This window comes from Perognathus longimembris, chromosome 13, assembly GCF_023159225.1.
Source record: "Perognathus longimembris pacificus isolate PPM17 chromosome 13, ASM2315922v1, whole genome shotgun sequence".
NCBI lineage: Eukaryota > Metazoa > Chordata > Mammalia > Rodentia > Heteromyidae > Perognathus > Perognathus longimembris.
The window spans coordinates 36280324-36524116 of record NC_063173.1 but is presented as its reverse complement, the minus strand read 5'-3'; the positions used below and the strand labels follow the sequence as shown (position 1 = coordinate 36524116).

General features: G+C 40.9%; 5 protein-coding genes, 1 long non-coding RNA gene and 2 pseudogenes across 11 annotated transcripts; 2 read left to right on the top strand and 6 right to left on the bottom strand.

Annotated features, from left to right (window-relative positions):
- Positions 1-5178: 5178 nt before the first annotated feature.
- LOC125362119 lies at positions 5179-5559 on the bottom strand (annotated as a pseudogene).
- Positions 5560-16571: 11012 nt separating this feature from the next.
- Positions 16572-89656, top strand: Cstf3 (cleavage stimulation factor subunit 3). Of its 2 annotated transcripts, XM_048359585.1 has the most exons (21): positions 16572-16820; positions 32501-32602; positions 32725-32820; positions 64016-64048; positions 65154-65251; positions 66196-66262; positions 66341-66375; positions 66460-66586; positions 70490-70567; positions 71063-71225; positions 73863-73972; positions 74790-74906; positions 76913-76987; positions 78122-78265; positions 78391-78493; positions 82156-82225; positions 83276-83471; positions 87115-87268; positions 88189-88283; positions 88421-88481; positions 88955-89656. In XM_048359585.1, the coding sequence occupies exons 1-21, from the start codon at positions 16794-16796 to the stop codon at positions 89155-89157; spliced, it is 2154 nt and encodes a 717-aa protein (XP_048215542.1). In that variant the 5' UTR covers positions 16572-16793; the 3' UTR covers positions 89158-89656. The 2 variants fall into 2 exon arrangements, 1 of the variants encoding a protein (XP_048215542.1); XR_007212921.1 differs by lacking the exon at positions 87115-87268 and having other exon boundaries at positions 88955-89033.
- Positions 16747-17289, bottom strand: LOC125361254. Its single transcript, XR_007212922.1, has 2 exons — positions 17025-17289; positions 16747-16895 (listed from the first exon to the last, which is right to left on the bottom strand). It is a non-coding gene; the product is annotated as an uncharacterized LOC125361254 (long non-coding RNA).
- An 8452-nt stretch (positions 89657-98108) lies between the features above and the next one.
- Positions 98109-127674, bottom strand: Tcp11l1 (t-complex 11 like 1). Of its 4 annotated transcripts, none has more exons than XM_048360472.1 (10): positions 127469-127674; positions 123586-123767; positions 117518-117650; positions 115811-115931; positions 112576-112796; positions 110662-110798; positions 106727-106923; positions 102768-102949; positions 100631-100803; positions 98109-99185 (listed from the first exon to the last, which is right to left on the bottom strand). In XM_048360472.1, the coding sequence occupies exons 2-10, from the start codon at positions 123746-123748 to the stop codon at positions 98986-98988; spliced, it is 1527 nt and encodes a 508-aa protein (XP_048216429.1). In that variant the 5' UTR covers positions 123749-123767; positions 127469-127674; the 3' UTR covers positions 98109-98985. The 4 variants fall into 4 exon arrangements, with proteins under 4 accessions (XP_048216429.1, XP_048216430.1, XP_048216431.1 ...); XM_048360473.1 differs by having other exon boundaries at positions 123586-123762; XM_048360474.1 differs by lacking the exon at positions 127469-127674 and adding an exon at positions 126853-127249 and having other exon boundaries at positions 123586-123762.
- A 6647-nt stretch (positions 127675-134321) lies between these two features.
- Depdc7 (DEP domain containing 7) lies at positions 134322-153810 on the bottom strand. Its single transcript, XM_048360314.1, has 9 exons — positions 153665-153810; positions 142998-143388; positions 140451-140578; positions 139272-139458; positions 137116-137327; positions 135980-136122; positions 135683-135808; positions 135505-135583; positions 134322-134629 (listed from the first exon to the last, which is right to left on the bottom strand). Exons 1-9 carry the CDS (start codon positions 153735-153737, stop codon positions 134415-134417), a joined length of 1554 nt encoding a protein of 517 aa, XP_048216271.1. The 5' UTR covers positions 153738-153810; the 3' UTR covers positions 134322-134414.
- Positions 153811-159515: 5705 nt separating this feature from the next.
- Positions 159516-159829, bottom strand: LOC125361736 (annotated as a pseudogene).
- A 12822-nt stretch (positions 159830-172651) lies between these two features.
- Positions 172652-241159, bottom strand: Qser1 (glutamine and serine rich 1). Of its 2 annotated transcripts, none has more exons than XM_048361194.1 (13): positions 240672-241159; positions 230176-230288; positions 229797-229958; positions 222126-225803; positions 197840-198168; positions 193683-193799; positions 192880-193013; positions 190473-190693; positions 184832-184969; positions 182815-182912; positions 178650-178802; positions 177187-177282; positions 172652-176077 (listed from the first exon to the last, which is right to left on the bottom strand). In XM_048361194.1, exons 1-13 carry the CDS (start codon positions 240863-240865, stop codon positions 175937-175939), a joined length of 5574 nt encoding a protein of 1857 aa, XP_048217151.1. In that variant the 5' UTR covers positions 240866-241159; the 3' UTR covers positions 172652-175936. The 2 variants fall into 2 exon arrangements, with proteins under 2 accessions (XP_048217151.1, XP_048217152.1); XM_048361195.1 differs by lacking the exon at positions 240672-241159 and adding an exon at positions 239976-240622.
- Positions 226530-229065, top strand: LOC125361879 (cyclin-dependent kinases regulatory subunit 1-like). The gene is made up of 2 exons (XM_048360486.1): positions 226530-226584; positions 228785-229065. The coding sequence occupies exons 1-2, from the start codon at positions 226530-226532 to the stop codon at positions 229063-229065; spliced, it is 336 nt and encodes a 111-aa protein (XP_048216443.1).
- Positions 241160-243793: the final 2634 nt, after the last annotated feature.

Here is a 243793-nt window from a genome sequence, read left to right as displayed (position 1 = left end):
GATAAATTCTTATATCCAATTAACATAAAAAAGCCACAAGTGGAGCTATGCTCAAGTGGTGGAGTGCCATCCTTGAGTGAAAAAGCTATATAAGAGCTAGAGGGCTGGGAATATGACCTAGTGGCAAGAGTACTTGCCTGGTATACATGAAGCCCTAGGTTCGGTTCCCCAGCACCACATATATAGAAAATGGCCAGAAGTGGTGCTGTGGCTCAAGTGGCAGAGTGCTAGCCTTGAGCAAAAAGAAGCCAGGGACAATGCTCAGGCCCTGAGTCCAAGCCCCAGGACTGGCAAAAAAAAAAAAAAAAAAAAGAGCTGGAGGCCCTGAGTTCAAGCTGCAGTACTGGCAGACACAGAGGAAGGAAGGAAGGAAGGGAGGGAGGGAGGGAGGGAGGGAGGGAGGGAGGGAGGGAGGAAGGAAGGAAGGAAGGAAGGAAGGAAGGAAGGAAGGAAGGAAGGAAGGAAGGAAAGGAAAGGAAGGAAAAGGATAATGAAATCTGGAAATTGTTTTGAGATGGGGAAGAGGTTAGCTAAAAGGTATTTTGCTTTATCAGTGATGCTTAATTTTTTGTTGGTGATGGGGCTTGAACTCTTGAATTCTTTAACTCAAGGCTAGCACTCTACCACTTGAGCCACAGCACCACTTCTGTTTTTTTCTGGCAGTTAATTGGAGATAAGGGTCTCATGGACTTTCCTGCCCAAGCTGGCTTTGAACTGCAATCCTTAGATCTCAGCCTCCTGAGTAGCTAGGGTTACAGGTATGAGCCACCATCGCCCAGGAGTGATGCTTAACTTATTCCGCTTTTTCAGATTTTAAACAAATTACCAAAACTAGTTTTCATTGTTGGAGACACATCAATAATTGTTCATGATGGTGAATAATATGGAATGCTTATTTTTCTGATGATAGTTCAGCAGTTTATTTCCATAATTATTGTAATAAAATTCTCATGTAAATCATTTTTAAAATAGTTCTTTAACCATAGAGTAAATATATTTTGACTATCCTTTTAAATTCAGATGAACATTTTCAATTGTCAGTAAGAAAGCAACATTTTTACCAAGTTTATTTAACCATTAGGAGTAAATTGTGCTTGTCTGCCCCCTGGAGGATTCATGGAACCACTACAAGCAGCAGAGTACATTTTTTAAAATGTATAGCAAGGTGCTTGTGGCTCATGCCTGTAATCCTAGCTTTTCAGGAGGCTGAGATCTAAGGGTCATGGTTCAAAGCCAGCCTGGAGAAGGAAAATCCTTGAGACTTTTATTTCCAGTTAACCACCAGAAAGCAAGAAGTGGCACTGTGGCTCAAAGTGGTAGAGCACTAGCCTTGAGCTCAGGGACAGTGCTCCATGACCCACAATAACAAAAAGTAATAATAATAAAATGAGAGATTAAAAATTAATATTGTATATATTTGCTTTTTTTGTTGTTGCTGGTCGTGAGGCTTGAACTCAGGGCCTGGGCATGGTCCCTGAACTCTTTTGCCCAAGACTAGCGACCGTACCAGTCTAAGCCATAGCAATGCTTCTGGCTTTCTGGTGGTTAATTCGACATGAGAGTCTCACACAGACTATTCTTCATGGGCTGCCTTTGAACTTCCATCCTCAGATCTCAGCCTCCTGAGTAGCTGGGATTACAGGCATGATCTACTGGCACCTGGCTTACATTTTCTTTTTTCTTTTTTTTTTTTTTTTTTTTTTTTTGGCCAGTCCTGGGTCTTGGACTCAGGGCCTGAGCACTGTCCCTGGCTTCTTCTTGCTCAAGGCTAGCACTCTGCCACTTGAGCCACAGCGCCCCTTCTGGCCGTTTTCTGTATATGTGGTGCTGGGGAATGGAACCCAGGGCCTCATGTATACAAGGCAAGCACTCTTGCCACTAGGCCATATCCCCAGCCCCACATTTTCATTTTTTAATACAATCCGTACTTCACTAAAAATAACTTTTGCTTTTAAGACGTTTCATACCTAAAGTAAGAAAATATATAAAACAAATGAGTGTAAACAGTAAACCAATTTAATTGTTCAACTTCAAAAAAATTAAGTGTAGGGCACCTCATGGGGAAAGGGAAAAAAGAAAGAGGGAAAGCTGCACACTGGTGGCACAAACCTATAATCCTAACTACTCAGGAAGCTAAGAACTGAGGATCATGATTTGAAACTAACACCACCAAGCCAGAATTGAAGCTGTGGTAAGTGGTAGCGTGCCAGCTCTGAGCAGAAAAGCTAAGGGACTCTGCCCAGGCCCTGAGTCCATGCCCAGCACTAAATGAATAAAATTTCAAAGGAAAAAATAATTTTAAAGGAATGTGGCTACTATGGAAATTGCCTTCAGATTCTTTCCATTTTTGTTTTGTTTTGTCTCTTGTTTTATGGCATTGGGGTTGAATTCAGCGCCCCCAAATCACTAGGCAGGTGCTCTACCATTTAAGTTATACCCCAGTTCTTTAGCTATTTTTCCAAATATGTGAATAATTTTGAAATATATTGCAACTATATAAAAAAACAACCTAAAAAACTTCAATGACTGGGGCACGAGTGGCTCATGTCTGTAATCCTAGCTAGTTGCTAGATTGATTGAGCCATTGGCTTCTTGAACTCCGAGTCTCATGCTTGCTCTGCAAGAGCTCTATCATTTGAGCCACATCCCCAGCCATTTTTCATTTACTTCTTGGATAGGGTTTCAGTCCCCAGCACTCAAAAAAAAATTAGTAAAGAGGGAAATTTCTTTCTATGTGACATCTAAAATTATTTCAGGGTGTATACATTCAAAATATTTCATATTCTTCTCTAGTCATTTTGTGTGTCTCTGCTGCTGCTGGGACTAAGTCATTGGGTAAGATGGAGTCTCATGAACTTTTATGCCTGGGCTGGCCTCTAGCCTGGACCCTTTCCTCCAAGTAGCTAGGGTTACAGGCTTAAGCCACTACACCTAGCTGTGCAATGAATATCTTGAGTCTAATGTGTCTATGAACTTCTGCTCTAGAGAAACTTTAGACTTCCTTAATTATGTGTTTAATAATAGTGCTAATGAAATTTGAAAGACTTTTCTTTATGTTTTCCAAAGATTCTAGCTCTGGCTTCTTTAACTTGCTTTGGGCACTAACATTAAACTTAGGGCTTCCTACATGCAAAGCAAATTACTATTGAGCTACATACTAGCTCAACATGGTTCTTTTCTTAATTTGAGTGAATTTCAGTTTACAGGTTGAAAAGGTTTAGATAAACCTCCTAACATACTCACATTGTGATTTCTTGAACTCACCTCTGATGATCTTGCCATCTAACATCCCTTGTTCATTTTTATAGCCTTTTGTTACCACCAATAACAGGGATAGTGTTTATGCAATGAGGTCACTCATTGTGATGTCACTTTTCTGCTTTTTTTATTGGCTAGTCCTGGGGCTTGAACTCAGGGCCTGGGCACTGTCCTTGAACTTCTTATACTGAAGGCTAGCACTCTATCACTTGAGCCACAGAGCCACTTCTAGCCTTTTTCAGTTTATGTAGTATTGAGGAATCCAGTATTTAGTAATGAGGACCCAGGGCTTCATGGATACTAGGCAAGCAATTCTACCACTGAGCCCTGCATTCCATTCTTTTAAGTAACAGTTCTATCATTCTAGAACATTACATCTAGAAACCATTTAAAGTGGCACAGATCCTCAAATCATGTGGTCTTAATGTTCCCTTGACCCCTCCTTTGGTTTTGTTTCATTTTTTGCCACCAGTTCTGGGGCTAGAACTCAGGGCATACATGCTGTCCCTAAGTTATTTTGCTCAAGGCTAGTCCTCTACCACTTGAGCCACAGCACCACTTCTGGGTTTATCCTGGTTAATTGATTCAAAAATCCAAAAAGAAAGATTAGAAGTATGGTTCAAGTATTGAGCATTTTCTTAGTAAGCTGAAGCCCTGAGTTCAATCCTTAGTACTAAAACTTTCCCCAAAATAAAAACTAGCAAATAGGTGTAAGTCAATGATAAAATTAGAAAATGATACTATGATAACATTTAATTGGATTAGTAAATCAAATATTATCAAAACTCATTGGGTGAAGGGCTGATACAGTAGTTGACATTGTGGTGCCAAAGAACATTATACCTATTACTTTATGGTTTAAAGAGAAAAGAATAGTACAATTGTTGGAATCAACTAGAGATGTAGCTTAGGCGTAGTGCTCTGTCTAGGGCTAGGTACAGGTTTGTTTTCTCTGCAGGAAAGTAGTGTGTGTGTGTGTGTGTGTGTGTGTGTGTGTGTGTGTACAGGGGGTTTGAACTCAGGACCAAAGCTCTTTCCTTTAGCTTGTTCACTGAAGGCTGGTGCTCTACCACTGGAGCCACAGGTCCAGTTCTAGCCTTTTGGTGATTTACTGCCAGGGATGGGTTCAAACCCAGATTCTCAGATCTCAACTTACTTAATAGCCAGGAAGACAGGCTTGAGTCACCAACATCTAGCAGACAGTGCAAATTTATTTGAAAGTGAAAGGAAAACAGTGAAAGATTCATCAAAAGATGAGTCCAGCCCAGCGCCAGTGGCTCACATCTGTAATCTGTAGCTGCTCAGAGGCTGAGATGTGATGATCATGGCTCAAAGCCAGCCCAGGTAAGAAAGTCCATGAGATTCTTATCTCCAATTAACCACCAGAAAAATGGAAGCAATGCTGTGTCTCAAAGCAGTAAAGCACTAGCCTTGAGCAAAAAGAAGCTCAAGGATAGCACCCAGGCCCCAAGTTCAAGCCCCAGGACTAGTAAAAACAAAAACAAAACCAAGATGAGTCCAATGGAGTCCTCTTTGAGAACCTCTTTTTTAATGTTATCAGATTAAATTATAAGATTAAGAGATAATAGAGGGGCTGTGTAAGATCTTCCTTCACCTTTAAAATACAGGAGTTTATCTAAATCTGGGCTACCTTTGGTTTTGTTGCTGTTGTTTTGTTTGTTTTTGCCACTCACGGGGCTTGAACTCTGGGCCTGGGCACTGTCCCTGAGCTCTTCAGCACAAGGCTAGCTCTCTAGCATTTGAGCCACAGCACCACTTCTGGTTGTTTTTTGTTTTGTTTTGTTTGGTGTTTTGTCGTTGTTGTTTTGTTTTGTTTTTGCCAGTCCTGAGGTTTGGGACTCAGGGCATGAGCACTGTCCCTGGCTTCTTCTTTTTTATTTATTTATTTATTTATTTTTATACATAAAAAGGCTTTATTTGCAGGGAAGCAGGAATTTAATTACTCAAACAGGCCAAATCCCATGTCATCATTTGACTCCTCGGATTCTTCTCATCTTTCTTCTCTTCTGCTGCAGCAGGGGCAGAACCAGCAGCAGGAGCTGCAGAGCCAGGTGCAGCAGAAGCAACTACAGCCCACCAGCAGACATACTGGCAAGCTTGCCAACACCTTGGGCGATGACATCTTCAATGTTCTTCCCATCCAGCTCACTAATTACCTTGTTAAAGCCGGTTATCGTCTGCCTCCATGCCCACACTGTCCAGGATCTTCTTAATGTCTTTGGCACTAGGGGAGGAGTTGCCCCAAAGGGCGGCCAGAAGGTAGGAGGCGTTTTAACGCATGTTGGTGGCGACCCGCAGGCCTCAGCAGCATCAGGAAGCGAAAGGAAGATGCCCGCTCCAGGGGCAGGGGTTAACTAAAGGGGGGAATAAAGAGTTAAAGTAAACCCCATTTTCAAGCAGCCCCCGTTTTGTTGTCTGTTTAAACTATGAGCAAACCCAGGGCAAGCTTATTAGGGCCCAGCCGGTCAAGAACTCTGTTGTGCCAAGTTGCAAGACCACCCCCAAGAAGACCACCGAGATTCAGACACTCCGAAATGCAAAAGCAAGGCACAGGACAAGACAAATGAACAGTGCTGTTTTCTTACCTTCGGAGTCTGGGATCTTGGGGTCTCTGGGACTATCCCGGACGAAACCCCAAATGTTGTGCCAAGTTGCAAGACCACCCCCAAGAAGACCACCGAGATTCAGACACTCCGAAATGCAAAAGCAAGGCAAGGGTTTATTTAACGAGCTGCCAACTCGGGCCTCGTCCTACCCACCGACACAGCGGAGGTTAGGAGGGAGCCCCGAGCTGTGATTACACAGGGCTTATAAAGGCAAAGAACAAGGTTACAACAATCAGCTGTGCAAGCAAGATTAGAACACAGGTACAAATCTGATTGGCTCAGGGTTCGATTCTAAAATGGGGTTCACGTGGTGGGGCCTGACTTCAAAGTCTGGCACCTCATTTCCCCCTTTTTCTTTTTGGTACCTTGGGAGCCAATCATGGCTCCATTCTGTCCATTTCAATGGCTTGCATGTCTAGGGGATGATATAGAGGTAAGGCATGGGCCAGTAGGGCCAAAAGTAGTATCCAAAAATAACTCTGGTCCCTCGGTTTTAAAGGGGGGCTGATGGGTGAAGATCATCCATCTTCTGTAATTTCTTCAGGCTGACTCAGGGGCGTTGACCTTACCTAGCCAGGAACCTATAACCTTAGTCTACTTTACCAAGGGACTGCAGGATTCACCTCACTTTGGAGTGAGCTGCCAAAATAACATTAACACTAGCCAGGGTAGTAAGGAAAGAAGGCAAAAAGAAAACTATAACAATATTCAGTCTAACTTTCTTTTCTTGAGGCAAAGGCGAAGCGGCTGAGTTGGGTGCTTGGAGACCTCCCATGTTCCACCACGGTAGTTGTCATCCAGGGCAAAGGGGTCAGCTGGCCTGGTGTGGAAGCAATGAACCCAAGTGGCGATGCCGTCTAGGGTTCCTTCCACCGTGGTTCTTAGGATTTCAGTCCCCTGGTCTGAATAAATGGGGGGTAGGGACAGAAGCAGAATCATATCTTTTAGAGTCCAATTCATTTTCTCTACCTGTCCTGCACTCTGGGGTCTATAAGCACAATGCAATTTCCAATCCGTCCCCAGTGCTGTGGCTATTCCCTGACTTACTTTTGAGACGAAAGCCTGTCCGTTGTCTGACCCAATGGTGGATGGGAAGCCATACCTGGGTAGGATTTCTTCCAGGATCTTCTTAGCCACTACATTCGCAGTCTCATGCTTTGTTGGATAGGCTTCAACCCATCCTGAAAAGGTGTCTACAAAAACTAGCAAATATTTGTAATTTCTGTGAAATCTACTTCCCAATACACACCTGGCCTATTCCCACAGAGGCGAGCTCCTTTAGTAATCTGTTGATTGGGGGCATTGGCAAGCTGACAGGCCTTTAACAGCTCTCAATAAGGACACAATCTCAGGTCTACAAGCTTTCTTTACTAAACAGATGTATGAGCTTAAAATTCTCACTGCCAGTCAGGGCTTTGAGTAAATGCGGGGGGGTGAGATTTTAATCTATCCTCTCATTTGACAAACTTACCCTTACTAACCACAATCACAGATGACTGGTAAATTCCTGCCCAGTAGACAGACATGGGCATTGGAAAGGCATGCTTATGAACTATTCTTCTAGGACTTCCCGGCTTTAACTTTTGAAAGGCCAACAGTAGTGACTCTAGGATCTGACACCATCTCTGACATCCAAGCAGTGGCTTACTGCCTCTGGATGCTCCATCACTTTTGTCCCAGGAGGAGTGACTTTCGACTTGGACTCAGGGCCTGAGTGCTGTCCCTCAGCTCTCCAGCTCAAGACTAGCACCGTACCACTTTTGAGCTCCACACCACTCCGTTCCCAGCACTCTGCTGGCTGATTAGAGACAAGTCTCTCACAGGGACCTTTCTTTGCCCGGGCTGGCTTCGAACCGCAGATTCAGATCAGTGAGTCTTATAAGGGGCCACTTTACTCCAATTATAAGCAACAAGGTGGTCCACACAGAAGTAGTTTTTAAGCATGCTCTCTTACCTGGAACTTATTAAGGGTCAGTATTAGATCTTGACAAACTTGTAGAAATCACCTGTGCTTCTCTGTGGGCCTGCTGGAAACTGTTACAAAAAACCTACAAAGAAGCTGGAATGGCAATTAAACATTTTGGTAGCCATAATTCTCCTTTTCTCACTTTGCAATAATTATTTAGGACAATTTTACTTCCAAATTTCTTCCAAAAGGCTACAAAAACAAAACAATTAATACAAAAGGAGGAAAACACACAGGCCTAAGAAAAGCTACGAGTTGGAGATCTCCCAAGCTGGCCCACAACCTCCTACAAGGGTGCAGAAGGAATGGACCCGAGTTGGCCCACAACCTCCTGCAAGAAGGAGTGGACCCGAGTTGGCCCACAACCTCCTGCAAGGGTGCAGAAGGAGTGGACCCGAGTTACGCGTTGGAGATCTCCCAAGTTGGCCCACAACCTCCTGCCAGGGTACAGGAGGAGTGGACCCAAGTTGGTCCACAACCTCCTGCCATATAAGCAGAAGGAGCAGACCCAAGTACAAGGTGGGCGGGTTGAGTCTCGTTTAGGAGGCCCTCCTGGTCAGTTCCGGCCAAAAACCAAACTGACTCGTGCCCTACAAGTATAAGCAAAAGCAAAACAGACAAGCAGACAAATTACAGGACAAGACAAATGAATAGCGCTGTTTTCTTACCTTCGGAGTCTGGGATCTCGGGGTCTCTGGGGCTATCCCGGACGAGCCCCCAAATGTTGTGCCAAGTTGCAAGACCACCCCCAAGAAGACCACCGAGATTCAGACACTCCGAAATGCAAAAGCAAGGCACAGGACAAGACAAATGAACAGTGCTGTTTTCTTACCTTCGGAGTCTGGGATCTTGGGGTCTCTGGGACTATCCCGGACGAAACCCCAAATGTTGTGCCAAGTTGCAAGACCACCCCCAAGAAGACCACCGAGATTCAGACACTCCGAAATGCAAAAGCAAGGCAAGGGTTTATTTAACGAGCTGCCAACTCGGGCCTCGTCCTACCCACCGACACAGCGGAGGTTAGGAGGGAGCCCCGAGCTGTGATTACACAGGGCTTATAAAGGCAAAGAACAAGGTTACAACAATCAGCTGTGCAAGCAAGATTAGAACACAGGTACAAATCTGATTGGCTCAGGGTTCGATTCTAAAATGGGGTTCACGTGGTGGGGCCTGACTTCAAAGTCTGGCACCTCACTCTAACCGCCTGGGAATGCTTAACTCTAACCGTCCCCAGAATGTCTTGAGCCCTGAGCCAATCAGATTTGTACCCCTGTCCTAATCTTGCTTGCTTGAACACCTGATTACTGTAACTTTGTTTTTTGCCTTTATAAGCCCTGTGCAATCACAGCTCGGGGCTTCCTCCTAACCTGCGCTGTGTTGGTGGGTAGGACTAGGCCCGGGCCGCGGCCCACTTGAATAAAGCCTTGCCTTGCTTTTGCATTTCGGAATGTCTGAGTCTCGGTGGCTTCCTTGGTGGTCTTCTTGGTGGTCGTTTTGCAACTTGGCCTAACATTAACCACCTGGCTTCTTTTTGCTCAAGGCTAGCACTCTGGCTCTTAAGCCACAGAGCCACTTCTGGCTTTTTCTATATATGTGGTGCTAGGGAATCGAACCCAGTCCCCTACTTCTGGTTTTTGACTGGCTAATTGGAGATAAGAGTCTCACAGACTTTCCTGCTGGGGCTGGCTTTGAACCGCCATCCTCAGATCTCAGCCTCCTAAATAGCTAGAATTACAGGAGTGAGCTACCAGCAGCTGGCTTCTGTCCTACCTTTTGAATTGTTAAAAATCTAGGAACTTATATGTCTACCTGACCTAGGGAAGGGAAAGAAAAACACGGTGTAAGATAGCACAAGAAATGTACATACTGCCCTACTATATAACTGTACCCCTTTTGCACAACCCCTTGTCAAAAAAATTTTGTTTAATAAATAAATAAATTTTAAAAAAATCTAGGAACGTGGGCTGGGAATATGGCCTACTGGTAAAGTGCTTACCTCATATACATGAAGCCCTGGGTTTGATTCCTCAGCACCGCATATATAGGAAAAGCCAGAAGTGGCGCTGTGGCTCAAGTGGTAGAGTGCCAGTCTTGAGAAAAAAAAAAAATCTAGAAACTTTTCATAAGTGGAAACATGGGGAAAAAGCATATCTGGCAAAAGGAAGTCTTGCTTGCATCCAAACCATAGTCTAAGAATCAAGAGTTACTAGACTGACCTGACTTTGTGTATTCACATAGTTCAGAAAGTATGAATGGTACAGATAATAACCACAATTTTGAATCTGTAACTACTATTTTTGGCTTGGGAAACAAACGATTTCTTTCTCTTTGTAGTTTCTTCCACCTTTAACCTGTTATACTAAAATAAGTGCTTGGTAAAACTTTCACCTGTGAAACTTCCATTTTTGTGAGTCAACCTGAAAAGCTTTTCATGAGTAGATCTCCAGGACTTGAGATTTTTTGAGGAGAACTTGGGAAGCTAAGGAAAGCCCTCATCCATCCATCTTCCAGTGACAACACCAAAACCATAATTTAATTAAAAGATAGAAAAAAAGATGAACCTTTGCTAAACAATACTCAGAGTAAATGTCTACAACACAGAGAAACCAAAACATAATAGAAAAGTGGGTAAAACATAAGAACAGACTGTTCAGACTAAAAGAAACAAAATAACTCAAAGTTTCATAAAAGTACATAGCTTGTGGGGCTGGGGATATGGCCTAGGGGCAAGAGTGCTTGTTATATATATATGAAGCCATGGGTTCAATTCCCCAGCACCACATATACAGAAAGCTGCCAGAAGTGGCGCTGTGACTCAAGTGGCAGAGTGCTAGCCCTGAGCAAAAAGAAGCCAGGGACAGTGCTCAGGCCCTGAGTTCAAGCCCCAGGACTGGCAAAAAAAAAAAAAAATACATAGCTTGTAATAAAAAGGAATGTAAATAAAACTCCACAGGGATCCCACTTTTAACCTAGGAGATAGAAATTCAAATTTGAAAAATATATTCTATTAGGAAACTATCAGAAAACTGACTTAAAAGTGAAAAAATGATACAATATTGAAAATTCCTTGGAAGGTAACTGTATAAGATTTAATGCAATGACACATGTAATTTGATTCAGCAGTCCTATCTAGGAATGTATCCTAAAATACATGCCCACAAATATAAAACAACAGATGTACAAGATTATTTACTGAAACATTATTTGTACAGCTGTCAAAGAAAAAAGTCAAAACACTGTGGGGTACTTAAAATGGAGTCAGGAGGCTATTGTTAATCAGATTTCAAATGTGTCCACAGCTAGAACTTTTGAACTAGGCTGCAGAAATTCCCAAGCCCCAGATGTGAGCTGACCTTTGGACTGAGTCCCACAAACAGTTTCCTGAATCTTAATCTTTGCTGCTCTTCCATAGGACAAACAAACTCCTTCCTTCTAACTACCCAGGGACTGAAACTGCACCCAATCTTTATCTTAAAGGCAGTTTAACTTTTGTCCATACCAATCATAATTGCTGAATAACAAGTGATTTCGTGTCCAGCCCCCTTGTGGTTTAAAGCTGTAAATAAAGCCACCATTTTGTCAAATACTGGAATACATTTTCATGATTCCTTGAATCAATTTTCTTAATTCGTACTCCCAATTAGCTCCAAATAAATGCAGTTTTCTTTGGTTTTGCCTAGGTTAATTTTATCTTCAGTGAACATAGCAAAAGCCTAGAAATCACAAATATCTACCTGTAGGTTTAGGTAAACTTATACTACATCCACACAGTATATTATGATGCAACTGTTTAAAATGTTTATGAAAATTAGGCCAGAGTTTTAGTGGTAGAGTGCTTGTCTAGCATGCATGAACCCTGGGTTTGATTCCTCAGTACCACAGAAAAAGGTGAAAGTGGTGCTGTAGTTCAAGTGGTAGAGCACTAGCCTTGAGACAAAGAAACTAAAGGACAGTGCCCAGGCCCTGAGTTCAAGCCCCAATACTGGCAAAAAAGAAAATTAGGCCAGGCATCAGTGGCTTATGCTTGTAATTCTGCCTACTCAGGTGGCTGAAATCTAGGGGTGACGTTGTCCACAAAGAAATGTACTCATTACATGACTTGTGTAACTGTAGTCCCTCTGAACATTGCCTTTATAATAACTTTTTTTTTTTTTTGCCAGTCCTGTGTGTTGAACTCAGGGCCTGAGCACTGTCCCTGGCTTCGTTTTGCTCAAGGCTAGCACTCTACCACTTGAGCCACAGCGCCTCTTCTGGCCATTTTCTACATATGTGGTGCTGGGGAATCGAACCTAGGGCTTCATGTATACGAGGCAAGCACTCTTGCCACTAGGCCATATTCCCAGCCCTATAATAACATTTTTTAGTGTCACAAAGACAAAGAAAAAAAGAAGCTGGGATCTAAGAATCATGGTTTGAAGTCAGCCCCATCAGGGAAGTCCATGAGACATTTATCTCCAATTAACCACCAATAAAAGTGGAAGTGAGTTGTGTCTCAAGTGGTAGAGCACTACCTGAAACAAAAAATATATATATATATATAAATTTTGGTTTTTATCATTTAATTCCCTACTTTATGATAGGAAATGCTCTACCTGATATAAAGCAGAAAAAAGAAAATGTAGAATTGAATCGAATTTTTTTTTAATAATTGCCATTGTTTGTTTGGCTTTGACTCAGTGTCATGCTATTTTGGCTATGTTGCCTAGGCTGTCTTTGGACTTGTAATCCTTCTGCCTCAGTTACCTGAATAGCTCTGTTATGAATATGCACTCCAAGAGTCACTCAAGTCAGAAGATAGACACAAAAATAAAGAATTGTCTCAGCAAGGCAAAATTTACTTCTGCACAGAAGGGTGCACCATCAACCAATAATCTAGCAAACAAGCACACAGAAAAAGCAGTTTGCTCCAAAATTTATTCCCTGATGCAGTAGGCCCTGCCCCTCTGCTCAGATTGGTTGAGCTCAGGTTCACAATCTGCTTACCATTGGCTAGTTTGAATAGGGTGAAATGTTTTTATATAAGGTGATTTGGAAATAAGATTAACAGTACACAAATAATCTCAAAATATACTCACACCCTCTGATATATTTTAAAGAGTCTGGGCATGTCTTAATTCCATCTTGAGAAGAAACCAGTTTAAGACAAAACCTTTTACAAAAAGAAAAAGAAAAAAACACTTTATGGGTTGGCAATGTGGCTTAGTGGTAGAGCGCTATCCTAGCATGCAGGAAGCCCTGGATTTGATTCCTCAGCACCACATACACAGAAAAAGCAGAAAGTGGTGCTGTGGCATAAGAGAGAGTGCTAGCCTTGAGGAAAAAGAAGCCAAGGATAGAGCTCAGGCACTGAGTCCAAGCCCCAGGACTGGCAAACAACAATAACAAAACAAAACAAAAACACTTTACAAATCCTTTCTTACCCCAAACCAGCTCCTGCTTTCTTTAACTAGAGCCAAGCCACCAGGCCAAATAAGGAACTTTTAAGCAATACACTTTGTTGGAAAAAGACAGTTTTTATAATGTGATAGAAGGCTCAAAGTAAGTTCACCAGCAATAAAGACCCACCCATGTGCTCCAGGGCAGATGCAGACTTTGCTCTAATAAACCATCTATCATTCTCCAAGTGTACTGACAGAGGTCTCTAATACTTCATGACACAGAGGTCTCTAATACTTCATGACGTTGTAGAGAGGAAAAGCTCTTGTAGGATGATTGTCTAATACTGAAAAGTCCAAACATACAACCAAAGCATGGCTAACCAGTCTTCTAAGGAGCCATTTTCCTTTCAGTATCAGAAACATTTATTTATATAAGATTTCATTTTGGGGTTTTATTTATTACAGGGCTGCTATTTTCATAATGTACATGAACAGAAATATTAAAAAAATTTTGTTTATTTACTTACTTATTGGCAGTTCTGGGGCTTGGACTCAAGGCCTGAGCATTTTACCTGGCTTCTTTTTGCTCAAGGCTACCACTCTACTCTACTCTACCACTGAAGCCATAGCGCCCACTTCTGACTTTTTTTTTCTGTGTATGCGGTGCTAAGGAATCGAACCCAGGGATTCATGCATACCACTAAGTCAGATTCCCAGCCAGTAAATTGTTTTTGATTAGTTGTCAATATCTGTAAAGGAATTGAAAGACAGGATTGCGGGGCTGGGAATATGGCCTAGTGGCAAGTGTGCTTGTCTCCTACACATGATGCTCTGGGTTCGATTCCCCAGCACCACATATATGGAAAACGGCCAGAAGGGGCGCTGTGGCTCAGGTGGTCTGCAGAGTGCTGGCCTTGAGCGGGAAGAAGCCAGGGACAGTGCTCAGGCCGAGTCCAAGGCCCAGGACTGGCCAAAAAAAAAAAAAAGAAAGTCAGGATTGCATTTAAGAGCTAAAACATTTAGGCAATAATTGAATAAGAGAATCCTAGCATTCTAACATTAATGGCAATTTGCCTTTGCTATTTATTTTCCATAGTAAAGACCTAGCTTGAATGTAACTTTTGTATAGTGTTAAGTATGAAAAACACAGTGCATCTGCACAGGCAGTCACAAGTTATGATATACTAAATAATTGGGAAGTGGACTGTGGCACAAGTGGCAGAGCACTAGCCTGAGCACAGAGATTCAGGGACAGCTCCCAGGTCCTGAGTTCAAGTTCCAGGACCTGCAAGAAAAAAAAACAACTTATGCCAGGTGCTGGTGGTTCACGTCTGTAATCTTAGCTACTCAGGAGGCTGAGATCTGAGAATTGCAGTTCAAAGCCAGCCTGGGCAGGAAAAGTTCATGGTTCTGTCCAATTAACTTCTAGAAGACCAGAAGTGGAGGCTGTGGCTCCAAGTGGTATAGAGCATTAGCCTTAAGCCAAAGTACTCAAGGACATGCACCGATGCCGAGTTCAAGCCCCATAACCGACTAAATAAATAAACAAATGTTTGTTTTGATGAAGAGAACTTTTCATTCCTTTCAACTTTCTGACAGAGAAATTGCCACGATCCCTCTGTTTTTTCAACATTTCCTATGACTTTTTTTTTGAGTGGGAATAAAAAGCTGTTAAATTGTTCGACCTACTTTGTAATCAAACAAGCTAAGCTGTGTAATGGAGTTTGTTATATATACATATATATCACATTCTTTAAGTATTTTATATAATTATGTATATGTAAAATACAGGCATATGTATATGTACAATGCACATTCTTTATGTATTTTATTTAGTGTTTTCTCAGTCACAGTTTCCTCTGCAGTCTAACATGCTCTGCAACCTTTGAACCACTTTGGTAGCTCATGTTTTACCCAGCACTCTAATTGTAATACATAGTAGTTAGTGGACAATGTCAAATAAAAGAGCAAGCAGTTGAGGTGGTGGGGCTGAGCTAGTGTTCAGTGCATAGTTGTGCAAAAACAAAGATGGAGTGAGCTGTCTTCTGTTAATTTAAAACAGTGTTTTGAACTTCACATACAGAAAACATTTTTTTTTACTTTTTACATATATATTTTTTATTATCAAACTGAATTACAGAGAGGTTACAGTTTCATATATTAGACATTGGATACACTCTGCCACTTGAGCCACAGCGCCACTTCTGGCCATTTTCTGTATATGTGGTGCTGGGGAATCGAACCCAGGGCCTCATGTATACAAGGCAAGCACTCTTGCCACTAGGCCATATCCCCAGCCCCAGAAAACATTTTAATAGGGCTGGGAATATGGCCTAGTGATAGAGTGCTTGCCTTGCATACATGAAGCCCTGGGTTTGATTCCTCAGCACGTATGTATAGTAAAAAGCACATGTATAGTAAAAGGCCAGGAGTGGCACTATGGCTCAAGTGGTAGAGTGCTAGCCTTGAGCAAAAAGAGCTCAAGGACAGCTCCCAAGCCCTGAGTTCAAGCCCCAGGATTGGCAAAAAAAAAAAAAAAAAAAAAAAAAAAAAAGACTAAGGCATCTATGAGAACTGTTGAATAGTTTATTTTGAGGTGTGGGACATTATAGGCAAGGAGGATCGAATAAGACAATAATAATCTTTAAATTGAAAAGTTTTAAAAGAGGCTAGTTATTTTTTGAACACTTTATTGTATCGAAATAAATATTCAGATCACAAGTCTCATTTCAAAGCCGGGAAACTGAGGCACAGAGAAGGCAAACTGCCCAAGTTATCTGGTGAAAAACAAATCTAAATTCAAACCCCCACCGGCTCCCAGACTCATTTGCAGACAAGAAATCATGGTGAGACGCTAAGCTAAAAACACGATCTTAAAGCTTCCACATACACAATAAGAGACGGTGGCAACAAAAATTAAAATGTGCTTCATTTGTTCAAGTCTCTGGTCTACAGGAAACTTGGTCAGTCTCTTCATCTGCCAACACAGGAGCCATTCAACACTTCGCGTAGTTCCTTAACATGCTAAATTGGAGGGAACTGAACTGATGGGCGCTCAGGCTTCACCCCGCAGAAACCAAGCTCTGCAACTCGTTAATTAAATTCCCAGAAGCGCGCGAGCTAGCAAAGCCCGTCGTTTTCCCGCTTCCCAGCGTCCCAGCCCCACGCCGTCAGCACCACTAGCCCGGGGCCGTGACGTCAACACACGCCTTGAGTCCGCCCCCTCCCCCTCCCCCCTGGGAATCTTTCTACGTTTGCGCGCCCAGACTAACCGGCGAATTGAGCTCTTAGCCCCGCCCCCTGCCCCGGAAGTTAATGCAAAAAATCACACCTTTTCCTCAACCGGCTGGGGCGCAGCCATTTTAATTCATAGCTTGAGTGGGCGGTGGCGACTCGTGGTGGCGGTCTGGAGCCAGCCAGGCAGAGTGAGAGAGAGAAAGACGAGAGACCGAGAGAGAGAAAGAGAGGCTTTATTGGTTTTTGGAGGGGGCTAGTTTTAGTGTAGTTTTTTCTTTTCTAGCTTCCCACCCGCCGGCGGTGCTCACGTTGTGGTCATTGGAGGCCATGTCAGGAGACGGCGCTGCGGAGCAGGTGAGGGAGAGGAGCGAGCCTCGTGGCGACCTCTTCTTTCCGTGTCTGTGGGTCCGTGGACGCCGGCCGTGTTCGCTGGAGGAAGGGGGGGGGGTGACTCAGAAGGACGGGGTGCAGAAGTCGGGAGTGGAGGCGCGGGGGAGGGGATGGAGAACAGGGTGTGAAGTGAAAACGGAAAAAAAGTTGGCGTCTCACTTGACTTACACAATGGCTGGGGTCGCCTCGGCCCTAGGACGTGCTTGGCAGTTCTGTGATCCGGCTGCCTCTTCTGTGAACTCAAGTCTTAGTGTTTGGTGGTTGAGAATTATTTGAACGTGTAATTGTCGTTTTCGCGAAAAACAACTTGACTGGGTTGCTTCTCTTTCTCCTCCCGTACGCGCGCGCGCACCCACACACACACTCGACCCAGAAATAGAGCAGTTAACTAGCCGGAGAAATCATTCAAGACGAAACTTAAAGACAGAGACGGGAGAAAGGCAGTCGAGCATGATTATACCAAGGCTTGGATGGGGGACAATTTTTCTGTATTTTTTCTCACTTTTCTTTCTAGAGCAGCATTCAGGTTTTTTTTTTTTGTTTCTTTTTTTTTTTTTAAATTTTGGAGAGTACTGTGCATTTTAGATGAGAGAGGTAGTTGGTTTTGTAACTCAAAAGAGAAAGATGTCTTTACATGTGGTTTTCTTTCTATAGTCATGCTGTTTTGGTAAATACGGTTTTTAAAATGGAGTCTAGCTTGCCTGCAAAATCTTGTTTTCCTGAGATTTCCCATTGCCATAGCAACAAAAATGCACTTCAGGTTTCGTGTTTTGGTTTTTTTCCCCTAAGTTCTCAGATAACGAGGAAACTGCTATGGAAGTTGCTAGAGATGAGGAACAGTGGGAAGTAACTAAGTTTCATTATGAGCAAAAACATACTTAAGCTTTTGCTTGAGGATTGGTTTCAGTCCTTAAGTTTTCCCAGAGTTTACATGTACCCAATTTTTCGATGCTCAAGTATACAAAGTCATTGTATCTAAACTTAAGTCATTGCACACACCTTTCCTTCTTCTCTCCTTCCTTCCTCCCCACTTCCCCTCCTCCTCCTCCTCCTCCTGCTCTTCCTCCTCCTTCCTCCTTCCTCCTGCTGTGCTGGGGCTTGAACTCCTGGCCTGAGCACTGTCCCTGAGTAGCTAGCTCAAGGCTAGCACCCTATCACTTGAGTCACAGCGCTGCTTCCAGGATTTTCTGTTTATACATTTGGTACTGAGGAATTGAACCCAGAGCTTCATGCATGCTAGGCAAACATTCTACCACTAAGCCACATTCCCAGCCTGTTGTTGTTGTTATTATTATTATTCCACTTTTATTTGTATGCCTGTACTGAGGTTTGAACTTGGCATTAGACTCTTAGCATTTTTTCGCTCAAGGCCACATCTCCAGCTTTTTTTCTGGTTGGAGAAGAGGGTCTCCAATTGGTCTGCTTGAACTGGCTGTACCACTTGAGCTACACCTCCACTTTGATTTTTTTTGGTAGTTAAAGGAATCTCAGATCTCAGCCTTCTGAGTAGCTATGATTACCAGAGTGATCCACCCGTGACCAATAACCGTGACCATCCCTTTTCTGAACTATTATTTGGCCCTGTGAGAGTAAAGGAATGGTTGCAGAGGCTTCATTGAATGTTCTGAGAATCGTTGTTAATTTTTAAATTTGTCTGCATTCTAAGGATATAGAAATGTCATTACCTTGAACTTTTGTGTGTTTGTGCTTGTGGCTCGGCTTGAACTTGGACTCTCCAGCTCTTTTATTTATCTGGTTAACTCTTGAGCCAGACCTCCAGCTTTTTACGAGTTAATAGATGAGAGGGTTTATCTGCCTCTAGGACCTGGGTCCTCATAGCTCTCCAGAGGAGCTAGGCAGGAGCTACCAGTGCCCCATCTTTTTATTTAAAAGAAAAAAACAAAAACACCTCATAGTCTTGTGCTTCTTAGGCAGATCCTCTAAGGATTAGCCATACCTGCAGCCCCCTTTTTACATTGGTTTTTGAAATAGGCTCCCCATTTCTACCTAGGAATGTTTCAATCTATTTTAGGCTTCACATTGTATTTGGGATGCTACTTCGTCCAGGCTTTTTCCATTGTGATGGGGTCTTGTGTATCTGGGTGCTGAAGTCAGTATCCAGCCCAAAATTATAGTGCCCTGGTACTATGATTGTGCTATTCTCAGCCTCTCACCAAGCTAGGATGGCAGTCATGGGCCAACATGCCCAGTCATTAGGTTGACCTCATTTTTTTTTTTTTTTTGCCAGTCCTGGGGCTTGAACTCAAGGCCTGAGCACTGTCCCTGGCTTCTTTTTGCTCAAAGCTATCACTCTACCACTTGGGCCACAGTGCCACTTGGCTTTTTCTCTATATGTGATGCTGAGGAATCAAACCCAGGGCTTCATGTATACGAGGCAAGTACCCTATCACTAGGCCATATTCCCAGCCAGACCTCAAAATTTTATCTTTCATTTTCAGCCTTTCAAGTAGCTAAGACTATGGACTGGAGCCACTGATGTCCAACTTGATTTATTGCTTTATAATAAGCCAGAATCTGATTAAGGTTTCCATATTGAATACTTTTTATTTGATTGTATCTTATAAGTAATCTCAGTTGCATCCCTTTCCCCCCAGGGAAATAGTCTGTCTCCAAAATCTAGAATAGTTACAGAGTTTAACACTTTTCTAGGTTTGTGTAATTTTTCCTTTGTGTTTGGTTTAAGTGGAGTGTCTAGTGATGCCATTTAACTTGCCCCTTCAAACACTTCATATTTTCAGAAGTGTTTATAGTTAGGTCTTGATAATATTCAGAGTAAGTGCTTTTGTAGAATCTTTTTTTTTTTCCAGTCCTGGGGCTTGAACTCAGGGCCTGAGCACTGCCCCTGGCTTCTTTTTGCTCAAGGCTAGCACTCTACCGCTTGAGCCACAGCACCCCTTCTGTATTTTTCTGTATATGTGGTACTGGGGAATTGAACCCAGGGCTTCATGTATGCCAGGCAAACTACCACTAAGCCACATTCCCAACCCAATGTTGTTACTTTTTATTCTTATTTTTTCCAGTAGTGAGGTTTGAACCTAGTTCTACACACTTTGCTTTACTTGAACCACACCTCCTCTCCAGCTTTTTGTTAGTTAATTGATGACAGGTCTCTTGGATTCGTCTGCCAAATTGGCATTCTGCAAACAAGTCAAATCAGATTCTAAGATCCCAGCCTCCTGAATAGCCAGATTACAAGTGTGATCTACCAGTATTTCTTGACATCTTATTACCTACCAACAACAAATTTTCACATAAACTTTCTCCTTTTCCCCTCCCCCGCTACAGTACTAGGGTTTGAACTCAGGGTTTCTCACTTGGTAGTCTGGCACTCTACCATTGAGCCCTTCCTTTTGCTATTTATTTTCAAGGTAGGGTCTCTTGAACTTTTCTGCCTGGGCTAACCTTCAACTTGAAATCCATCTACTCTGCCTCTGAGAAGCAAGGATTTACAGGCCTAGGCTACTGATACCCAGCTTCCCCTTCAAACCTTCAAAAAGCTATGGTATGGTGTATGGCACACTGTAAAGCTTTGGTTTGTAGCCAATCTTTTCTCCCTATCTTCACTTGATTGTTTTGTAAATATTCTTTAAGTTACATTGAATACTGTATTTTTTAACTGAAGTAGTAATTAATGGCACCTTAAAGAAGGATAAGATTTTTGTGTATGTGATATGAATTAATTTGATTTAAAATGAAATAGGGGCTGGCAATATGGCCTAGTGGCAAGAGTGCTTGTCTCTGTATACATGAAGCCCTAGGTTTGATTCCTCAGCATCACATATATAGAAAATGGACAGAAGTGGCACTGTGGCTCAAGTGGCAGAGTGCTAGCCTTCAGCAAAAGGAAGCCAGGGACAGTGCTCAGGCCCTGAGTTCAAGGCCCAGGACTGGCAAAAAGAAAAGAAAAAAAACAGCTGTTCTTTGGAAGTGGGTACTAAGGCTTGAAGGTCAGGGCTTTACACTGTCTTTTATGTATGGGACAATGACCAATGAAAATCAGAAGGAAAGGAGTACCTGAAGTGGCCTGAAATTACAAATGAGAAACTAAGGTCTGGGTATAGTGGCACAGGGCTATAATCTCAGTAACGTGTGAGGGCATGGGGATCATGAGTTAGAGTTCAACCTGGACTACTTGGTGAGACTAATATAGAGTAAGGGAAGCATCAAAGTTGCTTTTTCTTTGAACTTGGGGTATCCAGCTTGCCTGTCTAGTCCCCTACCACCTGAGCCACACCTCCAGTCTTGCCTTTTGCTGGTTATTTTTGAGATAAGATCTTGTGAACTGTTCTTCCCAAGCTGTATTCTAATTACATTTCTTACACTAGGATTGCTGGTGTGAGTTAGGTGCCCTGCTTAAGCTCCAGGCCTCGAGACTTCTCTTGGCTTTTTCCTTCGCGTCTGTGCTGGATTACTTTTGTCACACCTTGACTTCCAGCTTTTTTGCTGATTAATTGGGGATTCGTCTGAGGATTTGTTTGCTACTGCTGGGTTCAGATCACGTAATGCTAGAAATTAAAGGCATGACCCACTGGTACCTGATTCAGTCTTTCTTTTTTTCTTTCAAAAACAGTCTTAATCATGGATTTGCTTTGGAAAAAGGACAAGGAATGAATGGATTGGTGGACAAAGAATGCTGCCAATATACATGGTTTAGGTATCTTTTAGCTTTTTAATAATAGCTTGGGAACTTTACTAAGCCTGATAATATATTAAATTTGTTAGTAAAAGTATATGTGGGTGGTATTTTTGTGTGTGTATTTGTTTTTGCCAGTCCTTGGGCTTGGAACTCAGGGCCTGAGCACTGTCCTTGGCTTCTTTTTGCTCAAAGCTAGCACTCTGCCACTTGAGCCACAGCACCACTTCTGGCCATTTTCTGTATATGTGGTGCTGGGGAATCGAACCCAGGGCCTCATGTATATGAGACAAGCACTCTTGCCACTAGGCCATATCCCCAGCCCTGGATACATTTCTTGTACTGTTACCTCCTCCCTCATTCTCCTCTTGAGCCACGGTGCCACTTCTGGCTTTTTCTGTTTATGTGGTGCTGAGGAGTTGAACCCTGGCTTGGTGCATGCTAGGCAAGCCCTCTACCACTAAGCCACATTCCCAGCCCATGGGTTTTTTGTTTTTTTTGTACTAAGGTTTGTGATTTTTTTTTTTTTTTGGAGAAGTAATTGTAAAGTCAGTGCTGAAGTTTATACTCTTAACAAGGAAGTGTTCAGGGACAGTCTTCTGAAGCTCCTTTGTTTACTAGTTTGCCAATATAATTATGATAAAATTAAGTGCACATAGACAGCTCCCCTTATTTTTCCCAAACACACACTTCTGGTTTCAATGTCAAATGGTAGCTGTTTTGTTGGTTGTTGTTTTTTAATTGTATACATGCATATATTTTCTTCTTGGTTGAAGGTTTGGTGTCTTTTTTTTAAAGCTTTAACCTTATATACTACTCTACTAGCATGTAAGTTAATGTTTCTCTGTCTCTGTCTCTCTCTTTTTCAGTCCTGGGCCTTGAACTCAGGGCCTGGGCTCTGTCCCTGAGCCTCTCTGTGCTCAAGGCTAGTGCTCTACCAAAAAAGTATTCAGGTTTTGCTTGTGCGTGTACACGTGCATGTGTGCGAGCTTATCCTGGGTCTTGAACTCAGCTTGGACACCATTCCTGAGCAGCTTTTGCTCAAGGCTAGAACTCTGCCACTTGAGCCACAACTCTACTTCTGGCTTTTTTAGTTTGTTGAAAATAAGTCTCACAGGCCTTCTTTGAATCATGATCCTCTAGCACCCAGCTTTATTTAGCTGTTTTGGGACAAGCATTTTACCATGTAGTCCAAGAAGGCTAAAACTCACCATGTAGCCCTGGTTTGCTTGGATTGCAGGCATTTGTCACCACTCTTGGTTCTGTATTTCATTTTTGAGACAATATGTAGTCAGAATAGGAAGGCCAGGATTATAACCAAATGGCCCTTGTTTTTGGGTCTCACAGACTTTCCTGCCTAGGTTGGCTTAAAACCTGAAGTCCTCAAATCAGCCTCCTGAGTAGCTAGGATTACAGGTATGAGCCATGGTTGCCTGGCTTTCTGTGATGTGTGTAATGAGGAAAGAAAGTTTAAAATGTCCAATGTTGAAACTAAAAATCTTGTTTATTTTGTTGGGTAAGCATTAGTACTTAAAAACAGTTCAAAGGTAACAGCATTGCCAACAATTTTAAAATCAAGATGTTTGTTACAACGATGGAGTCTAGAAGAAGCAGCAAGTAGAGCTGGGAATATAGCCTAGTGGCAAGAGAGTGCTTGCCTTGTACACATGAAGCCCTGGGTTCAATTCCCCAGCACCACATATATAGAAAACGACCAGAAGTGGTGCTGTGGCTCAAGAGGTAGAGTGCTACCCTTGAGCAAAAAGAAGCCAGGGACAGTGCTCAGGCCCTGAGTTCAAGGCCCAGGACTGGCAAAAAAAAAAGAAGAAGAAGAAGAGGAACTTTGATTCAGCAGCAAGTAGATATGTTGGGCAGTATATTTTGGGGGCACAGTTATTTTTGTGTTTTTAATGAAAATCTACTTGTAAATAACCTTTCCTTTTTCCCCCTTCTATTTTTGTTTTTGTTTGGTTTTTTGCTGGTTCTGGGGCTTAAACTCCAGTCTAGACACACTGTCTAAGCTCCTTTGGCTGAAAGCTAGCTCTCTACTTGAGCCACATCAACCACTTCCAACTTTTTCTGAGATTAATTGGAGATATGAATCTCATGGTCTTTCTTGCCCAGGCTAGTCTTGAACTGCAGTCCTCAGATCTTAGCCTTCTGAGTAGCTAGGATTACAGGCATTAGCCACTGACACTTAGCTCCCCTCCTTTTTTAAGTAATACTTAGTGCAATAGTGTGTTTTTGTTGTTTTTATTTTTTGCCAGTCCTGGGGCTTGACTCAGGGCCTGGGCACTGTCTCTGAGCTTCTTTTGCTCAAGGCCAGCACTCTACCACTTGAGCCCCAGCACCACTTCCAGCTTTTTCTGTTCATGTGGTGGTACTGAAGAATGAACCCAGCACTTCATGTATACTAGGCAAGCACTCCATCACCATGCCACATTCCCAGCCTGTAGTAGAATAGTTTTGACCAGGCTAATTAATTTGATATTTGTTAATATTTCTTAGGAAAACTGGACTTTCAAGAATACTCGGCAGTGATTGTTCCAAAGATCAATGGATCTGAACTTAGTATTGGTTTTTCATAGAGGTACAATAGAAAAAGCTGTTGTGAAAGTTTACATTTCTTCAACATTAGGTTGTTTCAGAATGAGGTTGAATACAAGAATTACATCACAGACAACTTTCAGAATGGCAAAATTAGTATTCAGATGTTTGTGCCTATTCACTAGACTGTTTCCAAAACCACTGTCATAGTTCTAAGTCTGTATTTCTTACTAATCATGACCAAGTGTGCATTTCAATCATTTTGTTTAGTTATATTACTGTATGAGAGTGATCTGAAAAAGAGATTTGAGGTTTTGTTGTTTTTTTATTCTGTGTCAGTACAGGGGCTTCACCTGACACTGTTCCTTAGCTGTTTTGTTTAAGGCTGGTGCAGTAACAGTTGAGTAAGCCACAGCTCCTCTTCTGGCTTTTTGGTGGTTAATTGGTTAATTGGAGTATCATAGACTTTCCTGTCTGGGCTGTCTTCAAACTGTACTCAAGTCTCACCCTCTTGAGTAGCTAGGATTATGGACTTGAGCTACCAGTGCCCAGTTCAGGGGCCGGGAATGTGAGTTAGCAGTAAGTAGAGTGCTTACATGAAGTCCTGGGTTCGATTCCTCAGCACCACATAAACAGAAAAGGCTGGAAGTGGTGCTGTGGCTCAAGTGGTAGAGTGCTAGCCTTGAACAAAAGGAAGCCGCAGACAGTGCTCAGGCCCTGAGTTCAAGCCCCAGGACTAGCAAAAAGGAAGAAGGAAACATGCAAGCAAATAGAGTTCAGTTGCATTGGTAAAGGAACAGAACTGAGCTGGCTTTTTTTTTTTTTTTGGCCAGTCCTGGGCCTTGGACTCAGGGTCTGAGCACTGTCCCTGGCTTCTTCCCGCTCAAGGCTAGCACTCTGCCACCTGAGCCACAGCACCCCTTCTGGCCGTTTTCCATATATGTGGTGCTGGGGAATCGAACCGAGAGCTTCATGTGTAGGAGGCAAGCACTCTTGCCACTAGGCCATATTCCCAGCCCTTATTTTGTTTTTTGAGATAACATCTCACTATGTAATTTAGCCTGATGTTCAATTTAAGATTCTCTTGCCTCAGTATCCTGTTTATTAGGATTGTAGGTGTTTGCCACCATACCTGGCTTATTTTTTTCCATTTTAAAAAAATTAAGTAGTTGTCCAGAGGTTTCAATTTCATAAGTTAGATTATCTAAGTACAGCGCATCTTGATAATTTCACCCCTTCCATCCTTCTCCCCCAATTTCTCCCTTTCATCCTTACCCTCAAGTTATGTGGTTCAATTTTTACATAGTGTACATAGAATGTAATGACTGCATTTGCTCACACTTCTTCCCTCCATTAGCTATCTATTGCTTTTAGAAAAAAAGTATACAAATGTAACTACATTACTCAGCAACATAGTTACAATAAAATAACCCATATTCTGTGTAATTGTATGTTCTAGACCTTTACATGACTGGTGGCAAAGTAGGCTTGTTTTATGCCAGAATTGCCTCAAACATGTGAACAATGTCTTGAGTTGCTATGGTGGCCAAGATAATATCAAGCTATAATATGGTAGAATTTTCCATCTCCATTAGTCTTTTTTTTCCCCCTTTTTTTGCCAGTCCTGGGGCTTGGACTCAGGGCCTGAGTACTGTCCCTAGTTGCTTTTTGCTCAAGGCTAGCAAGCACTCTGCCACTTGAGCCACAGTGCCACTTCTGGCCGTTTTGTGTATATGTGGTGCTGGAGAATTGGACCCAGGGCTTCATGTATGCAAGGCAAGCACTCTTGCCACTAGGCCATATCCCCAGTCCCCTCCATTAGTCTTATTAGGATCATCATAGTGCATGACATTGACTGAAATGTAATTATGATTATTTCTCAAATTGGAGTCAGTCCATAGCCCATTGCATCCAAAACAATATATTGCAAGAAATTGAAAGAAGCAAATACGTTTTGTTTTGCTAAACACTAAAAAGATCACCAAAATAAAAGAGTAGTCTGGAGGTATATATAGTTCAGTGGTAGAGTGCTTTGCATGAAGAATGTCCTGGGTTCCACCCCAGCACTACAAAAGATTAGTACTGGGGTTCCAACTTGGAGCCTCAAATTCTTGCTTGATATATATATATATATATTTTTTTTTTTTTGGCTCAAGACTGAAATGCTTCAACTTGAGCCACACTTCCATTTCCAACTTTGTGTTGGTTAATTGGAAGTCAGAGTCCCAGATTTGTTTGTCCACACTGGCTTTGAACCTCCATCCTCTGATCTCAGCCTCCTGAGTAGCTAGGATTACAACAAGCAGGAGCCATCAGCCCTCAGCTGTTGTTTTGTTTTGTTGTTGTTGTTTGTGCTGGGCTTAGGGCTTGAATTCAGGCCCTGGGCATGGTCCCTGAGCTTCTTTTGCTTAAAGCTAGCACTCTACCATTTGAGCCAAAACTCCACTTCCAGCTTTTTCCTGATTAATGTTGTAGATATGTTCCTCATGGACTTTTCTGCGAAAGACAATCTTCAGATCCCAAGCTCCTGAATAGCTAGGATTACAGGTACATGTTAGGAAATAGTACAAGCACCTAATCTCCTTGCAGATACTAGGAACCTTTTATTTTCCTTTACATTGTAGCAATATAATCATAACCAACCAGGCTAGAATATAAAAATGCTGCCCTCAACATTGGCCACCTGTTGACTCATAATTGTGACAATGAAAGGCTTTTTTTTTGTCGGTAGTGGGGCTTGAACTCTGCCAGGGCATTGTCCCTATCACTTGGAGCCACAACACCACTTACAGTTTTCTGGTGGTTAATGGACTTTCCTGCTAGGGCTGGCTTTGAACTGTGATCCTCAAGATTTCAGTCTGCTGAGTAGCCAGGATTACGGGAGGGAACCAAGGGCACCTGAAGCAACTTTGTAAAAAATTGGTTGAGATAAAGGTCCCAGGACCTTTTTCCTGGGCTGTTCTTAAACCATAATCCTTCAGATCTCAGCCTCTGGAATAGCTAGGACCCCAGGTATGAGCCACAGTGCCTAGCTCCTAACTGGTCCCCCAAGTTATTTACAATCTTTATGCAGTTACAATATAGTTGCTACTTTTTGTCTTGTTTTGTTTTTTGCTCTCACTTCTGTGTGTGCTGGTACTGGAGTTTGAACTCAGGAGGGCCTGGAGCTCTCTCTTGATTTTTGCCCAAGGCAAGCTACTTAAGCCACACCTTGCTGGTTATTTGGAGATGAGTCTCATTGACTTTTCTGCCCAGACTGGTTCAAACTTTGATCCTCATTCAGGTCTCAGCCTTCTGAGTAACTAGGCTTGCAGGCTTAAGCCCCCTAGAGCCTGCCTCCTTGCTGTGTTTCTGTGTGCATCTTTAGGCACATGTACAGTAGGGTAAGTTGCTAGAAGTGGAATTCAGAATCAGACATCTTTATTAAAGTTTGATCCATATTGCTGTTACTCCAACCCCAATAATGTGCATTTCTGTGTCTGCATACCCCTGCCAGTGTAGTCAGTTGCAAAACATTTCATATGCCTTATGGGTTTCATTTGTATTTCTTTTGAGGGTTACTGGTTCTTTTGTGGGGGAGGTTAGATTTTTCTTTTTTCTTTCTTTTTTTTTTTTTGGCCAGTCCTGGGCCTTGGACTCAGGGCCTGAGCACTGTCCCTGGCTTCCTTTTTGCTCAAGGCTAGCACTCTGCCACTTGAGCCACTGCTCCACTTCTGGCCATTTTCTGTATATGTGGTGCTGGGGAATCGAACCCAGGGCCTCATGTATACGAGGCAAGCTCTCTCGCCACTAGGCCATATCCCCAGCCCGAGGTTAGATTTTTCGAGTCTTTTTTTTTCTTTCTCAAGGCTGGTTTGAGGTTTACTGGTTCTTTTGTGGGGGAGGTTACAGATTTTTCAAGTTTTTTTTTTCTTTCTCAAGGCTGGTGCTTTACCACTTGAATCACAACTTCAGTTCCAGATTTTTTTGTGTGATTAATTGGAGCTAAAAATCTCATGAACTTTCCTGCCCAGGCTGGCTTTGAGCTGTGATTCTCAGGTCACAGCCTTCTAAGTAGCTAGAATTACAGGCATGAACCATCATCGATCGTCTGGCAACTTTTTAAAAAAAGCATACAATAATTATGTGAGGGAGTTTCCTTGCAGCATTTCCAAGCAATAATGCAATGTATCCCAGTTAATTTCACCCCTTATAAATACAGAATATTTTCATTATTTTGTTTCTATATAGGCGAACAGTCTACTTTGACCATATTCTTCATCATTCTTCTTGCTCAGCCCCTCCCTGCTGCTGCTTGTATTTTCTGTGAACTATTTCTATACTTGGTCTTTTTTTCCCCTTGTGCTGAAGATAAATCTAGGGCCACCTCCATGCTAGGCAGTGCTCTGCCACAGAGCTGTATATACTTTTGGCTCCTTTTGTCCATTTTCTTTCTTTCTGCCAGTCCTGGGGCTTGGGACTCAGGGCCTGAGCTCTGTCCCTGGCTTCTTTTTGCTCAAGGCTAGCACTCCACCTCTTGAGCCACAGCACCACTTTTGGCTCTTTCTGTGTATGTGGTGCTGAGGAATCAAACCCAGGGCTTTATGCATGCTAGGCAAGCACTCTACCACTGAGCCACATTCCTGGCCCTCCATTTTCTTTCTTTCTTTCTTTCTTTTTTTTTTTTTTTTTGCCATTGCTGGGGCTTGGACTCAGCCTGAGCACTGTCCCTGTCTTTTTGCTCAAGGCTAGCGCTCTACCTCTTGAGCTACAGTGCCACTTCTGGCTTTTTCTGTTTATGTGGTGCTGAGGAATCAAACCCCGGGCTTCATGCATGCTAGGCAAGCACTCTATGGCTAAGCTACATTCCCAGCCCTCCATTTTCTTTTTGAGTAATTGTTTCTTTTACTTTATTGATAGGACTTTGTGTACTAGTACATTTGGTATTTTTTTACGTGACAGAAGTCATGCCCTAGCCTTTTTTGTTCTGGTTTTTTACTTTTTCAGGTTACATTCTGTGTGCGCATGCTCACGCCTGTGCGCTCCTGCATACGTACGTATACCTACATAAATGCATGTGTGCTGGTCCTCGGGCTTGAACTCACCGCCTGGGCAATGTTCCTGAGCTCCTTTGCCTCAAAGCTAGCACTTTACCACTTTGAGCTACAGTGCCACTTCCGGCCTTTTCTGACTAGTTTTTATGGGCAATAAGAGTCTCAGGACTTTCCTGCCTAGATTGGCTTTGAACCGTGATCCTCAGATCTCAGCCTTCTGAGTAGCTAGGATTACAGGCATGAGCTACCAGCACCCAGTTCTCCCTGAGCTTTTTAAAAGCTCAAGGCTATCTCCACTTTGGCCTTTTTTTTTTTTTTCTTTTGGCCAGTCCTGGGGCTTGAACTCCGGGCCTGAGCACTGTCTCTTCTTTTTGCTCAAGGCACTCTACCACTTGCCACAGGGCCACTTACGGCCTTTTCTGTTTATGTGGTACTAAGGAGTCAACCCAGGGCTTCATGCATGCTAGGCAAGCACTCTACTGCTAAACCACACTCCCAGCCCTTTGAGCATTTTTTTTTAATGGTGTTTACTTGGAGATAGAAGTCTTTCAGACTTTCTTGCCTGGTCTGGCTTCAAACTGCATTATTCACATCTTAACCTTAAGATTACAGGTGTGAGCCACTAAGTGCCTGGAAGGTGGTAACTTTCTTTTTTTTTTTTTTTTTTTTTTTTTTTTTTTCGGCCAGTCCTGGGCCTTGGACTCAGGGCCTGAGCACTGTCCCTGGCTTCTTCCCGCTCAAGGTTAGCACTCCGCCACTTGAGCCACAGCGCCGCTTCTGGCCATTTTCTGTATATGTGGTGCTGGGGAATCGAACCTAGGGCCTCGTGTATCCGAGGCAGGCACTCTTGCCACTAGGCTATATCCCCAGCCCCTGGAAGGTGGTAACTTTCAAGTCATTGATCTGTCGAATTTATTTTGGTAGATCGGATAAAACATGAATATGACATTTTTTAATAAGTGGACTTTTATCTTTTAAACAGAGAACTTAAAAATCCCATCATTCTTACATGGATGGGTACCTTTATTATTTGTTGGTTTTGTTATTTTGTGTGGATCCCAGGGCTTAAACTGAGGGCCCTGGCACTGTCTTTGAGCTATTTTGCTCTAAGCAAGCACTCTACCACTTGAACCACAACTCCACTTCTGGCTTTTTGGTGATTAATTAGCATTAAAGTCTCAGGCAGAGAAGGACTTTCTTTCCTGCTCATCTGCGTTTAAATATCCATCCTCAGGTCTCAGCCTCCTGAATAGCTATGATTACAGGCACCAGGCCATTATATAGTATAGTCTTTTAAGGCATGTTTTTCTTTGTAAAGAAACATATACATAACAATGGTTTAAGAAAAGTTATTCCAAAGAAAAGTTTTCTTCCACGTAATTTTTTCCCTCTGATCATAAGACTGTGTATATGTGTGCATGAGTGTGTGTGCACGCACACTTGCCTGCATGTGTACTGGTCCTGGGGCTTGAAATCAGGGTCTGCGTGCTGTCCCTTAGCTTTTTTGCTCAAGGCTACTGGAGATAAAAGTCAGGGATTTTTCTGCCTGTGCTGGCTTCGACTCTTGATTCTCAGATCCTAGCTTCCTGAATAGCTAGGTTTAGATTTTAGCCACTGGGCTCCACCTAATCTGGTATTTTGACAGAATTGTTCCATGAGATAATAATTTTACTTTAAATGGGTAAAGGAGGTGAAAAGTGGTGGGTGGCATACATCTGAAATCCCAGTACTCAGGAGGCTGAGGCAGAAGGATTGAAGTTCCATACTAGCCTGGGCTATGTAGCAAGTATGACTGTGCCACTAAAATAAATAATAAGTAAAAGAAAGGAGATGATAGATGATAGAGGCAATTAAACCTTTTTTTATCCTTGAATATTGTCCTTGTTTATTGCCATATAGGTTTCAGGATGTACTGGGGGGAAAAGAAGACCCCCCCCAAAAAAAACCCTTTGAATTAATATCTACTTGACTGACTTGGTCACTCACTTTTTTCCTGGTACACAGAAGTTTTCTGAACTTCCTTATTTGCCAATACTGAACTGAAGTTGTCAGTCATCTCTTTTGCTCATGGCTAGTTCTATAACTTGAGTCACACTTCCAGTTCCAAACAATTTTGTGATACACTTCTTAGAGTGTAAAGAAAATTTTTTTTAGTGGTATGCTGGGTTGAAACTCAGGATTTATTCATTTATTTATTTGTTTATTTATTTGCCAGTCTTGGGGCTTGAACTCAGGGCCTGGTCACTGTCCCTGGCTTCTTTTTAGCTCAAGACTAACACTCTACCACTTGAGCCACAGTGCCACTTCTGGCCTTTTCTGTATGTGATGCTGAGGAATGGAAACCAGGGCTTCATGCATGCTAGGCAAGCACTCTACCACTAGGCCACATTACCAGCCCCTCCCTGAACTGATTTTGCTCAAAGCTAGCACCCCACCACTTGAGCCAAAGCACCAAGACCAGCCTTTTCTGTTTATGTGATACTGAGAATAGAACCCAGGGCTAATATACTAGGCAAACATTCTACCACTAAGCCACATTCCCAGCCCAACTCAGAATCTTAAATCACCTGCCAAACACTTTTTTGCTGAGAACTCCCAGTTGCAAGAAACATTTCTGTACTAAAAATAAAATGATCACCAGGTGCTGGTAGCTCACATCTGTAATCCTAGCTAGGCAAAAGGCTGAGATATCAGAATCTCAGTTCAAAGCCAGCCCAGGTAGGAAAGTCCCTGATGCTCTTATCTCCAGTTAACCGCTGAGAAGCCAGAAGCTGTGGATCCTGTGGATCTTGCTCTAACCACGAGCAAGAAAATAACAGGGAAGTGCTCAGGTTCTGAGTTCAAGTCCCAGTTCTGTCACAAAACAGGTAATAGCTGCAAGACCCTGCCTCCAAAAAGGAAAGAAGTCTTAAGACATTATTTGTCTCTTACCCTTTCGTAAGAAAGAGTATATGTATATATGTGAGTACATATATGCATACACAGAGAAAATACTTGTATATCATGTATATGACATGAGATAGCAGCAGATTGAATAGAGGCAGATGTGAAAATCCACCTGCCTTTTAAAAAGTTAGACATAAAGCAGATTTGCACATATTTTTCTTAATGAACATTTTAAGAAAGTAAGTCATCTTGAGACCATACAGTTAGAAAACTGACGCAATGCGTTAATATGAAAGTAGCATTTAAATATTATAAAGACCTTTCTATTGAAGAAAATATTTGATTATTTGATCTTATGTAAGTAGCTACTGATAAAATGTACAGTTCATAGGTTCCAAGAAATGTACATTTTAATGCTTTGGATTGTGACATTGGATCTAATGACCAATATCTTGCTCTTGATAAGTAAGGCATTCAGTTTTTAAAACAGTAACTTCAGTTTGTTATTTTTCTTCCTCCCTCAGGCAGCTGAATATGTACCAGAGAAGGTGAAGAAAGCCGAAAAGAAATTAGAAGAGAATCCATATGACCTTGATGCTTGGAGCATTCTCATTCGAGAGGCACAGGTTTAGTGATATAGGATTACATTTCCTTCTCTATGGGTCCAATCACACTACTTGATTCTGCAGTAAATAATACTTTCATAGTCCTAACATTGTAAATGCTGTTTATTGGTTTTCAATTTTAGAATCAACCTATAGACAAAGCACGGAAGACTTATGAACGCCTTGTTGCCCAGTTCCCCAGTTCTGGCAGATTCTGGAAACTGTACATTGAAGCAGAGGTTAATATTTTATTTTATTTTATTTTTTCTTATATAGCATCTGATGGGAATTGCAACATACACTCTAGTGATAGAAAACAAGTTAGTAGCATAGTACAATCAGGACAAGGAGGATTTAAATGTCTCTTGCCTTTATTGTAAAATAGGTATGAAGGAGTAATTAAAGTGAATTTTTGAAATTTGGGTCTTTTACAAGCTGATGATTGTTGCATTTTGGAGTTGCAACAACATTAAACAGTTTCAATGGTATTGGAGTGCTTTAGCCTTTTATTTACTTGTCGTGTCAATTTATTGCCTCCTGTGTCATTTATTTAGAACTCATTTTCTTATAAACTAATTGATGGGATTATGAAAATGTAGAAATGTTAACTTAGTATAAAGTATTTTGAATGTCTTGAATGTCTGGTGAAATGGAACGTTTTAAGAGAATAATTCAAATTTTAACTATGAAAAGTGTGTTTTATCAGTGTAAGTACTTTAATAATTTATAGAAATTCTTTTTCTTTAAGATAAAAGTTTACATTATGCAGGCATAAGCTAATGTGACTCCAAATCTTCAATTATAATTTATATCGTAAAACCTTTGTTTTCTTATTATCTGTCTTGAAATTTGAAGTTAGGCATGTTTATTTTAAAAAGTAAGGACCCCATTCTTAGGATTCGAGGAAAAACATTTCTAAAGATTGGAACTAGCAGTCAATAATAATAACAATAAAGTGTTAATGTGTTGATAATTGGCACTATGTAATCAATCTCAGGCTATTTAAATTACAGGATAGAGGGTAAGATGGAAATAATTGATACCCATATTAAACTAAAAGTGCTAACTTTCTTTTTACTTCTATTTCTCAATGCAGTACTTTTTAATATTTTGCGGTATAAATTCTTAGCATAATTAAGTACACTGCAGCCTATATACAACATTGTCCACTGTAGTAGAAATTTGACATGTTTTGGACTGGTTTTATCAGTGTAATTACTGTCTTGGACCTCTTCCAGTGGCTTTCACCATCAACAGTACTAAACAGACTTTGAAGCACAATGTCAGCTGTGATGTGTCCTCAGAATGGACTTAGTTAACAGTATATATAAATAGAGGCTACAGCGTACTCATGAATTTGTGCTGTAGTTAGATTTTATTACTTTGTGGGGAGGGGAGTTACTGACAGTTGTAGGAACATTGTGTGTCCTTTATTTTTGTATGTGTGGTTGTGTATGTGGTCTGTGTGTGTTGAGTGTGTATAAGTGAGATTTTATATGGAGTCTGCTAGTTTGGGCCGTGACCATGTCTTTAAGGTTTCATCCCTTATCCTCTGGAACCTATTCTTTCCTTTATATATTTATCACCAAAGTAGATGGGCATGACACTCATCAGATGAGGCCTCCTGAAGTATGCTGAAGCACGCTGAAGGCAGTGCTGCTTTATATTACTCGTTACAGTAAGGAACCTGAATCACCTGCACCTGGTCTGCATTCTGACTTCACAAACACATGCGCTTTTTAAGTTCATTAGAAACAAACATGACGGAAACAGAATAATTGTTTTTAGATAATGAAGTATTTTCTGAGATTTTAATTTCTTTGTTTTTTCAACATTCAGCTATTATCAATATATACATTTTATTAAAATTGGCATCTTATAAACACAGTGAGTTTGTTTCCTCCATTTCCTTACACGATAAAAACTTCATTCTAAAAATTGAATCCTCAATACTACTACCCCCAAAGAAACATTATTTCAAGAGAGAAAGTTGTTTAGATACTAGGCTTGTTTTATTTAACAGAACTACTAGCAGTTGCTTGGTTTATTTAGTTGGTAATATTTGCAGTTATTTCACAATCATACACTCACAAAATACATTTTGTATGTATGAAATACACATATATATGTTCAAATCTGAGAAGAAATGGTATGTTTAAATCTTTATATTTCTTGTTTAGAATCTAAGATACTAGATTGAATACTGGTTTCACAAATGCGTCCCTGAGCTACCTCCTCTTCTCTCTGCTGGTTTGCTCTTCATTTTCACATTTTACTTTTTGTTAAGCCTATGAGTAGCTAAAATTTTCTTTACTCATGTCACTCAGAGTGACCATTATTTTTGGTGAGGACACATAACCTATTTATAATACTTTTTAAATATCTGAATTGATGCTAAGAATGTCTACATTAAAAGTGATACTAAGTGTTTACATAATATCCTGTATTCACTCTCAAGAAAATAAAGTTCTGTTAATACATTATTGTAACTCACTCAGTACTTTATGGTGGGGAAATTGTGATGTTTTGTTCATTTATATTCAGCTAAATTAATGTGTATAACTCTTAAAATACACGTCTGTTCTAATAGAAAATACATCTTTTAATAAGAAAAAGTTATCTGCCTTCCTAGGGAAACTGCTTGCAAATCCTGCTTAAATACAAATGGGAAAAGAGAAATCGTTTTTTTAGACTACTTTTCAATTTGAAATATCAATTGAAAATGAACTTGGCATAATTTAGGAAGTCTTTTCTACAACTGAGAGTTAGCTTGTAATTAATTATCTATGTAAAATACACATTTGAAGTTATCAAGCACTGACTGCTCACTTTTTCCCCCTGCGGTATAGAAACTGCTGGGAAACTCTAGTGAATGGGTATATAGGATCAATTGGTCTAATTTTGAGATTTAGACCAACTTACTTTAGTATTATAATATTGAGCCATATTTTCCTCAATTCTTTGAAATGTAATATTTTCCTCTTGCATCCCCAAACCACTGCTTCACATGATATAATAATATCACAGGAACAAAGCAATGGGTATGACTTAACTCATAAGGAATTATTATCAAGTCTTGAATCTAAATGTGATATGAAAGTATCTTTGTTGCATCCTACTTTTATGGGAACATTTAAAATACATTCTAGTTATTATGTACAAAAGTCTTAGTTTAAGTATTTTTTAGATTAAGAAATTAAGTTTTTAAACATTATGGAGATGATTCATCCTCAATTATCCTCAGTTCTTACAGAACGACTTTTTATAGTGATCTAAAGGACTCCCTAAGTCACCACAAAGTTAAGATGTATAGTTTTGCTCTATTCCCTTGAATCTTGTTCCCTGTAGTTTGTTGCTGTAGCTTTTCATATAATTAATGTGACAGCATGTAAGCTACAATATTTTTCTTGTTAGAAGTGATTTGTTTTGAATTAAGCCAAGTTCATAAATAATTTCCAAATGAATAATGATTTTTATTGGTAGCTGAAGGAGAAATGAAGAAGGTAATGCTCCTGTTTAATAGCAACAATGTATCCCTTTTGTGAAAGCTGTAATTCTTTAATAAAAGTATGTAGAGAAATGATTGCTTTTTAATTTTTTTATAATTTTAATGTGAATTCTTTTCTCTATACTTGTTTTTCTTTCCTTGTAAATAATAGGTTGTGGCATATAAATTTCATTTTTTTTCCAAATAACCTTTCTTCTTGGAAAATGAAAATGAACTCAGGATGGAACATGAGTGGCCTAACTTGAAATAAACTTCTCTACTCTTGATACTGTTTTAATTCCTTTAATAATAGTTTACTGTATTTTGATGTTTTGTATATATGTGATTTTAAAATGTAGACTAAATGATGACATATAGATTATGGTCACTTCTATACTTCAGCTTGTAGCTCTGTCCTCTTTTTAAGAAAAAAAAAAAACCTGTACTCATAGATCTACACTTTTCCTGTTTGTAATAAATGTGGTCTATGTCTGTGTGATTATTCAGATCTTACTCTATGCTTTATTACAGTCTCAGCGTAAAACATTCATAGAGTAGAAATGTAAAACAATAGGAAATATTTGTAAACACAGTTGATGAACTAGCTATCAGAAGGTGTTTTGACTAATTGTAGCACTATAATATTTTCAGTTCACTATTTTAAATACTAAGCTTTGAACTGTGTTACTCTTGCCTTTATTGTAGCTACTATTGTAGTAGCAGGTGTTGTCACTAATACTAACATCTTTACATTTTCTTTTTCCTGTGGCTTTTTCTATGTATACAAGTCATCTTGTAACAAAACTGCCAAGGAACATCATCACTTAATGATTTTTAAATATAAACTTATGCTCACTTTTTATACTTCGTAGGCAAATTATTCTTTATGTGAAATTTAGGCAACTCAAGCAATATACTGTAGTAATTAACCTAATTTTATTTACATTTCTCAACTTTATGAAGCAAAATTATAATCACTGCTCTCACTAGTAAACATTATTCTCTGTAAAGACTTAGTTTTTAACCTAGCTTCCTATTGTCATCTGTATCTACATATATGGGAAAGGCATCTCTAAATAGATTTACAATTTATTATTTATTTTTGCCAGTCCTGGGGCTTAGACTTGGGGCCTGAGCACTGTCCTGGCTTCTTTTTGCTCAAGGCTAGCACTCTACGGCTTGAGCCACAGTGGCCACTTCTGGCCTTTTCTATATATGTGGTGCTGAGGAATCGAGCCCAGGGCTTCATGTATGCAAGGCCAACACTACTGCTAGGCCATATTCCCAGCCCAGAATTACGATTTTTTTAAAGCACATATTTTACATTTTTTGGATGTGTGGAATGAGTATGCCTAATTACTTTTTTAAATCCATGGATAAACACTTAAAACCTTCGTATTACAGAGCTAGAAACTTCCATTCTTGGAAATAGAATGAGTGGCAGCACGCTAACACCTTCAGTGAGTGCTCTGCATTGAGCTAAGGAGAAACAGGTGGCAAGTAATTTTCTCTTAAGACAACTGAGTGTGTAAGATTCAAGTGTTTTCTAATAGGCTCATTGTTATTTTTTCCAAGAGAGCTATTCTGTTTTTTCAGAATTCCCCCCCCCCCCCCACACACACACCTGTTTTCAAATGTGGGAATAGGGGAAGACAGGATTTCTCTATGTAGTCCCAGGATGGTCTCAAATGTGTGACCCTTCTGACAGCCTCCTGAATGCAGGTATTACAGGTGTTCAACAGACATGGGTCCACCATGCACAGTGTCTGTTAACTTCACCATTGCTATCTGTAAAGCATGTACTTTTTTTTCCCCTACTGTATGCCACTCTGAGGCTTGAGCTCAGGGCCTGGGCCCCTGTTCCTGAGTTTTTCTTCTCAAGGCTAGTGTTCTACCACTTGAGCCATAGCTCTGCTTCCAGCTTTTTTTCATAGTTAATTGGAGGTTTTTTGCTGGTCCTTGGGCTTGAACTCTCGGTCTGGGCACTGTCCCTGAGTGCCTTTTGCTTAAGGCTAGCACTCTTACTACTTGGGCCACAGTGCCACTTTCTGGATTGACTTGGAGATGAGAGTCATGGACTTTCCTGGCTGGCTTTAGACTAGATCTCAGCCTCTTGGGTAATGAGCTACCAGTGTCCTGGCTGTAATTCTTATTTTTTATTACTAAGTTGGTTTTGCTTGCAAATTTTTGCAGAAAACACAAGTGGTTATTACAGGGGTTAAATGGCCATTATAATATGTCAAAGTTTATGTATTTCCCTTCCCCTCATTCTGGAGTCCACAACCTTTGAACAAAAATGGCGAATGTTTGCTTTAAGTTAAACTTATTAAGAAACTCATCTGCTTTTCTAAGGCTCAAGGAAGCAGAATATGGGTAAGTTACCATTTGTATACCTAAGAGATCTCCAAAGAAAACATTCTGTTGGGAGACATTATGTGGTAGTTTAAAAACTTATCAAAGGCATTATTGACGTAAATTTTGGAATAATAAATTGAAATATCAAAATTCAAGGATAACATGTTTTAGATCTTTGTGAAAAATTTAGGTCTGTTTATGTGATGATACAGTCTTTTGCATATGACATTAGCCTTTTTACATGGGGATAACTTTTTTGATGCTGGTCCTGAAGCTTGAACTCAGTACCTCACAATTTCCCTTAAGCTTTAGTGCTCAAGGCTTGTGCTTTATCACTTGAGCCTTCCTTTCACTTCCAGCTTTTGGGTTTAAACTGATGTCCTCATATCTCTGCCTCCTGAGTAGTTAGAATTTCAGGCTACCAGCACCTGGCTGAGATAGCCCTTTCTTACTCCAGCATTCATTCTGGGTTTGAAGAATGTTCTTTATATGAAGTTATTTTTTTCACTCATCAACTCTGCATAAAAGTATTTGCTTTTCTTAATGACCATGTGCTTAATGACATTTCCAAGTATGTATACAAATTGTTCCAATTAAAGCATCCTATCACTTCCTCTTTCTCAATTTCAATAGGTTTCATTGTTTTATTTTCCATACTTGCAGTCAATTGCTTTGGCCCTATTCATTCATCCTCATTTACACTCCCTTGTTAGCCCGACCCCCTCTCACTCCAGCAGCTTTCTTTTTTTTTTTCTTTTTTTTTTGTGGCCAGTCCTGGGCTTGGACTCAGGGCCTGAGCACTGTCCCTGGCTTCTTTTTGCTCAAGGCTAGCACTCTGCCACTTGAGCCACAGCACCACTTCTGACTGTTTTCTGTTTATGTGGTGCTGGGGAATTGAACCCAGGGCTTCATGTATATTAGGCAAGCACTCTTGCCACTAGGCCATATCCCCAGCCCCTCCAGCAGCTTTATTTCACTGCCTTCCCAGAGCCACTGCTGATAGGAGGAGAAACTTAGTTGCTTTCATATATAGTTGCAATGCATTTCATAATTATCCTTTCCCCTTTTGTCCATATAAATACTAACATATAGGTATACATATGTATTTAACTGTTTAGTAGTAGTTGGGTTTGTAGAAACTTGGACTTGCTAGTCTGGTGCTCTTCCTCTTGAGACAATCTCCAGCCCTGGTTTTTGCTGGTTATTTTGTTGATATGTCTAGTAAGTTTACTTGCCCTGGCTGTTGACCATGATCCTGCAGATCTCGGCCTCCTGGTAAAAAGACTACGAGCCTATGCCTGTTTAATTAATGCTTTTTTTCTTTTGCTTTTACTGGGGCTTGAACTTGGAGACCGGGCACTGGCCTTGAGCTTTTTTGCTCAAGGCTAGCTTTCTACCACTTGACCCACAGCTGCTCTTCAGCTATTTAGTGATTAGTCTCAGAAACTTCCCTGCCTAGGCTGGCTTCAAACTCTGGTCCTCATCAGATCCCACCCTCCTGAGAAGCTAGAATTACCTGAGTGAGCTGTCCACATCTGGCTAAAGTAGATAAACCAAAGTAGATACTATTTCAACTTAAATTCCTAGCTGGAATCCATGGTGCATTCATGAGTAAATAAAAGTTATTCTTTAGAGTCACAACATACTTCACTTTTTATGGTTTTATTTAAAGCTTATACACTAGTGCATTAGAATTGCTAATGCAATTTCCCAAGGGATGGACACATGCTTTTGGGTTTTCCTGAAATTTTTTCTGGCATCCAGTTAAGTGAGTTAAGGCTATAATGGTCAATAATTAAATCCCTGTCAGTATATTTCATGTCTAGTAGAACATTCCATATAGTTGTTGAAATAGTGAAGTAATTTAGTCACTTTTGGGGTCTGCCATATGCTTGGAAATCATGTGACTTGTTTCTTAGATCCTTAATCTGATTTAGGGTTGTGCAATTTAGTTTTGACAATTACTCCTTGGATTTATGGCTGGTTTGGTTTTGCTTTGTTTTGGTTTGGTTTTTTGCCAGTCCTGGAGCTTGACCTCAGTGCCTGAGTACTGTCCCTGGCTGCTTTTTGCTCAAGGCTAGCACTCTACCTCTTGAGTCACACCACCGCTTCTGGCTTTTTCTGTTTAAGTGGTGCTGGGGAATCAAACCCAGGACTTTGTGCATGCTAGGCAAGCAATCTACCGCTAAGCCACATTCCCAGCCCCTTATTGCTGGTTTTGAAACCCAAACTTATAGCTTTATTAGCATATAAATATATAATGTCCCAAGTGTTAGAAGGTCATTTAAGCTGGAGATGGGCATAAAACATTGCTTGCTGTCTTGTTTTTGTAATAGTTACCTTGAATGTTCTGAAGACTTTAAGTCCTGATTCAGCTAGCACTTTTAGGGAAAGAATGAATGGCTTGTTCCTACAGAAGTTATTTTTCAATACTTGCAGATGCACCAGTCTTCATTTCTAAACTTTTCACTGGAGAGATGTACACTTTATCAACCATTTTTAACACTTCTATTTTTCAGGGCCAGGGTGTGGGTGCTGTCCCTGGACCCATTTTTTGGTTTTGTGTGTGTGTGAGAGAGAGTGAACTGGGAACTTGGAACCTTGGGCTCACCACTTTTTCATTCATTGCTGATACTCTGTTGCTGGAGCTAGCACCTCACCTGGCTTTTTGCTAGTTAATTGGAGGTAAGAGTCTTATATCTCAGCCATCTGAGTAGCTAGGATTACAGGCATGAGCCCCCACTGTACAGCTGATTTTGATGTTTGGACAAGTTGTCCTGTGTTGGTGTATATGGAAACTCAGGAACCAAAATTGATGCTTTTGTATGAAAGCATTTATATCTAACTTACAAACATTCTTTGGTATATGCTCAGTCATCTCCAGATTACTTAGAATATCTAATTCAGTACTGTGTAAATACTATGCTGTACAGTTTAGAGAATCATTACAAGAAAAATATGCAGTGCAGTTTTTTTCTCTGAATGTAGAACCCATAAATTTGGAAGGCCATATTTGCTTTCTTTGTTTTCTTTTTCTGAATTGTAAATGATTAGGTTGCTACATGATGACTTTTAATACTTCTGTGAATTTTCTAATAACATACTTGTGTGTAAGCATAGTTGAATGCTGTCAACAAGAGTTTTGCTCTTGTTAAAATGACCATTTAGCAAGGTTTTTTCCTGAATAGGTATCTAATCCAAGTACCTTGGGGGGGGGGGGTTGTTTTCTTTTTGCTTTTTTTGACAGTCCTGGGGCTTGGACTGAGGGCCTGAGTACTGTCCTTGGCTTCTTTTTGTTCAAGGCCACTTAAGCCATTTCTGGCTTTTTCTGTTTATGTGGTGCTGAGGAATTGAACTCAGGGCTTCATGCATGCAAGTCAAGTGCTCTTACTGCTAAGCCATATTTCCAGCCCTCTTGTAGTTTTTTTCCTGGGCTAGTACTGGGGTTTGAACTCAGTGCCTCACACTCTTGCTTTGCTTTTTGGCTGAAGTCTTTGGGATCTGCGTGCCCTGGCTGGCATGAAATTATTCCTTAGCTCCTACCTTAGCCCCTGGCCCTTTTTTCTTTGAAGCTCCTAACTGGTGTGGATAGTTAGAAGATTTTAGTGTCTTGTATCAACTTGTTCAAAGATAAAGTTAGCTTTCAAGTAATGCCTGTCTTGGTTTTTGTTTATTTGCTCTGGGATTTGAACTCAGGGTCTGGGCACTGTCCTTGAACCTCTCTGGGCTGAAGGCCTACCACTCTACCACTTGAGCCACATTGCTACTCCCAGCTTTCTCTGTTTATGTAATCGTGAGGAATCAAACCCAGGGCTCACGTATGCTAAGCAAGCACTCTACCACTAAGCCACATTCCCAGCCCCTGTCTTGTTTTTGTTTTGTTTTTTTCTGTTCTTTTGGCCAGTCCTGGGCCTTGGACTCAGGGCCTGAGCACTGTCCCTGGCTTCCTTTTTGCTCAAGGCTAGCACTCTGCCACTTGAGCCACTGCTCCACTTCTGGCCATTTTCTGTATATGTGGTGCTGGGGAATCGAACCCAAGGCCTCATGTATACGAGGCAAGCTCTCTTGCCACTAGGCCATATCCCCAGCCCCCCTGTCTTGTTTTTGAGACTATATACAGGCTGATCTCAAAACTTGCAATCTGGGCTGGGAATATGGCCTAGTGGCAAGAGTGCTTGCCTTGTATACATGAAGTCCAGGGTTCGGTTCCTCAGCACCACATATATAGAAAATGGCCAGAAGTGGCAGAGTGCTAGCCTTGAGCAAAAAGAAGCCAGGGACAGTGCTCAGGCCCTGAGTCCAAGGCCCAGAACTGGCAAAAGAAAAAAAACTTGGAATCTTCCTGCCTCTTAGAGCCAGTGTCAGTTTTATCAGAAGTCATAGGAAAAAAAGAAAAAATAGCTTCTAGCACTTGCTAGGTTTTAAAAACCTTATATTTTAATGAGAACTGCATGGAATAAATACATTGGCTTATGTTTTTTATCAAGTGGCAAATTATTTCATGTGAGAACTTACATTTTGAAAGCCTTTGGCATCCTTCAAAAAGAAAACAATTGATAAATGCTTGTATTAGCAAATGCCATTATATGGTTGGTTTTTTACCTTATGTTGAGACAGGATCTTGCTATGTAGTGCAAGCTGCCCAGGAAATGCTCCTGCCTCAGCTTTCTGAGTTCTGGAATTAACAGTGTGTGTCACAACACTTGATTAAATATACATTTTTAACAGTTTAATTTCTCCATTTGAGGCACAAATTATGAAGTTCCTTCCACTTCAAATGGAGCTGTAAGTGGATTCTGTCCCCAGCACTGAAAAAAAAGGTGTGTGTGTTTGTATTGAAAAGTTGCATGAAAATTTGATTTTTCAAGTTAATAGAACAGTTCTGAGATTTTTTAAAAACAACATTCCATGCTGAAATTTTATTTATTTTGCCAGTTCTTGGGCTTGTACTGAGAGCCAAGGTACTGTCCCTGAGCTTTTTTGCTCGAGGTTAGTGCTCTACCATTTGAGCCACAGCACAATTTCCAGCTTTTTAGTGGCCAACATTGGAGATGAGAGTCTCACAGACTTTACTGGCTGGTTTTGAACTACGATTCTTCTGTCTCAGCCTCCTGAGTAGCTAGGATTGCAATCATGAGCTACCAACACCTGGCAAACATTTTATTTTTAAAACCCTTTCCTGATAAGTATGTCTTACATGTAAGCTTAGAAATTTACTACTTTTGTTTGTAACAGTTAACATGATCGTTGTTGGTAGTGGAATAGAAACATCTAAAATGTTCTCTAACGAAATGCAAATCAGGCTGGGAATGTGGCCTAGTAGTAAAAGTGCTTGCCTGGTATACATGAAGCCCTGGGTTCGATTCCCAAGCACCACATATACAGAAAACGGCCAGAAGTGACGCTGTTGGCTCAAGTGGCAGAGTGCTAGCCTTGAGCAAAAAGAAGCCAGGGACAGTGCTCAGGCCCTGAGTCCAAGGCCCGGGACTGGCAAAAAATAATAATTTATAGGTGACTCCAATATGGAACATTGGGATAGGAATGATAATTTGGAATGTTATGGTCTTCACATAAATCTTCCATTGAATTACTGTAACTGGAGAAATGAGCTAGTCTCTTTTTTCCTTCCTAAGTTCTTATGAAATTTCATATTTCAAACATGGTGAATGTCAATGTGCTTTCCACTTAGGGTTATTGTTATTTATGTTTGGCCATCAGTTCTTTATATTTTTCTGTTTATGTGAAGAATACAGTCCAAACCCCAACCATTTTCACACCTAAAGGACTAGTATAGTATAAATAGCCTGCTTTCTCACATTTTCCCTAGCTGCTCTAGATTTGTTCCATTTTTGAAAATTCTGTATTTCTCTGACTGATTAAATTACTTGAATATTGTGTCAAATAATAGTTTTTTGTGTCTTAATTATCAATTTGTTAGTTGCTGCTCCCTACTAGAATGTGAAAATTGGTAGGAACTAAATTGTTTCCAATCTGTAAAAGTGTAAGTGGAAAAGTCAAATTAAGTCTTCTAGACAAACTTTGTTTTTAGACGATTGCATTGAATTTAGAGGAGTACTCTTAAAAACATTTTACTACTAAGAAACAACTTACTCTATTTTACTATCAATTTTAGTAAATTCTCAAGAAAATGCTGTTTTGTAGGTCTTATTGAAGGTAAGATGGCATGTATGAAATTGTATTAGAATTTAAGTGTGGAGATTCTACATTATTGCTTATTTGGGTGGGGTTGGGCTTTTTTTTTTTTTTTTTAACTATTTTTGTGGGTGGAGGTTGGTACTGGGGATCAAACCCAGGATGTTGCACTTGCTAGGCAAGTGCTTTGCCACTGAGCTACGTCCCTGCCCCATTATTGCTTATTTTTATGGAAGTGTTTGAGGGAGGTGAAAAAAGATTACAATCTGGACTTGAACTCACCATCCCTACCTCAACCTCATGAGTGCTAGGATTTCAGGTGTGTGTGTCACGTAACACCAGCATGTTTTTTACATTGGATAATAGATGTAAAGTATCAAAATATTTTAAAAGTTAATTTTTTATTGTTTCTTGCTATTCACTACTAAGTGAACACATTCTAGATTACTACTAGATGCTGTGGAGTGCTTTGTAATATGCATATATTCCTAAGAAACATCTTTTGTAATGTTTAGAAAATTTTCTGAATAAAATAGGTTATCCATAGGAAGAACCACAATGAAGACAAATGTTTATAATTCTTTTCAAACAATTTTAGGAAACTGCTGCAACATGACTTAACAATGCACAACTGTATTAGTAAAGGTGACATGTTTGTTTTTAAAGCACAGGGTGACTTCCCTAACTGTAAAATGGAATTTGACAGATGAATGTCAAATTCGAACTAATAGTAGCTTTAGTATTGTATTGTTTTCCTCAAAGGTAACTTGTTATTAAAATATACAAATATACATACATACATATATGCAATCTCTAGTTGCCTGCACATACATGTATGAGAAGATTAGAGACTGCATGGGTTGGGGAGATCAAGGAAATACTCTTCAAAAAAATGTCACTTGGTTTATATATGCGTGTGTGTGTGTGTGTGTGTGTGTGTGTGTATTTGTATTTAGAAACTGAAACCTGAAGTACATGTAGATGTTAGAGAATTCCTAAGAACTCTTAGAAAAGTCTTGGTGGGAACAAGTGCTTAATTTAAGAAGTTAAACAAATTCAGCCTCATGTTTTTTGGTTTGGTTTGGTGTCCCGTACCCCTCCCTGCCCCCATTCTTGAGGCTTGAGCTTAGGTCCTGGGCACAGGCCTGAGCTTCTTGCTCAAGGCTAGCACTCCAGCACTTGAGCCACAGTACCACTTCCAGCTTTTTCTGTTTATATGGTTCTAAGGAATCAAACCCAGGGCTTCATGCATGCTAGACAAGCACTCAGCCACTAAGCCACAATCCTAGCCTCCTCATGTCTTTTGTTTTTGCCAGTTTAGTTTGCAATTAGCCAAGCAATTTATTTTTCCTTGTTTTCTTTCTTTCTCTCTCTCTCTCTCTCTCTCTCTCTCTCTCTCTCTCTCTCTCTCTCTCTCTCTCTCTCTCTCTCTCTCTCTCTCTCTCTCTCTCTCTCTCTCTCTCTCTCTCTCTCTCTTTTTGGCCAGTCCTGAGCCTTGAACTCTGGGTGGGCCTGGGCTCTGTCCCTGAGCTCATCAGCCCTAGGCTAGTGCTCTACCAATTTAAGCCACAGTACCACTTGTGGTTTTCTGATGGTTAATTGGAGATAAGTTTCATGGATCCTGCCCCAGCTGGCTTTGTTTTGTTTTGTTTTGTTTTTTTGCCAGTCCTGGTGCTTGAACTCAGGGCCTGAGCACTGTGCCTGGCTTCGTTTTTGCTCAAGGCTAGCACTCTACCACTTGAGCCACAGCACCACTTCCAGTCTTTTCTATGTACGTATGTGGTGCTGAGGAATCGAACCCAGGGCTTCATGTATACGAGGCAAGCACTTTTTACTACTAGGCCATATTCGTAGTTCCCCTCGCCCCCCCCCCCTCCCCAAAGCTGGCTTTGAACCTTGAACCGTGATCCTGAGATCTCAGTCTCCTGTCTCCTGAGCAGCTAGGATTACAGCCTTGAGCCACTGGTCCCAGCCCAGCCTCATGATTTTTAAGCTGAATTTTGCTTCTAGTAATTTCAGTATTTGAAACAGGACACTATTACATAAAATTTTCCTTTATTATGGAAACATGAACATGATGGTCCAATGTAGAATTTCAGCTTAAACTGTTAATGGAGAATCATTGGAGAAAATTCATGAACATCTAAGGTTTTATAGTGGCTAATGTAATAAAGCTTTGCTCTAGGAGAAATCTTAGGTTAAGATAACATAATTCTGGCTATATTTTACTCCCCTGCATGCAAAGTTAACTTATGGTGGGAAGTTCATGTTCAGTTCTTAAAAGTTATGTTTATGTATATATATATACATATATATGTATGAGTTAGCATGCAAATATACACTTAGGAATAACCAGTATTAGGATAATCAATTTACTGTTTTTTTATTGTACTATCAAAAGTGGGAAGATAGTTTTAAATAGGATCCTGAAACTAATGTTTTGATGTCTTTGAAATACCTGATACTTCTGGAATATCTAAGTATAACCAAAGTTGTGAAAAGTAAAAGCACGTGAACAATTTCCAAATGTCAAAAATCAAGGTGGTAGATCTTGCAAATTCTAAAATTTTAAATGTTTTATATTGTAAGATTTAGAAATTTGATGAGAAGATTGCCCCTGTGGGCGATATGTATGAAGCGGGTGATAATTGCAGTGGCATAGTAATGATATCTGCTCTTAGAAACAATAATGTTAAATGTGTAGTAGTAAAAGTGGGTAAGGATTTATAAAGAATCCTTGATCACTGTATTAATATGCTGCTCTTTATCAAGTTTGACTACTTTGTGGACCATATTAAAATAACTAGGGTTGTGTTTCACATAAAAATAGCATTTTTCTGAACATTTTTTGAATTTGTATCTTTCCTCTCGGTAATAAATTAGGTAAATGCATTAACAATGGAAAATTAAGGTAATAACTAAGATACCAACTTAAGTATAAAATACTGAACAAGATGTAGTGATACACCTGTTGAATCCCAGTGCTGAGACAAGAGAATCACAAACCTCCAGTCCAGCTTGGCACATAATGAGACACTGTCTCAAAAAATACAAAAGAGTATAAACCGGATGCCGGTGGCTCACACCCTGAGATCTGGAGGATTGTGGTTCAAGGCTAGCCCAAGCAGGAATGTTTCATACACTCCATCTCCGTAACTAGCAAAAAGTGTGGCTTAAGTGGTAGAACTACCAGCCTCGTAAATGGGAAGCCCTGAGTTAAAATCACAGTACTGCCCCCTCACAAAATGTGCATAGGTATATGGCAAATAAGCCACATAGTAAAGTTGATTCTCCAACTACACTGGTCTTTTTGAGGCGAGCAGTTTACCACTAGGCCATATTCCCAGCCCTACACTGGTCTTTTTGGTATTCCTAAAAACCTATTCCTCACATATTCCCACTATAAAGCTCTTCTGTTCTACTTACCCTGTTTCTCCAGAGAGCTTCTTTACTGGCTCCTTTGTTCTATTCTTATTTTTTTCCAAAGTGTTACTTTCTCAATCAGTTCACTGTGACCACCCTATTTTAAATTGGCACCCAAGAAATCTTTTATCTTTTACTCTGCTCCCCTTTTTATGTATAATCTGCTTCTCACATACTGAACAGTTTACTTATTCTTAGTTTGTCCCTCCTGTTAGTTGGTATGTTCTTGGAGCTTAGAATGATAGGTGGCATATAGGAGTGCTATAAATACTTATTGAAAGAAAAATCTACAGTGGGTGGAGTTGGGTGCCTGTAATTCCAACTCAAGATGCTGAGCTGCCCCTAGGTTTCACAGTAAATTTAAGGTTCACCTGAGTGCTAGAGTTAACACCTGTTTTAAAAGGACAAAAAAGTATGACACAAGATTAGTGGACTGTATTTTCAAAATATAAGTTTCTGTAAGTTGCCTGTATGTTTTCTGTTAACATACTAGTTTTGAGGAAAATAATCAGAGCTAAAAAGAAAATGTTCTTTTTAATTGTCTAATAACCTCCAATATGTTAAAGTAAGCTTCTTTGACATTAGAAATTGCCATGTTTTCCTTCTTCCTTTTGAGACAATGTCTTGCTATGTTGCTCTAGCTAGTGTGGAAATCTCTTAACTGCCTGTCTCAGCCTCCCAAGTGTGTGCAGCACCATGCCTGGCTTTATTTATCTTTTTGTGTATGTGCTGGTACTGGGTCTTAAATTTAGGGCCTTACCTCTCACTCACTTTTTCACTCCAGGCTGGTGCTCTACCACTTGAGCTGCAGCTCCACTTCCAGATTTTTGCTGATTAATTGGAGCTAAGAGTCTTACGATTTTCTGCCTGAACTAACTTTAAGTCACAATTCTGAGTAGCCTGGATTACAGGCATGAGCCACTAACACCCAACTAGAATTATCTTGATATATAGCAAAGAAATACCTTTTTTTTTTTTCCCTTTGCCAGTCCTGGCGCTTGGACTCAGGGCCTGAGCACTGTCCCTGGCTTCTTCTTTTTTTCTTTTTCTTTATTTCTTTTTTTTTTTGCTCAAGGCTGCCACTTGAGCCACAGCACCTCTTCTGGCCTTTTCTCTATATATGTGGTGCTGGGCTTCATGTAGACGAGGCATGCGTTCTTACCACTACGCCATATTCCCAGCCCAGAAATACCTTTTTTTTTTTTGTCAGTTGTGCTGCATGAACTCAGGGTCTGGGCAGTGTCCCTGAGCTCTTTTGCTCAAGGCTACTTACTGCTCTACCAATCTGGCCACAGCTCCACTTCGTTTTCTGGGAGTTAATTGGAGATAAAGAGTCTACACAGGAAACTTTAGTTGTCTGGATGCAATAAATTTTAAACATCTGTAATGTTTCTGAGATGTATATGTACAGTTACAAAAACCTGAAATATTACATTATTGTTTTATAAAATTTCATGGTTTGATTTGTTGAATTAGTAAAGAACATTTTAACTTTATCCACTTAACAAGTTTAACTAATTATTTGCATAGTGCCAAAACCTAAGTGATGAGTAGAAAAATATTTCTATATTAAGAAGTATGTAAATTTCTTTTAACTTCCAATAAACACACACACACACACACACACTTTTTTTGTTGTTGTTGTTTTTTTGCCAGTCCTGGTGCTTGAACTCAGGGCCTGGGCACTGTCCCTGAGCTTCTTTTGTTCAAGGCTAGCACTCTTATCACTTGAGTTACAGTGCCACTTCTGGCTTTTTCTATCTACTGAGGAATGGAATGAAGGTCTTCATTCATGCTAAACAAGCACTCTACCAATAAGCCACATCCTTAACCCCAAAACTTAGATTTTTTTAAAGCTTATTTTTCTTTTTAAAAAAATCAAAGTTTGTTTAATATTGTTTATTATTTGCTTTTTTAAAATGGGTACTGGGGTTTGAACTCAGTTCCTGAGCTGCTTTTGCATAAGGCTAGCGCTCTACCACTTTGAGCCACAACTGGTTTTCTGGTGGTTAATTGGAGATAAGAATTTCATGGACTTTCTGCACAAGATGGCTTTGAACCCTGATCCTCAGATCTGAGCTTCCTGAGTAGCTAGGATTACAGGCATGAGGCACCAACACCCACTCCTTTCTTAAATCTTGTTTTTTTCACTCAAACTTTTCACTTACATATAGCAAACATGAAAGATAAATTTGTGTATTTATTAGATCAGAGAGGTTAATTTATTTGGAAATTCTATAATATGGACAAATGCATTTGCCTAACTTTTATTTTTATCTTGTAGCTTAGTGTTTCATTGCACATTAGAGTTTGGAATGATTAATAAAATAGGTTGAAGAGACCCAGTCAGGCATTTTGTTTTATTTGTTTTGTTTTTGTTGCCAGTCTTGGGGTGTGGACTCGGCCTGAGCACTGTCCCTGGCTTCTTTTTGTTCAAGGCTAGCAGTCTACCTCTTGAGCCACAGCGCCACTTCCGGCTTTTTTCTATATATGTGGTACTGAGGAATCGAACCCAGGGTTTCATGTATACAAGGTGAGCATATTACCACTAGGCCATATTCGCAGCCCCAGTCAGGCATTTTGGTACACATCTATAACCCTAGCTACTCAGGAGGTAGAGATAGGGTAATCACCAGTTCAAATGCAGTTCAGGAAAAGTTGGCAGGAATTTATCTTAGAGACTAAACTAAACCAGGAACTGCTGACGTGCACATGTAATTGTAGCTACTCAAGAGGCTGAGATCTGGGGATCGTTGTTGAAAGCCAGACCAAGCAGGAAAGTCCATGAGACTCTTATATCTCTTTTGTTTTGTTTTTTTGCCAGTCCTGGGGCTTGGTCTCAGGGCCTGAGTACTGTCTCTGGCTTCATTTCTTTTTGCTCAAGGCTAGCACTCTACCACTTGAGCCACAGCGCCACTTTTGGCTTTTTCTATACATGTGGTACTGAAGAATCCAACCAGGGCTTCATGTATACGAGGCGAGCACTTTACCACTAGGTCATATTCCCAGCCCCTCTTATCTCTAATACACTACCAAAAGGCTGAGAATGGAGCTGTGGCTCACGTGATAGAGCATTAGCCTTCAGTAAAACAATTGAGGGACAGTGCCCAGGCTCTCAGTTAAAGCACCAGGACTGGCACCCACACACAAAAAAATAACCAGAACAAGCTAGGCTACTCATTTCAACTTTCTGAAAACAGTTTCTAGGTAGAATTTTAAGGATATCTTATAAGCATTTTATAAATTGACTGCACAGGAATTGCCAGACCAGCCTTACTGGGAGGGAATGAGAAGGTAGATAACGTTTTAAGTTATTCTTGTGAGGAGATCATTGCCAAATAGATCTGTTTCATTTTTTGTTTGTTTGTTTGTTTTTTTGGCCATTCCTGGGGCTTGGGACTCAGGGCCTGAGCACTGTCCCTGGCTTCTTTTTGCTCAAGGCTAGCACTCTGCCACTTGAGCCACAGCGCCACTTCTGGCCATTTTCTGTATATGTGGTGCTGAGGAATCGAACCCAGGGCCTCATGTATATGAGGCAGGCACTCTTGCCACTAGGCCATATCCCCAGCCCCGATCTGTTTCATTTTTGAAGGCTTCTCGGAGCTTGGGTAGCAATATCCAAAACCCCAAACCTGCCCAGAGTTAGGAGAAGTCCAAACAACTTCCTGTTCCCAGAAGTCTCAACTCACAGTGAACCATTTTATAACCCAGAAGGGACTGAAAAGTTCCTTTGATCTGAAGAGTAGACTTGGCTGGCTAGTAAGGTTGCTGGAAGATTGGGGTTTAAAGCCAGCTGGGGCATAAAAGTCTGTGAGAATCCATCTCCAAAATAACCAGCAAAAGTCAGGCATGGCTCAAAAACTGAGCACATCTGAGACTTTATATTCGAAGCCTAGTGCCAAGGGGTGGGGGCTCGGGGGAATCCCTCAAATGGTGAACTTAAGGTGAAATCTGCTTTGTAGTAATATAATTTAACCCCTCTTCTGGAAGGATGCACTTCTTCCTAGGTTTCAGAGAATCTACAAAACTCCAGAGGAAAAGGAACAGTTCAATTGTTTAAAATTTAGCATATAGGAATGAATTAAGATTGTATTGCTTGCCCAGCACTGGTGGCTCAGACTTGTAGTCCCAGCTAGTATATGAGACTCCTAACTCGAATAAATTACCAAAAACCAAAAGTAGAGCTGTGGCTCAAGTGGTACACTGCTAGCTTGGGAAGGAGGCTGAAGGGGATGGGGACCAAAACCTCTAACAGTGCCCAGGCCCTGACTTCAAGCCCCAGGCCTAGCACCCCCCTCCCCCCCAAAAAGATCAAATTGGTTTATTAACAGATAAGGCATGGATAAAAAGAACTGGAGAACTGAAATAATTCAGTTTGGCAATGAGTTAGAAAAGGTACAAGTAAAGCATTTCTAGTTGAAGTTATGGAAGTAAAAGGAGACATTGGAGAAGCAGTTTATAGAATTCATTAATGAATTTATGATGCCCATTGACTCACAATCAGAATTTTTGAAATCCATACCTAGGTCCATGAAAATAATGCTCTGGAGAACAAATCACGGAACTGAAAGAAATTATCAAAGGTCTTTAATGGGGAGAAAATTTCTTAGAGAAAAATACATTTCTTAGGGTCTGGGATAGTGGTAGAGTGCTTGCCTTGCCTACATGAAGCCCTGGGTTCCATTCCTCAGCACCACACATACAGAAAAAAACAAATGGCACTGTGGCTCAAGTGGTAGAATACTAGCTTTGAGCCAAAAGAAGCCAGGGACAGTGCTCAAGCCCCAGGACTGGCAAAAAAAGAAAAAAGTAATACATTTCTTAGCAAAGTTAACTTCATAGCTTGTCAAATGCATGTGTCATTTTGGGACATTTATAATGGTATATATTTAAAAGAAAATGTGCTGTGTGTTCTTTTTTTTTTTTTTTTTGCCAGTCCTGGGGCTTGTGCTCAGGGACTGAGCACTATCGCTGGCTTCTTTTTGCTCAAAGCTAGCACCCCACCACTTGAGCCACAGCGCCACTTCCAGCCTTTTCTGTGTGTGTGTGTGTGTGTGTGTGTGTGTGTGTGTGTGTGTGTGTGTGTGTGTGTTGCAGAGGAATCAACCCAGGGCTTCATGTATGGGAGGCAAGAACTCTACCACTAGGCCATCTTCCCAGCCCTGTGTATACACTTTAAGAAGGCATTAAGTAAATAAGTAATCCACTGGATTACTTTTCTATTTGTAGGATATTGTTTTGTGGTTAATAATTGTTCTCTCCTCTAGTAGTTCCAATCAAAGGTCTTTAAAGTAAGGGAAATATGTTTGCACACAGTTGAATTTCTAACACTAGAAGTTTGGGCCTTGCACTTGCCAGGCATTCTACCACTTGAGCCATTCTAGCCTTTTCTGCTTTTAATCATCTTTAAAATAGCTTTTTCCTTTGGCAGCTCTGACCTGAAATTCTATTTACACTTGCCACATAGCTATAATGACAGATGTGAACCACCAAGCCCAGTTTATTGGCTGAGGTGAGGTCTCACTATTTGCTATAACGGGCATTGAATTTCAGTTCTCATCAGTGGTTACTTAGTAGCTGGGATTACAGGAATGAGCCACTATAAGAACATAATTGTAAATGAAATTTGTATTGCAGTTATAATTAATTATGTTTGACCATTTTTTTTGATGATTCTATATATGTATGTATGTGTATATATGATATACATATATATTAATATATATATATGTATATATAAATTGTATATTATATATACTTTTTTATTTTTTGTTGGTCTTGAGGCGTTTGGACTCAAGGCCTAGGCACAGTCCCTGAGCTGTTTTGCTCAAGGCCAGTGCTCTATCACTTTAAGCCACAGTGCCACTTCCATTTTCTGGTGGTTAATTGGAGATGAGTTTCTCAGACTTTGCCTGCCCATGCTGGCTTGGAACCTCAATCCTCAGATCTCAGTCTCCTCAGTAGTTAGGATTACTGGTGTGAGCCACCCAGCTTATGAATTTTATTTATTACTTTCAAAGTAGACTTGCAGGGCTGGGAATATGGCCTAGTGATAGAGTGTTCGCCTTGTATACATTTGAAGCCCTGAGTTCGATTCCTCAGCGATAGATAGATAGATATCTATAGATAGATAGATAGATAGATAGATAGATAGATAGATAGATAGATAGATAGATCCAGATGTGGCACTGGAGCTCAAGTGGTAGAGTGCTGGCCTTGAGCAAAAAGGAAGCCGGAGAGAGTACTCAGGCCCTGAGTTCAAGCCCCAGGACTGGCAAAAAAAAAGTAGACTTGTAAATCTCACTTAATAGGTTGTGACGGAAGTTTAGTTTGTGACCTCAAGCAATTTCCTTCCTTCCTTTTTTTTTTTTTTTTTTTTTTTTTTTGCGAGTCCTGGGGCTTGAACTTTGGGCCTGGGTGCAGTCTCTGAACTCTTTCAGCTCAAGGCTTATGCTATAACACTTGAGCTCTACCACTTCGGCCACAGCACCACTTCCTGGTTTTGTTGTGTTTTTTTTGTCTTTTCTTTTTTTGGTACTGGGGATCGAACCCAGGACATTGCACTTGCTAGGCAAGCACTTTGCCGCTGAGCTACATCCCAGCTCCCACTTCCCATTTTCTAGTGGTTAATTGGCGTTAAGAGTCTCACCTGGCTGGCTTTGAACTGAGATCTTCAGATCTCAGCTTCCTGAGTAGCTAGGATTACACTATGGCTAATTTTAAGTTTTTACTTTTAAATGATGATAGGATAACAGGTTCCTTCCCTTTCTAACATCAGAACTGGGCTTGAACTCAGGGCCTCACACTTTTGCTTGGCTTTTTTAGTTAAGGCTAGCACTCTACCACTTGAGCCATACTTTTACTTTCAGCATTTTTGTGGTTAATTGGAAATCAGAGTCTTGTGGACTTTCCTGCTCCGGTTGGCTTCTAACCTCAATTCCCAGATCTGTTTCCTGAGTAGCTAGGATTACAGGAATGAGCCACCAGCACTCAGGTCAAAATTGTGAGTGGTGTGTGTGTGTATGTGCCAGTACTGAAGTTGAACTCAGGGTCTAGGCACTGTGCCTTAGTTGTTTTTTTTCTATTCAAGGTAGCACTTCACCACTTGAACTACAGCTCTACTTTGGGCTTTATAGTGGTTTAGAGATAAAAGTCTCAGGAACTTTGCTGCCTAGACTGGCTTTGAAATGTCATTTTCACATCTCAGCCTCTTGAGTAGTTAGGATTACAGACAGGCATTAGCCTGGAGCCCAACTTTATTTTTTATTTTTAAAGTTGAAGTGGACTTTTGGGGAGGAAAAGAAGGGGACTTACTGGGGTTGTAATTCAGGGCCTTCTAATGAAATATTCTACTACTTTTGCCATCCAATCCCTGAAGTGAGGGGATTTTTTTTCTTTTCTTTCTTTTTTTTTTTTTTTTTTACAAAATATTCTAGCGGAGATTACAGAACTCATAGTGAGCTTTCTGAAAAATATATATTCATGCAATTACACTTCATTTAGAATACTTACGGTACACAAATGGAAGTAGTGTATGACTGTAACTTAAGCACCCAGGAGGCTAAGGCAGGAGGATCGCAGGCCAGCCTAAGTGGCATAGCAAGACCTTGTCGCAAAAAATAAAACTAAAAAGTATCTTCATGAAATGTCTACAAGTATACTTGGCTCACTTGTTTTCTAAAGAAGAACATGCTTAAATGGAGTACTGAAAACATACCATCATTATAAGTTTAAATTAAATGATCTAAGTACATGAACCAATGATATTTTGGACTTAAATGCTAATTAAAAAACTAATGTGATATCAAATGAATATGAAAAAAAGTTGAGAAAAGCAGAACTTGTCATAATTGTTAAGGAAAATAATGTATTCTGTTTTAGAAGAGTAATGCTTATTGTACAAGGCAAGCACTCTTGCCACTAGGTCATATCCCCAGCCCCCCCTTTTTTTGGGGGGGGGGCCAGTCCTGGGGCTTGGACTCAGGGCCTGAGCACTATCCCTGGCTTCTTTTTGCTCAAGGCTAGCACTCTGCCACTTGAGCCACAGCGCCACTTCTGGCCATTTTCTGTATATGTGGTGCTGGGGAATCGAACCTAGGGCTTCATGTATACAAAGCAAGCATTCTTGCCACTAGGCCATAGTCCCAGCCGAGTAATGCTTATTGTAGAAAAGTTATTAGCATACAAGAGAAAAGACCACATTCCCACTACATTTACCTTTTTTTCTTCTTTGTTGATACTGGGGCTTGAACTCAAAGCCTCATGCTCTGACTTGGGTTTTTCCATCACTTGAGTCACACCCCCACTTCCAGCTTTTGTTGGTCAATTGATCTTTTATAGCTTCCACCCACCCTCCAGCTGAGGACCAAATTCAGGGCTTTGCCCTTCCAGGCAAGTGTTCTTCCACTGAGCTAAGTCCCCAGCCCCTTGTTGGTCAACTGGAGATAGGAGTTCATGGACTTTTCTGCTTTGAACCATGATCCTTCTGAGTAGCTAGGATTAAAGGCATGAGCCACTGGCACCCAGCTGAAATTCTACTTTTACATAATATACTCTATGCATTTATTTCCATTTTGTGTTATAAGTATTGGCATTGCTTTTATAATTTTTATGTGTAAATCTATGCCATTTATTAGATAAAGCATAATTGAATTCATTTTGCCTTTGGTCATTTGTGTTCCTTAATAATCTGTATTAAAAGTACTCTTTCAGTGAACATCGTCAGACTTGGCGCTCTACTTACATATATTGTGATTTTTGTTTGTTTTTGTTTTTTTGCCAGTCATGGGGCTTGAACTCAGGGCCTGAGCACTGTCCCTGGCTTCTTTTTGCTCAAGGCTAGCACTCTACCTCTTGAGCCAAGGTGCCACTTTCAGCTTTTTCTGTTTATGTGGTGCTGAGGAATACAATCCAGGGCTTTGTGCGTGCTAGGCAATCACTCTTAACTCTAAGCCACATTCCTAGCCCTATATATTGTTTCTGAGAGCAGTATATGTAGAGCACACTAGCCTGGAGCAGAAAAGCTTAGAGCTAGCAGTCCTGAATACAAGCCCCAGGATGTGTGTGTGTGTACACACACACACACACACACACACACACACACACACACACACACACACACACACACGTTCTATGCAAAGGGCTGGGAGCTTTAACTTTGAAGTTAGCCTGGGCTGGGCTATGTAGTGAGACTGTCTCCAAAAAAGAAAACAATGACAGGTGCATAATCTTAGGCAAGTTACTAAATATCCCTGTACCTCTGTTTCTTTTTCCTTAGAATGGGGAATAATAGTATTTAGCCCAAGTGTGTCTTTTTTTTTTTGGTTCCAGTTCTGGGGCTTGAACTCAGTGCCTTGCTTAACAGGCATGAGCCACTGGCACCCAACTAGTGGCCTCCTTTATTTATTTATTTATTTTTTTTTGGCCAGTTGTGGGGCTTGAACTCAGGGCCTGAGCACTGTCCCTGCTTCTTTTTGCTCAAGGCTAGCACTCTACCACTTGAGCCACAGCGCCACTTCTGGCCATTTTCTATATATGTGGTGCTGAGGAATTGAACCCAGGACTTCATGTATACAAGGCAAGCACTCTTGCCACTAGGCTATATTCCCAGCCCTGGCCTCCTTTTTAATGTGTCAAATTCAACTGCTTTTTTAAAAAAAATTTTACCACAACTTGCTAAATTTTAAGGATATATAACAAAGACTTTGGGGGTGGGAATGGTGAGAAGGTGTTGGGAATAGAACCTAGAGTCTTGTGTATGCAAAGCGTGTTCTACCATTGAGCTATAAACTCAGCCCCCCAAATATTTTTTAGTTGACTTAAAAGTGGTAGAGCACAGCGGGAAATATGGCCTAGTAGAGTGCTTGCCTTGTATACATGAAGCCCTAGGTTCAATTCCTCAGCACCACATATATAGAAAAAACCAGGAGTGGCACTGTGTCTCAAGTGCTAGCCTTGAGCAAAAAGAAGCCAGGGACAGTGCTCAGGCCCTGAGTTCAAGCCCCATAACTGACAAGAAAAAAAAAGTGGAAGATTAATTAGTAAAAAGAGCCATCTAAAGATAAACCTAAAGATTAATATTTCTCTTTAGCACATTTTAATTTCCATCATAGACTATAATATATAGGGATGTATAATTTCCACTTATAATTAAAAATGGTTAATTTGCTGACATTTAAAGGGAGGAATTAAAATTTGTCTACAGGTTTTGGTTAACCTGTTAATTCTACATTGATATGTATACCAGTGTAGGTAGTGCATTTTTATTTGCATCTTTTTTTTTTTTTTGCCAGTCCTGGGCCTTGGATTCAGAGCCTGAGCACTGTCCCTGGCTTCTTTTTGCTCAAGGCTAGCACTCTGCCACTTGAGTCACAGTGCCACTTCTGGCCATTTTCTGTATATGTGGTGCTGGGGAATCGAACCCATGCATATGAGGCATATGAGGCAAGCGCTCTTGCCACTAGGCTATATCCCCAGCCCCCTTTTTTTTTTTCTTTTTTACAATGATGGATTGGACCCATGGACTCTCATGTTAGGCAAGCACTCTACCCTCAGCCTCATTTATATCTGTATTTAGTGGGAAAAATATAAATTACAGAAGGAATAAAGTTTTATTTATTTTTTAAAGTGAGGTTTATTTATTTATTTTATTTTTTGGCCAGTCTTGGGGATCAAGTCCAGGGCTTCATGTATACGAGGGCAAGCACTCTTGCCACTAGAGTAGGCAGAGTAGGCAGAGTAGGCACTAGGCCATATTCCCAGCCCAGGTATAAAGTTTTAAAAAATTAGGAAATACAGATTTACAAAACTTAGAGTTGTCCATGTTCTTTGTTAGCCTCACCTATACTGACATATCATTAACACAACTCCTTAAGTTATAAGGAGTTATAAGTTATACAACTAATTAGTGTTAATTAAAAAATGTGAAGGGCTGGGAATAGGGCCTAGTGGCAAGAGTGTTTGCCTCATATACATGAAGCCCTAGGTTCGAATCCTCAGCACCACATATATAGAAAAAGCCAGAAGTGGTGCTGCGGCTCAAGTGGCAGAGCGCTAGCCTTGAGTAAAACGAAGCCAGGGACAGTGCCCAGGCCCTGAGTTCAAGCCCCAGGACTGGCAAAAAACAATATATGGAAAGTTTTATTTATAGACACATTTTTTGTTTTTTCTTCTCTTTTCTGTTCCTCAAGCTTGAACTTGGGGCCTGGTTGCTATTCCTGAGCTTCTTTTGCTCAAGACTAGTGCTCTTCCACTTGAGCCACAGCTCCATTGCTGGCTTGTGGGGGGGGGGGGGGGGACGTAATTTATTGGAGACAGTGTCTCAGCAGTCTTTCCTGCATGGGCTGACCCAGAGTGGGTAGGAATAGGAATGTTCTGCAACCACTTCAGCAACCTAGAAATCTGTATGTAAATCTGAAGATGTTACTCTAAATTGTTATTCACATTCCTTAAAAACTATATTCTTCAGTGACATAGTTTTGAAAGTATAGAAGACTAGAAAGTAGCCAAAAAAATAATGGAGGAAAGGAAGTAAATCACTGAGCTACATTACCACTGTGTTGTAAAGTTAGGTATACCATTAAAACTTGCATAACAATAGGCACTGGTGGCTCACACCTGTAATCTTATCTACTCAGGAAGCTGAGATCTGTGGATCTTTGTTCGGTTTTCTAACAGAAAACCAGAAGTAGAGCTGTGACTCAAAGTGGTAGAGCTCCAGCTTTGAGCAAAAGAGCTCAAGGACAGTGCCCAGGCCCTAAGTGCAAGCTCCATTGGACCACCACCACCAACAACAAATTTGCAAGACATTTTCTCCAGACCCCCTGTGGTGCTAGGGATTAACCCTGGTCCCCAAGCATGCTAAGTAACATTCTAACACTAAGCCACATCTCTGGTACCACAACTTTTGTGACAGGTTTCCTGTGAGCCTAATTAGAACTGCAACTCAAGATCCTCCTTTCTCTCTTTCCCACTTCTGGGATTACATTAGAGCTGTTAAACCTACATACCTGCTCCATGACATTGATTTTATTAGTTATTTATTTGCCAGGCCTGGGGCTTGAACTCAGGGCCTGGGCACTGTCTCTAAACTTCTTTTTGCTCAAGGCTAGTGCTCTACCACTTGAGTCACAGCACCACTTCTGGCTTTTTGTGTTTATGTGGTACTGAGGAATTGAGCCCAGGGCTTCATGCATGCTAAGCAAGCACTCTTACAACTAAGCTACATTCCCAGTCCGACATTGATTTCAATAAAGATACAAGCACTATAAGCTTTGCAAAATTATTTATATATTTGTACTGGATTTGTTTGTTTTGCCAGTCCTGGGGCTTCAACTCAGGGCCTGAGCAGTGCCCCTGGCTGCTTTTTTGCTCAAGGCTAGCACTCTACCACTTAAGCCAGAGCACCACTTCCAGCTTTTTCTTTTTTTTTTTTTTTTTTTTTTGGCCAGTCCTGGGCCTTGGGACTCAGGGCCTGAGCACTGTCCCTGGCTTCTTCCAGCTCAAGGCTAGCACCCTGCCACTTGAGCCACAGCGCCGCTTCTGGCCGTTTTCTGTATATGTGGTGCTGGGGAATCGAACCTAGGGCCTCGTGTATCCGAGGCAGGCACTCTTGCCACTAGGCTATATCCCCAGCCCCCAGCTTTTTCTATATATGTGGTACTGAAGAATTGAACCTTGGTCTTCATGTATATGAGGCAAGCACTCTACTAGGCCATATTCCCAGCCCCGCATGTAATGGATTTAAATGGATACATTTTCTGTTAATGACAGAACTGAAATTTAAGATATCAGAACAGATAGTTCCATATATCAAGAACTTCATTTAAAAATTTAAACCAAGGGGCCCCACATATATAGAAAATGGCCAGAAGTGGCGCTGTGGCTCAAGTGGCAGAGTGCTAGCCCTGAGCAAAAAAGAAGCCAGGGACAGTGCTCAGGCCCTGAGTCCAAGATCCAGGACTGGCAAAAAAAAAAATTAAAAAAAAAAATTAAACCAAGCTTTAGTTATCTATATAGAATGGTTTTCTATACAAGTGCACATGACTATACTAAATATGTTTAAGAATACTTAGCTCACAGATGAGAGGTTTTTATATAAGCAATAGTAAATAATACTTAGGATAGTACTCTTAAAAGAAAAACAATCTAGTGATAAGCTAGCTGAAGACACAGTTCTGTATTTCTCTCATTGATAATGGATTTTAATGTGACCTGGACCCCAATCTTTCCTTTGCTGTCAAGTAGAGCTAGTTACAGCAACTTTGTTCTTTCTGGCTGCAAATTTATACCTTTTGTTAGTTGGCATACTTTCCGTCCTTGGAACAGCCCTTTGAAATAGATGTCATCATTTCCCCTGGGAAAGATTAGTAGTTAACACAATGTAGTCACATTTTATTCATTTTTATCACACTGCAGATTTTGTCTTCCAAACATGTTGATAATAAAATTATTTTTAAGTGAGTTTGGATATGGTAACTTATATCCATAGTCCAGCTTCTCAGGAGTTGGAGATTGAAAGAATGTGGTTCAAGGCCAGCCAGGGCAAAAAGTTAGCAATACCTCATCTCAATAAGTTGGATATGATTTTACATCTCTGTAGTTCCAGCTACTTGGGAGATCAGAGGTTGGGATTGTGATCTGAGACCAGCCCCATTCAAAAACACAAGAACAAAAAAACAAAAACAAAAACAAAAAAAAACACAAGAACTTGTCTGAAAAATAACTAAAGCAAAAAAGTGCTGAAGTTATGGCACAAGCAGTAGAGTACCTGCTTAGCAAGCTTGAGGCCTTGAATTCAAACCCCAATATTGCTAAGAATTTTTTAAATAAGTGGTATATTCTAAGTAATGATACTATAGCTGCTATGTCATGCCACCACTTTAGTCTCTACTGGTACTGGAGGCTTACTTGAACTCAGGGCTTCATACTTGCCCAGCTGGCACTTTTGCCACTTGAGCCACTCTTCCAGCCTGCTTTATGCTTGTTAATGAGATGATAAGGAGTCCTTACTGCCTGAGCTGGCTTAGAACTTTCATACTCCAGGTCTCAGCCTTTTGAGTAGCTGTGATGAGAGGTAAAAGCTAGTGCGTGCATATAGTAGTAGTACAATCTCTCTTTTCTATTCTTCTTTTACCCTTATCACTATCCCAACCATAACTATGTTGTATGTGCCTGCTGGTACTGGAGCTTGAACCTGGGACCTGGGTACTGTCCCTGAGCTTTTTCATACAAGGTTGGCGCTCTACTATTTGAACTGCCTCCACTTCTGGCTTTTTGGTAGTTAATTTAAGATGACTTTCATGAACTTAGCTGCCCAGGCTGGCCCTTAATCACACAAGAAGGTTGAGTCCTCTCTACTCTTTAATGAAGATGTCTTTCTGATTCTTTGGCTGAGGAATAGCAGTGCCTGTTTACTGCCTACACTTTTTCCTCAGCTGTCATCTAGAGAAAGGGCTCGCTTGTGCCCTGGGACTGTCAACATAGCTTCAGTGACTAGGCACAAAAGTAACCCTAAGGTTCCCACAAACAGAAAGAAATATAAACTAAAGGTGTCAGGACAGACTTACAGCAAAATAAACTGCGGGAGAGAAAGGGAGTACTGGAACAGAGTGATAGTGTAAGCACAACAGTAACACTGTGCAAGTATTAACATATCTCTGGAGCCAAAAGCTATTACTTAGGAACCAAATACAACAGTAGGTTAAATCAAGGAAAATGGCCACACAGATGCTTAATGCACTGGAAAAACTAGCAGACACGGTTTTTAAACCTGAACAAAAACATCAAATAAATGACAAAAAAAACCCAAAACCACACATAGGTTTTAAGAATAGAACCCGCAGGCCTGTGGTGCATAATAGGACTTCTAAAATGGCGTGGGGGGGGAACAGACTATAATTGTAAAAATAAATTTTTTGAATTAAAAAAATGTAAGTTTATAGGTTCAAAGGCAAGAAGCATTCCAAACTTATAATAAATGATAGTTACCAAGTACTTATCTGCCAGGCAAGACCTCTTTGAGTCCTGTAGCCAGCAAAATAGGTACAATTACCTCCTTTACTCAGATGAAGAAAAAGGAAGTGAAGTGGATAGGCAGAATGTGAACCTAAGAGGTTTGACTTTGGAGCCTTACTAAACTGCGTTGAAAAGCAAACACCTATGTTCAGGGATAAAATTTTAAAATATCGAAGATTAAGATGAAAGTTTATAAGTTCCAGGGTGGAAGAACAAGCTATGGAAAGAAAAAGAAAAAAACAAAATAGAATTCTCATCTGCAGCAACCTTAAGCCAGAAAACTGCAGAAATTATACTCCTTAAGAAAAAAGGCGGGCTGGGAATATGGCCTAGTGGCAAGAGTGCTTGCCTCATATACATGAAGCCCTGAGTTCAATTCCCCAGCACCACATATATAGAAAATGGCCAAAAGTGACGCTTTGGCTCAAGTGGCAGAGTGCTAGCCTTGAGCAAAAAGAAGCCAGGGATAGTGCTCAGGCCCTGAGTCCAAGGCCCAGATCTGCCCCTCACCGCCCCCCCCCCCCCAAAAAAAAAAGAAAGAAAAAAGGACAGACCTGTCTGAGGGCAGGCATGGTAGCTTATACCTGTTGTCCTAGCTATTTGAGAGGTAGTTCAGGAGGATAGTGATTGAAGGCCAGCCTGGGCAAATATGAGTGACCAGATCTCACCTACTAACCTAGGCATGGTGGTATATACCTGTGATCCCAGCCACTGAGGTGATGTAAGTAGAAAGACTAACATGGCGCAAAACTCAGGAGACTCAGCTTGAGCTGATTTCAAACTGCAGTTTTCCTATACCTGCCACCTTAGTAGCTGGGATTAAAAAATTGTGTACCTCCATATCTGGGCCTCTATTACTGATTCTTAAAGAAGAAGAAGAAAAAGAGTGTAGGGAAGAGTTAAGCACAAGGTTGGTTAAAAATTGGTTATATAATAAAATTCATAAGGTGTTTTGATACTCTAAAAAATAATGGTAAACATGTCCTTTTTATTTTTTTCAGATTAAAGCTAAAAATTATGACAAAGTTGAAAAGGTGAGTTCTCTGAAAATAGTTTGAGTTTCATGGTGAGGATTTTATATAGATGTAAGTGCATATAGATGGCAGATATAGTAAAGGATTAACTGCTCTTGAATCTAGGTAGTGATTGTATAGGAATTTACACATTCAGCTTTCTTACATTTCTAAAAATATTCATCATAGAAATGCTGGAAAAAGAGGATTGTGTATTTGTTAATGCAGTATTAGGACAAAAAAAAAAAAGAGAGAAGTGTATTCTACTCACCAAAAGCACGAGAATTATTTTATTTTGTTGGTCATGGGGCTTGAACTCAAGACCTGGACACTACCCCTGAGCTTTATAGTACCACTTCCAATTTTCTAGTGGTTAGTTGAGATAAGAGTCTCAGATTTTCCTGCCTGTGCTGGCTTTGAACTGTGATCCTCAGATCTCAGTCTCCTCAGTAGATAGAACTATAGGCGTGAGACACTGGCATCCAGCACAAGAACGATTTTAAATAGGAAGCAATTATTTGTCTTTTATAAAGAAATTAATTCCTGGGGCTGGGAATATGGCCTAGTGGCAAGAGTGCTTGCCTCGCATACATGAAGCCCTTGGTTCAATTCTTCAGCACTACATATATAGAAAATGGCCAGAAGTGGCGCTTTGGCTCAAGTGGCAGAGTGCTAGCCTTGAGCAAAAAGAAGCCAGGGACAGTGCTCAGGCCCTGAGTTCAAGGCCCAGGACTGTCCCCCCCGCCCCCCCAAAAAAATTAATTCCTGAAAGGTTCTGGATTTTGGTAAATATTGCATTTCATTCATATGTACATGGAGTGAGCTATTTGTTTGTTTTTTCATTTGTTTTTGTGTTAGTCCTAGGGCTTGAAGTCAGAGCCTGGGTCATTTCCTGTCCCTAGTTACTACTTTTTTTTTCCTACCACATGAGTCACAGCTCCACTTCTGGCTTTTTGGTGGCTAATTGGAGCTAAGAATCCTTTCTGCCTCAGCTGGCTTTGAACCACCATTCTCAGACCGCAGCCTCCTACACAGTTAGGATTACAGGTGTGAACTACCAGTGCTAGGCAACACATGTATTTGGGGGGGGGGGATGAATTCTGATAATGTTTTCTTATGCTTAAAGCTATTTCAGAGATGCCTTATGAAGGTTTTGCACATTGATTTATGGAAGTGCTATCTTTCCTATGTTCGGGAAACGAAGGGTAAACTACCAAGTTACAAGTAAGCTTTTCTTGTTTTTGTTAAGATTTTTTATTCACATACACTAATCATACAAGGGAAGCTTCACTGATATTTCCGTACATGCAAACAATCAAACACTGGCACTCTCCCTTCTCTCCCACCTTTAATTAAAAAATGAAAGCAAGATTTTAAGGAATGCAAATCAGCTCCAGGCACACTGTCAATTCCTCATAAACTCTGTTGTTTCTTGTCATCTATGAGGAGATTTAAAAATCAGGACTTTCTAAGAAATCAGCAAAAGTGCTTCAAAGAAAGCTTCTAGCATTAGAATTATATCAGCCATGCCTTTCCATGTAGATGCACTGTGGATTTGCAACACCAAACTACTTTGTTGAGAGGCTTGTTAAAGTTTCTCAAAAACTATCTTCATACTTGTCCAGGCACCACTCTTGCTTGTCTGGCTATAGTTGCAGTGTGCCACTGAAGCAATCTAAGGCAACTGGTGGGTAGTTGACTTAGTTGGGTAGCTGACTGACTTCCCATGGTGCTTTATACCTACCTACTACCCATCTTTGCTGAATAGTGAACCTTCTCAGATACTATTTTTGTATATAACCAAGTCAAATTATATCTTTGATTAGAATTCTATCTTTATTTTCTGATTACACTTAAGTACTGAAATTTCTTTCTCCCTTGTATTTCTACATCTGAATGTGACGTAAGACTAGACAACTTAAAGGATATAAAGCTGAGTAAGATATGGGCTTTATCTTTGATAAGCTCATAAGCATTATATAAAGGAAGCAAAGTTAAACGAATGTCATTGAAAAGTATAACAAAAGAACTCTGTATAACTTCCAAAGATTAATTAAATTTTTGCTTATAGCAAAGGCTCAAATGTTGTTCTGATCATATGCTCAGAAGTTATACTTTCATTGTAAATATATTTTTTTAACAAATTTCAAAATTTGCCTTTATTTCAGAGAAAAAATGGCTCAAGCTTATGACTTTGCACTGGATAAAATTGGAATGGAAATTATGTCTTATCAGGTAGTGTTAAAAAATTAAAATATATGCACAAATTTGAAAATGTCAAGAAGGATACTAACATTTTGTTTTATTTCTTAGATTTGGGTGGATTACATCAATTTCTTAAAAGGCGTGTGAGTAATTTTATAATTATGAAAATATATGAACAGTTAGAATTAGCTATAATATAATCAGTGACATTTGTCATCCAATTTCAGGGAAGCTGTTGGGTCTTATGCAGAAAATCAGAGGATAACAGCTGTCCGAAGAGTTTATCAGCGAGGTTGTGTTAATCCAATGATCAACATTGAACAGCTTTGGAGAGACTATAACAAGTATGAAGAGGTAAATTAAGCCAGAGTAGTTTACTATTATAAGCCAAGTCATTTAAATGTCTTTCCATTGTGAATTTGTAGAATCTAGCCTTTTTAATATCAGATACCTGAGTATCAATGGTGAGATTGTTTGGGTTTCCTCATTCATTTGTTTTTAGAAATGCTATGGATCATACCAGGACTGTTAGTGTAGAGGGCAAGTGCTCTACCACTGAGTTATCCTCCCAGTCCTCATCTGTTTTCATGGTGGTTATAATGAAAGGACTGCTCTATATCAATACTTTTAAGTGGGGACTGGGAATGTGGCTTAGCGGTAGAGTGCTTGCCTAGCATGCACGAAGCCCTGGGTTGGATTCCTCAGCACCACATACACAGAAAAAGCTGGAAGTGGTGCTGTGTCTCAAGAGGTAGAGTGCTGGGGCTGGGGATATAGCCTAGTGGCAAGAGTGCCTGCCTCGGATACACGAGGCCCTAGGTTCGATTCCCCAGCACCACATATACAGAAAACGGCCAGAAGCGGCGCTGTGGCTCAAGTGGCGGAGTGCTAGCCTTGAGCGGGAAGAAGCCAGGGACAGTGCTCAGGCCCTGAGTCCAAGGCCCAGGACTGGCCAAAAAAAAAAAAAAAAGAGGTAGAGTGCTAGTCTTGAGCAAAAAGAAGCCAGGGACAGTGCTCAGGCCCGGAGTGCAAGCCCCAGAACTGGCAAAAAAAAAAAAAAAAAAAAAAAAAAAATTCAATTAAAAAAATCACAAATACTCTAACTGAACTATAATTTCTTTTTTCTATGTTAGAGATTAAACCCAGGGTTTTCCACATGCTAGGCAAATGAGTCCTCCCTCAAGACTAAAATACTTTTTATTCAATGCTGTTATATTTACATAGTCACATATTGCCCTTATCGCCTATGAAATTTTTTTGGAATTATTTTTCCTATAATAATGATCAGTGATGCTATGTACTTCTTTCATTTAATTTCAGTGATGTGATTATGATGTTCAGTTTCTGAAAAGAAGCCTCAATCATTTTTTTTTTTTTTTGCCAGTCCTGGGACTTGAACACAGGGCCTGGGCGCTGTCCCTGAGCTTCTTTTGCTTAAGGCTAGCACTCTACTACTCGAATCACAGCACAACTTCTGGCTTTTTCCACTTATGTGGCACTGAGGAATCAAATCCAGGGCTTCATGTATGCTAGGCAAGCACTCTACCACTGAGCCACATTTTCAGCCTTGAAGCTACAATCTTAAGATCTTTGTTTCAGTGGTATATGCTTTAACCAGCTAAGCTAATTTATTGACATACATAAACATGCATGCCAACTAAGTTCTATCATAATTTTTCATACTTATATTTGATATGGAAGAATTAGTAGATTGGAACTCTTTATAGCAATAAGCAGTGGCATGTGGGCAGGAGGAGGGGTGGGAGTTTCCTGGGACCTAAACTCAGGGCCTGTGTGCTGTCCTGAGCTTTTTTGCTCAACTTGAGCCATAACTCTATTTTCTCCTTTTTGGTGGCTCATAGGAGTTAATTATAGGACTTTCCTGCCTGGGTGCATTTTGAACTGCAATCCTCAGATCTCAGCCTCCTAAGTAGCTAGGATTGCAAGAATGAGCAATTGGTCCCCAAAAGACATTCAGAATTTTGGCCTTTGGGTTAAGAATAAGTTAAAAAAAAAAAAAAAAAAGAAACAGAACAAGAGGGCTGGGAATGTGGGTTAGTGGTAGAGTGCTTGCCTAGCAAGCATAAAGCCCTGGGTTCAATTCCTCGAGTGCTTGCCTCCCGTACATGAAGACCTGGGTTCAATTCCCCAGCACCATATATATAGAAAATGGCCAGAAGTGGTGCTGTGGCTCAAGTGGCAGAGTGCTAGCCTTGAACAAAAAGAAGCACCAGGACTGGCAAAAACAAAAACAAACAAACAAACAAAACAATTCCTTGGTACCACATAAACAGAAAAGGCCAGAAGTAGTGCTGTGGCTCAAGTGGTAGAGTGCTAGCCTTGAGCAAAAGAAGCTCAGGGACAGTGCCCAGGCCCTGAGTTTAAGGGGAGTGGCAAAACAAAAAAACAAGGAACTCATTCATTTTATTTGGAAGTATTGGGGTTTGTGCTTTCTAGGCAGGTGCTTTACCAATGAGCTATGAAACTCTGGCCCATTTATTTGTTTATTTATTTATTTATTTATTTATTTATATTTTTTGCTAGTCCTGGGTCTTGAACTCTGGGCCTGGGCACTATCCCTAATTGCTCAAGGCTAGCTCTCTAACACTTGAGCTATGCACCACTTCTGTCTTTTTCTGTGATTAATTGGAGCTAGGAAGAGTCTTACAGACTTTTCTGCCTGAGCTGGCTTGGAATCACAATCCTCAGATCTCATCCTCTTGAGTAGCTAGGATTATAGGTGCCCAGCTACTTGTTTTGTTTTTTGTTTTTTCAGATTAGGTCTTATTTTTTGTGCAGGCTCACTTCTGGATAGGTCCTCCTGTTTTTCTGTTTCTACTGTAACTGAAATGACAGGCACATGCCACCACACCCAGTTTCTTCTTTTGACAATGAGACTTGTAGACCTTCCTGCCTAGTCTAGCCAAGATCTATTATTATCTTCCTAATTTCAGCTTCCCGAGTAGCTAGGATAAAAGGTGTGAGCTACAATGCCTGGCCCAGGAACTTTTCCTCCTCATGTAGGTTTGATTTATCAATTTTTGATCTATTAGAAGTTAAAGTTGAGAAAATCTCCTGGTACATATTATTAGTTCACTTAAAAGTAATAGTAATAAACCCTTTACATTTCAGTCTAAGTAGCATCAAAAGTAAGTATTTTCCAAAACTAGAAACAATTTAACGAGGCGACACTGACTATGATTTTGAAAAACTTTTTAATGTCTAAATAGAAAATAGCTAATTTTTCTTTTCTTGTATGTGCCAGTATTATGGCTTGAACTCAAGGCCTTATGTTTTTGCTTAGTTGTTTAGGTGAAGGCTGGCACTTGAGCCACACTTCCACATTTGGCTTTTTGTTAATTAATTGGAGCTTGGGATGGCTTTGAACCTTCATCTTCAGAGATCTCAGCTCCTGAGTAGCTAGGATTATAGGTATAAGCCACTATACCCAGTTTAAATTTTCATATCTGCCTCTAAATTGTATTTTTTATGATATTGAATGTCATATGGCTTCTGTAAAACTTCACTGTATTTTTTTTTTTTTTTTTTTTTGGCCAGTCCTGGGCCTTGGACTCAGGGCCTGAGCACTGTCCCTTGGCTTCTTCCCGCTCAAGGCTAGCACTCTGCCACCTGAGCCACAGCGCCCCTTCTGGCCGTTTTCCATATATGTGGTGCTGGGGAATTGAACCGAGAGCTTCATGTGTAGGAGGGAAGCACTCTTGCCACTAGGCCATATTCCCAGCCCCTTCACTGTATTTTTGTGAGAGAAACAAATACTGTTTTAGTATTTTGTCAAGGATACTTTAATCTTATGAGCCCCCTAAAAGGTTCCTGGAAGCAGGAATTCTTCAACAACTCACTGAGGGCTGCTAAGCATGAGTACATTTTCCTTCCTTCCTTGGTACTATGCTTCCTGCCCCTCCCCCCCCCTTTTAAGCTGTGCTCACTTAGTTAGCAAAGGGATAGATAGACAGACCAATCATGACTATTCACCCAGGTGAATTTATTCTGTATTAGTAACACTTTATAAGAAATAATGACTCTTGCCAAATTATTTCATATTTTTAAGAAACTTGTGATTTATAGAAACTACTGACAGGTCATAAAAATTATCTATTCATCTTAAAAATAATATTTTTCAGGTTGAATATGTGGTCTAGTGGCAGAGCACTTGCCTATCATACATTGCACCTAGATTTGATCCCTAGAACTGACCCTCCAAGAAATTAATAGTGTATTTTTTTGCTTTTTTCTTAGGGCATCAATATTCATTTAGCTAAAAAAATGATTGAAGATCGGAGTAGAGACTACATGAATGCTAGACGTGTAGCAAAGGTATGGTATTCCATCGGGCCACTTACTCTAATGATTACTGATTCTGTTTATAGCAAGGCTTTTCTTTCTTGTCTTGTATGAATATTGATATTTTCCTTCATTAGCAATCCTAAGTACTGATAACTAATTTTAGATAATTGATCTCATATCAACTAATAATTTTTCTGTCTGAGAAGATGATATATTTGCAATAAAATACTTCTAGAGAAAGAATCTCTACTGATGGCAATATGCCACCAGGTCAAGTTGCTCTGTCAACTGGTATATCCTAGAGACCCTCCTAGATCCTGCAGACAGAGCCCGTAGGTGTTCTGTTGACCCATTCCTGCTAACCTGTTTGGGGAAACGTAATGTTCTGTTATGTTTTTCCCAACTCTTAGTTTTTAGATTATATTGAAAAAGTGGTATTTTTAACAAAATTTTCCAATGTGATTAACTCCAGTCCATATATCTGAGTTGTTCTAAGCTCACCAAAGAATTCTGCTTGTTGTTTAGGAATATGAGACGGTAATGAAAGGCTTGGATCGGAATGCTCCTTCAGTGCCTCCTCAGAATACTCCTCAAGAAGCTCAGCAAGTGGATATGTGGAAGAAGTATATACAGTGGGAAAAGAGCAACCCTCTTCGTACAGAGGATCAGACTCTTATAACAAAAAGAGGTGACAAGATAATCCTGCTGGGATTCTAACTAAATAAATGGACATGAGGTCATTTGACATTAATCCCATAGAGTACTTGAGGTTCTTGGTGTTTTGGTTTTGTTGTTGTTTTTACCATTGAGGTCTCTGTATATAGCACAGGCTGCCTCAAAGTCACTATGTAGACTAGGTTGGCATTGAACTTGTGATCATACTGCCTTACCCTCCACGTGCAAGGATAGTTATTCACCGCTATGTCCATCTGAGGCTCTATTTTTTATTGAAGGTGGTACTTTGGACTGAGTAGCTAGGATTACAGGCCTGAGCCTGGCTCAGTTTTAGTTTTTTTTCCTAGACCTCAGGGTAATACAGTATTGTATTGGGATAAAGTCTTTGCCCTAAAGTATAATGGATCTTTTAAAAAGGTAGGATTCAAATTCTAAACTTGCCTCTTCTAGTTATCAGTGGAGAAAGCTCTTCAGCTCTCTCAGCCTTCACCTTTGCTTTCCATCCAGTGCTTTCTATTCTTTCCTGTGTATGTACATTTCAACGATCAGCTGAGGATTTGAAGATATTCATGCCCAGACTTTTTGGCTTTCCTTTTTGGAACTTCCACACACGTTTAATTTCCAGATACTCTCATAACCCAGAATTCCATATTTTAGTCAGTAAAACTGCAGAGCTTGACTTGACATCTAGTTGCAAGGAAAACACCATATTAAATATGGATCTCAGTGTTCCCTTTTTTTTTTTTTTGGCCAGTCCTGGGCTTGGACTCAGGGCCTGAGCACTGTCCCTGGCTTCTTTTTTGCTCAAGGCTAGCACTCTGCCACTTGAGCCACAGCACCACTTCTGGCCATTTTCTGTATATGTGGTGCTGGGGAATTGAACCTAGGGCCTCATGTATACGAGGCAAGCACTCTTGCTACTAGGCCATATCCCCAGCCTCAGTGTTCCCTTTTATTTTTTTTCTTGTTTATTTGTTTTGGTTTGTTTGTTTTGCCAGTCGTGGGGCTTGAACTCAGGGCCTGAGCACTGTCCCTGGCTTCTTTTTTGCTCAAGGCTAGCACTATACCACTTGAGTCACAGCACCAATTCCGGTTTTCTCTATATATGTGGTACTGGGAAATCAAACCCAGGGCTTCATGTATGGGAGGCAAGTACTCTACCACTAGGCCATATTCCCAGCCTCAGTATTCCCTTTTTTTTTTTTTTTTGGCCAGTCCTGGGCCTTGGACTCAGGGCCTGAGCACCTTCCCTGGCTTCTTCCTGCTCAAGGCTAGCACTCTGCCACCTGAGCCACAGCGCCCCTTCTGGCCGTTTTCCATATATGTGGTGCTGGGGAATCGAACTGAGAGTTTCATGTGTAGGAGGCAAGTGCTCTTGCCACTAGGCCATATTCCCAGCCCCTCAGTATTCCCTTTTAATTTTTTTTTTTTTTTTTTTTTTTTTTTTTTTTGCCAATCCTGGGCCTTGGACTCAGGGCCTGAGCACTGTCCCTGGCTTCTTCCCGCTCAAGGCTAGCACTCTGCCACTTGAGCCACAGCGCCGCTTCTGGCCGTTTTCTGTATATGTGGTGCTGGGGAATCGAACCTAGGGCCTCGTGTATCCGAGGCAGGCACTCTTGCCACTAGGCTATATCCCCAGCCCTCAGTATTCCCTTTTAATAAACAACTCAATCTGCTTTGATTTCTGCTTCACTTCGGTTATTTTCCTGTGCAATTTAATCAGTGGTGTTTTTTGTTTTGTTTTGTTTTGTTTTTTGGCACTGTTTTTCTATGTATATTTGAAGGGAAGGTGTAGGGATTGAACCCAAGGCCTTGTGCATGCTAAGCACATGCTTCACCACAGTGCTATAGCCCCAGTCCTCAGTTTATAATTTTAGTACTAGGTAGAGTTAGTGTGATGCAAACTACTCTGCCACTGCTGGAGTTTTTCCTTGCTCCCTCACTATAGGCCTTTGCAAATGGTGCTTTCTTTGCATCACCCGTTTTGTATCTAATCCTATCCTTCCTCTGCTCTACTTCCTCATTCTGACCAGCTTCTGTACCTTCAGGTTTTACTTTAACATCAGTTACTGCTCAATAAGTATTAGCATATCGTTGGTGTTCAACAGATACTACCCTAGTAAATAATGGACAGATTGGGCTTTGGTGGATGTTAATGCTAAAATCTGCTGCTCACATGCATGTGCACACTTACTACTGGGATTTCAACTCAGAGCCCTTTACTTGCTAAGCAGGTACCCTACTGCTAAATTACACCATCAGCCCTTTTCTGTACTGGTTATTTTTGAGATAGGGTCTTTACTTCCTATTTAGGTTTGTGCCTGGGTCATGATCTGCCTATTTTAGGCTTTCTTTCATAGCTGAGATGATAAATGTATGCCACCACACCCAGCTTCTTCCATTGAGTTGGAGTCTCATGAACTTTTCTGTCCAGACTAGTCTGGAATGGAGACCCTCCAGATCTCAACCTCCCAAGTAACTGCATTATTATAAGTAAGAGTCACTGGTGTCTCGCAAAATTACTTATTTTGTTTTATTTGTCATTTGTTACTGAGAACTCTAAGCATTATAATTTAGTTGTGATGTTTATATTGATAGTTTTATAAATACTTATTTTAACTGAACATTGTTTGTACATGTCTTCCCTTAGTTATGTTTGCATATGAACAGTGCCTGCTTGTGTTGGGCCATCACCCTGATATTTGGTATGAAGCTGCCCAGTATCTGGAGCAGTCAAGTAAACTGCTAGCAGAGAAGGGAGTAAGTATTCCTTCCACCATTTTCTTTGGTTATTAAATGTGTTTAAAATTTATAAACTATGGGGCTGGGAATGTGGCTTAGTGGTAGAGTGCTTGCCTATAGCATGCATGAAGCCCTGGGTTCAATTCCTTAGTACCACATAAATAGAAAAAGCCAGAAGTGGCTGTGTGGCTGAAGTGGTAGAGTGTGAGCCTAGAGCAAAAGAAGCTCAGGGACAATGTCCAGGCCTGAGTTCAAGTCCCAGGATTGGCCAAAAAAAAAAAAAGAAGAAGAATTGAAAATTATGTCAATATGAATCTTAGTAGTACTCATGCCTGATTAAGCTTCCCTAATCAGAATTTAAATGGCTGGAGTTTGTTTGTTTGCTTGTTTGTTTTTTCCAGGCCTGGAGCTTGAGTCATAGCCCACTTCCAGGCCTTTTCTGAATAGTTTATTGGAGATAAGAGTCTCATGGACTTGCCTGCCTGGGCTGGCTTTGAGCCATGATCTTCAGATTTCACTAGGATTACAGTCATAAGCCACCAGCACCCAGCAAAATAGCTGATTAAAAAAAAATATTAATGAATCATCTAAAGTACTTGCATGGTTCTTTTGAAAGTTAAAATAGTGGGTGCTGGAAGTCCAGCTCAGTGGTAGAGGCCAGGGGTTTAATCCATAGTACTCAAAAAAGGAAGAAGTCTTTGGAATTTTTGTTTACATCCCATGATTAATATGTATGTGTATAGACATCCATATGTATTTTCATATATATAATCTCATATATAGATTTATTTTCTTTCAACTATACTAAAATTATTGAGGGTGTCTTTTCTTCTAGGATATGAATAATGCCAAATTATTTAGTGATGAAGCTGCTAATATATATGAGAGAGCCATAAGCACTTTACTGAAGAAGAATATGCTTCTTTATTTTGCATATGCTGATTATGAAGAGGTAAGAGTGGTCAGAACTTTCTTAAATTTGTCATCTACAGAGAACTCAAGAAACTAACCTCCTCCAAACCCAGTAAACCAATTATTAAATGGGTAAAGGAGTTAAAGAGAGACTTTACAGGAGAAAAAATAAAAATGGCAAGAAAACATATGAGGAAATGTTCAACATCCCTGGCAGTAAAGGAAATGCAAATTAAAAACATCTCTGAGATACCACCTCATTCCAGTTAGAATGACCTATACTTTGAACTCAGGCAACAACAAATGCTGGAGGGGATGCAGAGAAAGAAGAACCCTTCACTGTTGGTGGGAATGTAAACTAGTACAACCACTCTGGAGAACAGTATGGAGGTTCTTCAAGAAACTCAGCATAGACATACCCTATGATCTAGCCATACCACTCCTAGGAATCTATCCTGAACAATAGGATCCAGGATATCACAAAGACACCTACACATCTGTGCTTATCGCTGCACAATTCACAATAGCCAAAAAATGAAGACAACCCAGATGCCCCTCTACAGATGAATGGATCCAGAAAATGTGGTATCTGTATACAATGGAATACTACATAACGATTAGAAATGATAAAATAATGACATTTGCAGGAAAATGATCAGATCTTGATTACATGATGTTGAGCGAGACAAGCCTAGAACACAGAGAACAAAGGCGCATGGTCTCCCTGATATGTGGTTGTGTATGGGGGGAGAACAGTAGAGATCATATCTGTACAATGACAAACTTCTTTTCAAATGGTATTTCCACATGTTTTGGTCAGGTACTTTACAGTATGTCTCTAAAACCAATTACTAAATAAACATAAAAGGCCTAGGATTGACCTATTAGAGGATCATAATAGCTCAACAGCTATGTACATATGATTATATTAGATGAGGCTAAGGGCTGGGAATATGGCCTAGTGGCAAGAGTGTTTGTCTTGTATACGTGAAGCCCTGGTTTCAAGTCCTCAGCACCACATATACAGAAAACCAGAAGTGGTGCTGTGGCTTAAGTGGTAGAGTGCTAGCCTTGAACAAAAAGCAGCAGGGACAGTGCTCAGGCCCTGAGTCCAAGGCCCAGGACTGGCAAAAAAAAAAAAAAAAAAATGAGGCTAAGCAAAATGAACTCCAAGAGATGGAAACAGGAGGATTTTGTTGTCGTTATGTTTAATGTACATGGTGAATTTCCTTTGACGTACCCCCTGTGGTTACTGTATATGATTTTGGTACACTGGATATTGTATATATGCTTATCTGAACTAGAGAAGGGAAGGAAAAATGAGGGAGGGTGTAACAAATAAGAAAAGAAATGTACTCACTACCTTATTATGTAATGGTACCCCCCTGTACATCACTTTGTCAATAAAATTTAATTAAAAAAAAAAAAGAATAGGGGCTGGGGATATGGCCTAATAGCAAGAGTGCTTGCCTCGTATACATGAGGCCCTGGGTTCAGTTCCCCAGCACCACATATACAGAAAATGGCCAGAAGTGTCGCTGTGGCTCAAGTGGCAGAGTGCTAGCCTTGAGCAAAAAGAAGCCAGGGATAGTGCTCAGGCCCTGAATCCAAGCCCAGGACTGGCAAAAACAAAACAAACAAACAAAAAAAAAAAAGAATAAATTCACACAAAAGCTAAAAAAAAAAAACTTTCTTAAAATTTGTTTTGTTTCCCAAGGCTAGCCTTGAATTCATGATCCTTCTGCCTTAGCTTCTTGAGTGAAGGAATTGCCCATTTAGCCTTTATGCCCACAACCTAGAATTTGATTTTTTACCATAGGATTGAAGTTTTTTTTTTCTGGCTAGTTTAACACTAGACACAGCTTTTGGTAGCCAGAAATGACACATCAAACAGTTATTTGTCTTCAACTCATATTGAATTTATGCTCCATATAGATGACATTTTATCTGTGTGTGCAGGGGTGAGTGGGTGAATACAGTCTATAGAAAACTCAAATCATGCTTGCTTATGAGGAAGAATTTATATTCCCTTCTCTACCACCTTAGAGCCGCATGAAGTATGAGAAGGTTCACAGTATATATAACAGACTTCTGGCAATTGAGGATATTGACCCCACGTTGGTGAGTAATTTATAATTCTTTTCCCCACCTTTACTATCTGATCTAACAACAAAAATTTAATTTATATATAGGAAATTTCACTGTTTTATTGTCTTCACAAATAACACTGAGTCATGAGACACCATCCCAATCAACCTATAAAACACTTTGATCACCTCCACAAAATTCCCTTATATGATCCTTTGTAGAACACCCCTCTCATAGCCAACCCTAGTTACTAAAATTTACTGACCTCAATTCTGCTGAATTGTCTGCTTTTGTTTTTACATAGGGTATGGAACACACCACTGTAGTCCCAGTTACTTAGGAGGCTGAGATGGCTTGAGCCCAGGAGTTGGAGACCAGCTTGAGCAATATGAGATATTATCTCAGAATTAATTAATTTAATTTTAAAAATAGAGGCAGGAAAAAAATCAACACTCTGCAAAGAGATTGTATAGAAAGTTAGCTTTAGCCAGGTGCCAGTGGCTCATGCCTGGTTCAAAGCCAGCCTGGGCAGAAAAGTTCCCATGAGCCTCTTATCTCCAGTTAACCACTCAAAAACTAGAAATGGTGCTATGGCTCAAGTGGTAGAGCTCAAGCCTTGAGCACAAAAGAGACTCAAGGACAGCACCCAGACCCTGAGTTCAAGCCCCACAATGGACCCCCCCCCCCAAAAAAAAGAAAAGGAAGGCTGGGAATATGGCCTAGAGGCAAGAGTTCTTGCCCCTTATGCATGAAGCCCTGGGTCCAATTTCCCCAGCACCACATATACAGAAAATGGCCAGCAGTGTCACTGTGGCTCAAGTGGCAGAGTGCTAGCCTTGAGCAAAAAGAAGCCAGGGACAGTGCTCAGGCCCTGAGCCCAAGGCCCAGAACTGGCAATAAATAAATAAATACATTAATTAATTAATTAATTTTTTTCAAAAGTAAAAACAAATTAGAATGCGCTCCTAATACGGAAATTATAGTTTATGGATTTAAATAGTGTATTATCTATAGTTCTACTTTATGTTCTCTTAGTAGATATTTAGGATTGCTTTGTTAAATAGGAAACATTAGCATAGGAATTAGGTAAGCTCATACTGGAAGCTCTGAGTATAACATTCTGCCTGATTTTTGGATTACAAATCCTTTTTGAATTTTTTTGCACAGGTATATATCCAATATATGAAATTTGCAAGGAGAGCAGAAGGTATCAAGTCTGGAAGAATGATATTTAAAAAAGCAAGAGAGGATACCAGAACCCGCCATCATGTCTACGTTACCGCAGCACTCATGGAATATTACTGTAGTAAAGTAAATGCATCATTTTAATTCTTTTGTACATGTCATACTTATGTGTTGTGGATTTAATATTCTTTTAAGTATCTTGCCTTACAGATACTTCATGGAAATCTCTACTTTATTGTCCATATTTCTAGGACAAATCAGTCGCCTTTAAGATTTTTGAGCTGGGACTCAAGAAATATGGTGACATTCCAGAATATGTCTTGGCTTATATCGACTATCTATCTCACCTCAATGGTAAGTTGACTCTAGAATCTACAAGGGTTTTTTTAATATTAAACTATCTGAAATTATGTTGTTAGATTATTTTTTTCACTTCTTGAATGTATTAAAGTTCTGGCATCACACCAGAAATAGGTACTTGAGATTCACCCCAAAAATATTTGTGACCTGATAATCATGAATTTTTGTTTATTGAGTAGTGGTAGATTTCTTTTTACTCTAAAGAATGACTTTTAATAAAGTAAAGTACTATCAGGAACTGGAGAAGGCTAGAGTCAGAATTAGGAGACACTGTTTTACATTCATCTCTCATGTCTGTGGCCAACTCATCCCAATCTCCCTGTGGTGAAACAGACCAAAAATTAAAAAAAGCCTTGTAGGACTGGGAGCAATTCAGCGGTAAATCACTTGACTAGCCTGTGAGAAGCTCTAGGTTTGATCCTCAGCATTGTAAAAACAAAATTAGCAAAACAAAAAAACTAGCCACCCAAACTGGAGCAAGTTCTTGTTATAAAGTAAAGAAGAAATGTATAAAAAAAAATCTTCACTGACATCTTTATTTTATTTCCCTATTGTATAATAGTAACTGTACAGCTACTGTACAGCTACTGTACTAATAGTACTAACTGTACTAATAGTAACTGTAACTATAATGTAGTCATTCTTTTTTTTTAATTTTTATTGTCAAACTGATGTACAGAGAGGTTACAGTTTCATACGTTAGGCATTGGATACATTTCGTAGTCATTCTTTTTTATTTTTTTGGCCAGTCCTGGGGCTTGCACTCAGGGCCTGAGCACTGTCCCTGGCTTCTTTTTGCTCAAGGCTAGCACTCTGCCACTTGAGCCACAGCGCCACTTCTGGCCGTTTTCTGAATATGTGGTGCTGAGGAATTGAACCCAGGGCCTCATGTATACAAGGCAAGCACTCTTGCCACTAGGCCATATCCCCAGCCCCTGTAGTCATTCTTTATTGAGTTCCTGTTATGTTCCAGGCACAATAATTCTCCCATTTGTATGTGTATGTGTGTGTGCATATGTGTGGCAAATAAAATTTAGTCTAGTTATCAATTATCCAGGAAATTCAATTTATTCACAGAAAAAGCAATCTTGTCTTAAAGTTGGTTTAAGAATTGTATCTACACATGCATGAGATTAGGTGTGTAATCTTAAACTGGCAAAATAGCTATAATAAGAATGCCTTTGACAGGATTGAATAACTTTTGCCTGTATTTTAACTTACACACGGTAAACAGTCCATAAATGTTACCTATGATAGAGGTGAACACACACACACCAAAAAACTGTGCTCAGTACTCTGGGAGTGCCCAGAACGAAGCAGGTTGAAAGCACAGGGAAGAGAGTATAGTTGAGGTCCTAGAGCTGTGCTGGTCATTGATCTCCAGCCACCACTTGAATGCCAAGGCCAGCACAGGTGTGGTTGTGTAAAATCAGAGACAGACAGAAGGAAAGAAAGGAAGGAAGGAAGAAGGACAGAAAGAAAGAAAGAAAATATTTTTCATATTGTTTGCATGTGGAAATAACCATTTAGATTTTTGTTGTTGGTGGTGGTGGTTGGAGGCTTGAACTCAGAGCCTGGGTGCTGTCCCTGAGCCTCTCTTGTGCTCAAGGATAGCACTCTTCTACTGAAAGCCACAGCACCACTTCCAATTTTTGAGTGGTTAAATGGAGATAAGGGTCTCACAGGGTCTTTTTTCCCCTGGGTTGGCTTCAAACCTGATCCTTAGACCTCAGCCTCCTGAGTAGCTAGGATTACAGGTGTGAGCCACTGGCATCCTACTGGGTTAAATATCTTAAACTGCAGTTTCTCATGGCAAAATTACCTCATTTGCTTCTTGTTTTTCTTTGTTTTTTGTTTTTGTTGATTGTGGGGCTTAACCTCAGAGCCTGCATGCTGTCCCTGAGCTTTTTTGCTCAAGGCTGGCTCCCCACCACCTAGAGCTACAGCCCCACTTCCATTTTTCTGGCATTTTACTTCTTAATATGGCTAGTAGACATGGAAGTTCCATATTGGCTTGAATGATGTTTCTGTTAGACAGTACTGCCCTAGAAGTTCACAGAGAACGGACATGAGTTGAAAAATGAGCTGAGTAAAGAAAGAGAACAAAGCATTATCTAGACCAGAGAATCCAGCACTTGGCAAGCAGGGCAAAAGTTGTGCCGAATGATCAAAAGTGTGTCTGGTAGATAAGTAAAGCTGAGAATAAAGAAAGGGTTAAATGTCAATTACATTAAAGTATAACTCATGACCCTGGGGCCATCTTCTTTGGTTGAATACATTTAATCTCTCTTGGGTTTATCTTGTATGGAAATGACAACCATTCCGCTGGATATTTTAAAGACTACTGAAGTATAATTTCTATTCCATAAATGCACCAATTTTAAGTGTAAAATTCTATGGTTTTTTTTTTAGTGGACTTAATGCTAGATTGTTTTGTTTTGGCACCAGAACTGGGGCTTGAACTTGGGGCCTGGGGCCCTGAGCCCTGTCCCTGAGCTTTTGTGCTCAAGGCTGGTGCTCTACCACTTGAGCCACAGCTCCACTTCTGCCTTTTTGGTAGTTTTTTTTTTTTTTTAATTGGAGGTAAGAGTCTCACAGACTTTCCTGCCCTGGCTGGCTTGAAACTACAATCTTCAGATCCCACCTCCTGAGTAGCTAGGATTACAGGCATGAGTACCAGCACTAGATTTTTGCATTTAAAAGATTCCTTAGAGTCTAGCAAGAAGAATTTTCCCAGTATACGTGAGTTCCTATAGAAGCCTAAAATACGATCAATTATATGTAGGTTTGAATTTGCCATCTTCACATTCAATATATTTTCTAAATATCAGAAATCTAAGCTGGGTGCCTGGCTCATGCCTGTAATCTTAGCTAAGCAGGAAGGTGAAATCCAGAGGATCGAAGTTCAAAGCCAAACTCTTGAGACTCCACTTCCAAGCCAGCCTGGCATGGATCATGTGGTAGAACACCCAGTTGAGCAAGCTAGATGCCTTGAGTTCAAGTCCCTGGTACTGGGGGGAAAAAAAAGTTCAAAAAGAAAAAAGTCAGTAAGCTGATATATTGATATGTAATTGATATATAAACAGATACGTAATTTTATTATTTTTAAAATGCAAATGGGACAACTGGTCTAGACATCACAGCTTTCATTACAGCTGTACTATGAAGAGATGAACTAAAAGTAAAAACTCCTGACTTCTAGTTTTCGCTCTGTTACACAATACCTATGAGCCAAGTTAGAATCACTCAATATTTCTGAACCTCAAGTTTCCTTATCTATGCAAATCAGGTTGCAGCCCCATGCCAAGTGGCTCACCCCTGTAATCCTAGCTACTCAGGTGGCTGAGATCTGAGGATTGCAGTTAAAAGCCAGCCCGGGCAGGAAAGGCCATGAGACTCTTACCTCCAATTAACCACCAGAAAACTGGAAGTGGCATTGTGGCTCAAGTGGTAGAGCACTAGCCTTGAGCTGAAGAGCTCAGAGACACTGCCTAAGCCAAGAGTTCAAGCCCCACAACAACAAAAAAATCAGGTTGTAACAGTAGTTACCTTTTTATCTAGGATTTTTTTTATGAGTTTTGATTATGCTTGTGAAAATACTTGGTTGAATTGTAAAACTGATTTTTTTAATATTTAAATTTTTAAAAATATCCTAGAGGACAATAATACCCGAGTTTTGTTTGAACGAGTTTTAACGTCTGGAAGCCTCCCTCCTGAGAAGTCTGGGTAAGCACTGGGAAAATATATTGGTCAGGTTCCAAGGCAGTGTGTATTTGAAGTGTGATCTGTGGGCAAATGATTGCTTGAATGGGAATTTCAGAAACAATTTCCCTTCTTCTCTCAAGGCTCTTCTTACCTGGAATAGTTTCTTACCTGTTTAAGATGATTTACTTCTGCATAATAATTAGCAATGTTTTGAGAGATGCCTTTATAATTTATTATTAAATATGTCATTGTGTCTTTCTAGTTTTCACATGTTAGAGAGGTATTCTAAAATTTATCTCCCTTACTCTAAAGAAGAGATTCTTCTTAAATATTACATGTATGTCTCCAACTTATGGTTTTGACTCTTGTCAGTTTTACTGGACAGTGAGCAGATAGCTGTGTTATTAATCTTTGCATGTCCATCAGTGTAGGGTTTTTGTGATAGTTCTGGATGTGGTATAATAGGCACTCAATTTAAATTTAATATAATTTAAATGCTTTGTGGTATTTAATCTCAGCATTAATTTTGGCTGTAAAAGTGATGAGCCATCAGTTTGTCCTTAAGTAACATCCAAAGTAATGGAAATAAATTACATTAGATACACATTGGATAAATATGTGCTCTACATTGAAATTCATGCCAGTAAACATGATGAAGCCATTTTCAGGAGAAATTATAACTGTCTAGACCTTTTTCCAATTCTTCCAACTGCAGTTTTTTATCTATGATCTCTCTGTTGACTATGAAAACTTGGAAGATACACTATACAAGTCACAACTTAGAAAAAGACTTGAATTGGGTGTAAGACTTGAATTATGTGTAAGGTCTGTACTTGATTGTCAAATGCTTAGGTGAAAGTTTGATTAAACAAATATGGTAAAATACTGGCAATTATTAAATCTGGATAATGATATAAAAGTATTATACTATTCTATTTCCCTCTAGTTTGGAAATCTTTATAATGAAAAAAAAAGATTTTATAACTTAAAAAGAAAAGGGGAGACATTTTGTAAATGGACTCTGTGCCTCAAACCCAGAATAACTAAGTAGTGATTATTTGTTTTTTACAGAGAAATCTGGGCCCGATTTCTAGCTTTTGAAAGTAATATTGGTGATTTAGCCAGTATACTCAAAGTGGAGAAAAGGCGGTTTGCAGCATTCAAAGAAGAGTATGAAGGCAAAGAGACAGCCTTACTGGTCGACAGATACAAGTTTATGGATTTATATCCTTGCTCTGCAAGTGAACTGAAAGCCCTGGGGTACAAGGTACGCTTCTAGGATTGGGATATTTGTAATGTCTGCCTTTCCAATGTCTTACAAGAGCTGATGGATTTATTTTCATTCTAAATTAAATACTGAAATATATATATATATATATATATATTACTATAACAGGAAAGAAAGTTCTTTGGTTTATGAAACATTAAGGACTAAAAATAGCTGAGCAAAATTAAAATGTTTGATATATAGCAAACATTTTGACACTGTCCCTGACCATCAGTGTCTTTTATGCTGATTTGGGGGGTAAACAGAAATGTGTACAGGGAAGAAAAACAAAAGAAATGCTGAGTGTTTTTTTTTTTTTTTTTTTTTTTTTTTTTGGCCAGTCCTGGGCCTTGGACTCGGCCTGAGCACTGTCCCTGGCTTCCTTTTGCTCAAGGCTAGCACTCTGCCACTTGAGCCACAGCGCCACTTCTGGCCATTTTCCATATATGTGGTACTGGGGAATTGAACCCAGGGCTTCATCTATACGAGGCAAGCTCTCTTGCCACTAGGCCATATTCCCAGCCCTGCTGAGTGTTATTTTATGCACTTTTTTGCTGGTTTGTTTTTTGCTGTACTGGGGTTTGAACTCAAGGTTTTGTGCTTGGTTACCGGTGCTATTCCACGTGAACTACACCTCCAGCCCTACATACTACTTTTTTTTTTCCTGATAATTCTTACAGACTGATGAACATGTTTTGACAGATTATATATATTTTTTGTTTGGTTAGTCAGTTGGTTTATGTGCCAGTATTAAGGTTTGAGCCCAGGGCCTGATGCCCTTACTTGGCTCCTTTGCTCAAGGCTGGCACTTTACCACTTGAGCCACAGCTCCACTTCTGGCTTTTTACTAGTTAATTGGAGATAATAGACTATCAGATTCTTCTGTCTGGGCTGGCTTCAAAGTGTGATCCTCCACTCTTCTCAGTAGCTAGGATTATAGGCATAAGCCATGAGAGCTGGCTTGATAAGTTCTATAGTAAATGCAGTTTTGTTTTTTTGTTTTTTTTTGCCAGTCCTGGGCCTTGGACTCAGGGCCTGAGTGAGCACTGTCCCTGGCTTCTTCCCGCTCAAGGCTAGCACTCTGCCACCTGAGCCACAGCACCCCTTCTGGCTGTTTTTTCCATATATGTGGTGCTGGGGAATTGAACCAAGAGCTTCATGTGTAGGAGGCAAGCACTCTTGCCACTAGGCCATATTCCTAGCCCGTAAATGCAGTTCTTAATTGCACATTTTTTTTTAGATATAATGAAAAAGCAGGAAAGCTTGTTAAATCCATAAAGTTCCTTGGGAAATTTACATCCTAAAAACAGTGTTTCTTCAGTGGCCTTCAAGGGGGTTTGGCTCAGGTAGGAATGTGTTCTTCTAATGTAGACTACTGAGTCATGAAAAAACAAATCTGGACCTTGGCCTCTCTAGGCCAGAGGGAAAGATGAATATTTATGAAGCCTCAGAATTAGCCTTTACTGAGGAAACCATTATTCTGTCATTCTTTGATCTTTCTATGCCACATGAACAAAGACTGAGATGGAAATCCAAAAAGAAGATATATACAGGAGTTGTGGGTTGGCCCCTTTAAGTCAACTAACATTGGATTTTTTTTTTTAACCATCATTCTTTTTCTTACTGTGTCTGAACTAGATTAAAAATACTGAGAAGTTTGGTTTTGTGTGTGTGTGTGCCTGTGTGCCAGCCCTGGGGCTTGAACCTCAGGGACTGGGCTCTGTGCCTAAGTGTTTCCCGCAAGGCTAGCTCTCTACTTGAGCCACAGCTCTACTTCCAGCTTTTTGGTGGTTAATTGGACTTTCCTACCCAGGCTGGCTTTGAATTTCAGTCCTCAGATCTCAGCCTTCTAAGTAGCTAGGATTACAAGCATGAGCTACCAGCACCCAACTCAAGAAAAAGGTTTGAATTAGTTTCAAATTATTGTGTATATAGTGTATATATATATGTATATAGTATTCAAATTAGTTGAATTGTTTTTTATACAAGCCCTAGGTCTGTACCAGTCTTCGATTTCTGCTCTGAACCAAGGGAGTCTTACTATTTGGGGGTTTGCTGCTTCTACTTGATTGCTTAGTGAAAACCAAAGACATATTAGGACTACTTTTTGGAATTATTAGAAAAGACAATTTCAAATTTTTTTTTTCTGGTCCTGTGGCTTTAACTCTGTGTCTGGGCTCTGTCCCTGAGCCTCTTTGTGCTCAAGGCTAGCACTCTGCCACCTGAGCCACAGTGCTACTTCTGGCTTTTTCTGAGTAGCTTATTGGAGATGAGAGTCTCACAGTCTTTCCTGCCCGAGCTGGCTTCCAACCGTGATCCCGAGATCTCAGCCTCCTGAGTAGCTAGGATTACAGGCATGAGCCACCAGTGCCTGACTCAACTATTCTTTTTCAGCCAGTGTTGGGCCTTGAATTCAAGGCCTACGCACTGTCTTTTCCCACTCACAGGTGGTGCTCTACCATTTGAGCCACAGCTCCAATTTACTCTTTTGGGGGGGGGGGAATGGCATGATTCATAGAAGATAACAGTCAGACTTTTCTGTCTGCACTGGCTTTGCACCTTGATCCTCAGATCTCAGCCTCCTGAGTAGTTAGGATTACAGGCATGAGCCACAGTGCCTGGCTTATTTCAACTTTTCTAAGATGAATACGAAGAATAAGGATGACAGTAAAGATATGACTATTTCTAAGCAGGAGTAGGACTTCTTGAGTGTAAATTGTTCATTTTGTATTCCATTTCTATTCCTGGATTTGGAAGGAAGGAATGTGCTTCACCAGGTATTGGTGGAGAACATGGTAAAAGAAATCTCCTGTGTACCTATTCTTTAAGATTTAATATATACTACCAGATGTCATTAACTGTAGTTGAGCAGATTTGAAGGCCTATGCTAACAAGTGATTGTAGCGTTCCTTTGATATAACTTGGAGAGTTCTCAGCTCTGGTAGTCCTGCTAGTACCCTGAAAAGAAGCGCCTGGATTGGTCTGAGATCAGGTGCTGGGGGTTCCCAACCCTTTCTCTACTTCTTAGGAGCTCTGTGACCTTCTAAATTGCAGTAGCTTCTAAATAATGGAGACATTGCTAATTACCTCAAAAAAAGGAATACAGACAGTGGTTAAAATTGCTTGACAAGTATTGTCTGCTTAATTTCCCTTGTGCTGGCATGATGAAGAAAAATTTCCATTTTATGAACAAACTCTTTTAAACTGGTGTGGGTGCTGACAAACCTTATTTTAGCATCCATGGAGCAGGGCTTCATTTAGTCCAGCCTCTGCACTTACTGTTGTGCAATTCTAGTGGGAGAATTGAATTTTCCTCCAATCACCCTATCACTTCCAATTTTCCTCCAAATCACCCTAACCTCAAAGCTTGTATCTATCCTACACTGTCCCTACTTGGTAACAGAGTATAACACTTCTCAGCTGGGGTTGGTAAAGTAATAAAACGCCAAGTCTCCAGTCAGTAGCTTTTCTTAGTGACTATCAACAGTCTTTATCATCATTAATGTTCTTGTCTATCCCCACTCCATTTTCTTTCTGTGGTTAACCCAGTGATTCCCACTGTGTCCTTAAGATTATAGTATTGCACAATTATACTCTCTAAGATCCTTTTCAGGTTTAGGATTCTTTTGTTCTGCATTTTCAGGATGTCTCCCGTGCTAAGCTAGCAGCTATAATTCCAGACCCAGTTGTAGCTCCTTCTATAGTGCCTGTTCTGAAAGATGAAGTGGATAGAAAACCAGAGTACCCTAAGCCAGACACTCAGCAGATGATTCCATTTCAGCCACGACATTTAGCACGTAAGCCATGACTTTAGATCCAGTAACGAGACCTCAGTTTGTCTGTTTATTTAAGTCCAAGGTATGGGGTGGGGGAAGTAAATGGCCTTTTCCATTGAAGGCTAGTTATTAGCCTTCAGGTCACTATGACAAATGAGTTGGTTAGCAGCAATCTGTGAAGCAGATGAACTAAGAATGTCCTAAACACAAAACCTTCAGTGGTCCGGATTTCAGTAACTCATTTTGACAGTGAACTTCAGACTTTTCTGAAGTAGTGTTTTGTGCAGATTACTTGAACAGCAAGAAACTTACTTCAGTGATGTTATTTGGTATTACAATTATTAGTGGTTAGTAATGCCTCTAAATTGTTTTTTAACAAGGCCCTTCTGATTAAATATGCTGTTGAATATGCAGATTTTAAGCAGTACTGCTGGACACTTGACATGTCTGGCTCAGAAACAGGTCTTGACAAACCTTCCTATAGGTCAGTGCCTTGGCTGTCTTTTTTTTTTTTTTTCCCAGTCCTGCGGCTTGAACTCAAGGCCTGGGCACTGTCCCTGAGCTTCTGTTGCTCAAGGCTAGCACTTTACCACTTGAGCTACAGCACCACTTCTGGCTTTTTCTCTGTATGTGGTACTGAGGAATTGAACCCAGGGCTTCATGCATACTCTGCAAGCAGTCTATCGCTAAGCCACATTCCCACCCCCTTGGTTGTCTTATAGAAAGTCACTTGTCTCCCCTCCTTTTTCCCAGTGACCTGGGGTTGAGACTGTATTTCCTGTCTTCACTATTTGGGTTGATCAAATAAAGCACTAAAAGCATTCCAAAAGGTCCGGAAAATAGCAATAGATACCTAGAAAATCATCATGTCATTACTTGACTGTTGTCCTTTCATTGTAAGAGCTCTTCCACTCACTAGGTTCCATTGCTTTCTCTTGCAGCTCCAGGCTTGCACCCTGTCCCCGGGGGAGTGTTTCCAGTGCCGCCTGCAGCCGTCGTCTTGATGAAACTTCTCCCTCCTCCTATTTGTTTCCAGGTTTGCTCACTATTTGCATGGTACATACTGGTTCTGTGGAATCGAATTGTGTACTTTTCTCTTGTATAACTGAAAATTCAAAGTACTGCTAATTTTAACTAGTCAGGTAATGGGGATTAAAATTTGTGTCAAAATAGGGTCCTTTTGTTCAAGTGGATGAACTGATGGAAATTTTCCGAAGATGCAAGATACCAAATAGTGAGTAATGCAACCACCATTTTCAGTGTGCTGTTCACATTATTGTCTCCTGGTCAGGAGAGATTGCTGTATTTTGCTATGAAGTGACGCTGTGGCTCAAGTGGTTGAGTGCTAGCCTTGAGCTGAAAAGCTCAAGCCCCATGATAAACAAAAAAAACAAACAAAAAAAAAACCCAACAACCCAGAAGCAAGCTGAGCCTCTGTAGCAGAGAAAAGCTTGCTCATAGTCTAGCTCCACTAAGTAAAATATCATCAATGTTTTTCTTTTTTATTTGGAAGAACATGTCCCATCTGGCTTATAAAAATAATTCTATTAGTTTTAATAGCAGCTTGTCTTTTCCTGTGATGTAGTATAATACTATCCCATGCTCTGCTAGCAGTAGGCTACAAAATGAGCAAAACAGAGCACACATATTGTTTCATGGCATCGCAATCTTGAGCTCCCTCTGATGTGCCTGTCCCTGTTCTCGTAGCTGTTGAGGAAGCGGTGCGGATCATTACTGGTGGGGCCCCAGAGCTAGCTGCGGAAGGCAACGGACCGGTGGAAAGTAATGCTGTCCTCAGCAAGGCTGTCAAGAGGCCCAATGAGGACTCCGATGAAGATGAGGAAAAGGGGGCTGTTGTCCCTCCTGTTCATGACATTTACAGAGCGAGGCAGCAGAAGCGGATTCGATGAGGCAGCCTTAAGTCCCGCCTCTGACAGCCCTGAACCAGGACTCCCTTCTTGCCTCATCTGTCACATGTTTAAGAGACAACGCTTTGTTACAAGGTTCTTGGAAACAAAGTTCTATTGTCCTTGGTGCCTCTATCATATGGTTCTTGAGAAAAAACAAACCTGTGTGAATTTTAGAATACGGAACAGACCTACGCTTTAAGCAAGATTAGGTTTTATAAAATGTGAGAACAGTACAAAATGGAAGAACCACATTTTGTTCCCTCTTCAAGGGTGTCTTACATGTGCCACTTGAAGATTTGTGAGTTTCCACAGTTTTATTTTAAAAACTGGATGGCTTATGATTGTAAAGCATTTTATCACATTTTCTGAAAAAGTTGTTCTCAGTTTGCTTATGTAGAGTCCTGCCTTCTTGTTTGTTTTTATTTATGGCAGAACGTATAGAGTCTGTTTTGTAGTTTAAAATTTTAAAAGTCCTTCAAAAAATAAAATATGTAAAAAAATTGCCTTCCTCTGTTTCTTGCAACTAAATTTTATTATAATAGATATTTACTTTCTATTATTTAGCCAATAACATTTAAAATAAATGTCAACAATACAAGGAAAAGCATCCTGTACTTGCTGTACAAGCTAGTAATGAGTGGCCTGTCCTTTCCTGGTCTTTGGTGCTAACTGAATTGTGTGTGTGTGTGTGTGTGTGTGTGTGTGTGTGTGTGTGTGTGTGTGTGTGTGTGTGTGTGCGCCAGTCCTGGGGCTTGAACTCAGGGCCTGAGCACTGTCCCTAGCTTCTTTTTTTTACTCAAGGTTAGCACTCTACCTTTTGAGCCACAGCACCCCTTCTGGCTTTTTCTATATATGTGGTGCTGAGGAATCAAACCCAGAGCTTCATGTATTTGAGGCAAGCACTCTACCACTAGGCCATATTCCCAGCCCCTGAAAACATTTTTAAGAGGAAGATTAAACATTTTAAAATCCTCAAATATGAATGCATTTCCTCCAATTAAAGCTGAAGCATATCAACATATTTCATTTTTTTTAAAGCAATGTAAGTGTGGGATTCCTTCAGCTACCCACTGTTTCATTCTGTCAGCTATACTCTGAAAAGTGTTCAGTGATCAAGTGCATTTCTTTTACTAGCTAAACACTGATGACATCAAGGAATTTATAGCTGATGAACAAGGTTTAAACTACAGTGAGCAAAAACGTGCAATACAGATTAAGCATCTAAACTACTCTTAACTCAGTTTTGGAAAAACAACTTACATCGAAAACCAGTTGAGCCTAAAAAGAATTATGATTCAAAATGAAAGGGAAGTGGTGGGGGGGGGAAGGAAACTTCTTAGCAGATGGAGATATTAAGTAAGAATCATAGCTTCAAGCCTTCATGGAAAGAAGTGTGAGCCCTATGGGGAAAAAAAGAAAAGTAAGTGAAAAAGCAAAAGAGCTGGGAGCCCGTGATTCATGCCTATAATCCTAGCTACTCAGGAGGCTGAGGCTAGAGGTTTGCAGTTCAAAGCCAGCCTGGGAAGGAAAATTCATGAGACTCTTATCTCCAATTAACCACCAAAAAACCAGAAATGGCACTGTAGCTTAAGTGGTAGTGCCCAGGCACTGAGTTCAAGCCCAGGATTGACTATATAAATAAACAAATAATAAAGTCCTGTTTAAAAAAATTGGCTTCTTTGCTATCAGACTTTAAACAAGATTCTATAGCTGTTGCCACACTTAGCAACATAAAAGGACATAGAAATGTAAACTCTGAACAACCAAACACTGAAAAAGAATGAAATAAAAATAACACTTTTTTCAGCATATTGACTTTGGTTAATAACTATGAATTTACTTGGTAACTATACAAATCTCTGTTGATCCACAGACACTACTTGTAAGTGATGAGTTCCTTTACACAATCATAAAGTATAATTATCATGTTCATAAATTGTTTTTTAAATAGTTTCATCCCAAAGCAAACCATTTAAATTGGTAGTTATTCATTGTTTGGAACACTATTTCAAGTCTTAAAAGATTGTTGATATCAAGTAACAGAATTCAGTTACTATGCTTCTGACTTAGTCTTTTTTTTATTTTTATTTTTTGCCAGTCCTGGGCCTTGGACTCAGGGCCTGAGCACTGTCCCTGGCTTCTTTTTGCTCAAGGCCACTCTGCCACTTGAGCCACAGCACCACTTCTGTTTTGTATATATGTGGGTGCTGGGGAATCAAACCCAGGGCCTCATGTATATGAGGCAAGCACTCTTGCCACTAGGCCATATTCCCAGCCCCATTAAGCAGTCTTAAATACTTGCAGGAGTGTCAGCTTCCCAAACATTGGGAATGAAAGTTGAGAAAAGAGCTACAGTGTTACACTTCTCTAGTCCCAGCTGCTGAGAATAAGGCAGGAGGATTGCTTTAGCCCAGGAGCTGTTCCCCAGCCTGATTAACATAAAACCCTACAGTCCTCCACAAACAAGAACAGAAAATGTAGTCATCTTAAAACCTTCCCTGAGTACCAACCAAAACCTCCACTTTGTGATAAGGAAGTAGTCCTTTCAAATGCAGAGACAACTCTTGTTTCCATAACGTGGAGTTCATTTCACTTGGCATCTTATGTGGTCATATGGCTGTAGCTATTGGGGTATTTTGTTCTTCTACCATGACTATTCCCCCTGTGAGGGACACCATAGAGTTTATGTTTCTTTGGGTCTGAGTCACTTCACTTAGTATGATTTTTTCCAAGTCCTTCCATTTCCTTATGAATGGGGGCAGTGTCATTCCTTCTGATGGAGGCATAGAATTCCATTGTGTATATGTACCACATTTTCCTGATCCACTCATCTACTGAGGGGCATCTAGGTTGGCTCCATGTTTTAGCGATGACAAGTTGTGCTGCGATGAACATAGTTGTGCTGGTGGTTTTAGTGTGGTCTTGCTTGTAGTCTTTTGGGTAGATGCCCAGAAGTGGGGCTGCTAGGTCGTAGGGGAACTCTATGTTTAGCCTTAGGAACCTCCACACTGCTTTCCAGAGGGGCTGAGTAATTTGCATTCCCACCAACAATGTAGTAGAGTTCTCTTTTGGCCACATCCTCTCCAGCATTTGTTATTAGATTTCCTGATAATGGACAGTCTTACTGGGGTGAGGTGGAATCTCAATGTTGTTTTGATTTGCATTTCTTTTATGGCTAGTGACAGAGTACTTTTTCGTGTGACTCTTGGCCATTCTCATTTCCTCTTCAGAGAAGTCTCTTTTTAGGTCTTTAGCCCATTTGTTGAGAGGGCTGGTGGTTCTTTGTTTTGGAGGAATTTAATTTTTTGAGTCTGTGTATATTTTAGATATCAGGCTTTTGTCCCTTGTATGGTTGGTGAAGCTCTTTTCCCAATCTGTGGGCTTTCTATTTGTCTTGGAATCTCTATCTTTTGCCCTGCAGAAGCTCTGCAATTTGATACAGTCCCACTTGTCCAGCCTTTCTTTGATTTGTTGGATTTCTGGGCCTTTGTTGAGGAAGTTTCTTCCAGTGCCAAGGAGTCCTAGAGTTTCTCCTATTTCTTCTTGCAGAGTTTTCAGGGTGTCTGATTTTATTTCCAGGTCTTTGATCCATTTGGAGTTCATTTTTGTGCAGGGTGATAGATAGGGGTCTAGTTTTAGTTTGTTACAGGTGTTGACCCAGTTTTGCCAGCACCATTTGTTGAAGAGGCTGTCTTTGTTCCAACCTGTATTTTTAGCTTGTCAAAGATTAGGTAGCCATAGGTCTGTGGGTTTGTTTCTGGGTCTTCATTTCTGTTCCATTGGTCCTCAGGCCTGTTCTTGTGCCAGTACCAAGCTGTTTTTATTACTATAGCTTTGTAGTACAATTTAAAGTTTGGTATTGATATTCCTCCTGCACTGTTCTTTCTACTGAGGATTGTTTTTGCTATTCGGGGCAGAGACAAGAGCTGGGAATATGGCCTAGTGGTAAAGTGCTTGCCTTGTATACATGAAGCCCTGGGTTTGATTCCTCAGCACCACAAACATAGAAAAGGCCAGAAGTAGCACTGTGGCTCAAGTGGTGGAGTGCTAGCCTTGAGCAAAAAGAAGCCAGGGACAGTGCTCAGGCCCTGAGTTCCAGGCCCAGGACTGGCAAAAAACAAAAACAAAGCAAACAACAACAACAACAAAAAAAAAAATGCAGAGACAAGGGGCCAGGAATTTGGCCTAGGGGTAGAGTGCTTGCCTAGCATGTACAAAGCCTTGGGTTCGACTCCTTGGTACCACATACACAGGAAAAGCCAGAAGTGGTGCTGTGGCTCAAGTGGTAGAGTGCTAGCCTTGAACAAAAAGAGCTCAAGGATAGTGCCCAGGCCCTGAGTTCAAGCCCCAGGACTGAAAAAAACAAACAAAAAAAAAACAGACAAGCAGGACTGTGGTTCAAGCAGCCAGCACAGCAAAATTAATGACAACACACTATCTCATCAACCAATAGCCGGCTGTAGTGGTACATGTCCTCCCAACTATGAGGGAAGCCATAATCCATGCCCAGGATAAATGCAATACCACAGTCCAAAAATAAAGTAAAAAAGGCTGGTGCCAGACAAGAGCAAGGCCTTGACTTCAAACTCTAGTACCACCCCCACCCCACCCTTGCTAAAAAAATAATAATAAGAGGCAACACAAATAAAATAGGAAATAATCCTGTTTCAATATTAAGATTATTTTTACATAGGAAGTTGTATTTGTGTTTTCAGTGCTTAAACTTAAAAATGATTAAGCTTAAGGGAAATGAAGTTTAAATCAATGATTCTCCATCAAGTCCAACCTATAGCTTACTCCTGGTTCTTTCATTCAGAAGACAGTGTATGTCATCCAAGTGTGACAGAAACCCCTATGAGGGACATTTTGAATAAAATTCCTTTTAGACTATTGGTATTTTTTTTTTTTTTGCCAGTGCTGGGGCTTGAACTCAGAGCCTGAGCACTGTCCCTGGCTTCTTTCTGCTCAAGGCTAGCACTCTGCCACTTGAGCCACAGCACCACTTCTGGCTTTTTCTATCTATGTGGTGCTGAGGAATCGAACCCAGGGCTTCATGTATGAGAGGTAAGCACTCTACCATCTTCCCAACCCTTGATATTTATTTCTAGGAGTGATATTTAAAGATTGTCCCTTGTCTGACTTCATGAAGTTGCTTTGCATGCTGTAAATAAAAAGGCTATGCATTAAATAATACAATACAAAGGACAATATACACAATTGCAAATATTATTGTAATTATTTATTTAGACTTTTAAGTGAGATAATGCTTTATATTTAAAGTTTCATAGCCCATTATCTATTAGCATTCATTCATCCATCCATGTTCATGCATTTCCGTAAGAGTGGGGATGAGAAGTCACTGGGGTGGAAGTGGTTGTCCGGAGGTGAGGAGAGAACGCTGGGCTCCAGTACAGGCAGGAAGCCCCTGTGGGCCTGTGAGAACATGCTCTACTGCAGGGAGGCTGGGTATTACTATCTATCACAGAGTGGATGTACGCCTAAAGGCAGAGGGTTAGACAATCTCCTTTTTAATAATAAAGCAATTTATAGACTTTTCCGTGTATGCAGCATTCTCATATCCATTACAAATCTGGTCCTCTCAGCGACAGTGTCAGTTATTAGGCCGAAGAAACAATGACTAGCTCAACATACAGCTAGTAAGAAGACAACAAAGCAGAGAGTCAAACCAAGATTTACATCAGAAACTGCAAAAGCCTACTGTCATAGAAGGTAAGAATTAGAAGGAAGCTTATCAAATTCTTTTCATTTTATAGGTGTCTAAAATAGACCCTAATTTACCATAGCTAGTATATAAGCCCTGGTTCCTTCTTTTTTTTTTTTTTAAGAATTGAGTACTGTGTTTGTGATATCCATAAATGTTGCTATTACATATTTCTATCCTAAAAGACAATTTTCTCCTATTACCAGTTTTTTAAAAAATATACACCTTGAATACTACTATCTGTAAAGGATACAAATATTCATGTTAACCAAGCAGAATACATAGACGCTTTCCTTTACAACAAATCTGGTTTCCTGAACAACTTTCCCCAAAGCAAAAGAAACTCAAGGGCTGGGAATGTGGCCTAGTAGTAGAGTGCTTGCCTAGCATGCATGAAGCCCTGGGTTCAATTCCTCAGCATCACATGAACAGAAAAAGCCCGAAGTAGTGCTGTGGCTCAAGTGGTGATATGCTAGCCTTGAGCAAAAGGAAGCCAGGGATAGTGCTCAGGACCTGAGTTCAAGCCAAAGAAGGAAGGGAGGGAGGGAAGGAAGGAGGGAGGAATGGTAAGGAAGGAAGGAAAAGAAAAAAAGAAACTCAAATATCATTATGTAAGTCAGACAGAGCATGCCAAAAGGTCACTGGAAATCAAACAGCAAATATTTCATCCCTATGAAATGCCAAGAGAGATGGCCATGATGTCAACAGAAAACATAGTGAGGAGTCACTGCTCAGAATCCTGGCCAGGATGTACACACTATATTTTTAATAACTTTCTTCATAGAGAAAAAAAATGCTACACACCTACTTCATTTAATCAGTAAGACATCAGATCATGAAGTATATTTATAGTTGAGTTATAAAGTTACATAAATAATCACATTCTGCAGGAATGAGAAATTTTAAAGTCCTACCCAGACTACTAGACTCCACCCACCTATCCATCAACTGAGCCTACAAAGTAGCAGTCTCTGCTCTCCATTCACGACCATCAACTTGGAGGCTCAGAGGACTGACCTCCAGGTGCTCAGTTCTATGAATACAGGTAAAGAATTTTGGAATAAATAGCAATTCATCAGAAGATACTTGTCTATAAACCTTCAACTCAAGAAATCAAGTCAAATGTAATCATTATGATAAAAATAAAAGAATCAAACTTTTTTTTTGCTACTGGTCCTGGTATTTTTTGAACTTAGGGCCTGAGCTTTTTGCTCACGGGTAGCACTCTACTACTTGAGATACAGTTCCATGTACAGCTTTTTTTGTGTCCTTAATTGGAGATAAGAGTCTTATGGACATTCCTGCCCACACTGGTCTCAAACCGTGATCCTCAGATCTCATCCTCCTGAGTAGCTAAGATTACCTGCGTGAGGCACCAGCACCAGGCTGAATCAAGTCAATTCTAAAGGGTAACTTACATTGCAAAGGATGTCTGTCTCAGCTTGTAAGGAAGGAATAGTTAACAAGTAAATGGCTCCTGTGCTTCCTGAGTAGCAAACAAACTAAAGAAATTTTTCTGGTTCTCACTGATAATTCTGTGAGATTCCAAGAAGCAAGTGAGCTCGCTGGCTTTGTAGAGCAACAAGAAGACACTGTGTGCGCACTGGGACTCTGAACTTTGCTCCTGCATTCTTGGCTTCTGCCAGTAGTAGCAGAGAGGCGTAGAGCTCCATGTCGTGAACACATCAAGATTCCACACTGCCCGGCCTTAGCTCTGTGAGGGATTAATTTATTTATTTTTTTAATCTTAAGAGCCAACTCTTAGAATAGAAGCATTTTTTTGAGATTCAGGAAGTTGCTGCAGGAAGTGGGAGAAAGCTCCTTCCCTCATCTCTGCAGGGGAGCAGAAGCCCCCAAACTCTAAAGCAGGCAAAGTGCTGAGCTGGGTACCCGAGGCTCCACGACCCAGGAACCCAAGGCGCCATCAGCGTGCAACTTCTGTTCACTCAGCATTCTACAACACATGGAGTTTGGGTTTTCTTTGAAAGTGCTCTTCCTTAAAATGTGGCCAGTTCACAGGGACCCCAAGGTCTCTCTGCCCAGCACCTACACACACTCCTGGCCCTGTTTTTTAACTAGCCATATCATTATAGATGAGAAGTAGAAACCTTAATACTGACCTGCTTATATGTAATTTTTATCTGAACTCCTACAACCAGGTATAAGTCCTTCATATAAACCTGGGGCTATGAGCAATTTCCAAATTAACAAGAGCAGAAAGCATTTTGAAAAGCACTGATCGCCTCCCGGAGTAGCCACTTCCTCCCGCTCAGGACACCATGGCGATGGCCCGGTCCCGCCGATCGCCTGCGCTGCGGTCTTCAGACACACACTTTGCCTGGACACCAAGCTCAGTGGTCGCAGTGAATGTGGCCTTCACCCCAGCTGCTCTGGATACTGCTGGTCTCCCTGGGGCCTTTCTGAAGGAGCTTCCACCTTGCTTCTACCTCTAAGATTAGTTACTATTCAATGATTTTCTTTCTTTCCGTCCTCCCTCCTTTGTTTTGCTGTTGGTGATTAAGCCCAAGGCCTCACATTCTAAGTAAGCGCCCCACTACGGAGCTGCACCTCCGGAACAATGCTTGGCATTCTCAGGAAGAAACCAGGGAAAATCTGTTCTTCAGTCTAAATTTTAATGACTTTCTATTAATGCAGCATATATCGACTGCAAGGACAAAGCAGCGTAGAGTTCGGAGCTTGTTTCTGTTCCCTCAACCTCTAAGTGCTGGGACTGCAGGCCGTGCCCTCACACTAGACACATCTGGAACTTGCTCTGTAGCCGGGGGCCTGGAGCTGTGTGCAGCAGTGCAGGCGTGCCCCACCACACGAGTGTCCGGATGCCACCATTCACGTCTCAGCCTGCAGCGTGAGGGTGTGTGGTCCTCTCACCCCATGCCCCCTTGATAAAGGGGTTCCCTGCACTGTCTTGTCCCTTGCACTCTACCAGCCTCCGGCCTCTGCTCCAGCAGTGTCCTGTCTGCAATCTGCATACGTGCACAAAAGCACATTGTTTTTACCAGAACACAGAATCTGTGAGCCCCAGAGTGCGCAGGCGTGAGGCACGCCTGAAATTCTGGTCACCAGAGCTTCTTGATAATGACTAGCAGGGGTTTTTCCCTATCTAAACGGGTGAAGTTGGCCTAGATTGCCCAAACCACTTACAGCCAGATGATTTAATCAATGCATCTATCTTATATTAGAAGGAAGTTTTCAAAAGAAGAAACATTTCTCTTCTTTCCTATTACACTTAATTATATACATATATCTAAGCTTTTCTCCAATAACTTTTATGGTTTAAAGATGAAACCATTTCTTTTTTTTTTTTTAAGATCCCATTCTTTTTTACTGTTACTGCTTTGTGTTTGAATTAAGATCTCAGCATACAGCCCAGACTTGTCTTGCACTCACTAACCTCCTGCCTCAACCTCCCAAGTGCTAGGATTACAGGTGTGTACCTCCACACCCAGCTTGTGTGGCTGTGGAATCGAACTCAGGGCTTTGTTCACACTAAACCACTGCACTGTATCCCCAGCCCAACAGAACAGTCTGCTCTAGAACAAAAGGGCTCCAGGCACAGAGGAAGGAGAAGATAGGAGAAGAGGGGCAGTCAGACTACAGGTAACCGTTCTAACATGAAATATATGGGCGGGGGGTGGGGGAAGAGGACTAGAAGGCTCTTCCAGGGAGGGAAAAGAGGTAAAGTCATGGCTTAGTCCCTTGGACTCTGTGGCTGTCAGCATGGGGAATTTGAAAGAACTGCTCAGAAGAGAGAGGTCCCACCTTCTTGGGAGAACATGGCAGCTACAATCACCAAGGGGTAGGAATAGAGACAGAGGCAGTCAGCTGCTAAAAGCTGAGTGTTATCTATAAAACTTAAGATAACAAAAAGCTTTGATTTGTAAACTTGCACTCATAAATACAATCTCTCAAAATAGGATTCAATGCATTCTTACAAGTCTTTTCAACAGTGATAGGTAGTCTCCTTCCTTTGGAATCAGTGCTGTTAAATAGCAATGTACTACATAGCCATTTTCCAAAGCAACGGTATAGTTGAGAACAGGTATTCTGAGAAGAGTAGCTAATATTGCCGCTGGAGGGCTGCACAGTTAGGCTCGGAGGAGTTTACTGAGGATTGCATCATAGTAGGGGCAGAAGACCATCTTGTTATAGTTGACCAGGCGAACGAACCTCACAGCAACCTCCTCCAGCTCTTTCTGAATAGGACTCAGTCCCCCAGGCACGGTGGGCAATGGCTTCTGCTGACCAGAGGCCAGGTAGGTTTCCAGGAAGGCGATGATCCGGGACTCTGAAAGGTAGAGGGTCATTAGTGGCTTCCCATTCAAGGTGACCTTACTGACTTCTCACTAGGCTTCAGTCCTTGCTCTAACAACCACCTCTGGGAAGTCTTTCTGTCATCCCCAGTTCAGATGATCAGCATTCTTCCTGGTTGTAATGCTGGTCTCCTGCTCCAGATAGTTTTATGAAGGTAGAAACTAGGGCCTGTCACAGTCACCATCCTCTCCGTAGCCCCCAGAGTGCCGGGAGCATGAGGCTGCTCCCTAGAAGTTCAAACCGAGTTGCAATCAAGATGCGTGTGGCAATAGCTCAAAAGCTATGTATGTACATACGTATAAGACTATTGTCGACATATTGTCTATTGTAGACATTACATTTAAAGCCCTAGGCGAATTTTCTTTGGCGTAGGGCCACGTGGCTACTGTATATGTCTTGGTACATTGTGTATTGTATGTATGTCTACCTGACCTAGGGAAGGGAAAGAAAAACAGGATGTAAGATAGCACAAGAAATGTACATACTGCCCTACTATGTAACTGTACCCCTTTCGCACAGCACCTTGTCAAAAAAAATTTGTTTAATTAATAAATAATTTTTTAAAAATGCGTGTGGTTGAGCAAAGGGCAGCGGAGACACTGGCACACTCCACTCGCAGCCATTGCCCAAGACAATGATCAAGAGGGAAAACAAAGCAGTAAGCACAAAGTAAAAACAGAAGAGGGCTGGGTGTGCTTAGCGTGCACCAGGTCCTGGAAGGAAACAAAAAGGGATAGACAGACAGACAGAAACAAGGAAGAAGAGGGGAAGGAGAAGGAAAAGGAGCCACTAAACTTGCGATGTCCTTTTTCCAGCTAAGTCCGTATGACAGAAGCATGAGCTCCCTTCTTCAGTGCATACAGTGAAATGCCATTTGAGTCACGGACGTTGGAGGCTTGTCCTACTTAGGCACTGATTCTGGATGATATTTTTAGTATCATCCATGTATTACACTTTCTTGTGTAGCCTTACAAAACAAAGAAGCATTCAGTGTTGGGTGCTAGTGGCTCACATCTGTAATCCTAGCTACTCAGGAGGCTGAGATCTGAGGATGGATTCTGAAGCCAGCTCAGGGAGGCAAAGTCTCTAGGAATGTCTACAAGACTCTTATTGTCAATAACAGCAAAAAACAGGAAGTGATGTGTGGCTCTAGTGGTAGAATGTCAGCCTACAGCAAAAAAGCTAAAGGACACAGCACCCAGACCCCAGTACCTGTACACCCCCCCCACATGCATGCGTGCATACACACATGCTTGCATACACACATGCATGCACACATGCACGCACACATACACACATGCATGCGCGCATACACACATGCATGCACACATACACATGCATGCGCACATACACATGCATGCACGCATACACACCCCCACACACATGCATGCGCACATACATACACATACACATACACACCCATGATCCTGCGAATGGGGTCCTCAGGACTGGCCACGGCTTGAATCTGGCCCTTGAGCACAGTCTCCTTGTCCGTGGAGAAGGGGGAGAAGCCGCACAGGGAGAGGCGGCTGCTCACCTCCAGGCACACCTTCTCCCCCGTGGAGGAGAGGGCGTCCTCCAGATGGAACGAGCTGGAGCAGAGAAAGAAAGCAGTCAGGGGTAGAAGGTGCCATGTGTAAGTAACTTCAACCAGCTCTGCACTGAGGAGAGCCCCAGCTCCAAGTAGCGCATTGACTGCTTCAGGGGACCCTGACCATTCAGCTGTACCACCTGACTGGGAAGAATTTCCACTCCACTCTCTACAGCAAGGACATGGGACGGGGCCCAGCCTGGACTAAGCCAGGGCTGCTGGCGCAAAGCGGAGCTCCTTCCAGTGCATGTGTAATAAAGGAAAAGCTCTGGCATAAGAACTCGGAATTTGGTAGTTATGAGATGAGAGTGAGAGGGCAAGTTTTTGCTGGATTCTCTTTTACACCTTTCGAATTTTGAAACATGTAAATGTATCCATTTTTTGTTGTTTTTGCTATGCTCAGGAATGGGGTCAAACCCAGGCTTTCACACATCAGCGGGCCCTTTACAAACTGAACAACACCCCTTAGTTCTTTGTATTACAATTTTTAAAAGAAAAAAACAAGTGAAACACAAAAGACAGTTCTGTTCCTTGTTCCCCTCACAGACTCCCTAGGCTCCTGGTGGGAAAGTCATTTAATTTTTAGCTACTTTAATAATGACTACAATTTACTGAGCAATTCCCATGTATATGTAAGGACAAACTAAGGGCTAAGAGTGGGTCTGTGGGTCCAGACCCTCTGCACAGTAGACTTTCGGGGAGTGGGGGAGCAGGTCTGGGGACTCACTGGTGCCAACTCCACTCCAGCCTGGGCGGCTGCTGGAATGCTGAGTCGGATTCTTAGAAATCCCAGGCTGGCCACCTCGCCCCACCAGCAGCTGTGACAGGGCAGCTCCACCGCAGGGGATTCTGGTTAGAGCCCATGGCTGCACCTGGCCAGGGCCTCAGGCTAGGCCTCAACTAAGCACAGAGCCTCCTTGGGCTGACTCACACCCTAGTCACACGCATGGACAAGCCACTGACAAGCTGCTGACGCACTGACCATCCCCGCTTTGTGAGAGCTCAGCAGAACAATCTCTCCTTTGGGTAAAGGTGAGAATGTGGGGGATGGGAGAGGGGAAGGACTGCCTGCACCTGAACTGGGCCTGGTCAGATGCAGGACTCACTTAGAACCATTCCAAACCATTCTATGTGCTGTAAATCACTTAAACCAGCTCACAGGACTACACTGCAGGAGCTGCTACGTCAGAGCATGCGTGGTCACAGCAGCATGGCAGGCTACATGGAACATGCAAGGAATTGGTATGCGCTGGACCTTTCTCTTTAAGAGCTTAGTTGGGAGCTAATCCCTGACCTGGGGGCAGGCTGCTGGTACCTTGGTTCCCTAGTGCTATGTTTTACAGCTAGTTGGTTGTGAAAGCCATTCAGTGGGTAGCAACCAATATTTTCTTTTTTTTTTTTTTGCCCGTCCTGGGGCTTGAACTCAGAGCCTAAGCACTGTCCCTGGCTTCTTTTTGCTCAAGGCTAGCACTCTGCCACTTGAGCCACAGCGCCCCTTCTGGCTTTTTCTATATATGTGGTGCTGAGGAATCAAACCCAGGGCTTCATGTATACAAGGTGAGTACTTTACCAATAGGCCATATTCCCAGCCCTCCCCCAGTATTTTTTAATGGAAAGTATCAGGATGTATTAAACCCAATTCATTCAAGTTCCATTATGGGGGGGGGTTGTTTCCATTAAATTACATATATAGGTGTGTAAAGGTCACCAGGGAACATGATCTGACACAAACATGTGCAGAGCACTATTCTAGAACCTTGCTAAGCAGTTCACTGATGCATGACTTTCTAGCCCTCTGTGAATTCCAATGCAGTCCTCACCAGGTAAACAAAGTCAGAGAACAAGGGCTCCAGGGCTCACAGACAGTAGCCTCCACCTGGAAAGCCTGCTCCAGGCTGTTCGCTGCTCCCCACCGCTCCCACTGTTCACCAGAGGCCCACACTCCACAGGCCCCCAGCCACTCACGGCAGGTGCATATCTGCTAGCAGAATCTTTACAATCATCTTGAGCTTCTCAGCAAAGTCGGCCTGGCTGGAAATCACAGGGGCTACCATGCTGAATGTCACCAGTAACACAGCTCCTAGGATGGTCAGCTGCTCCAGCTGCACCTGGAGCTCTTGGAAGCGACACTGGTCCATCAAAACCGTCTGTAAAGAACATGAGGTGGGCTGAGAATGTGGCCTAGTGGTAAAGTGCTTGCCTAGCATGCATGAGGCCCTGGGTTCAATTCCTTAGCACCACATAAACAGAAAAAGCCAAGTGGCACTGTGGCTCAAGTGGCAGAGTGCTAACCTTGAGCAAAAAGAAGCCAGGAACAGTGCTCAGGCCCTGAGTTCAAGCCCCAGGACTGGCAAAAACACAAACAAAAAGAGAGGTCACTGCTGAGCAGCAGAGGGCAGCACAGCCCCACCTGCCTCCACAGTGTTCCTCAGGATCTCCTCTCTTCAGAGCTTTTGTGGCCTTTCCCTCCACCTGTGCCCCTTCTTGCTGAGAAAGATGCAGCACAACACTCTTGCTAAGAAGCTGAAGCACAGCTTCAGTAAATTCAGACTTCACAGGCTGTGTCAAGCAAGTCTCTTTCTGAGGCCCAAGTAAGATGGGGCTTCCTATCTCACAGGGCTATGTGAAAGGTGGAAACGGTAGAGCTAACCTGAACCCACAGGAGTTGCAGCCTTTAGAGAGGAAAGGGCACTGAGAAGAGAGCTGGGACCACTCCTAGTTTGTTCAGGACTATGGGGCAGTCTGTCCCCCACAAACCAAGAAGTCACCCTGCAGGGCAAGGGAGGAAGGAGCTAATTGGGGGCAGAGCCTACAATTACTCCCCCTGGCATCCCCCTAGGCTCCCCACACAAAGGAGGCTCTCAAGAACTGGAAGTGAATGATGAACAGAATGAGAAAGCACAGTGGACAGAGCAGGCGTGGAGCAACCCACAGCAGCCCAGGAAGCAGTCATCTGAGTCCACGGCCATGACCACTCGGTCCCTGTTACAGAAGCCGTGGTCACGCTGTGCCAGTGGTTGGGGAAAGGCAGCAGAGGGGACTAGGCAGATCCCACCTCAGATCTGAGTTTTTCCCACAATAATCAAACTTTTAAGGAAGGAGATGTGCCAAATGAAGCTCTTCACACGTGGGGTCAGAGCTCAAAGTTACCAGGATATCAAACAATTCCTGATGGGTGAGGACCCTCTGGTTAAACACTGCTTAGCAGCCTCTACCAACAGTGTCCACTGCAACACCGCAATGCAGTGACAGCAACCCTGAGCAGGGCTGGAGGACACAGATTTTTCAGGACAGATTCTGAGAACAGATGCCCTGGCCCTGGGGAAAGCACCTCCTCCCCACAAATGCCAAGCCAGAAACTTCCCTCCAGAAGATAACAGGCCATGACTCAGGAAGGAACACTTCCCACAATTCCACATTCCTGGGAGCCCCTCCTCCAGCACAATCAGGGAACCCAGAGACAAGAGGTAAAAATCTGAAACTTACAGGGTTTTGGCCAGTCCTGGGGCTTAAACTCAGGGCCTGAACACTGTCCCTGGCTTCCTTTTGCTCAAGGCTAGCACTCTACCACTTGAGCCACAGCGCCACTTCTGGCCTTTTCTATATATGTAGTGCTGAGGAATTGAACCCAGGGCTTCATGTATATGAGACGATTACTTTACCACTAGGCCATATTCCCAGCCTCCCGGAGCTTCTTTTTACTCAAGGCTAGCACTCTACCACTTGAGCCAGAGCGCCACTTCCAGCCTTTTCCATTTATATGGCACTGAGGATTCAAACCCAGGGCTTCAAGCATGCTAGACAAGCACTCTAATCACTAAACCACATTCCCAGCCCCACTTACAGGCTGTTTTTTTTTTAAACAGAAATATAAGAACTCATGAGAAAGATATTTAGAGAAGTAGCAGGATGTGAGGCTAGAGATAGGAAGTACAAGCACCCTCAAAGAAAGAACAGGGAAGGACACTTATTTCCCGATACAATAATCCTTTGTTTAACCTGCCCCTTAATTATTACTATAGTACTTCTAGTGAAAAGCAAAACAGACAAAAACACTGCACAGCCAGGAAGGGGAAGAAGTTTCTAGATAAACTGTACAGCAATTAGGTAGTAATGACTTTTTGGCTTTGTTTTATTGAAACAGGCTCTCATTATGTAACCCAGATTGGCCTGGGTTACAGACCCTCCAGTCTCAGATTTTGAGTGCTAGGATTACAGATGTGAACTACCATGCCCAGTGCATTGTTGTGGTTTCAGTGAAGATGAAGATAAAAGCTAGATAAGTGGCAGGTGGTTAAGGCTGGCAGCAGCCAGGGTTACTTGGGACTTAGCAACACTGGATTCAAAGAAACAAGGTAGCAACACCCGATTCAAAGAAACAAGGGCAGGGCTGTAGCTCTGGTAGAGAGCACTTGACTAGCAGGTACAAAGCCCCAAATTCAATCTCTAGCGCTGCTCTCCATCCTCAAACCCCCCAAAAAAGAAAAATTCACCAGCATAAATTGAAAGTATTATAGTTGCTCATGGAGCTGTAAAATGATGCCGCTGCTAGTAGTTTCTCAAAACGTTAAGCTTGAAGTAACCATGTAATCCTACAGTTCTAATCCTACTATGCAACCAAGAAAGCTGCAAACATGGTCAAAAGTGAAAGGCTGGTGTACTTGTAATGCTAGCTACTTGGGAGGTCCAGACAGAGGGGAGGGGGCATCATTTTCAAGCCTGGCTACAGGGCCACATGCTTGCCATCCGGCTGTGTGTGAAACAGAGATGGGAAAACTGTGGTCCAGGCAAGCCGAAGCAAAAAAGCAGACCAAGGAAAGCTAAAAGGGCTGGAGGTGTGGGTCAAGGGATGGATTTTTCTGCCACCAAGAACAAAGCCCCAAGTTCAACTCCCAGTACTGCCCCAACCCTCCATCCTCAAGAAAGAAGAAACAATCGAAATGCTCATCAACAGAGACAATAAAATGGGGTGTACCGACATAGGGGAATACATTATTTACAGCCTAGCATGGCCAAATCTGTACACACAGCTGGAGGGGGAATACTATGCGGTGGGTGGAGTTAGAAACATTCTGGAGATGGGCAGTGGTGATTGTTACACAACAAGGGGAATACACTCAGTGAGCTGGTAGCAATGGTAGAAGCAACTTTATGGCATGTCTCTGTTAATATAATAGAAATGACAAGAAAGCCTGGTGTGGTGGTGCATGCCTATAATCCTACCATTATGAGAGGCTGAGGCAGGAGGATCAGAAGTCTGGGACTACCTAGGGATATATAGCAAAGTTCTGTCTCAAAACAAATAAACACAAAGAAAAGGGGAAAAAGGAAAATAAAAGGAGCTGCTGATACATGCTATCACATGGACAAAAATACTCTGCTTCACAAGAAAAGCTTAGACACAAAAGGCCCCAAGTGTACTAATGGATTCCATTTATATGAAATTTCCAGAAGAGGGAAATCCACAGAGAGTAGAGTTTAGGGGGAGAAGAAAGAAAGAGTACTGACTGTCAATGTGTACAGAGTTTCTTTTTATTTTTTTCTTTATTTATTTTTGTTAATCAGGAGGCTTGAACTCAGCACTTGGGCTCTGTCCTTGAGCCTCTCTGTGTTCAAGGCTAGTGCTTTACCACTTGAGCCATAGCGCCACTTTCGCCTTCTGTGTATGTGGTGTGGTACTGAGGAATTGAATCCAGGGCTTCATGCATGCTAAGCAAATACTCTACCACTAAGCCACATTCCCAGGCTGAGTTTCTTTTTTGAGTGATGAAATGTTCTAAATTAAATAATCATAATGGTTGCATAATTATGAAAATATGCTAAAAGGCACCCTGAATGTGAATTTTAAGTGAGTTTTAGCAGAATTCTATTCTTTTAATAAGTTCAGTGGCACAAAGAGAAATGTGTGATTGGGCAGCACCTACCTCAGGGAACGGTTTCCGGAGATGGTCCCATTTCAGAAGCTTCAGGTATGCATAATTCTGGACAGCCGCCCGGGTCAGCACAGGAGCATCCCCAGAGCCGGCGGCCCCTCCCGCAGCCATCAGGGCATGCTTGTACTTCTGAGTCATGAGGTCACCTGAGGCTTCTTCTAGCCACTGGGTAACAAAGTCCAGGGAATCTGAAAAACAAAGCTGCAAAAATTACCCTGACACTTAGCAGGAATGCTTCCTGGAATGACAGTAAAGAGTAAACATCACAAGCAATAGAACTTGGTCTAGATCACAGCGCTGTCCATCACTGGCTGAGTGATCTCAGGCAAATACCAGATTTCTGATGCAGACATCTGTGTACCCCTCACCTGCCAGGCTGTTCTGATGCAGGACCTGGCAAGCCTCGCTGTCCACAAGTGCTTAACAAGGCTTCCTCCTGCTCTGCCCATCCTGAGCATGGCCTGCAATGTGGCTGGAAGCCGTGACGATTCCAGCTGTGAGGTGGCAAAAATTCTTGCCTAGAGACACACAGGTATAACCTGGCTGGAGTGAGCCCTGGGTGGTGATTCCTTTGCCTTGCGATGAGCCTTTTCTTGTCCAGGTCTCACCCTCATCAGCTCAGTGTTTGATGTGAAGTCCACAGTGCTGAAGCACTGCTGGGGATCCATCCAGTGGCCTTCATCTGCCAGCATGCTCCTCCTGCTCGTCTAAGCAGAGCTGGGCAGTGGATACCCTAAGGATATACAGAAAGAGCCCGAGGGTTTTGTCTACCTTCAGATCAAAAAAGGGCCTGGAGATATAGCAGCCTGCCCCTGTGCCATCCCGGAAGCCTAGAGGGTGGGCAGATGAGGTTGTGGCTGCCATCCACTCTTCCCTGCTGACAGAGGATGTGCTTCTTCTGTTCTCTGCTGATCCCGGAGCTCTCAGTTTGTTTGGACTACCAGGCAATCTGGCCTCTCTGCTTTCGGCCTTCTGCAGACAGCATTCTCCGCAGTCCCGAGTGTTGGAAATACGTGGAAGGAAGGACCAGGCTCTGACAGCCAGGGACCATGGTGAGGTCTCCACTTTGCAGTCTTGCGCTGTATCTCAGTCTCTCTGGTATTGCTTCTAATGCTAAGGCTCTTCAGCTTCTGTAACTGTGCTTTTGGAGTCTTCTGAGAGGGACAATGCCCACTTCTTACAACACCTCTACTGTGCTCTTACTAACTCCACTGTTCCCATACATCCTTCAGACATCTCTGTCTGGTACTGGAGAGACCAATGGCTCCGGGCACTGAATGAACTCATCTGGCCAAGACACACACTCTAGCCAGAGACTGCCATTCTCATTGTGTCATCAGCATAGCTAGACCCCGAATGGAATTCAGCATGAACTGGATCTGAGGACTGAAATTTACCCAGAATGCCAACTGTCAACACAGACACACAGACACACAGACACACACACACACACAACCACCCAAAACGTCCCTCAAAATACAATATAGCTTCACATTCTATACTCATTTGTGTGTCTTCTGAGAGGTTCATAAAAATGAGACTTTTTGGTTGGCACCATAGCTCATGCCTGAAAGTACGGGGAGTGACTTAGGAGATGAAGTTTGGGAGAATGGTGATTCTGAGACAGCCTGGGCAAAAGTACACAAGACCCCATCTCAACCAGTAAAAAGCACAGCAGGGGGACACACACTTCTTCATTCCAACTATACAGGAGGTATAAATACAAGAATCACGTTTTAGGCTAGCTTGAGCAAAACAACAATAAAGATAAATAAATGGAACTTTTCCTTGGCATGGAGAGACTCATGCATATAGAGCAGACATAAAGCAAAACGGCCTGCTATATCCAACAGGCAGGAGAAGAACGAATGAACTCACAAGAAGTATGTCATCCAGTTCCCAGGCCCTGAGTTTAAGTTCCAGGACTGGCACACACACACACATGCACAAGCACATGCACACACACTCACACACAATAAATGAGTAATTGCTGATAGCACTAAGGGTAACCTGAGGGGAACTGGGAGTAGCACATTTGTTGGGTAAAAAATGGGAAGTGAATAATGTGATATCAGTAGCTTCTCTTGGTTAGAGCAACACATGATCCACAGATAAGCTGTAGGATTGATAATTAGGAAATGGTGTATGGAATACATGTCTGAAGGGTTTAATAGGAACACTCAAGGAGTTGAAACCAAGGAAAATTCTTGCCTCTGGATGAGGATGGAGTGGTAGTAATAGAAATACTCAAACCATCGTGTCATATTTCTCACTGTGTACCTTTAATAATTTAATAAAATAATACAAAGTAATGAATAAAACAAAACAAACAAAAAAAGAAGTATGTCATCAACAGCCATCAGTGGCTCATGCCTATAATCCTAGGTACTCCAAAGGCTGAGATGTGAGGATAATAGTTCAAAGCCAGCCTAAGCAGGAAAGCCTGTGAATCTCTTATTTCCAATTAACTACAAAAAATATAGGGGCGAATGTGGCTTAGTGGTAGATTGCTTGCCTAGCATGCATGAAGCCTTAGGTTTGATCCCTCAGTACCACATAAACAGAAAAGGCCGGAAATGGTCTTGTGACTCAATTGGTAGAGTTTAGCCATGAGCAAAAGAAGCGCAGGGACAGATCAGGCCCTGGGTTCCAACCTCAGGCCTGGCAAAAGAACAAAATTAAAAAAAAAAAAAAATCTGGGGGGCTGGGAATATGGCCTAGTGGCAAGAGAGCTTGCCTCGTATACATGAGGCCCTGGGTTCGATTCCTCAGCACCACATATACAGAAAATGGCCAGAAGTGGCGCTGTGGCTCAAGTGGCAGAGTGCTAGCCTTGAGCAAAAAGAAGCCAGGGACAGTGCTCAGGCCCTGAGTCCAAGGCCCAGGACTGGCCAAAAAAAAAATCTGGAAGTAGAACTATAGCTCAGGTGTTAGAGCTCTAGCTTTGAGCAAAAAAACCCACAGGACAGAACCCAAGCCCCATTTTCAAACCTCAGGACTAGCCAAAAAAATAAAAATAAAAAAGATGTCATGAGGGCTGGGGATACAGCCTAGTGGCAAGAGTGCCTGCCTCGGATACACGAGGCCCTAGGTTCGATTCCCCAGCACCACATATACAGAAAACGGCCAGAAGCGGCGCTGTGGCTCAAGTGGCAGAGTGCTAGCCTTGAGCGGGAAGAAGCCAGGGACAGTGCTCAGGCCCTGAGTCCAAGGCCCAGGACTGGCCAAAAAAAAAAAAAGATGTCATGAAAATGTAACTTACCTCAAACTGGTGTCTTTATTAAATTAAAAAAAAGTATAAGCTGGGAGCTGGTGGTTCATGCCTGTAATCCTATCTACTCAAGAGGCTGAGATCTGAGGATGTGGTTCAAAGCAGGAAAGTCCATGAGACTCTTATCTCCATTTGACTACCAGAAAACCGGAAATGGCACTGTGGCTCAAGTGGTAGAGCCCTAGACTTGAGCTCAAGAGTTCAGGGGCAGTGCCCAGGTGCCACAACCAACAACAACAACATAAAAAAGTAGAACATCTTCACTCTTTCTAATTTCTATTCTCATGCCCTACCCATATTGCTTTTGCTTGCCAATTTAGTTTTCTTTTTTTTTAATCGATTTATTTATTGTCAAAATGATGTACAAAGGGTTACAGTTTCATATGTAGGGCAGTGAGTACATTTCTTATCCAACTTGTTACCTCCTCCCTCATTTTTCTCCCACCTCCCCCCCTTGTTTTCTTTTTAATCCTGAACAATTCTAGATGTAATCCTAATAGTGTATCTTTTTCCTTCTTCAAATTAGATTGTCTTACACATAATTTTAGTTTTGTTTTCAAAACAATATTGTTATTCAATAAGCCACAGCAACTAAAGTGAATTTTTTTTTCTACCAAAGCAACAATGAAAAGGAACCACAAAGCATGACACATACTTGGCTGCTTCTCCAAAAGCTCCTGAAACTTCTTCCTCTCGTATTCAACCGACTGCTGCATGAGGTGGGGCCGAATGCTAGTGATAGCAAAGTTGGCCATGTCCATTTTCATTAGGTCCAACACAGAAAAAATTGCCCTGAAGGAAACAAGGATTTATAGCCAGGCACTTTAGAAATAATCATGAGAAAAGCAGATTAAGAACAAAATGTTTAGCCAGGCACCGGTGGCTTTCATCTATAATTCTAGCTACTCAGAAGGCTGAGATCTGAGGACTGAGATTAGAAGCCAGTCTGGAGGAAAATCTTGAGACTCTTATCCCCAATTACCTTATGCAAGTTAACTACCAAAAAGCTGGAAGGGGCACTGTGACCAAAGTGGAGAGCACTAGCCTTGAGTGAAAAAGGTAGGATTATAAGTGTGAGCCACCAGCCTGTAGCTTCATGAAACTTTTTTTTTTTTTTTTTTGGTGCTAGTACAGAGGCTTGAACTCAGGCCCTGGGCACTATCCCTGAGATTCTTTTTCTCAAGACTAGTGCTCTACCATTTAAACCACAGCATCACTTCCAGCTTTGTCTGAGTAGTTTATTAGAGGTACAAGTCTTGCGGACTTTCCTGCTTGGGCTGGCTTTGAACCTCAATCTTCAGATCTCAGCCTCCTGAGAGGCAAGCTAGGATTACAGGCATCCGAAAAACATTTAATTTGCAGGAAAATTAAGCAGCAACCTAAATATTAATTTCTCAGGCAGCATTATGTCACATCTTTGTCCATATAAGCTTAAGAATCAATGAAATCTGATCATAATTATATATATATTTAAAATTAAATATTGGACTAGAGATACAGTTCAGTGGTGGAGCACTTGCTTAGCATGTACAAAGCCCTTGGCTTGATTCTCACCATATCCAAAAACATTTTTTCATATCCAAAAGATGAAAAAGACTGTTAATAGATTTTTTTTTTGCCAGTCCTGGGGCTTGAACTCATGGCTTGACACTGTCCCTGGCTTCTTTTTGCTCAAGGCCAGCACTCTACCACTTGAGGCACAGCACAGCTTGCTTTTTCTATATATGCGGTGCTAAGGAATTGAACCCAGGGCCTCATGTATACAGGGCAAAACATTCTAACTCTAGGCCATAATCCCTGCCAATAGAAAAAAAAAAAAAATATATATATATATATATATATATTCTTTTAGCCAATCCTGGGGCTTGAACTCAGGGCCTGAGCACTGTCCCTGGCTTCTTTTTGAGCACTGTCCCTGGCTTCTTTTGCTTAAGGCTAGCGCTCTACCACTTGAGCCACAGCACCACTTCTGGCTTTTCCTATATATGGGGTGCTGAGGAATCAAACCCAGGGCTTCATGTATACAAGGCAAGCACTCTACCCACTAGGCCATATTCCCAGCCCCTAGAAATATTTTTAATGTTAAGTTTCTTTAATTTTTTGGCAACAGTTTAAATGTATTTAAATGACCATATTTTTGGGAAAGTTGTTGAAATATTAAGTGTAAAGTGTTACAATGTCTTCCACTAACCCTCAGAAAGTGGGAAGAGGCACACTTATACACACTCACATACAAACACATAAAGATAAAGCAATGTGACATGAACACTTTTGATCTATGTGAACGATATATGAATGCTGATTGTACTCTTCCTGCAACTTTCCTATAAGTTTGGCATTTTTCAAATGAAATGTTAAGACAATGATGTATAAAATATAAAATCCGGCATCTATATCAAAATGAAGCCAGTGATTGTGGGTAAATTTCTTCCTTTTTTCTACTTTTCGGTATTTTAGGTCATGTTTGCTTTAGATATGTTTTGAACACATGAGTCTCTCCACTTCAGGAAGTTGAAATCTGAAAACAGGTTTTGTATTTGGCTGCACAGTAACCGATATGTTTCCATACCTGAAAAGGGGCACTATTTCCTTAATGTCCTTTAGTTTGTTAACTTCCTCATCTCGAGCGGGTGCACACAGTGTCCCCATCATGCCAATAATGAATTCTGCCAGTTTGGAAATGTCTAGGGCTCCATTTTCTGCTTCTTGCTTTATCAGATCCAGATCCAAGACTTCGGTTATCTGGTTTCTTAATCGAGTGTGACCAGGCAGCAAGAAAGATAAGAGCGTCTATGAGAGAGCACAGCTAAATTCAATCCAAAGTTTCTTAGTCTGGTCTCTTGTTTTTTTTTAAATTATAAAAGCAATGTCTAACTATCTAGATAAAGGTTTACCAACACATATTTTAATCTCTTATTAAATAAATCTACAGGAACTAAAAACTATGTGTACAAGTCACTTAGAATAGCTACTGAAGCTCTAAATAACAATCTCATGGGAAATGAAAATAGCCAAGAGACATATGAAAAAGTGCTCTACTGGGAGCTGGGGATATGGCCTAGTGGCAAGATTGCTTGCCTCATATACATGAAGCCCTGGGTTCAATTCCTCAGCACCACATATGTACAAAAGGCCAGAAGTGGCGCTGTGGCTCAAGTGGCAGAGTGCTAGCCTTGAGCAAAAAGAAGTCAGGGACAGTGCTCAGACCCTGAGTCTAAGCCCCATGACAGGCCAAAAGAAAAAGAAAAAGAAAAGAAAAGTGCTCTACATCACTGGCCATAAAAGAAATGCAAATCAAAACAACACTGAGATTCTACCTCACCCCAGTAAGAATATCCTTTATCAAGAAAACTAACAATAACAAATGTTTGAGGGGATATGGCCAAAAGGGAACCCTACTTCATTGTTGGTGGGAATGTAAACTGGTTCAGCCACTCTGGAAAGTGGTATGGAGATTCCTCAGAAGGCTAAACATAGAGCTCCCCTATGACCCAGCAGCCCCACTTTCGGGCATCTACCCAAAAGACCACAAACAAGAACACACTAAAGCCACCAGCACAACAATGTTCATCGCAGCACAATCTGTCATAGCTAAAATATGGAACCAACCCAGATGCCCCTCAGTAGTGAATGGATCAGGAAATGTGGTACATATACACAATGGAATTTTATGCCTCTATCAGAAAGAATGACATTGCCCCATTCTTAAGGAAATGGAAGAACTTGGAAAAAATTATACTAAGTGAAGTGCGCCAGACCCAAAGAAAAATGGACTCTATGGTTTCCCTCATAGGGAATAATTAGCACAGGTTTAGGCTAGTCACAGCAGAGGATCACAAGAGCACAGCAGCTATGCTCTTATGAACGCATAAGATGATGCTAAGTGAAATGAACTCCATGTTATGGAAACGAGTGTTATATCACTATTGTAATTACTTTCAATATGCCATATGAAACTGTAGCTTATTTTGTTGATGATCCTCTTGTATCCCCTTCCTGTGGTTGTACCCGACCTATCACTGTATCTTATCTGAGTACACTGGATACTGTATATACTGGTATTAGAACTAGGGAAGTGAAAGGGAATATCAAAATTGAGAGAGAAAGGATAAAAAGACAAATTACTCCATAAGCAATACTTGCAAAACCACTTCGTGTAAACCAACTGAACAACTCACAGGGGGAGAGGGAAGTGGGGAGGAGAGAGGGGGAATGAGGGAGGAGGTAACAAACAGTACAAGAAATGTACCTATGGCCTAACATATGTAACTGTAACCCCTCAGTACATCACTTTGACAATAAATAAGTAATAAAAAAAAATAACAGTCTCATGGATATAAGAAAAGACAATGGAGCAAAAAACCACATGAGCCAATGATTTCAATTTCCAAAGATTAATTCTTCTTTAATATTACTACTAAGAGCATTGCAAACACGTCTTTTCCCCTACAGCCTTCTGTTCCAAAGACTGAATTAGTGTGGGGGGGGGGGGGGGGATTTTGTGCCCTCACTCTGCTTTTTTGTCCACAGCTAGCATTCTACCATGTAAGCCACATCTCTAGGCCAGCTTCTAAGCTGATGAGCTAGAGATAAGAGTCTCTCATATTTGTCTGGCCAGGCTCGCTTCATTTCAGTCTAAGCCTCTTGAGTAGTTAGGATTATAGAGATAAGTAACCAGGACCTGGCACTTTTTGGCCAAAATAATTGAATGTATCCATACTTATTAAAATGCATGAATAATCTATATTTTCTAACTTCCATTATTTTGAAATAATGGTTAATAAAAACATGAACTTTTCCCTTTCATTTTAAAAGACTAATGCTCAGGAGGCTGAGATCTGAGGATGACAGTTAAAAATTCATGAACCTTTTATCTCCAGCTGGAAGGACTCTAGTTCCTGGGGAAAAAAAAAGTGGGAAGTGGCTCAAGTGGTAGTATGCTAGCCTTGAGCAAAGGAAGCCAAGGGATGGACCCAGGCCCTGAGTTCCAGCCCCAGGATCCGCAACAAAAGAAAGAAAGTAATGCCTTCAGGTTACTATGGCTTGCTTGAAATTTAAAAAAGAAAAAAAAGCACTAAGTTCAAAATACTCAGTTCACATTTCTGGAAATAAATCATGTTTGTGACCATCAATTTCTTCCAAGTCATCTGGATAGCGTGCAGGTAGAACAAGTGTCTTCAGCATCGGAAGTGGTGCCATGGCACAAGTAGTAAAGCACTAGCTTTGAGCACTAAGAGGCTCAAGGACAGTGCCCAGGCCCTGAGTTCAAACCCCGGGACCAGAAAAAAAAATTGCCAGTTAACAGTGGCTCACACCTGTAATTCTAGCTACTTAAGGATGCTGAGATCTATGACAGCCAGCCTGTGCAGGAAGCTCCAGAGATTCTTATCTCCAATAAAACTACTCAAAAAAGCCAGAAGTGGCTCTGTGGCTCATGTGGTAGAGCATATGCCTTGAACAAAAGCAGCTCGGGGACAGTGCACAGCCCCAGAGTTCAAGACCCAGGACCAGCACAAAAAAGGGGGGTGGCTAGGAATATGGCCTAGTGGTAAAGTGCTCACCTCGTATCCATGAAGCTCTGGGTTCGATTCCTCAGCACCACATACATAGAAAAAGCCAGAAGTGGCGCTGTGGCTCAAGAGGTAGAGTGCCAGCCTTGAGCAAAATGAAGCCACAGACAGTGTTCAGGCCCTGAGTTCAAGCCCCAGGATTGGCAAAGAAAAAACACAAAAAGCAAAAAAACAATAACAGCAACATAAAAAAACACAAATTCCTTCAGCAGCCCTTTGCCATCTTTTTCTCACCTCTTTGATTTCTCCTACAAGTTTGATGGCGTGGTCATATGTTGGGGGTTCTTCACTTAGCTGGGCACTCAGGCAATCCCAAAAAGCTTTATGTACAATCTCTTTTACTCTCTTCTGCAAGCTGGAGACAGTGCGGGAAAAAAGATAAAAACTTAAATATTAGAGCTTCAAATCATTTTCAAAATCACCATCTATAGGCTGGTGGTAACAAATCTTCAAAATAAAAGTAACCAAGAAAGATTTCCCAGACAGACTCAAACAGATAACATACTTTAACTTTCAGTTAATGATTAGCAGGAATAATTTTCAACCAATTTAATAGCTAACAGTCTAATTAATATCACAGAACAGTGTTAAAAATGATGAAACAACTATGAAAACTTAGGTCATTAATTTTTAGATTATACCAGCAACTTTCTAACATTTAATTAAATAGTTTAACATAACAATTCAACATGTTAGCAGTTAGAAGAACTCTGGTTTCTAAAAACATCCTATTCCCAGGAATATTGCTTATCTTGCCACCAACCTGTATAACTCATTTATACCATTTCTTTCCTCCTCCTCTTTTTTTTTTTTTATGGTGCTAAGTAAGGATCAAACCCAGGGCCACATGCATGCTAATATACACTACCATTGAGCTATACCTAGCCACCAATTCTTCATTATTGACATGAATAAATACTATATTTGTAGGTATATGAGAGGTATCTTGACAGACTTATTTAGAAACCTCCTGTTGGAGACAGGAGACCAATGCAGCAGCCATTTCTTCTGTTAGCAGAATGCCAGTGTTTTACCGGGCAGCATAGACTGTGTATGAAAATGAATAATGTCTGATCCTAAGAGCTGATGTCTGGTCATCAAAGCAGATCCATTCCCATTTGCCAGATTGAGCATTTCCAGACTCACTTCAAGCTGGGGTAGAATATGACCAAATCTAATGAACAAAATATCATGAATCCAAAGATAGATGTTTCTTCTCAGAAAAGGAAGCGCTCCCAGGCTTCTCCCCAGCTTGTCTGGAAAGCTGGTGTATTATGGAGTGCTTAGACACTGCAACAGCTGTCCTGCAGCCATGAGGAACAGACCAAGAAAGGGGCACACATACCAACCAGAGTCCTGACATCAGGGAACTGGTAAAGGGCATCCACTTCCAGATCTCCTTGATTCTAAAGCAAACTCTCCTCACATTTTAACATCCTTCCCTTGAAATAAGAATCTCTCTTAAAATGGCATTTTTATAATTATAACAGTGTCTCTTCTTTCAAACAACAATACATTCTTAAAAGATTTATTACACGACCAAGAGTTTTCTATTTAATTAAAAACTGCTGGTTCCCAGGTGCTAGGGATCTGGAAAACCTCCCCCATAATGCTTGTCTTCATAGAGTTTGAAGTCTGGAAAGAATGCAAGCTTGCCAACAAATGCAGTACAAAGAAACAGTGCACTGAAAACAAGCAATGAGGTAGCTATGTCCCACTGTAACGGGAGAAGCAAATAGGGAAGTTATTTCTGACTTTCACTTTTTTATTTGCATACTGAAGTATCAAACTCTTAACTCCTAATCTAGGAATATTTTTTTTTAGCACTAGTGTACAATAGGGAAATGTACTTTACTATGTTGGCATGACCAGAAGGAAGCATTCCCAGAACTGGGCAATGATAGTTTTCAAGCTAACAAGGTAAAGCAGTGGCCATCTTACCTGTTTTCTGGTAATTCCACTGGTTTAAGCTGAAAGTCTCCATTGACTACAATTTCGTGAGCTAGAGCCATGTTGGTGACTCCTTTTGCTGTCTCTAGAAGTTCTTCTACTGTCACAAACTGAGGAGGACTGGCTGCAACAAAACCCAGGAAAGGGACTTAAAACTTCTCTGCCTAGAATTTGTTGAAAAAGCCTGCTGGGTGCCTGTGGTGCATTCCCATAATCCTCGCTACTTAGTAGGCTGAGATCTAAGGTTCAAGATTAGAAGTCAGCCTATGCAGAAAAGTCTGAGACTCTTATTGCAAATCACCACCAAAAAGCTGGAAATTAATCTGTAGCTCAAGTGGTAGAGTGCCAGCCTTGAATGAGAAAGCCAAATAACAGTGTGAGACCCTGAGTTCAAGTCCCAGTAAGGGCATAAAAAAATGTATAATAGTCCAGGTTCTGGTGGCTTATGCCTGTAAGCCTGGCTACTCAGGAGGCTGAGACTGAAGGAGCTAGGTTTGAAGCTAGCCAGGGAAGAAAAGTCCATGAGAGTCTTCTCCACTTAACTGCCAATAGGTAGGAAGCAGAGTTGTTGTGGCTCAAGTGGGAGAGTGCTAGCACTGAGCACAAAAGCCCATGGACAGCACTCAGGTCCTGAGTAAAAGCCACAGGACAGGCAAGAGAAAATAAATGAATGAATGAATAAATAAATACAAAGGTGGTGACTCGAGTAAAAGGTCATCCTTTTTATTCTCAAATAGCAAGATAACTTTGGCTATTCTATTTTCCTTTTATTTATTGCACGTAGGATTCTGTAAGTAGAGATCACTCACAATATTCAAAACATCTGGTTTTTCACTAAACAAGGTCAATGGAAAAGTCATAGCAGTAAACTTAAGTTACAAGTTTTCATTTTCCTAGTAAGCTGAGCATCTGTTCTAACCCCTTTGCTTCCCTTTTTAACCCTGCCTCCTGTTCTAACCCTTCTAACCCTTTTTCTTCTAAGAGAAAAAGCTGACACTAGACTTACCATTTTCTTCTGCTTCCATCATCAGTTTGCTTCTCCCATTAACACTGTGTCATAAATGAATCTCCCCAAATTTAACTAGCTATAGTGTTTTCATGCTCCTTTTTAAAAAAGTTTTACTGTTTTAGTAGTACTGAAGTTTGAACTCAGGACCTTGTGCTTGACTGGCAGGTGGTCTACCACTTGAGCTATGCCTCTAGCCCTTTTTACTTTATTTTCGTTTCTAATGAGCCTCCTGTGATCTTAGAAACCACAGCTGGAGAAGTGCCAGCCCTGGCAGATAACACAGTGATTTTACATAATGATGAGATGTGGACTTCAAATGAATCAGAGAAGCTAGTAATGGCTTGCCAAGGATTTAGCAATTACACAGTCATCTAATTAATGAAAAATAACTTGCTTTCTCTTTTCTTTTGCCCTTCTTCCCTCCAAAAAGGAACCAAATCTAAGAACTTGTATATCTGTCTGGTGAAAATCTTTGTAAAAAGGGAAGTTGGGAAAATGCTCAAAATTCTTCCTCACAAAGTGTTTCAGCATTTCCAGAAATTATTAATAAAAATACAAAAACAAAGACTGCGTGTGGTGACTGTCAGTAAACATAAGTTATTGGAAGCCATGGATAGAAAGACTGCAGGCCGGGGCTGGGGATATGGCCTAGTGGCAAGAGTGCTTGCCTTGTATACTTGAAGCCCTGGGTTCGATTCCCCAGCACCACATATACAGAAAATGGCCAGAAGTGGCGCTGTGACTCAAGTGGCAGAGTGCTAGCCTTGAGCAAAAAGAAGCCAGGGACAGTGCTCAGGCCCTGACTCTAAGGCCCAGGACTGGCAAAAAAAAAAAAAAAAAAAAAAAAAGAAAGACTGCAGGCCAAGGTCAGCCTGGACAAAAAAGCAAGACACTATCTGAAAAATCACTAAAGCACAAAAGGCTAGAAGTGTGGTTCAAGTGGGAGAGCACTTTCCTAGCAAGTGGAGTATTTTGAGTTCAAACTCCAGTATTGCCTAAAAATAGTTATTGTCTTCATGTATATTAGTAGAGTATGATAAATACCAAACATCAAAATCCAGATATATCTTGTATGTGTGTGTGTGTGTGCATGTGCATGCACACAGGCACACACACATGCTGTGCTCGTCCTAGGGCTTGAACTCAGGGAATGGGTGCTGTCTCTGAGTTTTTATGTTCAAGGCTAGTGCTCTATCACTGAGCCACAGCACCACTTCTGTTTTTTTTTCTGAGTAGTTTATTGGAGATAAGACTTTCCTGCCTAGACTGGCTTCACAATCCTCAGATCTCAACCTCCTGAGCAACTAGGATTATGAGTGTGAACCACTGGCACCCAGTTTAGTATATCATTTTAATTCTCAGATATATAATTTTAATAGTGTATTATGAAGATGTCAATTTTTCCCAAAATCTATTGATTAAATACATCCTAATCCAAACTCCAAAACTCAAAATTTCTTTTTTTTTTTGGCCAGTCCTGGGCCTTGGACTCAGGGCCTGAGCACTGTCCCTGGCTTCCTTTTTGCTCGAGGCTAGCACTCTGCCACTTGAGCCACAGCGCCACTTCTGGCCGTTTTCTGTATATGTGGTGCTGGGGAATCGAACCCAGGGCCTCATGTATACAAGGCAAGCTCTCTCGCCACTAGGCCATATCCCCAGCCCCCAAAACTCAAAATTTCTGTGGAAATCACCAAATTGATTTTAAAATTCATATGGAAATGTAACAGAACAAGAAAAAAAATCCATTTTGAAGAGAATAAAGTTGGAGAGCTTATACTAAATGGTTTTAAATTTTACTATAAAACTACAATCATCAAGGAATATGTAAAATGTAAACTGATGCAGTCATTTTGAAAATCAGCTTGGAGCTTATCATAAAGTAAAAGATGCACTAACTGTATGACCCATAAACCTTACCGCTAGGTCTTTACCCAGTAAGATAGAAAATATATGGCTATGCAAAGCCTTGGACTCAAATGCTAATAGGTGCTTTACTCATAACAGTGAAAACCTGAAATTATCCTAAATGTCTATCACCTTCAGAAAGGACAAAAAAAGTGAATTTAACTACACAACTGAATACTATTCAGCAATAAAAAGGAATGGCCTATTGATATATGCAAATACACAGATGAATTTCAAAAGCATTATCCCACATGAAAAAGTGAGATACAAAAGACTATATTCACTAGGATTCCCCATATATGAAATTGTAGGGGCTGGGATGTAGCTCAGTGGCAAAGAAGTTGCCTAGCAAGTGCAACATCCTGGGTTCGATCCCCAGTACCAAAACAGAAAAGACAAAAAAAAAAAAAAAAAAGAAAAAAAAAGAAATTGTAGGAAGGGCAAGATGATAATGACAGAAAGCAGATTAGTGGTTACCAAAGGTTGTTGGTACAAAGAAAAGATCCCCTGTTGGGGCTGGGAATATGGCCTAGTGGTAAAGTGCTCGCCTCGTATACATGAAGCCCTGGGTTCGATTCCTCAGCACCACATATATAGAAAAAAGCCAGAAGTGGCGCTGTGGCTCAAGTGGTGGAGTGCTAGCCTTAAGCAAAAAGAAGCCAGGGACAGTGCTCAGGCCCTGACTTCATGCCCCAGGACTGGCAACCAAAACAAAACAAACAAACAAACAAGAAAAGATTCCCTGCTGAGGGACACAAAAAAACGTATGGGCAATGACAGACATGTTCAAGTAGCTCATGATTGTGGTAGTCATGAAAGTCATCACACTGCATAGTGTACTCCCTGACAGCAGGTGGAATTTTTGGGTCATGGGCAAGAACTTCTAAACCATAAGCCGAAGTAAATCTTTTCTCTTACCAAGTTGATTTATCTAAAGTAATTGTTGCAACAGAAAACTGACTAGACTAACAAAGCTGGGTGCTGCTGGCTTATGCTTGTAATCCTAGATATTCAGGAGGTTGAGATCTGAAGATCCCAGTTCAAAGCCATCCCAGGCAGGAAAGTCCATGAGACTCTTATCTCCAATTAACCACCAGAAAACCAGAAGTGGTACTATGGCTCAAAGTGGTAGAGCACTAGCCTTGAACACAAAAAGCTCAGGGACAGCACCCAGGCTCTGAGTTCAAGCCCCATGACTAAACAAAAAGTAAAAAAAAAAAAAAAAAAAAAAGAGAGAGACACTCAGTCCCAACCACCTAATCAATTCCTAAAGACCTCTCCTCCCAACACTCCCACAATGACCATCCACCATCCCACAGAAGCTCTACAGGAGACAAAGCATACTTAAACCAAATCTGTAGGGACCTTCTAGGGTGTATCTGAAAAACTGTCCCAGCCTGAAAGTTCTACCTCCTCCCCAACTCCCCCAAACGTCATATGCTGGGAAACAAGCTTTTTGCCAGCAGTTCTACCAAGGTCTGAACTCAGGTCTTCTCACTTACTAGGCAGGCAGCTACTGCTTGAGCCACACCTCTAGCTCTTTCTGCTCTGGTTATTTTTGAGATAGTGTCTTGATTTTTGGCCAGGTTAGCATGAAACTGAGATCCTTCCCATCTCAGCCTCTTGCCTAGTTGTGAGGATAGACACGTGTCACTGTGCCCGGCTATTAGTTGAGATGGGTATTGTGAACTTTTTGACTGGGCTGGCCTCAAACAACAATCTTCTCAATCTCCGCCTCCCTAATAGCTAAGATTACAGGACTGAGCCACTGACACCAGGTTTGGGTCCAAGTTTTAACACATGGGCCTATGAAGGATATTTCATATTCAAATGACAGCACACTCACATTACAGCAATCAATCTTGACATCATTAACAGATGGCATAATAGTAGTAACAGTAATAACCACTGATATTTATTGAGCATTTATTATATGCCAAGCACTAGCCTAAATACTTTCCATGAATTCATTGAATCTTTATGATGACCCTAAGAAACAGGTATATATCCCTTGCTTTAAAGATAGAAAAACAGGAGCTTCCTAACTCTACATATTGGAGATAAAGTCTGATAGCGGCACAATAGATGATGCTGTTAATATAGCATGTTTTCCTGGACCCAGTTTATCCTTGTAGCTCAAATATAAGTAATACTGGGGCTGGGGTATGGCCTAGTGCTTGCCTCGTATACATGAGGCCCTGGGTTCAATTCCCCAGCACCACATATACAGAAAACGGCCAGAAGTGGCGCTGTGGCTCAAGTGGCAGAGTGCTAGCCTTGAGCAAAAAGAAGCCAGGGACAGTGCTCAGGCCGAGTCCAAGCCCCAGGACTGGCCAAAATAAATAAATAAATAAATAAATAAATAAAAATATATATGTAATACCACAATAAATGGGGTTGGCTAGTATTCACCATAAAAATACTATGTTGTCTAATAAACTACCTGGAAAAACTTTGATCACTTTAAAAGGAACACACCCCAAACCCCAAAAATGTTTGCAATTCTTCCAAACAGGCAAAATTACTGATCATCTCTACTTTAAAGAGATAACATCAACACAGACAAATTCTTAGACTATGACACCCAACTTAAAACTTTCAATCTTGGACTCACTTCAAAAAGCTTATTCTTAATAAAAGACATGAGTTGGGGCACCTGCTGGGATGACACCAAAATTGCCACCTTTCATCTCTGAGGCTTGCACCCTGCCAGAGATCTGAAATGATTTCACCTGCTCACTGAACAAACTGAATCTCCTACCTGTGGGAACTAAACCCTTGGGCAGGGACTTTAGGGCGTGAACAATTCATGTCGTTTTAAACCTGCACAAGCAGAGTCCAGACTGGAATCAGCCTCAGACTTTTCACTCTTTTAATTCTAGCTATTGTTTGCATTCCACCTTCCTGTTTCTCAGAGCCCTGCAGAGAAACTAGAATGCCAGAGGCTGGAGAAAAGATGAGAACATTCTGGATGTTGTCCTAAAGTTTAACTTTGCATGCAACTGAAAACCCTCAAGGTTTCCAGTTGAGAAATTGTAGCTTTTCTTAAGTGCTAATTTAGTTCAGGGACAGGTGCACAAAGATGCCTAATTAAAATATCAACTGAAAACAATAACTGTGCTTAACCAAAGTCAAATTTGCTTACAGTGAGGTCTTTGTACTCTTTGTGGACTAGCAGAGTCCGAATTTATTTTTTTCTGTAAAACTTCATCAGAACATTCCAGAGCACCTTCCAAGTCTTGCTCAGAATCATTTGACTTTGATTTTCCTGCTTCATTTATATGGGATTTGTCAAGGTTTTCAGACATTCTCAGTTTATTCACTGTCCTAGGAAAGAAAAAAAAAGTGAGCCAAAAGTATCCTGTCACCAATTAGCAGGGTGACTCTGGGAAATTGTTAATCTGTTCTTAGTTTACTTGTCTGTAAAATAGACTTACTAAGATCTTATCCATCTACTGTATCCATCTATTGCACAGTATATATTTGGTGGCACTGGGGTTTGAACTTAGGACCTCAGGCTTGGCAGGAGGAAGGCATTGTATCACTTGAGCCAAGCCTTCAGCCCATACAACATTCTAATTCAATGACTAAACAGATATTTGTAAAATGACATTTGTAATTTAATTTATAGACCTCAGATAAAGAATAGTTCACATATTTTTGTCCCACTCCTGAGTAACATGTATAAGAACATATGGTCTTAAAAGACAGAAGACAATAGTATACAAACTGCCAGCTTCTATTTTAATCAAAAGCAATGTCTCAATCATAATCTTTATTAATTTATTGTTTTGAAACAGGGTCTCAGTATTTAGTCCAAGGTTCATCTTGGACTCATCTTGCTTCAACCCTCCAGGGCAGGGATTACAGGTGTGCACCAACACCTCCAGTTCAATCTTCAATTCTTTTTGTTCTGTTTTGGTGCTAGTCTGGGGGCTTTAACTCAGGGCCTGAGGGCCATCCCTCAGCTTTTGTGCTCAAGGCTACAGCTCTCTCATTTGAGCCACAACTTCACCTTAAATTCTTTTGAACCAATAAACTGATAGAAAAACTTGGAGAGAACAGAGGTATTATATAGACATCAAGTGTCAAAAAAAGACATGCAGAGTAGATATTTTATTAGCTTTTTGATATTTATTCTCTTCAGTCAGTAGGAAAAGACCACACTTAAAATAAGAAGTTGCACAAAACCACTAATGTATGTGACAGGATGAAATTTTCTTGATGCTTTGGGGCCAATTAGTAGAAACCTCTTAAGCACATGAAAATTTTTGTCAGGTAATTTTTTTTTCCTCCTGGGGTCTATTCCTATGGTGTTTCTAATTAAGGGAGAAGAAGATATGTTTCTGCATTACTGAAAATAATTAACATTTGTATAGTTAGAACTTGAAGATCACAAAACAATATCATAAACATTAATTCGACTGTTATCACACAACTAGAAGGTAATCACAGGATCTAAAGAAATGTGGGTAGCTCCAGGGAGGTTTGGCACAGCAGACAAAGAGGTCTCACTGGTGTAATTATTTAAAATTTCAAAGACTTCCACAGAAATGGAGAGACACAGGGTGAACAAATGTAGCAATGGTAGTCACTGGACACTATGGTGAAAATGAACTATACAACTTGGGGATGGGGGATGTGGGTGGGAAAACTGGAAGAGTGGGAGGGAAGGAGTGACACTGTCCCAAAAGAAATGTACTCTTTACCTGACTTATGTAATTGTAGTCCCTCTGATATCACCTTTATAATAACAATAAAAAAAATTAAATTCAGAGACCTCCATTAAGTAGAATGAAGTTACTCTGGACTTGAACTTTTCTGATCTGTTATACAATATGAAGGTTGTTTTAAAGTATTTCATCTTTCTAGACCAACTTACCTTACAACACCTATCTACTCACTGTCCTAAATCATATTGGGGTTTGAAAATACTCCAAGATCCAAAGGATAACATTACCAGAATAGTCTATGACAAAAGGACAAACAAAACCACTTCTAATTTTATCCTCTCACAAGCTTGAGAAGCAGCTCAGAAAAGATGAAGTAACTCATTCAGCACAATGAGGAGAAAAGTTAAGACTCCTGGGTCTCTCATGCTCAGCTCAGTAAACTAAGCCTCTCCTTTAGGATTCAGCTTAAGTCCTATTTCCTCCCAGGGTGCTTCCTCCAATCTCACCAGTATCTACACTTTTTAGACATGTGGTACTCCTCACTGCCTTAAATTTAATTCAAAATACGTTTATTTAAATAGATATGCAAAGATGAAAATACCGTGAGAGACACAGAGCTGCTTACAGGGATCTATAATGAAAGCTAAGCCTCGGTAGACTTAGGAAATTACTATTAGGAATAACAGAGTCAGAAACTACTCTCTGGGAGGAGGTTGGGAAAATTCCCAGAAAAGATGGCGTGAATCAAGAGCCAGGACAATGGCATACTGCCTGTAATTCCAGTTTCTCAGGGCTGCGCTGGTTGGACAATCCAGGTCTGAGGCAGGCCTGGGCAAAAGCAGACTCTGCCAATTAACAAAAGAAAAAAAGGCTGGAGGGAAGGTTCAATTGGTAGAGAGTCTGCCTAGCAATTGCCAAGACCTGAGTTCAAACTACGGTACTATTAAAGGAAAAAAAAGAGTGAGCCACTCTTTGAAAGGAGAATCTTATCCAGTTTTGTATGGAGAAGGAAACAGGGATTACTGGAATGAGTAATCCTAGCTACTCAGGAGGCTGAGATGTGAGGATAATGGTTCAAAGCCTGCCCAAGATGGGAAGTCCATGAAATTCTTATCTCCAATTAACCAGCAAAAAGCCAGAAGTGGAGATATGGCTTAAGTGACAGAGACTCATCTTTGAACAAATAAGCTGAGGGTTGGCATCCAGGCCCTGAATTCAAGTTCCAGTACCATACAAAAATAAATCAATGAGCAAAGTACTGGCGACCCATTCATGCCTGCAATCCTAACTATTCAGGAAGCTGAGATCTAAGGATCGCAGAGCAAAGCCAGAAGGAGCAGGAAAGTCCATGAGACTCTTATTTCCAATAAACTACTCAGAAAAAGCCAAAAGTGGTGCTGTGGTTCAAGTGGTAGTAGACTGCTAGCCTTGACCAAAAAGAGGCTCTGGAATAATGACCAGGCCCTGAGTTCAAGCCCCAGGACCGGCAAAAATAAAAAATAAATGAATAAATAAGTGTGAAGGGAAAGGAAAAAAGGAGGTGAAGAGAGTCAATTCACCGAGGGCAGAAGGCAATGGCGATGGGAAGGTAGGTGGGACCAGGTGAAAAAAGTATTACTTTGGATATTTTTAAAATCCTGCACCTCGAATCTGAAGTTCTCGAGTCAGAACCAGCCATCTTCCCCACATATGGGCCCTACGTGCAAAAAACACCCTGTAAACATATGTCCATTAAGTACCTATTGCTAGCGCTGAATCCCTGTGTCATGTCAGGCATTGGGGGGACTTGCACAAGGGGTCTGGAGTCCGATTCTGCCTCTTTGCTGGCTGGGTGACCTGAGGGGTCTCGGGAAGGGAGATCGAGCAGGGACAGTGGTTAACCTAGTCTGGCACACCGCTACCGCCTTACTACAGTGAAAGATGCTGTGGGGTACAGCCAGAAGCCATTTAATTGCTCATTCATTTCCGAATCACCAAGCCCTTCGGTGCCCGGAGAGGCGCCCCAGGGTGGGAGGGCGCTGCCGCTGCTGCGAAGACCCCCATGGGTGGGCGCTCCCCCAGGACCCGGAGAGCCTCCCGCAGAGGGGGCCAGGCCTCCTCCCGGCGCCCCGCTTCCGTTGTAAACAGCAGTTGGGGCCGGCGAGGGAGTGGCGGGCCCGGGAGTGGGCGCCTGGAGGGTGGGCCTCAACCGGCCCGGGCCCCGGCCCTGGCTCCGGCCCCTCCCCCAGCCTCGCCCTCGCCTCCTTCCGACCTCACCCGACCCCAACCCGACCGAAAAGCGCCCCGAAATGCTCCCCGTTTCCGACCTCGCGCCTCCCGGGCGGGCTCCGCCGGCTCCGCGCCCGCTCGCCTCACCTGCCGCGGAGTCGGCGTTCACCCCAAGCCGCTCCCGCCGCGAGTCAGGCGGGGCGAGCGGCGCGGCGGGGGCGGGAGTGGCGCGCGCGGCTTAACCTCCGCCGCTCTGTGCTCTCGCCTCGATGCCAGCCGTCCCCTCAGCCCGACGGGAATGGGCAGTGGTCGGAGCGGCAGCTCCTCAGCATCGGAAAAGCGAGGCTGCAGCAGCCCTTTCCCACCGCAGGGCGGAGCCATATTGTCGTACGGAGTCTCGGCGGCTCTGGTGCCAGCTTGTGAAGGGACCCTGTAAGCGGTGTCTCGGAGCTGGGCTGCACTGTATATCCGCGAGGAAATGCGGGAAGCTGGCCGGGTGCCGGCGGAGAGGGCTCAGTGGGCGGTGGCTCGGAGCTGGAGCCACTGGTCGCACTCAAGGAGGCGCCATGTTTCTGTACGGAAAGGTGAAGGTTCGGCGGGGCGGGTGGAAGATGCGACGGGAGTCTTAAGGACCGGGCGCTGAGTCCAGCAAGTGATGGGAAAAGGAGAGGCGCCGCTGGAACCACCGCGCCGAAACGTCCCCTGCCAGGATTTGTCAACTCCAGTGTCCCATCATCATCGTAGGTAGGAGGGGTCTATTCCCTTTCCTTCAAGTTGGCTGTGGAGAGCCACGCCCACCGCCTTGGGAGCCAGAGCCCGGGGCGCGGCGTTCGGGTTTGAGTCCAGACTTCGTGCGGTGGCCGCGCGACACGAACCCTGAACAAAGAGCGAGACCTGGGAGGGGAGAAGTGGGCTTCGGGGCGCCCCGCTCGGGGCCCTGCAGGGCGCTCCTAAGCGCGGCGTGCTCCCAGCATCTCGTGATCTGTTTACGTTACAGAGGAAAACAAAACAAATATAAATGTGTATATATATTTGTTGTTGTTGTTTTCCTCGATGCATCCTATGAGATATTGAGGAATCCATCTCCTTCTATCCGAAGTAGGGGGAGCGGGTCTGCAAGTCCCGGTTCCAAGGAAACGTGAGGCGCTTCGCCGGCAAGCAGTGCCACAGCAAGCTAACCGCACAGATGGAAATGCTTTGTTATCTGGTCCGATCTTAAGCAGTAAAAGACCTGGAGTCTTGGCTGTTCTCTGGAAGAACATGTTTTAGAGCCGAGCATTCAGGATGCATGCCTTAGAATGGAAGCAGGAAGTCTCTTTAGCCTATAAAACTTGTTTAACAAGAACAAAGCTGAGGCCTCAAACACTACTAAGTCACGGAGTTATTCCTAAAGCATTGAGGAAGCCTGAATGAAATCCACCACCCATTAGTACATTGTTTCTCCTTAAAAAAAAAAAAAAAAACACTTCACATACTTAATTAACTGGACCTGTTAGGATTCACGAACAAAATAGTGAGCTGAATTCTGGGTCCTGTTTCTCAACATTAGGAGAAACAGGGATTCTAAAACCAGCATGTGAAATTCTACAATGATGCCATGGAAGAGAGATTATATTAAAAAGTTTCTCAGAGCGTGGCGCTGGTGGCTCATGCCTGTAATCCTAGCAGTTCTGGAGGCTGAGATCTGAGGATCATGATTCAAAAGCCAACCAGGGCAGGAAAGTCCGTGTGACACTTACTTCAATTAATTGAAGTGGCGCTGTAGTTCAAAGTGGTAGAGTGCTAGCCTTAAGCAAAGAGAGCTCAGGGACAGTGCGAGTTTAAGCCCCAGGACAGCGGCAGGCACACACCTCAGATAAATCTAATATGTGGCTAGGGTACAAACACTTCATTCATGCTCCTCTTGACATAGGCTACCTTCTTTTTTTTTTTTTTTTTTTTTTTTTGGTGAGTCATGGAGTTTGAACTCAGGACCTGGGCACTCTTCCTGAGCTTTTTTTTTTTTGGCCAGTCCTGGGCCTTGAACTCAGGACCTGGGCACTCTTCCTGAGCTTTTTTTTTTTTTTTTGGCCAGTCCTGGGCCTTGGACTCAGGGCCTGAGCACTGTCCCTGGCTTCTTTGCTCAAGGCTAGCACTCTACCACCTGAGCCACAGCGACCCTTCTGGCCGTTTTCCATATATGTGGTGCTGGGGAATGGAACCGAGAACTTCATGTGTAGGAGGCAAGCACTCTTGCCACTAGGCCATATTCCCAGCCCTCTTCCTGAGCTTTTTTGCTTAAGACTAGCACTCTACCACTTTGAGCCAGAGTGCCACTCCCAGTTTCTGGTGGTTAATCGAAGAGTCTCATGGATGTTCCTGCCTATGCTAGCTTCGAACTGCCCTTCTCAGATTTCAGCCTCCTGAGTAGCTAGGATTACAGGTGTGAGTGCCCAGCTTCTTTGAAGGTTCTTCTAGCACCAAAGTTTACTTGGTAAGGACACTAACAATCTTTCTTTTGATATATTTTGAAAGCATTAAATATAAGCATAGTAACACATGTTCCAGTTTGATCTTTGGTGTCCAGGACTGGAAAACTAAACTCCCAGGAATTCACTGTCAAGCTATGGAGGATAAAAGGAGAAAAGTGGTAGCTGCAGTGGAGATGAGCTGCTAGAGCCAACCCCATCGAACACACAGGGTCTGTCTCCCTTATGTTTCTTGTTGGTTTGTCTGCCAATTCTTGCTCTCATAATTTAGGTTTACCTATGTAAAATTTGACTGGTCAGGCTGATTTTTGTGTGAAGTCAGTCTCATTAAGCCTATAAGGATGTTGTCTTTGGATGAGTTGCTTAGCTTTGGCAAGGCTCACATCACCATAGCACCAAATACACACATGGAGATAGGGCCCCAAGAAGGCATCATGCATGGAGAATGAATGACACACAACTATCAGTAACTGACAATGCCAGTCACTCAGGATTGTGCAAGGTATTTGAAAGGTAGCTCTGGAGCCTGTGATTTAAAACTTTTGCACTGCTTGAAGTAAACATGATCATGTTTTTAAACATCCTCTTCTTGTTTATGAAGTTTGAAGTAAACTATGGTTTTAGTGGATTCCACCCCCCTCTGAAATTAGCATTGTTAAAGAGTGTTGCTTCAAAGCTAGAACATCACTGAGCTGTTAGTTCTGCCTTTCCCTGAAGGCATTAGTTTTGGTTGCCAAATAATCATGCTGTAATTATGGGAAAAACAAAGATTGCAAACCAGATAGCACAAACACAATTTTCTCTGCCAACTATGTGGATCTATCATTTCAGAAAACTTCCTCTCACCTAACTCAAGAACTATCTTTTCTTTTACCTCATTGTATAAACAACAAACCTGCCTACCCCTGCACCAAACTATGGGGGAAATCTGACTTGCCCTGATTTATTAGGGAAACTGATATCATAGACATAAGTATCAGTCCTCAACCTTCTATCATTTGAAGACAAACCATTATCAGTTTTATGAGAAAATAAAAGAACATTACTGATATCCTGCTGTATTGGTGCATCACTCATTTCCCAAACTCATTAAAAGTCTAAGTTAAAATATAAAACTTATCCTCTTATTATATACAAAGAGTTATGAGGCAATGGTGGTTCACGCCTATAATCCTATTCAGGAAGCTGAGATCTGAGGACCATGGTTCAAAGCATCTGGGTAGGAAAGTCCATAACACTTTTTTTTTTTTTTCCAGTCCTGGGGCTTGGGACTCAGGGCCTAAGCTCTGTCCCTGGCTTCCTATTGCTCAAGGGTAACACTCTACCTTTTGAGCCACAGGGCCACTTCTGGCTTTTTCTATTTATATGGTGCTGAGGAATCAAACCCAGGGCTCCATGCATGCTGGGCAAGCACTCTACCACTAAGTCACATTCCCAGCCCTCAATAAGACTCTTTATCTCCAATTAACCCCCCAAGACTGTAAGTGGTACTGTGGCTCAAATTGGTAGAGCACTAGCCTTAAGCTGAAGAGCTCAGGGACAGCACCCACGCCCTGAGTTCAAGCCTCCAACCAATGGGGAAAAAAAACAACTACATTTCAAATTATATTGTATTTTGGGGGCAGTATTAGGGTTTGAGTTCAGGCCTTTATGCTCACTAAGGAAGCATTCCACCACTGGACGTACAATCCCAACCTTTTTTTTTTTTTTTGAGATAGTGTCTTTTTTGCCTAGGTCAGTCTGGACTATGATCCTCTTATTTCTATTTATGCTTCCCCCATAGCTAGGGTAACAGATGTACCACCATACCTAGCTTTTTCTGCTGAAACCAGGATTTTTGCCCAGGCTGGCCATGAATCTCCTGATTTCTATCTTCTGAGTAGTTAGGATAATAAATGCGACCCAACCTGGCCTATAATAGTGTTTTCCATTGTATTATTTTGCTTGTATGGTTATCAAGTGTGTCTTGTCAGCAGTCATTCCAAAATATTAAATTGGTTTAAGAGACAATAAAATTATTACTTTACTCCTAAGGTACAATGTACAAAAAGCACAGAACACTAAGGAACATGATTAGCGGCAGCCTAGACTTACTTGTAGTCAGCAAAATTCAGACTATGGGAAACTCAAGGACAAATGACCAGGTTTATTCAACAATAAAGACAAAAAGAAAAGGAGAAAAGAGAACCAACAGACTGAGAGACTTGAAAAGCACATTAACTGGGCAGGTGCTGTGGCTTACCACCTACCTGTAATACCAACTATTTCAGAGAGGCAGAGGTTTGGGAGGATCAGAGTTGGATTCCAGCCTGAGCAAAAAATTACCAAGACCCGCATCTCAACTAGTAAGTCTGATGTGATGGTGAGCCATGTTACTAGCCATGGGTAAGGTCACAGATAGGTCAACCCTGGGCAAAAAGATAGGACCTTGTCTAAAAATATAGCTGAAGCCAAAAAGGGATAAGGGCATAACTCAAGTGTAGAGTGTTAAGCTAGAACAGCATGAAGTTCTGAGTTCAAATTCTAATACTGCCCAAAAACCTCAAGGCATATTAATTTATTAAAACTGGATCCATAATCTATCAAAATCATTTGAGATCAACAGAAAATATGAGCATTAAAGAATTATAGGCTTGTATGTTAAGGATATAGCAGTTATGTTTTTAATGCCCTTTTAGCCATACTAAATTTTGGAGGAATTGATAGGATGTCTGGAATTTGCTGGATAGGAGCAAGGAATGAGTTAGATAAAGTTTGACTGTTCTAAGTTGACAACAGTAGGTACTGGTTGGTGGGAACACAGAAAAATTCACTATTGTTTGAGAGCTCTCACAAAGAGTTTAAGATGATGTCGAAATGCTGGGCACTGGTAGTTCACTCTATAATCCCAGATACTCAGATGAGATCTGAGGATCCCAGTTTGAAGCTAGCCTGGGCATAGAAGTCTGTGACACTCATCTCCAGTAAGTCACCAAAAAGCCAGAAATATAGTTTGGTTTAAGTGGTAGAGCACTAGCCTTGAGCACAAAAGCTCAGAGACAGTGCCCAGGCTCTTAGTTCAATCTCGATCTAGCACTGGCAAAAATAAAAAGATGAGGGGCTGGGAATATGGCCTAGTGGCAAGAGTACTTGCCTCGTATACATGAGGCCCTGGGTTCGATTCCCCAGCACCACATATACAGAAAATGGCCAGAAGTGGCGCTGTGGCTCAAGTGGCAGAGTGCTAGCCTTGAGCAAAAAAGAAGCCAGGGACAGTGCTCAGGCCCTGAGTTCACGACCCAGGACTGGCCAAAAAATAAAAAGATGACAATTGTAGAACAGTGATTTATGACTTGTATACAGTTTATAATCATAAGCAATTCACTGTATCATAGCATGTATCTTTCTCATCTTTAAGAAGTACCTTTCCAGTCAGGCACTGGTGGCTCATACATGTAATCCTAGTAACTCACACTGAGATAAGAGGATGGCAGTTCAGAGCCAACCCAGGCAGAAAAACCCACAAGAAGTGGAGCTGTTGCTCAAGTGATGGCTTTGAGCAAAAACAAACAAACATAAAAGCTAAAATACAGTATCCAGGCCCTGAGTTCAAGCTCCAGGGTCAGGACTGGCAAAGAAAAAAAGTACCTTTTGTGCTGGGGATGTGGCTCAAGTGGTAGAGTGCCTACCTAGCAAGTGCAAGGCCTCAAATTTAAACTCCAGCACTGCCAAAACAAAAAGGACCTATGAAAATGCAAATCATAATTCCTCTTAATATGTGATTACAGACTTAAGTACTTTTTTATATAAACATTAATGCCACATCATCTATATACCTATGGTGGGAAGCACAGAAATGATGGGACAAAGGGTGAACCAATGTGAAACCTACTACACACTATGTTGGAAAGGAACTATACAACTTTCGGGGGAGGGAAGTCAGGAGTGGAAAAACGGAAAGAATGAGGGAGGGAGTGACACTGTTCAAAAGGAAATGTACTCTTTACCTGATTCATGTAACTGTAACCCTCTGTACATCACCTTTACAATAAAATCTTTTTTTTAAATTTTATGTTCCCTAGTTTCACATTTTTGTTTTGTATTTTGTTGCCAGTCCTGGGGCGTGGACTCGGCCTGAGCACTGTCCCTGGGTAACTGTAACCCTCTGTACAACACCTTTACAATAAAATCTTTTTTTAATTTTATGTTCTGTAGTTTCACATTTTTGTTTTGTATTTTGTTGCCAGTCCTGGGGTGTGGACTCGGCCTGAGCACTGTCCCTGGCTTCTTTTGGCTCGAGGCTAGCACTCTACCTCTTGAGCCAGAGTGCCACTTCTGGCTTTTTTCTATATATGTGATGCTGAGGAATCGAACCCAGGGCTTCATGTATACAAGGCGAGCATTTTACCACTAGGCCATATTCCCAGCCCCTACAATAAAATCTTAAAAAATAAAAATACCTATGGTATTCTATAAAATGTGGATCACAAATTACAAATCAAGTCACCTAAGAGGTCACTGCTTAATGGAAATACTAATAGTCTGTGACACACAACGTTATAAAAAATTTTATTAAGTACATATTTAGAACTTCCAAGCTTACAAGTATGATTGGATCTTTAGGATACATAATTTATTATTAAAAATTATATACAGATATCAGAAACTCCATCTCCAAAGTATTCAATGAAGATGTCTGGATGACACTTACAGAACTGACCTAGCAATTTCTTCTTCTCTTTGGCAGACAATTTTGTGTCTTCATGGATAGTCTTCAATAAATTCAATAGCTCATCTTTGGTTGTTTTCTGTGTACTTCTGGAATAATCACTTTCTTCCATTCTCTGGCAGTAAATATAGCCTTTAGTGTTGAAAACAAAAAAGTTCAATGATTGTAATTCTTGAATTTAACTAAATATCAGGTTCGGCGGGGGGAGGGAGTTGGGGGGGGGAGTCCTGGGGCTTGAACTCAGGGCTTGGGCACTGTTCCTGAGCTTCTTTTGCTCAAAGCTAGCATTTTACCACTTCAGCCATTGCACCACGTCTGGCTTTTTCTGTTTAATGTAGTACTGAGGAATTGAACCCATGCCTTCATGCATGCCAGGCAAGCAGTCTACCATTAAGCCACATTCCCAGCCCAAGCAATATTTTCTATATTTATGCTTTTCTGTGCAATTCTGTAAAACACATTAAATACTCCTGACTAGTCAGTAGAGTGACCTGTTGTTTTTTTTTCTGTTTTGTTTTTCGTTTTTATCTGAGACAGGACTCAAACTCAAACTCACTATTATACCTTATGGTCATTGGCAGGCACCCTACAACCTGGGCCTGCCTCCAACCTCAAGTTGCTTTTTTTTTTTTTTTTTTTTTTTTTTTTTTTTGGCCAGTCCTGGGCCTTAGACTCCGGGCCTGAGCACTGTCCCTGGCTTCTTTCCGCTCAAGGCTAGCACTCCGCCACTTGAGCCACAGCGCCGCTTCTGGCCATTTTCTGTATATGTGGTGCTGGGGAATCGAACCTAGGGCCTCGTGTATCCGAGGCAGGCACTCTTGCCACTAGGCTATATCCCCAGCCCTCAAGTTGCTTTTTGACACAGCAGGTTCTCTGTTAAGTACTTAAAACCCAGAGAAGAATGTTCAGAATTTAGTTAAAATTAGCTGCTTAAGGGAAGATACTTTCAAATAAACATTAGGAATTTATCTTTAGAAGATCATGAAAATAATTATTTTTGTGATTACCTATGTCTTTATCTGGATTTTTTCCCTTCTGTATGGCCATTAGTTTAAAACTGACAATTTTATGTAGAGTTCCAGGAATCTTAAAAAAAAAGGAGACAGGACATTATTCAAATGCATTTTAATTTACACATGTGAGTTATGATAAATATGTTTGCTTTAACTACTGTCATAGTTTTACCTTGAACACATCTTTTTGGTGATCCATTAAAAAGAGTACAAGAAGGTCAGTTTTGCCTTTGGATAAATTTTTATTGTTGACAATAGCTTTTGAGAATATCCTTTTCACAACCATTCTGTTGTCACTCTAAAAATAAAAAACACATCCCATATTACATATTTAAAAGGCAAAGTTTAGTGGTAAGGGGGGGATAAAATGTTAATAGCTATCATCAATTTAACATACTTGATGCTGAGGATAAAACAGTCTTACAATATGAAGGCTGATGACTATAATTAACATTTAAACAGAACTTACTTCTTTCTGTAATTTAAATTCGGAAGGATGTGCTGCAATGGCCATGAAATACAGTAGTCTTCTAAACTCTTCTCTGTTTTGGGAATCCAGAAGCTTCAGAAAGAGCTGGGTAGCTTCTAACGCTATTTCAGTCTTTCCATTTACTTGAGCCAAAAGAGAAAAAGAACTGCTTTTAATTGACTAAATATGAATACATTAAGTAGAATACTACACTAAGTAGAATACTTATATAAAATTATCTCCAAAAACAAGAACAGGACTGGGAATTAAAATGAATGACCAATATTATAAAGGCGGCCTGTTCTCAAATTGGTGATTAATACCCTAAGTTTATGTCCTTGTCATATAATATCTTTGGGTATTAAATCTAATTTGTATGTTTTTCATTAATTCAATACATTTTGAGGGCTGGGAATATGGCCTAGTGGTAAAGTGCTTGCCTCATATACATGAAGCCCTGGGTTCGATTCCTCAGCACCACAAATATAGAAAAAAGCCGGAAGTGGCACTGTGGCTCAAGAGGTAGAGTGCTAACCATGAGCAAAAAGAAGCCAGGGACAGTGCTCAGGTCCTGAGTCTAAGCCCCAGGACTGGCAACAAAAACAAAACAAATAAATAGATTTTGAAGACCTGCCATATATGATGCTGTTGTATCCAGCTCTACTTAAGAAAAGTAGGAGGGCTCTTCTGAAACCCCCAATTTGTTCTGAACATATCATGAAGTCTGGCTTACTGAGAGAAGAGCAAAGAAAAGTGTTGGCCACTATGAAGAGACTGAAGGGATGGTGGTGGTGCTGGTAATTTTGAGGAAGATGGCAGCTCCATGCTAAGCTTCAGTGAGTGAGAGCAACCTTCTCTGGCACATATGTTTCTCCGTAACTTTAGAGTTTCTGACAGTCTGCTTTATATGCATTAATCCAGATCCACTCCCAGCTTGAAGAGGTATTATTTGACTAACTTTCAGGACAACAGACATTGTTTCCTCCAAAGTATAAAATCTAGGGTGACATTATACAAAAAGAAATGTACTCTTTACCCTATTTATGTATCTGTAATCCCTCTGTACATCACCCTTATAATAATAAAAATAAAACAATAAAAAATTTAAATATATAAAATTGAATACCCTAACTTACCTAGGAGCTCCGCAATTGCATTATGAACATCAGATAAGTGATTTAATAGTGGCTCTCTGCTACCATAATATTTGGCAATACCATCAAACAGAAGTTCCTTCACTAAGTCTGTTCTGTCTGCTTGCTCAGGAAAATTTCTGCTTATTTCCACCACCATCTGGTCTGGAAGGTATTCTAGGCAGTCAATTGCGGCAGAGAGCCACTCATCTTCCCTAGGATGACAAGAGGAAGATTATTTTTCAAGGCAAAGAATACAAAGTATATACACAATACCTAATTTATTAGCTATTTCAAGCTTGCTATCAGGATACATTTCTACACTGTCTTTCTCTTTTGCCATACTGGGATTTGAATTCAGGCCTTGCCTACCAAGTGTTCTACAACTGAGCCACACCTCCAGCCTCAAACTATTCTTCATTTACAATGAAGATCCAGAATTCCTAGTGACTTGCACAGGGGTCAGGCAGAAGTGGACTGGAGACTGGACATGGAGATCTGACTCCTCAAGCACAGCTTCTGCAACACAAGAGTTGCTAACTTCAGAGCTGTGTGCAATATCTGTCATCTCATTTTAGCTAGGACAGAACATAGGAAGATAGATTTTCAAAATAAATATTGAGGCTGGGAATATGGCCTAGTGGCAAGAGTGCTTGCCTCGTATACATGAAGCCCTGGGTTCAATTCCCAAGTACCACATATATAGAAAACAGCCAGAAATGGCACTGTGACTCAAGTGGCAGAGTGCTAACCTTGAACAAACAGAAGCCAGGGACAGTGCTCAGGCCCTGAGTCCAAGGCCCAGGACTGGCAAAAAATAAATAAATACTGAGTACATAACATGACTAGCAGCTAAATAACTTAAGAAAAATGTTACATTTTAACAAATAAAATGGCTAAAACAATCTTTAGTTTGTCAACATATATACTGAACAATCACGTTCCTCTATTGCCATAGATTCAGGGCAGTTAATTCTGCCAAGACCCAGGTGAATTAGCAGGCAGGTCACTTCATTTCTGAGGGCAAGCCAAGTTATTTCATAAAAAGATGCAGCTAGATGACTTGTAGGGTCATAAATTCTGAATCTATGTGAAAATTCAAGTTTTAAACTTGTCATACATTTATTTAGGTTTTAGAAATGCAAACTTGTAAAATAAGCTTCCTATTATAATTAGTAAGCTAAAATTACTTTTTCATATAAAGTTTGAAGTTCCCTTTTGGCCTTCAACTACTTTTATTAACAAATGACTAGAATGTAGAACTAAGAAGCAAGCGCTATACAGGTAAACTGTATTCCTTTCAAAACTTTTATCTCCTTAACTGCTCTGGAACACTATCTGTTGAGGATCACTAAAATTAAATCAACTGGAAAAAGAGAACTTCAAAACCCTCCCTTAAGGGGGGAAAAATCTTTATTCTCTAAGTACCTGGGGTTAAGTCTTTAAAACCTTAAGGTTTATATTCATAATGTTATATGATAGTGAGAGTTACTTTCATTGTATTTCTTTAGTAAAACTGGTTAATTAGAAAATACTTAACAATCATTCTAGAGGAATATTAAGAGTGTATGTAGCCAGGGACTGATGGCTCACACCTGTAATCCTAGATACTCAGGAGGCTGAGATCTGAGGATTGCTGTTTGAAGCCAGGCCAGACAGGAAAATCCATAAACTACCAAAAAAGCCAAAAGTGGAGCTGTGGCTCAAGTGACAGGGAGCTAGCCTTGAAAGCAAAAGAAATCAAAGATAGTGCCTAGCTCTGAGTTCAAGGGGCCAGCGCATGTGCACATGTGCACACATACACACACACACACACACATACATACATACATATACATACACTGACATACAAAAGAGCATATGTAGTGAAAGGATTCCAAGAACTGTCAAATCTGTTCATTAAGAGACCAGTCAATCCTTCATTTTAGCAAAGATAATATGGAGCATAATCTTCATTTTCACTCAAAACTGAATGTGAATAATGAAATTTCATCTTTTTCTAATTTTGGCAAATATAATTTTATTCACTTTACCAAATACTGATTATCAACAACTGACAATGCATAGCTGAGCCTATGCATAGAACTCAAAAGATTAACTTAAAACCATAATCTGTAATCTACCGATGAACAGCCTGAAACCATTATATTTATACATACTGAGAATCACTATAGGCCTTGAGAATCCTTCGATCCAGATAGTTACTGCTGTTAACCAGGTCAGATTGCCTCTTAGGTCGAGGAACTTTAGGTACAACCTCTTGTTTGAGTAAAGAGTCAAGAAATGGAAGGTCTACAAGTTGTAGTAGACGCCCAATTGTCTCTTCTTGCCATACTTCATTAATAACTACACAGAAAAAAAATGACAAGGTCATTGGTAACAATTAATAGTTACTAAATACCACAATATTTGTCTAGGCAGGTCTAAGCTGCTAAAATTTGTGGCCAAATAAAGAGGTGGGGGAGGGAAAGAGGCAAGAGGAAACCAAACCTTATGAAGTGCTTTCTTATAACAAAGTAAAACAATTAAAGATTTGTTAAAGTGTAGGAGAACAGACTTTTTGAACAACAAGAATTCTTCTCATTCTTTGTACTATATAAAGCAATCTGTCAGAGATAAGAGATCAAGTCATATAACATGTTAATAAGGACGTTGGAAGAAAGAATGATTCATTCAATCTAAAAATTGGTTTGAAATTACTGGCTGCAGATTATTCCACTCAGGGTTTCTACAACTGGCATGAGGAACAAAGGGGAGAAATCAAAATCCTTAGGACGTATTTCACTGCCACAGGAAGAATAGAATGAAAGACTTCTGTTAATGTTTTGATGTAAGAAAATTTTAATGTAAGAAATTTTTTATGTAACTGAGTAAAATTTTAGGGAAAGAAATATTTAATAGCACAATTTAAGTGAGACTATGCATGCCAAACATTTGAGATTTGAACCTCTGCCAGTTGATAGGACAAAAGTCTGTGTTCAAGAGTTATAACACTGATGTATTTGTTAAAAGATAATAGACTTCTGTTAAAACTTAATATAAACAGCTTTAATACATAGTGCCCTCTTTTACTGTGCCTTGAATATTTAAATTCTAATAAAGGTTATTGAAAATTTTTAAACAACTTTATTTTTTCCCCGTTTCCTATTTTTCAATTAGTACACATTAGTGTGCTTAGTATACATGGTTTAACAGCTGTATTTAAAGTGAGTGTTCTGAAAGAAAGGTACTCACTACCTTATGTATATAACTGTAACCTCTCCGTTTATCACCTTGACAATAAAATTACTTTAAAAAAAAGCGAGTGTTCTATTTCATGCTTTGCATCAATAGCTTACCTTGTGGAGATAAAGTTGCAGACATATTTATACCCGGGGAATTAGCAGGCTTTAAACTCAGATTTTCCCATAGATCCTCCAAGCTGTCTGACTTGATATCAGATGACTGAAATAAAGTATCTGTATACCTAAAGTAAATTTAGTATGTCATAGAAAAAATTTAGTATTTAAGAGCTATCAGAATTTCAGGAAAAGGACTGTAGATCTACTTGGATAATGATGAGCACTAGCCACCAAAGTATGCCCCAGGATTAAAGTAAGTTATAAAACCACTAGATGTATGTTTTGTTTTGTTTCTGTGCTGGTATGGAGGCTTGAACTTGGAGCCTTGCACTCTTACTCAGCTTTCTTGCTCAGCTGGTAATTTACCACCATCTGAGTCATGCCTCTAGTCCAAAGTCATTAATTTAATTAAGCATAATGAGCTCAGTTAGATTCCTTTCTCCAGTTGTTTATCATTTTGTTTTGGGTTTTGTTTTTTTGTTTTTTTTGTTGCAAGTCCTGGGGCTTGAACTCAGGGCCTGAGCACTGTCCCTGGCTTCTTTTTCTCAAGGCTAGCACTCTAACACTTGAGCCACAGCACTACTTCTGGCTTTTTTCTATATATGTGGTGCTGAGGAATTGAACCCAGGGCTTCATGTATACGAGGTGAGCACTTTTACCACTAGGCCATATTCCCAGCCCTATCATTTTGTTTTATGTTTTTGAGGTGACGTATTTTAGAACAAATGTAAATTCTAAGAGTAGAATTAAATATTTTCAAATCGTTTAGAATTTTAAAATGTTCTTTCTCAAGCTTAATACAGTGAGACTCTTGTCTAAAAAAAAAACCTCAAATATAACTGAGCTTCATTATGCCTGGTGGTTTTCTCAGTTATCTTTTTATTTCTAGAGCCTTCTTTGCTAGATATTGCTCATCACTGTCCAAATATGCATCTTTATAATCCTTTTCCTACAATTCTAAAGTACAAAAGCTTTTAAGAACCAAGTTTATTCACAACCATTAAGGTAACAAATCTATCTTGAGATTATTATAGCCTTTATTTACCCCAGTTAGTATGAATAGAAATATTTGTTTCATTACCAGACACTATCTCAGATACCTCTAAGGATGCTATACATGATATTTATACAAAATAACCTTTCTAAAAATCTCAAATTGGCAAATTCCTAAATGCTTCTGGTCTCAGGGATTTTAAATAAGGCATGAAAGACTGTACCAGCCAGATGCCAGTGACTGATGCCTGTAACCCCAGCTACTCAGGAGGCTACAATCTGAGGATTGCAGTTTGAAGCCGGTCTGGCCTAGACAAGAAAGTCCATGAGACTCTTATATCCAATTAACCGACCAGAAAACAGGAAGCGGAGCTGTGGCTCAAATGGCAGATTGCTAGCCTTGAGCAAAAATAGCACAAGGACAGCTCCCTGGCTCTGAATTCAAATCTCAGGACTGGCACGTGCATGTGAGCACACACGCACACACACAAAGACTGAAATAGAAAAAAGTGCTGACATTTCCTACCTTATCTTTATTTATTTCTTTCCTATGTAAAGAGTTCATTTTTAAGTCATGTTTTAGAATCAGACTTTTTAAATATTTGTAAGTCAATACACTAAAACTCTGACTGTAAGTAAGGTCTAAATCATAAGATTTTCAAATAACACTGTTACCTTTGCTGAGAATACAAGGAAAAGGTGAATTTGTTTTACTGTTCATTAAATAATCATCACCCATATTCAGTTCAATCACTAGTTTCCTCAACTGTCTCTCCAGTCTCCCTGTGATTATCAACTCTTCCCCATGCTGTCCAGTGCAGCACACATCTGCAAACTGCAAAACTGCAACAGATTCCTAACCAGTTTTCCCTATTAGACTGACCTATATACCTGGCAGGATGAACTCTCCCCGCCCTTGCTAGGCAAGTACTCTACCACTGAGTTACATCCCCATCCTCAAATCACCTTTCTCAAATACAATTTCATCATACTAAGAATTGTTCTGTGCCTTCCAATACCTGTAAACCTAATCCAAATATGCCAGGCACAATAGAACAAGTCTGTAGTCCCAGCTACTCAAGGAAGAAGGATTACTTGAGCCTAGTTCAGAGACAGCCTAGACAATATATGGGGACCCTGTCTCATCACACAGAACCCTCCACAAATTCCTTAGAATGTCATCTGAAGTCCTCAGTATTGTATCCCTCACAAGTCTTTCATATTTCATGTCTGCCACTTTCCAGATTCTAGAGCTAGCCAACTATCTGGATCTCTCTGTTTTCATTCCACTTTATATCTGAATTTTCTAACTTTTTTTTTGCATTCCACCTAAAACTTAAGGCAGAAAAATCAAACTTTTTTGGCTGGCTGTGCAAGGAGGTAATCCATAAAGTGAACAAAATTTCATGCTACCAAATTTACCCACAGATTTAGATTTTTAACCAAAATTATTGCTTCTGATATTCCTATGCAATTTAAAGCTAGTCAGTGTCTCCTAAAAAAGCAGATGAACTGTCAACCTTTTATGATAATCTATTACTATAAACCTACCTGGAACGTGAATATACTTGGTTCTCTTTGCCCAATTGACTGTCTTGGTTAGGCATGGTTGTGAACCTGTAAAGGCTGCAGCTACTATCTTCAAATGTGGGCTTTTTGTCTTTTCCAAAGACTCTGGTTGGAACTGCTTCAAATACCTTATAGTCCATGAGTGCTTGACATACTCTCACTACTTTGGCCCGGGGAATGTCGACATCACCAAAGTACTTATTCTGAATTAGGTGAGAATAAATGACATCAACAGCTTCCGAACCAACAAAGCAGTCATTATGTTGTTTCAAACGGTGCCTTCGTCTTTTCACTTCCACTTGGGTCTGAAGAGCATTTATAATGCTGCTCCATACGTAAGTGGCTCCGAATGGCTTCTGGGCCACACTGAAACCTAGAAAAGGGAAGGGAGGGGGATCACAGAGAAACCAAGAATCAGTACTTTGTTCATTTTTAATGAGTTGTAGCAAAAAGTGGTGATTTCCAAAGTTATGAATGAAGAGACACTATGGAAACATGTTACTGAAGTAGTTACTGATGACAATTCATTAAAACAAAGTACCTACATTAGCTGAATACGCTGAATAGTAGTTTATGGGCTGAGATGCAACAGTGAACAAAATAAAAGTTTCTGCTGTGGACTTACAAAGACCGGGGACAGATACAAACAAGACACAAACAAATGTGTGTGCACTGTTGGTGGCAAACAGAAAAAGCTGAGTAAGGAAGAAAATGTTACTTTAAATGGACGTCAGGAAAGACCTACTGATAAGGTTCTATCTGAGCAGGAATTTGAGTAAAACCAGGAAGCCAGCTGTACTGGGGAAAGTGCAAAGAACAGAAAGAGCTAAGGCCTGAGGAGGAGTGAGCCCTCCTGGAATGGGAGGGAGGCCAGCATGGCTGAAGCAAGCCTGATGGAGCAGCACTAGGAAGAGCCATCAGTGAGGGGTGGAAAATCAACTGGAGATGGAGAGGACAGATCAGGGAGGACCTTGTAGAGTTCCTAGTTCCTGAGTGCAAGGCCCTCAAGTGCCTCAGAGAAGTTATCTGATCTTCGGTAATGACCTTATGAGGCAAAGAGCATCTCTACTGGAGAGAAGGAAAACTGATTCATACAGGCATGTGCAGCTTTCCATATTGAATAGGTAGCACTGAAACTGACCGATAGTTGGTATGACTTTGAAGTGTTTTTCAGTCCCACATAATATACAGAAGTTACAGGAATGTACTATGTTAAAGATTCCTATTATACAGGTTGATGATTTAAGTACTTGGAAAGCAGAGTAATTTGGTTCCTGTTCAGTAGGAGCTTATCCATACTGCAAAAGACAGGATAGGCACAGAAATAAATCAAGATTTTAGTCCAACACCAAAGGAGGAAAACAAGCTCTCAATTTTTTTCCTATCATATTTTATTCTTGTTTTACTAAATGGGTTATTTGGTAAAACTGTAAAGAAGAAAAGAAAAAGCAATTCAAGTGAAAGGAAATGGGGCTTAGGTTTCAGTATGCTAATGGGACTGAATCTAGCTAATGGTACATCTGGTCCCTCCCTTTCTCCTACCTCCTTCTTCAAATAAACAGAGCCATGCCCTTTTACGTTTTGTTCTTTTCAATGATACTCTGAAAACTCAGCAGTGATAAATTTGTATTTTTGTTGCCGTTGTTGTTGGTTGTGGGGCTTGAACTGAGGGGCCTGGACACTGTCCCTCAGTTCTTTTACTCAAGGCTAGCACTCTACCACTTGAGCCACAGCGCCACTTCCAATTTTCTGGTGGTTAATTGGAGATAAGAGTCTCACCACCTTTCTTGCCCAGGCTACCTTTGAACACCAATCCTCAGATCTCAGCCTCCTGAGTAGCTAGGATTATAGGCATGAGCCACTAGTTCCTCGCTTATTTCTTTAAACATATTACTTCATTTTTAGGGTATCTTGGCAGAGAAGTAGAAAAATGATTAGTTACTTTAAGATAACCTAAAAATGAAAACATCATTCAAGGAACAAGTGGATTTATAATTTATAAAACAAGCACAGGGCTGGGAATGTGGCTTTAGTGGTAGTGCCTAGCGTGCATGAAGCCCTCGGTTGGAGTCCTTAGCACCACATTAACAGAAAAAGCCATAAGTGGTGCTATGGCTCAAGTGGTAGAACACTAGCCTTGAGCAAAAGAAGCTCAAGGACAGTGCCCAGGCTCTGAGTTCAAGCCCCAAGACTGGCAAAACAAAAACATAACAAAAAACACCTGTTGTATGAAACTGTAACCTCTCTGTACATCACTTTGACAATAAGTATAAAAAAAGACATGTCACTTACTTCTTTTGTGGGTGTGCTGATCCTAGAGCTTGAACTCAGGGCCTAGGTACTGCCTGCCCTAGAGCTATTTTGCTGAAGGCTAGCACTCTACCACTTAAGCTACAGGTCCACTTCTGGCTTTTGGTGGTTAATTGGAGGTAAGAGTATCATAGTCTTTGCTGCCTGGGCTGGTTTCAACAGGTGATCATCACATCTCAGCCTTCCAAGGAGGATTTTAGGCTTGAGCCACCAGTGCCCATCCCTGTTTTCCTTTTTTTTTTTTTTTTAACAAAAGATAGTGTATAAGATGAAAAATAAGATGAGTCCTGAAAGCACTTCATGAACTAGACATTTTTCCTTTGTATTGGAGATTGAACCCAGGGTTTAGGGCATGCAAAAACACAGTTTAGCACTGAGATATACTCCCAGCTCCCTAGAGCTATAAATTCATCTCTGTGTTCAAATAAAGTGAACTGAACCATACACTGATTTTTTTTGGGGGGAGGGGGATAATCCTGTGGCTTGAACTCAGGACCTGGACACTGTCCCTGAGCTTATTTTGCTCAAGGCTAGTACTCTAGTACTCTACCACTTGAGCCAAAGCACCACTTCCGGCTTTTTCTGTTTATGTGATACTGAGGAATTGAACCCAGAGCTTCATCACATGCTAGGCAAGCGCTCTAAACCACATTCCCAGCCCCTAGAATGATTTTTAACTACTTGCAATTTTAATATTTTGCCACACAAATAGCAAGCATAAAAGTCTTTTCATGTTTATTTGTAGATTTTCAATACCAAAAGTAGATGGATTTGCTATCTATTACTGTGATAATTTAAAATAATCAGCACAGGGGCTGGGGATATGACCTAGTGGCAAGAGTGCTTGCCCCGCATACATGAGGCCCTGGGTTCGATTCCCCAGCACCACATATACAGAAAATGGCCAGAAGTGGTGCTGTGGCTCAAGTGGCAGAGTGCTAGCCTTGAGCAAGAAGAAGCCAGGGACAGTGCTCAGGCCCTGAGTCCAAGCCCCAGGACTGGCCAAAAAATAAAAAAATAAAAAATAATCAGCACAAATGTTTTTTGTTGTTTGCTTTTTTGTGTGTGGTAGTAGTTTTGATCTCAGGTCCTGTGTTTGCTAGGTAGGCAAGAGCTTTGCCAGCTGAGCCACACCTTCAGATTGTTTTCAGTTATCAAAATTATACTTTAAGTGTGAAGATAATTCATAAAGCAGGACCAAATAAAAAAGGAAGTAATTGCTACCAGTCTTGTGACTATCATGTGAATAGTTTGAAGAACTGAATTATGGACAATAATGGGATATGTCAAGCTAGAACTAAGTTTACTACTTGTAATGATAGCATTTAGTCTCTATTTATTTATTTATTTTTTTGGCCAGTCCTGGGCCTTGGACTCAGGGCCTGAGCACTGTCCCTGGCTTCCTTTTGATCAAGGCTAGCACTCTGCCACTTGAGCCACAGCACCACTTCTGGCCATTTTCTGTATATGTGGTGCTGGGGAATCGAACCCAGGGCCTCATGTATACGAGGCTACTAGGCCATATCCCCAGCCCTGCATTTAGTCTCTAAATAAAGCCAACTGAAGCAATTTATGAAATCTCAAAATAAGTCCAAGTCACTCTTGGTATCCAGATTGCAGGGGTAATAATTCTGTCTCTATCCACAAGGACTGAATAAAAACTGTTACCAACCAATGCTCTTTCCTAAAACACCAGAGATTAGAACTGAGATTTAAATAAACATAATGTATGCTCTGTAGTTTTTCCTCAAGTCTTCACTGAGTCCTTATTAATAATACCTAGCATTTGAGTATACACAATATGACAGGCTCATTTAATCCAGATAAATTTGCCTCTTCACAAAACAGATCTTAATAATCTTAATTTAAAGAAACCAAAAGTTCAATGAGTTAAAGAGTTTTCCCCTAATTACACAGCTAGTATATATTTATTAGTTTTTTCTACTGCTTAAACATGAAGCCTGATGTGGTGGAACTCAGCACGCAGGTTGAGGCAGGAGGAACATGAGTTCAAGGTCAGCCTAGGGTACATAGCAAGATCCTATCTCAAAAACAAAGGTAAACAGATAAATGGAATTAACGTTTTCTTGAAGACTTGGATTAAGTAAAATAAGAACCAAAGGGATTGGAAGACACAAGACAAAGCAGTTGAAGATCTGTGAATCTTTAACCAAGGAATTTAAAAACATTTAATCGCCACTACTGTAAAATAAGGCAAGCTATAATATGTACTATTCACAGTACCTAGGGATAAGACAGGAAAGTAAGAAAGGAGTGATTCAAACTTGGGAGAGATTAGATTGTCTTTTAGGTACCAGGAAAATGGACTTCTAAGCTAGTAGTGTTCACCGTTTTTTTCCCCCCAGACCAAACTCAGGGTCTTGCACATGCCAGGTACGTGCTCTTCCACTGAGCTAAAACCTCAACCTCCCTTTTTTAAAGATGAGGTCTTGCCCATACTGATACCTAACTCCTGGGCTCAAGTGATCCTCTTGCTATTTCCCAAGTAGCTGAGACCACAGGTTGCCACCTCTGAGCCTGGCTTGGCTAGCGATATTAAAGATGAATTACATAGTCAAAACACTTGAACTACAAATAGGTTAACAATGTATATCCTAAAAGATATGGTAAGGTTACTTATTGAGATTAATAATACAATTGAAAGGGTAAACGGGAAGGATATACAGCCCCAACGAGGTAGAAAAGACTAATCTTCACAGGGGAATTAAGAAGTAAGAATAAAATTTTCCATATTAGCTTGCTACTTAAATGTGGGAAATCAGGAAGTTTTGCAGGTTGGGTAACACTGTAGAAAAGATTAAAGAACAGGTTAGAGCAGGACAGTAGGCACCTGTGAGCCACATAATGATTCCAGAGTCCTCTAGGCATGATACAGTTCAGCCCTTTCAGGTCCCCCTCTGTTCTCACTGACCATTAATTCCCAACTATTGCACCCTGGGATATTTCCCCTCAAGCATCACCACCCACAGACCCAAACTAGCTCATGTTCATACAGATACTCTTAACACATAATCTACCCTTGACTTACAAGTACTTGTGCCAAAACCCACACTAGGATAACCTCTGTGTGTGTGTGTGTTAATGCTGACCTCACCAGATGAATGCAGATCCCCCACATGCTGTTTTGAAATATATTTATCATCTAAGGGCAAAAATTAATATTGGTATAGCAAATCATAGTCCAGTAAGATTGATAACTTCTGATTTCCAGACAGGATTCAAAAGACTAGAAAGTATACAATGAATGGATTGTAAGTCTAGTAATCAGAATTTAAGCCTACAGCTTGTCCTCAAACCTCAGTTGCGTAAGAGCTGGAAAACTCATTAACATTCATTACTATCTATGTCTTTAGGCTTTCTTATTTACATTTGGTTAAACATGTTCTTTTTTTTTGGCCAGTCCTGGGCCTTGGACTCGGCCTGAGCACTGTCCCTGGCTTCTTTTTTGCTCAAGGCTAGCACTCTGCCACTTGACTCGGCCTGAGCACTGTCCCTGGCTTCTTTTTTGCTCAAGGCTAGCACTCTGCCACTTGAGCCATAGCGCCACTTCTGGCCGTTTTCTGTATGTGTGGTGGTGGGGAATCAAACCCAGGGCCTCCTGTATACGAGGCGAGCTCGCTTGCCACTAGGCCATATCCCCAGCCCCTGGTTAAGCATGTTCTAAAAGCATCTTGACCAAAAGAATCTAAGAGTCTACAGGTCAGCTTCAGAAAGCCTGCACAAGAGCTTTCAGTTCCAGAGTTTGACTTCCTCATCAGCTAATACAACAGATAAACACTACATTTAAGATTGACTTTAGGGCTGGGAATGTGGCTTAGCGGTAGAGTGATTGGCTAGCATGCATGAAGGCCTGGGTTCGATTCCTCGGTACCACATAAACATAAAAAGCCAGAAGTAGAGCTGTGGCTCAAGTGATAGAGTACTGACTGGCCTTGAGCAAAGGAAGCTTAGGGACAGTGCCCAGGCCCTGAGTTCAAGCCCCAGGACCAGCCAAAAAAAAAGTCATAAAGGAGCCATGACAAGGAAGTACATTTACTCAAAAGTTATACATGGCACCAACCATGCAGTTACCAGGCTTACTGTGAAATCCTACTTTAGGCTAAAATCACTTCTAACAGTGAGATTGTATTAAATACTTACAAGTAGGTATACACATGATAAAACTGGATTCCAAGGTTCACATGCACACATAATTACTAAGACATGCTACTTCTAACTGAACATGCAAAAATTTTGTTTACAATCTCAGGATGCCTAGAAATTATAAATGATAAAATTATCAGGCTGGAGAAAAAAAATAATTTAGATATCTTTTTTTTTTTTTTTTTTTTTTTTGCCAGTCCTGGGGCTTGGACTCAGGGCCTGAACACTGTCCCTGGCTCAAGGCTAGCATTCTGCCACTTGAGCCATGCCGCTTCTGGCCATTTTCTGTAATATGTGGTACTGGGGAATTGAATCTAGGGCTTCATGTATACAAGGCAAGCACTCTTGCCACTAGACCATCTCCCCAACCCCTTCAGATATTTTTTATCCATAAGACTTTTAAGACACAAGCTAGTACCTTAATTTTTTTAAATTTCCTTAGAGTTTGAAAATGTTCAAATTACTTAACTACTTTGTGTGTGTGTGTGTGTGTGTATGTGTGAGAGAGAATCATGAGGCAATGTACTTTAAATATAGCTAGCAGTGTTCAGCAATGAACAGATGAATAACTAAAACCAGAGGGCAAACTGTTCAGTTTAGAGCACCCTAAAGAGTCAGGACAACTCAATTATTTAACTAATGTGAAAATAGATCATATTAATGTATGATAACCAAAGAAGTTAAATATAGGGCGTATGGGAACTCTTATGTGCTAATAACTTCATGACCTTTTCAAATCCGTTTTTGAATTTTAAATTTATTCCAACAGTAAGACCTACCTACCTACCTCTTCCTTTATGTGAGCTTAAGAGGATTCAGTCCTTAATCTCAAGATACCTACTCCTTCCAACTGAATAGCAATGCCAAACTGAAAGGAATTTGGTCAAAGACCATTAGAAGATGAGACACCATAATGTAACACATACTGGAGGGCTTAGCTCTTCATCAGAAAATAAAGCTATAAATCCTAAATCAAGTAGGATTTAAAAGAGAATTGTACTTAAGAAATGTTTTTTCTTTCCTTTTGTTTGTTTTGCCAGTCCTGGGGCTTGAACTCAGGGCCTGACCACTATCCCTGGCTTCTTTTTGCTCAAGGCTAGCACTCTACCACTTAAGCCACAGCACCACTCCTGGCCTTTTTTTTTTGTATATATGTGGTGCTGAGGAATCGAATCCAGGGCTTCATGTATAGAAGGTGAGCACTTTATCACTAGGCCATATTCCCAGCTCTTTTTCTTTCCTTTTGTTTTTTGCTGGATATGGTGACACACACCTGTAATCCCAACTCAGGAGGTAACATTGGGTGGATTTTCAGTTCAAGATCAGCCTGGGTTGAACACACTGTCTCAAAAAGTCAAGGGTAAAAAATGTAGCCCAGTGGTAGAGCACTTACTTAACATGTGTAGAGCTGGGTTCAATCCCCAGCATGGGTAGTACACAGATTCACATGCTCCCTTTTTTATTTTTCCAAATAAAATTTTAAAACATTATTTACAGAATTTTCAAATCAAAAGAAAAGGACTACATGTTTTGGACAGTAACCAACATTCACAAAAATAGAGAATTGGATTTGGGGGTGTTAAAACCAAGAAGATGTGATTGAAAGGCGGGGGGGGGGGGCGGACGGGGAGAGAAACCTTCCCATTATTACTGAAAAGATTGCAACACTTTTGCTGAATATTGGTTTTGGTAGTCCAAAGTTTATTTTCCTCCTATTTGGCATTAACAGATATGCTGACAAGAGATTGCTTCTGAAGAGAAGGTTTTAGGCAAGTTAAAAAAATACACACACATACACACACACACACAAAATAAGTCTCTACTGACAAAAACAACTGAGTTATGTAAGAAAAGTAACAACAAAAGCAGGCAATGGCCCTATTTTAATTCATAGAGACTAATGGGATAGCATGTGGGAAGTACTTTGAGCTCCCTGGAAAATTGACACCAGGGAAATGCAAAGAATTAGGTTACAGTATACAGGGATAACACGATAACTAAGCGGGTTAATTTGTCCACTAAAAGACATGTGTCTTGTAAGTTCTGGCTGAGGGTTAACATATAAAGTTAATTTCTTCTACAGAAACCAGGTCTCTGGTCACTCTAGCCAGTCTGAGGTAGGTAAGAGTTACTAATCTGTGGAGAAGAAAAAGTACAAAGCTGCTGCCAGCTCACACAGAAAGTGAATGGCAAGGAACCAAGAACCCTTGGATCCCGTTACCTTGCTCACTAGGATTGTGACAAGGCAATGCAAGGTGGAAGAGGAGTTAATTAACAATGATAATAAGGAGGGACTCCTGGGGAGCAAGTAAAACAATAGATCAAACAATGGATCCACTTTGTCCTCTATTCCCGGTGTACAGGATGGTTGTCAACTAACCAGTCAGCTATTCAGCTTTTCCCAGAGCCGTGTGTGTGTGTGTGTGTGTGTGTGTGTGTGTTGGTTCTGGGGCTTGAACTCAGAACCCTGGGCACTGTCCCTTAGCGCTTTTTTTTTTTTTTGGTGGGTTGTGGGGCTTGAACTCAGGGCCTGGGTGCTGTCCTGAGCTCTTTTGCTCAGGGCTAGCACTCTACCACTTGAGCCACAGTGCCACTTCTGGTTTTTGAGTGGTTAACTGGAGATAAGAGTCTCCCAGGGACCTTCCTATCCTGGCTGGCTTCAAGCTGTGATCCACAGATCTCCGCCTCCAGAGTAGTTAGGATTACAGAAGTGAGCCACAGACACCAGGGTATCACCCTTGGCCTTTTATGTTCAAGGCTAGTACTTAAGCCACTGGAGCCAAAGCTTTTTGGTGGTTAACTGGAGGTAGAAGTCTCGTAGACTTTCTTGCCCTGGCTGTCTTTGAACCATGTTCTTTAGATCTCATGATTCTAGAGTAGCTAGGATCACAGGCATGAGTCACTGGAACCCAGGTAAGTTTCTGATTACATATTTCCTCACATCACCAAAGAACCTGTTCATTAATGACAAAGCCCAGGACTGATATTTTTTGTTATGTGAGGGGACAGGACGTCATGTTTTTAATCAGGTAAAATTTTAGAAATTTCATTTACTCAGGAAGGGCCTAAAGATTTCAAGACTTCTAATTATCACTTGGTTTTAAATTCCTCAGTTCTCTAGTATTTACCTTTTCTTCACCACCATAAATCAAAGAGATAGTGTGAACCTAGCCAATAAATGCTTGAATCCTTTAAGTAGAAGTAGAACACGGTCAATTTCACAGAGTTTTAGGAAAGCCAAAATGAAAAGTGGTTCTCTACCACCACTTATCGTTAGCATTTCTTAAGATTAAAAGGTGTATTAAGTCAAATACAAGAGTGGAGTCACAGATGTGCCCATCTGACTTAAAGCAGTCATTGTTTCACTGAATAGCATTTTACAAATTAAAGGTTTTTGTCTGATAGGAAATCAGTCCTACAACACACCACACAGCACCTCCAGAAAGGGGGGAAAAGTTATAAATTATCCAATCAAGAAAACAAAACAAAAGTGAGCGTTATCAGGATAGCTTAGCAATCAGCTGAGTTACCCTACATACTGATTTGCAGATTAGGGTAGGGTCAGAATTTTAGAGGTGATCCACCACCTGATTCTGTCCATTTGTTTGAACATCTGTGAAGAAATCAAGGTCCTAAGCCAACTGTCCCTCAAACGATAGGACTAAGCTAGAGACAGAATTCAACACCTGATCTCTCTCAAGGCCAAGTAATTAGTTATCAAAGGGGGAGTGGTTAAAAATGCTAATTCACAGAAATAGGATTATAGAGAAAATTCGGCCAGGCTAATTTACACAACAGAAAGTTGTCATCTCTGGACAACAAAATGTCCAGGAGATGCCCGCTGCGCTCCGGGGTCAGTGCTGGGGACGGGGGGCGAGGGGATGGGGATCCCCCGTGGGTCACCCCACTCCCCGCAGTCAGGACGCGGAGTCCATCCTGCGGCTCCCCGACGAAGTTTGGGTAACTTAGTGAGACGCTGAGCCGGGGAGGGCGGCCGGGAGGACCTGGAAGTGCGAGGGCAGAGTGGCGGCAGCTGTGCGGGACGAGCGGCGCGAGTGGTTCCGGGCGGGGGAGGCCGGACGCCCCACACGCCGCCGCCCGCCCGTGCCGCGCGCCAAGCACAGCCCGCCCCGCGCTGCCCCTGGAGCGGGACGGAGAGGGTCCCTGGCACCTACCGGGAGGCTTCTGCGCCGGGCTGTGCAGAGTGGAAAGGTTGAGCGCGGCCGCCTTCTCCCGCACGGTGGCCATGGCGCGGGCCGCCCGGAACGCCACCTCGGAAACCGCTGCAGCCGAGCGAACTGGGTGCCCGCGCCGCGGCGGCCGGTTAACTAGTAGGGGCGGGGCTTAGCCAAGGGGCGGGGCTCCAGGTTGGTGCCGCCCCCTTCGTTAGTCACGTGTCTCCCCGAGCCGCGTGTACCCTGAGCTTCTGCTTTGCTCCAAAGACCTCGAGCCAGTCTGGACCGGAGGTGTAAAGAATTCCGCGGGGCGGGGCGGGGCGGGGCGGGGCGACCCGGGGAGTCCGCGCGGGCACTCCCCGGGCGAGCGGGGTTCAAACACCATACACCGCCCACTGGTTCGGCCTCCCCCCACCCCCTCCCCCGCCAGCGCTTAACTGGGCTTCAAGTGCCCTCACTTGAACCGGAGCTGGTGGTCTCGACACCTGCTGCATGGAGCTGGCTATGATCACACGAAGCGATCCATGTTCAATATGTGGGACTAGAACACAAATGTGCTTACAATGATGTTATAGTAACAAATGCATTGACGTGTCCAGGCCTCCCTTCCCGTTAAGAACAAATAAATTCTTATCTCACCGGGAGAGCAAGGTCTAGAGGTCAGAAGAAGACAGCATGGTGCTGGCTGCCAAGGAAGTGAGTGGGTCGGGTGAGTAGAGACAGTCTGTTTCAGGAAGGGGAGGGATGGGAGAGAGGACGGGAAAGAAGGGAACGTGTTGCTAGGAAGCACCTTCGCTACTTGGGAAACTGAGGCAGGGAGTCTGGGGGTTCCAGTGTGATGGACATCTGAAAAGAAGGGCAGTCCAAAGAGCAACGACCGAGATTCCTTTTCTTTTTTCAAGTTTGGGAATACTTGAGTCATTTTTAGCGTTTGTTACATATTTTTAGAAGTATTTTTAGAATGAGGATGCTTGGTAATCTGGTAATTAGGATATTAAGAGGAAGTTCACCATTTAGCTTATTTGGCACAAGCTCCTTCATGTGCTTGTTTCAGAGAATCCATACTAAAAAGTTGAGACTCTAGGGACTGAGCACACTGAGTGTGGGGGAGACCTGGGGAGCACTTGCTGCCCCAGAGTTAGAAAAGGTTGTCAACCCAATTGGCCCTTTTTAATGTGCTTTCTCCCCCTGCTGGTAGTAAAACCTGATGTCGCTTCTGTTTGTGTAATTTCTTGGTTACAGCTCAAAAAGGTAAATTCCAACTGAGCTTCAGTTTCAAGACCCCCAGATACCAGTTAACTTGAACACACAAGCCCATGGTCATTACTCGGGGGGGGGGGGAGTTTCCTCTATTTTGGAAGACAAATCATGACAAATGCGAACACTGGGGTCTTTTTTAAATGAGCTCCAAGATATGGAAACAAGAGCTCCCCTCCCTTCTTTTTCTGTTTTTATTTTTTTTTTATGAATCTGTCTTCCTTCTTTATATATAGCATATTCACGTGTCTATCTGTGAGAGGAAGGGCATAGAGGAAGGGAAAATGGTGAAAAATGCAGCTGTGGAGCTCACCACTGGACACTGATAAAAGTAAACTATACAACTGGTGGGTGGAAATGGGAGGGAGGGACTGGGAGAGAGTAAGGGAACAGATGACATTGTATGAAAGGAACTGTACTCATTACCTGACCCATGACAATGTAATCATTCTGTATATCACCCTTATAATAACAATAAATATCACCTTTATAACAATAATAAAGTAAAAAGTTTTAAAATGCAGGTGACAGGTGACCTCTGTGACCATTTTGATACTTCATATGGCATTTGTTAGTTTGTGCTGTACTTGCCTTTCTCATCAGTAATGTCAGGGTTCTCTACTTGTCTACTGTTTTTTGTTTTTCAAGCCCTGGGGCTTGAACTCAGGGCTGAGCCCAGTCCCTGGCTTCTTTTTGCTCAAGACTAACACTCTGCCACTTGAGCCACAGTGCCACTCTGGCTTTTTCTATATAAGTGATGCTGAGGAATCACAGATTCATGCACACTAGGCAAGCACTCTACCGTTAAGCACATTCCCAACCCTTCCTGTCTACGTTCTATACACCCTATAAGGCCTAACCCTTTCTCACCTTCACTGCAGATTTTTTCCGGATTTCTTGATGTATTCTCTCTCTGAGAATACAATGGCACATATCAAATACATTACTATTTACTTGTGGCTTTATTGACCTCCTAGTTATTTTAGCACACAAACAAAATTGGATAGGGAACTTTTTGGTTTTTTGCCAGTCCTGAGGCTTGAGCTCAGGGCCTGAGCACTGTCCCTGGCTTCTTTTTGCTCAAGGCTAGCACTCTGCCAACTTGAGCCACAGCGCCACTCTGGTCTTTTCTATATATGTGGTGCTGAGGAATCGGGGGAGAATATTTAACTTTTTAGATTTCATTTAGTATCTGTGTAGTGTTGGGCACATAGTGGATGCTATGATTGTCGATTGACTGATTATTGATAGAATTGTTGGTTGATATGACTGTTGTCCTCATCAAGATAGACTCATAGCCAGGCATTGGTGGCTCATGCCTGTAATCCTAGCTACTCAGAAGGCTGAGATCTGAGATCTCAGTTCACAGCCAGCCTGCGCAGGAAAGTCCATGAGACTCTTATCTCCAATTAACCACCAGAAAATGGGAAGTGGTGCTGTGACTCAAGTGGTAGAGTGCTAGCCTTGAGCTAAAGAGCTCAGGGACAGCACCCAGGACCAGAGTTCAAGCTCCACAACCGATTAAAAATATATATATATACACATACAGCCATGAGTGAAAAAAGATGAGCATGAAGTCCTATGATCAAACCCGTTCTAGAGCGTGTATATGTGTATGCACACACACATACACACACACACACACACGCACACATACCCTCAATAGAACCCTAAAAAGAATATGAAACTTGTAGTTAGAGGTGTAGCTCATTGGTAGAGCACTTGACTACTATGCACAATGCCCTGAGTTTGCATGCACATAAATGCATATGCCCACAACATACACACACATATACACATACACACACATACACACATATACATACATACTTATGTCAGCTTTATGTTTTTAAAGTTTAATGTTTAGGAACTGCCAAGTGCTGGTGGCGCATGCCTATAATCATAGCTATTAGGAGGCTTAGATCTGAGGATCAAGATTCAAAGCCAGGGGGCTGGGGATATGGCCTAGTGGCAAGAGTGCTTGCCTCGTATACATGAGGCCCTAGGTTCGATTCCCCAGCACCACATATACAGAAAACGGCCAGAAGTGGCGCTGTGGCTCAAGTGGCAGAGTGCTAGCCTTGAGCAAGAAGAAGCCCAGTGCTCAGGCCCTGAGTCCAAGCCCCAGGACAGGCAAAAAAAAAAAAAAAAAAAAAAAAAAAAGATTCAAAGCCAGCCCAGGCAGAAAAGGCCCAGAGACTTATCTCCAATTAACCATCAGAAAACAGGAAGTGGCACTGTGGCTCAAGTGGTAGAGGACTAGCCTTGAGCAAAAAGAATTCAACCAAAAAAGAAAGAAAGAAATTCATTCTTAAAAGTGTCTTGCATAACTAGAAAGTATCAAAATCATAGCTTATAATGTAAAAGGAAACTTCTTTCATCTCTTCCTTTATTTTTTCCCCTTCCTGAGCTATACAGCTGCTGGCAGCATGCATCAAGATTCTCATTTCTGCACAGTATTTTTCTTTCTATTTAGAGGCAAGCACTTTACCACTAGGCCATATTCCCAGCCCCTTTCTTTGTATTTAGAGAAGGCATAGAATTAGCATCAAGATGACTAGGTATACAGCCTAGGTAAACTAGGCTGTCAGATTTGGCTCATTTATAATGATCTATAACGATCATTTCTCAACCTGGGATGTCAAGTCAGTATTCTGTTTAGTATATGGGAAGAACTTCACTTGATCAAACTGCTCTAAAATCAAGTTTACTTAAGCCAGTCAAGAGGGAGGAAAGAGAACAGAAAGTTTATGATTCATTAATAGATCCTGGTGCAATCCTAAATCCACCAAACAAAAAACCACCTACTTCCATTTTCTATAGCAATGTAAGAAAATACAGAGTGAAAAAACATTTTTTTTGTAGTTTTGGGTTTTGTTTTTAATAGAGCTAAGACTCTAATCCAGGATCTCAAATGCCTAGGAAAGGGCTATACCAATCTATATCTCCAGCCAAAGTTTTATTGATCATTTATTTTCCATGTAAAATTTTTTTTTTGTTTGGGTAGAGTCTTGCTCTTTTGCACAGGCCAACTTCAAACTCCAAGCTCAAGGGATTCTCCTACCTCAACTTCTAAGGAGCTGGGACTGCAGGCATGAACCATCATACACAGCTCTTTCTTTTCTTGTTTTTCCCCCTGGTTCTGGGGCTTGAACTCGAGCACTGGGCATTGCCATTTAGCTTTTTTGCTCCAAGCTGGTGCTTTCCCACCTAAACCACAGCTCCACTTCTTGCTTTTTGTTGGTTAATTGAAAATAATAGTCTCATGGAGGCTGACAACTGTTGGCTCATGCATGTACTCTTAGCTATGCAGGAGGCTGATCTGGGGATTGTATTCAAAGGCAGCCTGGATGGGAAAGTCTGTGATACTCATCTCCAATTAGCCACCAGAAAACCAGAAGTGGTGCTATGGCACAAAGTGGTAGAGTGCTAGCCTTGAGCAAAAAGAGCTCAGGGAGAATGTCCAGGCCTGAGTTCAAGCCCATCACACACACACACACACACACACACACACACACACACACGCCTCAAGGCCTTCCTGCCTGGGCTGGATTCAAATCACAATCCTCAGATCTCAGCTTCATGCATAGCTAGGATTACAGGCATGAGCCACTGTGCCTGGATCTTTTTCTTTTTTTCCAGGACTGAAATTGTTAAGGATGTGTTACACTTACTTTAACCATTCATCCATGAATGGACATCTGAACTGCTTCCATCTCTTGACTATTTTGGATAATGTATCAATCAATACAGATATATGAATATCTTCAAGATTGTAGTTAGATATACAGTCTAATGCCTTACTCAGCCATTTTCAAGGCTAGGATGTACCTCAGTGATAGAGTGCTTCCTTACATGTGTGAAAGTTTAGCCCCAGCAAATTATGTTATTCTGGTTAGTTTTTTTTTAAATTTAATTTATTTATTAATTGAACACAAATTTTTTGACAAGGTGTTGTGCAAAAAGGGTACAGTTACACAGTAGGGCACTGTGTACATTTCTTGTGATATCTTACACCGTGTTTTTCTTTCCCTTCCCTAGGTCAGGTAGACATATATACAATACACAATGTATCAAGAACATATACAGCATCCATGTGGCCAAGCCCAAGAAAATTCACCTAGGGCTTTAAATGTAATGTCGATAGTTTTTGAGGTTAGTTTTTGAGGAATCCTGTACTATTTGCCATAGAGGCCAGACCATTTTTCACTCCCATCAACAGTGGGTAAGGTTCCAGCTTTTCCACATCCTTTTAAATTTGCATTTCTTTAATATTAGTGATGTTGAAAATCTTTCCATATTTTGTTGGCCATTTGTTTCCTTTGTTCTTATTTTTTCCTTTTTGATGGTTCTGAGATTTGAACTCAGGGCCTCACCACTGCTATTTAGGTACTCTACTGCTCAGGTTTTTGCTATTTGTATATTTTCTGTGAGAAATATATATATGGAGGTCTTTTGCCTATTTTACAATTGGGTTGACTTGTTGCTGAGTTGTGTAAATTCTTCATGTATATTGGATATTTACCTTTTGTCAGATTGGTGCAATTTTTTTCTCTCATATATTTTTTTGTTATATAAATTGACCCATTTATTGTAGAGATAAACTCAGATAGTAGAGCTTTTACTGGTCTTTTAATTCCTTTAGTCTTCTAATGGCAGGCTTGACTGTGATGGCAGAAATGGTGTTGTAGGTCCAGGCACCCCCAGCAACTGTTTTCAATGCAGGAACTACAGTGCCAGATGCCCACAGCTCGCCTCTTCATCTTGGTCTTGCCACCGATGGAGCAGGTGTACTTGGCGTGCTGACTGATATCTGTTTTTTTCACCATCTTCTGGAGTGAGGCACCGTAGCCGGTGCCGTATTTACCGATGTTGCTGACCTTGGTGCGTTTGGCCATGTTGCTGCAACTCAGGTCCAGACCCAGAGAGCTCTCATATATTTTATAATGTATAGATTTTAACCATCCATACAAGATTGACTTTTCACTCTGCTGTTTCCTTTGAGGGGCAGAAGCCTTTAAGTTTGATGCGGTCCCATTTGTCTATGTTTGCTTTTTTTTTTTTTTTTTTTTGCCAGTCCTGGGCCTTAGACTCGGGGCCTGAGCACTGTCCCTGGCTTCTTTTTGCTCAAGGCTAGCACTCTGCCACTTGCGCCACAGCACCGCTTCTGGCCGTTTTCTGTATATGTGGTGCTGGGGAATCGAACCTAGGGCCTCGTGTATCCGAGGCAGGCACTCTTGCCACTAGGCCATATCCCCAGCCCTATGTTTGCTTTTCTTGCCTGTGCTTTGGGCTTCATGTCCCAAAGTATCACTCCACTATTAAGTACAGTGTCATGAAACTATCCCCTTGGGTTTCCTTCCAGGAGTTATAACATTTTAAGTTACACATTTAACATGTAACTCCCAGGGCATACTGACTCTGAGCTGTTTTGCTCAAGGCTGGCCCTCTCCCACTTAAGTCACAGCTCCATTCTGGATTTTTGCTGGTTAATTCCTTCCTTAGCCAGCGTTGAGCTGTGATCATCAATCCTCAGTCCCCTCAGTAGCAAGGATTACAGGTGTGACCCACCGGCACCCAGTTGAGTTAATTTAAAAAAAATTTTTTTTTTAGTTTTATTCTGGCATTGGGGCTTGAACTCAGGGCCTGGCGCTGTCCCTGAGCTCTTTTGCTCAAGGCTAGCATTCTGCCATTTGAGCCACAGTGCCACTTCTAGTTTTCTGGTGGTTAATTGGAGATGAATCTTACAGGCTTCCCTGCCCAGGCTGGCTTTGAACCATGATCCTCAGCTCTCAGCCTCCTGAGTAGCTAGGATTATGGGCTTGAGCCACATATACCTGCCTGAGTTAATTTTTGTAGAATGTGTAAGGTAATGATCCAGCTTCAGGGCTGGGAATGTGGCTTAGCAGTAGAGTGCTTGCCTACCATGCATGAATCTGTGAGTTTGATTCCTCCGAGTCACATAAAGAGAAAAAGCTGGAAGTGGTGCTGTGGCTCAAGTGTTAGAGTGCTAGCCTTGAACAAAAAGAAGCCAGGGACAGTGCTCAGGCCCTGAGTCCAAGCCCCAAGACTGGCAAAAAAAAAAAAAAATCCAGCTTCATTCTTTTGTGTGTGGTTATCCTGTTTTCCCAGCACTGTTGAAGAGATTGTGTGGTCTATGGTATGGTCACGGCAACCTTTTCAAACCCATTAGACCATACACTTGCGGATTTATTTCTGAGCTCAGTTTGGTTCCATCATTGTGTGTGCCTGTCTTTATGTCAGCACCACACTGATTACAAAAGCACTAGAATGTGTTTTGAAGAGTTGCCAGTTTTGGTAAGGTCATTATTTCCGATATTTAGTAGGTGGTTTAACAGAAATCAGCCAGGGGTACTGCAATGATTTACAGGATACTTTCAAGAGAATTTTGCCGACATTAAGAAAATATGCCAACTTAAAATATGTTTTAAAACAATACTTGTTGGTGAGGATGTGAAGAAATTGGAGGAACCTCAGACATGGTTGATGGAATATAAAATAGTTCAAGTACTTTGTAAAAAAAAAAGTTTGTCAAGTCACCATATGACCCAGACTCTCTAGGCCAAGGTATTTACTCTTTTTTTTTTGCCAGTCCTGGGCTTGGACTCAGGGCCTGAGCACTGTCCCTGGCTTCCCTTTGCTCAAGGCTAGCACTCTGCCACTTGAGCCATAGTGCCACTTCTGGCTGTTTTCTATATATATGGTGCTGGGGAATTGAACCCAGGGCTACATGTATACGAGGCAAGCACTCTTGCCACTAGGCTACATTCCCAGCCCAGGATTTACTCTTGAGAGTGGAAAGAATGTGTCTACCAAAAGTTGGAAATTAAATGTTCAAAGCAGTAAGATTTATAATAGCTAGAAAGTGAAAGCAATCCAAATGTTCACGATCTGGTGAATGGCTAAAAATGAAACGTGGTTTATATATAACGGAGGATTTAGCTCCTAGACTGAATGAAGTAATGATACAGGCTACAGCATGGATGGATTTTGAGAATATTATGTTAAGTGAAAATCAAAGGTAAAAGGTGGAGTGTGTTTCTAATATAATTCCATCTATATGAATGTCTGAAGTAGACAGCTGCATAAATAGAGAGCAGACTGCTAGTTCCTAGGGACTGATAGAAGAGAGAAATAGGTTAATAATTAATTATAGCCATGAGATTTCTTTCTAGGATGATGAAAATTTTCTGGAATCAGCTAATGATAGTAGTTACAAAATTTTGTCAATATACAGGGCTGGGAATGTGGCTTGTGGTAGAGTGCTTGCCTAGCATGCATGAGGCCCTGTGCATGAGGCATCACATAAACAGGAAAAAAAAAAAAAAGCCAGTAGTGGCGCTGTGGCTCAAGTGGCAGAGTGCTAGCCTTGAGCAAAAAGAAGCCAGGGACAGTGCCCAGGCCCTGAGTCCAAGCCCCAGGACTGGCAAAAAAAAAAAAAAAAACAAAAACACACACACAAAAAAAACAACAACCCGAAATGGGACTGGGAATATGGCCTAGTGTCAAGAGTGCTTGCCTCGGATATATGAAGCCCTGGGTTCAATTCCTCAGCACATTCATAGAAAACGGCCAGAAGTGGCGCTGTGGCTCAAGTTGGCAGAGTGCTAGCCTTGAGCAAAAAGAAGCCAGGGACGCCCCACGAGTGGCAAAAAAAAACCAAACCGAAGTTTTGTCAATATACAAAATACAACCAAATGGTACACTTTAAAGGAACATTTTGTGGTATTTGTACCTTAAAAGCCTATCAATTCCAATGCATAGTAAAAACTGAAACATGTACAGTGAGTGACATTTGAGAGATGATTTATTATAAACTTTTTTTTTTTTTTGGCCAGTCCTGGGCCTTGGACTCAGGGCCTGAGCACTGTCCCTGGCTTCTTCCCGCTCAAGGCTAGCACTCCGCCACTTGAGCCACAGCGCCGCTTCTGGCCATTTTCTGTATATGTGGTGCTGGGGACTCGAACCTAGGGCCTCGTGTATCCGAGGCAGGCACTCTTGCCACTAGGCTATATCCCCAGCCCTTATTATAAACTTTTGATCTCTTAATTTGTCAAATAACATTTCTAGTGAGTTATATAGTTCTATTATGTCATAATTTTAGGTTATGCGTATTTTCTAGTCTATAAAGTAGGATAACAATACCTATCTTATCAAATTAAATGAGATATTGAATAGGCAAGTGCTATCAAAGTATATTTGTTAGCCATGAGCTGGTGGCTCACACCTGTAATCCCAGCTACTCACGAGACTGAGATCTGAGGATCACAGTTCAAAGCCAGCCCAGAGAGGAAAGTCTGTGACACTCTTACAGTATCTCTAATAAACTGCTCAGAAAGAGCCACAAGTGGTGCTGGGACTCAAGCGGTAGAGCACTAGCTTTGAACCAAAGAAGCTGAGGGACAGTGCCCAGGCTGAGTTCAAGCCCCAGAATCAGAATTTAAAAAAAAAAGTCAGTTGGTTTAGCACATGGTATATGTGCTTAAAATTCCATTTATTTTGTTGTGTTATAGGTTCCTACTTGTGAAAAGGGCCCAGTATATTCTCACTTAGAGGAAAAGGTAGCTATAGTGTCCAGGTTAAGTAATGTATATTTATATTTCCAGATAATAATCAATCTTGGTCTGTCAGCATCTTAAATTTTACTGTGTCTCAAAAGCAGACATAGTGGATTTTTTCTTTTTGGAATTTCAGAAGGGCTGGGAATGTGGTTTGGTGGTAGAGGGCTTGCCTAGCATGCATTAAGCCCTGGGTTCAGTTCCTCACTACCACATAAACAGAAAAGGCCAGAAGTGGTGCTGTGCCTCAAGTGGTAGAGTGCTAGCCTTGAGCAAAAAGAAGCTCAGAAGCAGTGCCCTGAGTTCACTCAGGACTGGTAGGGGAAAAAAAAGTACAGAGGTTACAATTTAACAGGTCCATCTAAGTGTTCAGTGCTTCTTGACATGAGTCACCCTTCTTCCACCATTCTTCCCCCTTCTATCTGTTCCTTTCCAGACTCATATCACATTTCCCACCTCCTTTATCTCACATGTAAAATTGAATTTCCTGGCTGTATTTGTCCCATTCCTCTTTACATTCCTCCATCTCCTTCCACTATCCTCCCTCCTTATAATCTCAATTTCCTGATATTAATTTGGTTACACTGTTTATTGCTCCATAGAGTTTTACACCTGTGTGTATGTGTGCATACATATGCTTTAGGCAACAAATTCCTGTATTGTATGCCCGTGTTCACATGGGTCTAAGAGGCATGTATGAGAGTAGACTGACTGGTTAGGATTTAAGCTCAGAACAAACTAATGACAAAACCTTCTGTTTCTTTGAGTGCAGTGTAGTTATTAAGTCACTTTTCTATAGCCTCAATCTGCTAAAATAGCTAATATTGTCAATATGTTTATCCCAACAAATGCTTTACTCACACTTAAGGGAATGAAATTCTGATGTTCTCCAATTTCTAAAAAATCAGACCTTGTTTCTGTTAACATTTACAAATACTGTATTTCCCCTGCAAAAAATGGAACTGGTTGCTGGTGGCTCATCCTGATAATCTTAGCTACTCCCTATTCTAGAGGCTGAGATCTGAGAAATGAAATTTGATTCCAGCCCTGGCAGACAAATACAAGGGATTTTTATCTCCAATTAACCACCCAAAGCCAGAAGTAGAGGTGTGGCTCAAGAGTAGTAGGGGCTGAGAATGTGGCATACTCGTAGAGTGCTTGCCTAGCATGCGTGAAGCTCTGGGTTGGACTCCTCAGTACCATATAAACAGAAAAAGTTGCAAGTGGCTCAAGTGGTAGAGTACTAGCCTTGAACAAAAGAAGTAGAAGTGGCTCAAGTGGTCGAGTGCTAGCCTTGAGCAAAAGAAGTTTAGGGACAATGCCCAGGACCTGAGTTTAAGCCCCAGGAGTGGAAAAAAGAAAGAAAGAATGTGTGTGAAAAGTAGCAGCTTAATAATTCTGAGTAACTCTTGCAAGATAGTAAAAAAAAGAGCTGGGTGGTAGAACATGAAGTTCATGAGTTTGAGGCCAGATATATATATATATATCAAGACCACCCAGTCCCAAACAAAAATGACAAGAAATGTAGTGAGGTCTTTCATTCTCATTGGTCTGTGTATTCTACTTTTGTTTTTTGGGTTTTTTTTTTTTAAATTTTTATTGGTCATGGGGCTTGAACTCTGGGTCTGAGCCACAGCACCACTTCTGGTTTTCTGAGTGGTTTATTGGAAGCAACAAACCTTCTTGCTTCTCCAGCTGTCAAGTCCTCTGAGCCCAGAAACCCAGCAGATCCTTACTGAATCTTTTAAGTCTCTGAACCAAGTAAAGAAATTCCTCTACCGGAGTATTTTGATCATAAGCAAATCCAGAAGATACATTTTAAGGTTTTTTTTTTGTTTTTTGGTTGTTTTTTTTTTTTTTTGCCAGTCCCTTGGGCCTGATCCCAGGGGCAAGACACTGTTCCTGAGCTTCTTTTGCTCAAGGTTAGCACTCTGTCACTTGAGCCACAGTGCCACTTGTGGCTTTTTCTGTTTATGTGGTACTGAGGAATCAAACTCAGGGCTTCATGTATGCTAGGCAAGCACTCTACCACTAAGCCACAGCCATTTGAAGGTTTTTGTGAGGACTTTCTTCTCTTTATTCTATCTGAAGAATCTCAAATCTAAAAGACAGGAATACATGCCCAACCTTTGGGCTTTTTGCATGAGAACAAAATACAAATCACAATGGCCAGTGCATTTCACTTTTTCATAAATCATTATCATTTCTGATATACAAATCTTTGGTGTGGAGATATTGTACTTTACTGTTCATTAGGTTATTTATGACCACAAAATCCAATTAGTACTTTGCATGTTGTTTTTTCTTTGAATTTTGGAGTCTTTATTGGAGTGCTAGCGGTTTGCAGGAAGCCAATTACAAAGACCTGCAGCTTTTTTTTTTTTTTTGGCCAGTCCTGGGCCTTGGACTCAGGGCCTGAGCACTGTCCCTGGCTTCTTCCCACTCAAGGCTAGCACTCTGCCACCTGAGCCACAGCGCCCCTGCTGGCCGTTTTCCATATATGTGGTGCTGGGGAATCGAACTGAGAGCTTCATGTGTAGGAGGCAAGCACTCTTGCCACTAGGCCATATTCCCAGCCCCTGCAGCTTTTTTTTTTTTAAACCTATTTCATAGTAACTTGGTTCTCACAGACTGTTATTTATCAAATATTTAATGAGCATTCATTATGTTACAGTTAGCACACTAGATACTGGAAATACAATGGTGAATAGAGCACATACGGAGACAAAATGAATGAGAGGCACAGATGCTATCAATCAGGCATACAAAGTGTGGTACTACACTACAGAAATTAGGGGTGCATCATCTGACCCAGAGGATTAAAAACTAATGTGATTCAATAGTGATGTTAGGGCTGGGAATGCTGAAGCCCTGGATTAGATTCCTCAGTACCCCATAAATAGTAAAAGCCTGAAGTGGCTCTGTGGCTCAAGTGATAGAGTGCTAGCCTTGAGCCAAAAAAGAAGCTCAGGGAAAATGCCCAGGCCCTGGGTGAAAGGAGGAGGAGGAGAGGGAGGAGGAAAGGGAGAGGGGAGGGGGAGGGAAGGAGAAGGATTTGTTAAGGTGAAATCTGGAGAATGAAAAGGGTTAGGAAGAAAAGCCAGGCATGATGATGTATGCCAATATCCCAGCCCTAGAGAATCTAGAGGCAGGATTATATGGCCAGTTCAAAGACATTCTGGGCTATTAAAGTGAGAATTTGTCTCAAATATCCAAAAAGCATATTTAAGGAATTGAAAGATGTTCCTCAAAACTGGGCCATCTTGTAAGCTGATTTGCTGAATCAAAATCCCTTTGTACAAGTACTTATAGATAATGAAACAAAAACTGGGCCATGATAGAGGACAACAAGGGGAGGATCATTTAGTGAAGAGTTTTAGGACAAAAGGAGTAGCTGAAATACAATTTAAAAAATACATTCGGGGTTTTGTGGCTCATGCCTATAATCCTAGCTGTGATTTGAGGATGGCTGTAGAAGCCACTCTGGGCAGAAAAGTCCCCATGCAGCTCATTTGTCCTATTAACCAGAAAACTGGAAATGGTGCCATGGCTCAAAATGATAGAACAGCAGCCTTGAGTTTGAAAAAGTCCAGGGACAGTGCCTAGGCCTTGAGTTCAAGCCCCATGACTGACAAAAACAACATGTGGAAAAGTTATGAATGAGGAAAACAGTGGAAGGTAAATGAGTTTTGTTGTTGCTTTATTTTAAATATTTAAGGACTCAAATGCAAAGAAAATACTTTGGGTAATTTTCAGAAGCATCAAGGTAACTTATATGTAAAACTGAAATTATGTTCACAAAGCAATTTCTTGATTCCTGAGTAACATCACAAAATAGATAAGGTTTAGCAGCAAACCAATAAGTAATTCTATCTTCCTTTAATTTGAAACCAACTAGCTCTAAATTATTCATATAAGCTCAAGAACAGACATGTATATAATTCAAAATGATCAAAAACCTAGATCATTTTTATTTTACCTTGGAATGTGCTTGTTATTTCAGTTAACAAAGGTTATGACTAGATTTTAGGCATTAACTTAAAGCTATGTCACAGGAAAGGAGAAATCCACATGCGACTCATCCCATATTAAAAACTGAAGTTGTTAAAAAAAAACACAAAACTGAAGTTGTTTTAGGCCAGTATCCTTTTCTTCACACTTTTCCACTGTTTAATCTTTTTTCTTTATTTATACCAACATGCATGAGTAGTTATTTTTTAATCCTATTTTTTTGTCAAAGAGATGTACAGATGTGCAGATGTTAGTTTCATACATAAGGCAATGAGTACATTTCTTATCCAACTTGTTACCTCCACACTCATTTTTCTCCCGAGTAGCTCTATTATTTTCCTTAGTAATAAAGTATTGTTTGAAAATCAAAAGTATCACATTTTTCTAGAGAAGGTAAAATGATCTAAGGTTAGAGAGCTTCTCTGTAATAGAGTACTTTTTAGAAAACACTAATAGAACCAGACAATAACAAGGCATTAGCAAAGCAGTATAGTCTTAAGAACTGTCCTTTAGGTTTGCAATGCCAGTAATTTGAATAATTCCAAAAATATTATGTAGAAAATATTAGAAGGAACATCAGTTTCAGCAACAATGGAGAGTAAAGCAGGGATAACTTTAAAAATATTTCCAACAGGTAATTGATTAAAGATTTTGCTGTGAAAATATAATCCTACCCATGACTGCCCCCTCCCCCCAAAAGAAATTAAAAACAAAATGTATGAGTCAGAGCTTACACAACCAAAACTAGGTACAAGATAAATGTTGGTCATGATTTGAAAAGTTAATATTTTTTAATGTTAGATGAAAGTTAAGCCAAATCTTAGGGGAAAGACTAGGGCAAACTTACTTAGGCAGTATATAGACCTAACAATATTTAGATGTTATCAGCTATTTTTAGATGAGACTAAAAAGGTTAGAGTAGTTGAAAAGACTCATACTTTCACATCCAATATTTGTGTGTGTGCGTGTGTATGCATATGCTAGTACTGGGGCTTGTAACTTGGGGCCTGGGTGCTGTCAGCTTTTTCTGCTTAAGGCTAGTGTCCTACCACTGGAGCTCAGTTTTTCCTGCCTGGGCTGGCACAGAACTGCAATCCTCAGAGCCCAGCCCCCTGAGTAGCTATTATTACAGGTGACTCAACAGTTCCTGGACAAATTCTTTAAAAAATTTTTCTTATTGTCAAGGTGATGTACAGAGGGGCTACAGTTATGTACTTAGGTAGTGAATACATTTCTTGTCATACTTGTTACCTACCCTTCCTCATTTTTCTCCTACCTCCTTTGCTTTCATTTTTTAAAAACTTCCCAATGATTGACATCATCATTCTAGTCTACAATGCTTTATTTGTTTATTAATTGAACACAAATTTTTTTACAAGGTGTTGTGCAAAAAGGGTACAGTTACATAGTAGGGCAGTGTGTACATTTCTTGTGATATCTTACGTCCTGTTTTTCTATCCCTTCTCTAGGTCAGATAGACATATATACAATATACAATGTATCAAGAACATATATAGTATTAACAGACTTGGTCTCTACTGTCTCTCCGTCTCCCTTTGTTAACAGTCATATATCAGGGAGATCGTGCCCCTTTGTTTTCTGTGTTCTAGGCTTGTCTCGCTCAACATTATTTGTTCGCGTTCTGACCATTTCCCTGCGAATAACAATATTTCACCATTCCTAATCGCTATGTAGTATTCCATTGTGTATAAGTACCATATTTTTTGGATCCATTCATCTGTGGAGGGGCATCTGGGTTGTTTCCATATTTTGGCTATTGTGAATTGTGCCGCGATAAACATGGAAGTACAAATGTCTTTTTGATATCTTAGGTTTTGCTGTTTAGGATAGATGCCTAGGAGTGGTATGGCTGGGTCATAGGGTAGGTCTATATTGAGCTTTTTGAGAAACCTCCATACTGTTCTCCAAAGTGGTTGTACTCATTTGCACTCCCACCAACAATGGAGAAGGGTTCCTCTTTCCCCGCACCCCCTCCAGCATTTGTTGTTTCCTGAGTTCAGAGTATAGGCCATTCTAACTGGGGTGAGGTGGTATCTCAGGGTTGTTTTTATTTGCATTTCCTTTACTACCAGGGATGTTGAACATTTCCTCATGTGTTTCTTTGCCATTTTTATATCTTCTCTTGTGAAGTCTCTCTTTAGCTCTTTTGCCCATTTCCTAATAGGTTTATTGGGCTTGGAGGGGCTTAGTTTTTTGAGTTCTCTGTAGATGACCGATATCAGGCCTTTGTCTGTTGCTGTGCTGGTAAATATGTGTGGTAAATATGCTGTGCTGTGCTTTCCCATATCGTTGGCTGTCTATTTTGGTGGCTATGTCCTTAGCTGTGCAGAAACTTTTTAATTTGTAGTAGTCCCATTTGTCGAGTCTTTCCCCTATTTGTTGTGCCCCTGGGACTCTATTCAGGAAGTTCCTTCCTGTGCCTATAAGTTCTAGTGTCTTTCCTACTCTGTCCTTCAGTAGTTTCAAGGATTCAGGTCTGATATTGAGGTCCTTGATCCATTTTGAGTTGATCTTGGTGCATGGTGATAGGCTTGGGTCTACTTTGAGTTTTCTGCATATGGCTGCCCAGTTCTCCCAGCACCAGTAGTTGAAGAGGGTATGTTTTTTTCCATTCTATGTCTTTTGCTCCTTTGTCGAATATCAGTTGGCTGTAAGAGTGCGGTTTTATTTCTGGGTCTTCAGTTCTAATCCATTGGTCTTCCGATCTGTTTTTATACCAATACCAGGCTGTTTTTGTTATGATGGCCTTGTAGTAGAGCTTGAAGTCTGGTATTGTGATACCTCCTGCACTGCTTTTTTTGCCTATAATTGCTTTGGCTATTCTAGATCTTTTGCTGTTCCATATGAATTTATGGATTGGTTTCTCTAGTTCAGTGAAGAATGTAACTGGGATTTTGATAGGGATTGCATTGAATTTGTATAACAATTTGGGCAATATGGCCATTTTCACTATATTGATTCTGCCTACCCATGAGCATGGGAGGTCTTTCCATCTCCTTGTGTCTTCTTTGATTTCCCTTATTAGATTTTTGTAGTTTTCATTAAATAGGTCTGTCACGTCCTTGGTTAAGTTGATCCCTAGGTACTTTCTCTTTTTTTTGGCTACTGTAAATGGAATTGTTTCCATAATTTCCTTTTCTGTTTGTATATTGCTGGTGTACAGAACAGCTGCTGACTTTTGTGGATTGATTTTGTATCCTGCTACTTTGCCAAATTGGTTTATTAGGTCTACAATTTCCTTCCAGGTTGGGTGATATGTACATCTCTTTCCTTTTGCTAAGTGTTATCTGTTCATTCTTTTGATCTCATTTTTTCCCTCCCCCACTGCCTTTGAGTTGCTTAGTTTGCTTTCATCAATGTCCATTGCAGCTGTTGGGAGCCTTTTACTGTATTTTTCATTCACTTCCCAAACTCATTATTTTCCCTCCTCCCAGCTTCCCTCAGATGTGCACACATATACACCATATGTAAGGTAAAGATTATAGGGTCTTCTAAGTACTGTGAATTAGTATCTTGGGTCCTGTTTTCTGTGTCATGTCTCCTTCCTATTTAATTCTAACACCCATATATCAGGGAAACCGTGTGCTGTCTCTGTTCTTGGCTTGTCTCACTCAGCATGATTTGTTCTAATCCTCAGGACAGAAATTCTTTTTTTTTGGCCAGTCCTGGGACCTGGACTCAGAGCCTGAGCACTGTCCCTGGCTTCTTTTTGCTCAAGGCTAACACTCTGCCACTTGAGCCACAGCGCCCCTTCTGGCCATTTTCTGTATATGTGGTGCTGGGGAACTGAACCCAGGGCCTCATGTATATGAGGCAAGCACTCTTGCTACTAGGCCATATCCCCAGCCCCAGGACAGAAATTCTTAAGTATGCTCTAATACTGTCAGCAATGGCTATGAAATTCATCTCTCTCTCTCTCTCTCTTTTTTTTTTTTGCCAGTCCTGGGGCTTGAAATCAGGGTTTGGGCACTATCCCTGAACTTCTTTTGTTCAATGCTAGCATTCTATCACTTGAGCCACAGCGCCATTTCCAGCTTTTCTGTGTAAGTGGTACTGAGGAATCAAACCCAGGGCTTTATGCATGCTAGGCAAGCACTCTACTATCATCAAGCCACATTCCCAGCCCCAGGCTACACAGTCTCTTGAAGTTGTCATCTATTAAAATACTGGGTAAGGGCTGGGGATATGGCCTAGTGGCAAGAGTGCTCACCTCGTATACATGAAGCCCTGGGTTCGATTCCCCAGCACCACATATACAGAAAATGGCCAGAAGTGGCGCTGTGGCTCAAGTGACAGAGTGCTAGCCTTGAGCAAAAGGAAGCCAGGGACAGTGCTCAGCCCCTGAGTCCAAGGCTCAGGACTGGCCAAAAAAAAAAAATAATAATAAAATAAAATAAAATACTGGGTAAGCCATATACTGTTTAACTTTGTTTAGAAATCCACATTTTACAAGTTGTAAAAGAAAACTCAACATAATGATGCTTTTGGCTATACTTGAGTCTTTAATATTTTTTAAATGTTATTAACTGGATGCTGGTGGCTCACACCTATAATCCTAGCCACTCAGAAGGCTGAGATCTGAGGGATGCAGTTCAAAGCCAGCCTGGGCAGAAAAGGTCCCTGCGATTCGTTTTTTGTTTTTTTTTTTTTGCCAGTCCTGGGCCTTGAACTCAGGGCCTGAGCACTGTCCCTGGCTTCCTTTTGCTTAAGGCTAGCACTCTGCCACTTGAGCCACAGCGCCACTTCTGGCCGTTTTCTATATATGTGGTGCTGGGGAATTGAACCCAGGGCTTCATGTATACGAGGCAAGCACTCTTGCCACTAGGCCATATCCCCAGCCCCTCCCTGCGACTCTTATTTCCAATTAACTACTCAAATACCGGAAGTAGAACTGTGGCTCAAAATGGTAGAGCTCTAGCTGACCTTGAGCAAAATTGCTCATGGACAGCATCCAGGCCTTGAGTTTAAGCCCTAGGACCAAAAAAAAAAAAAAGTTTTAGCAAGCATGTATTTTACTAAAACCGTATTTAGGGAAAAATGGAGCATTATTTTCTATTCCCTATGCAAGAAATGGGAATTAAGGACTCTTGATTTTTAAAATAAAACAAACACTCTCATTTTGTTTAAAAAATTGTTTTCATTTTAATGATCTGAGTTAGTAACAAACAAATATACAAAATTGTCATTCACATTTCCATACATTGTATTATGAACCAATTGAAACCTCTGGACTACAAATGCAAGTTTCTTTGTATCATTAACTTCAATTACTGTCACTTGCAAATAAATGTGATTTGCAAAAACATGCATTTGAGAGCACAGATGTTCAAAGCTGTGCATGTAAGTTAATGCACAACCAATAGTGTACACACTGTTTATTTGTGCAGTTGTGTCAAGTGTATCTGACACAGAAGCAGCTTTCTTGGGCTATTGTACTCTTATCTGAAAAGCATTTGTGTGAAACAGATGTAAAGAAAGACTAAAATGAATCCTACTGTACCAATGCAATATATTTCACAACTGAAACAACTTTTGGGAAAGCTGCTTCAATAAACAATGCTGCTGCACTGGTTACAGACATGGGCTGGAATAAAACTGCTTTAAATATGTATACTATCAGGCTAATTATAGTTTTAAATGGGACGTTTTGATAATAGTCCCAATGCCTAATGCATGAGTCTTCCCATGCAAATTCAGAAATTTAGAATTTTTAAATAATCTGAAAATTTCTAAGCCATTTAAAAATACATTCCCAGCATTTCCTATAAGTTCAAAGGAAAGTGAGCAGCTCCTAGTTCAACTTGCTGCAGCAATTCATAAGTCATAAAATTATGATTTCCTAAGATGATCAAGTAAGTGGAAACTGGAACATAATGAAAGTGGCAAGGAGGCCTTCTCCAACCACTCATGTGAACTAGTAATGAATACCAACACACAATGACTTTTTACATTAAATTATTTCCAGATCTCTATAGGTAGGAAAATCCAATCTTTCTTAAAAATATTTTCCTCGGTTATAGCAACATGTGCTTTACCTCTGTAAGTCTATTTACAACCCAACGGCACTCCTATATTATAAATTTCAAATGCCCTGGCAAGGAATGTAATGCTAACCAACTACATTTATGTGACTTCATACAAAGAGAACTTGTGTGTAGTCCCACTTTTCTCTAAGGCTTGAGGCTGCTGTTCTCTATGTGATATGGAACAAGTAAGATGGTGCATCTAAACAACAGGGTCTGTTTCTCTGAGTCAGTGTTATAGGACTTGGCCTCCTACATTATGAAAACGTGTTTTGCTAACACAACTAAAACTGTAAACACATTGAGGACAACCACAGTTCAAAAGGAAAGGGATTATTTTCTATGGGAAACAAGATAAAAATTTAAGGAAATATCTTCATTATCCATGGGCTTTAAAATTCAAACACCTACTTCAAGTTACCCAAATGCATGATACGTTTTAAAAATACTTAAAGCATCAATTCTGCAAGGGAAGTAGTGGGAAGATAGACCACACTGATGGGAAATGTAGCTTCCTACTGTGCACTCTGGAAGCCAAGTCTAACAAGAAAGAAATATGGCTGCTTCCTGCTCTTCTCCATATGTAAAATTAATGTTATGATTATTCCACTGTGCATATTCTCTGCATCTTTCATGAGTTAGGCAAAGTAAATCTAATTAATACATTACTTTTGTTTTTACAAAATAAATTAAAAAAGGACTTTAAAAAGTGGAACATTCAAACCATTAAGAACAACTGCCATTATTGAGTACTTTGTCTAGTGGCAGGTACAAGCATTAAGAATTATTGCTTTCAATAAAATAACCTTCAGAAATAAATATGTAAGCTTAATTCAAATATTCATTTTTACCCAATGCTACAATGTTTTATTCCCAAGTCAAATGGCATATTAACTTCAATTATTTGCCCACTCTAGTTGGCCTGCTAACTCAGTCTCAAGACACTAGAAATATCCACATAATCATGTCTTATTTGGGCACTGAAGAGTAAGTAAATGCTGTTTTCTTGACAGGACTTAAGGCACTAAATGGTGGTAAAACAAACAAAAGTATGATGACTAACAATTTCTTTGACTTCTAAAACAGGAGATAATTTAGAATGACACTAGTAAATCTTTTTCACAAACAAATAAGGCATCCTGTTTGGCAAATGCAAATGAAATATAAGGTCTTATTGAACCAGTATGTTCACTGTCTCAGCCAAACTACTTGGAACACTAGCAATTAAACTTAAGAAAGCTACGATAGTGTGTATTAAGGTTGAAAAGGCACCAAAAGGAGGATTCCATTTCCAGTTCTAAGTTAGGGAAGCTGTTTGTAACACTGCATATTATCTGATTAGTAGTTTTATGTTTCAACATGTATCATGTATATTTTTGCTTTGACAAATCAGTTTAATCAAGTGCTCATTTAGTAAGAAATTTATGGAAATGTTAAGAAAATTGATGCAGTGTCTAACACAGCCCCCTTTATAAAGCTAAACTAATTGTAGCACGGAGTGCACATTGTGGATAACACTGGAACATATCTGCATGAACAAAAAACGATTACCTCAAGATAGAATTCATGATAGCTATTTACCATATGACTAAATAGGATTTACTGGAAATGATGAAGTATAGTACAGATATAGAGGCATAATTATAACCACAGCACTTTCCTTGTGAAAAATACAACTATTAGTAAAATAAAATGTACAACTGAAAATCTTCCAAAGGAAAAGACACAGTATAAATGAAAATATGTTTCTTTGTGATAAGGAAAATAGTGTCACTGTTTTTCATCACAAGATAATTTGACACAAAAAGCAATCATAGAATTGCACCGATTCCACATCCAGTTTCCTGAACATGTTAAAAAGAGTTCATAAAGAATGCAGTTTCTGAATTTTACATTTTAAATTGATGATATTCTTACATAAGAATGTCATGTCATAGCAGATCTGTTTACATAATGTACAATACTTGCGGTTTTGTGGCTCAAGTGGAGGTGATTCTGCCATCTCTCTCATTCTGACCTTTAACCAGTCAGGGAGAATTAAAAAAAATATATATAACAAATTGTTATTTCTCTAGCAATAAAAATTGTATTTAGTGCATGCTTCATCATTTGTAAAAAAAACAAACAAAACTCTGAAAATAAAACTCAGTTACCCAATGGTTTACAAAATAAAAATCATTCATTAGGATAAAAATGTGGTGGGATTAAAGTTATGTCTAAGGACTGACATCTGTGGCAGTACCACTGTCTTTAGCAGAAGCCCCGGTGAAAGTTCCTGGATGGAAGCTGGCATGCCTGCGCCACTGCTTGCCGACTATCTGTGATGTCCCCCTCCGCCATTTCATTAGTGCTATTAAAATGGTGGGGTATTTGTGGAAATGTTAGGAACATTTTTGCTGTACATGATTTAGAAGTTCTCCAAATTTTTCAAATAGGTCCTCCACCCATTTTGCATTTTTCATACAAAGTTGAACAATTTCCTCCTGTCCTAAATCTTCATTTTTCTTCTGCACAGAAGAAATCTAAAACAAAAAAAATAGACATGTTATTTATTTATTTAGCTAGTCCTTGGGCTTGACCTCAGGGCCTGGGCACTGTCCCTGAGCTTCTTTTGCTGAAGGCTAGCACTCTACCACTTGAGCCACAGCGCCACTTCTGGCTTTTTCTGTGTATGTGGTACTGAGGAATCAAACCCAGGCTTCATGCATGTTAGGTAAGCACTCTACCTCTAAGCCACATTCCCAGTCTGATATATTATTTATATATGCCACTTTATGTTTTACCCTTTCACAAAATGCTTACTTTTTCTATGTCTTGAATAAAAGAGGGATTTATTAACTTATATGTAATGATTTTTTTTCTTTTCCTTATTCTTACCCACGAAGAATGGTTAGTTCAGACAAATTTAAAAGTCTGCTTCCATTGTCATTGGATCTGTGACGGCATAGAAGGATTGAACAGTGACTCAAACTTTCTTAATTTCTTCCCATTGTGTTAAAAACCAAATGACAATACTGATGTCAATTCTGCATTCCAGAGCAGAGTAAAAATTGACAGTGTGCATTACATATTTGCTTCTCCTTTGGTAGAGAGAGGGAGACTATGTTTATGAAAATCCATTTTGTATTGTTATCTAAAACATCAAAATAGCTTTGGGCTAAACAAACATTGATAATAAAATTAATACTTATGTTTGTCATACTTAAAATTATAATTAAAAATCAACACATATTTTCTTTTCAAAGTATAAAACCCTGTTTCTCTGCAAATAAGTAGGATGAGGCCATTTCTAGTAATAAGAAAGACAGTAAGAGGTCAAACCAGTGGAATCAATCTATCTTATGAAAGAAAAATGCAAAATAGTGCCATTTATTACAGCAATGTAAATCATGTTCTAGAAACTTAAAACACCACTAGTTAGAATTCAAGAGGTAACAGTAAGGCTCTGAAAAATCTGAGCCAAACTACAGCTCATATGTTCAAAATAATGTACTAACTACTTACAGAAGGATTTAGCAAAATACACACATTTTGGAATTCTTTCTAAAGCATTCATAAATACCACACTAAAGTATCTTCAATTTTAAAGGAAAAAAGCCATTTCTTTTTTAAGTAAATGAAAAGAAATTACCTCATTCTTACATATCAGATACACATGATATTTATAATGATGAAGTGAATGATACAAAGAATACAACTGTATTTTCTCTGGATCAACAGCAAACTCCTATAAAAAGAAAAAATATTTACAGATATTTTTCATGGGACATCTAAGCTAAGAATATCTTAGGGGGAAAAATCTGGTCAAAAGTTACACACCAATGATGAAAATGAGTTACACAGGTCTCAGGGTGTATCAATATGCACAGAAGTTTACTATGAGTTTGAGATATATGTGTACATATATCTATATATGCCTATATATGGATTTTTTTGGGGGGGGAGCGGTCATGGGGCTTGAACTTAGGGCCTGGGCACTTTTGTGCTCAAAGCTAATGCTCTACCACTTTGAGCCACAGTTCCACTTCTGGCTTTTAGTAGTTAATTGAAGATAAGAGTGTTACAGACTTTCCTGCTGGCTTTGAATCTTAATCCTCAGATCTCAGCCTCCTAAGTAGCTAGGATTATAGGCATGAGCCACCAACAACCAGCTATTTTTATTTTCTTTTGGAGACCAGGTCCCATTACTTTTTTGCTGGTCCCAAATCGGTGATGCTCTTGACTCTGCCTCAAGTAACTGGCACTACCAAGCCTAGACACATATACTTAGGCATTCTTGAATATGTTTCTACAAAATCCATTTTTTAAATTTATTTAGGCAAAAGCTAGATTTTTATTAAGGTAAAGTTACTAGGAGGCCAAGCTCAAAGGAGGCTGAGGATGTATAGAAGTCAAGTTCTAAATTATATTACTGATGTGGAGTTGTTATGCTCACAGACTGTTTTCTAAAGTTTGTAACAATTTATACTACATGTGAAGGTGAACAAATACTAGTTTAGTGATTTTCTACATAAAAAAAATCAATAGTTTATGTAATCACCGGTGTATGCACATGTATCCAATGACAAAGCTATAAACAGGTCATAAGTAAGTTAGCTAATTTCACTAGTTGTACGTATTTCAAAAACAGGCTATACATGACACATAATTTATTTGCCAATTAAAAAAAATTTTTTTTTCTCAAATTTTTATTATCAAACTGACGTACAGAGAGGTTACAGTATCATACGTTTGGCATTGGATACATTTCTTGTACTGTTTGTTGCCTTGTCCCTCATGCCCCCCTCCCTCCCCCGTTTCCCTCCCCCCCCCCCCCGCCAATTAAAAAATTTAAAACTATACAAATCACAAGAACGGGATGCTTCCTTATTATTTTCTTTAAGAAATATGTGAGTACTTACTAAGTGCTAAGTATTAATGTTAGGGATAGGAGAAAAACATCAAACACTAAGTTCCTGTTCATTGGGCCAGAAATACTTATCGCTATGTAAAAAGCTTCCATGCTTAATAACACAATGAAAATATTTGCATGTTTCAGTGTTTAGACAGGAACAACTGGGAAAGTTCTATTTTCATTAAACAATATATACTTACTTGTGCAGACTTATTGGTTGTTTTGGAAGTTCTTAGAGTTTTCTTATTATAAGCTTTGCCATTCATTTTGATTTTAGAAATAGTAGATCCTCCACTTTTTGCTTTAGAGTCTCGAGTAATTACTGTTAGTTCAGGAAAACTTTCCAAAGCAGTCTTTAAAATAATAAAGCATAATAACTTATATTAGAAGAAAACTAAACTTCCGTCTTCCCAAACTTACACACACACACACACACATAAGGCATCATCACAGAGTCTTTGCATCTTCTTCCATCAGATATGGGACCTATTTCCCCATTTCTTGAACCAAGGCAAATCATGTGACCTGCTTTTAAGCAACAGCACCCTGCACTGAAAGAACTTGAGTTTGTACCAGTAATGGCTCTCTAGCTTCAAAGCAGGGGATATAGGATCATACATGTTTCTTCACCAAGTTTAGTTACCTTACACAGTGCTTAATGCCCCCAATCACCCACATCTACTGTAAAGAAGTCATCTGCTCCTGAACTAAGAGGACAGATGAGATAAAGTATAACATGTATCTGGCTTCACTACTTCTCTTACTTCTTTTCTTTGCACAAAATGCACCTCTAAGTTTAGATCGTAACAGCTTGGTGAATCTTCTCACTACAAAGACATGGCAGGTGTCACCAATAACTTAGCCGACATGTGCCAGAACTAATTCTAGTTTGTTTTTTAAAAGCTAATGATGCAAGTATGCCCTTACCAATTTAACAGGCCACCCTGACAATGAAAAGTTTCAAACAAAGCCAGCCACCAGTGGCTCACACTTATAATCCTAGCTTCTCAGGAAGCTGAGATCTGAGGATCATGATTCAAAGCCAGCCCAGGCAGGAAAGTCTGTGAGACCTTTATCTTCAATTAAATCACAGAAAAAGCTAGAAGTGTGGCTTTGATCACTGTGGCTCAAGTGGTAGAGCTGTGGCTTAAATGATAAGAGTACTAGCCTCAAGCAAAAGGAGCTTGAGGACAGTGGCCAGGTTCAGAGTTTAAGCCTCAGGAAAGGCAAAATAAGAGTTCCAAACAGTAACCAAATGATACTTGCTGCTATACTGTACTACTTGACTATACAATTCTTATTTTGACATTGAATTTTGACATAGTCCCACTTACAATTATGGTTCAAAATGTAACCCATGATTGATAAACTCAATTATTAACCATTATAACCTTCAAGGCTATTCTTTTATAAACTCAGTTTCTATGCACTGGTATTATGGTCTTGAAAATGGTACATCTGGAAACAGCACAAAAACTTCTTGAAACTGGGAGAGAGGGAGGGGCTGACACTATCCAAAAAGAAATGTACTCTTTACCTGACTTATGTGACTGTAACCAAGCAGACAAGAGTATCAATGACTATCAGAAGGTTACATAATTGCTCCAAAAAAGGACCAAGATTATCAGGAAAAATGGTGCTGATTTTCAAGGTAAAGGACCATTTTCTTAACCCACCATTAAAAATATTTTACCACACTGCTGGGAATGTGGTTTAGTGGTAGAGTGCTTGCCTAGCATGCATGAAATCCTGGGTTCAATTCCTCAGTACTACATAAACAGAAAAGGCCTGACCAGAGCTGTGGTTCAAGTGGTAGTGCTAGCCTTGAGCAAAAGAAGCTCAGGGACAGTGCCCAGGCCCTGAGTTCAAGCCACAGGACTGACAAAAATAAATATTTTGCCACAAACCTTTTTCTTTTGTGTGTGGTAGTAGTGATGGTTCTGGGATTTGAACTCAAGGCCAAGGTGCTACCATGTTTGTTTGCATGCTCATAATCTTAGAATTCGGGATGGTTGTGAATTCAAAGCTAGCCAGAGCTTTACAGTAAGTCTATCTCAAAATAACAAAACAACAACAAAAAACCAGATGCTGGGAGGCTCACACCTGTAATCCTACCTAAGCTGGAGGCTGAGATCTGAGGATAGCGAAGCTAGCTTGGGCAGGAAAGTCTGTGAGACTATTATCTACAATTAACCACCAGAAAACCAAACATGGTGGCTCAAAGTGGTAGAGCTTTAAACACAAAAGCTCAAGGAGAGCCCCAGGCCAAGTTCAAGCCCCACTACCAACCAAAATAAAAAACAAAACTCAAGAAACAAAAGGACAACAAAAACAGAATTCAGATCATTTTTCAGCAGTTCATCACAACTGAATGCACAAGATTTAAATATCTACTGATCACTAAATTCCAACTAGTGTCTTTATTTTAAAAGTGTGTTACTAGGGATGGGAATATGGCTTAGTGGCAAGAGTGCTTGCCTCATATACATGAAGCCCTGGGTTTGATTCCCCAGCACCACATATATGGAGAATGGCCAGAAGTGGCGTTGTGGTTCAAGTGGTAGAGTGCTAGCCTTGAGCAAAAAGAAGCCAGGGACAGTGCTCAGGCCCTGAGTCCAAGGCTCAGGACTGGCCAAAAAAAAAAAAAAAAAAAAAAAAAAAAAAAAAGTGTGTTACTAGAGAATTGTTTAGGTACTTCCAAAATAACTGAACAGAACTATTTTTTTTTCTTTTTTCTTTTTGGTGTACTGAGTATAGATCCTGGGTTTTGCATGCATTAGTGCAAGAAATATACTACTGAACTATATTACCTGCCCTAACTAGCAATTTTTCTTTCTTTTTTGGACAAGTTCTCACTATGTAGGTCAAGCTAGCATCAAAGTTTAAATCTTTCTTCCTCACCCTCTTGAATGCTGGAATTACTGATGGGTACAACTATAATATTTAGCATTAATTTAATATTCATTACTGGTGGGTCCAGCTGTAATATTTAATACTTTCAGTAAAGTTTTAGAAAACATGTGTAAGACAATTGCCATGGAAACTATCAGCTAAGTTGAAAACACTGGCCTAGTAGCCAGAAGTTCAAACTCTTTAGTACTAGGCTTATCATCATCATCTTCAGCAAATGCATGGCAGTGAAGATACATAACTAATAGTACACTGTAGTGTCATTTAACTGTCAACTCAATCTTAGAGACCCAATTTTCACCTGTGTAGAGTTAAATCAGTGGTCACTTTTCATGTAGAGTTAATAAAATAGAGATGTGATAGAGCTATACAAATCTATATTATTTTACATCAATAAAGTTTCATGAGTAATTATGATATAGTATGTATACAAAAATTTTAAAGTAGCAATGTACTGGTGGTTCATGCCTATAATCCTAATAACTAAGGAGGCTAAGATATGAGGATTGTGGTTCAAAACTAGCCTGGGCATGAAAGTCTGTGAGACTCTTATCTCCAATTAACCACCAGAAAACCACAAGTGGCACTGTGGCCCAAGTGGTAGAGAGCTAGCCTTGAGCCAAAGAGCTCAGAGACAATGCCCAGGCCCAGAGTTCAAGCCCCATGACTGACCAAAAAAAAAAAACAAAAACCAAATAAATAAACAATTATCTCAATGATAAACTTTTTGAGTTGAGACAGCCTTTTAAAGTCTGGATCATACTAAATTGCACTTACATTGTCAAGAAACAGAAACAGAAATAACTTATGTTTCATCATTATATGAAAATCAAATTTCATCAGGTAAATAAAGCAAGTACATTTTGATAAATGTTTTAAAAGGCAAATTTTAATTGCAACAAAATATGAAAATTTAAAAAGACTTTAAAAGAAAATTGAGACCTGAATGTAGTTTAAAGGAATTGTTTTTGGAAAACACTTAGAAATCCATTAGAAGGAATCTGTTAAATACAAATACCTATAAAGTGAATTTCAACATAGAAAAGGAAATGATTAAAGCCAGGTGTTGGAAGTTCATGCCTGTAATCCTAGCTACTCAGGAGGCTGAGATCTGAGGACTGCATTTAGAAGCCAGCTGGGACAGAAAAGTCCCCATGAGACTTAATTCCAGTTAGCCACTCAAAAACTGTAAGTGGGTGGCTCGAGTGGTAGAGCATTAGCCTTGAGCACAAAGAGGCTCAGGGACAGCACCCAGGCCCTGAGTTCAAGCTCCACAACTGAAAAAAAAAAAAAGAGTGATGATTAATTAACATTAAAAAGAAAACCCCAAAGGACTCATAATGTAGAAAACAAGTCTCTGTAAAATAATAATTTTGTAAAAACAAGATGACTTTCCTAGGTTTTCTTTCCTATGTTTAAAATAGACTCACTAAATTTTTCAAATAAATTAAATACCTTAAATGACTGATCCAAATGAAGATTCAAAAGAAGTCTTTTTCGGTTGTCATTTAGCATACCATCTATCTTTTTCATATGAGGTAAAAGTAGCTCATCTGAAATAACATAAAATTTATTTTAGTACGTAAACTAAAAACATTGCAAGTTGTGAGTTTTAGATCAAGCACAACTGACTGACTAGATTTGGTTTTTCATCAAACAGGAACCAGCGGATAGCAATGCCTAACATCTCCTAACCTCATTTATCACCTGAATAGTAATAGTATTATAAAATACAAACTTGTCTAACATTATAAATTTAAAAAAATACTATGACCAAGACATATTTTGGGGCAGTATGGGAGATTAAACCCAGGACTTCATTACATGGGAGTCAAACACTGTACTACTGAGCTACCTCCCTAGATACATCCCCAAGATATTTTTAATTCTCTGTCATTTGAAGCAAAGAAAAAGTAGGGAAGGAAAAGTAATCAAAACCCAGTATCAACCCAGCTAAGATCAGAAGGATGTATTTCCACATAAACCTGGACAAAAAGTCTATGAAATTCCATTTCAATGGAAGAAGCTGGGTTTAGAGGTACATACCTGTCATTCCAGTTACAACAGACTTCAGTCTAGATGTGTACCCAAGCAGGAATCCAAACTCTCTCAAAATAACTAATACAAAAAAGGGCTAGAGGCATACATATCTCAACTGTAAGTAGAATGCCTGCCTAGCAACTGTGAGGCTCTGGAGTTCAAACCCCATCTTCCATCCCCAAGAAAACTTCCCAAACCCCAATGTCAAAAACTATGAACATGGGCTGGGAATGTGACTTAGTGGTAGAGTGCTTGCCTAGCAAGCATGAAGCCCTGTGTTTGATTCCTCAGTACCATATAAACAGAAAAGGCTGGAAGTGGTGCTGTGGTAGAGTGCTAGCCTTGAGCAAAAGGAGCTTAGGGACAATGCCCAGGCCCCGAGTTCAAGCCACAGGACTGAGGGGGAAAAAAAAAAGAGTCACAATAGTTTTGTTATTTCAGATGTGAAAGATTTCTACTTGAAATTTTTTGCTTTATTACCTTTCTGAACTTCAGTGGATGGATGGATAATTTTGAAATATACCTATTCAGAATGACCACTAAAAATTGATGCACATTTTATGATTCAAGGAATTTTGGTTTAGAGAAAACTTTTGGTAGCAAAATCACTGCTATGAGAAGATGAGTTAAAAAATTTCTAGGTGTTAGAGGAATGGCTCAGGGGAAGAGCGCCTGCCTAGCAAGCATGAGGCCCAGAGTTCAATCCCCAACATCAACTAAATAAATAAACAAGCATTCATTACTAAATGAAGAGTAAAAGGAATATTAAGCCATATAACCAATTTGTTGTTCAGAGCCTAATTAATGTATGCGAATTAACTACTCTACCACTGAAGTACACTCTCTGTCTCTTTTAATCTTTATACTACTATTATTGGGCTCAACTTTACATTTTTTTTTTTTTTGCCAATCCTGGGCCTTGGACTCAGGGCCTGAGCACTGTCCCTGGCTTCTTTTTGCTCAAGGCTAGCACTCTGCCACTTGAGCCACAGCGCCACTTCTGGCCCTTTTCTGTATATGTGGTGCTGGGGAATTGAACCCAGGGCCTCATGTATACAAGACAAGCACTCTTGCCACTAGGCCATACCCCTAGCCCTCAACTTTACATTTAATGGAAAACAGAATAAATTGACATCAGTCTTTCCAGATTAATACAGACAGTAAAATACTAATGAAGATGATATAATTCCAGAACTGTAAGAAACATGTGAATAATTACACAATTTTCCAGTAAGTAGTAAGCAATAAAAATACATTTACTATAAAGCTGCTCTAATATTCAGATAATACATGACAAGCTATGGCCATTTTCTAGAATTAAGACATGAATTAACTTAGATGTGTGGACTACACAAACTGTAACATATAAAAACACATAGCTAGCAGGCAAGAAATTTACAGCACCAAGAAAATACTAGTCAGAAGACTGTACCATTGCTCTTCTCTAAGGCTTGCATCGTGTCAGGATCCAGAGCAATGCTAACAAGCAATTCCATGTAACTCTTAAAAGTTTCCTTCATTGCTCTTGTGTTCAAAAAACGAGTGACAAAGGGAGCTGGAGGATCAATTTCTAGGATGGAGAAGAGATGAAATATTAAAATTTTCCCTCCTGACAATTTGAACTTTCTTTGAACCAGAAGCCTAAAGGCAGATAAAAACTTCCAATAAAATTCCTTCTCAGAACACTCAGGTAAGAGAGACGATGAAAGCTGCTTTGCACATGAGTCACAGAAGCGCTTTGAAAAAACAAACAAAAGCCAGACTGCTAGACTTACTAAAACAGAATGTTTGGTGGTAGTAAGGGAAGAGTGGTGTTAATGGTTGAACATTATACTTTTTGAAAGTTTCCTGGGTGATTTCTGAGGTCAATACCAGTCTAGCATCTGAATACACAGGCCAGGAAGAACCCAGACCACAGAAAACTCTTGCTAAATTATGCCACTGTAGTCTTGATTGCTTCTCTATGTGTAGTTGGTAAAGAAACCATAAGCCATGAGTCTATGTAGACATCTCTCCTTTTTAAATTCTCATATTTTAAATTACTGTAAAATTCTAGTCTAGAGCGTATTTAAAATTTGTTTAGTTTTGGAATGCTAATATTAATAAAACCGAAGAGGTGGAAAGGTCAAAGTTCAAGGACAACTTGGGTTACATCATGAGGCCTTGTCTCAAAAGTAAAAAAAAAAAAAGTGGCATAAACATACTATAGAGTGTTACTCATTAAAGGTATTAGTTCTGTTACAAGCTACAACATAAACTTTGAAAATGTAATATGGAGGTCAGATCTGGCCAGCGCCATCTCCATCATTGGCTATTGAGGGGAGTCAGAATGACTCCATCTTCACTAAGATCTATCTTCCCCACCCTATTCAGGGAAGTTCCCCTTCGCTGTGATAAGACTGTGTAAACTGCTGGACCACCTGAGTAGATGAACATTGAAGGTTAAACCTGTGCCCTCCTATGAGTACGTGTATCCGCCTGCATCACGTGAGCCCCACCAAATCCGTGTTCCAAGTCTAGCTAAAATGATAGGTTAGTTCAAACATGCTATGAGGTAGATTGTAACTCCGTTGGCCACCTGGCATGTGGCAGGCTTCACCATGTGGTGGTGTTTGCCTTTACAACCCACCCCCAGGCTGGGCCAGGGCCGGCCAGCCTGCTTTTTACAGTCGCAGTTTCAGCTCCTGAGCCTGGGCTGCAAACCCTGGCAGGTCAGTTCACTTTTTACTTTCCCAATAAATCCATTTTTTTACTTGAGACTGTCTCTGAGTAGTAGACTCTTGGAGGGATAGGGTATTCCCCTCCACCCCGACACCATTACATTGTGGTCCCATCCCGTGGGGGGACCCCATTACAGAAAACATGCTAAGCAAATGGGACATATATTCAACGTATACAGGGGCAAATTCATATAAAATAAAAGTATATTAGAGGTTACCCACAGCTAGGAGGAGGGTAGAGGTTATTGATTAATGGTTATGCAATTTCTACTGTGATTAAGTTTTGGAAATAGGTACTGGTGAGGGTTACACAACAGTGCAAGTGGAATATACTTACCCTTAAAAATATACTTACACTTACATATACTTACTCTAAAAAATGATTAAAATGTCAAATATCAAGCGTATGTTTCAAACAAAAAATAAATGACATGAATCTTTGTATGTCAATGATGCTAACTAAATTTTCCCCCATGATCAATGAATGTTATAACGTTGTGCATGGGCATGGTGGCTCATGCTTGTAATCCTAGCTACTCAGAAGGCTGAGATCTGAGGATCGCGGTTCAAAGGCAGCCAGGATAGGAACATCTCTGAGACTCTTATCTCCAATTAACTACCAGAAAAACAAAAGTGGTAGAAGGCTAGCCTTGAGCAAAAGAGCTCAGGGGCAGTGCTCCAGTTCAGGTCCCATGACCAAACAACAACAACAGAAAGATATATTCAAAGGGAAAACAAGCCAGGAGATTTTACTGTAACATACTCTTCCCCTTCCCAACATCAATGCTATGAAATACCCAAACACATGTCACAACAAACTGAAAATGGAATACACTGAAAATGACATTCATCCCACTAAATACTGTTCTGTTTTGGTGATATGTTATTTTTCAAAAATTATATTTAAATAAAATTGGAAATATCACAATGAAACCTTTTAACAATTTACACTAACAAAAGATTTGTTAATTTAATTATGAATTCACCAGTTTCGGGCTGGGAATGTGGTTTAGTGGTAGAATGCTTGCCTAGCATGCATGAAGCCTTGGGTTCAATTCCTCAGCAGAAAGAAGAAGTGGCACTGTGGCTCAAGAAGTAGAGTCCTAGCCTTGAGCAAAAAGAAGCCAGGGACAGTGCTCAGGCCCTGAGTTCAGTCCCCAGGACTGGCCAAAAAAAAAAAAAAAGTTTGAAAGTCAACATCATATAAATCTACTATTACAGATACATGACTTATTAAAAGTATTAGGAAAGGTGGTGCCAGTTGGTCACACCTGTAATCCTAACTACTCAGGTGGCTGAGATCTGAGGAAGCCTGCCAGTAAGGGCAGGGAAGTCTGTGATCTACAATTAGCCCCCACCCCCCACCCCCCACAAAAGCCCAAAGTGGAGATCAAGTGGTAAGAGTGCTATACCTTGAGCAAAGAAGCTCAGGGACAGAGCCTGGTGGAGTTCAAACTCCAGTACTAGCATAAAACCAAAAAAAAACAACAACCCACTAAGAATGTGTGCTTAAATATTAGTGACACCTAGTGGCCACTTACTTTATTTACCAACACAAGAAAATTGTAGCTTGTCTTTTTAAGAAATTTTGTAAAGAGGCTGGGAATGTGGCCTAGGGGCAAGAGTGCTTGTCTTGTACACATGAAGCCCTAGGTTCGATTCCTCAGCACCACATATATAGAAAAGGCCAGAGGTGGCGCTGTGGCTCAAGTGGCAGAGTGCTAACCTTGAGCAAAAAGAAGCCAGGGACAGTGCTCAGGCCCTGAGTCCAAGCCCCAGGACGGGCAAAAAAGAAAAAAAAGAAAAAAAAATTATGTAAAGCCAGGTTGGGGGCGGGGAGAGAGGGGACTCTCACCTCTAACCTCTTGCATTTGTAAAAAATTTTTATTTGTATTGTTTTTGTTGCCAGTCCTGGGGCGTGGACTCAGGGCCTGAGCTTCTTTTTGCTCAAGGCTAACACTCTACCTCTTGAGCCACAGTGCCACTTCCGGCTTTTTTTCTATATATGTGGTGCTGAGGAATCGAACACAGAGCTTCATGTATATGAGGCGAGCACTTTACCACTAGGCCATATTCCCAGCCCCTGGCTCTCACCTCTAATCCAAGCTGCTCAGGAGGCTGAGATCTGGGGATCATGGTTTGAAACCAGCCCAGGCAGAAAAGAGTGTGGGATTCCTATCTCCAATAAACTAGTCAAAAAAGCCGAAAGTGCTGCTGTGGCTCAAGTGGTAGAACGCTAGCCTTGAGCAAAAATAAGCTCAGGGACAGTGCCCAGGCCCAGAGTTCAAGCCCTAGGACTGGCAAAAAAGAAATTACATAATTATAAATTCAGAACCCAAACTCCTCTATTCTAATAAGTAGGCAGGTCTGCTAACTACAAAAATCACATAAATGCCTTTAATACCTACCTACTCGAATCACTGATATTCCTTATGAATTTTTATGTGCACATTTGTAAATAACCTTTCACAAATAGCTTTTTAATGGGGCTGGGAGAGAGGGAGAACGATGGAAGGGATGGAAATACTTATTGAGATGCACTGGACTAGTAAACTGATATACTGAATTGACACCCATCTGTACAACTACTTAAAGCTAAAACCAACAAAAACATAAACAGCTTTTTTTAAACAATACATTTAAAGTAGACTTCAGCACTGAACTTTTTTTTATTACGGTTCTATTTCTAATCTCTAACATAATTTCTCAAGCAACGATACTTGGAATTCATCAACCATCCTGTATATCAACCACAACTGTTATCTCCCACAACTAACTAATTAGTGTTTAAACCCACTAATTAGTGTTTAATCCCCTGTCCATCATCTCTGTTGCTACTGAATGACACTCCTTATGCCTGAAACTATCCCTTAAAACTAACATTCAAGTTTTACTATGTAGCTCCCTATTTAAATCTCTCCAAGAACTCTACTTTGCTCATAGGAATCTCTTTTTTTTTTTTTTTTTGCCAGTCCTGAGGCTTGGACTTAGGGCCTGAGCACTGTCCCTGGCTTCTTTTTGCTCAAGGCTAGCACTCTGCCACTTGAGCCACAACACCACTTCTGGCCGTTTTCTAGATATGTGGTGCTGGAGAATCGAACCCAGGGCTTCATGTATACGAGGCGAGCTCTCTTGCCACTAGGCCATATTCCCAGCCCAGGAATCTCAGTTTTCAGCCTTAGAATCATACATGGCCTTCCACCATCCCTTCATCTTTTACTTGTGCCTTCAATTTTATATTTTAGAGGAACAATAGTCATCAAGTATTTTCTGTCAAGAGTAGGATGGCAAAATACTTCAGGGTTTGGCAAGTGACACTGCCTCTGTAGCAACTACTCAAATTTGCCATTATAGTGAAATTAACTATGGAAATGTGTAAATTTCCAAATAGTATTTGTGGAGCCACATACCAACAAAACTATTTACAAAAACTGGCTAACATTCAGATTTGGTCTGCAGGCCAGTTTGCAATCTCTGTCCTGTGCTGCGTGGCTTGAAATTTCTTGTATACATCATCCACCAAATTTTGACACCAAATGAACTACATGGTGTGTACTCTTGCCTCATGCAATTCTCTCTCTGTTTTAATTTCTCATACAATAAATATCAACAGATAAAGTGCTCTTCAGACTCAACAATTTTTTTTTGTTTGTTTTTGGCCAGTCCTGGGGCTTGAACTCAGGGCATGAGCACTGTCCTTGGCTTCTTTTTGCTCAAGGCTAACACTCTACCTCTTTAGCCACAGTGCCACTTCCGGCTTTTTGTTTATGTGGTGCTGAGGAATCAAACCCAGGGTTTTGTGTATGCTAGGCAAGCACTTTACCACTAAGCCACATTCCCTGTCCCATCCTCAACAATTTTTAAGAGTTGAAAGGTTTTGATAACTGCTGATATATTTCTATCTCGTTTTATTTAAAAAATGGGGTTCCCTAACTTAGTCATGGGTTCATGGTTGGTTAAGACTGTAGTATGCATCTTAGATCAGAGTATACATTATTATAAATCTTACTGCATAAATTATACTTCTAAGTTGCTAATTTCTAGGTTTGTAGCTCTTTTATTTTGGCATAAACACAGACTCACAAGTTTAGAACGCGAGAATTCTTACTAGTCATCTCACCTAACCCTTGTACTTCACATTACTGATGCAATCAAAACTCTGACTATTCTATTTTACAAAGATGATTTTATGGCCCAACTGTTCCTCAGTGGGTGTTATTTTCACAGAAGCACAGCACAACTTTTAGGAGATAAATCTGGGGGAAAAAAATCAATTCTGAACTGGCACTACCCCTGACCCACCCTGTACATTCATGTAGCCTGTCAGAGATGCTGGTTTCATGGAAAACTCACCCCCATCATCACTGCTGCTGGAATGGACCTCAGGAGAGGACTCAGATTGTGAGGATGAGAATTCTTCTTTCCATTTCTTCCGTTTCTTTGGTGGTGGCTCAGCCTTTATTTTTAGCTGTTTAACTTTGGGTTTTGTGGAAGGGGCTTTTGAAGTTGTAGTCATTTTTGATGTTGGAGGATCAGAAGTTTTATTGCTATTACTTGGCTTGGCCTGAACAGTTCTGTAATGTTACAAGCAAATTTAATTAATACATTTAAATCTTGTCATTAGAAAAGCATATAACCATGGAAAAGATTAAATACCCTCAACAACACTCTCAAAATAAGTCCAAATCCTATATATCTCAAGTGATTCCCATAAAGTTTTCTCAAAATATATCCTTTATGATACATCCTATATAAATACTGGTAATCAACATTCAGTTATTAAAGGGCTAACAGTTCAATCCCCATTTCTGTCTTCATTTTTCCCCTTTCTTTACGAACTCATTTTCTAGAAAATATGAATCTGTACAGTGATTAGAGCCTTTTGGAAGTCCTGCATAAAAAAATTGTTGACAACCAAATCTAGCTGTGGCTGCCAGAAACTTACAAGCTCTGGTATTAGGTTTCAACATACAAATCCAAATTCATCTTAGTGAGAGCCTCAAAAGAGCTGTTCTAAAAAAAAAAAAAAAAAAGATCTGTTCTATGTTGGGTCTAGAAATATAAATGGCTAAATTCCATCATTTAAAAACTATGTGAGAAATTCCAATTTGTGGTAATCTTAATTACACTAGACCTGAGTGGCAGTAGATTGAAAATATTCTCATCACAGAATGAGACAGATCAGTTATCTCCCATATTTATGCTATGACAACCCAGGTACATATGATCAAAATGCTACACGTTTTTAGCAATATATGGGTGTCATGGTTTTGTTTTGTTTTTTAAATAAAAAAAATCACCACTAGCTGGGTGGCAGTGGCTCATGCCTGTAATCCTAGCTACTCAGAAGGGCGAGACCTGAAGACTGTGGTTCAAAGACAGCCTAGGCAGGAAAGTCTGTAAGACTCTTATCTCCAATTAACTGCCCCAAACAGCCAGAAGTGGCAAAACAGCTAGCCTTAAAAAAGCTCAAGGACAGCACCCAAGCTGAGTTCAAACCCTGGGAGAGTGTGTGTGTGTGTGTGTGTGTGTGTGTGTGTGTGTGCTGTAAAGGATGGTATACTTAAGGACGACTGGTGTGTGTGTGTGCATGCTGTAAAGGATGGTATACTTAAAGGAGGATTCCAAAAGTGTAACTCCTCTGAGCAACTAATATAATGTCTATCAAAATGAATGCCAAGAAGTAGAAACATATTTTGAGGGGTAAAGAGAAAAGGGGAGAGAGAGCACAGGAATGGAGGGAGGAGGAGTGAGCTAATACTATAACTTTAAATTAGATTATTCACTTTTTTTTTTTTTCAGTCAGTCACGGGGCTTGAACTCAGGGCCTGGGTACTGTCTCTGAGTTCTACCACTTTGAGCCACAGCTCCACTTCTGGTTTTTCTGGTAGCTAACTGGAGATACCAGTCTCATAGAATTTCCTGCCCTAGCTGGCCCTGAACCTCCACCCTCACATCTCAGCCTCCTGAGTAGCTAGGATTACAGGATTAAGCCTCTAACACCCAGCTTACTATTTCAATATTTTTTAGAGTTCTGTAAAAAATAAGAGCTTACTTTTTTCTTTCTTTTGTATGCATAATATATTTATATATCTTACTGTACTTTAGAAAAATGTACATATAGATAATATTTGAAAACATGAGGAGAATGATGGAAGGGATGACAGTGATCAAGAGCACTGTACTCATTACCTGACTTATGGAATTATATCCTCTTTGTACAACTACTTAATGATAATGAAAAAATTTCTCATTGTAAACTTGACATTCACTTATTTTCATTTTATAGGTAGAAAAAAAGGCTTCAGGAAAATTTATCTTCTCTGTCACAAAAAGGCAGACTCAAATCATTTCACTCTAAATTCTATTTTTCCCACATTGACACCGAAAGGACTAAGAAAAAAGTACTTTCCCATAATAGACAGCCATTAGCTTTACAAGCACATTTGTTCATAATGCAAACAAATCAATCTATTCAGTAGATATACTCCTTTGTACAATGACACTGTAATACGTCTATAAATTACATAAGAAAACATATGCAAAGGGGAGGCACTGAAAGGAACAGGGGAGGGGTGAACAAATGCAATCATGGTATTCAGTATGTATTATGTGGAAAATGAACTATGCAACTTGTAAGCAGAGACAGAAGGGGGAAACTGAAGGAAAATGTATTCATTACTTGAATTATGATATGGTGACCCCTCTATATAATACAATAATAATAATAATAAAATTATATTAAAAAGAAAAGAAATACCTGATAGTTTGTGAAGGCTTGCTTCTGGGCTTTTTAGAACATACTCTGACATATTCCTTTTTGTTTGCATTTTCAATGAACTTCACATATATCCTTTTGTATTTAGTCTTTGCATCTCCAAAATATCCAAGGTACTAAGGAGAGAAACATCCTGAATTACATACCTATACAGTTTTTACATAATTATGTATGTGTTATATAATTAAGTTATATAGTTTGGGAACCAAACCCAGAGTCTTGTACATGCTAAATAGGTGCTCTACCACTGAGCTATATATCCTCAGTCCTCTATGTTCATTCTTGACTATAAACCAGCCCATACTGGCTATACAAGCGATGTTACCTGGCAGATACTAACTCAAAACCACTGAACAGCTATGTAAGAATAAAAGAATATCTGTCTTCTAGTATATCAGGGTATTTGTTAGAATAACTAATATGAAAGCATCTAAGTCCACTAACACTAGTCCCTTTCAAATGTATGTATATGTATGTGTGTTAAGCAACAGTAGGAAGTCATTTACATTTTAAACACTGGGATTTATATGTTGTTACATCACATGACAGCATCACATACTACACAGGTCAAACTTTATGCTCTTTTAAGCCATAAACACTCAATATAAAATGTATTAAAATACAAGGTTTTTATTTTTCCCAGGTTCAGTGTAAAAATATAAAAAGGTTAATTATAATTAACGCAAGCATTTTAGGGTTGGGGACACAACCTGAGTGGTATCTAAGAAGAAAAAGGCGCTGAGTTCAAACCACAATATCACAAAAACAAAAAGCATTTTACTTACACTATTTGTAGCAGCAAATTCTCTTTGCCCATCTCGAATTTCGGGAACAAATTTCTGCAATAAAGCTTTTTGTACTTTCCAAATAGCTGGAGGTTCTTTTCCTATCTTTAAAGCTTCCTGTAATAAGTAGAATTAATTATACTTAGGAAAAGTATTAACATATTTCATACTCTATATTATATCTGTTAACTTTATAAAAATAATAGTATTATATAAATTATTTTTTCTAAAATTTTTGTCAGTTATGGGGCTTGAACTCAGGGGCCTATGTACTGTTCCTGAGCCAACCTGTACTCAAGGCTGAGCTCTAACATTTAAGACTTAGGGGCCACTTCTAGTTTTTGAGTGGTTAATTGGAGACAAGAGTGTCACAGGGACTTTCTTGCCCAGGTTGGCTTTGAACTGTGATCCTCAGATCTCAGCCTCCTGAGTAGCTACGAGTAGCCACCTGCAAGTGGCAACATTTTTTGTTTTTATTTTCCTTTTTGCCAATCCTAGGGCTTGATCTCAGGGCCACAGCGCTGTCCCTGAGCTTCTTTTGCTCAAGGCTAGCACTCTATCACTTGAGCCACAGCACTACTTCCTTACATCTGTAATTTTTAAAGACATGCCTAGTTAACTCTTATTTCTAGTTGAATTTTATATATATATTACTATATATTATATAAAAGCTATTATATAAATATACATAGCTTATATATATATGTCTTATTATATATACATAGCTCTACCACTGAGCTACTGTACACTCTACTATTACCAGTAATTCTTTTTTTTTGCCAGTCCTGGGGCTAGAACTCAGGGCTTGGGCACTGTCCTTAAACTCTTTTTGTTCAAGGCTAGCACTCTATCACTTGAGCCATAGCACCACTTCTGGCTTTTTCTGTGTATGTGGTACTGAGGAATCGAAAACATGGCTTCATGCATGCTAGGCAAGCACACTACCACTAGACCAAACTCCTGGCCACCAATAAATCTTTATAACTTGGTTAGGATTATTCTGTTTCTGCTTATTTCTTGCAGAAATAAAAAGCTCCCTAGTACAAAGTTCTAAGTCCTCTAATATGGCTAAAACTACTGGAAAGTCTTCTGCTTTGTCATATACTATTTCTTCTTCAATTGCCACATATTATTTATACAACTATAAGGTACTTTAAAAGAGAAGAAACAAATACACTAAACTTTTATAACAGCTGTTAATTGTGAATGGTAGAAAATAGATGATTGAATTTTGTTATTTCACTGTCATCATTCCCAATCCTAACAAAAGAAAACAAAAACAAAAACAAAACAAGTAAACAAAAATCTAAAAATAGCTGGGTGCTGGTGGCTCATACCTGTAATGCCAGCTAGTCAGGTGGCTGAGAACCACCTGAAAACCAAAGTGGAGCTGTGGCTCAAAGTGGTAAACCACTAGCCCTGAGCAAGAAAGCTCGGGGACAGTGGCTAGGCCCCAAGTTCAAGCCACAAAACTAACCAAAACAAACAAACAAAAAACTCACTGAAAATATACTAGGCATTCATATACAGTGAGACCAAAGGATAGTCTTAGGAGAGGAACAGAAAGGCACAAAGCCTATGATGCATCTGATCACACAAAAAAATATTTATCTAAATGAATCCAGGAAATGAAAACAAGAATTTTTTTTTCTTTTTTCCTTTTGTTCTGTTTGTTCATTTACATCACTTTAGGAGTGTAAGGGGAGGCACAGAAATGGAGGGACAAAGGATAAACAAATGCAGCAATGGTACTCACTGGACACTATATTGAATACGAACTATACAAGTTATAGGTGGAAATGGGAAGGAACAACTGGGAGAGAGCAAGTGAAGGGTTGACACTGTCCAAAAAGAAATGTACTTTTTTACTTGGCTTATGTAACTGTAACCCCTTTGTACATCACCTTTATAATAACAATATAAAATCTGGGAATATTTTATCTTCAGCAAGGCCAAATTACACTGTTAAGTTATAGTTCTAATATATATATATATATATATATATTTTTGGCCAGTCCTGGGGCTTGGACTCAGGGCCTGAGCACTGTCCCTGGCTTCTTTTTTTGCTCAAGGCTAGCACTCTGCCACTTGAGCCACAGCGCCACTTCTGGCCATTTTCTGTACATATGGTGCTGGGGAATCGAACCCAGGGCCTCATGTATATGAGGCAGGCATTCTTGCCACTAGGCCATATCCCCAGCCCCCTAGTTCTAATATTTTTATTAAACTGAGGGCCTCATGCATGTTAGGCACTCTACCACTGGAGCTACTCTGCCAGCTCCATTTTTGGTGTTGATTATTCTCCAAATAAGGTTTTACTCAACCCCAAAGAAGGCCAGGCCCAAGATTCTTTTTATGCCCACCTTCCTTGCATGACTGAGATGATGGGTCCAAATCACAGTACCCAGCCACAGGTAGAGAGAGTCTTGTGTATTTATTTTTGGCCTTGGGCTGGCTTTAAAGTGCAATCTTGTGATTGCCATTCTCCTAAGTAACTAGGATAAGGGCTTGAGTCCCTTCCCAGTCTTTTAAAACTTAAACTATAAAAACAGTCATTTTCTAAAAACTTCTAATAATATGTAGAAATGGGAGACTCAAAAAAATAAACAGGAGGGCTGGGGATATGGCCTAGTGGCAAGAGTGCTTGCCTCCTATACATGAAGCCCTAGGTTCGATTCCCCAGCACCACGTATACAGAAAATGGCCAGAAGTGGCGCTGTGGCTCAAGTGGCAGAGTTCTAGCCTTGAGCAAAAAGAAGCCAGGGACAGTGCTCAGGCCCTGAGTCCAAGCCCCAGGACTGGCCAAAAAAAAAAAAAAAAAATAAAAAATAAATAAATAAAAATAAACAGGGCTGGGAATATGGCCTAGTGGCAAGAGTGCTTGCTTGCCTCATATACATGAAGCCCTGGGTTCGATTCCTCAGCACCACATATATACAAAAAGGCCAGAAGGGGTGCTGTGGCTCAAGTGGCATAGTGCTAGCCTTGAGCAAAAAGAAGCCAGGGGGGCTGGGGATATAGCCTAGTGGCAAGAGTGCCTGCCTCATATACACGAGGCCCTAGGTTCGATTCCCCAGCACCACATATACAGAAAACGGCCAGAAGCGGCGCTGTGGCTCAAGTGGCAGAGTGCTAGCCTTGAGCGGGAAGAAGCCAGGGACAGTGCTCAGGCCCTGAGTCCAAGGCCCAGGACTGGCCAAAAAAAAAAAAAAAAAAAATACAACAAAAAGAAGCCAGGGACAGTGCTCAGGCCCTGAGTCCAAGCCCCAGGACTGGCAAAAAAACAAAACAAAAAAATTAACATTCTAAAACTAGTGCAATTGTCAAATACAACCAATTACTCAGAAATACATACAATCAAGAGAGTTAAAATTATTTTCAAATTTTCCTTTTCCTAAACAGTGGCAGCTGGGGCTGGGAATGTGGCTTAGCAAGGGCTTGCCTAATATGCACGAAGCCATGAGTTCGATTTCTCAGCACCACATAACAGAAAAAGCCACAAGCAGTGCTGCAGCTCGAGAGGTGGAGTGTTAGCCTTGAGCAAACAAGTCAGGCCCTGAGTCCAAGCCCCAGGACTGGTAAAAACAAAACAAAACAATGACAGCTAGGTGCTGGTGGTTCATACTTGCAATTCTAGTTACTCAGGACACTGAGTCCTGGATGGTCACAGTTCAAAGCAGAAAAGTATGAAAAACTGTCTCCAATTAGCTAGCAAAATGCTGAACTGGAGGTATGAATCAAGTGGTATAGTTCCAGGTATGATTGAAAAAGCCTAGTAAAAGTGTCAAGCCCTTGAGTTCAAGCCCCAGTACTGGCTCAATCAGTCAATTAATCAAATATCAGACATTGGTTGAACATGGTATGGTAGGTAGTACATGACTGTAATCACAGCATTTGGGAGGCTAGGGCAAAAGGATCTGGAGTTGGAGGACAGCTTAGCTTGGGCTACCTAACATCTTTAAGGAGATCCTGGGGTGCACGAGACATTTCAAAACAACAACTGACATCTAGTTTTGTCTTATCAAATATTTATGATAACTCTAAGTAACTGGAAAAAAAAGAACTCTCTATTAAGTAGAGCATGCCTTGAAGTCACCATCATATCACAGGCACTTCAACTAAATTATGATCTTCACACCAGTAAACAGCAGTATCACCTTAAATGTCTCTATGTCTTCTATCTTTACCACAAATTCATCACGCTCTCTGTATTGGCCTTCTCCTCCACTTTCTGTGTTTTCCTCATCTGTAAAACCTTCTATGGCAACAGTGTCCTGTCCTTTTGCGAATTGGTCTGAAGGAAGACCATCAAGTTCAACAGACTTTGGGGGTTCGGTGCAGTTTATATTTTCCAGGATGTTTACTGCAGATGAAGTACAGTGGAGCAGTTCTTGCTTAGGTGCACCAACAGTGGTGGAGGAAGCAGTAGCAGTACTAGTAGTACTGGCAGATGGGCTAGAAGTTGCCACTGGTAGGGCATCTGAAACTAAAACACATACAAAATCAGAGAAACAAATATTTAAACATCACAGGCTTCCTGTAAATCTAAAGAGTTTAGACTTGACTATTTTGCAATCAATTGATTAAAATATCACAAAAGAAATAAAAAATGGTTATTAATTCAAGAATGAAAGACAGACAAGTTAAATCTGGATGGCAATATCGTTGAACACCTTATTGCAAACCTGCATCTATGTACTTATTGTTCCCCCAAGCTCTACTTTAAGTCAAAGATAATTTGAAAAAAATAGAGACACATGAAAGAAGACAAGGAAGGGTCTACTAACCAAGCCAAATAAAGATGAGAGAAAGGCTAACAAAATGTGTGTGGAGGGGGAAGTGGGGGATATATAATTTGAAATAGCAGTGCTAGTAGCTATTGAAATTTTAAAAAAGATTATAAAGTAATATTAAGAAAAACTTTGCCAATAAACTTACTTATATGTACTAGACAAATTCCTAGAAAGGTACAAGCTACTAAAGTCTCAATAGAAATAGAAAATCAAAATAGACTAATATCACATAAAGAGAATTAGGTAATTTAAAGCATCCTACAAAGAAAAAACAAGCACAGGCTCAAATGGCTTTACTGCTAAGTCTATCAAGAATTAAAAAAGAATTAACACTAATCCTTCATAAACTCTAAAAATTATTAGGAAATACTTTCCAACTCATTCTATGAGGGCAGAATTATTCTAATACCAAAACCAGACAGAAATATGAGAATCTATAGACCAATATCCTATATGATGTAAAAATTTTCAACATACAAGCAAATCCAATGACAGCCTAGAATGCATGAGGTCCTGATTTTAATCTTCAGAACAAGAAACAAATGAAAAGCATACAGTTATGAACAAGTAGGATTTGTCTCAGGAATGTAAGGTTGGTTAATATCTGACAATCAGTTCCTGCGATATACTATGTCAACACAAAACAACAGAATCATCTAATTGCTGCAAAAAGAAAAAACCCACTGGCAAAATTATGTACAAAACATCCAGCAACCTAAAAATAGAAAATCTCCTCAGCTTGATAGGGGATAGCTAGGAAATTAGTGAGGAAAATTGAGTGCTTTTCCATAAGAAGGATATCTATAAATAATCCTTCATTTTAGAATCTTCCATATAAAATCTTAAGAATCTTGCTAAAAGCTGTTTAGAAATAAATGAAGATGTTAAGATTGTAGAGTACAGGGCTGGGGATATGGCCTAGTGGCAAGAGTGCCTGCCTCATATACATGAGGCCCTGGGTTCGATTCCCCAGCACCACATATACAGAAAATGGCCAGAAGTGGCGCTGTGGCTCAAGTGGCAGAGTGCTAGCCTTGAGCAAAAAGAAGCCAGGGACAGTGCTTAGGCACTGAGTCCAAGCCCCAGGACTGGCAAAAAAAAAAATTTTAGAGTACAAAAATCAAATGTATTTCTAAAAACTTTAATGAACAATCTAAAAATGAAATTAGGAAAACAATTTCATTTACAGTAGCACTGAAACTAGTATATTATTTAGGAATTTGTTGTTGTTGTTGTTTTGCCAGTGCTGGGGCTTGGAACTCAGGGCCTGGGCACTGTCCCTGGCTTTTTGTTCAAGGCTAGCACTCTACCACTTGAGCCACAGTGCCCCTTCTGGCTTTTTCTATATATGTGGGGCTGAGGAATCAAACCCAGGGCTTCATGTATATGAGGCAAGCACTCTACCACTAGGCCATATTCCTAGCCCAAGGAATATGTTTATGTTACAAAATTTACACACTGTGAAACTATCACACTGTGAAAACTATAAGACCTTTAAAAAGTCAGGTGGTAGAACACACCTGTAACTCTAGCTATTTGCTTATAATCCTAACTTCTCAGGATGTAGTCGCAGGAAGATACTAAGTTTGAGGTCACTGTAGACAAAGTTAGCCAAGACCCTATTTCAAGTGAAAAAGAAATGAGCTGGAGGCACAGGTCAGGTGGCACCTAGCAAAGTGTGAGGCACCGAGTTCAGCCCTAATACCATGAGTGAATGAATACTCCATGTTTATAGATCCTAAGACTCAAATTGTTGATGGCAATAGTACCCAAGCTGACTAAAAGATTTAACTAAATCTTTGTTTTTGCCTGTTCTAGGGCTTGAACTCTGGGCCTGAGCACTGTCCCTGGTTTCTTTTTGCTCAAGGCTAGCACTCTACAAATTGGGTCACAGCACCACTTCTGGATTTTTCTGTTGATGTGGTGCTTAGGATACAAACCCTGGGGTTCATGCACGCTAGGCAAGCACTCTACTGCTAAGCCACATTCCCAGGCCCTAAATCTTAGTTTTTATAGAACGCATTTCCCCCATTATTTGACACACAGATCCTGAAATGCTCATCGAAGTGAAAAAGACCTATAACCAAAACAATCTTGAAATAAGAAAGACAACATTCCACAATTTTAAAGCTGTAACAAGACAATGACATTATACACTGCATAGTCCTCTCCAGTATTTATGATAAATGGTTTTCAAAGGTATCAAAATCAGTAAGTAGGGAAAGAATACTTTTTAAGACATAGTGCTTAAAACAACAAGATAGCCACACACAAAAGAATGAAGTTGTATCTTTTCCTTGTACTCTACAAAATTAACTCACATACTTATTAGAGATTTGTGTTCAGAATATGTATAGAACTCTTGTGCCACCATATCAAAAACTTGTAACTAATTTTAAAATAAGCAAAGGCAAGCCTGTAATCTCAGCACTTAGGCTATGATACCTATGGAGGATCATTAGTCTGCAGCCAGACTGGCTACATAGCAAGACTTTGTCTAAGAAAACAAAGAAGGGGGAGATGGGAGATGGGGAGGAGGGAAGGTGGAAGAAAAATGGAGGGGGTAACAAGTTTGACAAGAAATATACTCATTACCTTATATATGTAACTTACAATAAAATTAAATTTAAAGATAGCTATGGGAAAAAAAAACAACAACAAAGAGCCAGCTGGCAAGTTTGTAATCCTAGCTACACAAGAGTCTGAGATCTGAAGATCAAGGTTCAAAGAGAGCCTGGGCATCGAAGTCCATGAGGCTCTTATCTCCAATTAACCACCAGAAAACTGGAAGTGGGGCTGTGGCTCAAGTGGTAGAGCTCAGGGATAGTGCCCAGGCCCAGAGTTCAAGCTCCATGACGGGGAAGGAGGGGGGAAGGAGCAGAGCTAAAAAAACAGAAAAGAGCCAAAAGTGGAGCTGGGGATATGGCCTAGTGGCAAGAGTGCTTGCCTCCTACACATGAAGCTCTCGGTTCGACTCCCCAGCACCACATATATGGAAAACAGCCAGAAGGGGCGCTGTGACTCAGGTGGCAGAGTGCTAGCCTTGAGCAGGAAGAAGCCAGGGACAGTGCTCAGGCCCTGAGTCCAAGACCCAGGACTGGCCAAAAAAAAAAAAGAATGTTTTTCTTGGGTGGATACAGTAGTTAAAATTATTTAACATACAAATTGTTAATATACAAATCCACAGGATTTTTACAATTTTCTTTTCTTTTTTAAACTGGTAAAAGGACTGAGAAACCATGTTCATATGAAGAAAAGATGAATAAATGAATAAGAATTTTATACTTTCTAATTATTCACTGTGAGCAAAAAAGGAGGGAAATTGCTAGGAAGAAAAATGAAGAAAATGAAAAGGAAATTGCCAAGCTATTTTTTCCCCTGGTTCTGGGGCTTGAACTCAGGGCCTGGGCACTATCCCTGAGCTTCCTTTGCTCAAGGCTAGCAACTTGAGTGCCATTTCCAGCTTTTGCTGTTCCTGTGGTACTGAAGAATGGAACCCAGAGCTTCATGCATGCTATTGCCAAGCTATTTGTTTTCACCAGATGCAAAAAGAAGAGATGATTCAAAAGAGAAGACATGAAAGAATGAAGAATAAAGTGTTAAATAAATTAAAACTAAACAGAAGTTGAAGGTGTGGCTCAGGTGGCAGAGCACCAGCCAGTGAGTAAGAGCATTAGATATGGGATTGGAGTCCTGATCTCAAACAAACAAACAAACAACCACCAGGTGCCTGGTGCTCACATTTGTAATCCTAGCTCTTCAGGAAGCTGAGATCTGAGGTCATGGTTAAAGCCAGCCTGGGCAGGAAAATGAATGAGAAGTGTTGGAGGCAGGGATCATGCTACTGAAAACAATACCAGTGAAATATGTGAGTGTGTGAGAGTGTGTGTGTACATGTAACAACAGAGATAAGAAGCCTGGGTAAGGGCTGGGGATATGGCCTAGTGGCAAGAGAGCTTGCCTCGTATACATGAGGCCCTGGGTTCGATTCCTCAGCAGCACATATACAGAAAACGGCCAGAAGTGGCGCTGTGGCTCAAGTGGCAGAGTGCTAGCCTTGAGCAAAAAGAAGCCAGGGACAGGGCTCAGACCCTGAGTCCAAGCCCCAGGACTGGCCAAAAAAAACCCAAAAAACAAAAAAACATCAAAACTGTTTATGGCATGATATGCACGTGCACAGGACGACGAACCGCCTGGGAGGTGAGCTCCTCTGACCAAGATACAGAGTGGGGAAAAAAGAACCAAAGAAGAGAAAAGCCTCCATGCCACGCTGAATCAGCGACCAGCAAATCCCCACCAGGGGCACGTTAGGGTCAGCACAACACAGCGGCAGGACACTGTCCTGCAGAGAAATACTCAGAACCTACCCACCCTCAAGTACAGGGAGGGTGACCACCCCGGCAACAACCAAGACGGTCATGCTCACCCACTGGGCAGTAAGGTTCAACAGCCAAACTCAAACCCAGAGCCAGGACACAGGTCTCCCACTGACAGACCAGAGGGAACCAGCACAAAGCCAAACCAGGGAAGCAACCCACAGATCTCCAGATGTGCAAATCACAAAGAAATATAACACAGTTCATCAAAGGGCAAGCCAACTTGCCAGCTCCAAAAAGCAGCATGACTGAAGAGGAGATGGAGAATAAAAAAATCAACTGAGGCTATGTTAGCAGAAATGATGGAAAGGCTCAGAAACGAAATCAGAAAACAATTCCAGGAGTTTAGAGTGGAAGTCTTGAAGGACATCCAGGAAGCCAAGAAAGAAATGGAAACAAAAATGGATACAGTGCAAACTTCCATTAAAGAAGACCTTGACATCCTGAGAAGTGAAATGCATGAAAAAATAGATTTAAAATACAACTCTTTAAAGGAAGAAATTTCCATGTCAGAGCTGATCTGGTAACCACAAATAGCTCTCTGACATCCATAAACTCCTCAATTGAATCCACAGCACAAAGAATTGACCATATTGAATCCAGAATCTCTATCTTGGACGATGATGCAGCCGACAAGAACCAGAAAATTACCACGCTCCAAGAAACGGTAAAGCTCCAGGGCAGACTAATCCAGGAGCTAGTGGACAAAGAAAGAGATATAATCTGCACATAACTGGAATAGAAAAAGGAGCCGAATACCAGAGCAGAGGGCTTCAACATATTTTCAATAAAGTGATTGCAGAAAACTTCCCCAATCTCACAAGGGACCCAGGACCCCATCAAGGTAACTGAAGCCTATAGGACACCTGGCAGACCAGACCCCAGAAAAGCCACGCCAGGGTACATAATATTCAAAACTTCAGATCTCAGGAATAAAGAGCAAATTTTGAATGCAGCCAAAGCGAAGAAAGAAATTTATTACAATGGGAAGAGGATCCAAATAAGAGCAGACCTCTCCACACAAACCTACCACACGCGAAGAGAGTGGAAGAACACCATCCAAGTTCTACAGGCCAACAAGTGCAAATCTAGAATAAAATATCCAGCGAAGCTGGAGTTCATATTCGAGGGGAAAACCAGATCTTTCCATAGCAAAGAGGATCTAAAGGAGTATGTGAATAAAAAACCAGCCCTACAGCGAATTTTAAGAGGGGAATCTCACCCAACAGAAATCGTACAGGACACACAGACAGAAACAGAAAGAAACTACAATAGCCAGAGCCCAACAGAAAGAGCAGCTCACTAAAAACAAGAAAAAAAGAGGAAAAACAGTCCAACCAGAAAATGGAAGGAGAAAAAAACACTCATATCCTTGATCTCTTTGAATATAAACAGTATAAACTCTCCAATAAAGAGGAGCAGACTGGCAGAATGGATCCGCAAACAAAAAGTTGCCATCTGTTGTCTACAAGAGACCCACCTTACAGCAAGGGATAAAAACAGGCTCCGAATGAAAGGATGGAGCAAGAACTTCCAAGCAAACGCACCTACCAAAACGGCAGGAGTAGCCATCCTGACCTCAGACAAGCTGGACTTATTAAAATCAACTCAAAAAGACAAAGGAGGTCACTACATTTTAATACAAGGAAAAATCCAGAATCAAGACATCACGGTGATAAATGTATACTCACCGAACAAAAGAGGCCCTACATATGTCAAGCAAATTCTCACAGAACTACAGAACAAGATAGACCCGAACACAATCATAGTGGGTGACTTTGCTACCCCACTCTCTCCAAGAGACAGAACCAACACCCAGAGGATTAGCAAGGGAGGTGAGGACCTAAGTAACACCATATCCCAAATGGATCTGACAGATCTATACAGAATCTTCCACCCTACAGAGACCCAATACACCTTCTTCTCAGCAGCCCATGGATCATACTCCAAAATAGACAATGTCATAGCCCACACAAAGAACCTCAGCAAATACAAAAGTATTGACGTCATCCTATGTATTATATCTGACCACAGTGGATTAAAGATAACCCTCAACAACAACGTTTACCACAGAGGCTATACACATTTTTGGAGGCTAAACCCCACACTGTTATTGAACACTTGGGCCACAGACCAAATTAAAGATGAAATCAACGAATTCATAAGCCACAATGACAATGAAAATACATCACAAAGAAACCTATGGGACACAGCTAAGGCAGTCCTGAGGGGCAAGATCATTGCCCTCAGCACTGACATTAAAAGAATGGAAGCAGAGCAGGTGAATAACCTCACGATGAAACTAAAACTGGAGAAAGAAGAAATGATCGAACCTAAAATGACTAGAAGGAGAGAGATCACAAAGATTAAAGAAGAGATAAATCTGATTCAAAATAGAAAGAGGGCTGGGGATATAGCCTAGTGGCTAGAGTGCCTGCCTCGGATACACGAGGCCCTAGGTTCGATTCCCCAGCACCACATACACAGAAAACGGCCAGAAGCGGCGCTGTGGCTCAAGTGGCAGAGTGCTAGCCTTGAGCGGGAAGAAGCCAGGGACAGTGCTCAGGCCCTGAGTCCAAGGCCCAGGACTGGCCAAAAAAAAAAAAAAAAAAAAAAGAAAAGAAAATAGAAAGACCATTCGAAAAATAAACAAGACTAAAAGCTGGTTCTTTGAGAAAATAAATAAAATTGACAGACCCCTTGCAAGACTTACAAAAAAAAGAAGAGGGGCTGGGGATATAGCCTAGTGGCAAGAGCACTTGCCTCGTATGCATGAAGCCCTGGGTTCGATTCCCCAGTACCACATATACAGAAAATGGCCAGAAGTGGCGCTGTGGCTCAAGTGGCAGAGTGCTAGCCTTGAGCAAAAAGAAGCCAGGGACAGTGCTCAGGCCGAGTCCAAGGCCCAGGACTGGCAAAAAAAAAAAAAAAAAAAGAAGAGAAGAGACTCATATACGTAAAATCAGGGACTCCACCGGAAAAATTACAAGTACACACGATATTCAAACAATCATAGGGGGGCTGGGGATATAGCCTAGTGGCAAGAGTGCTTGACTCGTATGCATGAAGCCCTGGGTTCGATTCCCCAGCACCACATATATAGAAAATGGCCAGAAGTGGCGCTGTGGCTCAAGTGGCAGAGTGCTAGACTTGAGCAAAAAGAAGCCAGGGACGGTGCTCAGGCCCTGAGTCCAAGGCCCAGGACTGGCAAAAAAACACAAAAAACAATCAAACAATCATAAGGAACTATTTCCAGAACCTCTACTCACTAAAAAACAATAATTTTACAGAAATGGATCAATTCTTAGAGAAGTATAAACTGCCCAAACTGAACCAAGAAGAAATAAATCGACTAAATAAACCAATAACTTACAGCAAGATACAGGAGGTAATCAAGAGCCTCCCAACAAAGAAAAGCCCAGGCCCAGATGGATTCACCAACGAATTCTATAAAACCTTTAGTGAGGAACTAATACCAATACTCCTCAAACTCGTCCGCGAAATAGAAACAGAGGGAGAAATCCCAAACTCATTCTATAAAGCTAATATCATACTCATTCCCATACCAGGCACAGACCCAACAAAAAAAGAGAACTACAGACCAATATCACTAATAAACACAGACACAAAGCTCCTCAATAAAATATTAGCTAACAGGATCCAGAAACTGATCAAGAAAATTATACATCATGACCAAGTAGGCTTCATCCCACAGTCACAAGGATGGTTCAACATCCGTAAATCAATCAATGTAATTCACCACATAAACAGAACTAAAATCAAGAATCACACTGTTATCTCAGTCGATGCCCAAAAAGCCTATACAAAATACAACATCCATACTTATTAAAAGCTCTGGAGAGAACAGGAAGAGATGGAACATTCCTCAAAACAATAAAAGCCATATACAGCAGACCAACTGCTAACATCATATTAAATGGAGAGAAACTTAAATCATTCCCCCTAAACTCAAGAACAAGACAAGGATGCCCACTCTCCCCACTTCTTTTCAACATAGTGCTGAAATCCCTAGCCATAGCAATAAGGCAAGAGGAGGACATCAAGGGGATCCACATCAGCAAGGAAGAAATCAAACTATCCCTATTGGCAGATGACATGATCTTATATCTGAAGGACCCAAAAAACTCAGTCCCCAAACTCCTACACCTAATAAACCATTTTGGCAAAGTAGCAGGATACAAAATCAACCCACAAAAGTCAGCAGCTTTTCTGTACACCAGCAATGTACAAGCAGAAAAGGAAATTATGGAAACAATTCCATTTACAGTAGCCAAAAAAAGAATAAAGTACCTAGGGATCAACCTAACCAAGGACATGATGGACCTATTTAATGAGAACTATAAAAATCTAATAAGGGAAATCAAAGAAGACACAAGGAGATGGAAAGACCTCCCATGCTCATGGGTAGGCAGAATCAATATAGTGAAAATGGCCATATTGCCCAAATTGTTATACAAATTCAATGCAATCCCTATCAAAATCCCAGTTACATTCTTCACTGAAATAGAGAACGAAATCCATAAATTCATATGGAACAGCAAAAGACCTAGAATAGCCAAAGCAATTCCAGGCAAAAAAAGCAGTGCAGGAGGTATCACAATACCAGACTTCAAGCTCTACTATACGGCCATCATAACAAAAACAGCCTGGTATTGGTATAAAAACAGATCGGAAGACCAATGGATCAGAATTGAAGATCCAGAAATAAAACCGCACTCTTACAGTCAGCTGATATTTGACAAAGGAGCTAAAGACATACAATGGAATAAACATAGCCTCTTCAATTATTGGTGCTGGGAGAACTGGGCAGCCATATGCAGAAAACTCCAAGTAGACCCAAGCCTATCACCATGCACCAAGATCAATTCAAAATGGATCAAAGACTTCAAGATCAGACCTGAATCCTTGAAACTACTGAAGGACAGAGTAGGAAAGATGCTAGAACCTATAGGCACAGGAAGGATCTTCCTGAATATAGTCCCAGGGGCCCAACAAATAGGGGAAAGACTCGACAAATGGGACTACTACAAATTAAAGTTTCTGCACAGCTAAGGACATAGCCACCAAAATAGAAAGACAGCCAACCATATGGGAAAGTATCTTTACCAGCACAGCAACAGACAAAGGCCTAATATCTGTCATCTATAGAGAACTCAAAAAACTAAGCCCCTCCAAGCCCAATAGACCAATTAGGAAACGGGAAAAGGAGCTAAAGAGAGACTTCACAAGAGAAGAGATAAAAATGGCAAAGAAACATATGAGGAAATGTTCAACATCCCTGGTAGTAAAGGAAATGCAAATAAAAACAACCCTGAGATACCACCTCACTCCAGTTAGAATGGCCTATACTCGGAACTCAGGCAACAACAAATGCTGGAGGGGGTGCGGGGAAAGAGGAACGTGACTAAAACCAAACAACTGCTCAATATATAAAGGTCAAAAATTGACCTCTCGGGGTTGGGGATATGGCCCAGTGGCAAGAGTGCTTGTCTCGTATACATGAGGCCCTGGGTTCAATTCCCCAGCACCACATATGCAGAAAATGGCCAGAAGTTGCACTGTGGCTCAAGTGCCAGAGTACTAGCCTTGAGAAAAAAGAAGCCAGGGACAGTTCTCAGGCCCTGAGTCTAAGCCCCAGGACTGGCCAAAAAAAAATTGACCTCTCAGCGGAATACAATAGCTCAAAAGCTATGTATGTACGTTCATATAAGACTACTGTTGACATATTGTCTAATGTCGACATTACATTTAAAGCCCTAGGCGAATTTTCTTGGGCGTAGGCCACATGGCTACTGTATATGTTCTTGGTACATTGGGTATTGTATATATGTCTACCTGACCTAGGGAAGGGAAAGAAAAACAGGGTGTAAGATATCACAAGAAATGTACACACTGCCCTACTATGTAACTGTACCCTTTTTGCACAACACCTTGTCAAAAATTTCTTGTTTAATAAATAAATTACAAAAAAATAAAAAAAATAAAAGCAAAGGGAAAATTTTTTTATTGTCAAACTGATGTACAGAAAGGTTAGTTTCATACATTAGGCATTGGATACATTTCTTGTACTGTTTGTTACCTCCTCGCTCATTCCCCCCACCCCCCTACAATTGGTTTTGTTTATTTGTTTTGTTTTTGTTGCCAGTCCTGGGGCCTGAGCACTGTCCCTGGCTTCTTTCTGCTAAAGGCCAGCACTCTACCTCTTGAGCCACGGCGCCACTTTTGGCTTTTTTCTATATATGTGGTGCTGAGGAATCGAACCCAGGGTTTCATGTATACAAGGTGAGCACTTTACCACTAGGCCATATTCCCAGCCCCTACAATTGGTTTTGATATGCTAAGCTCTCCTTTTCTTTTTTTCTTCTGCCAGTTCTGGCACTTAGATTTCAGGGCCTGAGCACTGTCCCTGGCTTTTTTTTGCTCAAGGCTACAACTCTGCCACTTGAGCCACAGCGCCACTTCTGGCCATTTCCTATAGATGTGGTGCTGGGGAATCAAACCTAGGGCTTCAAGTATATGAGGCAAGCACTCGACCACTAGGCCATATCTGGGAATATGGCCTAGTGGCTTGCCTCACATTCATGAAGTCCTGGGTTCGATTCCCCAGCACCATGTCTATAGAAAAAGCCTGAAGTGGCGCTGTGACTCAAGCGGCAGAGTGCTAGCCTTGAGCAAAAAGAAGCCAGGGACAGTGCTAAGGCCCTGAGTCCCAAGCCCCAGGATTGGCAAAAAAAAAAAAAAAAAAAAAAAGTAAAGTTAAAGCAAATCATGTGCCTACAGGCACAGGCTTGTAATCTTGACTATTCAGGGGCTGTTATCAACAGATCAGTCTAAAGACAGCCTGGGCAGAATAGTCCAAGACTATTTTAAAAATTATTATTACCTTTAAGTAGTTGTACAAAAGAGTTGTCATTTTCCGTAAGAGTCACCTCCAATTAATCACCAAAAAGCCAGAAGTAAAGCTGTGGCACAAGAGGTACAGCACCAGCCTTGAGCAAAAATGCTAAGGGACAGTGTCTGGAGTCTTTCAAGCCCCAGTATCAGCGTTAAACAAATAAAGCAAGAACACAGGGTTGGGAATGTACTACAGCACAGAATTTTATCCTAAATGAATATATTAAGAGACTTACCATTTGTGAGGTTTGGGGTTTGATTCCACGGCACGTGCACATGTGCGCACACTCACGCGCTGCACACACACACACAGTCAAGGCACCATCAGTGGATCACACCTATAATCCTCGCTCCTCAGAGGGCTGGGATCTATGGATTTCTGTTCAGAGCCTGCTCTGGCAGACAAATCTCAGAGATTCTTAACTTCAATTAACGCAAAAACACAGCGGTCAAGTGGTAGAGTGCCAGCTGTGAGTGAAAAAGCCTAACAAGAGCACAAGGCCTTAATTTAAAGCCCCAGTAAAAGCATATTAAGAAATTAAAATTAAATTAACCTTTGTTGAACAAGATGGATCACTACTGTAATCCCAGCTACTTAAAGGATAGGAAGATATAAACTCTGGTTCAAGGCCAGCCTGGCAAGAAGTTTGAAACGCTCCAATCTTTACTAATAAAAAGCTGGATGAGGGCTGGGAATATGGCCTAGTGGCAAGAGTGCTTGCCTCATATACATGAAGCCCTGGGTTCGATTCCTCAGCACCACATATATACAACAAATACACAGTGGTAAAACTGTAAAAGAAAGGCAAGGAAGTAATCCATATATTAGTCAGAGTGGAAAACCCTAGAAGTCCGGAGTTCAGTTTACCTTAATACTCAATAAATTTATGTCTATTCTTGCTTCCCATGGAAGACATTAATGCCATTGACTTTGTTCTGTTTCACATTCTGGCCACATCCCCATTGTTTTCAATGTTCCAGTCTATTTCACATAGTTTGTCACTTCAGTTCTATTTTCCTTTTTAAACCAAGAATTGCTCCAAAGTTCTTGGTTCCCTTTGGCTTTTCTTTTCTTTCTTTCTTTTTTTTTTTTTTGCCAGTCCTGGGCCTTGGACTCAGGGCCTGAGCACTGCCCCTGGCTTCTTTTTGCTCAAGGCTAGCACTCTGCCACTTGAGCCACAGCGCCACTTCTGGCCATTTTCTATATATGTGGTGCTGGGGAATCGAACCCAGGGCTTCATGTATACGAGGCAAGCACTTTTTGCCACTAGGCCATATTCCCAGCCCGTCCCTTTGGCTTTTCTATTCTCAGTTTTTAAAATTACTGCACTGTGGTCAGAACATATAGCTCAAATAATACCCACATCTTCAAATTTGAGAGGCAACTCTGTTGTTTTTTTTTCCTTCTTTTTTATATATTTTATGTTATAATTCCATATGTGAGTTACAACTCATAAGAAATTTTGTTTCAACAGAAAATACAGATATGGATAATATGCTTTAAAAGTGTTAACAAAATTAGTATGGTAATGTTGGAAACAAACCATTAAGTGAGAAAAGGGGAGATTTTATTATGGTAAAAGGAAATTTTACTACAGCAAAATTTTATGCACCTAATTACATGAGTTCAAAACATATCAGGCAAACAGTATTAGGAAAATAATGAAACATAATGGGAAACTTTAACACACCTTTCTCAGGAATCAACAGATCAAGCAATCTAAAACAAATAAGGAAAGGATTTTTAAAAACTTTACATCATTATAAAATTTTAAACATATACATAGCAAATAATATAAATTTTCATGAAGTACACAACCTAGCCTTAACAATCATGAACATTTTGATAAGCTTGTTTCCTCCGTCAGCTTTATGATTGCTGAGGTATTTTAAAGCAAATTATAAAACATGTCCTTTTCTTTGAAAATATACATAAGTAACATACTTTTATATAAAGTAATTTGTCACATTAAACAAAAAAGTAAAAGATAAATTATTTGAACAATATCCCATAAAATTTACTTGTACTACACTGAGGTGTGGCAAATTATACAGGACTTTGGCACTCACACAGAATGAGACCAAAGGAGGATATTCTTAGGAGAGGAACAAAGAAGCACAATGCCTATGTGCATCTGATCATACAAAATAGTAGTTATTGAAATGAACTCCAGGAAATGGAAACAAAAGGTTTTTCTTTGGTGCTGTTTTTGTTTTATTTTCCTTTGGTTTTGTTTATCTCTCTTTGAGAGGGTCAGGAAGGGGCACAGAAATGGAGGGACAGAGGGTGAATAAATGCAGCAGTGGACTCAATAGACACTAAGTTGAAAACGACTATACAACTTGAGGGTGTGAATGGGAGGGAAAAATTAGGAGAACACAAGGGAAGGGGTGATGTTGTCCAAAAGAAATGCATACTTTACCTGACTTGTGTAACCATAACTCCTATGTATATCACCATTACAATAACAATTTCTTTCTTTTCTTCTTTTCGTCTATCTTCCCTCCCTTCCTTTCTTTCTTAGCCAATCCTGGGGCGTGAATTCAGGGGCCTGGACACTGTCCCTGAGCTTCTTTTGCTCAAGGCTAGCATTTGAGGGTAGCGCCATTTCTGGCTTTCTGGCCTTTTCTGTTTATGTGGTACTGAAGTAACAACTCTACCTCTAAAGCCACCTTTCCAGCTCTATAATAACTTTTTTTTTTTTTTTGTGGCCAGTCCTGAGGCTTGGGACTCAGGGCCTGGGTACCGTCCCTAGCTTCATTTTGCTCAAGGCTAGAACTCTACCTTTACTGCTTCTGACTTTTTCTGTTTTTGTGGTGCTGAGGAATCAAACCCAGGACCTTCATGCATGCTAGCTATGTAAGGACTCTATCACTAAGCCACCTTTCCAGGACTACAATAACATTTTTTTTTCTTTTTTCACCAGTCCTGGGGCTTGGGACTCAGGGCATGACCACTGTCCCTGGCTTCTTTTTGCTCAAGGCTAGTATTCTGCTATTTGAGCCACAGCACCACTTCTGGACGTTTTCTATATATGTGGGGCTGGGGCTTCATATATACGAGGCAAGCATTCTTGCCACTAGGCCATATTCCCAGCCCTACAATAACAATTTTTTAAGAAGGAAAAAAAAAAAAACAACAGGGCTAGGAAGGTGGCTTAGCTGTAGAGTGTTTGCCTAGCCCCAGGACTGGCAGAAAGAGAGAGAAAGGAGAGAGGGAAGGAGGAGGAGAAAGAGAAAAAACTAAAATCCAGGGAGAAAAAGTTCTTTGTATTTAATACTCATGATATAGTTATAAAAAACTGAACATTTTCTAAGCACTTAAAAAAAAAGTCCCTGAGTTTTTGTCTGTATGTGCTGGTACTGGAGCCTGAACTCAGGACCTTTCCTTCTAGAGGGCTTGGAACAGAACTTAGTGATATATCTGCATAACAGGCAAAAGGTCCTGGGCTTGATATCAAGCACCACAAATACTGGGAAAGAAAAAAAGCAATGGATAAAATCTAATATCCAAGCAGAGCTCAGATGCCTTAACACCTATAATCCTAGTTACACAGCAAGGCTGAGAATCAATGTTTCAAGTTAGCTGGGGCAGGCAAATCCTGAGATTCTTATCGCCAATTAACCATGACAGTGGCATGACATAGCCAAAAATAAATGTACTCATTACCTGACTTATGTAACTTTAACTCCCTCTGCATAACACCTTTATAACAACAATTTAAAAAAACAAAACAAGGGCTGGGAATATGGCCTAGTGGCAAGAGCACTTGCCTCCTACACATGAAGCTCTCAGTTCGATTCCCCAACACCACATACATGGAAAACAGCCAGAAGGGGCACTGTGGCTCAGGAGGCAGAGTGCTAGCCTTGAGCTGGAAGAAGCCAGGGACAGTGCTCAGGCCGAGTCCAAGGCTCAGGACTGGCAAAAAAACAAAACAAAAAACAAACAGAAAGCGGAGATGACTTCAGTGGTAGAGTGCCAGCCACAAGCGGAAAAAAGTCAAGCAAGAACAAAAGGCAGAGTTCAAGAGGGGATGGGGGGAAATCAGTATCCACTTTAGTTAAGAAAAAAAAAGTTGGGCATATACATGAGGCCCTGGGTTCAATTCCCCAGCACCACATATACAGAAAATGGCCAGAAGTGGCTCTGTGGCCCAAGTGGAAGAGTGCTACCCTTGAGCAAAAAGAAGCCAGGGACAGTGCTCAGCCCCTGAGTCCAAGCCCCAGAACTGGCCAAAAAAAAAAAAAGTTAAGAACAAATTCTTTTTTCTCTCCATCATGGGATTTTAAAAAAGCATGTGTTGTTATTTTTTTGGGGGGGAGGGAGGGGCGGGAACAGTCTTGTTATGTAGTCCACACTGTTGCTGAACAAGATCCTTCCTACCTCAACCTCTTAAGTGCTATGATTACAGCAAGCACCACTTTCCCCAGAAAGGAAATGTTCTCAAATTAAGGATTATAGCATGTTAGAAACTGACAATGAATACATTTCAGAGTAAAGTCTTATATATTTTATACTTAAGGAGAAAACCAGGATGATTGCTTGCTAGCTTTGTTACTACTATTAAGCATTTGGTTGAAGTCAAGAGAAGGAAAAAGAGTAAGATATAGAGTTGTTTCATTAGCCATTTTGCATTTATTTATTTGCTGGCAGTACAGGGGATTGAACTCCGACCTTGCTCTGGCTAAGTGCCCTAACACTTGATCCATACCCCAGACCTTCTAAAGTCTTGTCATTTTGCCTTTTTGCCTGGTTGCTCTCAGTCTTCTATTCTGCCTGATTCCCTCAATAGCTGGAATAACAGATGTACACACGCCTGGGCTTGTTTTTTGTTTTTTCTGGCTGGTCCTGGGGCATGAGTTCTGGACCTGGGCACTACACCTGAATTTTTGTGCTCAAGGATAGCACTCTACCCCTTGAGCCACAGCTCCACATCCAGCTTTTTTTGTGTGTGTAGTTTAGTGGAGATAAGAGCCTCATGGACTCCCCAGGCAGGCTTTAAACCACAATCCTCAGATCTCAGCCTCCTGAGTAGCTAGGATTACAGACATGATCTACAGGACAGGAAAATGAGTACTTGTCACATATCATGAGTAAACAATTAGAAAAGTATGAAGAAATATTTTAAAAACAAGTAAAAGGGGGCTGGGAATGTGGCTTAGTGGTAGAGTGCTTGCCTAGCATGCATGAAGTCCTGGGTTCGATTTCTCAGTACCACATCAACAGAAAAAGCCAGAAGTGGTGCTGTGGCTCAAGTGGTAGAGTGCTAGCCTTGAGCAAAAGAAGCTCAGGGACTGAGCTCAGGCCTTGAGTTCAAGCCCCAGGACTGGCCCCCGCCAAAAAAAAGAACAAACAAAAACAAAAACCCACAAACAAGTAAAAAGGTTGTGGTTATAGCTTAGAGTGTTTGCCTAGCATGTGTGATACCCAGGATTTAATCCCCAGCACTATCTTAAAGAAAATCTAAATTTAAAATGACATGTATATGGGAAAAATGATGTAATAGTAATAGGATCTGAATAGAAAAAAAATGTATATTTCCTACAAACAAATATTACAAAGCTCAGTCTCCTTTAAGTTAATTTGGAAATTCAACAAACAAAACCAGATAATGTTGAAGGGGTTTCTACAGGTCCAATACAAGACAATAAGAATATTACAAATAATGGTCACAACTAGTAAGCCAAGTTTTAGAAGTTCATTAAAGGTGATAAAGTGGAATAAGTCCACAAGAGCACAGTATTATCTACTTATTACAAGTAAGAACTATGGATAAAATAGAAAATGTAAATAGCTAAAAACTCTGTATCCTAAACTAAGTAATGATAATTATATGAAGATAATTATCCTACATAATGGATTTATTTCCTCTCTTGTCTCTCTACTGTGGATCGAGGTAACCACTTTGCAGAATTAACCAGTGTATATACAAGCAAGAAAAACTCTCTCTCTCAGGCTGGGAATATGACCCCGTGGTAGAGTGTTTGCCTCGCATACATGAAGCCCTGGGTTTGATTCCTCAGCACCAAATACATAGAAAAAGCCAGAAGTGGTGCTGTAGCTCAAGTGGTAGAGTGCTAGCCTTGAGAAAAAAGAAGCCAGGGACAGTGCTCCGGCCCAGAGTCCAAGCCCAAGACTGGCAAACAAAAAGAAAAAAAAGAAAAGAAAAACTCTCTCTTCTAGAGGGTTGCAGAGAAAAGCCGTGGGCAAGGCTAAGTATGGGGGGGGAAAAAATCTGTTCTTTACTTTTTCTCTCTCCCAAGACTGACTAGACAGGAGCCAAGATCTAAGAAATACAATGCATTGGCAGTGAAAGAGACATCTAAAATTTTAGTAGACCAGCTGTCTTTTTGGCTCCCTAAAGTGTGAAGAATGTTCTTTCATTTCACTCAGCTCACTGCTGCAAGGACAGTTCAGTTGCACAGAACTGTATTATAGCATAATCATATGATAGCTGAATCTCTCGGAAAAATACTGGCTTTTTAGCCAAAGGAGACTGGGCAGTGTGAGGACCAAATCCAAATCTGTATCAACTCTGTAGGTATAGGATAGCTACAAAGTAGCAATGCAAAGGCTTTGAAATCTACAATAGTCTGCTACCACCTAGGTTCCACACTAACTGCTTGAACAAGTTCTAAGCAGCAAAGCAAAGGCTCTGAAAATGGGGGGTACAATGCAGGAACCAACTCACAGATGAGTTAAAATTCTTGTTCAAACTACCTGCTACAACAAAATAATATTCTCCAGAGAATCTTAATAAAGCCCATAAGGTTCTAATATAGTGCTCAACAAATCAATAGTCCAAATTGATACAATATAGAAAGAGTCAGAAAAAAAGAGCCAATTCTGAAAGGAATAAGTTGATCAAGAGATACTACTCCCAATATAATTCAGAAGTTGGAATTATGAGGAAAAGATTTGACCATGAACCATGAAGTAAGAGTATCATATACCTGAAATTCTTAGCAGAAAAATACTAAAAGAAAAAAAAATAGAGGAAAACTTCCTCAGCAAATACTAGAATAAAAAAAAATTGATCACTGGAAAAGCTCAATAGCAGAATAGAGGAACCCAAAGACTCAGTGAACTTGATAAGAAGAGAGTCACAGATATTATGCAACCTGAACAATAGGGGGAAAAAAAACCCTTCAATTTATAGAAAGACACATATTAAGATTCAAGTAGCTGAAGGGCCAAACTATGTCAAATCATAATTACACTGCTAAAATCTAAGGTGAGAAAAATAAATTAATTATTTTTCACTGTCTTCTCAGATAACCCACCTTGACCTGAAATTACCTATGTAGCCCAGGTGGCCTCAGACTTTTAAACCTTCTGCCTGTGCCTCCCAAATACTGGGATTAGAGACCTGGCCAAATAAAAACAAAAACACTCCCCTCCCCCCAAAACCTCAGGTGGTCAAGCAGTTTACACACTCTTATCATAGTGAAGAGGAACTTCCCTGGGTTCTGAGCAGACAGGGCACACTCCCAACCCTGATGCCCAGGGGCAGGGGAGAGCTTAGGGAAGATGGAGTCAGCTTCTGCTCTCTTTAACTGAGATGGAGTCAATCTGACACCCCTCAACAGCCAAAGATGGCGCTGGCCAGATCTGACCTCCACATTACAGACAAAAGGGTTCTTTTGTTTCCACCCCTTTTCAATAGCTTTGGAGACCAAGTCCAAAGTGTAAGAAATACTTGTACATGTAGGGGGAGGGGAGTGTAAATAAAATAAATAAACTCGCAACAGTGACAAATAAGATCTTTTTCCTCTTAAATTATTTCACATGTACATCATCTTTTTCCTGGAGACTAAATGGTGGACTCTTGGAGGAACCAGGAATCCCCTCCACTGGGGGGGGGGGGGGGGAGACGACTCCATTACATTGTCCTTTAAGGTGATTTCTCCCAGATGTTTTGTCACAGTGTTGGAAAGCTAATGTTGTAGTTTAGAGAGAAAATATCCCCCAAAGGCTTGATCTCCCGCTGAATCTCTATCGAGAGGTGAACAGAACATGAGAGCCCTGACTACATCAGTGGACAAGTCTCTTGATAGTTTCATAATACAATAATACTGGGAAATGGTATAAAGTGGAAGGCAGGCCAATTTGGAGGTTGTAGGTCACTGGGGACATGCTTTGGATACCTGGTCTCTTCCTGTTTCCCTGTTTCTCTCCCCCCACCTCCACCTCCTTTGTGTCTGCCATGAGGTGAGTGCTTTGTTCTACCATGTGTTCCCAGCCATGATGGTCGGCCTCACCATAAGTTCAGAAGCAAAGGAGCTAACAGACCACTAGAATGAAACCTCTGAAATCATGAGCCAAAACAAACCTTTCCTCTTTTTAAATTTTTTTCTCACAGATATTTGTCATAGTGACCAAGAATTAACCTAACAAATGAAAACAGCAACAATTACATAACTACTGACAATAAAATGACTAACAAGAGATATATAATGTAAGGGGAAATGTAAAGACAACTGTATAGCTGTCTGGCTTCTATGTTTTACTTAAAATGGTAAAAATATTAACTCAGCAGATTATAAAAAATTGGGTCTGTATTTCATAATACTTATTCACCATTAAAAACAAAGAGAAGCTGGGTGCTGGTAGCTCACACCTGTAATCCTAGCTACTCAGAAGGCTGATATCTAAGGCTCATAGTTCGACAGGAAAGTCCATGAGACTACTGTCTCCAAATTAAACACCATAAAGCTGAAGTGGAGCTGTAGCTGAAGTGGTAGAGTGCTAGCCTTGAGCACAAAAGCTCAGGCCCGGTGCCCAGGCCTGAGTTCCAGCACTACAACTGGCACAATGAGAGAGACAGAGAGAGAGAGAGAGAGAGAGAGAGAGAGAGAGAGAGAGAGAGAGAGAGAGAGAGAGAGAAAGAGAGAGAGAGAGATCTCCACAGCCTCAAACCAAAAATTATTCAGTTAATTTTTAAAAGATAGAAGCTACAGGTGATGGTGTTTATATGTCATTGCAGCCCCCAGGAGACTAAGCATGAGGATCTTAAGTACAAGGCTAGCCTAGGTTTCATAGCAAGGCCTAATTTTATCCTTACACACATATGTGCTTGTGCTCACATATATAAACACAAGAAAAAAGTAAACAGGAACATAATGAAAAAGTCTTAATTGAAAGAGATGAAATAAAAACTTTAGTCAATGCATAGGACATCACTGTCTACAGAACATCCTGGGGGATGTAAAAAGAGAAACACAAATCTTAGATCACAGTTCAAAGATAAGCCAGGCAGAAAGTCTAACTCTTGTCTTCAAAATAACCAGCAAAAGGCCAAGCTGAAGGCATGTCTCAAGTGGCAGAGCGCCAGCCATATGCAAGCATGACTACTTGCAAGTCTGAGGCATATAACTTCAAGACCCCATATTTATGAAGGGAAAAAAAAAAAAAAACACCAAAGAACAAAATCTTAGGATTTATAGTAAATATATTTATATGTAACACCCCAAATATTCAGGTATAAATCTAACAAAACACACAGCATAAACATACCAAAAAGCACAAAAGACAAATTTTAAAAATCACAAATGGAGAGGGGCTGGGAATATGGCCTAGTGGTAAAGTGTTCGTCTCATATACATGAAGCCCTGGGTTCGATTCCTCAGCACCACATATATAGAAAAAGCCAGAAGTGGCACTGTGGCTCAAGTGGCAGAGGGCTAGCCTTAAGCAAAAAAAAGCCAGGGACAGTGCTCAGGCCCTGAGTTCAAGCCCCAGGACTGGCAAAAAAAAATAACCAAACAAAAAAAATCAAATACATATATTATTAACAAATCAGTTCTCAAACTGCTATAGAATTCAGTGGAATTATAATCCAAGTAGGTTTTCCCCTCCACATTCATTATGATGTTCCAAGCTGTGTTTATTTTATAAATCAACACACTGACATTCCAATCTTATCTGTGATCTTTTAAAAAAATTTTTTTATCTGTGATCTTATTCTTCCAATTGATTGGTATTAAACACTTTTTTGATAATTCCTGTGAATTCCTATTTCTCTGCTGTGAGCTATTAATAATTAATAATTCATAGTACTTATTTATATATTTTTGTTTTTATTTTTTCCAAGGCACTTTTATTTTACTTTTTAAAATCAACATGAAGGGAGCTGGGAATATAGCCTAGTGGCAAGAGTGCTTGACTCGTATACATGTAGCCCTGGGTTCGATTCCCCAGCACCACATATATAGAAAATGGCCAGAAGTGGTGCTGTGGCTCAAGTGGCAGAGTGCTAGCCTTGAGCAAAGAGAAGCCAGGGACAGTGCTCAGGCCCTGAGTCCAGGGCCCAGGACTGGCAAAACAAACAAACAAACAAACAAACTTGAAGGGGCTGGGAATATGGCTTAGTGGCAAGAGTGCTTGCCTCATATACATGAAGCCCTGGGTTCGATTCCCCAGCACCACATATATAGAAAATGGCCAGAAGTGGCACTGTGGCTCAAGTGGCAGAGTGCTAGTCTTGAGCAAAAAGAAGCCAGGGACAGTGCTCAGGCCCAAGTCCAAGCCCAGGACTGGTAAATAAATAAATAAATAAATAAATAAATAAATAAATAAAATCAACATGTACTAATATACACATTTATGGGGTATACCGTGATGTTTCAATACATCAAATTAAGGTAAATGATTTATCTATCACTTTAAGTGTTTACTATTTCTTTGTTCTGAAAATATTCACAGTCATCTCCAGTCACTACTTGGGAACTTTTAAGGATTTACTCTAAAGTTATAGCAATTAAAACAATATGATATTGGTAAAAACATCAACACACAATGTCAATGAAAAAGAAGTGATATCCAGAAATACATCTGTACAAATATAATGACTAATTTTTGACAAAGAGATGAAAAGGTGTCAATGAAGGCATTCTTTTCAAAATAATAATACAGGAAAAGTTGGGTTTCTATATGAAAAAATTAATATCTTGTACTCAACATTAGACTCCACTAAAAAAGTTTTTGAGCTTATAAAATACCTTTGGATAAATAGCAAGATACTCCACATTCAAAAATGCATCTTTTCTACATACCAACAAGGAACGGGCTGAGAAAGAAAACCAGGAAAACAATTCTATTCATAATATCCCCCACCCCCACAAAATACCTAGATATTAACCATGGGACATGAAAGACATCTACCATGAAAATTATAAACCTTTAAGAAAAAAACACTGAAGACATCAAAAGATGGAAAGACCTCTTACAAATAAGTATGTATTGGCAGAATTAATATCACGAAAATAACCATCAAACCAAAGGATATCTACAGATTCAATGCAATAACCACCAAAATACCAATATAATTACTCAGAATTAGGGGGGGGAATCAATCCACAAATTCATATGGAGGCACACATAATTCTTTGTAAAAAGAATTCTATGTAAAAGGAGTATCAAAATAACAGACTTCAAATTACACCACAGAGCTATAGCAACAAAAACGACATGCTACAAATAAGCAGCCTCTAGAAACAGATCTATCTGGGTTCAGCCCTACTGCTTTCTAGTGAATCTAGTCAGTTCCCTTACTGTCAGTTATATCACCTATATTGGAGACAATAATGCAGATCTCATAACACTGCTACTAATTCCTGGCACAGAGATGACTTAAAATCTTTTCCTTAGTATGTTCCTTAAAACAGTAACCTACTTACCTGTCAATAGTTTACAGAAGGCAACGCTTAACATTTCCTCTATTAACCATAAAGTAAAACATATATCCAAAGATTTGAGTGTTACTAAAAGAAAATTGTAAAACTTTATCTTAATTAGATGAATGTACGTGCTGCACATAACTATACCTAATAATAGGATACTAATACGTAGGTGAAATTATCATGTCAAAACATATTCCAGGTTTATATAACAAGGCCTCCAAGCAATGCCTCACCTCTAAAAGATGTCTGAGATTAGAGAAAGAGAGCAAACCATGTATGTTAAGATGCCTGTGCAAAAAGTCCTATAAATAAGATAAAGGTTAAAAAGTCTTAAGAAAAATGCTTATGCATTTTGTTCTAAAAATTTGCACACCTACTTTAAATTTTTTTTTTTTTTGGCAGGCCTGGGGCTTGGACTCAGGGCCTGAGCACTGTCCCTGGCTTCTTCTTGCTCAAGGCTAGCACTCTGCCACTTAAGCCACAGCGCCACTTCTGGCCATTTTCTGTATATGTGGTGCTGGGGAATCGAACCTAGGGCCTCATGTATACGAGGCAAGCACTTTTTCCACTAGGCCACATCCCCAGCCCCCTACTTTAAATTTAAAAAGGAGAAAATATAGGCAATAGCTAGAACAGTAGTGTAAAGTCCTAAGTGAATCTACATAAAACTTTACCTGTTTTCTTTGTTTTATCAGCAGTAGCATCCAATGCAGTAAAGGGAGCAGAAATGCTTTTATAGGTATCATGAGTGCACACACCAGAATCTTCCTCATCAGAAGAAAATGAAGATAAGTTTTCCAAGTTTTTAAGTTCATTATCACCTTTTTCTGTTGGACTGATACCCCCAGTTTCGGATACTAAAGGCATTGGTGATGTGGATGAGGTCTTTGGAAGTGGTGGGGGACAAAAAGTACGAACAATCTGGGTCCCTGGTCGTCTGGTCCTGTTAGGCATGCGGACAGCAAGAGTGGAAAACTGCTGCTTGGGCCCAGATTTCAGAAAATCTAAGAAGGAGGCAATAAAACCTGTTTTCACTTCTGGCTGTTTTTCCTCTACTTCTTTTATCTTCTGCCTCATTTTTTCCTGATGCTGATATCCTTCATGGCAGCTCTCTGAGGAAGGGGATGGATATGGCAAATATGTGTCTGTTCCCCTGGGGTTCTGGCGCTTGCCTTGGGCAGATCTTTTTAACTGTTTTTGATTACTATTGTCTTCCTCTTTTATTTGCCCTTTTCCTTTACCTTTTTTCTTTGGAAGGTTAAAATGTATTAAATCATGGTTTTCCTCTTCCATCTTGGCAGTGGTTGTATCAACAGGCTGGGCCATGGCCAACAGCGCAAGTGCACTCCTAGCAGGGTTCACTGACATACTGTCATCACTCCCTAAGGTAAACTCATTCTCCGATGTAGCACTCTCTCCACTTATACTCCTGCTACTAGAAACAAACTCTTGGTTTCTGTTATTATTTAATGTATTATCAACAGGAACTTCATGGTCTTCTTCAGACTCATGATTGATAGCAGACTGTTTCTTGAATGATCCAGAACTTTGCTCTTTCACTTCATGACTTGGTCCAACCACTGTGCAAGTTACCTTAGTTGGTATATTTTGACCAGGTGTTTCAGTATGTTGTTGATCAAGAGTCATTTTTGACTGAAGGGTAGGCACCGGTGAAAGGTTTACAGTAACCTGATTTCCATTTAAGGAAATATCACTTATATTTTGTGGCTTCCCTACTGTAGCTGTTATTGAGTTAAAATTTGAAGTCACATGCCTGACATCTAATGACTGCTGAAAATGAGATTTAGAATCACCTCCTTCAACAACCTGCATGGTATCATTTGAAGTTGACTTGGAAAAATCAGAAGGTGTAACCCCACAAGCTGCTGCTGTAGCTGCTAAGATGTCATCTACATTTGATAAAATGTTTCTTTCATCACTGAGAAGCATTGCCTCTGGGAAACATATTGATCCAAGAGAAACAAACTGACTCTTAGAATCTTGTTGATTTGTTTCACTGAAATGGCCCTTTGTTGTTAGATGTTGTTGTAGTGGTTTTGAAGACTGGGAGAGGTCTAGTTTCATAATCTCCGAATTTTGAGGATGGAGAGACTGCTGAGAATGATCACCATTGCTCTGAATAATATGATCATCCATTTGAAGGAACGGATGTACAATTTGTTGAGGACTCTGAACACGCTGTAAAGATGACTTTACTTGTCCTAAGCCTGCCTGTAATATTGAATGCTGAAGAGCCTGTAAGTCACAGGCAGAATCTAAAAGGACCTGTGTATTAGGAAGAGATGCCTGATGAGTATGTCCTAAAGCATGATTTGGAATTTGAATCTGAGATGAGGCATTAATTATTTGATCATGCTGTTCTTGCACCTTGGCTTCATGTACCTTATGTGTAAGAGAATGCTGCTGGCTCAGGTCTTTAGTATTCAACCTCATTTGTGGTGTTTGCATCAAACTAGTTGCCTTTTTGAGATCAGGGGTTGGTGCATTAATGGGTTGGCCAATTTGTTGGTTAAGCTGAGTCACTGACCCAACCATGTTTTCTTCCTTCTTTGATCCTTGTAGAGCAATCCCAACAACTTGATCTTCAAGATGGGAATTACTTCTGATCACACTTTGAGAATAGCTGTCATCTGCCTTGGATGCCTTATAAACTGGTTCTTGAGCATTCACTTCTCCATCAGATAGCCTTTGGCTTGATGACTCAAGAGATGCCTGTGGCTGCAATGTTTGTAACTCTTGCATTGGAAAATCATCTTCTTGCTTTGAAGATGTATACACAGTTGAGTCAAGTTTTCTTTCAGCATAGGACTTTGGATCAGGGGAAGGTATATTACTCTGTAAGGTCTGACAATGAGGAGAGGATGCAAAAGATGATGACTGTACAGCAGGCAAAAACTTTGGGGCTTGGGGTGATGATGACTCTTGAGTCTGAGCATTTTGGGAAGAATGCATAGAAATGTAATTTGGGGTTGCATTAGAATCTGATAAGTTCTGAGCCCGAGAGGCAGAAGAATAAGAAAGAGAGGGGGCTGTTAAAGTCAGGGATTGCCCTGATGCGTAGCTTTCTGAAGGACTAACTGACAAAATTTGTGATTGAGATGAATAACTGACCCGTGTTGGACTAACTGGTGATAAACCCTGAGAATGACCAGATGAGTAACTCTGAGATTGACTGACTGAACACAGATCTCTTGTTTGAGCCGGATAATTCTCATTTGTAATTGAAGATAATACTTCTTGCTGACTAGATGAATAACTAAGTGTCTGGTTTTCAGACGTTATAGGCTGAGATGACAAAGAATAAGCCAATGTTTTATATAAGGATGGCAATTTCTCAACCCTGTTGGACCTATAAACCTGTGAATGAACAATAGATGGCACATTATGTGGCTGCACTAAACCATAATTTTGGGACTGACTAACTGATAAAAGACTTGGTAGTTGTGCTGTGGAATAAATTTGTGCTTGACCTGATACTACAGAGCTCTGGTTATGTAAAGGTTTGGAATAGCTTAGTGTTTGCACAGGAGGAATTATGCTTTGAGGTTTTGGAGTCTTAGTTGATGTTAGTGGTAGTTTCGTAGAACAGCTATCTACTTTTGTAGTAGAAGGATACCCAGATGATGGAACTGCAGTTGAGTAAGACTGAGCAAGATCCGACACCTGGGGGGTCTTCGGTTGCAATCCTCCATTGCTCACCTGAGTAGACTCTCCAATTGGACTACAAGATAACGATGACTGCCTGGATGTTTCCTGAAAATTAACTGTATTTGCATTTGATAGATAGCTATGTAAGGAATGCTGTGAACCAGTCAGTTGTGCCTGAATAGACTGGGTACCTGAAGGCCGCTGATGGTGTTTGATAACACTACATTCTCGGAGAGCTCTTTCAATGGAAGCAGTAGAACTAGAAAAGATAGTAGAACTATAGGCTTGAGGAGTTTGCTGGGCTCCCCCAAGAGCTGAAGGCAACAAACTGAATTGAGGTTGTAAAAGATGGGGTGCAGATTCTTGAGCTGAGCGATATGTTGAAGACTGAGGTGGTATGCTGTTACTTAATGCAGAACTGCCCAGGCGTTCAAATGCCAAAGCAGTTGGAACAGTTCCCTGGGAAGTCTTAATTTGTAGCAAAGGGTCATGAGGATTTAAAATTCCATTTGCTGCAGTGCTAAAACTTGAATCCTGAAGCACCAATGGTGAGGTGGTAGCAAAGTTTCTGTTGTTAAAAGTGGTAGGATGCTGATAAGCTGAGAGGGCAGATGGTGGAAGTGTTCCAGTGGTTGGCAAAGGTCCAGTAACAAACAGCTCAGTTGCTGCTGAGGAATGCATGCCTATAAAAGAGAAGGTACAAAGGTCTTTATGCACAAATACTTAAATGTATTCATATTAATGAATTATATAATCCCCAACCTATCAAAATGTCTATTAGGCTGAAGAGTCTGACAAGCACTTTAAAAAGAAGTAAAACAGGCTAGGGGTGGGGGTCCAGCACCAACAGAATAGGTAGAGCTGAGGAAGACGGTGAATGAGAGGGGAATATGGTACAAGTTTTTGTATATCTGAAAATTTAAAAATGAAACCTGTTAAAATTATTTTAAGAAGGGGAGAGAGTAGATAAGAGGGTAGTTGAGGGGGTGAAGTCAAAGGGATACATTTGTTTAAATGTGTGGAAATATAATGAAATCCTCATACAACTAATGGAAAAGTTATATACTTCTTGAAACATAAAAGTAACTAGAGGGCTGGGAATATGGCCTAGTGGCAAGAGTGCTTGCCTCCTATACATGAAGCCCTGGGTTCAATTCCCCAGCACTACATATATAAAACGGCCAGAAGTGGCGCTGTGGTTCAAGTGGCAGAGTGCTAGCCTTGAGAAAAAAGAAGCCAGGGACAGTGCTCAGGCCCTGAGTCCAAGGCCCAGGACTAACAAAAAAGATGAAAATAAAAATAAATAAATAAATAAGTTTTTTTTTTAAAAAAGGTAACTAGACACAAAAATAATTGCCTAAGACATTTGTTATAGCTATTGTTTATAACTACAAGTACATATGACCAAAATGTCCATCAACAACGGATTAAACAATCATGACATATCCTACAACATTGATAAAAGTAGATATAGGGGCTGGGGATATGGCCTAGTGGCAAGAGTGCTTGCCTCATATACATGAGGCCCTAGGTTCAATTCCCTAGCACCACATATACAGAAAATGGCCAGAAGTGGCGCTGTGGCTCAAGTGGCAGAGTGCTAGCCTTGAGCAAAAAGAAGCCAGGGACAGTGCTCAGGCCCTGCATCCAAGCCCCAGGACTGGCCAAAAAAAAAAAAAAAAAGTAGATACAGATGCTTTGCCTATCAGAAAGCCAAGGATGAACATGGAACTGTTAAAACCCTGTAAAAAGCTAAGCACGTGTTCTATCACTGAGCTTCCTGTCCTAGCTGCAATGACAAACGTGTGCCACCATGCCCAGCTTCTTCAGTTGAGATGAAGTCTTATGAACTTTTATACCTGGGCTGGCCTGAAACTACAATCCTATTGTCCTCCCATGAAACTAGGATGACAAGCATCTGCACCCAACTATGTGCTAAGAAGAAAGATTATAAACTTTTCTCTCCAGGCTGTTCTTAAACTATAACCTTCTCATTTTCAGCCCCTCAAGTAGCTAGGATTATTACACACATGGGCCCAGAAAAACAAACAAATAAAAATTGTTAAATTTACATATATCATTGTGCTTCACCCTCAAAACAGAAAAAAAAAAAGTTGCTAGGCATGCTAAGAAATTCCATTAGGTAAAGTACTGTTTCCTACAGCTATTATTTTGAAAAATCTTCTCAAATATGGTATATGACATTTGTTCTTTGAAACAAAACAAGACATCTTTGCCATCATCTCACAAAAAATAACACTGCATACAACAAGTAGAAACTGTCGAAAAGTGAAATTTAAAACATCATTTATAGAAAAGCACATATAGACCTCATAATTATTGTTGAAAATGGGTATAATATTAGCATGTAATATCTCTTTTTAAATAGTGACTTAATCTTCAATTAAAGTTAATTTTGCCTAACACTAATGATAAAATAAGTGTTATTCATTATATAACATAACCTGCCCAGCCTGAAGTCATTATAACAACTTAAATTAAGCCAGGTCCTAACTACTCAAGAGGCTAAGATCTAGGGTTCAGAGGCAGCCTAGGCAGGAAAGTATGAAAGACTCTTCAATTGACGAAAAAAAACCTGGAAATGAGTCAGGTGCTGATGGCTCACACCTGCGATCCTAGGGACTCAGGAAGCCAAGATGTGAGAATCAGCCAATAAACCACTCAGAAAAAGTCAGAACCAGAGGTGGTACTGTGGCTCAAGAGTTAAGAGAGTTAGCCTTGAGCAAAGAAACTCAGGGACAGCACCCAAGCCCTGAGTTCAAGCTTTAGGGCCCACACAAATGAATTAATTAATCTAATTGCCACTCCTCTCAAATAAACAAGTAACTACTTAAAGTGTCAAATATAAGCTTTACTTTAGGATCTGTTTTAAATAATTATCAATACTTTTATGTGAACTTATTTTCATTGGAATGCTAAAACAAATATCTAGGCCAGATGTGGTAGGATATGCCTGAAATCTCGTCTCTTGAGTAGCTGAGGAAACAAGGATCCCAAGTTTGAGGCCAGCCTATGCTACACAGCAAAATAGTTTAAAAAAGGTTAAATGGGCTGGGGATATAGCCTAGTGGCAAGAGTGCCTGCCTCGGATACACGAGGCTCTAGGTTCGATTCCCCAGCACCACATATACAGAAAACGGCCAGAAGCGGCGCTGTGGCTCAAGTGGCAGAGTGCTAGCCTTGAGCGAAGAAGCCAGGGACAGTGCTCAGGCCCTGAGTCCAAGGCCAGGACTGGCCAAAAAAAAAAAAAAAAAAAGAAAAAAGAAAAAAGATTAAATAATATGTAATTTTTGCCAATAAGAATTCTTGTATTTTATGTACCTGAAGAAATGCCAGGTTTGGAGCTGGGAATGTGGCTTATTCGTAGAGTGCTTGCCTAGCATGCATGAAGCCCTGGGTTCAATTCCTCCGTACCACATAAACAGAAAAAACTGGAAATGACACTGGCTCAAGTGGTAGGACATTAGTCTTGAGCACAGAGACGCTCATGGACAAAGCCCAAGCTCTGAGTTCAAGCTCCAGGACTGGCAAAAAAAAAAGAAAGAAAAGAAATGCCAGGTTTCAACGTGCACTAGAAAATTAAATTCCATTCAGAGCCTTCTATAAAGAGCCATAAAAAATTCATTTTTGGAGTTGTTTGGAGCTCGGGATCTCGTGGCTGGAAATTCACTGGTGGAGCCATCATGTCGCATAAAAATTTACTATGCAGATAAATATGACGACGACAAGGAGCTCGAATACCGGCATATCATGTTACCCAAGGACATAGACAAACTTGTGCCTAAAACTCATTTGATGTCTGAATCTGAATGGAGGAATCTTGATGTTCAACAGAGTCAAGAATGGGTACATTATATGATCCACGAACCAGAACCTCACATCTTGCTGTTCCGGAGGCCACTACCCAACAAGCCAAAGAGATGAAGCTGGAGAACCATTTTCAACCTCAAGCTTTACACAGCTGTCCTTCCTAAATCTTTCTCATAGCATGATTATGTTGCTTTCTTATTTGTCACTTTGATATTCAAAGGATGTTTGATACACTGAAAACTGCTTTGCTTCTTGAGTAGAGCCACCACCACAGCCCTGCCAGAGTGCTTTGTGGGGTACAAGCTCAGCTGAGTGGGGTCTCAGATGTCATGGTGTGCTCTGTATCCACAGAGTACTTGGCAAAGGGAGGAAGTACCTTAAGAATCAGACCATGGCTGTACCAGGGACTGGGTAAACCTGTTATTTTTTTTTTCCTACTGGGTACTGTATGTATGGTGACTCGTGGATTTATCTCTCAATGTACTGGAAACTTTCCATTTTATTCAAGAAACCTGTTCTATCTCAAGACTTGATTAAAGAGGAAGGTTTTTTTTTGTTTTTGCCAGTCCTGGGCCTTGGACTCAGGGCCTGAGCACTGTCCCTGGCTTCTTTTTGCTCAAGGCTAGCACTCTACCTCTTGAGCCACAGCGCCACTTCTGGCCATTTTCTGTATATGTGGTGCTGGGGAATCGAACCCAGGGCTTCATGTATACGAGGCAAGCACTCTTGCCACTAGGCCATATTCCCAGCCCCTAAAGAGGAAGTTTTTATAATCTTAAAAAAATTCATTCATTCTTAACCAATATTCTTAGATGATTTAAAAAATTCTGAAGACAATAAATCACCTGTCTGCCAGGATGGAACCCTGAATTGTGGTAAGAGGGTAGTTCCTGAAGAAGCAGCCTGGGTAGCGCGTGACTCAACAGAGGAAAGAAAATTCATCACAGAAGACTCTTTAGTGTTTGTGCTGTCACTATTCACACTAGTGTCAAATATTCCCGAGAGACCTAGAATGAGAGAGAAAATAAATTCTGAAGTAAAAATATAAACTTATATAAAATTCATTTTTGATCTTGTCTTTTCAATAATTTTTAAAAATTGAAGGCAGAAAATTCTATAATACTAAAATGCTTTATCTGAAAGAGCAAACAAATGTGAAATTTTATTTCTCTTATTCACTAAATGGACCCACATTCATAGTATACTTCACAAGAGAACTGTTACCGGTTGGCTGAGGTGTGGAGGCATATCCAGAAAGCTGATGAGAGGCTGCAAATGTCTGTCTCTGAAGGAGATCTGGATCAGACTGTGAGGGGTGTCCTTCTTCATAGCTTAAACTAAAGGAAGTTTAAAAGGAAAAATTAGTAACCAAAACTACACAACCCAAACTATACAATCAAAAAATTTATAGGAGAGCCAAGTGTGATGGTGCAGGAAGCAGAAGATGATTATAATGATGTCCAGCCCTGTCTGGGATACATACAGATCTGTGTCAATAAACCAAAGGCTTAGTCACAGCACTAAATGAAAACAGACAACAAAAAAACTTGTAGAACAACTACCAGTAAGTAAATAGTATTAGAAGTTGCCTCAAAGTTAGATGTAATTTTTAAATGTATATAAAAACAGACAAAGGGCTGGGTATGTGGCTTTTCAGTGCTTGCCTTGCATGCATGAAGCCCTGGGTTAGATTCTTCAGCTCTACATAAACAGAAAAAGCGGGAAGTGGCAGAGTCCTAGTAGCCTTGAGCAAAATGGAAGCCAGGAACAGTGCTCAGGCCCTGAGTTCAAGCCCCAGGACTAGCACACAAAATAAAACAAGCCTGTAATTGCTTTCTGTATGGTTATATTATTGAATTAGTTTCAGGAGATGGATTATTTGATGGATTCTATTTTATGATATATTTTAATTTTTTCTCCCTTTGTCAACTTCACAAACTCCAGTAAAACCAAAAAATAAAAGCAAAATAAAATCAACATTATTGATCGAGGATTAAACTTAGTGGTGGTGGGCACAAAACCCTGGATTTGAGTTCTGGGATTAAATAATAACAAAAAAAGTCACACAACTTAAGGCATAACTTACATACAATAGAGCACATATACTCTTAAGTATCCAGACTAAAGGGTTTTGAGAAATTTAGCAACTACAGTGCTTCCCTAATTCATATGTGGACATGGTTATAAAAAAAAGGAGCCACTGTCCATCTTCTGTTTTCTGGTAGTTAATTGGAGATAGGAGTCTGTGAGACTTTCCTGCCCAGGCTGGCTTTGAACCACGATTCTCAGATCTCAGCCACCTGAGTAGCTAGGATTACAGGTCTGAGAAAACAGGAGGTAGACTGGTTCAAAGTAGTAGAATGCTAGACTTGAGCAAAAGAGTTCAGGGATAGCACCCAGGCCCAGAGTGCAAGCCCCACAATCATTCACTGAACTTTTGAAACATAGAAGTTATTGGTGACCTGGATCCCAGCAGCTCCTGAGCAGTTAAGTTACAGGGGCAAATATGTGATGGAGTGGGTAAATAAAGAAGGGGAGGAAAATTAAAGAACAAGTCTTTGAAGAGATTTTTTTTCTTGCAAAATAAATCAGGAAAAGGGGTAGCTAAAAAATGTTTGCTGGTTGATAGCTTGCTTTCGATTTGATTGACTGATTCAGTGCTGGGAGTACAACTCAGCCAGGGCTGTGTGCATGAGCAGTGTCCCTGAGCTAGCTACCTTTGATATTGTGTTGGGGTATGGTGAAAGTAGTAGATCCAAAACCCTTCATGAAAGTTTTCCATCACTAATTCTGATACCAATTTGCCACATCTCATCAAAAGGGAATTTTGCTTGGAAACCAAAGCAACTTTTTCATTAATACCATTGTCTTAAAAGTCACATTTCTAAAATTCTAATTCTGCCTCCGCTACTGTCACTTAATAGGAGTGTGACATATCAAATAAGACTTCTGTATTTCAATTGTATCTTCTACTCATAAGAGCTTGTGAGAAGTTGAATGAGAAAATTATGAGACTGTGCTGAGTACTTGTTAGGCATTCAATACATGCTAAGACTCAGTTTTCAGCGTAGGGCTAAAAATACTCTACTCCCCATGACTTCTGAGATAACTCTATTCTCTCCACACAAAGTCCCAAACTCAGGTCTGGTCAACTTAGGACAAAGACTTTGAAGAAGTAAGTGTTGGAATGGAACAAACTCAGCAGTCAAGGATGGCCTTTGTGAAGAGATGAGAGAGTCAAGAAGAGATAAGAAGCCAAGAGCACTAAGATCCAGGTCAGTTACAGTGTGGCCAACAGCCAAACAAAGCACCACCAGCATCACTTACAAACTTGTTAGAAATGCAAATTATAGGGTTCTACCCCAGATCCTCCTGAGTAGGAGTGGGGCCCAGCAACCAGTTTCAAATCCTCTGGGATTCTTTTTTTTTTTTTTTTTTTTGCCAGTCCTGGGCCTTGGACTCAGGGCCTGAGCACTGTCCCTGGCTTCTTTTTTGTTCAAGCTAGCTAGCACTCTGCCACTTGAGCCACAGCGCGACTTCTGGTCATTTTCTATATATGTGCTGCTGGAAAATCGAACCCAGGGCTTCTTGTATAGGAGGCAAGCACTCTTGCCACTAGGCCATATTCCCAGCCCCTCCTCTGGGATTCTTAAGGACCACTTATCTACAATACGATCCTATCAGGGAGGGGAACGGTGACCTTAGGACATAGTACATATGTTTTCTGTAGGTGTCTGGAAAATGCCACTTCCTCAAGGAAGACATTTTCTTGTTTATTAGCTCCCTTCTGCCTACTCAGCCCAGGAATATAAGCTTTACAAGAAGAAAACTTTTAGCCAGATGTTGGTGACTCATGCCTGTAATCCTAGCTACTCAGGAGGCTGAGATCTGAGGATCATGGTTCAAAGCCAGCCTAGACAGCAAAGTCCCTGAGATACACTAACCTCCAATTAACTACTAGAAAACCTGAAGTGGCGCTGTGGCTCAAAGTAGTAGAGTAATGACCTTGAGTCAAAGGAGCTCACTAGACAGCATCCAGGCCCAGAGTTCAAGCCCTAGCAAAAGAGAAAAGAAAACTTTTGACTGTCCTAATTACCACCAAATCCTTAATACCTATGTATAATTTCTGTCAGTTAAAATAAATTTTCATCAGTGCTGGTGGCTCATGCCTGTAATCCTCAGAAAGTTGAGATCGAAGGACCTTGGTTCAAAAAGCCAGCTCAAGACAACAGTCTGTGAGACTCTAACCCAAAAAGTAGCAGAACATTAGCCTTAAGCACAAAAGATCAAGGACAGTACCTAGGTCCTAAGTTCAGGCACCAGGACCAGCACAAAATAAATAAACAAGTAAAAATAAAAAAATTCTTTGTTCAATGTCCATCAAGAGGAAGATGTTTTTTAAATAATGAAAGCAAGGGGGGGTGAGTTGGAGGGAGGAAAGGTGTGAGAAAAATGAAGGAGGTAACAAGTAGGTCAAGAAATGTATATGTATTCACTACCGTAAGTATGTAACTAACCTCTCTGTACATCATCTTGACAATAAAAAAAATAATAAAATTCGTTGTTCAACAACATTTTTTTTTCTTTTTGCCAGTCCTGGGCCTAGAACTCAGGGCCTGAGCACTGTCCCTGGCTTCTTTTTGCTCAAGGCCAGCACTTGAGCGACAGAGCCACTTCTGGACGTTTTCTATATATGTGGTTCTGAGGAATCAAACCTAGGGCTTCATGTATACGAGGCAAGCACTCTTGCCACTAGGCCATATTCCCAGCCCCAACAATAACAAATTTTTTTATAGGTCATAGGACTCGAACTCTGGGTTTGGGCACTGTCTGTGAGCTTTTTCCACTCAAGGCTAGTGCTCTACCACTTTGTGCCACTTCCAGTTTTGCTTTGTTTTTTGCCAGTCTTAGGGCTTGAATTCAGGGCCTGGGCACTATTGTTGAGCTTTTTACTCAAGAGTAGCACTCTACTACTTGGGCCACAGTGCCACTCCCAGCTTTTTCTGTGTATATGCTATCAAGGAATCCACCCAGGGCTTCGTGCATGCTAGCAAAGCACTCTACCACTAGGCCAAACTCCTGGTCCTACTTCCGGTTTTTTGGAGATAAGAGTCTCATGGACTTTCCTGCCCAGGCTGGCTTTGAACTATGAGCCTGAGATCTCAGCCTTCTGAGTAGCGAGGATTACAGGTGTGAGCCACCAGCCCCAACAACAAATTACTTTTTATAATCCAGCTCAAAAGGTACTTTTGTCTTACACTTCAATATTTACCATGCCAAAAATCCTAGGCAACTTTATTTTTATGGCTTTCACAGTCATCCCCTCCTTTTTACACCAGTATCACTCACTATTAACTCTGCTATTTCCTTCCTCCTGTCAGGCATAGTAAATGCCTCTCAGCTGGTATCCTGTTTTCTAGCTCTGTCAAAGTAATTTTATGCTTGACTACCAAATTAATCTTAGTAAAAGCCTTGTGCATATTATCCATCTTTAAACAAAACTTTTCAAAGTTCCTTATAGATGCTAAACTCAGAAGCCCCCCAAAATTTTCTGTGATAGTATTACTCTAATGAGTGTGTAAAACCACACTTTTGTAAAGTCTCTTATCACTGCACTTGAACCAGAGACTGCACTGACTGGCACACTATGATAGAAGTGAGGCTGTGCCAGTTCAAGGCCCAACCTTTAACTGGCTTAGAGGAGTCCACTTCCTTCCTCTTGGAATACTTGTTCTTGGACTTCTTTATACTCATCTATTTCCATTATGCAACATTAACAATTTACATAAGTTTTATTCAATCTCCCTGATAAATGCTTCAAGATCCCCTTGAATTATGTTTTTTTTTCCTTCTAAGTTCTCAAAGTATATTTGTACCTCCGAAAGAGACTGTGGTTCTGGTAGCAGTCATTTTATTCAGATATTGAACTGTTAACAGCATTTGCAATTTGTTGGTGCTAACAATTAAACTAAAATCCTATACGCTGCTGTATGTACTGTTCTGAACTCAGGGCCTGGACAATGGCCCTGATCTTTTTTCTCGGTTTTCTTTTTTCCCCTCAAGGATAGCACTCTACTACTTGCGCCACAGTTTCACTTTCTGGTTTTCTGGTGGTTAATTCGAGATCAGAGTCACAGACTATTGCCTGGGCTGGCTTTGAACCACAATTCTCAGCCCCCTGAGTAGCCAGGTTACAGGTGTGAGCCACTGGCTCCCAGCACCTGATTTTTATTTTTAAAGGTTATCTCTGCCTATTGCATACTTAAATTTTAGAAAGCCTAAAGAGGAAGAAAGGAAGAAAGGGAGGTAGGGAAGAGAGGAAGAGAGGGGAAAGAAGGCAGGCAGGCAGGCAGGCAAAGGCAAATACAGCAACAGTCCATATGGAAATTTATGAAAAGAAGAGCTCAAATTAAGGTTGAATGCAGTGATTCATAACTGTAAATCAGTTACAGGAAGCAGAAATTGGGAGGATCGCTGTTGGAGACAATTCAAGAAAAAAGTGACAAGTATCCCAGTTAAATTATAAGCATAAATAGGGGGAGAGCAGCCTAAGTAGGGTGGGCAAACAAGACCCTGTTTGAAAAAATAGCAAAAGAAAAAGGGTTGAAGGCATGGCAAGCACAGGTCCTGACTTCAAACCCCAGGACTACTAAAAAGAGATCAAACCAACAGGATTTGCTGAGGGACTGGAAGTGGGAAGTAAGGAAATGTATCATACATCGTTGGAATCAAGCAACCAAATAAATACTGGTATTATTTGTTAAAACAGGAAAGATTAGTGGCTGGGAATATGGCCTCGTGGTAAAATGCTTGCCTCATATACATGAAGCCCTGGGTTCGATTCCTCAGCACCACATATATAGAAAAAGCCAGAAATGGCACTGTGGCTCAAGTGGTAGAGTGCTAGCCTTGAGCAAAGAAGCCAGGGACAGTGCTCAGGCCCTGAGTTCAAGCCCCAGGACTGGCAAAAAAAAAAAAAAAAAAGCCCAAAGTGGTGATGTGGCTCATGTGGTAGATCACTAGCCTTGAGCAAAAAGGAGCTCAGGAACAGAACCCAAGACTAGAGTTCGATTCCCAGGACCAGGAAAGAAAGGAAGGAAGGAAGGAAAAGATAACTACTAGTATAATACAGTTTCTATGAAAAAATACTTTCTGAATTCAACACAAGCTTGTTAGTAAGTTTTCACTAATTTGTACGTGCTAAACCTACCTGAGGCCCGGAGGTTCAACCTCCAGCCCCAAAATTAAATAAATAAACAAACAAATATTCAAAATATATTCAAGCCGGGTGCTGGTAGCTCACAACACTAATCATAGCTACTCAGGAGGCTGAGATCTAAGGATCGAGGTTCAAAGCCAGCCCAGGCAGGAAAGTAATGAGACTCTTATCTCCAATTAACCACCAGAAAACTGGAAGTGGCGCTGTAGCTCAAAGTGGTAGAGCACTAGCCTTGAGCTGAATAGCGCAGAGATAGAGCCCAGGCCCAGAGTTCAAGCCCTACAAACAAACAAAAAACAACAACAAAAAAAGTCAAGCAAATATTCTTCATATAGATACTATCTTTCAAGAAGCTACTCATTATTTGGGGGGAAGTACCTAACACACTCATTATACATTTATACCATCATCAGAAAAAAAAATCTCCATATTAGAAATCCTAAAAACTGGTGAAACACACACACACACACACACACACACACACACACACACACACCAGACTTTTAAGTTAGAAATGTAAAAGGCCAATGTAAATCTATTTAATAACAAAAATGCTTGTATTCAATCACTTTGTGATGTATATTTAAATAGAAGCATATTTACCATCTCCGCAAGGAAACATCATGACTCTCTTTATTCTATTTAAGATCAGGCAAAGGGGCAACAGGTATAGAGTCCTAAAGCACCCAAAGTTTTAGTTTCTTTTTGCCAGTCCAGGAGCCTGAACTTGGGGCCTGTGTACGGTCCCTGAACTTCTTTTGCTCTTAAGCCACAGTGCCACTTCCAGCTTTTTCTGTTTGTGGTACTGAGGAATCAAACCAGGGCTTCATGCATGCTAGGCAAGCACTCTACCACTAAGCCACATTCCCAGCCCAATTTATGTTATAGAAATAACTTTTTTTGTTGTTGTTGATCATGAAGCTTGAACTCTGGGCTGTTCCTGAGCAATTTTAGCTCAAGGCTAGTGCTCTACCACTTTGAGCCACAGAGCCACTTCTGCACCCAAAGTATTTACAATACCTACAATAGCTCCCTAAAAGGTATGTCCAGTTGCAAGGTGATTGGCAAAAGGACATGCTCATTTGGTTTATAAAACAGAAAAGTAGGGGCTGGGGATATGGCCTAGTGGCAAAGTGTGCTTGCCTCGTATACATGAAGCCCTAGGTTCAATTCCCCAGCACCACATATACAGAAAATGGCCAGGAGTGGCACTATGGCTCAAGTGGCAGAGTGCAAGCCTTGAGCAAAAAGAAGGCAGGAACAGTGCTCAGGCCCTGAGTACAAGCCTCAGGACTGGCAAAAAAAAAAAAAAAAAAAAAAAAAGCGAAAACAAATGGAGATTGACCAGACCCTTTTCTATCCCTGAACTTTCCAAGTACTTAGCAAATACTATTTGAGAAACATTGTGGGGCCAGTGGGCTGGGAATTTGGCCTAGTGGTAGAGTGCTCGCATCATATACTTGAAGCCCTGGGTTCGATTCCTCAGCACCACATGTATAGAAAAAGCCAGAAGTGGTGCTATGGCTCAAGAAGCAGAGTGCAAGCCTTGAGCAAAAAGAAGGCAGGAACAGTGCTCAGGCCCTGAGTCCACACCCCAGGACTGGCCAAAAAAAAAAAAAAAAAAAAAAAATTGCGGTGCCAAAGCTCAAAGAAAAAAATGCTGAAGTTTCTTATTCTTTATTTTTTCAACCACTGAAACAATAGAATTATCCAATATGATGGAGCTGTTACATGTTTCAAACTCATGAGACATTATTCACCATATTCTTTCTCATGGAGTAAAGAAAATACATGTTAGGGTAACCAAGCAAGGACATCATCTAGGATGTTAGATCCCACAGTAACAACTGAATGTCACTACCATCTGTCAGTTTCTGAACAGGTTACAGGAAACAAGGTGACAGACAAGCTAATTCTTTATGGACAAGTATCTATATTATATCATCACAACTAACACTCATTTGCACTTTCAGAAAAAAACTGCCACAAAGGGAAGGAAAAACATTCAACTGATAGCATGAATTACAAAAAAGCTTCTACAGATGTTTTAAAGATCCCCATGAATTATGAAAAGCTTCTACCAATGTTTTAAAGACCCAGTTAAGCTTGTGAAATGCAGGCTATTCAACAACTTATGCGGTATATTTCAGATATGGTATTTTTGATGCAACTGAAAAAAAGGGGACAGTCTGCACATTTTGGAGAATAAAATAAGGTATGATTAAAGATTGCAGCCTTGTACAGATAGCTTGATTTTAACACGACATATTAACAAAGCAGGTTTGTGGGGGAGGGAGAAAAACCTGAATTTTCTATGCTATGATTCTGCTGACCCCCACCCAAAATGTTTTTAAAGCAGTGGAGAGAAGTTAGCATTTATGAATCACTAACTTCCAATAAACAAAAAATAGATCTTTTGGATCATTTCTTCCAAGTGAATTTACTTACTGTTTTCAAACATGTTTGGAAAGTCATTCTGTATTACTTTAGTAAATAAATTTGGAAAACATGACATACAGATTTTAATTTCTTGCCACAGAGAAGTATTCTGATGAAGAAATAACAGAAATAATCAAGTAGCATTCTAGTTGTTTACCTAATAAAATACTTTTCATTTAAAATATGAGATATGGGCTGGAAATACGGCCTAATGGCAGAGTGCTTGCCTCATACATGAAGCCCTGGGTTTGCTTCCTCAGCACCACATATATAGAAAAGGCCAGAAGTGGCACTTTGGCTCAAGTGGTATAGTGCTATGCCAGCCTTGAGCAAAAAGCCAGGGACAATGCTCAGGTCCTGAGTTCAAAACCCAGACTGGCAAAAAAAAAAAAAAGAAAGAAAAAAGAAATATGCTGCACAATACCTATCACTGCTGTTCACTGAAGAAAAAAGTAACTTTAATTTGTAAATTATCATATACAATATACTTGAAAGTGATACTTGAAAGTGATACTTAAATTGCTACCAAAAAGAAACCAGGAGAGGTATGCCGGCCTTTCATAAAACTCCATCCTCCGTAGTACAAAAATTGTGGCTGTTTTTGAAAGCTTTTATCATTTTATCCTCTAGATCCAAATTAGCAAATCACATTTTTTAACTCCCAGTTCTTTTAAACAAAGGACCTGAAATTTTCTTAAGAGCAATTTTTTTCATTCTTTCACAGTCATCCCTACGTACAATCTAAGACAAAGACCTGCTACTCTTGGCATATCTTTTCCAAATCATGAACGTAGAACATTATAAAGACAAAGATAATCAACCTAAAACACTGTAACGGATGTTTAAGGAAAAAAAGTTCACTTCTGTCGTGAAAATAATTAAGAAACCCGATGAGATCAGAAAGCCACGACGCTTCCCGTTGGTAGCTGAGGATGAAGTCATTAGCCACACAGGATTCCCCCGTCCTTGTAATCCGAAGCTGCACCTACCAGATTCAGTATTGTTTGGGAGATGTGGCTTTAAAACACCCCGCTCCCGAATCCTCCAAGGCAGACCACGCCTTCCACGTTACTGTTCAAAAGGGATCCTTTCAAAGTGTGGCACACTAACTACACATTTCCCGCGAGCTTAAAAATCAAACAGCAGTCAACATTTTAGGCTCCCTCGGTCAGGCTGGAGGAAAAGATGAACTCTTGAACCCCGCGCTACATAATGAATCTGAGCTTCAGGAACCACGACGAGGGAGAAGCGTGCTCCGGGTTCTCCAACCTTCACGGCATTCACCAACCCGACCCTCCCTTCCTCCCCCAATTTCTTCCCTCAGTACTCAGTCACCCCAAGGTACAGAAAACAAGAGGTTCCTTACTTCCTGCTGCTGTTCAAGGGGAGGAGAGCCCAGAGCAACTTTGAAACGCGTGGAAGAGAAATCGCTCAATCTTGGGCCACCACGGCAAACATATGTCACCCAGCCGCAGCTTGGCGTTCGCGCCCGGCCGAGCCCCCTTCTCCGGCCCCGAGTCCCAGGGGTTCTCCAGCAGCCCAGCCTTCCCGGGCTCCCCAGTGCTTGGGAGACCCGACTCGGTGCCTCTTCCCCTCTCACATCCCCCATCTTCAGGTCGCCAGGAGCGCCCCCCAAGACCACGTCGTCGGCCACCTCGATTCCAATACAATGGAATGTCACTGGCCTGAACTCCCCGGTGTCCCCCTCTCGGTCCCCCGGAGCCAGTCCTGGGTCTCCCGGATCCAGACTTGAGCCCAAACTTCACCACGTGAGAGTGCGGGACCGGGAGGTGACTGAGCCCCCAAGACTCCCGCCCAGCCCTCCCTCCAGCCGCGGTCCCAGCCCAACCTCCGGCGTGCACCCAGCACACGGACGCCCCGCACCCAGCCGGGACCCCCTGCCGGGCGTCACGCGGGGCCTCTCCCGGGAGGAGGGGTGAGGGCGAGCGGAGGGCTCCCCATCCGGCCCGGACCCCAGAGCCGCGCTCCACCGTGGCGAAGGCCCCAACTGCATCCTCGGCCTTTCCTGGCCCACCACGACCCCGCCGCCCACCCTTCCTACCTGGCCTTGAGGCTGGGGCTGCCGCCGGCGCCGCTGCAGCTGGGGCTGGAGGCGGCGGCCGGAGCGCGGGGTTCGTAGGCCCAGGCTGGAGCGGGGGGCTGCGCGGCGGCGCTGGAGGCGGCGGCGGGAGCGGCGGGGGGCGCGGACGGCGGCGGCGGGTCGGCGAAGCCTGGGGTCGCGTAGTTCCTGTCCATGGCGGGGGTGGCGTCGGAGGGCGGGCGGCGGCGGGGGCTCTTCGAGGGCCCAGCGTGAGGGGGGCGGGAAGGGAGGGAGGGGCGGGGGAGGAAGAGGAGGAGGAGGCGGCGGCCGCGGAGGGAGCTGCCCCCTCACATGGCCCTTCGGGGAGGCGGGAGGAGCGCGCGCGGGCGGGCGGGCGAGGCGGCGCCGACCTGCGAGGCCCCAGCTTGGGTGTCAGGGGAGCCGCGGTGCCCGCCGCCTGGACTCGCGGCGGCAGCGGCGGCGGCCGCTGCGCCCCATGTTGGTCGATTTCCCAGGATGCACCTCCCGCCTCACCCCCCACCCCCAGCCCGCGGCCTCGCCCCGCCTCCCTCCGGCGCCCCGCGCTCGCGGCTGGCGGGCGGGGCGGGACAGGCCGGGGTTGCCACGGGGATCTGGGAAGACGATCGCGGCGGAGGAGGTCCAGGCGGACCGGGCCCGCTGGCCCCGAAAACCCGGGGAGACACCCGCCAGACAGAATCCGCGGGCCGCGCTTATTCCCCCCACGACCCTTACGGGAAGCCGCCCCGGCCCGGGAAGGGGTCGCCCCGCGCGGGGGAGGGGACGCGGAGCGGAAAACCGGCATGGGGGGCGGCCGGGGGTGGGGGTGGGATGGGGATCCTTGTTCTCGCTTTCCCTCTAGTTCGTTACTTGACCCTTCTTAGGGTAATTTTGAAGGATCCCAATACTCCGGGCCCAGAATGTGATTTCTGTATTTTTTTTGTCTTTTCTTTTTTGGTATTGGGGATCGAACCCAGGAGGTTGCACTTGCTAGGCAAGCGCTTTGCCACTGAGCTACATCCTCTGTGCCCCAAACCAGAAGCCCACGGCTGGGCAGTTTCGCAGTTCCGTCCCCTCCCTTCCTGCCTCCCGCTCCCGGAGGCTGGTGGACCCTGGCCCCGCTGCTGGGGGAGATTTACATTCAAAGAGATTCAAATTCAGACGTATTATTTTTCCAATCTTTGGTGAAAGGGCCTTTCCCTAGGGCTCTTATTAGCCGTCCCCACCCCCACCTTGGGGATTTTCTCACTCTGGATTTTAGAATCTATCCTCAGACAAATACTGCCTCTTCATTGATTAATCCTAATATACCATCTGGGTGACTTTAATTAAAAATAAATTTAAACTCAGTATGCATTCTGTGCCAAGGTTTTACTGCTGGAGATTTGGAATCTCCCCGGGACTCAACCCAAACATTTCCTTATCTGACTAGGGTCGCTGTTTGGGGTGCGTAATTTAATGACTAGCTGAGGCTGTTGCCGTGGCCCGGTGGAGTTGGGTTTCTTCTTGTGAATAGTGAAGGGATCGTAGAAATTGTTGGGTCTGTAAGGCATAAATAGGAAGTTAAAATAACTGAAGCTTCTACTTAATGACATCTCCCTTAAAAACAAAATCAATATTGGTTTAACGCCTGTTATGTGCTTAGTGCAGAAATCTATCCCACAAGATAAGCCAAATGTTTAAGCAAATCAGACAGGCATAGTGGAAGACCTTCGTAAACTTGATACACTTATCTCTGATGACCATTTTAAAAGGCAGTTTCAACTTCAGTAATACTTAGTGTTAAGTCTCCCCTTCCCTTCCAAGATTTATTTTGTTCTGGGAGATTCTGTTTTCCTCCTGGCGCCGACCTCCTTTTGTTCCTATTCATGCCTTTTCCTAAGCCCTTCTGCACCTGTGATGCTTGGAGCTCAGTCTCCCGGAGGAGAAGCCAAGTAAGTAGTGATTATTTACAAATGAATTTAAGTGTGTGGACACAAGTAACCTAGCCAATTTTATGTTAATTACAGTATGCATTTACTTAGGATAGCTTTAGGAAGTGATTTTCCTAGGGGAAGGCATTTCCCATATCTTTGACCCTGCAGAGAACTAAAATAAATATCTCCAGTACCACATTGCTTTCCTTCTAGGGAAATGGAAACCTGGAATCTAAATGAAACGATTTTTCAACAGGAGCTATTATAATACTTAAAAGTTTTGTCTCTATAGAAAGGGTAGGAAGTGGAATGGTATACTATGAATGTTTTACTGCACTTGCTTTGAGATACCAGCAACTGGTTAAGCAGGCAATACCAAACAAGTGGCAATAAAACCTTTATAGGCCTTCATGCCATTATGTAGTTCGTTTATGCCACATAAATCAGAGTACTTAGGGAAATTTTTTTTTTGCTAGTCCTGGGGCTTGAACTCAGGGCCTGAGCACTGTCCCTGGCTTCTTTTTGCTCAAGGCTAGCACTCTACCACTTGAGCCACAGCACCACTTCTGGATTGTGCTCTATTTGTGGTGCTGAGGAATCAAACCCAGGGCTTCATGTATGTGAGGCAATCACTCAACCAGTAGGCCATATTCCCAGCTCTCCAGAGCATTTTAAAGTAATATTTCTAGAACATATGTTCCTTTGCCTGGTAAAGGAAATTGCCTTAGTTTACCCTAAAGCCAATGAGTGTGTATATATATATATATATATACATATATATTTCCATATGTTACACGTCTATGAGTAGCATCATTAAATCTTTTAAGTTAGCTGGGCACTGGTGACTCACACCATAATCCTAGCTGTCAAGAGGCTGAAATCTGAAGACTGGGGTTCAAAGCCAGCCCAGGCAGGAAAGTCAGTGAGACTTATCTCGAATTAACCACCTAAAAATCAAATGTAGACCTGTGGGGTAACATAGCAGAGTACTAGCGTTGAGCAAAAAAGCTCAGAGACAGACCAGGCCATACAATCTAAATAAAACATCGATGCTTAGCATGTACTTACCCCTGAGTTCCACCCCAGCACTGCATAATTAATTTAAAATAAAATATGGGGCTGGGGATATGGCCTAGTGGCAAGAGTGCTTGCCTTGTATACATGAGGCCCTGGGTTCAATTCCCCAGCACCACACATACAGAAAACGGC

Coding starts and splice junctions, on each gene's coding strand:
- Cstf3 (XM_048359585.1), top strand. CDS start 16,794: ATGTCAGGAGACGGCGCTGCGGAGCAG. Junction 32,821..64,015: donor AACTGTACATTGAAGCAGAG/GTTAATATTTTA, acceptor TATTTTTTTCAG/ATTAAAGCTAAAAATTATGA. Junction 82,226..83,275: donor CTCCCTCCTGAGAAGTCTGG/GTAAGCACTGGG, acceptor TGTTTTTTACAG/AGAAATCTGGGCCCGATTTC.
- Tcp11l1 (XM_048360472.1), bottom strand. CDS start 123,748: ATGTCTGAAAACCTTGACAAATCCCATATAAATGAAGCAGGAAAATCA. Junction 102,950..106,726: donor TCCGGAAACCGTTCCCTGAG/GTAGGTGCTGCC, acceptor TGTTCTTTACAG/ACGGTTTTGATGGACCAGTG. Junction 100,804..102,767: donor CTAGCAGATATGCACCTGCC/GTGAGTGGCTGG, acceptor TCTCTGCTCCAG/CTCGTTCCATCTGGAGGACG.
- Depdc7 (XM_048360314.1), bottom strand. CDS start 153,737: ATGGCCACCGTGCGGGAGAAGGCGGCCGCGCTCAACCTTTCCACTCTG. Junction 140,579..142,997: donor CAAGTATATTCACGTTCCAG/GTAGGTTTATAG, acceptor AATTTACTTTAG/GTATACAGATACTTTATTTC. Junction 136,123..137,115: donor TGCAATTGCGGAGCTCCTAG/GTAAGTTAGGGT, acceptor TTTTGGCTCAAG/TAAATGGAAAGACTGAAATA.
- LOC125361879 (XM_048360486.1), top strand. CDS start 226,530: ATGTCCATCAACAACGGATTAAACAATCATGACATATCCTACAACATT. Junction 226,585..228,784: donor ATCCTACAACATTGATAAAA/GTAGATATAGGG, acceptor AGTTGTTTGGAG/CTCGGGATCTCGTGGCTGGA.
- Qser1 (XM_048361194.1), bottom strand. CDS start 240,865: ATGGACAGGAACTACGCGACCCCAGGCTTCGCCGACCCGCCGCCGCCG. Junction 229,959..230,175: donor CTCCACACCTCAGCCAACCG/GTAACAGTTCTC, acceptor CTCTCATTCTAG/GTCTCTCGGGAATATTTGAC. Junction 225,804..229,796: donor GGTTCCATCCTGGCAGACAG/GTGATTTATTGT, acceptor TCTCTTTTATAG/GCATGCATTCCTCAGCAGCA.